Source organism: Indicator indicator, chromosome 31, assembly GCF_027791375.1.
Source record: "Indicator indicator isolate 239-I01 chromosome 31, UM_Iind_1.1, whole genome shotgun sequence".
Classification (NCBI taxonomy): Eukaryota; Metazoa; Chordata; class Aves; order Piciformes; family Indicatoridae; genus Indicator; species Indicator indicator.
This window is the reverse complement of record NC_072040.1, coordinates 7211267-7429084: the sequence shown is the minus strand read 5'-3', so window position 1 is coordinate 7429084 and position 217818 is coordinate 7211267. Positions and strand designations below refer to the sequence as shown.

The following is a 217818-nucleotide window of genomic DNA, read 5'->3' as shown; positions in this document are numbered from 1 at the left end:
CAGATGGAGCAGTGTAAAAGAAATCAATGCTAATCAGACATTTAGAAATGTAAACACTCCTTATTTGTGCCTCAAAAGTAATCCTGCTGCTGCTTAATACAAAATGTTATTAACGAGCACAGGGTTGATGCAGGTGGATTTTCTTCTACTGAAGATCAAGGGCAGAGAGAAGTAGGTTTATTATTGCTTAAATGATAGAGTTTTATTAATAAATTACTTGGGTTTACACAAGAACCTTTTCTTCTGTTTTGAAATGATTACTATTTAGTTCTTTCCCTGCTCACACCCTCAAAGTTGTTGGCATATTTAATGTTCACACCAAAAGCTGTATGGATTCATGGTGTCCACACTGCAGTAACTGGGAATGCAGCTGTGCTAAACTGCACAAGCACATAAAATGCTGAGGAGGGAGGGGGCTTCTCTTCCCTATCCTGAGGACTGCTTCCCTGCTTATTGTGACTGCCATGTGCTCACTGGGCTGACTACAACTTTATACTGACATTGATATTAATTTTGCTGTTTCATTAAATCCATTTTTAATTTCAACCCATGGGCATCCTCTCCTTTTCCTGATCCCTCTGGAGATGGAGTTGGTGGCTGGGAGAGCAACTGCTAGAGTTTAGCCACAGCCACTTCCCCAAGCTGTGCCAGGGGAAGTTTAGGCTTGAGGTGAGGAGAAAGTTCTTCACAGAAGGAGTAATTGGCCAGTGGAATGTGCTGCCCAGGGAGGTGGTGGGGTCACCATCCCGGGAGATGTTCAATAAAAGCTTGGATGTGGCACTTGGAGCCATGGTTTAGTTGTCAGGAGGTGTTAGAGATTAGGTACTAGGTTGGACTTGATGATCTCTGAGGTCTTTCCCAACCTGGTTGATTCTGTGATATGGGCTAGATGTGGACACTGCTGCAGAGTATTACCCTAGTAGACAAGAGGACTTTGCCCCAGGTTTGCTGTCCAGCAGGTCATACTGGCTCCAGCTGAGGTATCTGTGTCTGGGAATGCTTGTGAGCTCTGAGACCAACTGGCAGAGCCAGTCTCAGAACTTTCCTGGAATTGGTGCTTCTTGGTTCTTCTGGATACAGGCCAGAACCTCAGCAGAGGTTCTGTGTGTTAGTAGGCATGGTCATATCTGAGCACTGGCAAGGGTCCTGGATGCTTCTTAATTTACAACCATAGATGCAGCCAAGGGTTCTGCCAAGATCTGTAGGATTTATTTCCTGTCTGTGAGTTGTATCAGTGCTGTGTGAAGGCACAAGCATACAGGAGCCCTTCAAAGGGTGTGCCTTGGTCAGCAGTAATTTTGCTGGGTCCTGGGCATATCAGACTCACTCCATGTGCACTATGGACACACTTGGAGCTTAAAGACCTCAGGCAGCAATATGGTAACTCAAAGAGTGGGGCTGAGCCTGTGCAATAGTTTTTTTCATCCTTTCAATTCCTTCTAAGTGTAAGATTACTTAGTTACAGGTTTTATTCATGATCTCCTTACTGTTGTGTTTCTCAGCAGTTTTCCCTCATTCAGCAGCTTAGCAACATTTGTGTTCTCAGGAGGGAGATTCAGATGTGGCTTTGCTTATACTGTTGGCCTCAGCACCACACATCTATCACCTGAACTTGGTTCCAGTATAATTTGTTATTTTCTTCTCTTTAAACATGCAGAGTTAGTCAACTAATTCTGAAAGGTAGAATTTATAGAAGTTAGGAAGAGAACACTAACAGAGAATTCTTTCTCCAGTATATACAAAACATTTTGAACTTTTTGTTGTCTTCTGCAAGATCTTAATTTTTTTCCCCTGGGTAATGACATTTATAGTGAAAACTTTCAGTTTTTCAGTGTCTTTCCTCTGCCTCATGAATGTAACCTTTCTCCACTCCTTTTTCTAACCCCTTGATCATATCTCTTCCACATCTACTTCCCTTCTCCTCTCTGGCTTGTTCGGTGGTGCTGTGCCTCCTGCCTTTGCTCTAATTCTTTTGGTTCCTCAGTTAATTGCTCAGCACTTGTGGGCTGACAACTTTTTGAGGTAAACCAGGACGTGTTTGGTCTTTGAAACAAGTCCTCATTTCCCAATCATGTTCATCTCCAAAGGATAATGGAGACCCAGTTTGATGTATTTAAGATGAGCAAGTGATTCCGGGAAGAGAATGCTGATGCTTCACGTTTTGTTGGAAGTACTTGCCTGGCTCCATTTCCTCATTATTGAGCTTTAAATGCATATTGCACTTTGATATACAATTAACCCTATTTTTAATTTAGCCTTTCTGAGGCTTCACCACTGTTCATGCACCTGCACCACCTGTGAGTGAATAGCCATTGGTATTTCCTCCACGAAAGCTGAGTAACAGCACAGCAAATTAACACAGCAAATATTGGCCCAAGGTAAATTTTGCAAACACCAAGCCTGAGTTAAAAATGCATTACCCTTCCATGTGTAATCATCAGATTTAATAGACTTGAGTTTAACAAATTAGTGTATCTTTTGTTGGCAATAGACAATCCTGTTTAGGTCTAAATTGGATTGTAGAGATTGTGTTACCCATTTCTGTGTGCTAAGCCCCACCAAGTCAGGTGCCCATAACTAATGAACAACGTTGAGAACTTGGCCACAAATTGCCAAGTGATTGTAGAATGACTTGAAAACTGGAAAATCTGGAGACAAAACATTCTGAAGGTTCATAGTAACTAAATACCTGAGGTAGGTAGAGAAGTGCCTTGAACGTGGATTATTAATAGCTCACTCTGTTGAGGGTGTAACAATATTCATCAGAAGCTAAACTGAGCAATTTAAAATATATGTTTTTAACAATGTCAGGAAACTGATAAATGGTTAAGAGATGCTGAGTGTCAGGATTTATGGCAGATGCTTCATCATCCATTGTAAATTTATAAGTCAAGCTTGACAGGATGTTTCACTACATCTTTTCTTTTGGGGGAATTTTCACTTGATTTGTTTCACTGTCAGTCAACTCCATCTTCTGATTCAGATATTTGGGGGGGGAACATAAATGAGCAAACAAAAATGTAGATTGCCTACTTTCCTTCCTCTTTCCCAGGCTCATCTTAAGGCAAACATCTCCCTTCTCTTACTAGTGCCTTCTTGCCTTGTTTTAGCTGTGGATGCCACTCAGTCTCTCCTCGTTCATTCTATGAGCCCACAGGAAGGTGCTGTGCCTCATGGTTCCTTTCTGCTGCTCCTTGCTCGTTTTCCTTCTGCTCCAGTGAAGGCCACCCTGGGCTGCACTCCCTTGAGGTTGTTTCCACTCTGCAATGGGTGACTTCTATGCACTAAAATGCTTCCTTCCCTGTGGTTCCTCCACACATCTCCCCAAGAAGGAGGAGAGCCACAAAAAATGATCAAAGGGATTGAACACTCACTATGAATACAGGTTAAGAGAGTTGGGGTTCTTCAGGAAACATTCTAGGACTGGTTGCACAGGGATCTCATCCAGTTGAAGATGTTCTTGCTGACCACAGAGGGGATAGGACTAGATGCCCTATAAAGGTCCCTTCCCACCTAAACCTTTCTATGATTCTGTGTCCCCTGCCCTTTGTGGCTGCTGCTTTTGCTGAACTGCATTTGAGCAACCACAGGTTGCTTTGACAGGCAATCAGCTGCTCACTCTGCTTTCAGAGCTGGACATAGCTGTTACCTGCTCAGGGCAACTCATGACCTTCTCCCACGCAGCCCCCAGCTACACAAATGCTGCCAGTTATGGTCAGTCTGACAGGTATTAGATTAGCTTTTATTTTTCATATGTCAGTGTAGCTCAGGACCCCAGGCTTTGTAAGCCAACTGTTGTCCTACCTGTGCCTAAAGCAGAGCAGATGCTGTTTTCAGGGTTCCCAAACAGCCTGTGTTCTGTGACTTATTCTGCCAAATGCTTCCTGGTACCACAGAATAAAGTCCTGTTTGGGAGCACCATGTTCTGATCTTGGCAGAATTATTTTCAGCTACTTTGTCAGCTTGTTCTATAATAACAAGCAAGCACACCTCATTATGTTGGGGGGAAAAAAAAATGTAAAACTGTGTATTCTCTCTGAGACTAAAGGCAGCCTTTCCATTTGACTACAATCATTCCCTGTTTGGTCTGATCTCAGTAATTCAGAAACTCTTTGCTTGGTCTTTAAATCCTCACTGTTAAAGTCACCCATTTGGAAAGCTTCTATTTCAGCAAGGCAGTTATGCCAGGATAGAACTATAAACAGAGGTAATTAAGTCTGTTCTGTTTTATCAGAGAGGCCCATCTAAATGATGGAACACAAAGTAGAATTGCTGTTCTCTAAGTTTCTGAAATAAAGCTTGTTTGTTTTTTTTTTTCCCCCAAACTCCAATGTCTCTACCCTTTTGCAATTAACATGCTCGTTGAGTACCATCAGGTGTCAAGATTTGGCTTGGAATCATCATCTATTATCAGATGTTAACAAACAGAAGTGCTCTTCTATGAGAGCCTTCTGAGTGCAGGAGAATAAGACCCACCAGTAACATTTGTTACTGATGATGTGGGGGGACCTGATAGATGATTTAATTGGAGAGTGCAAACTCAATTCCTGACCCACATGTCACTACACAGAAGGTTTCTGTGATGATCATTAGTGTGCTGTTATTCATCCACATGTAGATCCTGCTGACTTTTTATTGCTCTCTGTAATAATGTTGTCATTAAAAATGTATGACAATTAACATCATTTGAAAAGGAAACCTGGGGGGAGGGGGGGAATAGCTGATTTCCCCCTTACATTTCAATTATTTCTTTCATTTATTTTTCTTTCTTTTCAGTGTTTTCAAAAATATCAGCCTGGGTGAAGGCTGGATAGGAGAACAGTAGCAAGTCCTCTGTATGGCAAGGTTGCAAGCTTCTGATTTTGTGCTAAGCAAATCATGAGCTGTCACCACTCTTGGGCCAGTCAGTCTTTTTTATTTTTGAAAACTCCAAACCCCTAGCACAGATGGCAGATCTTGTTGCAGCATTACAGTTTCAGCCCTTTCATGAATCATTTGAGTAGGTAAAACAGCATCTGTCAATTTTATTAGACTGGATTTATGGAAACCAAGAGCTCTGCAGCATGTAAGTGTGTAGTAGTCTTCTCTTTGGCACTTTATGGCAGTTCTCAGTTAGCCAACATGGCAAAGTCAGATGTGTTCAACTAAAACCTTGAATTTTTTTTTTCCCCTGCTTCACTTGCCTGAGAGGGCTTAACAATCACAATGGTGTAAGCCTCTGTTTCTTGTGGTGGTAAAAGCCTTGCATTTTCATTTTAGAGTCTTCTGCAGAGCACAGGTTTCATGTGAGCTTCAAGATGAAACCGGCGAGTGGGGAATGATCTTAGCAGGGAGCTGACTACCACCAATTTTAGCATTAGAAATTGCTCGTTTTGTCCAGGAAAAACACATTCCCTGGAACTGCTGCTGGCTCTCCTGTTCTGCCAGGAGGGCTCAGTTCCCAAGGGGGTCCCAGATGTCAGGGGGAGTTAAGGCCCAAATGTCAGAAATGCTCAAATGAACCCATGGCTGGTGATTGGGCTCCTCAGGCGAGACTGCAGGTCACACAAGTCTAAGCTTCTTGCTGAAGGATCATATCTGCACACAGCTCTTCCAGGAATAATAGTCACTTGCACTTAAAAATGTACAGCACCTTTTGTTGAAGCTGTCCTCTGTTTAATTTTTTTTTTCCCCCTTCATTTTTGAGCAGATGGGAAATCACACCAAGCAAGCTTGCTGGGTTTTCCCAAAGTGCACACTCTTGATTCATTACCAGTAATAGAAATCAAATTGAAAAGTGAACCTTTTGATGCTCTCTGCTTTAATTCCTTTGATTATTTGTACACCTACGAACAATCAGGTTGTGATAAGTTTGTGCTCATTGATTTGAATGGAGTAAACCAGTGAACTCCCCTAATGCTGAGACGTGCACCTTGTATTCTGCCAGATCCAGCAAACTGCACTCCACCCAAATCTGACTTTTCATCTGGCCAGTTAGATCTTGTACAGGCCATTTCTGGTATTGCCACCTGGTGAAATAAAAGTTGTGTTGCAGCTCTGACTGCTCTTCTGTTTCTCTGGCAGCCAAACCACAGTGTGCTGTAATGGAGAGAGGTTTGAAAATTGAAGCTTACATCATAAAATCGTCAGGTTTTGGACGTTTATTTCTTTAATGAGTCCATTCCAGCAGGCTCCTCTGAAGAACCTTCCATCACTTCCATTTTCTTTCCTGGTTTCAGTAGTGAAATTGTCCCAGAACTCAAGCCATAGCTGCCTCTGCACTGATGCAAGATCCTCAAACGTGACCTCAGCCATATGGAGCAGAAGTGAAACATGAGATTGGTGGAGGCCACTTGAGCAATGGAGGAAAGAAACTATAGTGAATATTTTCTGTTTGTTTGTGTTCGTGTTAAGCTCTTGAATGATTTGATAGGGAAGATTTGTCATTTCTTTCAGTGCAAAAAGACAGTGTTGGAAAGTGGCTTTTACAAATGTCACTGGAAAAGAAACATTCTGCTCATTGAGTGGATTCACAAATTTCTCCTTTAAATAGAAGCTCCTGTACTGTTCTTACTGCTTTCCTGGTTTCTCCCTTTCTCTCTCTCTCCTATTTTCTTTCTCTCTCTCTGTCTATTTATTTATTTAATATATATTCTGATGCCAGGACTTGGAAACAGATCAAGTGATGTTTACTAACACTAGACCTGTAATGTTTGCTGAAGCCCAGTGACATTAACAAGAGGTGTATGATACACCAGAGTACAGGGTCTGATACTAAAAGATTTAGCTCTTTTCATAGCAGAACACTTGGGGCTTTGAATTATTACTCTCAGCACAAGGGAAACTAAGATACAGATGATGATACTTAGCAGTAGTGGGATTGCAAGCTCTAGGTGAGCAGCTGGACTTGATGATCTCAAAGGTCTGTTCCAACCTCAACAACTTCTATGATTCCATGAGATGGGAACTGCTCCATTACTGCACCAAAAGATGGTGGTCTGTGACTGGCATGTTCAGGCTGAGGTGTTCAGGGGAGAAGGGATTCTGTCTGTCTGCCAGCCAGGAGTTAAGGGCAGGATGCTGAGAAGTTGAATCAGGAAGGAGAACTGAAATAAGGTAAGGACTAGCAAAGGTTCCATCATTCTTAACGTTATTCTTGTATTATTTCTAAGGATAGGAACAAAATTCTTCCAAAAAATCATTGCCCACCATTTAACTGAGCATCTTCATCTTGGAGTGCAAAGCAGTTATCAGAAGTGTGACAACAATACCTATAGATTGTGATCAGTCAAATTAACTGTGGGAGCTTCCTGTTTCAGAGGTCAAAGGCTAGAACAAACTCTGTAGGTTGTATGAAATACATTTGTGATAGAGAAATCTGGGAGTTTCAGTGGTCCTTTCTTGTGCTTTGTTTCAATTCCCTGCTTTAAATAAAGATTAGAAACAGCAGCTTCATGAGAGAGGTCTATGGGAGCAGGTTTATGTGTGAATTTACAAAATTACCCATGAATAATTTAGAACAAACATTAGACTCAGAGAAAGTGGAGCTTTATCTTCTAATAATAAAATTAAAGACAAATTAAGGAACAGGTAAGTTTATTTCTTGAACCAGCAAAGCAATTTCCATGTGATGGATTAGTCCTATTTAATCAGAACAGTGAGCAGCTGGATAAATCCCAGCTACAAGAATATTAGGTCATTTGTTAGCCCTTCAGCCAATTACAGCTGCAGCTGCTCTATGGTATCTTTTTCTTCTCATCATTGAGCTGCTTTTTTCTTTTTTTTTTTCTTTTTTTTTTTTTTTCCTTGAAAACATTAGATGCTGAGCCCTCAATAGATAAAAATGTAGGGCACAGAGATCTTACAGCATCAGGGTGCTGGTGGATCAAATATGGTGCCTCTCATCACCAGTGGAGGCTGTCAGTAAAACTTGTCTGTGGAACTGGAGAGCTGCAGGACAAGGGTCTGGTCCTGATTTGACAAGAAGAGAGCTGCAATGGTGTTTTCAAATTCTGCTGAAGGAACTCTTTCCTCTTCATTTATTTGTACTTATTTATTTATAAACCAAACCACTTATTTGATTGTCTTTTCAACTGGTCTTATTCCAGCTGCCATTATAATGGTCATGTTTGTGCTGGGCAGTTTGCTTTTGGGTTTTTGGTGTGGGGTTTTGTTTTTTTTATAGGCAAGCAAACCCATCTGAGAAAATCAGTGGAAAATCTTGATAGAGGTGTTGTGGTGGTACCAAAAGAGAGGCAGAAAAGTCTAGAGGAGCTTGTGAATGTTATCCTGTGACAGCTTTGACAAGGTCACCCATCTAGTTGAGTGAGGTGATGGGTTTGGATTTTAGAAAAGCTTTTGATACAGTCTCTCACAGTCTCCTCCTGGATAAACTCTTCAGCACACAGCCAGACAAGTCTCTATTATGTTGGCTGAGCAACTGGCTGATGGGTCAGGCTCAAAGTGTTATAGTAAAAGGGGTTACATCAGACTGGCAGTCAGTCACCAGTGGCATTCCCCAGGGCTCAGTTTTAGGGCCAGTGCTCTTTAATGTTTTTAGAAATGATCTGGACACAGGAATCCAATGCATATTAAGTCAGCTTGCTGACAATACTAAGCTAGGAGAAGCTGTGGACTCCCTCAGGGGTAGAGAGGACTTACAGAGAGATCTGAATAGACTGGAGAGCTGGGCAGTCACCAGCACTGTGAAATTTAACAAGAGCAAGTGCAGGAGTCTCCACCTGGGAGGAGGTAATGCTGGTTATAGCTACAAACTGGGGGATGAGAAGCTGGAAGGCAGCCTTGTGAAGAGATCTGGGGAGTTGGGTTGATGGCAAAGTTGAACATGAGTCAAGAGTGTGTCCTGGCAGCCAGAGAGGCCAACTGTATCCTGCAGTGCATAGCAGCTGGCTGAGGAAGGGGATTGTGCCACTCTGCACTGCACTGGGGCAGCCCCACCTTGAGCATGATGTGCAGTTTTAGGTACCTCCATATAAGAAGATCAAACTCTTAGAGTGTGTGCAGAGGGTGATCAGATGCTGGAACAGGCTCCTCAGGGAAGTGGTCACAGCACCAAGCCTGTTAGAGTTCAAGGAGCACCTGGATGATGATTTTAGTCATATGGGTTAATTTTAGGTAGTCCTGTGAGGAGCAGAGGTTTAGACACTATCATCCTTATGGGTCCACCTTGATCTGACTCTCTGAAATACTTCAGACCATGTCATGTAAGCTATTTCTTTCCCCTAATCACTCGTGCAAGTCAGAAGCCTGTTTCTTCTGTGTGCTGTAAGGGGAAAAGAGGTCTTTTGATAGCCAGGCCCTTTGTTCCAGGCACTGTCCTTTCTTGGACTTCTAGCTGTAGCTACACATCCTCCTGGGCAGCCCCAGCTTTTTGTACCCTCTCTCACTGCCCTTCCTTTGGCTTGCAGGGAGCTACTGATGGTAGCATAAGAATGGGCTCTACTTTGCAGCAGCCAGCAGCAGCTGAAGTCTGTGGGATATTTTGGTGGCAAATCATACCTTGCATTTTATTGACTACCTCTGTCTTGCAGAGCAGCTCTGTGTTCCAGTGCATCCCCTGGGTTACTCCACGTGGTAAGGACAGCCTGTGCTCTACCTTGTACACCTTGATTTTAAATTGTGTTTACACAGTGCGTGGACATGAATCAATTGGAGCCTGACATTCCTATTTCAGGGCAGAAATAGCTAGTCAATAGGAGCTGGTATTATTGACTGGGCTGTTTACATGCCTGTTATGCAAACCATACAGGTAATGAATATCAATACACCAGAGTGCTGAAATGTTTTATAGTCAAAAGCATGGAGAGCTTGCTGAACGTGGAAGGCAGTCTCCCATGTTGGAAGGCAGCTGTCAATATTTTGGTACAATAGATTCATCTGTAATCTAAAGTATATCTAGAGAATGAAATGTGAAACACGGTCTTAAAGGGAAAACATGAACATATGTTTCACAGTACACTTCTGACATGTGGTGTCTCACACTCCAGAGAGACTTTTTTTTTAACATCAAATGCAGAGCTGGTGTTGCAGCTATGGAGTTCCCAGGCAGAAGCAGAGGCATGGTGGAATCTCTTCTAGCTGTAGTCTGCTCTTCCACACTGCTACCTCCTCTGACTTCAGTGGGCCTTCTCCTGCCCTGTCCTCAGTGGTCTTAAGTCCCAATTGATTGCTCTGGCTCTTGTCTTCAAAATGTCTAATCAGGTACATGTCCCAAAGAGCCAATTAGCACTGAACAATTAGGAATGGGTAATATGTCATTCTTGTAAATCAGGATTACTGAACATCCACATCATCTTAATTACAATATTTGTTTAAAAAAAAAAAAGGAACCCAAATCTGTGGCTGATAAGGGAAAATTAAGATTAATCATAAGCCAATTGTTAGCTTTATAACGTGGCCCTGCAGCAGTCGTGGGGTACAGCTGGGCTGTCTCAGGAGCAGACCAGGGATGGAGCTGGGACTCTGTAAGCTGTCATATGGCTCCATGCTCCCTGAGACATGATGTAGAAGGATTAGTTGGTGCCTCCTTACTGACAGCAGATTGCCTGTGCTGCCTGCTGCTCTGGGGATGACTGCCACACAGGCACCAAGTCTGTTGTTTGTAGTGAATAAACCCTCTGGTTTGCTTCTCTGATTCCCCCATCTGTATGTCTGCTCGTGCCCCAAGCAGACATGAGCTTATTCACTGCTGCTGTAGCCTTATTGGAGCTACAAAGCCATGTTCAGAAAAAAAAAAAAAACACCAAAAAACAAAAAAAAAAAAAAACCAAAATTCTCAGGAGGGCTTATTAGCTTGGTCCCAGCTTTCTGCCAGCGTGGCTGTCCAGCCTTCATTCAGAGCTTACTTGCTTCTGGTGAGCAGAGTAAGATAAGGACAGTACAGAAAATGCCATGTAGACATAACTGAGTTCCTTGTGGTTTTAAAAATAGGTTCTTTTAACACTTCTGTTTGAGAGTGAGTGATTAAGTTACAAGGAAGCAAAGCCATGAATCAATTCTGTTCAGAATGGGACTCCTCCTAGAGCAGCTGTGTGATTTGTGGTTTATGGTTCCTCATATGAAATCAGTCATCAACACGCTGTCATTTTTTTCTGAATCTAAGATGTCATTTTATGATCTTGAGATGAACTTCCCATTGCTTGCAAACAGAGAGGCTAATATGTTTCCAGGCACAGGGTACCAGGAGACTGATTTTTTTTTTTTTTATTTTTTTTTTTTTTTTTTTTTTTTTTTGTCTTGATGGCAATATGGGAAGAATAATAATGAAGTGCTCCTTACACACTAAGGTCCGTAGTGGCTGTAGCTCAGTTTATGCTGAAAATAAGAACTACCTGGCTGGGAACAAAAAGCTTTTGCCTCCAGCCACAATGGATGGAACCTTGCCCCTGTGAAGCATAGCTGAGGATGCTGACATAAGGCCCACCAGCCTTTATTTTTGCCTGTCATTAAATAAATGATGTTAGAAATGCAAAATGGTGGTGTGAATGTCTGAATTCATAGACACAAATATTGTTCCACATTGCCTGCCTTGGTTATTAATCCTTTATGGAAGACTAAGGAACAGATATTTTGATTTTTATTTCATGTGCTATGATGAACCTGAAGACTATTGAAGAAACTTTGAATTATCCCTTGGCACTACTTTAATCTACTGAATCCCAAAGATTTTACATTTAAATCTGTTCTCCACTTTCTTTCCTACTTTCACTCCTGAATGCCATTCATTTGACTTCTATGCTACAACTTTCTGGAAATACCATACTGTAGATTTAATAACCATAAATACCTTTGCCTTATGAGGCTTATATTTGATAAAGGGAGAGGGTTTTGTCCTTCTGAAAAGAAAAAAGGAATTGCTGTGTTTAAAGCTGGATTGCTTTCTTAAGTTTAGGAATAAGTTTATAGTCCAGTTCAAGGAGGAGTTCCAGTTAGTAGCAGACTGTAACAGTGATTCCTTTGTTCACCACAGCCAAACAGGTTTTATCTGCCTGCAAAAACATTTTCACATGAAGTGGCTGCATTTGGAAGGTGCTAGCTGCTTCCACAAAATACTTCCTATGGGCTCGATGCTGGTGGTCCATATTACCTTCAGGATGATGTCATTAGACAGCCCACAATGATTACAGTGCTCCTGGGGCCTTTCCTCTTTCTGAGAGAGTCCTCTGAGTACCTTAGGTGACACTTCATTAGAAAATGGTGTTTAATTTTGAGCCACAACTTTCTCAAAACACCAAAATAAGGAGGTTGCTAGTAACAGCTAGTAACTAGTGTTCCTCTGCCCCCCTTCCCTCAGTTTGCAGGTGACAATTTGGAAGACTACTACAGACTCACAGTTGTGTGTTCCAAGTCATTTTGCATCTATGGAGCAGGGTGATGTCAGCCAAGAATATAGCAAGAGGGGAAAAAAAGATGGCTGATGGCTTTTGGTATAGGAATAAAAAAATGCAAAGCAATTAGGTTACATTCAATCTTGTATGTATCTGTCCTTTCCCCAGGCCAGCAGAAGAGAATATTCTACCAAGTGCATAACTTACTTGGCTGGCAGCATCTCTTGGAAAAGGATCACAGTAAGTCATGGGATCTCACTGTGTATAAATCCACAGTGACAAGGAGCCTCTTATTTTTGATTATTGGTCTTTTAAACAAGAGGTCTACCAATGGATACCAACTAATGCTCCTGTACTTTGCAGGAGGTTCAGAGCTGCAGGTCAATAGTGAAGAGGAAACCTGGATTCCCATCAATGCTGCTGCTTGGATGTTCAAGGAAGATGAACTATGTTCTTCAGACTGGCAGTTCCCCAAGAGTCAGCAGTCAGAGCTCTGACTAGAAGCAGCAGAGTGGGATTTTGCAGGGTCTGTTCCTGTGTTTAACTCCTCTCTGTCATGTTTCTCTCGTGCAGATCACACTGAAGGCAGTTGCTGCTCATGTGTGCATTGCTGCTTCCCCATTATGCATGCAATGTGTGCATGAGCAGAGTTTGGGAGAGCAGGTGGGGATGGCACAGCCATGTGTTGAAGTGGATTCATAGATTACAGAGCCAAGAGGCAGGACTGCAACAGTCTAACCTGACTTCATTTATAATGTGCTCTGTGCATGCATAAAACAGTTTGAGGGGAAACATCCCGTTTTGATTTAAACCTTTATCATCTTAGCTGTCTTAGTCAGTAACCCTCAATACCAAAGACCTTATTTCTCCTGAGATAATAAACTCTTTATTTGTTGAAGCAGGAGGGTGGTAGGATGCTGCATTTTAAAACACCTCTATGACTGGATTCCTCTCCAGACCAATGCATCTGCCCTTGACCCTTCACTTTCTGGAGTCTGTGCAACTGAAATGCTTTCCTTCACAATTTCTTGCCATTTTGGGTTTACTTTCTTCAGCTCTCTTTTAACAGGCCCCTTACATTTTCTTTCACCCTCTGAGCTGATGATTCAGTCTTCATCCCTCCCTTCTGCTTCTAATTTTCAGCTGCAAGTCTGTTCCTTCTCTCTTTTCTTTGTTTCCAACCTTTATTCTTCCCCTCCTTAGTTTTGTACATCAAAGGAAAAAACAATTGTGTTCCATATCTGTGTTTCTTTAACCAGTCCACAGCTTTAGCCATTTTCATGTGGCTCCCTCTTGCAGGGATGTAGCTTACTTTTCTTGCAGTCATTTCTAACTCCTCCTCTTGTAATGACTTTTCTTGCATTTGCAGATAAGCATTTTAAGATCCATCTCTGCAGATGATCCTGAAGATCACGTGAGCCACAAGCAATCAAGCCCACAGAAAGTTTTTTTTTTTTTTTTTAAGCAGGCAAGACTTTTCAGGTGCAGACACTTGAGATGAAATTGCTAATTGCCTTTACCTGCTTTGCTTAACTGCCTCACTGAACTCTTTGTAGCAAACCTGGTAGGGTGAACTGCCCTACCTGGCTTTGGCAGTTCTTTTCTCTCCTGCTTTCCCTATTCCTGAATCTACTCACTTAAATCCTTCCTCAACCTATTTCTACTTTTTGGCAGTACCTGTCTTTTCCCCACTTGCTAAAGCTGAGACCTTGATTCTCAGAGCCCAGCAAGTAAACCTACCTCATCCCAGAGCTCCCCTTCAGCTCCAGTTCTTGTGGGTGTTAGGTGATCAGTATTTTGAAATAAATTACTTCAGTTCTCTTGGTTTTTTTTTTTTTTTTTTTAAAGCTTTTCTTGCTTGTGCTCATGCAGGAGAGCCAGACCTAAACTTCCATTGCTTTGGCTTGCTACAGGTTGAGGAGAGCTTAAAACCTATTAGAAAAATTTCTCATAGAAGACACTCCAAAGAAACACTGAAGTGTGCCAAAAAAAGGGTTTTTCCTGGGACTGTTCTGCCTTGCCTCCTAAGCCATACAGAGCACGGATCTTGTTGGACTCATTTCTCCTCTAAATGGAATTAAGAAAGTATCCTGCACTCTGGATATGTTTGTGGAAGAGTCCTGAAACCTTTCTGGTAGGAGGAAGCTGGGGCCAGCCACTAGAAGGCAACGTGATCCCACAAACAGCCAAAGGTAATGCTCCTTTCAGAGCTGCTTGAGCTGAAACCTGCATTCCTGCTCAATAAAATCACTGTTGTCACTTGTTAGGTGTAATTAGTCAGGGCTCTATTAAAAATGCAGTGTTTCACTTGGGCAGTGGCTGCAGTGCCCTGGTGTTTGAACAGCAGACATGAGGGGGAATGGTTGGCATTTCAGTCTGGGGCTTTAACAGCATTTCCTGTATTGACAATCAGCTCTGTTTGCAAAGCAGGCTGATGGCAATGTATTGGAAAATAGTTAAATGCAAATAGTCTCTGGATGATCATCCCTGGTTTCTTAGACCTGAAGCTCTGTGTGACTGTGAAGGGGATTTGCTGTGCCAGCTTGCTTTTGTGAGCTTTTAGTAGTAAATAACTTGTCCCTGTCAGGAATTTAATGCTCCTAAAGCATAGTTAATATATCCCTATGTCTGGGTGGATAAATAACTACAAAATAGATGCAGTGCTGCTGCTTTTCCTTTTCCTTTCCATTTCTCCTGCAGCTGAGAGACACAACAGATGGTCCTTTCTGTGTCTGTGTTGTTAAAACTGAGTATTCCCTGCCTTTTAATTTTCAAGAAAATATGTAAATGGAGGCAATGTTGCTCTGTGGATCAAAATAAGAGCCCAGTCGATATGCTCTGAGTACTGCCCCAAACTAGGTCCCACACAGCTTTGTGTATTTTGTTTGCCTTTTTTCCTAGCACTCACCTGGAATTCCACTCTTCGCTGTAATGATTTTGTCTCTGTCAGTGGCTTTTCATTTTACACATTAGTAATAAGGATCTTAATTTCTTTTTACTCATTTGTGCTTCACAAGCAGCCTCTTCAGGGTGGAGCCTGGAAGAGATGCCACAGTGTCCCTCAAAACACATCTTGCTCAACAGCATGGAGGGGAGGAAGAAAACCCAAAACAGAGGGGGGAAGTATCTTGGCAGCAGGTGAGTAACTCCTCCTTCCTTCTATTTCTCCAGATTCAGTAAGTTTGTGGATCCAGGCAAGTGTATTTACTGTAGAATCTAGTAAGATGTTAAGATTTAATTAAACTTGATAGAAAGGGAATGGTAAAATAATCATTTATGGCTTTGAGAGTGCAATCTCAAGTGTTACAAGGCAGGACACATCACATCATTCTCTTGTCTTTGCTAATACAAATGGGGCTTTTTGCACAGCATTGCTGCTTGGAGAATAAAAAGCCCTGTCCTGTACCTTTGGATCCTCAGGAACAACTCAGAATTGTTCTGTGCTATATCAAAGCACTCTACTGCCACTTGGCTCTCAGGCCATAGTCATTTTTTCTCATTACCATCGTGCCTGTATGTCTGGGGGTCTGTGTGTGTGACAAGAGTCATCCAGAAACCAGAAATCTAATTAGGGAGATTTCCACATTTCCCAGCTCAGTGAGATGCTCCCAGGAGAGGGGCAGGGCAAACCTTGGCAGCCAAAGGACAAATCAGTGCTGAGAGACTGCTCCTAATCCTGTGGAGGCTGTGGTGCAGGGGGGTGGCAGGGTCAGCACTGTGCCTGCAGGCTGGCTGGGAGCTGGGGCAGGGGTTTGCTCAGGCAGGTGCAGAGCCTCTTGTTTATTTAACAAGGTTGGTGGCAGCTGCTGCTCCTGCTTCGGAGCAATTAAAGAATGTGTTGTTGGGTAGGAGGTTGCCAGGTGCTGGCTGTCCTAAATGCTATGAGGAGCAGGGCAAAATTTCATGTAAACACCTGCCAGCATCCCAGCAAAGCCATGGGCAGGGGCTATCACTTACCTGCCATTAAGCCATTTGTGGGGTTAGCTGACAGCAACATGTGTGCCCCAGCTATCTCAGCAAGGGCTGGAGGAGATAAGATATGCCAGGGTTTCCTTACCTCCAGCAGATGTGAGGCCAGGATGTTTGAGAAACACCAACAGCCACCTCAGACTTTACCCTCCCAAGCAGGCAGGGCCCAGCCCTTCAGTGGGGTGACCTGGTGCTGTCCTGCTGAGGGCAGGAGAAAAAGGTATCATGCATGTGTGGAGCTGTAATGGGGACCTAGGCCTGCCAGCCACAGCTGGATGTTCAACATGGGGTTGTTTTTTCCCTTGGGAACCTGGGGTTTGGGTGGCTTTTCTTGCCTCCATGTCCAGGACAGGCAGGCTTCCAGGTTAGCCTCTGAGTTGGTTTGCAAGTGCTGTCTTAGCTGGGATTGGTACCATCAGTGTCATAGGTCACAAACTTTGCCTTGAAAGGAACAGATGCTACTAGTGATGAAATCAGATCCTTGAAATATGAAAAAGCATGTCTTATAATTAATAAACACCTATCCCCTTCCTGCAACCCCACCCAACCACTGCTCTTTGCAGCCCTCTGTAGAGCTGGTGACTGCTTCTCAGGTTTAGGCAGATGGGCCATGTGCCTGTGAGCCCAGGTAACTGTGCATTTTGGACTGAAGGATGGAAATTCACAAACTCAACAGATAAAGTTAGAGATTCCTTTTGTTTTGCAACAAGACAATCCCGATACGAGTAGTAGATGAGTATCCCAGGAGTAGCTCAGCCCTGTTCCTGCTTGGGGAAGGGAAATATCCTGACTCTGTGCACTGTGTATGTTTGAAACAGCAATTATTCCATATGCATTTTTCTCCCTTACTGAAAGGAAAACCTGCAGTCTCTTGCCCCCTGCAGTTTTTAGTGAATACTGTACATAAATGATTTATTTCTTTCTTTAAAGAGGGCTTTGCTCTGCATGGCATCTGTCAGCTTGGGATTTCCCCCTTCCCCCCCCCCCTCCCTGTAGCTGGGAGCTGTTTAACTCAATCTGAGCACAACTCAAAGTCAGTTGTAGTAATTCCATCAAGCTCCATCTACTCTTTAACATGCTCTTTCATCTGGTGAAGACCTATGTTAATATGCACCATTTGTGATTAAGGTAGCACTTACAGGACTTGCAGGATTGTTACACCTCAATAATGCTGCCCTGCCATTCATCCATGAAATTCAGATTCCTAGAGTTTAACAAGAACAAACAAACAAAAAAAATCCCTTAAAATTGATTATTTTAAAGGCACTTTTAAATACTTTAAATTTTTTTTTAGTCAAGAAAAGTCGTGGTAATAATTACCACCTTAATACATCTCTACAGTTGCTGTGGTGAAGAAATAGGCAAAAAGAAAGACTTTGAACTGAAAGAATGGGCAAAGAGAAACAATTTCAACTGAAAGTAGTTTAAGATGGATTGAAAAAATCTAACCTGTAAGAAGTCAGTAACCCCAGTGGGATTCTAAGGTCCCTTGCTGGTAGCTCTTCTTGAGGGCTGCAACTGTGTTACCCCTAGGTACCACACAGTAGTAAGTGTCAGCAGAGGTTGTGATTTGTGACTTTTGTTCTTTATTTTTATGGCTTTTTAAGCAGTATTCTGAAACCGAGCCAGCAGCTGAACTTCTGTGTAAAGGCCAAGGAAATGCAGCTGCTGGCAGGGGATAAAAGACAAAACTAAAATGGGTAACAGGACAGAGAAACTTTGGAAGTAGATGTATCAAAGCAGAGAGTAACAGTGGTCAATGAGGAGGAAGATTAAAGTAGAATGGGAGAAGTAATTGGAGGAGGAGGAAATCTCAAGTGAAAGCTGTTGGAGAGTTAACTACATGTTGCCAAGAAGGAAATCTGTGAATCTTTAAGTACACCAGTGGAGTCATGCCTTCTGTAATGGCCAAAACTGCTCCCACTGAAGTGAGCACAAGGATTTTAGCAGATGCAAAAGCTGAGCCTACGAAGAACCTCAGCAGCATCACCACTGGAAATGGCACATGCCACCTGCTGGGGCTTTGCTGATCACAAAGAGGAGCTGGAAAACTTAGCAACACCAGACATGTGCAGCTCAGCTGTCATGGCTCATGGGAATGCCTTTTTCAGGTATGCCATTGCCAGAGGACCTGGAGCCTACCACAGGGTGCTGGGACTCCGTGGGGAAATGAGGTTTGCAGGGCAGGCTCATTGCAAGTATGCAGAATGCTTTGGTGTATAATTATGTCTTGCAGAGACATCAAAAAGGAGATGAGATGATGGGAGACTTAGCAGCACATCAAAGTTGAAGGTTCTAGTCATATGCCTGCACTGAGGCTGAGAGCATGACCTCATTCAGTGAGCAGAATACAGAGAACCTAACTTTATTTCAGCCTAAAGTAACAACATTTATTTCAGCTTTTAGCAATAGAGTTCTGTCTGGAGGTCAGAGCAAAGGATTGGGGCTGGGATGTGGGAACACATTTGTGAGAACAGAGCTTTTGTGAATGTGGTGGGATAAATTGCTCCTGAATCAAGAAACCAAGGAAGGAGGAGTTTCATGTGAGGGAGGGTGTCCTTGTAGGCAGGATATTGGCTTTCTGCCAGGTGTGGCTGAGGAGTTAGGAGAAAGGAGGCCAAGTGGAGCAGATGTGGCATGGGAAGTAGAAAAAGCAAGATGTTGGAAGTTAGGGAAGAACAAAAGGTGAGGTGAGAGCTATGGCTGCAGTCTCTCCTCTCAGGCCATATGGGGTACTTGGAACCACAAAATACTTTCCCTGCACTTAACCCCAAGCCTCTGTGTTTGTGCAAAGTATCATTTCTGGGGCGATTGCATCATTTTTATAGAGTAATTTGCATACCACATCTGCATTATATTACTTATTAGCATACCAATCCCACTGAGTTTCTCCTCCTGCATTTATAAATTTCAGATGTGTTAAGCAAATATTGAACACTTAGTAACTACCAGTTTCTCTAAGAACACCCTTTAATCACAGGGCCATGCACGACTTCTTCATAGCAGGAACATTAGCAAATGTTTGCAGGATATGCAGAAAGAGTAGGAGGCACCAGGAGAAGCTTTCAGAAGAAAACTAGGTCCTGGCTTTAGGGTTTTCATACAGAGCACGTTGGCAGTGGACAATGGTTGGTGTTGAGGAAGAGGAGAATTGCTGTGATGCCATCAGGTCCTCTGCTTCAGAAGCTCTGACTGGGGGCATTGAGGAGGCAGGGAAGGAAGCAGGTTGAAGGAATTGCTTTCTACAGGAAAAAGGAGCTTCAGTTGTGAAAAGGAGCCATGGAGTAGAGTAGGGTAATGAAGACCTATTTCTGCTTAGGAGGATGATCACCCAGCCCAAGGAGGGGAAATGATTACTGTCAGAGATGTGTATATAGGAAGAGAGTGCACTGCTGGCCTGAGGGCTGAAGGGGCCTCAAGCAGCTCTAGACAGTAGGTAGGACTTGATTGAGAAATGTGTGTTCTTGGTGGTAGCCTGAATTGATTCCAGTTGATTTCTGTTTGAATCTTGCAGTAATGCTGACAGCAGTATCCACTCTTGGGCTTCCTGTCTGCCTCACAAGAGTAACCTGGTTACTTCAGGTGGGATTGGGCAGCTCCTCCATGAATGGTGCCATTTCCCACTTGCAACAAGGGCACATGACAGCAAAGGATGCTCTGAGGAAAAAGGTAGAGTCATTGCTTCACTCTTGAGCTTCCTTCCCTCTCATTAATATCCCCTCCCCTGTTATCTTCTACCCTCTCTATTGTCCCTATCTCAGGTCTCACACTCAAAGCCTGAGCTGCTTCAGTTACAGTAAGAAGGGATTAGAGTAATAAGGGGCATGAAGTGAAATACAAGCCAGAGAAACAAATCTTCACTTGAAGGAAGAATGCCATGTTTGCTGCCTTGTATAGTACTCTTGTGCAATGAAAAGAACTGTGCAATCCCATAATTAATTCCTCTTTCTTGCAGTTATACCAATTAATGTGTAACACAGAGAAAGCAAAGAGGCAGTGGTTGGTATTTTGCCTTCAGCAGCCAGCAGTGCAATACGTTAAGCCCTCAAATTGTCTACATGCTGCAGATTATTTCTGCTTTTCACAAAACCATGCCCACCATTAAGGCACCAGCAAAGAGAAATGAGCCAGAAGTTTAAGGCAAAGGGGCAGTGCTTCAAATGTACATTTTATGCTGCTAAAGAGCTCCACAGCACTGTGACCAAAATCCCATTAAATGGAACACTTTCTATTTAAATCTTCCCATGTTTCTGCTATTACTGCACCAGGGAGGCACATAACTGTCAGGCTTAGGGGCTGCTCATCTTCACTTCTCTGAATGGCTCTGTGGACTCAGGCTGTCACTTCCAGTCCAGGATCTCAGGCTGAGCACTCACTTTCTGGGCTGAATGTCTCCCTACCCCTGACTGCTGCTGCTGAACCCCTCAATTTGTGTACCTTACCCAGCCAGACATCAACAACTTAATTCTCAGGTAAGAAAGCACAAGATGTCACAAGGGAAACTGTGATGCTGCTGCTTCCCTGAGCCTCCATGGGTCATCAGCTTTGTGTCCTTCCTGGGATGAACTCCAGTCTAGTGTTATTGGTGAACGTCTTGCTTGTCCTCTGCTGGCAGAAAGGCTTCTGGTGGTGTTTAACCTGGTCAGCATTTAGCAGTCAGGAATAACTCAGACGAGTTTTTTGGTTGCTGCTTTTGCAGGCACCCTTTGGATGTTTAAGATGTGCTGTGGCTTCTGACAAGTGTTTCACCATGCAGGGCAGCAAACTGGGGAGTTACAATTCAAGGCAGTGTTCACCCACTGCTAGCATCTGACCTAATCAGAAATACCACACTTAGCTCTCTTTCAAGGGCTGATCCCAGCACCGTGGATGCACTTAATGCTGCCTTACATCAAATGCTTCTTGTTTAAGGCTTTTAATAATCCCAAGTGCAATGTTCAGAGTGGAGCACAGGAGCTGTTTCAGAGGATCCTTAACTGAATCTTAATAGATTGTCATTCCAAGCTCCTCAAATAATGGTGGTTAGAAACAACAGTGTAAGAGAAAGAAGGAAGGTAAATGATAAACCTAAGTCTAGGAGTCTCTGTCCACTGACAGGCTGTCTCTCCTTTTTTCACATTCGGTATAGGAAGGGCAGACTTTTCTGCTCCCAAGTGCCTTGTTGCAATCAGTTTCTACAATGTGGACATCTCTAGCACTATTCTCATGTTTACTTAGTTTTTAAGCATCTAGAAAACTCATCAGATTTGAGCTTCTTCCTAGAAACAACTAGCAGTGGCCAGTAGATAACCAGAGCTGTTCACTTAGGAATCATTTTTATTTCTGCATGTTGGCTTTTTTTTTTGTCTTGTACTTGGGTATTGAACTTGTCTTTTTTTTTTTTTATGCCTTTTTCAGTTGTCTGCTTTGGTTTTCTTGCTTCATCCCAGCATAATAGCAATACTGAAATGGGGAATAACTTTCAATGTCTATCAATCTAAGATGATTTTTCTACCTTCTTGCAGTTCACAGTGGACATCACACTTCCTGGCAACACTGGCAAGCTCCCTTAAAGGTGTCAGAAAGAACAGAGAGATCTGACTCATCAGGTGAGTATGAGCTCCAAGGCATCTGATATCCCTTATCAGTCTTTAGTCACATTGGGCAAGATAGAGGTCTGGTTTCAAGTTCATCTCTTCTGTGGGTGAACAGGACTCTGGCATCCTTCTTGATGCTTGCTACATGAGAATCAAGCTCAGCTAAACACCTCCTAGCCCACATTCCCAAATAAGCTAAGAGAATATATTTAAAGGGAAAGCCATGTTAAAATAGGTGTTCTGTCAGGTAACTGAGCCCATACTTGTTGCAAATATATTAAAATCATTTTCCTGGTCAGTATTACTATTTATCTAAGCTCTCTTTTGTTTAAGCAAGGGCTTGCTGCCTCACAGCCTGTCTGCTTGGTCCTGCAGCGCAGCCATTGTGCTGAATTTATGACACAACAAGTAATTACTGTGCCAAACCCAACCAGCTGCTGTTTAAAAAAAGAAATCCCCCCCCTCCCCCCCCAAAATCCAAGAAACAAACCCACTGGCTTGTGCCTAACAGTGCAGAATGAGCTGTTAGAGGAGAGGGAAGCTTTATTCAAGCACTAATGTTCCCTGAGCTAGCAGGGCCCCTGGAAATGAGTGGCAGAGTAAGTAGCACGTTGTGTAAATGTCTGCTCCGAGTTCAGTCCATTGTAAGAGCCCTTCTCAGCGTACAGTGTTGCCACAGTACAAGGCACACAGAGAGCCAAATGCTCACTTAGAGGGAACAAAAGCCTCTCTCCTGCTGTTGCTTAATGCTGTAACTTTTATTAGCAGCAAGTGACAGCAGTTTAGCCTCCTTCCTTTTTCTAGATGATTACATTCTTAAGCCGATTGACTGTGTTGACTAAAGGCAGCTGTTGATCCACACTCTTCCCCTTGCACACAGAACAGCACACAAAGAAAAGAAATGCCAGGTTTTTGGGTGGTCAGGACAAGCTTAAGATTTTGATTGCCTGAACAGAGGTGAAAAATTGGTTGCTGTAGCAGGAGCCTGGGAGCCCTGAGGGCACAGTCTCCACATGCCTAGCAAAAACAGGTGGGGCTGCTCAGAGTTTGTTTGGGAGCCCATCTCCTAAAGTCCCTTTCCCTTCCCTCTTGCCCTCTTAGGGAGCACAATAATATTATCTATCAGGCTGGATTTGGGCCACTAAATTTAAAGGGAAAACTACCAGGAGAGGGAGAGTTCATGAATCAAACATAAACAGAGCCTGCAGTCTTTATACAGAGTTAAATGTGGATGTGTAAACAGAATTTGTTTCTTATTTTGGGGGGGTTGTGGGAGGGTGGGTTGGTTTGTTTGTTTCTTGTTTGTTTCTATAGTGGTTGCTAACATCTAGATCTGTTTCCACACTAAATCCCAGGCAGATGCTTTGCTCCATGCTCACAAGACCTTCAGGACACCCAAGGAGTCTTTTTTGCTGAGGCCTGGGGATGCAGTGCCAGTGCCTGGGGATGTGGATGATGCTGAACAGTCAATTCATCCTTTGAGCTTGAAAAGAGCAATGCTGTTGGATGGTGCTGGGAAAGGAATCCTCATCACTGCAAAACAGCTGAGAAGCAATTTCTTGGACATTTCTTGGTGCTCCCTTTTAAGTAAGTTGTCTGTGTGAATTGGCACAAAGTTTTACCCAGGAGGAAAGACAACAGTGGAAGTGGCATTGCAGCTGTAATTACCCAATTAAGCTTCTCAAGGCAAACCCATGTCTTAGACATCACTTTACCTGGTGTAAATTAATGGGGAAAAGGGGGGAAAGAAAGTGTCTAGCTGCAAAGATTTGGGAGATGAGTTTCCTAGCTCAGTCTCTGTTGGCTACAAGTCACAGTAAATATATTTAAGGTCTCAGGAGGGGTTCATCTAACAAAAAGGCTCCTGCCACTGTCTTATCTCAGGTGAGAGGCAAGTTGCTGTTGAAAGGAACATCCAAGACCAAATCCTCATTTCCAAAAAAGAGAATGCAAGTGAAGAAAGTGTGGTGCTGTTGAGGTTTTGGGTTGCTTGGTTTGGTTTTGTGCTTGTTTTCAGGGTTCTTGTTGGGTTGTTTTGGGGTTGGTCTGGGTTTTTTTCTGTTTGGGGTGGTTTTGGGTTGGTTTGTTTCTTTTTGTGTGTGGGGGGTGTGTTGTGTACAAATCAGTGAGGGAAAAGTGGCTACAGTAAAAGGATCTACCCCAAAACTCAGATCTGCACTTCTCTCCCTGACAGAAGTGTCTTCTCTGCTTAGGAGCCCTTCTAGCTACTACCAAAACACACACTGGAAAGTTGTTCCAGGTGAAATCCAGCTGAACAGAGCCCAAATACAATCACAGCTTGTAGAGCTTTTAGATCACAGGCTGGGGTGGGGAGGGGAGAAGAGGTTCTGACATTTCAAACTAGAGTTTTCCAAAATTGTTCAAGTAAAAGGTTGTACTGGGAAACTGTGCCATCTGTTTTACTGAAAGTTCCTTTTGTTTTCCTCCTTCTTCCTAGAAGGCAAGGCCAGACAACAAAGGAGAACTGCTGGCATCCCTGCTACCTTGTGCTCTTCCCTCTCTTGCTCTACCTAGGCTCCTGTCTGTATTTGTTAGATACAGGATGACAGATGCAGCTGGAGCATTGGCCAGACACACTGCTTGTAAACTGCTGGAAAAGCTGCTTGATTCTGCCTTGTGCAGTGTGAAAATGGATTTATGCACAGTGGAGGAACTTAACAGGGGTGACAATGTGATAACTGACATTGTTACAGAAATTTAGTAAGAGGAGAAAACCCGGACTAGATCTCCAAAACGTGAGTAGACATAGATAATAGCTGAGTGGTAAACCATATCCTGAGGAAGGAAAGTGCTGCCAGTGTGCTGTCAAATAGGGAAATTCTATTCAGTAATGAACCAAGACACATGAGGGAAGCAGGTGGCTTTCCATGTGGTAGCAGAAGGGTGAGTGTAGGTCTGAGTTGGAATAAAATGGTTGAAAGAGTCAAGGGAGTTAGCTCTGAGGAAGAGAAAAATGATTTAGTTTTATGAACATAAAAAAAAATTGCTTGGGGTTAGAAACTTTGGGGAAAACTCTGTACCCAGTGTTAGAGGGTGTGGTAAAGCACTATTTTAAATTCAGCCCCCCTGGTGCCTGGTTATAGCTCATACAAATCTGGATTTTGTCTGTGATGAGATGGGGACCTGGCAAAAGACAGAGGGAAGAAGGGGAGAGCTGCAAGTTAAGAGAGATGCCCACTAGTGACAACCTCACAAAAGGGTTTACAGCTCAGTTCACCATCAATTCATCCCCTGTGTCTTCAGAACAGTCTCCCAAGTGTTTTAAATTAAAAGAAATGGAAGCATACTTACAGAAGCTCCACACAGAACACATCTGTCAAAGCTGCCTTGTTTTCCAAACACCTAGGCAAAACCAGCAGCTCTCCTTTCCAGGAGGGGTGGCATCTTTCACATCATCACTTTGCTTCCTTGCCTAGGACAAACTGGGCATGAATTATAGCTTCAACTGAAGCTAAAAGCTGAAAGGAAGTGGCTTGTCTGACATTGGGGAGCCAGAGCCAGGTATGTAACACTTACCTGGGGTCCACTGTAGCACACCACCTTCCCTCTCCTCCTCACCCCTTTCCATGCTGCACTGCCCAGGGGAAGGTAGAAGCACCAGTAATCACATCAGTGTGAAACAAAAAATCCCAGTGTAGACAGAAACATCTCTCTCATCATTCAGAAAGAGCTGCATCTATTTATTTTGGTTATCTCTACCAGTAGGTGTCATGATACAGCAACCTGTGAAAAATCCTTGAGTGCAGCAGGAGATAAAGTGGTTAAATAAACACTAATAATTACAGAATTTTATTAAAATTAGTAGATGTCAGTGGTTGAAAGGGTGAATAATTTTGCTAGATGCTACCACTGGGACATTAATCTCCTTGTTTTGGCTGTGCTGCTAATGAAAATCTCTCACTGCCCCCAGATTTCCTTTTTGATGTCTGTGTAATACACCTGCTTGCCTTCTTCCAGGAATGGTACCTGCCCTACAGCAGGACACACTAGGAGTGAGGGGGGCAAGTGGCTGAAGAGTGACAGCCTCTGAAGACAGTCCTGCTAACCTCTCCTTTGAAGAAAGATTCAACATGAATGCCACACACATTCACTACATCTAAGAGCAGGCTGCTTAGATGTTTTTGTCACCCATCAAAGCATGCTCACAGCCATGCCCTTTTTTTTTTTTTCTTGTTTAATTTACCATCCTGGCTTCATTCCCCCACCCTGGGTGGGGGGAAAAGAAAAGGCAAGCAGCTGTCTTGTCTGAGATATTAATTAAAAGCAATGGTAATATGGCACATAAGCAATCGGATCATCCCTGGTCAGTAATGCTGCTGTGGCCCTCTGAAGATCCTTTATGAATGTAAAAATCATCACAGCAAAGTATAACTGCTTGTCACACTTGTTCCCTGCTCTTCCCACCTGCTAGGAGGGCAATGAAACATAAAAAAATACTTTAAATAAGCCTGAAAGAATGTCATCTTAATATCCACATTCCAGAGTGGGGTAAATGACAGAGCATGGGGGCAATGTTCTGGCACAGGCAAACCTGTATTCAGAGAGATGGGCTGCTGAAAGCTGCAGGCTGCCAGGGACTGCCACTGTTCAGTGAGGGAAGGAATATCTTATTAGAAGTCTATAAACCTTCCTTTGTCTACCCTTGCTGCTTGTTCTGAGCTCTTGCACTAAGTTCTTGTTCTAAGCTCCAGAGATCATGTAAATCCATTCTGGATGCTTTCAGAGTTTCAAAGCAGCTTCTGTGGTTTTAAAGAATTTCTAGGCTCTTATAGAGATGTTTTTTATTTTCCCCTATTAATCCTTTAACTGGATTCCTCAGGAAAGACAGAAGCAAAAAATATTTAGGGAAGACCCTACAAATCCAGTGAAAAGCCAAACAAGAGCATAAGAACAAATGCAGCATGAGGTGAAGAAGGCACCATGGAAGTGTACAGGGTTAACCCTAGGAGCTCAGATCTCCAACTGCCCACAGAGAAACCCTTCTGCACGTCTGTCTTGGAGGAGCTGTCCACCCAAGTCACTCGAGGGGTGGATGTAACACAACACTGCAATAAGCACTGCCATCTGCAGAACACAAGCAGCACTGCTGGTTCCTGAAACTTCCTTCCTTTGACAAGTGTGAGTTTTCCAGAGCATACCTCCATCATGTCACACTGTCACTCTTGAAGGAAATGAGACAAGATCACTACATTAGTTTGGTATCTCAAAATACTCTGGGGAGAAGTTCAGTCCTGTCAAATGCCTACCATAAATACACTTTGGGAAAAGAGAAGACAGTGACAGAGGAGCCAGTCTTGGTAGTACTAACCTTAAATGCTGTTCCTAATTGCCCAAGTGCTCCTCAAGCAGACAGCAGAGCAGCTTCTCTCTTCTGGGGACCTTCTACTTCTGCCTCAGTTTCAGATCAACCTTGTCACATTAAACAACAGTGAACTATTCACAAGGAGCAGGTACCACAATGTACCTTCTTGTCACACACACTCACCCCTCCAGAGAGGTTCATCATTTATGAAGGCTCACACTGAGTCTACAACACAGCAACTAAATTTTCCACATGAACACTGGCCAATTAGCTAGCAGGTTGCAGTGGATGAGCACAGAGTCTCTGCCACCCACAAAAGATGCCCACTCTGTTTTCACAGAATGACTTAGGTTGGAAGGGACCTTAGAGGTCATCTATTCCAACCTTCCAGCCATGGGCAGGGACACCTCTCAACTAGACTCAGCTGCTCAAGGCCTCATCTAATCTGGCATTGAACACCTCCAGGGAGGGAATATCCACAACCTCTCTGGGCAGCCTATTCTAGAGTCTCACCACCCTTGTACTGAAGAACTTCTTCCTAAGACCCAGTCTAACCCTGCTCCCCCTCAGCTTAAAACCATTCCCCCTTGTCCTATCTCTAGACACCCTTATGAGAAGTCCCTTTGCAGCCTTGCTGTAGATCCCTTCAGGTACTGCAAAGCTCTAAGGTTCCCCCTTGGAGTCTTCTCTAGGCTGAACAACCCCAGCTCCCTCAGCCTGTCGTCATAGCAGAGATGTTCCAGCCCTTGGGTCATCTTTGTGGCCATCCTCTTTTGAACTTGGGAAGAATCAGTCAGTAATGAAGGAGCTTTTTAACCTTCATCTGAGAGCTGACAGCTTTGTAGAGAGCAACATAGGGTCAGAATATTTGATGTAGGGCTCCCTGTTCAGCTGGCACCTCTGGAAGAACCATTATAATGAGAGATGTGCAATCAGCTCTGCACTTCAGCCAAGTAAACGATGTGATTCTGAATCACATCTGAATGTCTTTCTTGCTGGTTTAGTTGCAGTTACAATCAAACACCCTGTTCATGAGGTCTGCCACAGCCTGCAGGTAAAGCTACAGCTTAGGTGAATGCTTCTTACCTTTACACAGATTTCCTAAGCTCTTAGCCTGAGAGCAGCTCTCTGTAGAAGTGCCATCCTTTTTTTCCCATTCATGAGTGGCCTCAGCAGCTGTTCTTCAAGCCTCTGACAGGATCTGCAATGGCTGAACTGGAGGTGAGCCTTTCAAGCAGTTCACAAATTCAGAGAACAAAATGTTGATGAGTAAACTGTGCCCACCCAAAAGAGGTGGAGTTGAGTCTTGACTCAAGGAACTTAAGACAAACAGATCTGGATCTGCAGAGTCCCTGGTGCTCACCAGGGCACCTAATGAGGCTGATTTCTTTCATTCTGTTGTGTCACTGCTACTGTATTACCATAATAATGACATCCTCTTACTGGCAGGGAGCAATAGAAGGCTAATAAAAAAAAAAAATACAAACTCCTCTTCATATTGTCAGAGAAAAGAAGAAAGTGGCCTTTTATAGTGATTAGGATGGGCAGATGGCCCCTTTTAAGCAAATAAGATTAATTTTCATTTCTTTACATCATAAAAATGTACCATCTAGCACAATAACCACATTTCTCTCTCAATTTCTTGACAATGGAATTCTCTTTCAAGTTCTAAAATGTCAGTCTGGAGAGCCAGTGACACAAGAAACTGACACTGGAAAGCTTTTGGAACTACTACTGAAACATCCCCAAACTGCCCACAATATCTGAGCTCGAGCATTTGACAGAGATTGTCCACAAACTCTTCAGCCCAAAAATATTGGGGCTGCAAAGACCAGCCAGAAAGCCATCAGGAATGAGAGCTTTTCTATAGCATCACACAATAATCTTAACAGCCTGCTCCTATGCACACTGCACTGATGGGTCAAGACATACATGGGACCTGGACAGCCATGAACAGTGGACCTCATGAAGTTCAACAAGGCCAAAGGCAAGGTCCTGCACCTGGGTCAGGGCAATGCCCTGTATCAGTGCAGACTGGGGATGAATGGACTGAGAGTCAAGAAGGATGGTGGATGAAAAAATTGTGCCTGAACTGGCAATGTGCACTTGCAGCCCAGAAGGTCAACTATCCTAGGCTGCATCAGAAAAAGAGTGGCCAGCAGGTAGAGGGAGAGGATTCTGCTGCTCTACTCTGCTCTGGTGAGACCTCACCTGGAGCACTGTGTCCAGCTCTGGGGTCCTCAGCACAGGAAAGATGTAGGCATGTTGGAGCGGGTCCAGAGGAGGGCCACAAAAACGATCAGAGGTCTGGAACTGCTTCTCCTGCGAAGAAAGGCTGAGAGTTGGGGATGTTCAGCCTGCAGAAAAATAAGCTCTGAGAAGACTTTAATGCAGCCTTTCCGCATATAAGAAAGATAGAAAGTTACTTTTTACTAAGGACTGTAGCAAGAGAACAAGGAGCAACCCTTTTAAACTTACAGAGGGTGAATTCAGATAGGATAAGAGGAGTAAGCTTTTACAGTGCAGCTGGTGAGGCAGTTACCCAACAAGCAGTAGATGACCTCTCCCTAGAAGTATTTGAACACTTCTAGGTCAGGTTGGATGGAGTTTTGGGCAACCTGATCTACTGAAAGATGTCCCTTCCTATCAAAGAGGGGCTGGACCAGATGATCTTTAAAGATTCAAAATATCCTATGATTCTACCAAGAGCCACATGGATTTGTGTTTCACCCACCAAACTTTAATCAAGAACCATCTGGTAGCATTTCAATTGAGCATGATTTCAAGCCCTTCATCAGCAATATTTGTAAAGCAGCAATAACAAAGAACTTGGCAGGGAGGCTAGACAGGGTGTGCTGCCTTCTTTGACACCCTAGTTTCCAAACGTGGACCTCGACTGCCTGCTGGATATTAAAGCTGTAATTCTAAGTTTTGTTTTGTTTTTAATGTTCGCAATGAAAAAGGAAAAATTAAAAGAAGAAAAAAAAATGTTAGAAAAAATACATTAACAACATTAGCTTGTACCTTTAATTACTAGAGAGCAAGTGAGGCATGCTTCTGATTTTCATGTATCGAGGGCAGCAAATGAACACCGACAAGGCTGCCTGCTGGCTAGGGCAGCAAGAGCTGTGCTCAGCTAGAAGCTATTCCTCCACACAGCAAATCCTTCCCTCCCTGCCACAGAACATAAGAGGAAATAAATAGGTCAAGCTTGTGGTGCTAGAGCACTCTTGAGGTTGCAGCCACAAACAGAATTAATTTTAACTACTTAAAGAGAGACTTGCTTGAAACATTAGTACTATTCAAAATGTAGTAATGCTCATCCTTTCTGTTCTTCCAGTTTTTAACAAGGGCTTTTCCTGCTATGAGTGTTTCACTGTGTTGTGACTGGGTGAAAAAAAACACCCCAACCAGCACCAGGACCTGATTAGCAACCCAACAATAACAGAACAGCAGACTTGCAAGGGAAAAGGAAAAAAAATGATCTGGTTTAAGGGGAGCATTAGGGAAAACTTGCCATGATCTTCTAGAAAACCTTGAAAATTCAGCAACGCTGTTTTCTTTTAATTAGCTACTGTGATCTGCTCCACTGCTGAGTCAACCATTGCCTCCACTCTCAGGGAAAACAAGGACAATCCTATCTATGTGCAGTGTGGTGACTGCAGCCTTCTCTCAACTCTCCTTACACCATAATTGTATAGCTGGCTTACCAGAGAAAGGTCTACTTACAAAACATCTACTACACACAGAGTCACAACAATTAGAACTCATTCCCTTTGTGTTTCCACACATTATTGGAAAAGGGAACAAAAAACTTTGCACGCAATATCTTTCTTCACACTGGGAGAAATTAACTGAATTAGGTGGCAGAACAGAAAGTTTCTATTCATAAAGCAATTATTAATTTTACAGCCTTTCCAGCTCCTTTGTGCTCCTCTTTTCAGTGGTGAATAGGAGATTTAAGTAGGCTATTTGGGTTAGAGTGAAAAAAAAAAAACACAAAACATTTCTGTACCTTCCTCCCCAAAGTTTGATCCAGGCCTGAGGAAAACTCAGCAAAAGAAGAGAAACCAAGTTTTGGACTTCACCTACTGCACTCGGCACATCTGGAGTGTGCTTTGCTGGGGCAGGACATTGGGAAGGAGTCAGCAGACCTAGACTGCATGGCCTGAAGCATTTGCCTTTCATGCCTGGTATTTTTTTTTTTAATGATAAATCATACCACATGATGTTATTCTTGGCAATAAAATGGGGGAATTTGAGTGGGGTGAGTCAGAGTGGGGACTTACCTGCCAGCCAGGGACAACTCACCACAGCCTCAAACTGTTGTAGGGTAGGCCATGGACATGCATTTAGAGAGCACTGCTGTAAGCTTGCTCTGCTCCTCTGCTACATTTTTAGCTGCTTTATTTTCATCAGAACCAGAATCTACGACTGTATACAACTGGTCTTGTCCAGTACAGCCACTTTATATCCGGATACAGCTGTTTCAGTAACCACCTGTGTGGCATTGCTGCCATTATTTCACAGTTCTGTTTCATGTACTGCTAACAGCTTTTCAATAGTGGTTGGAGCCAGTGCTAGATCCTGACTCCACAATCTAGAGAGATCAGCTTTTCTTTACATAGAAAAACATATCCCTTCCTTATGAATGCCTCACAAGCCACTCAAAGCCAAATTCAGAGAAGTTTTTTGGAGAAAAAAAAAAAAAGACACTTTTTAAACACAATGCTAGGAACTTGAAATAAACGAAATGATTCCTTGTTTTGGTGGAGTTTGCCAACAAGACTTACCTCCATTTGAACTGCCTTGAGCTTGGACTCAGGTCATTACAGCAAGAATATCCAAACTCCTCAGTGTGTTTCCCAGTCAGTTTTATAGCTATGGTCAGGTACAGGTTCATCTGTTTTCCTTCATTCAGAAAATTCATTCTCCATAGAGGATGGGCAGCTTTTGAACTGTCAAATGCTCACTCACCTATGTGTTGTCTTGCTGTAGATTTTGATACTCATCATGGTCACTGTGGTGGTGTTCTTCAATGACTGGCAGCAAGGTGACAATCTGGATAAAGTCATCTGCCTCCAGATCTCTTTGCATGCAGTCTGAGTCCAGTTTCTCAGCTGACATCAAAAGCAGTAAACAAACTTGATTAGTTGCTAAGCTGGTTGGATATTTCACTCCCACAACCTAAGGTTGCCTCTAAAGTTGTAACCCATAGTTTCTTGCCCTAATTAATGAAAATCACCCTGCAAGTGAGGAAGAATGATTAAATGTCTTGTCTTCCCAGTGTGAATGCAAGCCTAGAGACTCAGCCCACTAACATCATGGCCAAGTTTGGTACTTAACTCTGGATGGGGACTTAAGGACATAATATGACATTCTCCAGCTATCCCTCCATTTACAGCAACCCTCTGAAGACCAAAAGTCTTACAGGACCATTCCCAAGGAAACTCCAGGATAGCTGGGAAGGCATAAGGCTTTCTCAAGGAAGACCAGCACCTACCAGTCTGTACTGATGAGGTACTGTAGTGAGACACCCATCAAATCAAAGTACAAGTTTAATAAAGATACTGGATATAAGGATAATGCTTTTCTGAAGGTAACCTTCAGCAGTCATACTCCGGGGACATTCCCATACTGGAAAAGAGCGGCCTTATTCTAACAGCAACGTCTGAGGTGATCAGGCATTGATTACAGAAGATGTGGATAAGAGAAAGAAACAGCTCTGAAGTTATTTCTGGATACATGACTCGGTTCACAGATGGAAGAAGATCTCTGCCTGCACTTTTACTTCCCTAGGAAGTCCAAAGCAGGCAGAGAGTAGGTGGCTCTGAGACCCACACTGGATGCAAGAGGGCAAGCGTAACTGGGATGCTTGGATGCAGATTTGCACATACAAGTGTGCAAAAGTGTCCATATTTTAGGAATCTCCTCCGCATGATGGGTTTGAATTTCAGTACCCTTTTAGAAGATGAGGAACTTAAAACTAGAGTTGAATCTAGGATTGTTCCACAGAAGAGATGAATAAACCCAGTACTTGAAGGTGGAAACAGCTATAGAGTAAAAATCCCATTGGTCTGCTGGAATTTGGCACAGATAAACCATCTGTATCTATATGAGCCTTCAGAGAACCACAACAATTGCTTTTGTGATTGCTATGGAAATATTTGGAGAACTAGCAAAGTAGGCTGAGGGAGGAGCAGGAAAAAGCAGAGACTAGGCACAGGCCTTAGAAGTCATATGGTGACCCCCAACCTTCCTACTTCTCCCTCAAGAGAAGGAGGGAGAGAGGAAGGCAGAGTCAGAGAGTAGAACACTCAAGTAGGTCTCTTACCTTCTCATCCTTTCACCTCTTGTCTTCACCTGGATTTAGCACAACAGCTTGAAAAGCAGTGAAGCTACCCAGCTGAGAAACCTTGCTGGCTTGCAAACAGGCTCCTAGACAAACTGCTGGTTGCTGCTTAGCTGGCAGTTTGGGGCAGAAAAAAAAAGATTAAGGAAACTTTGAAACCTAGACATTCCTCTAGGGAAGATGCATGCTAGAGCTTTTCCTTGGCTGAGGCCAAGATAGTGACGTGGCACAAGGTACCTGCTTCCTCCCCTCCTGGCACACAAGAGGCAGAAGCTGCTGTAGATATTAGAAAGGGTAAGAAAAGCAAAAGGCACTTGGTTCCCAACAGGCTTTTGAATGCCTGGTGAGACAAAAGCTGAGGCAACCATACATCTACAGCAGAGACAAGCTACAGGCTTTCACAAACATGGTGAGAAGATGTTAGAAACAAACGCATCTCTCAAATGATGGGTAGCAACAAGAATCTCCAACAATCCTCCCATATCCAGGAGTAAGTGCCTGCAAGAAGACATCCAATGGATTTTTAAGAATCAATGCAGAGTGGTAAAATGGTGTTGCCTCCAGCCAACTTAAAATTATAAAACGCTAGTGACTTGCAACTTGTGATTTATGGACCACTCACTTCTGTTCTTACTGAGAAAATTCTTCATGAACACCACAAAGCTCCAGCTGGATCAGCCTGCTGCATTTACTCAACAATACTAAGGAATGAGGTTTGAGTGTCTGCATGAATTGGACTGAAAAAAAAAAAAAAAAAGCCCTTTTTCCTCTTTAAAAGACAATATTTACAGCTTTAAATGCTCTGTCACTTTAAAGTTTATAATGTGTCACAATCATGTATTTAAACACAGAAATCTGTTTATTTACCCAAACAAAACAGAGGAAATTATTCCAGCCCTCAGGTTTTGAATTCTTGTTTAAATACGTGAACATCAGTCCACACCTCAGAGATGTTTGTGTATCTATGTACCTCCAAAATACTCATATTTCATAGGCTTTTTCACATTAATATTCACCAACAGTATCACAAAAGTTCTTTTTTTTTTTCTTTTTTTTTTTCTCTTTTACATAACTGTAAGCAACGGTAATTCTAGAAACACTAGAGAGGAAAAAAAAGCATAGCAATGTCCACAGTTACAAGAAAAAGTGCACATTACTTGGTCACAATCACAGTCATTACTTGGAAAACTATATGTAACAAGTAGATATAAAATATCACTGATGCCTTCAACTCATTGTCAAAAACGGAATTACATAAAATTTTGTACATGAAATAAGGCAAATTTAGGAATGCACAAGAACTTTGTTATTCAACAAAAGCTAAACAACAGAACAGAGAGTACAGGAAGCATGAACTAAAGTACTTCTTTCTAGATACTTAAAAATAAGCCTGCCGTAGTGCACAAAGAAAACACCATTAATGTGTAATCAATATATAAAATAAGAAATAGAGGGGTTGGGAAGAGTGGGGAAGGGGAGAGAAGAGTTATCTTATAGTTGCAGCTGCATCCATTTACAGTTTTGTACAGGTTTTATCTAGGCCTGGGAATTATACAAATCATACCAGAAGCGTCAATGACCTTCCTTGGTAAGAATTTTGTTTAATTTAAGGAAAAATAAAAAGAAAGAAAGAAAGAAAGAAACACACACAAGAGTGCAAATTTTCAGATTGTCACTTGCAACCTCTTAACATTCATCATCTACATCCAATCACAACTAAGGGGACTTGTACAGGACAGCAGCAGTGATCATGGAGTTAGATGAGCTCACTGTAAGAAATCAATTTAGCTTTTTTTTTTTTTGAGGTTTTTGTATTTTTTTTCCTCTCAATGATATGTCTTTTTTTTAAAAAAACCCTCAACTCTGTATTAATTGCTAATAAAGCTGCAATATATTACAGGATGGAGTTGAGAATGGTATGAATGCAGGAAATGCATGCTTCCTTTGGAAGGTATTCCATAGATGACAATTTACAGTACATGGGGGGGGAAGAATTATCCAGCATCAAGAGTTACTCGTAGAAAGAATATGAAGTCGGGGAGAAGGGCACAGTCAGGGGTTCAAGAGAGGAAGGGGGGGACTTAAAATAGCTCCTCAAAACATTTTCAAGACCAGTGAAAAAGTTTACGAAAGTAAAAATGAAAAAAATCTTGAATGAAAACAAAACAAATCTTTCATCTTGGATTTTTTTTCTTTTTTTTGTATAAAAATTACATTTTTTTAAAATACAAGATCCTTTGAATTGCAATCGTGCCCTGCAGCAACAGGACATTTGGCAACGTCTTGCCATATACTGCAGCTTTAAGTCCAATGAGTCAGTATCACATTCCACTAATATTGCACTTGGATCTTGAACCTTTTTGTTTGTTTGCTTTTTGTTTGTTTCTTTTTTTGTTTGTTTGGTTGTTTTCTTTGTTGGTTGTTTTTTGTTGTTGGTTTTTTTTTTTTTAAACCATCACAGCATCTTCTGTTCGCTCCACTTGTTAGGAGGAGTTAATTTCTAGCCACTGTTTTCGATATTTATGCTGACACACTAAAACAAAAGCAATAGGCTGGACACAGTAAAGTACCTTGGAAATACCAGAGGTCGAAGTTCACTTTGAAGCACCTTAACACATCACTTTATGGATCAAGAACAGTGTGGCATTATGGTAATTAACTCTCCTAAAAGACTGTGCAGTAACTGAAGTGTGTGCTCTGGGAAATCAAAATGTCATTAGTGGAAACTCTGAGATAAGAGCAGGCCGGTGTGAAGGTCAGGTGACTCAGTTCTGCTGCAGAATAAGGTTTTCCAGTTCATCTGCAGAACGCAACAAGAACGCAGCTGATTCTCGGTACCCTGCCACAAGCTGCCTCACCGCGTTTATTTCAGTGGGACTCAGCTGGGGTCTAGAGCTGGAACTACTGGAGGATCCAGAGCTGGTTGCTAACTGCCTCTTCATACTGAGATCTGTTGGACCTGCAGATGACAAAGGGAAAGAAAAGAAGCTTCAGATAACGCTGCCAGAGACTCTTCAGGGGTTTGTAGCTACTAATGCGGAGTAGCAAAGTCTGCTCACAGCTGAGTGCCACTGAGAAGCAGCAGAAACAAGCAAGAACTGTTCAGCTACCAGTTGCCCTGAGAGGAACCACAGCAACTTATATTTATATATGCCAGACACCCTTGAAGTTCTGCTTACATAACAGGAGAGGTAAGCCTGCTGCCAGCAGAAAATTACCCTCTGGGGGGTATCCCCACAGTGTAAGCCACCCCAAGTCTGCCCTGGGATCTGACACTGGTGAGAAGACAGAAGGTTCATCTCCTGTGCCTCCCCCAGCCCCAGCTGCCATCACAGCAATCTGCAGACTTGCAGTTTTCATCACAGAAGATCAAACTTATGTTCCCCAGATAGCTATTTCCATGAGGCGTGCTGCAGTCGGCATGTGCCCAGACTGTGAATCCCTCACAGACACAGAGAAATGCCTATGCACTTGACTGGCCCTCACACCACAGAAAGAGATGGTTGGGAATGCCATAGGCTGGTGACAAACAGGCTGCCACGGTGAGGAGCACACCATCATCTGAGAGAGCTGCAGGCAGCTGGCAATGTATTGCAAGGGTCCTGTAAAGCCTGAACAAGAGAACCTGCAGCAATCACCACGTTGCATTGGCAGCTTGCACTGACAGGCTTAGCGCTCCTCATCAAAGAATGTTTGTAATCCCATGGATGCTGTGTGCAGCAGACAGCACTCCTGAGGGTAGGCTGCAGGTCACCACCATCAGCACAGCCAGCAGGCCACCATGGCATTTGGCTTTGTATGGCATTTCCTTCATTATTTGACCATAATCAGCTCAGATGCATTGCACTTGGATGAGATGTTTGCCTTTTCCACTTCATAATTTTTTTTCTCCTTGGAGTGTAAAGTTGGACAGGTGGAGCTGGACTGACAAATATCCCTATCATGCAGTTTATTAAGTGAAAATCTGGAGAAACACTGCTCGTTCATTTTGACAGCATAGCAAATCCATACTCTGGCAGGCAGAAGATCAGACTAGCCTGATCTTAATCTTAACACTCTCCGGGAAATTGAGATCATGTTATCCAAAGCAATGTATCTTGCCTTCCTATGAGAAAAATGCCACTGTCCAATTTCATCTAGACAATATATGTCAATGCCAAGACTTTCTCAGCACTGGCTCACTTGAAGGGACTTGCTGCCTGAAAAGAATAATTTTAAAATTTAGCATACTTAGCTACAGGAGAGAGCACAGCAGTTCCTGCTCTAAGAGGTTCTCCTAAATAGTCCCAACCAGAACCACGAGATTCAAAACCAACCCAAAACCCTATGCACTACTTAAAAGAGAAGCACTAGAGCTGACATTCTGGTCCTAAACCATACTTATTTTTCTTTATGTTTATACAGAAACATGACAGAGACAACAAAAAAAAGTGGAGATTGCCATGTTCCCACACTGAATGAAATCAATGAAAATCTCCTCTTGAGTGAATGAAAGCAGAGCTGGGACTATGAAAGCAAACTACTCCTGTTAGATCTCATTTCCTACTACACAACTACTATACAAGCATTTAGAGCCTTGCAATTGTGTTATCCAATTTTATACCAGCATAAATGAACTCACTTTTGAAATGACTTCCAGCATACAAAGTATAAATAAAAGGACAATTAGCTCAGTGAATTTGTTTTCGTGTGACCACGTGCTGCAGGGAAATGATCACTATGTGAAGGAGCTCAAAGGATATTTCTAAGCAAAATCTTAACCCAGCACAGAGAAGAAGGGTACACAAATCATAAAGTCACTTGGATCGAATGGTTGCAAGAAGCCATTAAAACTTCTATATTTATTGAGGGGGTAAGGGAAAAGCTACCACTGACATATTGAGGGCATCATGCTCCATATGAACCTACTTTAACTTTTATGCTCTTTCCTTGACTCTCATTTGTGTCACAGCCAAAACACACACACACAATATATGGCAGAGCAGAGTTTCTGTGGCAGAGCATTTCTTTTTCTGAAACAACACTGAAGAGCCTTACTTTAAATAGAACTATTTCCTAGTGTACTTAATGTTACTTATTAAGTTGTCATTCTTCATAGAAACACAGAAGCATATCCTTATACAGAGGGACATTTGAACATTTTTACAATGAGTTTTACAGTGGTCAGCTTCCCCAAGGTGATACTGCACATTTTAGCATATTGCTTCCTACCCTGGAGTACTTCAGGACAACTAAAAATCCCAACTGCAAACATTATCAAGTTCTGCAATGTCTGTGTGTGCAAGCAAAGGTTAAGCACATATTGCAGAGATGAAGGCAGGATACTTATTTTCATTTACTTCTTTCTCTTAGTGCATACACTTATAAATCACAGTTGTCACTCTCCATGTTTTCATAACAGCACATCTTTCTCTTAAGCAGTGGGTTAACCAAAATGCTGAGACAGAGCCTTTCTTTCATACTCTTTCAGAAGACTGAAGTATTCTTCCTCTGCTCCTTGCCAAAACCACCTGATTAACACTTTAACACAGGAGTATTTTCAATTTACCACCTCAGTCCAGTTACACAGACCTAATTTCCCCTGTGAAGCGAAACTGTTCTTGTTGGAGCCACACCAAGCTGAATACGAGAATTCAGAAGCCCACTCCTCATGTGCTAGACAACCATTTATCAAATTAACTGCCAGGAATATCTGCCATGAAACACACTGCAGGACAAATGGCTTTCTATAAATTGCAAGGCTTAAGTGGAACCAGTTATTGCCTCCTGTACTACTCATTAGCAAGATGATTTATATATAATTCCAAAATATGGGTCAGATGTAGATGTGCTGTTACTGATTGCTTAGACACTACCAACTGTCTCAGCAAAAATCCCTTAAGGATAGTATGGTGTCACTGGGTAGCTACCAATCTCATAATTAACAACTACTGAAAGAATAATAAATGTGTCAATGACTCTCAAAACAGTTATCACTATTGCAGATAATAAGTCAGAATAACAAAGGTAAGTTTAAAAAGCTCTTTGTGCTTCTGCACTTAATTAACATCTCAGCAACATTTTTCACCAGCAAAGATATAAAAACCAGTGGCACTTTTTTATAGAAAACCACATTTGCCCATCCTTTAAAACCTCTCTTCTGATCTTTTCTGTTGCATCTATTCTCCTCTTCTCTTTTTTTCCCCAGGAGTGGCTTTAGATGTACTAGGTTCTCACATACTGCAGTGAAACTAACTAGAAACAACTATCAAAGTATGCTGCCTTTTTTTTTTTTTTTTCTCCAAACCAGATGTATTTGTTATTGCAAGAATGTTTCATTGTGATACTATGCATCTGTCAATGTTTCTTTTCCTCCCACCTTCAAACACAGAGCAGATGTGCCTAAAACTGTTGTTTAAGTGCCAGGAGATCTCAGATCAAGAAAACAGGGACTAATGAATTGGACTTTTAAGCTTCTTTTTCCATTCTACACCTTTTCCTCTAGAAAACAGATCTCCAGCTAGTTTAGATAGCAGGGGGGGAAAAAAAAATAAAAATCTGTGTTGCCTGAGGAAAGAGATGTGAAGACACAGAAATGCCTACAGCACTGAACATGCAACACACTGATTTGTAATGAAATGTCTACATGAGGTCTTCCAGTAATGTTTCCTATTTACCCCAGCAGATTAATTTTGTGTCATACACCTGTCTTGCCTTGCTGGCCCTCTCCTGAGCTTTGGACAAAGGTAGATAAGTAGGATCTTGCTCACTGATGTAATGGGCAGGATTCCACTATATCCACAGACATTCCACCTCCATTCTTATGGTGGCAGCAGACATACTTGAATATGCCAGGCATTTGAAGAGAAGCAGGAAAGGGGAAGAGCAATGTAAGGATGATCTTAGCACAGAATTCAGCCAGCATTGCCCAATGACAAAATCCCACCTTTCCCACAACATAGGTCTCTCAACCCCAGTTTTTGCCTTTTCCAAAAGGGACTAAACACACTCTCCCAGGTTCCTAACTCTGCCACTCTTGGGTCTCTCAGGCTCCTGCAGTGTTAGAGACAAGCTTGCTTCGTCTTTCCTCTCTGCTTTGGTGTCACCAGGGCAGCACTGAGGACACAGAAGACTGTGCAAGAGCAGAGGTATAAAGAAGAGCTGGAGAGGACAATCACAGCAAAAAGTTCCATTCATCCCCTGCACCACGGCCAGTCATGCTGTGGATAACCCAGTTTGCACTCTAAGAATTAGCTACATACTGAATATTCTCAACTGGACTATTTTTTTTTTCCTAGTTAATTGCCAAAAAGCCTCTACTGAGTATGCAGATTCCAAGTTCACCAAATTTGAGGGTATGGAAATGAGGCACATTTCATACTGTCACATGCAAAACCAGACAAGAGTGCTCAGCCCTCTCCTTTCCCTGCCCCAGAGCAGCAAGGCCATGCTGATCTCTCACAGGTGCCTCTCCAGAAGGATCAGGAAGGTTGATTTGTACACTGTAAGAGGCCTGGCTACATCAGGGAATATCTGGGAGAGAGCAGGGAGAAGTGATTGGTGTGGCAGGAGTCAAGCAGTTACTGGCCAGACCATGGGGCCATTAGTTGTGGTCTGCAGGCTTACCCATGGGTGAGGGGGCTGAAAGAGAAGCCTGCCAGGGTTGAGGGTTTGCTTGTGGTGTGATGTGAGAGGAGTCAGATTCAGCAGGAGGACTCACCTGAGCTGGAAGGGGACTGGACGTTTGTGGTGCCTGGGATGCAGTGCTGAGTTGAGGCTGTGGTGGAGGTAGGCTGCAGATCTGCAGAGAGAAATGGAGACACAACAACTGCTTCGTCTTACCACGACACAAGGGCATGTCCTGCATGGTCAGTCTGCCACTGAGTCTGAAACACTCTTTTTACACACACAAAGGGAAATGATTGACATTCCAGCCTAGAAAACCAGGCAATAATGCAGCAAAAATGGCAGCAGAAACATTCTCCACACCTCTTAGGGAAAATGGTCTCCAGGAAAGGAAGTGGCTGAGAACAAGGGTCCAAAGAGCCACCCTGGCTTCAGAGAGTGCTGAGAGCTATTGGGAAAGAGCCAACGGTGACCCACTGGGCAGAAACACATGGGGAGATGGGGTGATCCCACCCTGTCAGGAGAGGCTCAGGCAGCATGCAGGAACTTCAACAGCTTCTGGCAGCAGCAAGAGATTTTATTCTCAACAGAGCATCCCGTGTCCTGTCCTCACCCTCCTACCTCCAGGCTGGGCACCCCTCCAAGCTAGGTCCAGATATGATGGAGCAGAGCCAGCTGAGGCCTTTAGGGCTGGTGAAGAGCTGACAAGCACCCAGGGGGCAACCCCACCTTAAAGATTCTCTGTTCTGTAGCAGGAACTGCATTAGCCTTAAGAAACAACCACAAAAATCCACCCTTCTCAAAAGGCAGCTCTTCATAAACATCAAGGACAACATGCCCAAAGGCTTCTCTTCAGCTCATGTACAGGCTGACCAAGGCTCTGACAACCCACAGATGGCTGGTGATGGGGTGAAGCTTTCCAGCTGAACTGGGTCAGCCTAAAGATTCCAAGTTTAAAAGCAAGGGGAAAAAAAACCTTGGTGCTGTCAGCCCAAGCTTTTTCTCTGCCCACAACATAGGATGGGTCACTGTACAAGCTGTTGCATTCTGGTTGCTCATACCAAGCAGCTGTATGAAGACTCACCTTGCCCCATACAGTTGCATAAGGAGCTAATTATGGATCAGCAATTAGCCATAGGGAAGGACAGGTTGAGAAGGGAAGCACTGCAACAGCAGGCACAGAGAGGTCCCTGAGTCAGAGCCACCAAACAGTTGGGCAAGCAGATAGCTGAGTCTGTAAGATGGGATCACAGTAGGCATGAACTTCATAGGGGAGAACTAACAAAATGAAATGAGTCCCAGGGTAAAAATTCACATATCAGTTGGACTACCAGCCAGGAGAGCTAATTGGACATAGTCATTATATTATTATGGGGAGGGTCCATAAATAGGTATTCAAGAAGTGAGTTTTAGCTGGCTTTAAATGCAGCTTCTCCTTCCCTGTGTTTTAGCAGATACACAAAGTCAGACCATGTTTGTTTATACATACATCCTGACTCAGGTGTGTATTTATTTTCACACTAGGAGAACATTTGTAAATGTGACAAGAACATTTGGTGGGTTACTAAATTGAAAAGCAAATGCATTCTTAAATTACTTCTTAGGTCCTAAAAACAATTTGCAAGCCTGTTCTCCAGAGAGGGAATTCATTAACCATCACAATAGTCTTGTATGTTTGGAACAAGAGTCCTTAGAACAATTGCAAACAACTGTCCTGTGACATCCATCAGGAGGTCAATGGTTACCCCTCTCAACTGCAACATCCACTCCTATTAGTCTAAGAGTGAACAAGCAAATGGACATATCAGAGGGGACTGACAGATCCCAAAGAACTGGCTTCTGAGTCCTCCCATTTCTCCTTAAGAGAAACCAGCTAATGGAGCCAGAGAACTTTGCCCTTAATAGCTCAGAGATAATTAGGTTGGCTACTGACTGCTTCCCTGTCAGGGAAACTGAGAGATTGATGGAGTTGCCTTTCCACAACTTTCCTAATTATCTTGCTGAAATAGCAGGTGGATCACAAACCAGGAGCTGGATAGACTGTTAGCAACAGCAACTGTTTTCCAAGTGCTGACAAGCAGGTTTTCAGTTTGTGGAACTTACATACTTTGGATACTGTAGGATCCCTGAGGACAAGATGGACACCTCTGCACAACATTCCAACTATGCACAACCATCTGGGAGAGGTGCCATGGTTTACCAGTCTTCCAAAGTAATAGGACATGCAGACAATTTTTTTTCCAGTGCAAGTAGGGCAAGACAAGAAAGAAGCAATGCTTGAGCACATGTCAGTATGCAGACCTTAAGCATCCATTGGTCCCTTCACCCCAGCAATGCCCCACAAGGGAATGCACTGCACAGCTCCCTGGCTGTATCTGGCAGCTCCTGAATAACCACTGTCCTGCAAAACCCAGCTTCAGCTTTAGTTGGGAAAAAAATTGAGTCCTCTACATGAAAGGTACAAAAAAAAAAAAAGTTGCTTCTAATCAGGAAGGAACAGTAATTTATGATGGTGAATTTGTGCCTTGTTTTTAAAAATCGAAGTGACATAGAATATTCTGCCTAAATCCCATAAATCACTGCCAAAAAAAAAAAAAAAACGGGAATTATGGAAATGTATCCTATTACAAGAGGTTTCAAGAGAAGAACATGTACACAAAACAGTTGTGATTCCTCACAGTTTAAGATTATGTAAACCAGGAGAATTCTGATGGTTTCTGCTGACGAATAGCACATGGGGAGTTTAATCCTACTCTTAGTTGGGTGAAAGACCAAGTGGAGGAGTTTAATCCTGTTCTTAGTTGGGTGAAAGAGCAAATGCCAACTGTTTTCAGTGGGAACTGGCTCAGATCTTCTCTGGCCACATGTAAAACACAATTTTAAAGTTCTTGTACGCTTTCCCAAGAAACCAGATTTCCACAGGCTGTCTTATGAAAATATTGGATCAGAGATGATATTCACTACCTCAGATGTGTTTTTCATGCATATAGAAACAATTGTAATCATAATTCACTCTCGTAAGTCAAAGACCTTTGACAACTAAAACATTATCTTTTTTTAAGCCCTTTGAAAACTTGATAGAAATCATTCACAGATCTTTGAAGATTTGGGGAGAGAAGAAGCAGCCACGACTGAAGGTCACCAGGACAGCACATACCAGGCTGCAGCCCTGACAGCCTTTGGAAAACTGCTTAGCATGTTGAATATAGAAGCTGTAGCTCAACAATTGCCATCCCCTGTACCTGAAGCAGCACTCTCCTCAGCCAGAGAGGGATCAGCCAGGACAAAACCCCAGGGATTTCTCCATCACCAGAAATATCTTTTAAATACTGTTCTTGGAGGCAAGAGACCCTCAGACTTCCACAGTAATCACTTTTCTTTGACAGACAGACAATCCCCTTGTTATCAAAATGGGCAAACCTTTTCCCTTGCTATGAATGTCCATGAAATAAAATCAGGAGACTACTTCAGGCAAATACTACAATTCACTTACATTGGTTTGTGACAAACACTTGCTAATGTAAGAAGAAAAGAATGATGTCTAAATAAATAGCACCACTGTTTTTTTCAGAGGGGCATACAGCCTCCTGGTGACACATAATTACCTGCATCACTTTTAGTTTATAATGGATATCCTGATCTCTCATTTAACACCAAGTATGCCAGAGTCTTATCTGCAGTAAAGTAGCCAGAGAGACCATGTGAGAAATCTAGGTCAATTCATTTGTGTTACAAAATATGGAGGTCAGTGGTTTCAAACTCCAGCCACAGAGACATTAATGGCCCCATTTTGTGATCAGTGTAGGTGAGGACAATAATGACAGGGTAAGTCCTCAAAGTCATGCAAAGAGACTCAAGATCTAACTTGGCATGTTCTTACTCAGCTTTGTTAGAGACTTCTGATTCAGTCTTGCCATGTTGTGAATTAATCCCTTGAAACTGAAAGGAGACTAGCATGCAGTGAGCAAGTACTTTGCTCAGCAGTGGCTGTTTGTGAGATTGTGTTTCTGCTCATTATCTGATAATAGCCTATGGATATTGAACCCCTTGGACTAGCTTTCTGTACAGCAGGAGGAAATGTACACAGGAGCACATGCACATACAGGCAGGTTTTGTAAGGAAACTCACCACTGCTAGAACCATCATTGAGATTTAGCAGCCCACCTCCGAGCCCTCTGTAACTATGGTAACTGTAGGTCCCATTGCCATTGATGTACAACACCTCCTGCGTGCTGGAAACAGCTGATGTTGAGTAAGTGACCTGGGCTGGCTCTGGTTTGTACTGCTTGTCAGCTGGAGCAGCCTCATCCTGCAAAAACAAGGAAAGGCTTTGAATTATTGTTGCATTTTACCTTGCACAAGGGGTCTTTTCTATTGCTTTCAGGAAAGTACAATACATGGTAAACAAGCACTGATGTGTTCCTGGTTGACCAAATATCAGCTGAAAAGAAACAATGGAAATCAAACTACAGGTTTCCTACACACTGGAGAATATTCATGTATTTGTGCTTCACAAGCCAGCCACACTATTTCAAAGGAAAAGATGCATCCTCTCACCCTGAAGAGCTCACAGCCTCCTACAAAACCCAACTCTGTCCAGAAACAGCATGAAAAAGGATAAACAAAGGCCACTAGCCTCTGAGTACAGGAGTGACTCTTAAACCAGAGAATCAGATCTTACTCAGTAAGACAAACCAATACAGGATGCACCAACTACTTCTTTTGATGTAGCAGCCCCAGAAATGACAGAAGGAACAGAGGAATGGAATAAAACAGCATTTCCTCTGTTTTCAGAGTGTCCATCCACACAAGGGCCAAGGGGTAAGGATACCTCTACAAATGTGCCTCGAGAGCATTTGTTACCTGTGTATGAGCAGCGACTGTTTGTACACCATGAGTTCCCTTCAATGCTTCCTGCTTGCCTCTTGGATGGCTGCATAATAGTTAAGAGGATTTAGCACAAGAGCCCTCCAGTTTTTGCCTGAAGAATACCATGTTTCAGATGAAAGTGTACTTTTCCCCATCTGCACTTACCATAGCTTCTGCTTCGAGCACCTCACCTCCACTCATGATCACAGAATGCTCCTGTGGCACCTCTAGTAATGACACCCCAAAAGCAGTAAGGGAAGAGTTAATGTGGTTTAGTAGTTGGAAACAAGGAAAGCTATCAGTGTATGACTGCTAGCCCACCAATTTCTGATTTAGTCTGCAAAACTATCTGAACTTGTCCTTTGTTTCTTTTAACTTGCTGCCATTTATGTGGGCCTGGATCTTACACTCTTGTTTATTTGATGGAAATATATTTCAGTGATTTTAATTAAAATGGCTCTATGGAAAATCAATATTTTTAAAAAATAGAGGGGAGGATGTTTGCAGACCTTTTCAGCATAGTTCACTGGAAAATGATCCATCAGAATTATCTCCCTTGTGTGTAAGATTGTGTCCATTTTATGCCTCTCTCTTCTGCACAACCCTTTTTATGGTTGCTGAATATACTGAACTTATTAAAAATGCTATAAAATATCTCACATATTTTAGTGATTTGGTTTTTTTTTAGTGTTTACTTAAAAATAAGAACATATACACGAGCACAGAGAGTTCAAACAGGGTCCAGTCTCTGTGTTGAAGCAAAAAGGGTTCTGAAGCAGCTTTCCTGTTTGCATGAGGAACAGTCATCAGTTCCATCTCTCAGATAAGACACTGAGATGTAGTCTTGCAGATATTTATTGGTGACAGAGACTTGAGCACAACTGAGGTGGCTCAGGAGAAGGTGTATATATATATTATTAACAGAAATTTTAATATTTAATACAGAACACTGAACTGTGAGATAATTAATTCTATAAACAATCAGAATGGGGCCTCTGGGGCACTAATGTGAGCTGAGGCAAAGCTTTGTGTTTTTAAGAGAGTTGGCAAACATTTTCTCAAGTAATAATAGGCTTAAACAAAGGGCCAAAATTGCAATGTACTTTGGCCAGGAATTCAACTTTAATATCATTTACTTTTTATTTCCAAAGGTCATTGCTGTCTGTTTTAAGAGGAAATACTCACAAGCTATACAATAAATTTCTAGCTTGGCAACAAGGCTTAACTCATAGTCCAAATCTGTAACACTCTCAAGGCTGAGATATTCTGTATCCTCATGTCTAAACTAGATGACACTTCCTGCCATAGACTCACACAGGACCTTGTTTTATCCTCATGAAGATCCACCAGTAAGGGATGTCCTACACATTTTTTCAAGGACTGGACTGTGCTCCAGGGGTGCAGTGCAAAGGGAACTAATTTCTATAGCTGATTGGAGTATCTCAGGGCCTTTCTTGTCCTGACTGTCTGGAGTCTATAAATTTGCTGTCCCTAAACTTATGTGTCCTCCAGAGTCCCCCTAGTTTAGTGCACTGAAATCCCAACAGTGGGTTTCCTGCAGAGCTGATGCAATGAGCTCCTAGCTCAGAAAGCAGGGCACAGAAAGCAGAGCCTGGCTGAAAGGCACAGCATGAGCACTTGGTGCACCTTGGTGCATCCAACCCATACCTTAAAGCACGTGGCCAAGAAGTGGGAGACCCAAGCTCTGTCTCCTTGCTGCAATACATAGTGAAGAGGCAGAAAATTTGGGATGCAAGGTCTTTGCTAGCTGTGGTGAGCAGGGGACCTCAACTCGGAGCTGCCATCTCCTAGCAACCATGCTCAAAGCAAAACTGTGGTGGGAGTTGTAGCTGAAGCTGTGCCACTGGATAAAGAAATGCACAAGTCATAGGGCTACAGAGATAGCAAACAAAGAGCATGACTCAGCTCCCTTCCAGAGAAGGGCTGCTCTGGGAGGCTTCCAGCCCTGCTCCTTTCCAGTTACCCCCCAACACAAAACTCACAGGCTGCTCTGAAATTGGGAATCCAAGACGGGGGCTGCACTGCAAAAGGAGGATTTTTGTACCAAACTAATCACAGCTGTGTCCAACACCATGGTGTGCCATGGGCCTGGTTTGAGGTGGAGAGAAGGTATCCTGGTGGGGAAGGCTCTCCTTGGAGGGGTGGAAAGAGGCTGAGCCCAGGACTCCTGGTTCTGCATTTGAGCTCTCAGCTCTGACCACTATACAAAAGGTGGCTTCCTCTAAATATTACATGTTTTTAAAGAGCAGGCCAATCACCTGTACCTAAATGATGAAGCAGCTGCCATACATTTCAGATCTGAAATCTGAGCCTTATCTAATTGCTCAGTGCTTCAAGATGACTAAACACAGAAGCAGGGCAGGATTTTTGGTGAGCATTTTCTGAGCAGGCTGAGGAGTCAGCCCTTCTGGCAGGATTATAACCCATTAGGCAGGTCCCAGGGGTTAGGTGTTACCTCTTATCCATTCCCCTGGGATCGAAACATTTTTCAGAAATGTTTTGTATTTCAAAAGGCAAAACTCTGTCCTTTCTCCTTGCAACCACACCAAGGATAAGGAAGCCAGGCTCTTTTAGGGAGAGAGAACATCAATAACACATTCAATTCTATGTAGCAGAGATTTTTTCTGCACAGATTTGTTTTCTTCTTTCTCTTATTTAAATTGCCTTTGCTTTTCAACTAGTGCAGGAATTAAACAAGCAGAACGATTTTTTTTGTTAATAGATTGTGTTAGTCATTCAGCATGTGTTTCCCTCTACATTATGTTCACACTGGACAGGCTTAATAATTTACTTAAAATGTTACTTTTTTAAAAAAGTTTGAATTCAATAATAATCAGCAATAATTAGCTATTTATTAATATGTTTGACCTAACCACCTGGAACACACAATGTTATAATTCATAACAAATTTATAAAGCCCCTGAAATACTAACTAACCATTTTTTAACTATTTATAATTTACCTTTAATAAGAAGTATGAACAAGATGCAGATAAAACATTTGTCTAGCTAGAATATGTCTTACACCAGCTTCATTTTGTGTATGGCAATGGAAATAAGTCATCTTTCTAACAGCATTTGTCTTCTGAATTTATTTTGAGGGGGAAGTAATTTAAGTCTTGAGCGTATCATCTGGAAAATGATGGAAATCACAGAAATGCAAAAATACCTTTCAGGTACCAAAGCATGATAAAATCCAGAGTTATCTGTTCCCTTGCAAAAGTGGAAGCATGAAGTACCTACTGTGATCCTCAGCTTGGCATATACCAGATACCTATGTCTCAGTTGTATGTCCAGGTCTGTACCAGGAGAACAGTATTTTTCTTAAAAGAACAGATATGCAATTAATTTTATGTTTTATCACAGAAGCAATTAAGCAACCCTCTAAGAAAACAGAAAAGACATACTAAGAGAAGACTTCATAACTATTGCATCACCTGTATACTGAAGAAACCTTGCTCTGCTCTGACTGATGAGCAGCTAATGAATAGTTTAAGAGGAAACACCATCCACAGCCACACAGGTGCTAGAGCAGAATGTCATGCCTGTGGTACAAAGAGCGAGGCTCACCAGCAGGGTCCCAGCCTCCTGTTCCTCAGGCCAGCAGAGGCACAGCATGCACAGTTCTTTTCAGAAGTCTGTCCTTCCAGAAAGCACCTCTAACAATCCCAGTCCCTCCTTTCTGTTCCCTATCTCCTTCACCACCAAAAGAATACAACAGCAGCAATAAAAAAGTAATGGCTTATTAAATGAAAAAGCCCTCATCCACAATGAGTTTGGATCCCATATACCACACAAGTGTCAGGAATTCTGTGCATTCCCAGTCAGAGAGAGCAGGCTGCTGCCTTGGCTCTGTTGTTAGCAACAGGCATTGCTAACACAGAAATGGCAATCCCCAAAGGGAGCAGACCAACACCCAGACAATGCTATCTCAGTATAAAGCTAACAATGCTTCTGCAGCAAGAATACAAACAGTAACATTCCAAAATGGCAAAGATGCCAACCTGCAGCTAACTACTCCTTTCACAAAATGCAGCATCTTCCAGACTGACAAATTAACAGCTCTGACAACAACATCTTTTAACTGCCCCTGTATTAAAGTGGTTTTTATTTCCCTCTCGATTAGGAAAGAGGCAAAAAGGTAAACACATTTCCCCCTCATGTTTCTTGACATTTCCTTTTTTAAAAAAAAAAGTTAAACTGAAAAATGTGGATTGCTTGTTCTCATCAAAAAATACCTAGAACACCACTTTGAGATTAGCAAAACTCAAATGCAGATTAGTCTTCAAGAAAATAGGCAAGCCCCATGTTTGCAAACGGTCTGCTACTTTTTTCAGCGTAATAAAAGAAATATTCATTCACATGAAAAACAAAACATGCTTTCATGTGCTTTAATTCCTTTCTTTTAGCCTCAATAACTTGTGGTATGGCTTTAGAAGATGGTTATGCTTCATATATTCTTGCCATTTAGAACTCATCAGTTTCTTCCTACAATTTTTGCATCAAAAGTAAAATAAATAGAAACAGATGATAAAACCATGCAGCACTTTTCAAAGCATACCCAATTAATCCTCACAATACTCCTGTTTGATGGGACTTTTATCACTGCTTTTCAGATGGTGAGATTCTGGCAGCAAAGGCAACCTTAAGCCAACATGTAAAGTGTTTGAGATCTGCAACCATAACAACATAGCAGGCTTCTCTTTGTGTAACTTGAGTTTAAAATAATGGGAAGAAACTCAGAAGTTCCATCATGAGACACCCTGCTAAGTCCACAGCAGGCTGTGGCACTGGGAGCTCTCTGCTCATCTCAGCTCTTGCACAGAGAAGCAGCTGCCAGTGTAAGCAGACATCACCACCTGCATGGAGCAAGGTGTTTAAAAGAGGATGAGCCACAGGATTCCTGGCTCCCATTGCAGGGCCCAGAAGGTGGCCCCTTCTTAGACACCTGGAGATCATTGCTGCTTCCCTGCCCAGGACCTGATCACATGTACCTTGTGCTCTGTCTCTTCAAACTTATTTCACACTCTCCCTTCAAAATCCATGACTCCTCATCCCATCCTCTTTGCTTCTCCAGTTTCACATTCTGCTCTCCATCTCAGCTGGTCTCCTTGCCCAGGAAATCCCAATGTCTGCTTTCCAAACAAGTGTGCTGATGCCTGACACCTGAGCAGCTTCAGCAACACAAGCCCTTTTGTTTGCTAATTTGTATTTAACCAGCGTCACATCCATTGATAGTCCCATCTCAGATCTTCTCTCTCCCCTCAGATGTCTGTCAGTCTCCTAATCCTCAAAATCTTACCCCACAAGGAGCAAAGTCAGGATACACAATTGTCAGTGCAGCTCCTCTTTTTCAACCCACATTATTTTTCACTAGTAACATCTGATCTTCTTTCATTGACTTCTTCAATTTACCCGACCAGTTTCCTCCACGTTGCCAGCCTCAGCTACTCCTTGTTATCTCTGCTCCTGCCATGGTTCACACTCACAACACTCTCCCTCTCCTTTCCGCACTGACATCAGATTCCTAGTCACACCCATTGTAATTCAAATAAATTGGGTATTTAGCAAATACAATGTTCTGACTGTGTAAGCATGTGGATCCAGTGTCACACCCCTGACATAGGTGACACCTCCATATTGCCAAGACCAAGGAATTGTAAGGATCAAATTACAGGAGAAAATTTTCCTCATTCTTGAAAAGGGCTGAAGTTTTCTCTGAGAGAGTTCAACAGATAAAAGACATACAGGACAATAAATGTTAACCTTGGGGGTTGAAGTTCATAAAGTTATCACCAAACTGCATATCTAGTGTTCTAATGGGAAGTGTCAGGTAATCTTAAGTGATGATCCAGCTGCTTGGATGACACACATTGTTCTGACAGAACACTGGATCTATTAGCTTTAAACGTATTAAACTAATTACTTCATGCTTGACCCAGCTTTAGTTTTATGATCAATATCCTGGAAGCCTAGACAGGATATCACAAAATTCATGCCAGAGATTATTCAGATTGGGAATGGTTTTGATAATTCAGGGGTAGACACAGGAGTGAAAGCAAGAAATCCACAACTGCTGTCCTTGGGTGTGCACATACTATTTCTCCTCTTGTAAGGAACAACTAGGGACCAAACAGCTTTGTATTTCCCACCCTCTCCTATCAGATCCAGACCATATTTTCCTCTACCACTCTCTGCATTATTTTCTTCACTTTTCCTTACTTAAATCAAGTATGGAATAAAAATAAGAAAGCCTGCTCTTGTGTGACATACCACTCAATTTGTAGCTCAGTTGGAGCTGGGTATTCCAGCTAAGCTGAACATTCATGTTTTAGCTGTGAGTCTATCATCTCATCATTACATGGAGAGACATCAGTCTCAGCTCAGAGTTTTCTGGCTCCTGCATGGAGAAGCAGCTACCAGGGTAAGTGCTCATTTACTGTACAGAGCAGGGCATTTAGTGGAAGACAGCCACAGGATTCCTGAATCTCACTGCAGGGTCTGGAAGGTGTCCTCTTCAACACTCAGTGATCGCTGCCTTTCCCAGCAGTGCGTACCCTGTATCCCACTCCTTGCTTCTGTCTGACATCTCACTATTACATGGAGAGCACACCAGTCTCAGCCTAGAATTCTCCATTATGGACATAACATTACATGAAAAAGCACTCCTAGCATGCCAACATTTTCCTTCAAAGGAAATAATTTCTCTACGGAGACTGCATCACTGACTTCTTCAGTGTGCCACAGAAGACAGGGCCAGAGAGAAGAGAAAAGGATCCTTTCCTTCCCTGTGTCACCTCCATGTATCTCTCTAAGATAGCTCATGGCTCAGGACCACAGGACCTGACCTTGCTAAGCCTGCTCCTAAGACAGCTCATCTGGTACCTGCCTGATTCCAAAAGTGAAGCACTGCATAATGAACTCCAAGGCCAAAGATGCCCCTACTGATATTGGATTAACTGAAAGTCCAAAATAAATAAAGGCAAAACCTCAGTGGAAATGAAGTCCAGGTTATGGCATGTTTGTTCTTACGATACTGCACACTCACCCCCTCCAGCCCTTTCAAAGCCAATTCCTTTGCAGAGGCCATCACATTGCAGCAGAATATGGCTACTGATCGTTTCTGCTGCTTCCTCATTGCCAGGGAGTACAAATGGAGGAGTCTGAATGTCTGACCTTTCTTCCACACTGAAACAACATAAACTGCAAGGAAACAATATTGTCTTTTCCCATCCCAAGAGCAGTTTTGCCTGCAGGTAAGGGTGCTAAATGAATCAGTGTAGTCCTGGAACTGATGTGTGCTGACAAAGGCATTGCAGGACTCCCTGCTGCACCAGGAGAATGCAAAGAGAGAGAAATCCCTCCTTTGCCACGTGCTCCTCTCATTCAGAACACTTCTATGATCACAATCAAGCTCTTTTTCCTCTGCACTTTTCACACTTATCTGTACTGTCCTCAACAAATTATCTCAGCAAGGCATTCCAACAGGGAGGGACATTTTGATTCCCCTTGCCACCATGCCAGTTTTTAGTGACTACAATGGGCAGCACTTACAGCTGGGATGGATGAGCCTCAGTGCAGGACTGTGGCACCAGAGCACCAACAGAGAATTTTTAAACTCACAAATGTTTAGGGAGTGTGCTGGGGAAAGTGTGTGGGAGTAGCAGAGCAGTGCTTGTGCCAGCTTTGCAGATTTATTACTACAATATCATCACGGTCAACACAATTAAACCTCCCACTATATAGGTCTCTTCATCTACTGCATTACAACTGGTATTACTCCCACCACTGACAGCATCTTTTCTTGACACAAAACAGCTTTCCATACACCTGCTAGCTCTGCAGCAGCTACTGAAAAAGGTCTTACTGAAAAAATATGGGGTATGATTTGCACTTTTAAGTGCTTCTTCCCATTTCTCTTCTGCCCCTCACTTTTAAAATTATTACATCTATTGGAGGGGTGTGGCAGGGGCACTGCACAAACCCACTTCATATTAGAATCTACAGGAACTTCTTCATTTATAATCTTCATTCATGTAGATAGATATACTAAGATACAGAAGATGACAGTCTAGACATGAAGGATTTGTGGTCAATGCTGAATCAGCTTCCTAAGTTTCACCTATTTAATAAAGCCTGTGTGTTCTGCTTTGAAAAGGAAAAAAGCCCAAAAATCCACATGTGCTGGAGATTCTAGCCTACTGCTATATTTACAGTATGATGTCTCTTCCACAGGTAAATTCCAGTGGGAGTTACAAATAGCTGCCTTTTAAAAACCAGTTTTCTTATCTGTTAGAGAGTAAGCAGTTCAACTTGGTTTGCATGGACATATAACATGGTTCATGATTTCAGCAGCTGGCTCAGATATTAGTCTGTTTGATGCGTTTGATTGCTGATTACTTTATTTCAGATCTGTGTTAAATCTTGTGAAAAATCAAAATTCTTTCTATGAATTCAATGCAGGATGTCTGGTTTTGAACATTGCCTCAGGTACAACTTGACTTTTACAGTTGCGGGGGGCAGGGGGGGAAATCTTTTAAAAAGAAAAAGTATTTAAAAACACTCCTGACCTTCCCAACCTGTCTCACACTATTTAGTAGAAAGATAAATGTTTTGCTACTGAAGAAGACCTGCTCTAAATTTTTGACAGAACTCGGTGCACATCCTTTAACTTCAGTACTGTAAGTCGTGTATTTTAAAAGCTTCAGCAGGTAAGAAGTGATGCTTTGGGGTATGGCCTTTTGATTCCAGAGCCACCAAACCAGAGTAGTATAAGCCATTGGAAGAAACAAAGAAATGAACTTTAACTGGCCTTTGGAGGATGCACTTTCTGATTTGCTTCATTGATGGAGACAGTAAAACTGAAGCTTAACACAAAATACCATGAGTAATAAGCATGAAATTTGTGCACTGCAGTACAAATCTGTTCACCAAATATTCTCATTTCAGGGGAGGATTCTTCTGGCACAATGCCTGGGCTGCTGGCCACAGCCTGTTTGGCTGCCTTGCCCTGTGCCTAGCCTCTTTAGCAGCTGGTGCTGCTCCCAGGCAATGCTCTCAGCTCCTGCTCCCATGGCTTATTATATTTCAGAAATTTTTTCATGGAAAAATATGGTTTCTAAACTTAGTTTAGGGACATCAAGCCAGTTGTTGAATCACAAATATGTTCCTGCTACTAAACATAAGCAGTCTGTGTGTACATTTCTACATACATTTTCAGCACGGAGAACTGCACTGTTCCATAGCAATGAATACATCTGAATCCACTGTGCAACTGATACTTGGAATTTGGGAGTAATTTAGGATTTAAAAAGTCTTTGAAATTTGCTGATTCATCAGTCAAAACCAAAATACTCCACTCTTGCACATGCACATTGGGTGTTCACTGATTTCACTAAACCAGCCCAAGCTCTGCACAATAACAGGGATTTACCCAAAATTATTCCCTGCCTGTGCTGTAGCACCTGTTCAACTAGCAGCTCAACACTCCATTTCTGAGCCTCCAGCTTTATCAACCAACCTCCAGAACAGAAACCTTACATTGGCATCATTTTTACTTCACATTCAAGACCTTTTTGCAGGCCAGGGTGTTGAAAGTGTTCTCTGAAATAGCTGCTGAAATTCAACCATATATGCTCCGCATGAAGAGGCTGGAAAAAATAAAGCATTTTCTAATTTAATGATCTCTGTATTGAGGTGAAAAATTAGCTGCTCACCTTAGGGCCTCACTGTAAATCCCAGGCATGAAATTGTTTGCAACTGCATGCCTTGCACATTATGCCTTTCCAATACACATAGCAAATTTAATGTAGGTTGGGCTGGAGCACAGTGAGGGCCAGGGGGGAACACCCTATGCTACTCAGCAGTTCCTCCAGCTGCATCTGCTAATGACAGAACCCTACCCAGCACTGCTGAAATCAGGAATTTTGCCACTGCCTTGAAAGGCAGCAGGATTTAAAATTACAATACATACCACTTATTTTCTTCCCCCTGACAATATGAGCAGTGCATTCTGGACAGGAAGCTAAGTTTCCCAACACCAGGACATAATTTGATCTCTTGACAACAATCCACATGCAGCTAAATGGTGCCTGCATAACATTTTGTGCCTCAGTGGTTAAAGCTTATGATTTGGAACCACAAAAGCAAATCAAAGACAACCTCAGAAGTAAAATAATAAAAAATAAAATAGGTCCCTTTGCCCTTTTCTATTATCTAGGACTCTGCAAGCCTCTTCTTCTGAAGGGAAAAATCACTTTGACCTGGGCTTTTTCAGGTCTCATATACATATACAGCAGAGAGAGGACATGGCCCCATCCTGCTGCACTGCTGCCACTTGTCAGCATGGACCAAGTGCCTTTTCTTTCCCATCCTCTAGAGCAAATTAGGCTGTGAAACCCAACAGGAAGGCTGGCTCTCTCCTCCACCTCTAACAAGGTTGTATCATTGATGTGGTTTTCCTGTGTACTGAAGAGCTGTGGCAAAGACTCCCACCTTCCCAAAACAAAACTGCTTCTTCGTGCTCCCTCTGAATTTGTAGCTTTCTGCTACAGAAGCACAGCCTCAGCAGGGCATTCTCCAGTGCCCACTGGGAGATATTTTTGCATAACTCCTTTTCTGTAACCAGTATTGTCCAAATTTGCCCTTGATACAAGACCAGACTATAAACAACAGAACGAACAGAGCATTTGAGAACCCTACCATTTGTTTCTTCCTTCCTCCTGGAAGCTGCAGTACACATTGAACAAGAAAGAAAACATCAACAACAACATACATACAGAGACACAAATATATACCCTTCCTCCTTCTTTCCTGCTGTCTGAAGAGTACTATAGGAAATAATTGCTCACTGTCAAGATTTAGAAGCTGTGCATTAGTGGGACAACTGAAACACAAATTATCTGTCTTTGTAATATGAGGTTTTAAGGGTGTCTTCCCCATCACTGCTGAAAGCCAGGTACAGTGATCCTGCAATGGAGCTCCATGCCCTCAATGAAATTCATATTTGTAATTAATTTCTCCCCAAACAGTTTTACAATTATCTGTCATTTATCCACCAGTAATTTCCTTCTTTCTTAATCAAGACACAGACTACTCCTGGTCTACAACAGCCATACATTTTTTTTTTTTTTCCCCTAATAAAACTGTGCTTGAAGAGTCTTTCTTTAGGTCAACCCCTTTGCTACATGCAGAGCAAAGGCACCAAAAATTGTATGGAGGCAGATCATTACCAACTCCTCACCAACCTCAATTTCTTTAAAAATGAACATTCAGGAATTAGATATAAATGGAAAGAAACAGAGTATTGGTGATTTCCAAGTGACAGTACGTGTGCACATGTATCAACATTCAGATGTATTGTATTAGCACAGAACCTGTAGCCAGTTTGCAACCAGCATTCGTATCAAGCTGCTCTATTCAGGTTGCTGCTATGACAACTATCCAAAGGCAAATGTCAGGTCAGCTCCCAGCTCATGTCTCTAGGCCATAATTGCTTTGCAGAAACCTAATAGCCACCTACTCCTACTCCTCTAACAGCTAAAAGCAATATGGTTAAAATTACTAAATGTTAAGACATTCTTAACACCCCATTCATATGCTACTAAAGGACTGAAAACTTTAGATTTGCCTTCCTTTTAGCACCCAAACTAGAATGGGGGTGAAGAATGTGTTTAAAGTGCCTCTTTACAAATTTATGTCCATTTATGTTTCAGTGTAAACCTGGCATAATTAAATTTTCTTCCTTAGGGGTTAAATATTATCTTTCATTCCACCGTGGTGATTATTGATAGTTAATTTGCCTGGTTACAAATTACAGGGTTTCTTAAAAACGCATTGTGTCTCTCACAAAGAACTGCTTCATAGCATCACTGTGCATAGACTTGCTCATCTACTCAAAAACTCAAATAACCAAGGATTTTATTATTTTTGAGTTTAGCTTTTATAACTAAAGAAGCTGGTAGCTTCCACAAGACTCAGAAACACAACCTGCACATTCATCTGGTTGGAAGAGACCTCGACAATCATCCAGTCCAACCTCTAACTCAGAACTGAGGGGTCAACTCTAAACCATGTCCCTGAGCACAGGTCCACAGGAAACTTGAACACCTCCAGAGATGGTGGCTCCACCACTGCCCTGGACAGTCCATTCCAAAGTTTGATAACCCTTTCAGTGAAGAAATATTTCCTTACACCCAGCCTAAATGTCCCTGTTTACTATAGACCTGTCACTTGTCATAAGGTGGGGGCCAGCCTCTTCTCCTTGCTCCAACCACCCTTCATGTAGCAATGAGGTCTCTCCTCAGCCTCCTCTTCTCTAAGTTGAGCAACTCCAGCTCCCTCAGATGCTCCTCATAGGTCATATGCTCCAGACATCTTACATCACATCTGTAAATATCTTTTTAATCAGAAGCTTTACTATTTATATAGAGGAAACATTTGTTGAGATGCCTAAGCAGGGAATGAAAACAGTCAAAGCAGAGAAAGAGATGAAGTAACACTCTTGGCATTGCAAAGTAGTCTTGCAACCATCTCCAAATATTACCTCATATGAAGAATTAAAGTAATATAAACCAGCACATAGCTGGTTTGTTCAGTGGAAGGGAAATGGTCTCCCATGCACACGTGGAGATGTACACATATCCTAATAGATTCATTGTACTACCTCCCACTTGCCTTGTGGATAGTGATAACGAAGAGTAGAATTAAATCAAAGGAAAGAAATCATGAATTTTACAAGAAAATAATTATTCTGATGCCTGTGCAGTGAAGGTACAGGGACAACACCTTGTCTGGCTTGTTATTTTCAGTTAGTCTCTGGAGTAAAAAGAAACTGTACCCTTGACATTTACATTTACAACCCTACAAAATGCAGAAACCCTTTTCCTTAGCATGCACATTCCATAAAATACTGACTGACAAGCACTCTGTGAAGCTTCCACTGATTTAAAATGCACCAGCTCTGGCTGAGAAATGGCTCTGCTAAGCTGGAAGACATACAAGATAATTTTCATTTTCCTCTGAGCTTAAGCTCTCCTTGGGCTCAGCTTGTCATTTGCTGCGTAACTACAAAAGAATCACACACCGCATGTCTGATTACTCGGGGCATAAGGATGAAAGAAGTGTAAGTAGTTCACTCCTTTGACAGACCAAAAAAACTCTGCATGCTATGATAGCCCTTCCATGACATTACTCACTGAAATTGAGGTCAAATTGCTAAGAGAATATGGACTGAATCCAGGAGGACACCCAGTCCACTGCCTTGGCAGGCATATGTGACTACTATTCTCCTATCTACAAATATAAAACTGAATTCTCAAAGGTCCAGATTCCTAACTGGTACTAATCAACATGAAGTGAATGAAGCTGTATCAATTTTCTAAATGATCTGGCTAAGTATATGTGACAAGTCCACAAAAAGGTTCATACACTTCCACAGACACAGTACTCTGTGACTCAGTTCTTTTCCTGCTTTCCCACAGTCATCCTCCCTCCTTGCTCCCAGGAGCTCACATTTTGTCTTGATCCCCAGCAAATGTCTTCTTTCAATTAAAAGAATAATGCTCATTCATAAATTTTGCAACATGACAGCATGCAAAGAGAATCAATTCTAACCAACTAAACAACAAAATGAAAGTCAGCTGTGATAAAACTCACTTGTGTCCAAATATAAGTGAAGGCAGGTTTTTTTTTTCCTAGTATCAATTTTCCTTGCTTTTCCAAGGAAAGGTTTCACTCTCTTATCTTCCTTAGCAAAAATAAAGGGGCAGGTCCTCTCACAAACTGATGTACACAAACTGCTATTTGCTCCTGTCTCTTCCTTTGAAGAATTTTCACTGGTCTTCATTTCAAAGAGGACAATAACAAGACAAACCACCTCCACTTGTGGATTACATCCACAGTGCACCATAGCCCAACACTGCTCCAGGCTGTTTTAAGATGAGGTTTTATAAAGCCTACACCACAGATACACCTGTTCAGAAGAAGCACAGACTTATAGTGGCAAAGCTCTTAAAACAAGACTTCCATTTCTGTGATTGACAGCATGTAGAGCCATAGGACTGAAGACTCTGCAGCAGCAGCCCACACAACAGACATCCCAACCTCTGCTCACTGCCCAGGAGAGTAGCACCAGGATATTTCTGTTTGTAAAGTGAAGGACACAACAAAAGAAGTAATCCTGTTCACAATACATAATCGATACATGTAAAAGAGCTGTAATGTAGCTCTGCTTAGTGTCACAATTCCCTTGTTAATAGCAGTCCAGAACCTCCACATCAGTGCAACTGCTTCACACTGCACATTGCTATCCCACTCAGAAATATTGTGGCATGCTTTGCTCTCAGACTACTTTGTGAATGTCACATACTTGGAATAATTAAATTACAGCAGAGCTGGGGCTAGAACCATGGTTTCTAACTTCTCTAATGACTTCACTATTCCACTCTGCAGGGTAAATTTCTCACTGTAAGTTTTATGAAGCTACCTAACACATATTCCTTTTTTTTTTTTTTTCTCTCCAGCCAAAACTATTTAGCAAATCTATCCTGAATTCACAAATAGTTTTGCAGGAACCAAAGCTACTTCAATCCAAGTAATTTAATGCTTGCTGAGTCAAATGGCTGGTGCTGTTTGCAACTGTCTCCAGAGTGTTCCCAGAACTCACTGCCAGTAACAGGGCAGAGCTGAAGACAGCAGAACCCAACATCTGCTCTTCTTCGGCAGCTTTGCTACTTTCACATCACATTTGTAACTAAGATTGAGCAGTTTGGAACCATTCTGCCTACAGATTTTTAACTCTGCAATGAAAAATAGTGAAATGATCTGGTGGAGGGTGTCCCTGCCCATGGCAGCAGGGTTTAGAACTAGATGATCCTTGGGGTCCCTTCCAACTCTGATGATTCTGTGATTCTGTGAAGTACTTCTCCCCTCAACAGTAACTATATTGCTAGTGGTAACACAAACATTTATTATTTTAAATTACATCCTATTAATACGCCTTTGGAGTTCTGCCTGCAGTGTTAAAATTGTTTGTGTTTCAATATAATTTGGTTTTATCTCGATAGTTTTGTTTCTCTGGCTCCCTGAAAGCATTACTGCTTTCTCTCATTTAAATCCTCCAAAACTCTGCCTCCCCCTGGCAGGACCAAGAAATTGAGCCACTAGTTTTGTGCAGGACAGTAACTCATGTTTGCATAAATCTTCTGTAGTTCTTCTTGGGGTAAAGCACATCACCTTTATAGTCTTGGATGGTTTTTGCTTGGTTGGTTGGGGTTTTTTTTTGTTTGGTTTTTTTTTGCCACTGAAAGAATCAGAATAGAATATAAAACCTGCACAACCTGAATGAGCATAACTTCTAAACTAAGCCATACTTAACACTGCAGTGCTTTAATCATAGAATCACAGAATGGACCGGGTTGGAAAGAACCTCCAAAGGTCACCTAGTCCAACCCCCAACACATCCCATGTGATTTATAAATCTTAAGGCAAATGTACCTCAATAACGTAAATAACTAGCAAGAAAATGTAAGACAGAAATAGTTTAGGATCTGAGAGTGGCTATTGCTGTCAATGTTCTAGGGGTAATAGCAGGAAATACTTCTTCAGTTAGGAAATATTTATCTGCTAGGGCATGACCTGAAAGAACTCAATGGACTATTTATCAAACAAAAACGGTCTTTTAAAAATGTTCTTTACTACAAAAAAGTTCATCTGTCATGACAGAGACATTTAGGGACAGGTGAGATATTGCTCAGATTTGACTCTGTGAGAATTATGAGGTAAAGCATAATAATCTTTGCAGTAAGAATGTGAGACATTCTCTGTATCTGTGGAGCAAGTAAATAATCAAAGACTGCAATGAGCTACCAGTTTGATTTTTAAAAATTGAAAGCAAACACAATTCTCAGCAAATTAAAAAGAATTAAATCCTAACATGCGCTGTAACAGGGGAATAATCACAGAAAATAAACGTTGATATACGCTTTAAAGACTCACTAAAAATTGACAGCCTTTTGCTGGAGACCGCAATAATTTCTGTGTTTCAAGCAAATAGATATTTTCAGAAACTTACACTGCTTCACCTTGCATTCACAAATGCATGCACATTTTGAAAGAGAGGATGAGCGCAGATAAACACACTGACTCATGGATACATACACCATTCCTGTTATTTATGGAAATTACATACACAGGCTGCTCTGTTCCTTTTAATTCCAGTATGCAGATTACACACTATTGCCCTCAAAATCTACAACCCTTACAAAGCAAACATATAGCTTTATCCAGCTGGACTGGTAAATATACCAGACAACCTCATACAGCTTATGCAAATAGAGACAGACACGCTCCTGAACTCATTTAAAGAGCTACACCTTTTGTATTTTAATTGCTCTGGCCAGCAAGCAAGGTGCAAGGGATTGCACCCCACTTCTGCACAGCATCCTAGTGCGCTTGTAAACAGGGATGTGGCAGCCCCCCCTCCACACAGTACCTGCTGTCTATCCAGCCGCATCCTTTTGGCAGCATTTCTGCTTTCACTCTCACAGGCGGAAGCCAGGATACTCTCTGCAACTGCTGAAGTAAGGTGTGAGGGAATAGGTCGTGACTATGAGAGAAAAAAAAAAAAAAAGACAGACAGAGATTATTTCTCGCGTCACCCACGATCCCCTGTGTCAAAGCACACAATACCAGCAGCGAGGCAGGAAAGTCCGCTCATTGAGATGCAGTTTATACCAACAAAACAGGGAAATGGAACTTGTAAAGATGAAAAATGAAACTAGTTAGGTCTTAGAGCTGCAGCTGATCCATAGATCCACGAGAAGCCCTTTCCCCCCACAGCTCTATTGTCCAGTGTGTTTAGTCTGGCTCATTAAGCTGTACTTTGAACAGACAGTGGCATATTCTCTGCGTTCCAGCAGCACCCTGGCCGTCTGATTCTTGTTAAGAAAACTGAAAGGCTTTTTATCTTGTACAGCATGTGACAGAGATGAGTAGTGTTTTTTTATAGCCATTAAAAAAAAAAACAAACCCAAACCAAAACAAAAAACCCCAAGTGATAGGGCTGAAACATCACTCAAAACATAACAGATTGTCAGAACATTTCAGAGCAGTCTCGATTTGTAGTATATGAATATTTGCGTCCCCTGCTGCAACATGACTGATGTGATTAAAATGCCTATGCAAATAATCTGGTTCTCTTTTGATTACATCGTCGATATTTTGTGGTTCAGCTAGATAATGGTTCATTTTTCTGATTCAAAACCTCTCATTACTAACTTCATAGCATTTCCATGGTTTAGGTTAAAGGTTCAATGAATCCCCCCAAAACAAGAAAATGCTAAAACCCTTTTAGTTCTGTTGCTGGTTGTGAACTCCAGGATGATCTTCCCCAGCATTTCATTATGAGGAATATTTTACACATCTCTTTTTTCCTAATTACATGCAAAACAATCTTTCTGGAAGAGGAAGCTCACAATAAAACAAATCAATATTGCACAAAGATATATCTGGGCTACAAAGAAAATAAAGAAAATGGAGTAATAACACAGCTGCTGGTATACATATAAACTCATTCCACAGACTGAAATTTATTGAACAAAGTTCTGAACTTCCATAAATTTTCAAAGCTTCACTGAACTCAAAAGCTCTATGTAAATTTATATCTACTGAGAAACTGTCCATATGTTGGGGTGGTTTTGTTGTTTGCTTTTGGCTGGTTTTGGGGGTTTGGTTTTGCTTTATCTTTATTTAAGAGTCTTACCTTGCTCATAAAAGTACATATATGGGTCTGCTATGAAATGTCACCAAGCTTTGGAAGGAAGTTTTGAAGTATTTTCATTCAGTTCTTAGACAACCTCAGAACAGATTCATTATATTGGCTCAACTCTTTCACAGTATTAAAGAAAATGAGGAACCAATCCCTACTAATACTACATTTTTACTTTAAAAACATTAAAGTCCATTTAGAGACCTCAGATGTGCTCTGCAGAACACCACATCTTTAATCTGATACTGTACTTTCTCTAATGCATGGGACCACCAGAGGCCAAACTAGCTTTTAGAGACAGGCAGGGATTTATGGATCTCCCTCACTAGTACAACAGGTTTATTTCTCCCCTGTCAGACAAGCACAAGCTCCCTGGCATCATCATAACAATTGTGTGATACAGTCCATCAGAGCCTGCCACACCACAACAACACATACTTGGACTGATTTGATGGAACCAACTATTGAACTCTTTTCCAGTTCTGAGAATATTTCAGCCTAAGAGAGGAGGGCCCCCAATGTTAAACCCTGGTGTCATTACAGCATTACAGTACCAGCAGATACCTCCCTCAGAGCTCCAGAGGAGGGAGTCAGTCTTTGTGGAAAGGGTTCACTGACAAAGTGTTGTATTTATTATTCCGCCTCCCTCCATCTGTTAGGTGTCCAAGTATCAGTGAACATGCCACTGGTTTAGGTATGATGGAAGTCTCCAGTGTGATCCTTTAGCATTGGCTACAGAGTGACATTCTTGAAAAGATAGTGAGTAAACACCTGTTAAGTTCCTCTAGCTCAGGCTTTAATTAGAGCTATAACCATATCTGCACAGCAATGGCTTTTTAGAAGGTGACATATGAGCCCAAAAAAAATGATGTTCTCATCAAAAAGTGAAATGAACTCAAGTTCCCTCAGCTTATTTCTTTATGGGGGAGGTTTATTGAAGTGTTTTTAATAAAATATAAGATTAAAGAGTTGCCAAAAAAAAAACCCAAAAACAAACCAACTAGTCATGTACTTCTCTCTGAAAAGGAGTGCAGTGGTTATGTGTTCACTGTTGAAATATTGAACTCAGAGTTAATATCTGCAAAAATGAGGAAATCTCCAGGTAATTCCTCTTGAAATGTGTGTTAACCCATAATTTCCCTCACTTGTCACTGCAGCTGGCTGTTGATATGCTCATGTCAAGAACTATCTAGCATGGATCTTTGGGAGAATATAATGAATGCATGGCTGAGTCACCTGGGGAGTAAAATACTCCAAAGCAGCACAGGAGAAAAATAATTTGATTAAGGTTCAGGCTCTATCAACTCAGGCAGAGCACTAGTCTGGCATTGACTGAGAAGATGAATGCAGTCCTGTGTCACTAAAAGCAGAGCTGTTACAAAGAGGATTTTCTGTTCCATGAAATACCATATCTGTGAAATGCCAAAAAGACAAATTTTGAAAAGGCTTGCCTAAGAGCAAAATTTGCTTTGAAATAAGCACTGTTTAAAAAAATGTTTCTAAACAAACTGAATTAATAGTCCCATCTTCTAAGCTCAGAGGCCACTTCTGGCTTAGCTTAACCTCCTCATCTCCTATACTTCTGATTATTCATGATCTGGTTATTCATGATGTCATGACTACCAGCTATAAAACCACTTCTGCTAGAAGCTCAAGCATTCCAGTCCTTGTAGGGTTCTGACCATTTCTCAGCTCCCTGTCTGAAGCCTCGGAAAACACAGCAAAAGCAACGTCACTGAATTCTGCAGAAGGCAGCCTGAAGATCTCAGCCAAACCAGCATTTTATAGGTTCCCAGGCTCTCCTCTGCAGAGCTGAGAGCTGGTTCCTGTGTCTCTGGGACTACAGTAAGAGATGTGAGAGCTAAGGAGCCCTTATTTCCAAGGGCTCCCAGTTTGCCCTCAATCCCTGGATGCACAACTTGCCCACTGGACCAGCAGGAAATCAAGTTTCGTTCTACTGAAGTATGTCAACACAAAGAAAACCTTTGCCAAACTAACATTTCTTGAAGAAAAAGAAATCAACCAACCAACCTCCCCCAAATACAGCATTAGCAAACATTCCCAGCCAGCATTAGCTGCTCAGAACACACCTAGTGTTGTTTAACACATAGCACTCACAGCCTCAGTCCATTATTTCTTCCACTTCATGGTGATGTAAAGCAGGAAATAACTATACTGGAACTACCCAGGGGTGAAACAATGGAGAAGAAAGCCTCTAAGCTTCAGTCTACCCAGAGAGATGATTCACATGGCAGAATTAGAAGTTAACCTGGTAACCCAGGACATCAGGACATTTCTGTCATTTTGAACGGACAGACAGAAATAGAGGCACGTGAAAACCTTCCAGTAATTCCCAGGTGAAAAGATTAATAAAAATTAGAAGGAATCTAGTAAACAGCTTAATACAGACCTTCTTAGAAGACTACATGCCTCTGTCCATCACTCAGCTGCAGTACACAGAATTCCTTCACATTTACTTGGAAACACAACACTGCTTGTGGCTACACTACAACAGCAGCCACGGTGTGAAAGCTTCAGGGTTTGGTGTTGCATGTCTCTTCAGCTGACACACAAGTCATGTTCTGTCTCTAACACAACGTATGTGAAGAGCATTTTGACAGAAGATGTAAGGCAAACCTGCTAGATTTCAAGTGAATGCCTCTGCTTTTAACATCTTTTGAAGTGACTGACATTCAGGAAGTGGTTGAAATTCCCTCAGTAGCCCAACAGAGATGACCAACCTCCTTCAGTCCTCCCCTATTTGAAACTGTGTTTCAAGGTAACTTAAACCTGATTCTTGAGACCAGCACACAGCCTGCAGGTGACAACAATGACAAAGTGACAAGAACACTTAACCACCATATTGAACAGGCACTGCTGCATGGTTCTAAGATCGTTTCTGTGCAAAATGACAGGAAAACTTTATGCACCCAACTCCTTATCTCTTCCTGAAGATACACAAATTACTGACAGATACACTTCTGCAGATTAAAAATGAAGTTAGCTGACACTTTTTTGTGGTCAAATAACTGCTGTTCTGCTTTAAAGAACATTTAAGCTAAGGAAGATGCTTCCATGACTTCGATGGTTTTTCAATCTGGCCCTCAACAGCCTCTCCAAAGTTATGGAAGAGTCCTGCAAGGTTGCTGATATTTTATTGTTTGAAATGTGAAATCCTTGCCCTAGAGTCTCTAGAAATTAGCTCTATCAGTATAATCTCTTATTCTTTAATATAAAAGAAACTAACACTTCCAATATACTGAAAAAAACACCAACTGCACACCGGATCATCAGCCTTCTGTTTAAAGTGAGGTATCTCTGTAGTATCCTCACGGGAAACATAAAATACCCTTTTTGGCACAGTCACATAATTCCTGTATTACTGTACAGAATCTAAACAACTGCTGTGTTCTAATTTCGAATGTAATGCAGTGAAATGGATGACACAGAACTGTCCTACACTGCACAAAAGATTCAGAAATATTTCCACAGAGTGTTTTTAAATTTACAGACTGAAGTACAGCACTGCACTCTGTCGGATGTACTTTTATCACTGCGAGTTAGTAGAGAATAATGAAACATGAACAACTGGATTAGCATTTTAGTGCTTGCTGCACTGCATTACAGTCTGGGGTTTAATAGATTTTGCTCCACCTTGCAGCCCTGTGACTGCAAAGACTCCTACCAAAAAATTCAAAGAAATCACTAGAAATATTTTCTTAAGGGGCAGAAGACACTTCAAAAAAAAAAACATTCAGTAATGTTTAGCCACTTTCATTTTTTACTGTTCATCCTTCTCCTAACTATCACACCTTTTTCAAAGCTAACTTTTTCACATTTTCCAAGGTTACTGAAAAAAAGTGTAACTTCTACCAGTCACTTTTCCAAAATTGCCTATATTTGCAAACATTATTGAAAAGATAAAAAGGTATCGTGAGACAGATTTAAAAGGCAGCTCTTAAAAAAAAAAAAAAAATCACATGAGCATTCACTTAACTGCCCTGTGGGTGTAAGAAAGTATTTAAAAGCCTTAGGGTAACTGTGTCTAGATTATTTTAAGGATATGGCAAGACCTAATGGGGAAAAAAAAATAAAAATCAGTATTTGTCAGAAAGTATCTTTGCCTTTTTTCCCATCAGGCTGCCCATCAGACTTATGTAAGCTAACCACTGTTAAACAAGAGCAAGATGCTCAGAAAGTGACCAACTGACAGATCCTGGGGTACAGTACAAACATCACAACAGCTCTAGTATTTTGTGTAGATGTTCAGGTAACTGTTCTTGTGATAGTTTTCTTAATGCATCCCAGGTTAGGTATGCAGCCCTGCATGCACAGACCCTCATCTTCCTGAAAATGCTTATGACCTTTCCAGTCACAAGAGGCCTGGACTACTGAGCACTAAGTTCACTAAATAATCAAAGCTTTTCCTCTCTGAAGTTAAAACTTAAAAACCAGAGTGTAGACATCTATCCTGGGAAATCCTAACAAGGCAGATTTTAGAAGCACCCCCACACACACCTCTGGAAACAGTTGCTCAATCACAATCTAGAAGCACTCCAAGCCACTAGACACATTTAAAACACCTCAATCAGTGCACACAGTTGCATATTGCTAAGGCACCTCTAACAGCCAACTGGCACAACCAAGTGACAGCAGCAGTGAAACATACAGAGCTTAGTTATTTGTTACTGAAGTTGGTGGTAGAACAGCAGGAGCTGGGATGAACTCTGGGATGTAACTGAGGAACTATCTTCAGGCATACTGTGTCTCTTCCCTGACACATGCTAACTTGTCTTTGGACAGTGAAAACCATTTATGACTGACATTTATTCTCCAATGCATAATACTATTGCTTTATATTACAGCAGTGCAGGAAGAAGGGTTTCCTTTTGCTGTATAGCTCAGGTGGAAGCACAGCTTAGAGAGCCTATCCAAAAGCCAGTGACTTCATAGAATCAATCAGGCTGGAAGAGACCTCCAAGATCACCTAGTCCAACCTATCACCCAGCCCTAAGCAATCAACTAGACCATGGCACTAAGTGCCTCATCCAGTCTCCTCTTGAACGACTCAGGACTTGACAAACCTCCCTCCCAATGAAAGACTCTGAGCAAGACCATGGAATTTAGTAAGATAACATTGTCTATAGTCCATAAGCAAGAGACAACGAGAAGATCTTACAATTCAAGATAAAAACCTTGACAGTGCCTTATTGCAGGATATGGTTGTTCAGCACTACAAGCTAAACAGTCAAATGGGGAAAACATTTCCAAGGTAGAAAGATAACTCCTCAAAGGAATATTTATAACAAGAAGCTATGCAATCTGCCTTGGAGTCCATGGATAACTGTCATAAGCAGAAGCACAACATCTATATGCAATCTCTTAAAAATATTAATACTGAGAAACACATTAATTAACAATGTGAACACTCATGAGACTGAGCCTTTCCCACTGCCTCAGAGCTTGAGCTGGCCTGTTATGCAGCAAGAACTGTCATTTGGATTACAGATGGCAAATAACTGACAGAAGCAGGCTTCAGGCATGCTTTTTCATCTTTACCATGCAAGTCTTACACTAATTTAACTTAGTGTTTACATTTCCTTTTCACTTTACAATATGATGCTGTAGTAGCAGCACTGTTCCACACACAGTCTGAACTGTCACATGCCATACATGAGATTACTCTCTTTCTTGCAAGTAGATGCTCAAAATGTAGCATTCTGAGCCTGAACAAAATGAAAAACTTGTGTTTAATATGTCTATAGCAAAAGACATCTCCTGTGGAGATTATTATGTGACAGCCTATTTAATGTAATGACAGTATCACTGCTGCTCCCGAGGAGATCATTATCCTGTTTTGCTATATTTGAGGGTAGCACCTTATTCAAATTAGCACCAACATGTCCCTTTGTGATTGTTTTCAACAAACGTTATTATGCAAAGAGATTCTTTTCCACTGTCAAAATGCCAAGTACATTCAAAATAATCCCACAGCCAAGTGCCTCTGTCCATGGTAGCATTTAAAAAAAAAAAAATTAGGAGCTGCTGATACACTAATTTAGAAATCTGAAAATAATTAAAACCAGCACATGAATACATATTACATTTTAGAATTATTCAAGACATAAACATCAAACACCATTTATTCTCTTAGGAAGTTAATGGGAGCTCCTCCAAAGACTTTGGATATTCTTTGGCTCATTTTCCTACCTACAAACATGGATGCAGGGCAGATTTCTCTTTAGGCCCAGGAGGGCTGAAATCTTTGGCATGAGCTCCAGTGGCTTGTCACTTCCATTCATGGGCAGCAAAGTCAATATTTTAGAGGGCAATTTGGTTGTTTAAAGAGAAATAAAGGCCATCATAAACTGTAGCATTATAAAAAACAGGGAATATTCCTGAAACAGAAACATCACCTACTTGGATCATGTTCCTAGCTATTTCTGCTCTTTCTCCCCTCCCAGGAATAAATTTGATTCCACAACCTTCATCCATATAAAGTAACATTTGCAAATGTGCACTGAAGTCAAGCCAACCTAGCCCTTATGAGTCAGGCTGTAAGCCCCTTATTCATATTGCAGAACAGTTGCACAAGTCTTTCAGATGACAAAACCCAAGCCAGTTGACATAACTGCTCATCAGTGTGAATAATGACAGTCATGAGGCCAGAAATTTGAACAGTGAGGAGACTCGCTAGCATTAGCTAATTCTGTAAAGACCTTCAACTGAAAGTACAGCAAAATAAAAATGTTTGACATTGTGGAAGCTGAACTTGTTGAGTTAGTTTCAGCCAGAGGGAGTAGATGCAATTTAATGCTGCTTAGTGTATTGTAGACAGTGTTTACTTTCTGGTTTTCCTTCTTTTATTTTGGAAGGCATACAATCTGACATGCACATCACCAGTCAATCTTTGGCACGTCCACCTGTACAGATGTCCTTTATTCTACCTGTCTCTCTCCATCTCCATTGTTCAGAAACAGTGTTAACCCAGTGTCTCCATAAACCCATGCAGTCAATTAGAATCACAAACACATACAAAGGCTTGGTTTCTGTTTTTTCTGGGTTTTGCATTATCTAATAGTGGTGTTACCCTATAAATACACATCATATTTTGTTCTTAAAACTGTCAACTAACATCTTAAACAGCATATGGAAATCACAGGTTTTCTGCAAAGACTGCAGGAAAGAAAAAGACAGAAAGAGAGAAACAGTAAATTTCAACCATCTCCAGTAATTTTTTAACACAACAAATGGGTTTGCAGGTGATTAATTAAAAAAAATGATATGTTTAATCACTAAATGATATCTATTTGTAATGATGAGGTGATTTTATTGTGATCTAAAGGCCAGAGAGATAGATAAGACATCACACAAGGTGTGTAGCTGAATAATTTCTTCTGATTTTCCTGGGGCTTGGAAATACAAGTACTTTTAGAGATCATGAAGCTGCCAATCGGTGAGAAGACTCATAATTCACCCATTCTTGTGCTACTGCAAAATATTAAAACGTTAATGTCTGAAAACACTGACAGTTGCAGACTATCATAATTTTCACAGGTTTAGTTCCATTACAATTACTAAACCAGTAAGCTTGATGCCTGTGTTTTAAAACCATTTAATGTGCTCTGCACACCTATATATCAACTGAATGATTTCAGAGGAGTAACTTTTACTCCTAAGTTAATAGGCTAAAATGTACAAGAAAGTCTTGATTGTCAGTGTGATGTTACTACACTGGGCATTTTCTTGGGTATAGCATTTCTCTAGCTGGATCTACTGTTTACAGAGCTCAGAAATCTGGTTAGCAGAGGCATTTTAAAGGAAAAAAAGTGTCTTACTGCAAGATTTTTCCAGGCAAAAATCTCCAACTAAAATCTGCAATAGGAAATATGTCACTGTGTACATTATCATTTTGTTTCCCTCCTTACGCCTTGCTTTAATCTTCTTTTCCTATACATCCATACTAGTTCACCCAGTGAACTCTAGTGTCAGAAAGCATTTTCAAACCAGTGAACAAAGGGAATAAATTCAGGAAGAATGAAGGAGCGAAAAAGAAACCTCTGACCTGGTATAACCAAAAAAATAAATGAACAAAAAAAAAAAAAAAAAAAAGGAAAGACACTAAGATGAAAACAAAATAGTGCCATGGATTTACATATGGGGTTTTGATGGAAACTAGGGCTGGGTTTTAAATCAAAACTCACCATCTCAAAACCACTTCTTTTCATCCGCCTGCAGGACTTGAGGTAAGTACGTATGCGTTTTCTGGCACGCTCTTGATACTCAGGGAATTGTCGCCTGCATGAGTCAATGATAGCCTGGATCTTTTCTTTGGGCTGCTTAGAGATTGGGACCATTCGGTCCAAGTTTTCATCTACAAACAGCCTGACAAACATCTGTTGGCAAGAGGGAGACAGAGGAGATGGGTTTGGAGGGCGGCTCTCTTCTCTTCCTAGCTTCCTGTCTTGATTACTGATAGGAAGACATTTTTTCTATCCACTGAAGAGCTTTGTAATGGGAAGCCAGAAATATTAAGCAAACAGTTCTTTAAAGGGTTATTTTGGGGGGGGGGGGGGGGGGCTGATTAAAAAAAAAAAAAAAAAAGGAAGGAAAAAAAAAAAAGACAAGAAAAGAAGAATCTATAGGATACAGAACTTGTGAGATAAACCAGAACAGATTGTGGAAATAGGCACTACTTCAGTTTCATTATTAACAATACGCTGTGATTGCTAATCATTTTATTGAACTGACTCTCACTTTTTTGTCTTGGTTTGAACAATTGGTCGTGTTTTCATGCATAATTACAAACATTGAGAAAGCAAAAAGAGAACAGCTGACCACTGGAATGGTCTTCTGACAAACTAGCTACAGCCCCTTTCCATTCAATGGGTGAACATGCACAGACATCCACATCCACACACATGGGCACACGTGCACGCACAGAACAAAGCTTTGATGTCCTCACTGGTAAAGATGGCACTCTGCCTTAAAAATGCTAAATAAACCACAGTAAATCTGTTGGCTGTTGGCAAGACTTTAATGTGCATTAAAATAATAATCAAAATAAATTCTGCAAATTAAATTAACATGCCTTGAATATTGTCAAACTTACCCATAAATAAGAACATAAAAGGAAGAGTGGAAGAAAACAAGATGAGTGCAAGAGGACTTACATTAAAAGCTTTCAGTCGTTCAGCTTCTACCCCATCTGATTCATTAACCTTCTCAGGATCTTCCTGCTCATCATGGTCATCCTCATCCTCATCTCCTCGATTGAGAGACAGATCTTCAGCACCTCTGCCTACACTCTCATTCTTGCCAGAGTCATAGCTTGAATAGCTATGTGCAGGTGACTGAAAAGAGACAAAGAGAATATGTTTATGAAAATTTACCATGGAAATAAGGTTTATTCATCAAAAATGCTTTACAAATAAAGAACTCCACAATTTTTATTTTTTATTCAACAGAAAACGCTCATAATCCTAGCAAGAGTGAACAATTCACATTAATATTCATTTCAGTATTTAAAAAAAACACAAAAATGTTATCAGCTGCAAATTCAGGAAATCAATTAACAAATGAATTACCTACAATAATTACAGTCCACATGAGATTTTTGCCATACAGTCTTAAGTACTACATACTGAAGTTTCTTGCAATTACCAAATTCTTTGTATTAGCCAAGATGTAAATTAGGGGCAGTTGATTTGCACAAAACTCTAAAGGATTAAAAATTGCACATTTTAAGGCAAAGGGGATTTAAGTAGGAAACACTGGTATTCGTCCAATCAAAATGAAATAATATCAGAGGCTGCAATAACTTATTCAAGACATGGAGATGATTATGTTCTAGTTTCACTTGCTAAATCCCTGAATGAATTAGAGATGAGGAGGTTTGTTAATATTTCAAATGCTCTTCTGAGAACCATACAGTAAAACCGTTTTCTTTTTGAGTTTCAGCATTCAGAACCTTCCCCTCAGCAGGAATCCCACGTGCTGGTAAAAGAGATAACCATCTCATTAAAGTGTATCTGTTTGTGGGACCAAAAAGTTTTCAGTTATCTGAAGTCAGTACTGTGCATTTTTCCTTGCACAGTTTCCTTGCAACACCAAGACTTCTGCTACTTGCTTTCTCTGCATACACTTAAAACTGCAGAGCACAAAAAAAGACCTCAGTAATAAAAAACCTTCTACAGCTTAAACACTTTAAGGCCACAGCTTTCCTCCAGTCACTGTATTAGACAGTATCTTCAGCTGATGCAATAAGATTCATGTTTCGGTAGTTCAGAGCACAATTTTTCATCTACAGTATTTTCTTCTCTAGCCTCAAAGCATACTGTAGTCTTCAGTTTCAGAGAGACCTGAATCAGGTGCAATGAACTTCACAGACACGCTTTCTTTTCAGATGCCTCCTGCCTAAATGTCGGCAAAAGTCATGTGCATAATGTCTCAAACAAAAAAATACATTTCAAATACTTACAATCACATGCCTTGATCTACATTCTGAGCTCCTTAAAATTGTTTTTATTTTAGGATGTTTTCAGGGGCAGAAGGATAGGAGGGAAAGGCCAACAAAACCATTCATCTTTAAGGTATAGTTCTTCCTTTATATTCTCATTCTAACTTTGGGTTTAGTTGTGTTTTTTTTTTTTCTTTTCCCATTTTCACTTCCATTTTACTTTGGTCTTCTGTACACTGACATTTTTGGAGACACTCCCTTGCCTTAACAGCACTCATACTCCAAGCCTTCCTGTTTTATCTATCCTTCCCAGACTACATTCTCACAGTACAAATCCCCTGAAGTTCTACTTTTTAATGCCTAATGCTCCTATCATCAGATCTTGCAGCCTCTCTCATTCCCTTCCTTGAGTCTCTTCACTGTCTACCTCACTCTCTATTTCCTAAACTCTTATAGCAGATGTAGGGAGAATGAGAAGAGATCAAAATAACCCAGAAGAGTCAGCCACTGGATACAAACACCTTCAACAAATAGCAATCTCAGCACAACTGCTCAGCCTATGGCTGCAAAGTTACAAGACAAGAAATTAGCCAGAGTTCAGGATGACAGATGTGAGACAGTACAGGAAGATAAGACAGGAGAGCAGCAAAAAAAAAAAAAAAAAAAAAAAAATCAGTTCCTTTCCCTGACACACTGATACTTTGTCCTGGGAAGATGATCATTAGCTACATTGCTACCCAGATAACACTTCCTTAGAGGAAGTGTTGAATTTCACTGAACAATCAGGCTCCAGAAGAACATAGTTCTGTCCTGATAAGAGGCTAGAAATTCTCAAGAGTATCTAGCACATACAAGCAACAGTTTTAAACCTGGCCAATGGCTCCCGGATAGCCAAGAGCTGGTAGCCTCTAATGAAGGAGTAAGGAGGTTTTCCTTGAACCTGAAAAGATTCCCAGATTTTTTTTTTTTTTTAAATAAACTTACAATTAATGAATTGTTACATTTATTGCAATTGTGCCCAAGTATTATGCAATAGAAAATCTGACCTAGACTACAAGAAGTGTTATTTTGTACTTCATTTCACCCTGTACTAGAGCCATACAGCAGACAGTTCTTCCAGATAAACAAAAAAGCCATTTAATGTGCTAGGTGCCTTATAAAGCTACTTCCCTCCAGAACCCTACTGTCTGAGACCCTTGTTCTGCAAACACTTGATTTCGCATGAGTCGTTTCATCAGACCAAATCAAATTAGACCACTCATGTGCAAAAAGTTAAACAGATGCAAAACTGATTTCACCTTGTACATATGTTTGGGCTGGACGCCAAGATCATAAATTATGCACCAGGATTGAGATTTGCTTTCGTGAAGGAAAGAAATTCAGGCCAAAATGGATTAGCTGTGTCTCAGAAATGCAATAGCTTTGTACAATTTATTTTTAAAGAAAGTATTGCAGAGAAAGCCTTGTCCAATGTCTTCTCAAAGATATTTATTTCAACAACAACTTCAGCATTTTAACTGAACCGTGAAGCATAACCTGCTCTGAGAAAGCTGCATGGCAGGAATCTGTATTTATTCATCCTGAATTGAACAGGAAAATGGTAGGGGTTTTCCTACCACTTGGCAAACTGAGGGAAGAGGTTCCAAAAAGCTCAGTTAAGAATAAAAATTCTACCTTTTTTGATTTCTACACAGATAATACTTAGAGAAGGAACAGAATGTTTCTCTCAGTTGTGTTGACTCTGCAGTTGTGCCAAAGCTGGTAAGTATTTTCTTTTGGTACTCCAAAAGCAGTTGCAGTGCTAAACAAACATGGAGCAGGATAGCAGAGGAAAACTGTTCCTTAGCTCACATTCTCCAGTTCTAGGTCTTGTGCTGCCCTTTCAAAAGTCTGCTCCCACCTTTGCCTGAAAGAAACCTGCTCATTTAGACCCCTGTGCACCATCTGATATGCAATTTTGTTCCTGCAGTAAACTAGGCTGGAGAAGTGATCCTGGTTAAAAGATTTTGTGGTTGATTTGGGGCATTTTTTGTTTGTTTTCCTTTGCTAGTTTGTAGAAGACCAGGGTCAGGTTTTGGCTCCAGTCCACCATCTGAAAGCACAAACCTTTGTGCTAACAGGAGAACAGGAGCATGGAAGGAATAGAGAAAGCATACATGTCTCTGTTGACAATGATGCAAGATTAAAGCAATCAGGGAGTGCAAAAATTAGTAGACATTTCACAGGTGAAACCTTTGTGCTTAACAACTGTGGGTTGGAAAAGCAATGTGAAATGAGAAATTATTCAAGGAGAACAAATAAGGCCAAGACTAAGGCCAAGAGTACTGCCACCTCCAAATATTTATTGTTATATTGTTATAAAGTTGTCTTTAAAACATTGAGAAGTTGACAGATACAGTCTGGCCACTTTGTCCTCACCCTTTCACAAAGGTTCTGAGTTCATTGTTTTAATCTCTTCCTTGCAATGATAAGGACACTTCTGGTTTATAAAAATGGAAGTAAAAACGTCTTGTCTAACAACCTGCTTTCAGGAGATTGTGACGTGAAATACCAAACATCCTTCCAATACAGCAACAAAATTCACCAAAACATGCATTAAAAGACCTGGGAGGATGTCAGTGTCATCTAGTCCATCTTGCTGACACAGAATAAGGTCAGAAGGTCATTCCTGACCACTGTTTGCCTAGTTGTTATCTTAAGACTTCCCCTGACAGGTGCTATAATTCCCCCAGAAAATCTGCAACGGTGTTTCCTTATCTTCAGAATTATTAAAACATTCTTAACACTCACCTCTGACTTTCACAAACAGCACTAAGCCCAATTCTTTTCTGCCTATCTACCACACATTGCAATGGAGGACAGGTGTGCCTAGAGCCATTTTTTCCAGTTACTCTTAAATCTTTCATCTTTCTTGCTTCCAGACTTTACTGTTACTATCCTTTGTACATGGTCCCTTCAAACCTTGACATTGTCAAGTGTGTGGTACTTTACTACCAATCATTTTTTCTCATTACTGAACAGAGTGTGAAGTCTCCAATACAATCCAGCATCTCACCATCTATTTCAACATCAAATTAACCTCATTTTTATAATCTTGTCACACCTTTGTTCATCTTACTTGTATCTTTGCATCTGACTATGATCAGTTTGCTCCCCTTCTTACACCACAGTTGGCCTTTTCAGCTCCTTCACAAAATTTCACCCTTGATAATGGGAAGGTGTCGTTGTGTATAATTCTGCTATTTGGGGCATGAGGATAACATAATTTTTACTGGAAGATTGGAGAGCTGAAATCTAGGGTTCCATAGGTTTCACTCTACAAAAGAGTTATCTAACACAAAGTGCCATGGAGTAGATTGTAGAAGACATTTTTATACAAACCTTTTATTCCACTGAAATATTAAAAGATCTCTTCTGTTTGCTCTGTGTTAACAATGTGAGCTCTGGAAAGAACTTTTCAGTTGTCTACAACAGGAATTGTCTTTGACATGGTCTTTTGGGCAGAGTCATTGTTTTTCCAGTAGTCACTGAGAGAACAGATCCTAGGACTACCTGCTCACTCTCAGTAATTAGCCAGTCTGTATCATATTATCTGTTTGCTTATAAAATTAATTTCATTTATTAGCACTAAGTACAGCAAACTGTAAATTACCCAGACACTTTCATTCCAGCAGGACTTACCTGGATAGAAGTTTGGATAATTGAAAGAAAAGAAATAATTGAAAGACCGTCTGAAACACATATCTTCCTTTTAGCTAAATTATAATCTAACCTAGGTCTATCCTCACTGGTATTAAACAACATCATTGAAATACATCACTTTGTATGAATAGAAATGAGCTCAGAAATTAAGCAGAGAGTAAAAATGCAGAGGCAGATGAGACTTCTCAGTCAAGTAGAAGACAGAAGTGTATTCAGAGGCAATAGTTTAATGAGCTTCTTTCTAATTTGTCCACAACCAATCTCATATTACCTGATTTTCAGCAAGTTCAGGAAGGCTCCTGCTCCTTCCTCAGCTATTCTGGAGGGGGAGAATTCTTGGAGGATCAGAGTAAGTGTGTCCAAACCTCCCTAGTCCACTACTGTTGAGAGTACCAGAGCAGAGCTGATTTAACAGAGCAGGAGACTTGCCTACTTTGCACAGCTTTTATTTTACAAAGTGGTTTTATTAATGACTTCTAGAACTCCTGTCACTGATGTAGGAAGACAGAGATTTTCAACCAAACACTGAAAAGCCTCAGCTCTATAACCCCCAATAAGTAGCCATATTGCAAAATGTGGCTGCTGTGTTTTTGGCAAAAATACAACATCCTTTGTGGGAGCTGAAAAATCAAAGCTAAGTGGTGACAGACTCAAATAAAAGCCTAAATTACTTTTGGCAACATACACCATTATTTTGAAGCTTTAAAAGGATCTGACAGAGTTTCTGCGAATCTGACAAACAGAGGCTGCCACACAGGAAAACTCCATCACAAACGTCTGGATTTCCACAAACCATGAGCCAATAGAGGATTTTAAGATTTCCTACAGTAACCCCAAAACCAAACCAGAAGGTTCGAATGAAGATGTTACACTTTTGTAAGAGCCAGAAAAAGAAAACCTACCTTATCATCAAAGGCAAGGAAACTTCATGAGTGGTCTCCTGAGGGTATACTTTGCAGGCACTGCCATAGCTCTGTGAAGCCAAGAGCCTGCAAGTGTTAATACAACTAAAGAACAGACTACCTTCTTCTTGCTCTTCCTTTTGCCTTTATCTGCTTATAATAACAACTACTTTTTTTTTTTATTCCCCACTTTGCTAAATGTTATTTAAAAAAAAAAAAAAAAAATCTCTGGAGGTAAATCAGCTCACTTGTGTTAGCAACCAGCCCTGGGAGAGAGAGAGAGGCTAATTGCCTTAATTACTGTTCAAGGGCCAGGTGGGAGGTTTAAAACTTGAGATCAATCTAGAGGGAACCAATGAAGAGAGGGCTCCTGAATGGGGTGAGGTGGGGTCTAATTCTAGTTTGCAGTGCTCTGAGAGACAGGGTAGAAGCTATGATGTCCGGAGCTGATGGAATTCCACAAGGAATTACTTCCTCTACCACCACTTCCAAAACATTTTCTAGTATGTTCACACTAATATCTCAAATAAGCAAACAATCCTTACCTATAATCTTGCTAAAATTAGGAAGCAAACAGTATAATTGGACATACACCCCAAAAAGAAATGTTGAAGTGCTGGAAAACTCTCAAGAGGACGCTCTACATCACTTGATTTAACCTTGTGGACTACGTTTGCTATTTCCAAGGTCAGTATTTCATGAGCTGTTTATAAAAGGCCCTGAAATAATCCTGAAGCCTACTCTTATTCTCTTTTTTTTTTTCCTATTCTTTATGTGTACATAATCAGCCTCCAACCTGACACTTCTTAAGTAATGTTTCTGCAATGTGTTTTTGTATTTCTTCATGGGTTTTTTGATTTAAAACAATAAAATAAAACAGCAGCAGTGGTCAGTCATAATGACCACAAACAAATCCATAGTTTGGTACATATCTGAAGATCTGACAAGGGAACCACAAGACCAAAGCTTAAGATTTGCTGCTCTGTGTTTTGCAGAGTTCATGTTTCATAGGCTTTTAAATAACTGGTGCTATAGAACCATTCTTTATGTCCTAACTTTGCTCACCAGAAATGCTTTAGCCTGGTTAGTGCTCTGCTTGATCAGATCACTGAAAACTGTGCTGCCCTCAATTAGATAATTCAAGGTAAGAATCATCCTTTTTTCTGGAAGGATGAAAGGCTTTGGGGTAGGATTAGTGAGGTCCATTAGTTTTTGAAATTAAATGCTGTCCTTTTGCTGGCCCATATCTTGGATTCTGCACTTCTACCAACGACAGAAGTAAACATCTCTGTTGTGTAAGCTAGCCAGCTGTAGCCTGAGCACAGCCCATGGAAACCTGCCCTTGCAGAGCTCATACCAGTCCCCTCATGTGAAATAGGAATGGGCTCTGTAGTTGATGTTTACTTGTTCACCACTGCCACTTAAAACCTCTTGCATTTTTTGTTATTCATCCATACCCTCATCAGGGCCTGAGTGCATGATCAGGCCTTATTATTAAAACCCACCTCTTCTGGGACCTCCATCTCCGTGCCCCTTCCCAAAAGTCCCCCTGAGGCTGAGTGGACCAGTGGGGGCCAGTGCTGTCCCAGGTTGCTCCTAGCTTGCTGCCAGCCCTTTTTCTACTGAACTGGAATCTGCCCACCCTCTCCTGCTTGCCTGCTGGTCACTGGGCTGCCAGTATGACCTGCCTACTGCCAGCAGCCCTGCCCTGCAGGTTGTGGGGTTCTGTGGTGTTATGTCTGCATCAGAGAGGGCACTGCCCTTGAGTCATGGCTACCCTCAGCTCCCTGATTGCCTTCCTTGTGGAGGAGCCTTGCTCTTGCTGCTCTCCAACAATGCTGATGATCAAATCTTCTCTAAGTACTGACATGGTAGTTGCAGTAATATTTCCCTTGGGTGTTCTGCTGCCAGTCTTGCTTTTGAACTGCTATACACAGGAACATTTCCTTCATTGTTCTCTACTTTGAAAACCTTTTGGAATAGCCTCTTAAGTACTACATGAAAGTATTATTGCATCCAATCTAGTCCCATATTCAATGAAATCTACTTCAAATCTGTTCTGTGACAATTATATCAATTTCCTTTTGCATGCCATTTGTGAAATTAAAGTCTCCATAATACTGTATCATTCTCTCCAGTTTCAGAACTTTTCTCCCTTTTGATAATTTATCAAAGATAAAGCAATGACCTGAAACGCATGCTCCCAAGCTCAGATATGTCTTCTGTTCATGGCAATCTCACTACCTATTCTAGCCAATAAATTGTCTGAGCCTTTTTAGCTGAAATGAACAATGACAAGAAGAGGCCACTGAACTGAGGCAGTGGTAACATGAAACTCAGGTTGTGAATGGGCAGCTTTTCTGTGTTTCTAGTGGCTTTTGCTTTCATGCATTGCAGCAGAGACAACAAAACATCTGCTTTTGGCACAAGTGTTCAGAAGATATACTGAGATAATCCCCTATGAAGAGATCACCATGCAAAGTAGATCCACTTTTTTGAGCTGAATTCTTTCAGTAAGTAATTATGCAGCAGATCACAACACAGTTGATTTGGATTAACTTACAAGGATGACTGAGTTCCCAACAACACAGGAGAGTAGAGGTAGCAACGTAAAAAGTCATTTGTGACAATTAGGATGAACACATGGAGGAAGTGAGGGCCTAAAATGACTGCATGAGAGTGAAAATGTCACTTGGTGACAAAACCATTTCAAAGAAGGAAGAGGGAGGCTATTGCACACCCAGCCTCTGACCTGCAGCAGGGCTTTGCAGAGAGCTGCAGAAGATGAAACACTAACAGATGTTTATTTCTGCCCCTGCTTTTTAGAGTAAAAAGGCTCTTAATTTTTTAATCTTCTTTATGTTTTCTACATTACACATTTCAGCTGATGCTTGCCCAAACCCCAGTGGATTGTAAACCCACTGGCCAGCTGCTGTAACACCAGTAAATACTATGTGTAAGCCACTGTGGGATGTGTTGGTGCCAAGAGTAGTTACATGGCTCTGGTGACTGAAGCATGTAAGTTTCAGGAAATGGGCTGCTGCAGTAAGAATCTGCAATTTAAAGATGTGTGTAAAGGCACATTGTCAAAAGCACTTGCCAGAAACACATGGAAAGTACACAGGCCTGTTAAGCATGAGGTAAATTTAGCCATTGGGAGGGCACTCAGCCAAGCAAGCTATGGAGTACCAGCACTGTGAAACAGGGATTGTATGGTAAGAAGTGCTATTTAAGGAGGAAGTCAAACAACTTAGCTTGATACAGGTACACAAACTGCAAACTTAGGTTTAACATCCAGTGCAGCCTTAAGCAGAAGAAATCACACTGCTGTATAGCTTCAGACAATTATCCTGATGCCTCTACAGCCTCATCACCCTGTGGTTCACTCAGTTTGGGCTACAACCTCATTATTTAGTTCAATCAATGATCCAATCAGCAAATTAATGGCTGTACACAGTCCAACTCTACAAGACCAAGGCCACATTCTGAGACACATTTAAAGAAGTTCAGAGGCAAACATTGGTCTCCTATCCTCAGGAGCATAACAAAGACTACAGCATCAATGTAAGAATAACTAACTCCAGCTTGTACTAAAATACTCTGAACTTACCCAGCTGTCAAGACAGGAGCCTGTATGGATGTGAAAGGGAACCAGATGATTAGGTGAAAGGCAACTGAGCCCCATTGCTATTTTAGGGTGCAACAGGAGCATGGCACCGTGGTGGCAAATCCACCACAAGGCCAGTGTCAATGAATTATCTCATGCCTGCATCTGCCAATCAACAGACAGTGATGGAAAATGCTTGCCTCACAGACTGGTCCAAGGTGAAGCTGACTTATTCTTACTGATCTTTTCAGAATCTCAAACATACTATGTAAATCCAAATAATTAAGATATGGGAATCTCTAACAATTAGCATAGAAGCAATTTGTTCATGTTGTATGAAGTTATCATGCACAGAATTACCTTATTAATAACTGTGTATCCTAAACCTTGAGTTAACTCTATGAACTATACATGCTAAATGACAATCATCAAAAGCAACACTGCAGGATCATATACAATTAGAGGACATGACTCTCCACTAGGAAAAGATAGCAAAAGTGGAGGGAAAGTTTTGAAGATCCTGTCATTGGTGACACTGCCTGCCTCACCTGGGGAGAAGAGTTCAAAAGCATTTCACAGGTGAACAGCCTAAATTGTGTGGGGGTTTGCATATATAGACCTAGATGTAAGTTATTGGCACTGTAAACATCACTGTAAAATGAGAATTAAGTATGGGAAAAGCCCAAACAACTAAATCTAAAAGCAGAAAAATATACAAACAATAGAGTATAAAGCAAAGCAGCATACTCCCTGCCAATTTCCCATACCAAAAAAAAAAAAAAGAGAGAAAAAAGAATATAAAAAGTAAACACAGAGTTTAGAGAGAGTCTTTAAAACTACTTACCTCTTACACTACTAAGAATGACCTTGAATTGGCAGAATGAATACTGTAAAAATAAAAATCCTTTCCTGAGTTCTGTAACCTGAACCAGATATAAGCAGGGCTAAGTACTATAGACTATGAAACACAGACATCTAGGCCAGGTTTTTCAAAAGCTTGTACCAGTCCAAGAGGCTAAAAGCCTTTTTGGCTCTTTCAGCATTCCAGACACTTCTACCAATTCATAGACATTGAGCTCAGAAGGTAATACCTGCACTGTGGAACATCACCTGGTAACTCTCAAAAAGGAGTTGTCACTATTTTCCTAAATGATGCCAAAGAACTTGCAAATTAATTAGAACAAACACTTATAAAAGAATAGCTACCTAAGTGAAATTTCTTTTTTTGCACCATATTACCAACTTCCATAAAAATGGTTGTTTACAATCACGGCAAATAATATTTTATCTCGATTCCAACCCAACTTACAAAAAAGTATTTCATCAACTGAGTCTTTCAATAACTTTGTCTTCTAAAACAAAAGGCAGTCTATTCATTGGTTAAGTGAGATTTGTGATGAAGTCAGCATTGCTTTATCTCTAACAGTGTAATGAGTTTTTCAGCTCCTCAGTGTTTTGTCTTTCCTTCAAATTCACTATGGCTTCCTATATCTGTTTGCAGTATTACATAAAACTGTATATTGTGTGTTTCCTGAAGGCAAGATCACATTAAGGACACTCAGTTGGGTTATTATATATAGAGGTGGGTTTTAAAAATTTTTATTATATATAGAGGTGTTGAACCACATAGAAGCATCAACCTTGAGAGATTAATCTTTAAGGCATAACTGACACGCCAAGCATATTCCAAAAGATCCTTGTAGCTCATTCCTTCATCCCTCCATCTCCCAGCTGAGCCAAGGGGGTATGAGGTGGCACACATGCCCCATGCTGATCTGATTCCTTTTTCACTAAACACAGCTATTCCCTCTAAGCAACACACTGGGGGAAACAAGATTTTTTTAAAAAGCTTTATTTTAGTAATTTAATACAATTCTTGATACAGGTCCAGTCCCACGGGGTTCCACCTGCAAAAGATGTTTTAAGAGTATATGACTAAGTGTACAAAGTGAGCCAACAACACATGCATTCAGAGGGGTCCAAAAAAATCTTATATAGCACTGGTTCAGTACAAAAGGTCCAAAGACTATCCATGTGTGTTTTTGAGAGCTGGTGCAGTGCTCACAGTATAATATTGAGCTCTGAGGACAGGCCATACTGGGGCTATTCATGGTAACCCCTAAGGAAATCAACTCACCTTTCCCAGTTTTTCATGCAGATTCTTTAACCCATCCTGAGACTTCACAGTCCAGGGGATCCATAGCAGAAGGTACAAGACAGAAATTCCAAATAGTTCTGCAAGGATGCTTCCCAATGGAGTCAATTTCCAGGTTCCACAGAAACACAAGAGGAGGAAACACAATACTTCATGACCTCTACACAAATACAGAATAGAGTCAGAAGTAACACAAAAGATATCATCCCAATTTTAATTAAAAGGCACATGAAAGATAATCACATACTTGTCTACTGGAGCACCTGTACACAGAGGTTAGGGTGGGTCATTGCAGGTGCCTCAGTAATGAGAGAAATGAGCTTCACATGCTCCTGATTCACCTGTGTGATTCCATCCACTTTGTGTCGTGGCCACTGGATCTGACTGTTATCAGATGAGGTGAAATACATACGTGTGTGCTTGTGTCCATGTATGAATATGAAGGGAAAAATATGTATCATTGCCCTTAAGACCCAGGGAGTTGCTCGTGGCATATTCATCATGAAAAGGATGAAGAAAACTGAATAGGTGTAAAGGGACACTGAGAATGAGTCTGTAGCTAAAGCAGCTGATGAGAAGAAGAATCTATATGGGAAATATTCAGCTGTATCATGCCAAGACCCACGCAACAGCTGCAGCATCTCATAAAAACACTCTGAGCTCCAAGAAGCAGCAGTTTAGTAAAACTCTGCAGCTGCATATGGAATTCATTCACCACTAAAATGTTTCATGACGGGCCATACATACATGGGTGGAATTAAAGCTCACACCAGTCACACACCCCTACCTTTGGCTGCGTATTTTCTTAGTTTTCATGCTCTCATCAGTGCCCAGTGACAAGTACATGTTGACTGGTTACAGTTCTCAGATACCAGTGTCCAGGATCTTTTGTTGCCCATGCAAGAACGCTCTTTTGTAACATTTGTGACAGCCAGTGGCTTGTTAGCCCATGCTTTGCAAAACTGTTTGATTGCTATCTTTTGATGGTGTTTAATAAACAGAATATACATTCCACAGCTTTCAATGCTTACCTACACCAGCATCCCCTCCCTTCCTCAATAACTAATGTAGATGACACCAGTGTCCCCTCCCTTCCTAAATAACTAATGTAGATGCTGGTTTTTTAATTGTTTCTTTGAAGCATTCAAAATCAGTCACTATTAGAGGCAAAATACAAGGCAGGACATTTTGATGAAACATATGGCATACAAAAACCTCAAGCAGACTGACAGAGATTATTGGAGGTTGTTCTTTTTCACTCCCTATTCGACAGGGAATAAGATACTGCTAGAGACCATCTGGGAAATCCACCTAGCAAATCCCTTGTTGTTGCAGGGATCTAGGACATCCCTGATAATTCCAGTACCTCACTTTTCTCCTCTGGCACATTCCAGCTGCACCATTGTTGTTTCCTATAGGCTGAAGGTTATTAATCAGAACTTCACGGAGGCTGTGATGGTTGGTGGGCTGAACTGTTGCAGATCCTCTTAAGAGAGTAAATGTCTATTACCCAGATTGCCACTCCCAGAGCACTGCACTCAGTAATTCAGATGATTCCTCTTTTCTGGTAATTGTTATTATTATCTACATCTACTATTTTATTCCTAAACCCAAAATTTCAGGTAAGTTTTTCTAGGCAGTCTTTGGAAACAAACGGAGGAGAAATAAAAGAGGAGAATTAACAGAAAAAGCTGGAGCAGCAAAAAAAGGATGAAAAGACTGGCAACAAAAGGAAAGATGAAAGTGGACAAAATAGTTTTAAAGTTGAATTCTACTTTGCCTTCCTTTGTCTATTAAAAAAATGAAGTATTCACTTCTCCTACATCACCTTGCAAAGCCAGTTATGTGAATAAGTAAAGAACTAGAAAAAAAAAATTCAGTGTCCTAGTGTATCTCGTTATTCCTAGAAATTGCAACAGAAGGAAAATGGAAAGGACACAAAAGAACTTTGCAGGCATTCAGCAGGATATTCAGCAGACTACTGACATTCATTCAACACCACCCCTCACCCCCCCAAAAAAAACCCAACCCAAGATTAGAAAGTGAGATGTCTGTAAGACAACTAAGAAAAGTTGTATTTATTTTTAAACCTTAATAATATGTTGCTACAAAAATCATTAAAAAATATCCTTTATTTCTTTTCTCCCTTTCTTCAGCAGCTGACTTGTCAAACAGAAAAGAATCCAATACCAGAAGAGAAAATTAGGGGTAACATTTCAGGATTATCCACTCCTTAAATAACAATATCATTTTGGAGAAGTGTAACGGGTGTAGAAAGTGGTCAATTATCAAGGCATTCATCACAGATTAGTTTTGAGGATCAGCTCTTCAACCTCTACATCTGAAAAAGAAAAAAATGACAGTTGATTAGCTGTAAATAATATTAAGACCAAACAAAATTGCAGTAGGTAGCAATTATTGCTGCCCCATTATATCTTGCTCAATTTACCATCAAATAGTGTCTAATCCTCCAAGAGCAAGATTGGCTCTCAGTCTTTTTCTACTTGGTAGAGGAGCTGCATATGTGATAACAGAAGAAGAAAAAGCTGCAGTGAACCATTTGACCTGGTAGGACTTCAACACAATTTCTTTCCTAAGAAAAAAAAAAAGCACAAAAGCAAGAGTTAAGGATTGAAGACATTCACTGTAACAATGCCCAGCCTTGGAGGTACCTGTCAGGTACAAACCCTGGGTGAATTCAACAGGATTTTGACTGTCAGGTACAAACCCTGGTTGAATTCAACAGGATTTTGACTGTCAGGTACAAACCCAATTGAAGTCAACAGGATTTTGACTGTCAGGTACAAACCATGGTTGAATTCAACAGGATTTTGACTGTCAGGTACAAACCCAATTGAAGTCAACAGGAATTTGACTGTCAGGTACAAACCCAATTGAAGTCAACAGGATTTTGACTGTCAGGTACAAACCCAATTGAAGTCAACAGGATTTTGACTGTCAGGTACAAACCCAATTGAAGTCAACAGGAATTTGACTGTCAGGTACAAACCCAATTGAAGTCAACAGGATTTTGACTGTCAGGTACAAACCCAATTGAAGTCAACAGGATTTTGACTGTCAGGTACAAACCATGGTTGAAGTCAACAGAAATTTGCTGAAAGGTACAGATTTGGGTTCCCAGGATGTTGCATTATACAAAGCTCTTGGCTATAAAAAGGGAGGGAAAAGGTAATTTCGTACACCTTACCTCACTGATTGCAGGCACACTTGGTAGCTTTCTCTCTTGTCTGAACAGATGTCCAGCCACTAAAACAAAGTTGGACAAAATCCTGCATCCCCTCCAGGTACAGCTGCTTCTGTTTCAATATGAAGGACCAATGACTCCAAAGGTGAGTGTGACTGAGGCCAGACAGCTGGATCTGAGAGTCATACACATGTAATCTGGAATCAACAGCACCACTGTCTGATACTTGACCAATGTGCAGAGGAAATTTATAAAAGGTCATAGTAGAAGTATCCTCTTCCATGGCAGTTTTACATTAGCTGGGCTTTCACATGCATACTGAGCCAGACTGCCTTCCCCATTATGGATATGTAAATCTGGACTAGCATCATCAACTTCAGTTTAATTGATCTGGATTTACATCATTGTAATGAATACCCTGCAGGAAACCAATTTCATCTTCAAGAGCTTTCACTGAACATGAAAACCTGCTACTAAATGCACTTCCAAAGGGAGGAATTAGACATAGAACTGATGTTCTTGTAGACAAAGGACTTTGATGAATGTGACCATTCCAGAATGCTAGGTAATTCATATTTTCTGACAAGCACTGCACTGATTTTTTCATGCACCTGTAGTCGTCTCTTTGTGCCAATGTCCTATTTAGTATGGGTAACCCCTAAACTCAGAAGATTCCAGTCTGGAACAGAGAGTACTTTATAAATTCAACTTCCTTTTCAAGGAACAGGCTTATTAAACCATTAAGCTAGCATCAATTTTTTGGTACCAAATACTTCTCAGTAGCCTATAATAACTCCTCTAGCAAAGAGCAGTAAATAAAGATGAAAGACATTTATTTTATTCCTAAAACTATACTGTTTTCTTCAAACTGACTTTTGGACCCAGAAAATTCCGATTTTTCTCAGCTTTCTCATTTTCTAAAATTAGGAAAAAGTAAAGCTGAGGTGTTTGATAAATTGGTAAAGCAAAATAAAAAGCACTGTCTAGAATGAAATGAACCTACAAACCCTCTGTGTATGAAGCAGGCCTTAATAGAGAAAGAGAAAACAGGCTAGTTTGTCTCACTCTTGTGTGGGTGAGTGGGTAGGAAAAAGAGGAAATCACAACATTCCTTGCACAGACTTTTTGTTCTCCTTTCATTAATGTTCTCTATGCAGAGAAGGGGCCTATCTCCTTCAGTTACAGTGTCTCTGTGTCCCAAGGAGCTGTGAGAAACATTGGCATGCCTGCTACCTTTGCACAGAGAAAGAAAAAGATGCATACTTCAACACATCTTTTGAGCCTGCCTTCACACACCAAAGATGTGAAATGCAAGCCAAAAGATGTTGCAGCCTTGTATCACCTAACACATAATGGCAGCAGGGATGGATTTCACCTTCAGTTCACTTATTCTATCATTTTTGCTTTTGAATCTCAGTACAAACTATTTCCAAGGATTTACTGAAAAGCAGCAACAATGGAGCCCATCAGACAATAATTAAGGCAAAGCTGGAAGAAGTCACTGTCCTCTTCTTGGTGCTGTGGTTAGAACAGTGGAAGTAGGCTGGACCTGGATATTAGGAATGACCTTTCACATTTTACTAAGATACAATCACACCTTTAAAAGGAAGTGAGTGAAAAAGAAAGACATCGAACTGCCTTAGTCCTCAGAGATGGTGTCATCTGTGGCTAAAGTTATGTGGGTTCCTGTTGCACCAGCAGGTGACAACAGGCTTATCAAATAGAATAGTCAGGTTAGGATGCTAGGACAGTGGTAGCTGGTTTCCTTCAGTAATCATGAGCTCCAGCAAAATAGATAATGAAAGATTCTACAGCTAATCTAACCATCAAAGATGACCAAAGTTTTAACTAGAACAGTGTGCAGGAATTTCAAATGACTCTTCACCCAGGTTGTCACCATGCGCTCTGGCGCTCACTCAATGTTACAATCTTTAAATACCTCTCTTAAAAGTGGACACTCCACCAGGCTAACCTGCCATAGCACAAATGCATCCATTACAACACCAGTTTGAACTTTCAATGGTTGGGAGCAAACAGCTCCTTGCAGTGGTCCATAACAATAACACTGTTCTTTATATCAGGCTGAAGAAAAAAGCTTGAGAAAGAATCCAAAAGCCCAGCATTAAAGGAGTGACAGAAAGATCTTCCTTTTACAAACTACATGAAAGCTCTGCCTTGTTGTGAGCCACTGTGACTATAATGACATACACTTTAGAATGCAGGATTCTAATTAAAGGTCACTGTATGCAGCAATCATTAGTTACTGTGCTCTTGTTTGAAACTGCTTTTCAGACTAAGAGAAAAATTACTTATCTTGTGCACTTCTCCATGCAGCCAATTACACACTTGAGCTAAACATAATGCATATTAACATTAAGCCTACCATACATCCAGAGGGCCAGGAGGTGTCCAGTTTTTTCTATCAGATATTTTCTCTGGTACAAAGTAAACATTGACCAACTGTCCACAATTATCTGGACAACATGGACAAATGGTGTGTGTCTTCCTTGTTACTTCACATTAATGCATCTCCTAGGCATTCATGGTCAGTATGTTTGTATCCAGGAAATCCCAAAGAGATTTTCTGCATATTAGGAACATCCTTTGCAATACAGACACAATGAACTATTTATTGATGCAGGTAAAACAGATAGCACAACATAAGTATAGCCAGTTAGCTTAAAAACCTGTTGTCCCATAATTGTTATCCAAATGCAGAAGAAACAAAATCAAAAGGAGTGGGCTTGCTGCACTTCATGAAACGAATGCTGTGGAAGAGATAAAGCTATATAATGAGTTTTCCAAATAAAATATATGGTCTAAAACAAAGCAGTAACACAAGAATTAGAAATCAAAATTCCCAGTGCTACAGAGACTTCACCATGGTCACACAGAAGCCCAGCAGTCCCACGCCTAAGTATAGAGTGACGTAAAATAATTATGTGCACTGAACTATTTGAATTCATAGAGCTGCATCTGCAGAGCATTTACAGATGAGTACTTTGTAAGTTTTTTGTAGTACAGAGACCCAGCCATGTTCAGGTAAATTTATGTAAATATATTTGCAGCTCTACAAAATGTCACTGGCTTCAGTTGAGCCTTAAATGGTTGTAGAAAGTTGTGCTGCTCTGATCACCTGAGTCTTACTGGAGGACCAGTTCCCCAGTATCAACTTAATAAAAACATTACACATACAGCACATTTATACACATATACATACACACACTTACACATATGTATTTAAGATTATAAACCCCCATTTTTTCCTTACATAACACTTTTTCAGTGAATGGTAAAACACTTTGGACCAGAAGTTAAGGTTATGCTACAATTTGGCAACTCCCTCCACTGCACTCAGCATGTGGCCTTTTTACACAAAGAGGTTACCACACATAGTCGTTGCCTGAAACTGAGGATTCAAAAAGGAAAGTTACACTGTCCACTGAAACATCATTCTTGCTCCAAGACTGTTATCAACATCAATTGTAAAAGTTGTATTCTAAAGTAACTGAAAAGAGAAATCCTCAAATAATATATCCCGGCAGTTGGAAAAGTTAAATTCAAATTTGTTCACAGGGTTATCTAATCTCCAATTATTCAGACAAGGAAAAAAAGATTATTCCCAAAAAACTACACCTCTTACAAATCACCAGTGACTTTCTCTGTATATATCAGAAAGGCCTGATTTCAGGAGAATGTTAAATATCCCTGTTTTGCCACCCAACACTCTTTCATAGAATGACACCACCATCTAGCAAACATTTCATACAGCACAAGCACATAATTGCTTCAAGCAAGCATTGTCAAGATGAACATTCTAAAAATTGCACTTCCACAAAGAAGTAACCAATTTTATATATAAAAAACCCCACCAAAACAACAACAACAACAAATTTACCTATTAGCTGTCAGATTTACAAAGAAAACTACCATTTTTATCTTGACTGCTTCTTCTGACCACTTTTCTGCAGCAGGTACAAAATTACCAAACAGAACTGTTTGTCAAATGGTGGAGCTCATCATTTCAGATGTGAAGGAAGCATCATTCTTGTAAACAGTGTTGTTCAGGCAAATACCTATAATACAGTTTAACAAAACTGCTTGTTTCCAGAAAAGATAAACTCCCTTAAAAATCAGTGCTTTAGTGAAGAAAATAATACGTTGAGAGTTTTCAATTTCAATTTTTGTGGCTATATTCAGTTTAGATATGTTATTTTTAAAGCTAGTGACAGGGTGGAATTGATACAGGATGACCAGAGAAACTGTGGCTCCAGATTTAATAGAACACGTATGATGCAGCATCCAAAAAAGAGTCTCAGAGCAGGCAGGGAACCTGTCTGCCAAGAGATATGCCCAGTTCCAGCTCTTTGCCTCTGGGTTTCAGAGAGATCTGGCCAGCTCAAGCAACTAACATCTTGTGCAGATTGAATAGAGGCCACTGCAGAAGCTGGAGGAAGCATCATGTAGTACTTCTGCGATGCCAGCCCAGTAACTAAAATGTATTTCTCTTCATTTAGAAACCAGCTACTTACTTCACTAACTTCTCACATAGCTTCTCTCAGTTCCTTGCCACAAAGACACAGCAAGACTACTACAAGAAGTGACATACCAATCTGATAGTTGGTGAACACTGCAGATCATTTTTCTTAAGAAAACATGATCAGAGGTTACACTAAACACATTTGCTTACCCATCACTACCAATGATGCCATTGCCCAGGTCTAATAATGTCTGGTAACTGTATAAATGAATGGCTTGGAGGTTAGATGCTGCAAGAGCACAGGACAATGCCTAGATGACTAAAAAACCCCCAAACTTGGTATATTCTGGGTAAGAAGCACAGGTGAAATGTGGGTCCTAGTAAACTACAGTACTCTGCTAGCCTTACTTGTCCTTTATTTTATTTCCTTTTCAGCAGAGAATGAGAGTTCTGCCCAGTTCCTTGGGATAGCTTTGCCCAAGCACACACAGTAAGTACTGCACACAATAGGACTTTGATCTGCGTTGTTCAAAACTAATCAGCTCAGTAATGGCCAGAACACTCTTCTGGAATGGCTCAGTAACCTGAATCACCAGGGGAAGGCAAGAGGATCTCCTTGATCAGATTTAAGGCTAGTAAAACATCTTCTCCATAGCAAATAAGATATCATTTAAGGTAAAATAGTAGTAAATGAATGTATATGTATGCATATGAAACACTGAGACACAGTACAGTCCCATTCTAGCCTAAGACATTGATGGGCTTTGTTCCTTCTAAAAACAGTGTGTAACTTTCTTTTTTTTTTTTAATTTAACAAGAGTAGAATTCATCTCTAGAATATTAAATTAGCCACAAAACCATTCTTTTACTCTACACCCAGCTTAACAAATCTGACAAATTTTTGTTTATCCCAGGGGTGTGTTCTTCCTGAAGTCTCCACTCAATATTTAATAATCCTTACTGTGCACCTAATAAATCATAAGCTTAAATGAACTGTAAACATCAACATGAGTTTCCTTAGGACAAAAAGGGGAGACAAACCTGTATACTGTTGGCAGTATAAAGTGGGTAGGATGACAGTGATGAAAGAATATCTCGATGCAGGGAATGATTCAGGCCTCTTAAATTTTGTAGAATAACAAAGAAGGAGATTGTAGTGAATTGACATGACAATCAAACCAACAGATTGTTAACACTGTTGGATACATTAATTTTTTTGTTGTTGTTCATATGAGTTGGAATTGATTAAATTTGGAACTGTAACATGAGGCTACATTCTTGCCTTTCCTGTAAGTGAGCTCCACATTAAGACTCCTCCCTTTCCTCATCAAGTTTATTTGTGTATTTGCAAGATTAATGGCAGAGGCAGCAATATATCTCGGGCAAAAGAGCCTGTGTGTCTGTCAATATTTGGGTGACTGGCTTATAAAAGGTTCACTGGAACAATGTGCCCTGCAGCAAATGAGGACACCGTTCGTATTAGCCGGTTTGGGACTCAGCGAGCAACACTCAAAGCACCAAGAAAATGCAGGGCTGGAGTGAATGCACACATGAGACCAGAGCTATTCAGAGCATTTTCAGTAAAAGGAACATTTGTGGAAGCAAAAATATTCCATGCAAATACAAAGGTTTTAATGAAGATATTATGGAGAAGGTCTTGGAATACATGATTTGCTAAAGTGGAATGGCCAAGACTAACAATCTCCCAATTGGACTCCCTTTCTTCTACCCACCAAAAACCAGGCACTTGAGTTGAAAAGTGGGGTGGTTGTTTGTTTTGCTTTTTTCAAGTTTTAATTTTTACTCCACAGTCAATGAAGATAGAAGTTAAAATCTGAGCATAAAAAACAAATGTTGTTCTCCAGCCATAAGTCTTGTACAATCCATCCCTTTCTGGATATATCCAGAAGTAATCTTCCATATCACACCTGCCTGAAATTCCTGCAAAAAAAAATGTGGCCATCCAAAGTGTGTGTTGTCAGGTTATTCTGCAGTGGGCTACTGAAAGTTGGTGACTAGCATTAATGGTATTTGGATCCAGTACTAACATCCTATTACTGCTGCTGTAAAAGTGTAATCCAGATGGGAGATATCAGCCAAAGCCCAGGAACTTGTCACCAATGATATCGATGGATCAGTTATGATACAGGCAATTTCTTCACCCTCCCTACAGTACATCCTCATGTCAAACACCTTCCTAGAGAACTCCCTACCTACTCTATAGGACCTGTCTTTGCAACATAACCACCTTTGCTTCTCCTTACCTGCATAACGGAAACTACAGAGCAAAGCCCTCAGGGGATTACAGCTTCTTAAAGCAAACTTGTCAGGTTTAATTCAGGTTAGGCGCCTGCATAACACAAACACTCAGGAAGGAACCAAATCAGTTCCTTTCAAAGATTGATAATTCACATGTAGTAATTTGCTTGGGCATACACACTTGGCATTCATATGAACTCATTCTACAGATATGTAATGAGATGGTCATCTATAAATATACATAGATATACGTATCTCAGTAAATATATATAGCATCACATTATGTACATATTTATATACATATTTTAAATGCTTAACATAGGCAACTCTCAATAAATGGACTGATAAAATTCATGCCTGATGGAGAACTGCACTGGTTGTGGTCAGTGTGTCAGCCCAATATATATGCCTGTATGTATTCACCTATGCACATCCACAAGCACTTCATGTAGGTATGCATCATATATGTGTAACAGAGCACACAAATCTATGCACAGCATTCGAGTAACGACATGACAAACATTACACACATTGCATTAAGTGCTTAGCTGGGAATAACTTTTGGTTTGGCCTCATAAATCTTTTCCTTTTCTAAACTATACACTTCATATCTGGAGCATGTGGAAGCATCTTACCTTGCTTCCATTTTCTCTTGCCTCCCGTTCCATCTTGAGATCAGAAATTAGAAGAGTCTTGTATTTGTTCTTTCCATTACTGCTGTGATCATCTAGTCTGTATTCTGAAGTCAGCTGAGCAGAGAGGGGACTGTCACTCAGGTTCAGAGGCTGCTCATCCTGCTCCAGATTTGTTTTGCCATTACTGTTGGTTTCTGCCATCTCCCTGCAGTGTGTTCCCCCTGAAGCATTGGAACTGTGTCCCACGGTTTCATTGCCATTAAAACTCTCTGCGGCTGAATCATCTATCAAAAAATATACATTTTCAGTCACATGCCACATCATCATCTCTGTCCAGTTCAAACACAATTCATACCTGCACGGTGTTTTTCAAAATAGAAGGAAAATGGTTTGGATTACCTGCACTAGTACATTTCTCCAAAACGTGCACACACACTCCTCCATTAGTTCACACTTATTAATGTAAACAGATAAACTATTACTAAGTTAAGGGAAATACTCTGGGCTGACACCTTAGTGTCAATGCGTACACAAAAGGTTAAGTACCATGAAGGACTTTTAGGGACAAAGTCTGCTTTTTTCATGTCTGTCATATGTCTGTGGAGCTATTTAGATTATGACACCACGCTCATAGATGCAGTATTGTCTACTGCTGAAATCAACAGAGATGCACATTGCACTGAGAGAGAATTTAGTCCTCAGGTTTCAAGGATGCAGAGCAGCTTATGTCACATCCATAAACATCCTCTTGCACAAATACTTCTGATGTATTCACTGTTGGCAGCAGAGATTATACTGGAAATGCTGACTCTGGAAACAAAGATCCTCTCTTCATTTTGCTCAAGTGCTCACTCACTTTGCCCATTCATTGCGTGTCAATATATTTAAAAATGCTGCTCAATAAAGGATTAAATTACCCACCTGAAAGTTACATCTGAAAACTCTAGATGTGTTGCTGTTACCTCTAATATTTTTACAGCTTATACGTTTGTGTATCGTTTCTTTGTCAGTGCTGGAATTTGCCACCTACGCTACTACTCAGCCCTTCTTCTAAACAATCTTTTAGCCAGCAGCCTATCTAGTAAAATATTTCACCCTTCAGTGGATTAAATGGGAGCAGAATTTGGCCCTCAATTTGCTTCTTGTTTTCTAAACCAACTCCTTTTTGGTAATTTACATGGTCCTGCTAATGGCACAAAAACCTGCTCAGGGCTTTGCAAACATATATACTGCAGGCTGAAGCTGGAAACAAAACTGGGCAGTTAGCAGTCATGAATGTGTACAGATTGAAACAGGAGATACAGGGTGAGATGGACTTTAACATATTAGTATCTTAATATAGCATCTGCTTCCAGGCCACTCTAAACAACTTCCATAGAAAAGAAACACGTGGAATTTAAAAATCATCATGTGCTCCAAATGACTCACGCTTGAAACGACATGATTAATCAAAAGGTTGACTCTCCACCATTAATACAATTAAAAAAACAACTATTCCCAGTCCTCAGATCAGAGTTTAAAATGTTAAGAAAAGATTGCATAAATGGGTAATGATCTAATTGAATTAAGTACTTAGAGAGCCATAGACAAGGCATCATAGATCAGTGGTTTGCTTGCTCGCTGTACTCATCCAACACTTTTATGTTATAAAGTATACAGCAATGGGAACACATTTTGAACATTTTTAATTGCTTTGTTTTGTAAACCTGTAAAAAAACCCTAGTTCCATGAAAAAAAAACCATAAAAATCATAATGTAAATGTGGGAGTTTTGTTTTACAAAATGCTTTGGAATTACTGACTGCAACAACAAATAAAGCACATACCACTTTCACATTCTCTCTTACAAACACAAATGCATATACAATTAAAGAAAAAACATTCCTACAACACGACTTTCAAATGTGTACACCAAGCCAACTTGCAACAAAGTAAATATTCTGATATAAAAACCTGGAGGTGTGTGAAGATTTCAGCTACATAAATGAATAAGATGAGTAGGATTTATCCTTCATAAACCTTCTATCATGCCCTGAGACTTAAGTTTTACAGGGCATACATAACACAGTAAAAAGGTTAACATTCTAAACACAGCTTCATATTGACATTTTAGTAATCTGAATGAAAATAGAGAATTCTAATATTGGGTCTTTATTTTTTAAAAGAAAAAAAAGCCTTATTCACAACTGATTTTAGAAGCTCTGAGATATTAGAATGAAATTCAGATTTAAGAGAGAAACACTTTGGTCACCACTGATTCATGCTTACAACCATTAACAGATGATTGGTTAATTGATTATCAGTTTAACAAGTGGCAGTCAGGTTCAAATTAATTAAATCAATTACTGAATTTGTCACCAAATGAAAGATACTCCTCCATTTGAAGGGCCCAGAAAATTCCCTGCTGTTGGGAGCAAAGGGGAAAACAATTGAGGAACCAGAGGATGCCAACTGAAAGCTGGGAGCACTGCCTTCTCTGGGGCACACAAGTCTGATCCCTAGGGAACTTCTGTGTGCCAGCACCTGAGTGTCCCAAATCACAGTGCAGAGGAGCCACCAACAGGACATTGACAGATAAATGGGAATGGTGGAGTAGGAAGAGAACTATGCCTAAAGCTACATTCAAGAAGAACCAAACCCAAAGCAAGGCTGTTAGTTTTGCCTTGTAACAAGCAATAATGCTTTGCTTTGCTTTTATTCCACATCCCCCTATAATAAATGGTTGACAACTGAAACTTACATTGTCAATGTCAAAGGAAAATAGAAACACGGTTTGTGTTTTGTTTTTTTTCATTTGTTCTAAAACACAACTATTGGAAAAAACCCCAAGAACCCTGTACTGCACAAATGTCATGAAGCATTGTAATACTTCAAAACAATAATACCATATTGACACAATTTTGGCTTCACCTAGCAAAAGCTTAGTTACTCAATGGTAAACCTCAGTTTCTACTATGAAGTCAAACGCCTGATTTTACAGTCATTTCAGCTTGCTTGTTAGAAACAGGAAGTACTGTCACCAGAATGCCTACAAATCACACTTTTTTCCAAGTAAATATAAATATGTATTGCCATAAAAGAGACCAGGAGAAAAACCAGTGGTTTAGTGCTAGTAGTTCCTTACAGATGCTACCAAGGTTCAGCACATTTCTCATCCCTGGGCAGCTGGTCTATTTTTGCCAAGAATGAGACTGCTCCAAAGCAAGAGTTTGAGGTATTAAAACACAGACCACAACAGGGTTTGGGGAAAAAGGCAGGAGGATCTGGGCCAGGGGCAGAGGCTCTGCCCGCTGTGGCCGCCATGCCAGGTTCTCCAGGCAGCCTGCTAACAGCTGCTGCCTCAGGACAGGGACACTGCTTAAGGGCAGGCAGCAGCAGGCAGAGACCAGGGGCAGTGGAGAGGCCCTGGTAGTGCAGCCGGGGAACACAGTGGCAACCCTGGAACTCACTGACACTATGGTGGCAGTCAGGGTGGCCTGGGAGCATCCTGGCCCCTGTCCCTTGGCAGGGACCCCGTGGGAGCCTAGTGCTCGTGGGGCAGCAGCCATTAACCTCCTCATAGGAAGCTGAGCAAACCATGGCAGCCCTCCCTAGGCTCTCTTCAGCATCATGCCTGGTCAGCAGATACTCCACACTCTCTTACCACAGCTGGCTCAGGAGAAGGAAAAGAAAACTCCCTCGTGATCAGCCTATTTTGGGCAGTTGGTACTGATCTCACCATGGACAGCATGCTTTCTAACCATGCCCTGCCTGACCCACCACTGCTGGGCAGGTCTCATAGGAAGACCTCCAGGATGCACACCATAGCCATCGGGAGCTGAGAAGGGAGGGAGCAGAGAGCTTCCCTGTCCTGGGTGTCAGGACAGTCATGAAAGAGGCTGTGGGATGAGTTCATGTCTTCAGCACCTCACAGGGCCACTGCCATCAACGGGCATCAGCTGTGACAGTGAATGATGGCCTCATCAAATGCTGCTACTTGCTCAAGGCAGGATGTCTTTAGGAACTGTGCAGTTTTCAAATCCTTACCCCAGCACACTCAAACTCTGGAAGAACATCTACAACTGGTTTTGTAACTTAAGCCTGAAAAGGGAGAGTCTGACTGCAAGCATGCATGTGTTTTCACCTCTCAAAACAGCTAGATAGTGCCTCACCTACACAGAGATCCCTCCTCCAGTGATTGAAGAGCTTCAACCCTCAGAAAAAGAGTCCAAGAGTCTCTTGCCTAAGAACTTTTTCAGGCTCAGCGCAGTCACTACTGTGTTAGCTTCTCCCCAGCTTTTGAAGGAAACTTGGAAATGGTGGGAGGAAAGACAACTCCAAAGAAAGCCCAAGCAAACAGATGCTATGAACATGAGTTTTGATTCTCAGAACCGTTGCATCCTTCACTTCAATTATCTGCCACAGAAATTTGAATTATCATGGCAGATTAAACTTCTGCCAATACCCAGTTTCTCTGTATTTAACACGTTAATTTAACACTCTGTATTTGGATTCTGCAAGGTGATTTCTGTGACAGTTGACACTTTAAGGGTACTCTGACTTAGAGCAGGAAACCAGGTCTTCACTTACAGGATTATGTTCTCCTACCAAACTATGTCTAGATTTATGAGTGGGCAAACAACATGTACTGCTATGATTAGAGATTCTTCTGCTACAGGTTAAAATACAGTACTTCTACCTAGAAAGAACAGTCTTCAGACTAGATATGCCACATGCTCAAGACCATTCTCAGCAAGAGTGTGTTCTTAAAAGGATATTGAAGTGTGCACCAAGTCCCTGAAACAAACTGAGTCTCTCTCAGTTTTCCAAGAGCACGAATTTAAGATCTGAACTCTGAATAAGTATCGTTGAAGTACTTTGAATCTCAAACCAAGGTATGTGTGTATATATATATATTTATATATAGATAAAACCAGTCTCAGGAGAAAAATCTCCAGATGTTTTAAAGGATCTCTTAGCAATCAGTTTCATACTATAAATCACTCAGAATTTTCATATTCCTTGTAGATAAGTTGGGAAGGAGTCACAAGCTATTCTACATAAAGACAGACCTCTGAATAAACCCTCTCCCTCTCTCAAATTAATTCTTAGGCTAGAATTCAATTAATATACAGATTATGCTTAAATAGTTTATACAGCTATTTGAAACTTCCTGCATATTTTACCAGTCAATAACCCTTAGTGTTGGCTTTCAGCTCTAACAGCAGTGGTGTGGCACAGTCCTACAGTCATTCAGCCATGTGGAAGCTCAGATCTGCTGAAAGGACAGCTGTGGTGATGGGTCAGGGAGCTAAGGAACCCTCTCATTAACAGTCTGAATAAACCCCACAATGCCCAAGCAGCTCTTGCACAGCTCCCTTTTTTTGTCATGAAGCAAGGCATATAGCCTATTTATGAAGCAGACAAAAAACAAGGGAAAGGCAATTAACCTTGCAGCACCTTTGGCTTTTTTGAGACAGTCTGACTACATCAGAGTGTCCCACAAACCAAAACCACTCCTGGTGATAACGAGTTCAATTAATCACACTACGAGGCAATTGTTCAGGCCAGTTCGTTCATTCTGCTCTAAAAAGTGGAGATAGAGGAGAGCCACATATGCAGCCCAAACAGACCGCCTGCAGACTCCAAGGCAGCATGCACACAGGTTAAATGAACACTTTGAGTGGGCTTTGAGTGGGCTTCCTGTCAACAGAGCATCCTCTGAGAGCAGCAATTACTGTAAGGTGGGTAACTGTTCTTTCCAAAAGGAGACTGGATGTGAATGAGCTGAGTGGGATGAGTGAGACTGAAGCTGCTGGCTGTGCAAGTGCAGGCTGTCATAAAACCCACTCTTAAAAGGCTGCCTACCAAAGTTCTGTATGATGACAGTTGCTTTAATCTCTGTGGGTTGGATACCACCAGCCCAGGTCTTGCTGAACACCACCTTACACCCTTAGCAGTCTAATTCATTTGAACAGGATCACTTGCAAGTGAGTAATACAGACCAAAGAGTGACAGAAAGCAGACCACTTTGAGTTACTTTGCTGTTCTTTAACCTTTGGCTTCAATACTCCACTTGTTTTATTCTTCCTATGTTAAAAAACAACTTGAATGAAAAGAATGTGCTATATAAGCAAACAGTTAAGACTAAGTTAGTTCCAATCCTTCATAACTCCACAAACTCAAGGCCTGCTAGCAAACCTTCCTAACAGGAGCTTTACTGGCTGCAAGTCACAGCAGGCAATTTTGTGAGAGGAACACCATGAATCAGACAAAAGATGGTGTAGTGCTGACTCACAGAAACTTTTGTAGTATGAAATAATTAGACACTTTTCTAGATGAACTGATAAAAAGGAGAGGTCACATTTCACTCCCATCACTTTTCACAAGGACCATTTGATACCAATTTGTCACAGTTATGTATTTGGTTATGCTTCATTTACATCACAAATCATGTCTCAAGCACAAGTTCAATACATAACTTAAAAGCCAGTCAAACCCAGCTATACCTATTCATCTTCTCAACTCCCTTTCATATTATGATAAAGAACAGAGGTTGAATTAATTGAGGTACAGAGGTGATTTCAAGACCCTCTATTATTTTCCTTTTCATAAAGCATAAGAAAAGCCATAGCAGGTCAGATCAAGCATCCATTTAGTCCAACATCCTGTCACCAGCAGTGGCTATTAGGAGATGTTTAGGGAACAGAGTGAGGCAAGCATACAGAATTCTTCCTCCTGTGGCTTGCTGAGCTCTTAATTTTCTGTTCAAGGTCTTCCTGAGCTGGATGTGGTTTCTAGTAGTTTAATTTCCCATGCAAATATCCACTTTCTTTGAAGGTCTGTAAACCTTAAGTACCGTTCTCTGCTCCAAAAATTGCTGCCACTATTTCTATTTCCACTAAAATGTCTGTACTGTGTCAAAGAAACAAGGTACAGGAATTAAAAGAGGTGCAAGAGCCTTTCCAGAGGACAAAGCAGGGCCAGTGTGCTCAGAGTTCTGTCCCTTTACTCACAGTGAGACTGCATTTACTCCATTACAAGGATATGTATTAATTGTCCCCTTCAGCTAACCTCACTAATGTTAACAATTGTTTTTATTTTTGTTTGTTTCTGTTGGGTTTTTTTCCCTTTTGATACACACAGTTTCCTGATATGGCTGGCTTCAGTGAATTCATCCACAGAACTCACTGCATTGAAATTTGAACCTGGAATGTCCATCAATTTCAGTGCAATGCCAATACATTAGTCCCTCACTGCTCTTTTCAGTGGTGGAGGAGCTACTTCATTTGACCACTCACTGCATGTGTTTATGAAAAGAGAAAGGAAGAAAGCAAACTACAAAGCTAATCCTTAGCATTGTCAACAAGAGTACAGTAGCTGTGATATACACATGAACATACACAGTGGACTTAACATCAGCCAGGATGTAAATTTTATTTCATTATTACACAATACCCTCCAGTAATGATTTGTCCATGAATAAATCTCTCCTCGTTGAAGGCACAAAACAGGCAGATATTTTGTTCAATTATAACCTTAAATAACAGGACAATGAACAACTGCAACATCAGCTGACATTAGCAACCATCAGAAAAATTATACTGCCCTGTCAGTCACAGTGTTATAGAAGGGATGATTTATACAGCTTTATGAGCAACTGCACGCTTGCTTCGCCTGCAGAGCTACTGTTCTGCACATGCACAGGAAGAAGATGAAGCAGAATGGCTATTAGGAGGCTACTACACATTTAAATAACCAATTGAATGGTTATTACTGGGTGCAGAGTAGTCTTATTATCACTGTGTATCAAGTTTGTCTTTGTGCTTTGGCATTTCCACCTCAGAAGGCACAGCCTTCGGTGCCTCTGTCTTTCCTTTTACACTGGAGAAACCTCCAGGGCGCTTTTTGTGGCAAAGGCTCCATCAAGCCGTTCTTAAGACAGGAAACCTGCTATTATTTTTGACATTTTTATGCTGCATATAGGATCATATTAGACAGACAAAACATCATCTGCAACATGTTAAGAAAAGAGAAATAAATATGAAGTCATTTCCTTAAAGTAAAAAGAGGTAACATAGGAGATCTTACCCTCCCCTCTTTTCTTGCCCAGGACAGAAGCTCATGCTGCTCTAGCTAAGGGTTGCTGTGGGCAGCAGCAACTTTTGCCTTTCCTGGCAGCAAGGAGAACCTGGTGCTGTGCCAGCTATATTCAAAGGAGTAACATGTAGGTGCATGTTTGGTGCCTAAACATCAACCTGAACAAGGCTGAAAGCAACTATGTTAAACTTAATCTGCACTTGGACCTACTGCATGCATGCGATCTCATTTTGTCTTCTGACAGATCCTGATGAAGTCAAAGCAGAGGAAAGATCATGTTGGAGTCAGCAGAAGAAATTCTCTGCAGACTGGATGCCCCCAATACTGGCATTTTTAACAAAGCCCTTTAAAGTCTAAAATTTATCCTACCAGCTTTCATGTGCAGAGTGAGTTCACACAGTGCTATCAGTTTGTACTTCATTCTGGAGGAGCTAAGCCCTGAGCACAAGCAAGATAAATGATTGCTTGATAGCTCTGCACTCCCTCAGCAAACTGCTACCTGCTGTTCCACAAGGCAGCAAGGCAACAGAAAGGCTCATTATACCCCCTCTCCATCAGTAAAACTAGAAGAGGAAGTGGGGAGTGCCTTAAGAGCAAACAGAAAAGGCTGCTTGGAGCTTCACACATCCTTAGCAGTCACATCCCTTCCACTCAGTTCTCTTCTCTCGTATTAACATGTTAGCTTTTAGGAAAATCTCCTAATTCAGTAGAGAGTAAAATAAGTGCCTCCAATGTTCACATACTGAAATTCAGTGTAAAAATAGATAATACACATGTAATTGGGAAGAACTAAAAGAAAAGTATGTGGAATATGAAGCAGGAACATAACAGCCTTTGTACTTGATCTCAGTTCTAGCATTAGCCAACAGCAAACAAAAACTTCCTTGCTACATTAGGAAAGCAGATGTTAGTGAATGTGAGAAGTCAGAACACTATCTCCAAGTTTAGGACTCCCTTAGGGTTGCTCTTTCTTTATTTAATGACTGTGTTGTAATTAATGCTTTTGCAGAGACAGTCTCAGTGAGTCAAGTGTAGGATTCTGTTACAGAGAAACTCTAAGTTTGGAAATTGGACAAAGAATTCCAGAGCTTGGAAAGCTGCTATTATGGATTTGAACAAATAAGCACGTTCAAGGGGTATAAATTACAGGTTCCTTCCCCATTGTTTGGGGTTTATTCTGTCACTTTAAAAACCTCATGGATGTCCATAGGAGCAGATATATTACTGTTTTCTGCTCTGAGTATGCCTTGGTTAACTACAGCAAGTGGCTTCCTCAATGTCTGAGTGAAAACAACATTCTGGTCACACAGGGCAACACCTGATAACAAACTTCATGGCCTTTCTTCATCTGGCAAACGATTTTTGAATGTTACATCTATTATGCTTTCCTAATTTGATTTTTTCACTGTATCAGGTGAAAGCTAAAAATATTCATCATCTACACAAGCTAAGCACCAGCTCAAACATCACCGATAGAATGCAAAAGGTGACGGCGTTCATCGACACTAAGGAAGCTTTACCTGAACACAGAAACCCTGACCCTGAGGTAAAGTACATAAGCATTTTGGGAGTCTCTCTAGCAGTTGATGACAATCATAAGTATCAGACAAAAGAGAGAAAAATAAACTGTGGTGCTGATGGGCCTCCTTTGATCAGTCTGAAAAATCCCTCTACTGTGGTGAATGCCAAGAGTGTCATGAGAGATGTAGAGGCATTACCGCATGCAAGGCTCTAGAATCAGCTTGGAGGTTTGCAACAGTTAATACTTCTTCCTTATTAAAAAAAATAAATCTGCTGTCTTGGACCATGTGAATCCCAAACCATTAACACAACATCCATTGAAAAATGGCAGATTTATAAAGTCTGCTCACAAACATCCATGATTTGAGGTCTTTGCCACCAACTGGGTGATATAATCAGGCAGAAGACAGCAGACTTCATACGAGGTATCAATACCACAGTAAGGTCTACTCTGCCTTCATTAATGTCACCACTTTTAAATCCATACTACCTCATAACACCACAGATAGACATCTTGATTTACAATCTGACTGGCAAAATTAAAACACACACTTTCCTTTCTGAAATTATTTTTGGCACAGACATCAAAGTCAATAATTTTTTTTTTATCATTCTCAAAATGTAGCTGAGCATTTGGTCACACATCATCTGATAAACAGACCAGAGTAAGATCTATCAAAAGACCAAAAAAAAAAAAGGAATGATTTTGCTCGATGGTCTGTCAGCACAGCATCTCTGGCAAACGAAGTAACTATGATTCAGTGCCCAGAAACTTCATAAAGCTCAATGGGTCTGATAAATAGTTCTGGCATATCCACTGTCACTCCTCACCAGAGCTGTGGCCTTCAAATTTGCACTGCCAAGCCACCTAACTGAGCTATGAATGGCTTGTTCTGAACCTTCACTCCCACTGCAATGCAGCAGGCTGCACTAGGCTGGGGAACAGAGCAAGTACAAGAGGGTGCCCTGTCAAAAGTGTAAATGAAAGATGGGGAAACTCAAAAATTTTTGCATGAAGACTATCATTTTACAGCTCCTCTCTGAGAAGTTAATGCCAACAGGAACACTAGAGGTTCTTGGACATAATACTATTTTAGTAGCTGTCAGAAATGTTCTTCTCATTAAAGGCAGGCAACTTGCCCTTGCTGAAACATCACTGAGAGCTAGTCTCAAAACCAGAGTACTCAGTAGGAGGGCAAACAGAACACCACCCTTCAGAGAGAATCCATGAACCCAATTCTCAAGCAGTATGTTTTCCCAAAATGCACTTCTTTTTCACTTCAGCACCGAAATCTGCAGTTTCTGGAGTTCCCTACACTGCACTTTCCTGCCAAACTCAACATCACAGCTGCAGCTGCAGGAAATTAAGGTAAAATAACAGGGAGTAAAGGCTGAATTTTGTGTAGGAAGTGGACTTATTCTGACAGCACATTTGCAGACAGTAAAAGGCCTGGAAATATTAATGCAATTCCTACATGATGTGGTAACCACAATATGAGCCATTAAAACAATCTTCAGTAGTTTGTGTAGCAGCAAAGAGCAGAATGAAACAACATGAATAAATATCACAGCATCCTTGTCCTTGGACTTGACTAGCCAAAACAGAGTTTTGATCAGATCCCATTTGGTGTGCTGCTGCCTGAAAGCATCCACAAATCACACACACAATCAGGATCACTGCTGTTGTTTCCATCAACCCACACATACTGTAGTCCTCTCAGCATGTTTCAGAAACTAATTCCTACCATAATGATTAGAGAAATTACAAACTCAGAATTATTAATTATCTGTCTGAAGACAAACCATTAAGGGGGACCACACCAGAATATAATAACTAATCTATTGTCAAAAATAAATTTGCAACGAGAAATTAACTTGGACCTCATGTGAAAGGCTGAGAGAGCTGAGTCTGTTTAGCTTGGAGAAGAGAGTGAGGAGGGATCTCATCAATGCTGATCAGTAGCTAAAGGGCAAGTGTCAGGGGGATGGAGCCAGACTCTTCCCAGTGGTCTCCAGTGACAGGACAAGGGAGGGGCAATGGACACAAATGTCAACACAGGTGGTTCCAAGTAAACAGAAGGAAAAATTATTGCTGTGAGGGTGGCAGAACACTGGAACAGGCTGCTCGGAGAAGTTGTGGAGTCTCCATCCCTGGAGGCATTCAAAACCTGTCTGGCCATGCTCCTGAGTGATTTACTCTAGGTGATCTTGCTCTAGCCAGCTGCTGGAACTGGGTGATCCTCAGAGGTCCCTTGCAACCCCCACCACCCTGTGAGACAAGACCAATCACTCAAATCTTGAGCTCACATTCATTCTCCTATCCCCCTGTAAAACTCCAGGTGTGCTCTTCTGGCAACAGAACAACAGAAACCTTGGATTCCCATTGTATTACTTTCTACTACAACTGCAATTTTTATATTATTGATATTATTAAATTTGGTATTTTGGTATTTAGAACCTAAACCCTCAGCACTACCCTAGAGGATGCACATTAGGCTCTCATGCTCCTTGTAGCCACCTGCTGTCACAAGTGACCTCTGTAGAAGACTAACAAAATTTCAGTTTGCTGTGGCTAGCAGCATACACAACTACAATAATGGAGCTGCAAGAAGGACAGTTCCACTCCTTTTAGTGTTAGGGCTGCCAGCTAGACAGCATGCAGTATCTCAGCTACCACTAGAAACAGAGAACTTGCCTAGGACATCTTGGTTTCTCTCCCTTTGTATTTGGCCCTGCTAAAAATTAACATTATTGGTTTGCTCAGCATTTCAGCTAATATAAAGAACTTATTATGCAGAAAGTCACAAAGCCAGCAGCACAGCACTGAGAAAGCACTTTTTAATTAACTACAGCTACAAAGCTGGCCAGAAGAACATCATACGCAGGGCTGAAAGCTACCTCTGGATGCATACGATCTTAATCTCACTGAAGTCAACAGGAGCCAGCATGTGCAGCCTGGGAAATAATTTAGTCCATTAAATTCATGCAATTTACATACAATTAGCAGCTTCAGAGTTTTGCTTTTAAGGAGGAAAAGAAGATAAAGTAGGTTTAAAATAACCAGTATATTCCCATGTGGCTGCTTCAAATTAGGGCAAACTGTCAACTCAAGAAGACGTTTTTTTAAACCCCTGCAGAGCTGTTTAAACAAAAGAAAAATACCAGTATCAATCAAAATATTTGGGCTTATGCTAAAAGACAATAAAAATCTCCATAGATTTCATCTTTTGGTTTCAACTGAAGATACAGTTCATGCATTGAGTGCTGCTTCTGCTCCCTTCAAACTGCCCATTTGTAACTTCGTTGGAAACATGACACATGTATGGACATTTTAAAGGAATTAAAGAGGCGGGGAAGCCTCAGAAAACAAAATGCCTTGCAACCAAGAAAAAACACCACCACTACTAGTTTTTTTTCTTACTAAAATATGAAGGATATATCTTTGGTATGGAGTGACACACACTGTGTTTGTATATAGTACAAATTTGTGATCTCTGTTACTGATTTAATGAGAACACCACCAGCAAGATTCCTGCCGGGACAGAACAGAGTTTGTGATTTTTATCATATTTGTGGATGCTAAAAGACAGCCAGGCTCTGTGAGGTGCAGTGAACCACCTGGGAAGTGCTGAACACCTCACCTCTTCTTCCCTGAATGAGCATCTCAGTGAAAGAGGCATGAATTGTTAAGCTATGACTTCCAAAAGGAGGCAGAAGCTGTGCTGTACAAGTTTCGAGGGTTATTTTTGCAAAAGTGAGAAGTATTTCAAGGAGAGAGAGCAACACACTATCGACTATAATTGTAGCAGTAGTGTTCTCATAGGGTGTGTGTTGTGGTGTTTGCAGGTGAAGACAAGATGAGAAGACTCTTATTGTGAAAGGCAAAAGCATTTATCGCCTAAGCAGCTAAGCAAAGTACTAAGCACAAGCAAAAGCAAAGCAAGAGCTAAAGCATAAGCCTAAGGCTACTACTCTGTTACATAGTCAACTTACATACTTTTTTAATACAGAGCTGCCACATCCCAACTGGCTATCCTTTCACTGCCATGGGTCCAAGCAAAGCATACAACAGGTTAATATTGACAAACAAGCTTCTCAACATAGCCACTCAACTTCTGCCTAGTCTTTCTCTTCAGTTACAAGGTGTTTACACTCTTTCCAACTCCAAGACAAAACCTAGCCTTCTCAAAAGTTGTTCAAAGGTTTGCTATCTTCCTGCAATCAACAATATTTTTCTGATGGGTGTCATAATTCAGAACCCTGATCTAGTGAATCAAGCACATACATTAAATCATCCCAACCCACTTTGACACATGGAAAAGACACAGAGAGCACTATGTTAGCCAGGTCAACATCTAGCCAGCACACAGCCTGAACACTAGTACATAGTGGCAAAGGGAGAGGGCAGTTCAGGAAGAAGGAAATACCTGCAGAAAGCAGGAATGCTGGGCAGAAGCATAACAAAGAGGAAAGCCTGCATAGTATGACCCACTGCTGTGGGAAAGACAGTTCTCACACCAGGAAAGTGCTGCAGGGGAGCCTTGGCAGAATACACTACAGTTATTATTTTATGAGTTTAGGAACCCTGATTTTTTTTTTTTTTAATGCAGCTGGCAGAGTCACCTATTTCTGGTAACTCAAATTTATTTTATTGAATCAAAACAGAGTTTATAGAGGAAGTCATTCAAGTGTGGAGGTCTGGACTCCTAAGCATGAGCAGTCTCTATCAATTGTAATTGTTCAATACAGTCCCACTGCTACACGGAGTATTCACATCCTGCTCTCAGAATGCAACACTGAGTCTGGGTGCCTGCTTTGAACCACACTGCACTTCCTCACATGCAATTACTTCTGTTTACAACTGGTGCTTCAAGTTATCTAGAAATGCAGATAAGGCATTCAAGTCCCTTTGTGAAAATTCTGTCCTGACAAAAGCTGGACTAATCTCCTAAAATGACATTATTTTGCATAAGACAACAAAAACCAGAGACCATATTTGATCAGCCAATATTATTCCATACGCAGGTTAAATGCTGGATTGAAAAAAAGAAGGGAAAAAATCATGACTTGGGGATTAAAAAAAAAAAATCCAGTTTCTTTGTTAATTCGTTTAACAAAAGGACACACAAGTCAGAGAATTTGAGTAGGTAACCTTCACAATAATTGCTAAAAGACTGTGGTAAAAAGGTGTCACTTTAAAACAGACTGCACACAGTTAGTGCAAATACACAACAGATTAGCCACACAAGTGCTTCCTTGTGTTATTTTATCATACAAGGAACTTTTTAAATCAGTAATTTAATTGGACAGATAACAAACAACAATTTCTTAGTGCTCTTTCTAATTAAATACATTTTTTGGATGAATTTTCTCTTACTCCAATCCCTTCTTTGCTTGGCAATTGTGAGGATTCCCTGTCACCCATACGCCTACCACAGACTCAGTAATGGCTTAAAGCTCCCAAATCTTTTGTGCTTATTTCTATAGTCCTCCATATAATAAATGTACAGTGGCTACTGAGATTTTTAACTCCAAAGAAGACAGACATTCTTTTTGATTATTCACGCTTTTACTATTTAGTAAACAAGCCCCCAAAGAGGGAAGTTTTCAGGGAAGGCTGCTCTTACACTAACCAATCTGGAGCTTACATGTGGCTCTGAGCTGCCCTAGGAGGGAGGAGAAAAAAAAAGCTAACTGTCCCTTCACTACCTAATCCATGTGGAAAGGCAGCACAATCCTATCAGTCAAGATGCCTTCCCTTTTTACTCTACACAAACACAGAGAAATGCAACATATGCTGTTTCTTTAAGCAGACTGAGTGTGTTTATTAGGTTTCTGCAATAGTAAACATTATAGATAGCAGAAAAACGCCTGGCCTTCAAGGTGAAAAAAAGGTCTTTTTTCTTCCTCAGTGGCCCATTATCATGAATCACTAATGGGCCTCATTAAAACAAAGACCTCACTCCTCTGCATATGTATATGCAGGTATGTATTACAGAAGCATACAAGCATGGACACGTTTGACACATACATAACACATATGCATAATAGATCTAAGTTAGACAACATTCCTGTATATTAAATAACCATTAAATAATGCTAATTTTTTTTAAATTAAAAACTGAGCAGAAAAAGCATGCATATTAAAAATATAAAAATACACAGGCTGAACATACAAACTCTGCTGAAAAAAAATAAGTTTAGGAAAAGCTGACAGTAACAAAAAAAAAAAAAGCAGACAGTTAAAAATCTTACTGCAAACAGCCTAGTTTAAAGCTGGGAGTCTTGAGCATCTATTAAAGTGAAATACAGGACCCTATCAAAGAAAGCCAGAGCATTAAAATAACCAGAAATGGAATCCCCTCTGTTTGAAACTAGCAGCAAGAAGGCAAACACACATTTCACACTCTGCATCATGTCACACACCACCTTAATTCAGCTACATTAAAATGAGTTCTCCTCAAAGAAAAGCCTGTATTATGACTATACCTTTAAACAGATCATGTTTTCTCTGTTTGGGTTTTAACATGAGGAAAAAAAGAAGAAAAAAAAAAAACCACAACCAAAACCACAAGGTTAAACCAAGAGTTGTAAATTTTTATGCTTAATTTGATAGTTCAGCACTTTTGCAGTGGAGTTTGCAGCACCCACAGCTGAGTCTCCTCAGGCTTTCCCGCTTATTTTTCAGCACACAGGCATTCTTCAGCATGCCACACAGTGCACACACCATTTGCAAAGCATGCTCATCCTCACTTGTTCAGCTTTATGCACCGACTGAGACATGCTTCAGGTTTCTAGGTGCAGGTCTCACAACGATGTTTTAAAATTTTATCACCTAGTTTCCAGGGAACTGAGGCTTTGAAACTATATTTGAAATACCACCTGAATGGGTGAAACCTATTGGTATTCCACGCACAGCCTCCTGCTGTCATTCCACTGTTGGCATGGGACAGTCTTCACCAAGACTTAGAAAACCTCATTCAATATTCCTCTCTGGAGGAGCTGACACTTACTGTGAATTCTGCTCTTCAACTTAAATACCAGTGTCTGTGGCAGGCCAATTCTATCATTGCAGATACAGCATCCCTCAGGCGAGGTCCAACCTTTCTCTTGCAGTGCACCCAGGGATTAGCTTGACTTCCCCTAAATTCTCTCCAGTGCACAGTACGAGCTAATCTTTCCTGTAGGAAGCAGGAGATGGGGTTGCCATGACAACAGAGCACATTCTAGCAGTGGGACCACTGAGATGAGCTGCAAAGACGACAGTGAAACATGCACTCAGCCTTCCTCCGGGGCTACGGGCTTCTTCTTCCAGGATTTAATTCCCCTGCAAGTTTACTGACAGGCTAGGAGGTTGATTAGCTATGTATTTTGCTATGGGGAGATTACTAGTTAAGAATATGGTTGAGAGATCATAGCATTATTTAATGAAACTGCCATTCCTGCTTACATTCAGTTGCTGATTTTAAAAAGCAGCGTGACTGCTTTTAAACCACTACTTGTTCACACACATTAGTCCTGCACTTGTCCACGCTAACATCTCACTGCAACAAAGGAAAAGAAATCGAGTCACAAGCTGAGTCCTGCACCTCAGCTCTGTTTTTCCAGCGTATTAACCACACAGCCTGTCTTTAATGGTTTTACACTCGCTCACACACATACGTGCACACAAAGAGCACAGCATAACATCTGTGTTTGAAGCTCAAAGGTTTCTGCTGGTGGGGGAGGGGATACAGAGAAAAGCAAATCACAGCAGCCACGTGGCTTATACAAATGACAAAACAGCCACAATAAGCTTTGGGAGCCCTGTTCATCAGGCAAAAGAAAATTGAGTAATCCATATTGCAAATATCAGCTATTTACTGCCCCGCAATAATGTCAGATCCTATGCTTTAAACATCTTTTTCTCAATGAAAACAATAGAAAGCTTTTATAGTCCCTGCATTTCAATTATTTGCACATTTGAAATTGTTCAATCAAATCTTCATGCAAAGGGTTTTTCTTTGGGTTTTAATTTCTCTTACAAAAAAACCCCACACAACATATTATTGTGGTAAACTCCTGGAGACTGGAGCATGACTATGTCTTCTCCTCTTATTTCAGACATAAGCATGTCTAAGTGAGCTGTCACATTAAAGACACAGTAACTGAGAATGTAAGGCCAGTCTGTAATCGTGGTTTTAATCATCCTTGCACAGAACAGATTCCTTCCTCCTCTGTGTCTTTGCTCTCAAGCATGTAACATGTCTGGCTACACACAGGACACCCCACCAGCAGGTAAGACACACCAGCCCCCTCACTACCTGTAAAGGCTTGACCTATCTGAGTACTAAAAGAGCTGCAGACGAGTCAAATCTACACCACCTGAATCCATATCTCTCTCTGGAAATTTTAAAAGAACCTCCATGAGAATCTCTGACACATGAAAGAGAGCCCAGGCGTTGCATTTAGCCAGAACTCCTCTGGGTAGGGAAAGTGAGGATGGGTGGATGTGTAACAGCTCTCTCTGTACAGCTAGTCATACAGGATAGTTGACAGGTTAGTCCCAACTAACTAAGTTCCAGTAAACCACATAAAGCTGGGAATAAGGCTTTGGTGGGGAAGGGAAGCTGCCTTTTCATGGAGGCATCTTGCTGCCTGGAATGAGTAAGGAAATTGTTGGGAAGTCAGGGGGGATGAGGGCATGGGGAAGCCCTGGTTGACATCTCCAAATTATTATCAAATCACTGTTTTTTACCTGGAGGTACATCAATTGCATTTGCAGCAAGAAGCTCTCCTGCCCCCCCCCAACCCCCAGATAAACCCCAACCAAACCAAAAGCAAACAATTTATTTCCCACCCAGTTCTGTAACCTTGAAAAGTATCTCAGTGTTACACAACCCTTCCAGTTTCACCTTAATTTGGATCTTAGCCTGTATCAGAAATATACACACCCAAAACAGTATCCCTCTCAATCTGCTGGCTCTGACTCATCCCACAGCTTGCTGAGAAGATGAATTACACTACACAGTACAGCACCTGTATTTATTATCATCTAATTAGTGTTTTTCTCCCCCCCCCAACTTTTCCACTCATGTTCTATGCAACTGGAGAAATGCCAAAGCATGTAAGTGACATATGGTTCTGCTTTTGAAATCAGCCAGCCAGAATTCCCAAATACTGAAAAATCCTTGGCTAAGTAATTTTCAGCTCCAGAGACAATATTTTACACCTTCAATTCCACTGGGAAACACTGATATTTGTAGGCATGCAAATTGGTTTTGTAGAAAAAGGGCATATAATCAGATGTTGAATGATGTTACAGATTTTCCCTGTCATATGCTGTCTCCTCACAATGTGAAAAGAACAGTTAACAGCAAGATTAATGCTGTGAAAATAGCTACATTACTATTATGGTTAATGTAAGTTCTGTTTCTTTTTTGTTTCCCAAACTATGACTGTGGAAATCAGTAAACATTGCCCTTAGCATGCAAACATTAATTTCTCACTGGAAGTGTGGAACTTGCATTTAATAATGCTGCATCTTTTGTTTCTAGAAATTCAATCTTTGCACCAAATACAGAATGCAAGTATTATATTCCTTTAGTTGTTGGATGGGGAATGGATTCCCCTACCAGCAGCCTAAACAAGTAGCACCCTGTTACTAAAATGGTCCAAATTAATCCTGAGCATCTTCTTCTGAAACTTCTTGGGGTTTATTTCAGATGAACACCCAAACCTCAGCAGGAACACCTCCTCACACACACATGGAGAAATGGAAGCACTTAACATGTTCAAAGTTCAGAAATATCCTGGAAATCCAAGAGCTCCCAGACACCCTATTGCATACATACATACCTAGGTATAGCCAGGGAAAGGCAACTCTTGTAGTGAACACAGGTAAGTGGAGCTTGCCAGAAGGGAGTCATAGAATTGTTTTGGCTGGAAAAGACCTCTAAGATCATTGAGTCCAACCATCAACCTAACACCACCACTAAACCATGTCCCAAAGTGCCATGTCTAAATGTTTTTTAAGATAAAATGAAAGGTTATGACATATTTAAGCAATCCACTCAAATTAAGGAACAACACTTACATGTCACAATCTAGGAGCATAGCAGCACTCTTCTAAGGCTCGAGTAACCACCTCTGGGTGTTTAGCAGAAACAAGCTGCTCCCACAGCTAAAAGGTAGAGTCTACCTTTATCAAGGTTGGAATCTGATTTTTGCCCTTTGTCTACCCTCTTACTTGGGAAGGGGATGAGAGATGAATACACAACAGCCACTCTTCCTCTCAATAGGACACCTACAGTTTATAGACAAGATGTGGGAGCTCAGAAGACAGATCCTGTCCTATGTTTCTGCATGAATTCACAGCTTTGGACACAAATGAGGAGTCTGAGGATTTCATGTTGAAAACAAACAGGAAAAGAGACAGGAAAATAAAACTATATATATATAGTGCAACATGAAAAGCTGACATGAGAAAGCGAGGTTTCTGCTTTGATTTCTTGTCTTTTTCTTTTCTATGCCTAACTGTGAAATCACCATTGAATCCTCATTGCTATTATATAGTTTCTGTACATAGCCATTCACAGAGCCCTTTGAAATCTGTGGATGAAAGGAAATACCAGCCTTCTTTTTAAGAACTATTCATTTGAGATTAAACAGTGTTAAATGCTGGGCACTGAACAAAAGGTTTAAGCATACGTAAGTCTTGCTGAAATAAGAGCAACTGTGCCCAGTACTTTACAGTATCAAACCTGTGATTTGGGGGTTTAAAATCCCTAATTCCCTATCCTTTCCCTTCTATATTTAAACATACCTTGGTACCTCAGATCCTGCTTTTGTCAATGAATTCCTTATATGAGACACTGAGTGACCTTCAGTCCTAGTGCAGTGATAAATCAAGAAGCAGCCTACACCAGTGCAAGCTGTATCAGCACCTTCTGACAGCAAAGAGAACCAGAATACACATAAATATGTAAATGAAAAGGAAAACTTTCGCTTTTGCATTTCAAGAGTGTAACAAAACTGTTCTTAAATGCAATCTTATTTTATTTCTGGCAACATGTCTTATAATTAAGCATTTTCCTTCTGTAATTTTATCCACTGGATCATATAGGCAATCAGCACCTATTTCTGGAACCTCTCACACTGTGTTTCTCTACCTGTGGTTCCTCTCAATTCACTGGCTTTGCTCCAGGTTTACAGACAGGAGTAGCTATTAGCAGAATCAGTGTTCAGGGATTTTGAATCAAATAATTTTGTTAGTAATGACACATTTCAGGAGATATTATTTACAGAGCCAACAATAAACAACATTAAACTAAATTATTGCTACACTGAAATCAGAAAGGCAAGATGAAGCCATGTTCTCAGTAAAATGTTCTGTTTTTTTTCTCTGAGTTTGTCAGATTAGGAGTGGTGGAGAGGCAGAGCAAATTAAAACGCTCTTTCAAATGTCTGTTGCTTATACATGTCCTAAAAACTGAATTTCATAAGTTTCTTAAAGAGGCAACAGGGTTGGGGACTGAGCAATCTCCACAGGTGCCCTCCAAATTCAACTCTTCTGCAGTTTTCTGAGTCCCATGGGCTAATCTGTGGCAGTACAGTTCCTGTGAGTGAGACCAAGAGTAAAAGATTACCCCACAGCGATGTCTGATTCTTATTCAAAAAGTGGATATATAGCAAACAAGACTCTAAAGCACACATTAATGCTGGCAATAAGCCCTTCTGCAAGAGGATAAGAACAGAGAGTCTCTCCTGACCCTGACACCAGGCAACAGCTAGAGGTGTCACTTAAGAAGAGTGATCATGTTTCCCTGGCTGACCCTCCCACCACCCAGACACCTTTTAGGTCTTCATAAACCAAATCTTGTACAGCCTGGCTACATTGTCAGCTTTGGGGACCACACTAGGAAGTAGGTTCTGGTCTTTGGACCAACGAGAGCAGACTGATCTGTACCCACGCTGCCTAACACTTAACCTGTCACATTTGCATGGCAACCCCAGATTAACCACTGGAGACACATAGCACAGCCCTCCACAGCAGTGGTTGTAAGAGCACAGCAATGGCATTGCACCGCGATGGCCGAGTCCTTGGAGGGATGTGGTTGTCTTGTTCCCAGCTTAGCTAAATGTGAACTGCATGGATATGGTGTGTAGGATATGGAGATCAGGCAATGAATAGCCTACAGACTTATCCTTGCCTTTGAAAGATCTTCAGGCTGGTGAGGGACTTTTTAGGGTGCCAGGTAGTGATAGGACTAGGGGGAATGGAACAAAACTAGAAATGGGTAGATTCAGATTGGATGTTAGGAAGAAATTCTTCCCCTTGAGGGTGGTGAGACACTGGCACAGGTTGCCCAGGGAGGTGGTGGAAGCCTCATCCCTGGAGGTTTTTGCAGCCAGGCTGGATGTGGGTGTGAGCAACCTGCTGTAGTGGGAGGTGTCCCTGCCCATGGCAGGGGGGTTGGAACTGGCTGATCCTTGAGGTCCCTTCCAACCCTAACGATTCTATGATTTTCACTCCATTTTTTCCTCCTTTTTTTTTTAACTTAAAATAAGCATTTGACATCTATAAAACCATTTTGTGATGCACAAAAAGTATCTTCTTTTATTCTTTTACTTATTCTGGTCATGACCTCTGTTAATTCCATGAGATGGCCAATACATTTTGTATTATGAGAGAAAACAAATAATTTGCCCTTCTTAAAACTTCTCCATACCACTTATGACTTGGCAAATGTCAAACCCATCCTTTTTTCAGGGTAGAGTCAGTCGATGTAGTTGCTTCTCTCGTGGAGACAATTTCATGTTTGATCTTATCACCTTTCTCCACACCTTTCCCTCTTTTTGAAAACAGGAGGGCAGAATGGCACTGTATGTACATAAATTTACACAGGATGTGACAGGAATTTAAGAATTGCTGTGCTGGGTCAGATAGAGTGCATTTAGCCTAATGTCCTGTCTTCAGTGGTGGTGAAAAAGGGGATGCTGCTGGTCACTGTTTCACTGGCTACCTCTTTCCTGATGGATCTAGTATTAAGCCCTACATTAAGCTCTGAAGTGCCCTCCTTCAAGCTGCAATGTCATCAGGTTTGTCTACTTTTCCCAACTGCACTAGCTGATTTAACATCTACCTACAAATAACCTGTATTTTTGGTACTACTTCTACCAATCCATACCACTGCCTTTTCCCAGCCACATCAGCTGGTCTAACATCTATCCACAAAGCCTGTTTAACCCATACCTTCAGTGCTACTTAAAAAGAGTTCTTAAACAATCCATTTGTAAGCTCATGTTCTCATGGATCTATTTACTATCCCCCTAATATTTTATTCCAAAGGGGGCAAGAGGCATTCACAGCCCTTGTAGACTGCATACAATCTGAGGATTGTAGTTCTGCATTTTTTACACTTTACATTCACCACAGCTGAGTTTCTCATTTTATCACCCAGTACCATGAGATTCTTCTGTAACTCTTTGCAATCAGGATTTGTTCTGTGATCCTAAGTAACTTGTCTTGTGAACATGTGTCACCTTGCTCTCCAAGCTTTTTCCTTTTCAACAGTAAGAGCCCTACTGCAAATCCATTTAGACGCCACTGGTGACCTTTATCCACTTAGAGAATGGAGTATTTATTCATATTCTGATTTTCTGATATTTCAACCACTTACATACTACAGAGCCTTTAGGAGAGGCCTTGTTCAAAGCTCTAAGAAACCCAGATGGATTATTCTGAGGGATGCTTTCCTTTACAACAGATTTACAGTGGAGCAAGCAAGCTGAAATAGCCCAGCAGAGACCTGGGAGAGAGCTAACAATTAAACTGAGTGAATGTGTGGGTGTTCAGTGCTCCAGCTTTCAGACCCTGACCCTTTTCTGAACAGCACACAGAATTACCCTACACCAGCCACAAGCTCAGGGACTCTTTCACTAATAGTGTTGACTCTTAACAGGTCTAAGCTGCAGACTTTTCCTCAGTGCATTGTATTTCTACATTGTGGTGTTATGCTTTCTACCAATGTGAACAGTGAACACCTCTGATTTCTTTATTTGCAGCTCCCTGGATACCAAGATTCACATTTGCTACCTTCAATTTTAATGCAAGGTGCTTTGAAGGTCAGGTCGTTTTCATCTACTTAAATGCAAGTGTGAGCATTAAACTATACGTTTGCAAACAGGAAATTCCAGGCAAAAGCACTTAAAATATTTAAATTAAATATGACCTGAGCACTACCACAGAAAGGTTGCTTTTAGCACCATGTAAATTTGAACAAACTAAAATGTTCAGTACTCTGAAACCTATTCATGTAGAGATAAGAGCTCATTTCCAGATCTCTTTTCCAAGCTCACTGCTATTCCTGATACATAACTCCAAATTAATTTCCTTTCTGTATGTTGCTTCTAATATTTACATTTAACACTTTTATAAGAAGCCAAATGATTTTTATTGATCCATGTGAATTTTCCTCTAAAACTCTGTGTCTTTGTCTATAATCCATCCAAATGGGGCAAGCTAGCATCAGGTTGGGCTTGCCAGAATAAATAAATAAATAAATAAATTTAAAAAAAATATGACTACTGTACTTATTGCTTTGTTCTATCAGTGTTCATAGTTTCAGTCAGAAAGCAGCATCTCTGTGCCACACCATTTGCCCTGCCTTTCCCAGCTGATTTTAAAAAGCTAGGATATCCAACCGAGTGGTTATTGCTCAAGCACTGAAGAAATTCAAATCCTACCTTTAGTTAAGAAAGGAAAACCTGATCTAAATTAGTTTCATGGAAGTAGCTTTTGCTTCCTTGCTGGCATTTATGATATTATGGGATATGAATTAATTTTAAAGATAACCAGTGAATACAGTAGGGCTTACTTCTGTTCCACTCTTCTTTGCATATTTTCCACCAGTTTATTTCCTATCCAGGAGGAGAGCGAGCTCTGGAAGACCACAGAATCACAGAACATCAGAGATTGGAAGGGACCTCCAGAGATCATAGAGTCCAACCCTAAGATGTCTTCTGTATGCACAGATTATTTTCCATTATCTAAAAAAACAACCAAACAACAAACCAAACCCACAGCATAATGCAATTGCCATAGACATTATCAGTATGAGAAATGTTTTTTATACTGCTCATAGTTTCAAATGAAATTAGTTTTAGAAGCTGCATCAAATTTCCTTCCTACTATTCCATGTCACTAGAGCACTCCAGATGACCTACTGTGCACTGCTGTGTTTGAATGTGTTAGCTCTGTTTTCAGTGTAACAGAAAAGTCTAATTTTCCCCAAGATGATATTTGGTCATGTTAGAATTTTACAACTTTTGTCCCCATATATATCAATTCAAGTCACAGAATCATAGAACAGTTTGGGTTGGAAGGGTCCCTAAAGATCATCTAGTCCCCTACCATGGACAGGGTCACCTTCCACTAGACTAGACTGCTCAAGGCCTCATCCAACCTGGCTTTGAACACCCCCAGGGAGGAGGCATCCACAACCTGGGCAACCTGTTCCAGCATCTCACCACCCTCACTGTAAAGAATTTGGTGCCAAGAACTTGAGGTCCAGCAGGATGCAATAATGAGAAGACATCACTGGACAAAGAGATGTACTTTGATGCTGAGGGGTGGAGCAGCAATAACAGAAAGTCACTGTTGAGGAGAAGGATACCAATGCCTAACAAAAAAGCTGGGAATAGGATGCAACAACAGAGAGAAAGATGACTGAATGCTCTGTAAACAAACAGACCAAAAGTGCCTGTTTCCCAAACATGCCAGACAGGAAGTTCTAGTTAATTTTCATTGAATAGTGTTATGAATTTAGAGCAAGAGAACATATTTTAAGTAATTTCTATCTTAAAGATCACAGCAAATAGCAATGCTTACATAAAACACATTGATGTGTCTCCGGGAACTGCCGTTTATGACAGACATACAGAGAAATCAAGGTGAGGGAATAAGAAAAGTTGTTCCCACGTTAATAGTCCAGCAGAGTGACTAAAAAACACCCTACCTCTTTATTTTTTTAAAATCTAAGGATGAAGAGTTGATAAAAACCCAAAAGTACTAACAGCAAAAATGAAGTAGTTTAAGTTCTTTGTGTAACTACCAAAAGAGGCCAGAAAGATCTGCTAGCCAGCTCTAGCTTGACAAAACATCCTATTCAAGGAACAGGCAACATGGGAAAAGAGTTGAACACTCAAATTTTCATTCTGACTCAGTATGGGTCCATATATTTTTAAGAAATTTACTTCTATTACCCCATACCTGCTAGAACAAAAACTGGAGAACAAAGTGGAGCTAATGTGCAAGCTGTACAATGATGCTTTTCAAACAGCCAGTTAGACAGGTGGATCCAAGACCTTCTTTAAAGCATAGCTGATCTGTACCCAAATACCTGCAGTAGCTCTTTGCTATGAGGTGCATCTCAGGAAGACTTGTATGAGATGCTGAGGCAATAGCGTGCCAAGAGGACATGAGGACGGATAGGAAGAAGACTTACATCCTCTCAGTGTTTCCAGCTAGTTCCAAAGCTCTGTTAACTTTCATCAGCAGATACATAAATAATCATTCTTTGGTCCTGGTAGGAGCAACAGCTAAACTCAGTTTCCAGAGGGGAATTATCAAACTGTCATTTAAATTGTCACTTTACATTCTCACCAGAAGGGATGGCAGTTGACTGATTCAATTTCTCAGCTGGCAATAAATTCAAAGAATTATATGAAGAAAATATTCCAAGGACACCTACCCTGCAGTAAATCAATTTATGCATTGCAGATAAGGAAAACAAACAAACAAAAGCTGAAACACAAAAGCATTACCTGAGTCATTACCTTGGCTCCTGACTCCATCAGCTAGCTAATTCTCACAGATAGACATTACAGTTGAGGAACATCTAATATGGACAGAACAGAGATTGCACTGTAAAAATGATCTAAGAGTATTCACTGTAGAGGAGGAAAGTGGGGGGGAAAGGGATGTCACATCCACAGAGTATTCTAATGCTCAAAGCAAAGTGTTCTCCATGAGTATGGCAAGGCAGAAGAAAAAACTATCGTGATAATTTCTTTCCCCCTCTGCTTTGAGAAATGCAAACATTTAATCAGTGCATTTGTGAAAACCAAACTCAAATACGTTGCACAAAAGGGAGGAACAGCACTACCTGAATGAAATTCGGTGGATTGTCTACCCTAAGGCATCATCATTTGGACAAACCACAAAAAAAAAAAGGATTGCTCAAAGGCTAACCAAGCAGTGCAAAACCATTTGGGGATCCCATGGTGCACAGCTGATTGCAGTGAGAAGTGCATGGCCAGGACTAGGGGCTGGAATTTACAGGATCAACCAGGTTGGAAAAGACCTAGAGATCATCAAGTCCAACCTATTACCTAACACCTAACACCTCCTGACAACTAAACCATGGCTCCATGTGCCACATCTAATCTTTTGTTGAACATCTCCAGGGACAGTGACTCCACCACCACCATTCATAGCAGCCCACATGGGTCCTGCATAATTAATCTGTCCCCACTGCTTCTGTGACCTTCCAATTAAAGCAATTAAAAATATGTAAAGTTACAGTAAACGCATGAGGGGGTGGGGTAGCCCAATCTTGAGGAATTCAAGGGCCACTTCATTCCCAATCACACGGCTGGTGTCTCTAGAACAGAAACGTTAGCAAGTGGTGTCCCCTTGCAAGTCAAACCTGGTGTGGCTAACACTGATGGCCAGCCTGGCTTCCAGCCTAGCCCCATCCATGCAGTGAGATGTGTGGGGCATTATTGTTAGCTCCCACCTACACATCAGCTCTGAAACTCCCACTAGTAAACACGATTCAGGAAGACTGCTCCCCACCAACGCTCAGATTACATAACAGCTTTGATGAACTCAAGATGAGAATGGCAACATTTCCCCCTACATTTCAGGCTTAAAGCTTTTCACTGAAAGCATAACAGCCCTCTTAGTTTATTGTTTAATTTCTGTTCACATTTCCTGACACCAAATGACTAAAGGGTCATGGATGCAAAGAGAATCACTCTCTAGAGCCAGAGTCCTGGGGTACTGGTGCCCCAGTGAGATGTGTGCCTCTGGTTGGTTGTTGCAAGGTTGGTGCACTGGCTTGACGTTGCCAGCAGCCATGGCTTGCAGGGCTGCCTCTAACACCTGCATCTCCACTGAGCTTTGCCTCCAAGGCATGTACAAGGATGTCACCCTGCACAGGAGAGAGAGATGAGGGTGGCACAAGCAGCCAAGCTGGTGTGTCCAGCTGCAGCACAAAGGGGCACACCTAAGCATCCAAGTGTGTTTGGAGGAGGCAGGCACATGCAGTTCAGGCAGTGATTCCCGCACAATTTACTTTTCCTTGAAAAGAACCCCATCCAACACAGTCAGGTTTTGTTTCAGAGAGATTCTTCTCACTATCTGAGAAACATTAAAGAAAAGACAGTGAGAAAGTGTCAGCAGAGTACAAGAAGTAAAGAGAAAAAAGGGCAGAAGTGCAGAGCTAAGGACTTACCCGTTTTGTCCTCAAGTTGTGTCTCATTTGGTTTTCCAAGTATTTCTGCTTATGTACATAGATGTGCAAGTGCAGCAGCACTTACATGCCCTGGCTTGTATCTGGTCACCACTACGCCAGGCACTGTGCCCATACAGAGAAATAAACTCCCTGGCCTCTTACTGCTCAGTCAAGAGAAAACAGAAAATGGATGGATTTGAAGCAGTATTATCACCTCCACTCTCTAGACAGGAAGCAAGACTAAGGGAACTCAAGAGATTTCACTGGGACAAAGATAACTAGGAAAAAAAAAAAAAAAACAAAAAAAACCCCAACATAATCACAAACCCACTGACTCCCAGTTCTGCATCCCCACCTTTCATGCCAGGGCTTGCACACTGGTCCCTTTCACAGTGCCATTTTTACTGCCTAGCCATTGTTTTCTACCAGTCAAAAGAAGTTACTTTTTTCAGAGGTACTTCATTTTTGTCTGACCTGGTTTGTTTCTTTGTGTCACCACTGGTTCACCCAACAACATATTCTACTTTGGGAATTAAAAAAAAATGGCAAATTGCCAGGATGGTTGAACTGAGCATGGTTCTACAAAATTATGAGACACTTTGCAGTGAGAATTCTGCTTCACCTCAGGGCAAAAAGTTTATTAGTCAATTGGAGGAGGTAAAACAGAGATTCGGGTTACAGTCAGCCTTTAAGTTGGTTCATTATAGTAATTAGCACAAAGCAGACTGAAATTCAAACAGCAGGCTCACAATACAGCATGCAACTGAACACTGCCTTTTCTTCTTGTTCTGCTACAGATTCTCTCTCTGATGTTGTTAGGTGAAAGGAATCCCTTCTCTGCCTTTATCTGCAGGACTTTCCTTGCTCAATACTATGAAGTGTATAACATCAAGTATTTGACACATAGGTGTGATGCCTGGACAGCTAAAAACAAGCACAAATAATCACATTGGGTCAAACAGATTCATCTTGCCAAATAACACAATTCTAAGCAGATGTTGAGCAAAAGGCCATAGGAAAAGTAAAATATGATGATCCCTCTCCTAGTACCTCCTTGCAGCTTCCGGAAAATGAATACTTTGTGATCTCCTCTGAGTAAAAATTCTTTTAAACTTGTATTGAATTGCCAGCAGTTGATCTTCACTCCACTTCTGAACCACTCATTTTCTCAGCTTCTGCAACATTCTATGACAATAATACCACAACTTAATGATGTCCTGTGTGCAAAAATGTCTTTTGATTCATGTGATCTCACTTCCTGATCCTTTAAGGGTCTTGATTTTCTACAGTCCTTCAGATATTGAAATGTAGTTATAAAGTCTCCTCTGAGCCTTCTCCTCTCCAGGCTGAACAGTCCCAATTCTTTCAGCCTGTCTTCATAGCAGAGGTGCTCCAGCCCTTTGATTATCTTTCTGGCTCTCTTCTGGACCTGCTCCAGCAGGTTCCTGTCTCTTGTGATGGGGGCCCCAGAACCCTGGACACAGTACTCCAGGTGAGGTCTCACCAGAGCAGAGTGCCAGAATCACTTCTCTCAATCTGCTGGCCACACTGCTTTTGATGCAGCCCAGGATGCAACTGGCCTGGGCTGCAAGTGCACACTCTTGGGTCATGCATTCCATATGTAATTCTGTAGTGTTTAAACAGAGTTTGAAGAAGTAGCAAAGATTTTTAGCTAACACTTCTCCATAAGTGTACAAATAAGAAATCAGTTTACGTATAAAAGATCTAGGAGCTGTAGAATGGGAAGTTCAGATCTGCTACTCTTCCACATAAAGCTACTAAGCACAAGGGGTTCCTATGAAGAGCATGAGCCATTTGTAAAGCTCACATCAGTGGGTCTGAGAAACTGGACACACACCACAGGCTTTTAGGATACACATATTTCCACCTAAGAAATCCCACAGAGGACTACGGCAGTATGCCTTAAACTCTCCCCTCCCCTGTTTAGTAGACACCTTAAGGAACATGAGAACACACAACAGATCTCAGCTTTTGTACTGTAAATAAGGAAAACAAAAGTCCCTAAGAAAGCTTAGTCTCAAACACTACTGTTATGAATATTGTTATGAATATGTGATTTGTGTCAAGGGGTGAGTTGGGAGTGAAGTGAAATTACACATAGAAATAGATAGGAAGCCAATGCTGTTCAGTCAGTAAACAATAAACCATCAAAACCAAGATGCATTTTAACTGTGCCTCCATATTACAGATGCTTTAGATTTTCACAGTATGAAAGGATACTGGCAGTCATACAGTGGTTACTATTTTAGAAGATCCCCAGGAGATGGCATTTATTTAGGTAGAAAACTGTTTCCAAGGATAGCCTCATGGGAGATTCAGTACATCTTTTCCTAAGCTTCCCAAGGGGACAGCAGTCAGACAATCTCACTTCAGCATCCTTCAGTGTAACACAAATAACATAATGCAGGACATTCACTCAGGACACGCAGACAGCCACTGTCAGCATCTCATTAGGCTGTCATGGGAAGTAAAGGTTTCAGATATAGGGATATTAACATTCCAGCCACTGAATCTGTGGTACATAGAAAAGCCATCTTTTCCCTCCACATATTTATGTGTGTGTTACTCAATACCAGAGGGAAACCCTTTCTAAGGCTGTCTTTCACTCAACTTGCAGCACACAAACCCAGGTCCTATCTCTAAGCCACAGGCCGGAGGCCAATCTACTTATAGACAGCCTAACCTAAAGTAAAATACACAGTGTATGGACTCAGCTAATAAAACCAGCACCATAGATGGCTTTCTTCAGCATATTATCCATATCCAGTTCACTGAATATCTGGCATTTAATTAATGCATTTAATATGAAGACAGCATCTAAGTTGCCAAGGCTTCTGATCTCACACAAAGTGAGAATAAGTCCAGAAATTCTAGTAATTTATCCAGAAATTTTACTTTCACGATTCCAAGTGCGCCAAATTAAAGCCTCAAATTCTCCAAATGATTAGAGAAATCATACATATATACATAGGTATAGACACATCCATAAATCTGCATTTTGTTTAGCAAAATGGATTTTTGCATTTCATTTAGGTGTTTCTTTGGGTCTTGCTTGAATAAGCATTTCTGCTTCCAGCTCTCCTAAAAAATCAACCACATTTTCTGGAGGACTGAAACAAAAAAATGAAACAACAACCAAAAAAAAAAAAAAAGCTTTTATGGTCCTAAGTATGCTTTAATTGTGAATTCAGTCAAATCTGTTGGCTATATCTGCAAGCTTGAGAAAGGGCTGGGAATCTTGCAGTGAACAATGTTCCTCTCATTTACTCCTAATGCCTGAATCATGTTTCTGGCTGAGGTCCCAGCCAGAGACAGTGGTGAGCATAGCGAGTGCTAATAAACTGTCATTTGACTTCTCATCCTCCCCTTTCAGGGAAGGAAGGCAGAGGATGGAAACTTGCCACACTCTCTACCCAAAGGAAAAAAGGAAATGAAGTGCCTTTTCCTAGTCCAGATATTCCTTTTCCCCCTCAAATCTACTGCTTGCAGAAATAAAACCAAACAATCAAACAAACAAAAAAAGCTGTGGAGGGTTTCACCTACTGCTGACAAATACAGGGAGTAAAGCTTTGGAGAGGTGATCACCAGTTCTGGGGCAAGGATAACAAGGAATTCAAACATCTGGAAAAAATGCCATGCTGGCTCCACCCCTTCTGCCATATAATTCCATTTAAACACTGTTTTTTAGAGCTAAAGAGAAAAATGCTTCCATTAGTTTTGCTACATTGAGAGTCTGTAAGTGATGCCCCATTAGCCTCACATAGCTTACATCTGCTTTTACTTACGTACGAAAGCCACAACAGCTCATGATCATGACATATCTTGTATCTTTTCTCTCCCTCATGCTAATCATTCCCAGCATTCACCCTTCTCAAGGATGGGATGTTCAGGAGGAAAGCCAGACAGTTCCACTACTTTGCCTCTGGCCCAGCACTTTAAGAACAAGTCAGGGCTGTAGAGATGCCTCAGTCACCACAAAGTCTGTGTGGGGACCTAGCACCAGCATCACTTCTGGAGGCTATAGAGGGAGACTGATGTTGATGATGGTAGCAATAATAACATTATTCTTGTTATTGCTATTAATCTATAGGGTTTTTTTCAACCAAGTCTCTCAACACTGGATGAAAAGAGACAAAATAGTTCTTCATTCAGAAGCTGAGATACGAGATGGTGAATGGTTGCTAATGAATAGGATAGACACATGGCTGGAGAACATACCCTTTGTCCTCACTACTTGCTGGCTACAAGTGTTTTGTTCTATCCAGCTTCACTAGGAAAACTTCTCTGGAGCTCCTACAGCAACTTGAGATTTCTCTTCCCCTGACACCCAGAGAGCATCTCCCTGGAGAGCATCCCAACAGGAGGAGAGTTCCTGTTAGGATGCTGAATCTGGACTGGCACAGGGAGACATGATTAACACCTCCCAGCATCACCTAGACTCAATCTGCTCTTTTGCCTTTTGCACGTTCTCTGACTGTCCAATGAAAAAAGCAAGGACATTCTTAGAAGAACTGGTTTCACAGGTCTTTCTTAGGGAAAGCATTGCCCTCTTCATGTGGCATTACCCCTTTAAAGTGAAGGAGAAAAACCATTTCCATAAAGGGCACTAAGTGAGAACTACCTTGGGCATGACTTATGTACACAGTGGTCATTTACAGATGGCTTTACCAAAGCCTTTAATATAGTAATTTACCCTGAGTTGTCCTGCTATCACACTAACAATTTCCCCTCTTATTAAAGAGAGACACTCACACCAAGCATTCTGGTCAGTCAGAGGCATGTCTGGATAGCTTCATGAATATTAAGCTTGTCAGATGTGGCCATCAGATTTTTTTCCATTATAATATATATTCTGAAAAAAAAAAAAAACACCCAAACAAGACTTCATAGATTTTCTTCAGCTACCAGCCATCAGCTACTGACTTCACACACAGGACTAATTGAAATCACCACACCATCACAGCCTTCATCCTTCAGTGAGTGAAGATATCTACACACAAGGTCATAGCTAGCGCTAGGTAAGAGGGGGAGCACAGCAGTCATGGCCAGTACACAGACAATATTGCATTACAGACAATATTGCATTACAAGTCTCCATACAGTACACAATACCCAATTATTTCCACTGAGATTGATCCCAGTTCAGCAAGGCACCCACCTCAGCTAAGTATGCATCAGCAAAGTTTTACAAGCGTGCTGACCCTGTTTGTACCCTTAGCACAGCAGCTGATTTCAGTGACACTACCTGTGACAACCTCTGCTTTCAAATAAAGCAAAACACAAGCATCCCCACTTGTCAGACACCAAATAGGAAGCACCATCAGATGAAATCTGAGGAGTCTGGACACTTATGAGACTCACAAGCTACTGTTTCATGACTTGTCAAGCCATGACACAGAGGATGTAAGAACATTTTTCTAGGCAGAAGCAGATGAAAAAACAAACAAACAAACAAACAAAAAAAAAATCTGTGTTTAACCATCAGCCAGTTCTCAAATGGATTTTATCACATCCCATCCTGATTCCCTACAAACTCAGGGCAACTGTGACTTACACATTTTGTGTGGCTGGTTTGGTTTGTTTGTTTTGACCAAGAAGCAGTATTTGTCACCTGACTGCAGAGAAGTCTCTGGAAAAAGATTCATTAATGTAACATGTCCCTCCTTTTGTCCCAACAAACACATTCCTGTTCTTGTGCTGAATAACTAGGCCTACAGGAAATACAGTAATTTAATTCCCACTTGTTGGAAATTTAAAAAGCATCATACTAAGGTCATTTAAAAGAGGGCTTGAAGATGGCTTTGTTTTTTTGAGGAATAAAAACAACCCTCAAAGGCAGATGGAACTCAATAATGCCATAAGAAGCCATTAATTGCAGAGCAATTTCATTAAAACATTGTTTGCTGCAAGGTTAATCACCAAGAAATATATTCTCTCCAGTGAATTACATTATAATATACTTACTTGGTGAAGACAGTTGGCCACCTTTTAAGTCACTTTTGAATTGTTTCACATTGCAACTCTTCCCTACTTCAGTTAAAGACTATTTAATTAAAATCAACTCTAAGATGTTAAAAGTTTCAGAGCATTAAAATGATACACCTCACAAAGCAAACAATTAATGTTTCATAAGAAGCACTTTCTTTTGGATGGAACATTTTTAATACTTGCAGAAATAATTGATGTTGGCAGAATTTTGATATCAGTAGACCTCTAGTGGCTATTACAGTAATTGATGATTGCATTACTTTCTTTTTTTTAAATACTCTCTTTGGAAATCAAACCAGGAAAAAAAACACAGGAGCAAAACCTGCAGCAAAATGTTATTAGAGTTAAAAAAAAGAAAGAAAGAAAAAGAAGAAAGAACCCAAAGCATCAAACCATAATAAATGATAGAATGCTTTAGGTTGGAAGGGACCTCCAAATGTCATCTAGTACAACCCCACTGCAGCCAGCAGGGACATGCTCCACTAGATCAGGTTGCTCTGAGCCTTGTTGAGCCTGACCTTGAATATCTCCAGGGATGGGGCCTCAACTGCCACCCTGGGCAACCTGTTCCAGTATTCCACCACCCTCATGGTAAAGAACTTCTTCCTGATATCCAATCTAAATCTCCTCTTCTCTAATTTCAAACCATTGCCCCTCATCCTATCACCGCAGGCCTTTGTGAACAGTCCTTCTGAAGCCTTTTTGTAGCCCCCTTCAGGTACTGGAAACCTGCTCTAAGGTCTCCCCAGAGCCTTCTCTTCTCCAGGCTGAGATGTCTTATTTCACACCTGCTATCCAGAAAGCATTTAGACTGGTGTTAAGAGAATACCTTTACAAATGCAGTCATCAAAATCCACATCCAAGTCAGCAGTGGCTGTTTTAAAATTGCCTGAGATTAACTTAAAAATATTTGCCAAACAGTCTGAGGGAGCTAATTACAGGCTGAGTTTTAAATGGTTAGGCAAGCATCACCTCACTCCCTCACCCTGCCCAACCACTGTCCTTCCACACTCTGCTCACCCCAGGAAGCACCTCAGACCTGCAAGTTGAAAGCAGCCAGCAGAGGATTCAGGAGGTCCCCAGTCTGGACTGGGAGCTGTGGGACAGGAGAACATTGCCACGTGGTGTAGCCAGCCATGACTCTAAACTAACCATAACTGGAGTCAGCCACTCTTGGTGTTTGGTAAAACATCCATTCTAATGATTCTCCATTCATTTGGGCTACACTTCACATTTCAGTGCCTACCAGCAGGTGTGGAACAGATAGGATCCTCTGCAAAGATTTGGAAAATGAACCAGGAAAGGGCAGGTCTTCATGACCTTTGAAAAATTAGGCTACATGAACTCAACGTAATATCAAAGACCAAATATGGGACACTCAACCCTAAACAGTTAAGCCTTTTCTCATTTAGAGGTTTTTGCCATGCCATGACATCTCTCTAGGTTATCTGAAATGCAGTTCAGGGGCCTGGGTACACATTTGAAATTATCTTTCCCACATTTCTCAAAAGGAAAGGGTTGTACTTTCAAGAAAATGCAAAAAGGCAAAGGGAATAAGAGGACAAAGTTCTCTGACCACATCTGAATATTGGCCATCTTTCTCTTGCCATGTGACTACTTAAAAGATAGGTCTAACAAACACTTAATGGCTTTTTCTTTCAGGGAATCCAAGGGGGATTGAGGGGTTTTATCTCCCAAGGAGACAGACTTGGAATCCTAACAGTATTAGTAAGAAAGCAGCAAGAAAATTAAATTCTCATTGCTCAAGGGCCTCCTTTTCACCCATTTAAGAGGCTCCATTTTAGTTGATTTGCACACGCACATATTATTTCATTCAGATGTATTTAAGACTCGGAGTAGCTATCACTCTGCCTTCCTCACATAGGACTGCATTTCCATGAAGCTCCTAAATCAAAAGAACTCTGCTTAGGCAAAATTGTTCAACAGATTTTTGGTGTGACCGCCTTCACATGCTGGTGAAAAAAAATAATCAGTTGTATGTAAAATGAGAAAAGTTGATTCTTATTTCAAAAACAATCGTGTGCACCTGTGCAGGAAATCTACTGCCTTCTGATGGACCTTTGGGCCAAGGTGACTTTCAGAACATAAAACAGTCACCAAAAAAGGAATTCCAGACCATCTGTGTTGATTTAGAACCTAGAGGGTACCCAGAAAATATCCTCTATACATAACCTTGCACATATTTCTTTGCATGAAGACAGGACACACAATACTCTCAAAAAGCTGAACCCTTACCATGCCACAGGCCTACAGAATCAAAGACAAATCATTTGAATGGAAGAGTCCAAAGAGCTCTGAGGACACATAGGGAAGCACAGTGATGTAAAGTGTGACAAAGGAAAACTCCCTTGAGGAAGGGCTTCCTGCACACACTTACTGAAGTTATTCTTGACTGATTATCATAGGCTGAGCAGCTCAAAAAGCAGAGTTTAAAACACCTGCAGCCAGGCATTCAAACTTGCAAAAAAAGTTCAGCAGATGATCTCTTGGCAGTCCATGTCCAATAGCTGTCTGTTCAGCTAAGATGATGGCTGTTCATTATCAAATCACCTCTTTGCCTATGGGTGCTGCCAAACTTAGCATTAAGTTTGGCTGAGTAGCCTGGAAGATACTGGAAGTAACTTTACCCTGCAGAAACTTTCTGCTGTGTGCCAGCAGAGATAACCTGCCACTGCAAGGCTGGCTGAGCTCTAGGTGTTTGGGTTAAGTTACAAGGATTCCTTGTGCTACAAATTGGAAACTGAAAAATATCTGGTTCCCAGTATTTAACATTTCTCAGGACCTGAGCATACCATGGAAGCACACTGTTTATTATTCTTTAACCTCTATTAAAACAGTCTTTTCCTTTCTCCTCCAAACCCTGAAGCTATACTGCGCAAATATGAAATGAGCTTACAGCTCAGATGATTCTTGACACATCCTGCCAAGCCAAACATTCATCCAAACAGCTAAAATTCCTGTCCTGCTCCTCCAAAGCTTTCTGCAAGCCAGAAGCTGGGGAGAGCCAGCCCTTCTGGACAACCTTCATCTCTTACAGTACATTCCTGGTTACAATCTCTCTGGAAACACAGCAGTGGGAAGCAGCACAGAGGAGAACAACTTCATTTAACTGAGCTCTCTGCAGCTAAGCACATAAGTGCCTCTACCTTAGGGTAAAGTAGCAAACTCAGTGGAAATGGAGTAGGTTTGATCCCCCTTCCCTATGTGTTTGAATTTGTTCTGAAATGGAACAAGAAGTGTCAGCCACTGCCATTTGAGAGCTAATAAGAAAAATCTCTGCGTTCGAGGCACCTTCTGAGCTCAGCTGATGCTGAGGAGACTCCAGCTCAAGGTAGACCCTGCAGCAGACTGAAGATCTGGAATCAGAGTAACTGATGAAACTATCCACTGCTGATTCTCCTGCCAATATCCCCCATGTGTTGCAGAGTTCATTGGTCCTTTTCAACCATAGAAAACTTGTTTGGGCTAAAGACACACACGTGCAGTACCTGAGACTCCAACACCAGCTTGAACTTGGAACCTGGGTTCAAACTTAAACATCACAGACATTAAACAAGGACTTTAAAGGGTTCACTGATGGCCATGTTCAAAGCAATGAAAGGAGCTCTCCGGTGTTTTGTGGTTTTGCCAAAGCTTGCCTGCACAGGATCTATATAGATAAGAACCAGGTCATGATCCCAAATCTTAAAGCAAGGTCTCTCCACTCTACTGTGAAAACATTAGCATCTCATAGCTTCCCTATGGCTTCTTAGGTAACCACCGACAGCAGAGACCTTACCAGAGAGAAAGCTTCTGGGCTACCCTCACAGCTATCCTCTCTTTTCCTGCACCAATGTGTCACTAAAAGCACTCATCACATTTCAGGACAAGCTGAGCTGCAGCACATAAAGAAAAGGCTCCTACTTCAAGTACCTTTGGCCAATCCATATGTTCTATTCATTCTCATAATCTGGTATGTTTAGGGAATCTAATTGAAAGTAGTAAAGACTACTTCACAAGATGTAGGTGGACCTTAAAATACCCTCCAGATTTCTGGCTTAGTGTAAAAGCTGCTCCTCCTCAATGGCAAAGGACTGGATTTGTTGAAAGAACGAAAAAACAAACCAGCTTCTATATATAGTCAGTGCTGAATCAGTATCAACATCCAGGAAAACAACAAATACAAATCATTTTTAGGGTTCAGGGCCAAGCCCCATCCTTCCATGCCAAAAGCTGGTCACATTTTATTAAAGAATAGTGCAGATTTAACTTAAAGTGGATTTTGTTCCACTAACTCTACAGCTCCTTCCCACTAGAGCCTGTAGTTGCCCAAAAGCCTCCGTCACCTCTGTTCACTTTCATGGGAGGAGTATGAAAGTAATGTCCTCCCTCTTCTTTACCCAGTCACCAGAGTTACTGGACACGTTACTTACAGCCATCAATAAATTCCAGCATCACTAAATTGGAAACTCAATTTATGAAACCACATCTTCTGGACTATTTTGTTTTCTTTATTTCACAGCCTGCAAGTTATGTTCTGGCCTTCAGTCATATTGCTGCCAATTTCTGATACCTCCAGCCTCTAAATAATATATATTGCTGTGACTCAAGGCAACAGACATTCTTCTGCTGTCAAAGACCCATCCTTGCTTCATTTCCTTAGCTCCAGTGGCCTTCTGATTTAGCTAGGAAGACGGGAGAGTAACCTTTCTGAGCTCTGCTATTCCTGCTACTAGCTCTAACCATTCTGGATTAATGATGCTGGGAGGCACTGGAAAAGGCTGGCACTTTTACAGATGGGTACGTTCAGCAGAGATGGCAATATTCCCCCCAGTGCTCCCAACTGAAAGTGCTCCCTTTAGTGTTACTACTCAGAACAACAAAGCTACAGAATCAGACCTTCAACTTAATGCACAGGCAAACACCCTCAGACTGCTTTGCAAAAGTTACTCCACATGCAGAGGGTGGGTGGGAGAGGTGACAGCGTCTCTTCTGGAACACAGACAACATAATATGGCATGTCACTTATGCCACCTTTCTGACTCACTGGTGCTCCAAAACAGATTTTGTAGCACCGAAATCAGGCAGGAGTTTACCTGAAGAAGAGAATGTATAGTAGGGGGACATCAGCATGTGTTCTTCATTACCACTGCCTAATAAAGTTAAGATTATATTCTTTATACTTACAGTGATGAACTGACACCTATCATCCAGCACAGAAATCAATAGTGCAGACAGAAAATAATAGCTCTTCTTAAACAAGGTCAGAACCTCATTTGCTATGAACCAGTGCAGACTCAACAAGAATATGATGCAAGTCATCTAAATTTGCCTGCTCTGACATTTTCCTTTCACGCAGTGGCAAGTAACACTCTTTTAAACAGCTGTTTGTGGAGTAGATGAGAACTTGCAAACCTTCACCAAGAGCAGCACCTTCAAAGGCACAAATAGCAGAAGAGTGCTCTCTCTCTCTCCTGTTAACTCTGCAGGAGTTAGAGGTCTAACTACAATTTATGCCTCTGCCAAACCCCTCAATACTGTGTCCCTTCCTGTCTGACAGACAACGCTTTGCAACACTGGTTTTTTCCTGTTAAAACTTTCTCTTCTCATACTGAGAATTCAAGCCAGGAATGAGCATGAAGATAGTTTACCTTTTTATTTGCTCTACTCCAGGTCATTCTCATGGGAGTACGTTCCCATCAGCCACCAACACCTCTTCCTTTGCTACCATTCTCCTCTGATACGACATAGCTTCAGCTGGCAAATCACTGAATATGGAGGTTTGAGACTTCAGTATTTCAGACCTCCTCAGACTGAGAACTAAGGATTATTAAGACAACTGTTTTTCTCTTGCCAAACTCCCCACACACACACAAAAAGTCTGAGTGTTCTTCCCCAATAACTACATGTACCTGTGGGGAAAAAAAATTTCTTACCCCAATGCAAAAGCGGTTCACTCCACAATCCATGTTTTTCATGTTTTTCTCTCAGTATCTTGATGCTTAAATGATATCAGGGGGGAAAAAAGCCCTTTAACAATACAGGCAGATAAAAGAAAGGTGGCAGAAGCTATGCTAGGGAACATGGAGGACAAGGAGGTGATTTGAGACAGTCAGCATGGCTTCACCAGGGAAGTTCTGCTGACCAATCTCGTAGCTTTCTATGATTGAGTGACAACATGAATGAAAAAGGAAGGAGATGTCATCTATCTGGACTTCTGCAAGGCAGAAGCAGGCCCAGAGGAGGTCCAGGAAAATTATCAGAGTGATGGAACACTTCTCCTATGGAGAATGGTTGAGAGTTGGCCTCGTTCAGGCTGGAGAAGAGAAGGCTTCAGGGAGAGCTTATCGTGGCCTCTCAGTACTTAAAGGAGGCTTCTAAGAAGTGGGCACAGACTTTTTAAACACAGCCTGTAGCAACAGGACCACAGGTAATGGTTTCAAACAGAAAAGAGTTAATTCAGAACCAGGTATAAGGGAGACACTTTTTTACAGCAAGGACAGTGAAACTCTGGGACAGTGGCCCAGAGAGGTGATAGATGTCACATCCCTGGAAACATTCCAGGTCAGGTGGACGAGGCTTTGAGCAACCTAATCTAGTTGAATATGTCCCTGCTCATTGCAGGTGGGTTGGATGAGATGACATTTAGAGGTTCCTTCCAACACAAACCAATCCTGCTCTGCCTGGATTTAGCCTTCAGAAAGAATAACCTCTTCTAAAAATTCAGGCCCATGGTATTTCTGTACTCAGAGATGATCTCTAATTAGAGCACAAGAAAATATATCATCTGCTTAATAACAGAGTCCATTGCCACAAAGCTCTGCCTCTCTTTAGTGATTACTTCAGCTAACTTAGATAACTATAGAAGGAGATATATATACATAAGAGAAATAGAGATTCATAAATATGGTTATGAAACATACAAACAGAAAATCTATTCTTAGCAATACATACTTCTGTGTACACTTGAATTAGCTTTGTACTTTGTACTGCTCCATATTGTGGAATGAACTATACAACCAGGCCAACACACAACTCAGTGCTAACTTTATTTTTAATCAATGCTGCTGGAAAAATAACTTTGGCAAGCTGGCAAGCTCAATTTCTGCTACTCTCTCAGCAGCCTTCCTAACCCTCTACTCTCTGGATTTCTGTTCCCATTTGTGTGTACAGCCAGATACAAATGGCAAGGCATCCCACCACTGACTCATGTAGGAAAGCAGAGCAAGTAAAATCTTCCTGCCTTAAAGGGTGCTGAAGGGGAATGAGTTTCACTTCCAGCAGAAATAATGGAGGAGTCAGGAGAGTGGTTTTCTCCTCATTTTTTTGATTCAGGTTGGAAGTGTAGCTAATTGCAGTACTCCCAAGAGGCACTCAGACAGCATGGGAGACTAGATTGCTTCCTGACCCACAAGACAGGAATTTCTTTAAAGAAACTCATTATTATTCAGAGAAGTTTACTCTTCAGGGCAGGAACAGTTTAAAAAACAAATAGTTATTTCCCTTCTATCTGTATACAAAGAAAAACACCCAGCTATTGGTACAGCTAACATCTGCTCTCTCTATCATACATGAGTACTTGATGGTTGGTTAGGTTTGGGGTCTTCCTAGCCAGGCTGTTCACACCCAGGTGTTAGCCAGCTCACCTGTCACACATGGGCCTTGTGTAACTTCAGCTAAGCAGCACTGGGCTTCTGGTTTATTACAGTGTGCTAGTTTGGAGGGCTACATGCCTGATTTGGGACATTCCAGTTGTAGTCCTCCATAAAGCCACATCACAGCATCCTCTTCTACTGACACAGGCTCATACTAAGCATCTGCAAATGCTGCTTAAAAAACCTTAAAAAAAGGTTAAAAAAAAAAAAACTTAAAAAAATTAAAAAAGGTTAAAAAAAAAAAAAGGTTTAAAAAAAAAAGGTTAAAAAAAAACTTAAAAAAGGCCTCCTTAAAAAACAAAAAAGCCATAGATAGAACAGAACTGCCCCACAGACTACCAACTGCTCCTTCACAGCTTTTTTCAGAGTGGGTGTAAGTAGCTACTAAAGGCTGTCTCTCTGGCTTCAGCAACCAGCACTGGTCAGTAGAGAAACTGCTTGAGCCTCCCACATTTCCCAGCAAGCTGTTAACCAGCCACCAAGTGCTAAATAAACTTGTAAGAGTGCTGGGCTGTATTTTAATGTGTTGATGTTAAATGTGATCATTCTTGTAGCTGGCTCCAGTCAACCTGCAAACCATCACTTTTATTCTGTCTCACAACAACCAGGCTATCAGCATTCATGAATACTTGGAGGACACCACTGGAGCTCAGCCTATCCTTAAACTTTCAGAATTATTATATCACCTCTTCCACACTGTGGCAGAGAGAGCACATCCCTCTGCCTTAAAATTACAAATATGGTTACCATTTGACAACACAAAATCAGTTACTTCAAAACATCATAGATCTCAAGGAAATATCTATCACCACTTCCTATATGTTAAATATTACAAAAGTCTAGAACGCTGAAAAAGCAGCACTCTCTTTTTGTAATCAAAGCATTTGCATTGGATTAAAAAAAAATACTCCTAATTTTAAACACTCAGTATTACAAATATTTTATCAAAGAAGCACTTTAAAGAAAATTCCATTAAAAAAAAAAAAGTCTGTCACAAGACAGCCCAATGTCTCCAGGGAATTTTCTGTTCAGAAAAAAAAAAAATAAAAACTGATAGCTTTCTTAATTAATAGGTAAGACAGGGGAGAATTAATTTTCTTTAATTTAATTTTCTTTAAATCACATTGTTCTACGTTCCTTTTACTGAAATAAAAATGCTCTATTCTATTATTCTATGTTAAATGTAACAGGGGGAAAAAGTGGAGTCCATGTCTATCATCCATTTTAACAGTACTGGTGAAAAAACTCTACCTGTAGTGTAAAGAAGGGGATCAAATTAAACCAAGCAACCTGTGCACATAGTCCCTGCTAAAGGCAATGGGTACATACAAAAAGAGAAACTGGGTGAAGTGTCTGTACTGGAGAGCAAAACTAAACACCAGAACAGACCTCCTTAATTTTGATGTTACAGAGAAATGGGAGAAGAAAGCCTGAGAGATGCTAAGAGAAGGGAAAGTACAAAGAAAATCAATCGGAACCAAACCGGTGCTTTCATAAATCCCACTAAGCTTTGTTACAAAGGTTTGCATACTGAATTAAAAAGCAAATTGACTCCCTTCAGTCCCTGTGTGAGGAAGGGATAGCTTGGTTGCTCCGTATTACTGGCAAAGTGCTATATCCTTTGAGAAAAGACCTGTACAAATCTCAGACCTGTTTGGAAGGTGCAAAAGGATAGAGGTCTGAGGCCAGCCTTCTACACAGGGGTAGGCTTCACTTACCACTAGACTGCTGATGTGAAAAAGAATGGCTGTGAGTAGAGTGAATGGTCTGCAAGCTTTTCAGCATTACTTGTGAATAGATAATTCTAATTTCTCAGCTATTATTGGCTGCAAGTATTCCCTGATGTAATTATGGAGTAATAGCTGAGAACTTGATTGCAACCAACAGTTAGTAGTTTGTTGCTAACAAGGCAAACATGACAAACAATTTGGAGGCAATTATTGTCATTACAAGCCACACTCAATTGTTCAAGGCAAGCATAATGGAAAGTGACAGTTGTGCAGCTGGGAGGGTGGTGGGGAGCAGGATTGTTCTCTGGTTGCAACAGACCAGTCAGACTGTAGCAGAGTCTGCTCAATGCATAATTCATGTTTAATAATATTTTAGTCTCTAAAGCAAATTACAGTATAAGATAAAAAACAAACAAAGACATGTGGAAGAAAAGAACACAAGGAGAGAAGAGACAGAAGAAAAATGGAGCAGGGGGAAGACATTCAGCACAGCCAACTCACAAGATGCTTGCAACTCTCAAATGAAAACACAGTAACTCCACATATTAAAAGAGTCAGTTATAGAAGTAATCCCCTTGCTACACTTCAGTGAGAGGGGTGCTGGTGTCCAAATCCTGGTTTGAGACCCTTATCTAATTAGGCAAGTCCACTGAGTTAGTGAAGTTCTGATAGCTCCTTCCATTAATCAGGAGGGAGGAGAGAGTGCTCTCCAAGGAGAGACACTGATGCTCTATTCTTGCCAAATTTGAGCTGTACAGAGAGTCAAAGGAAGATTTTCAACCCACAATAGAAGTGCCTCATGTATTAGCTCAGTATTCATGACAATCACATACCAGCTGCCTTGTCAGCAGCCCAGTACATTAAAATACTTGATTTGCTGAAAATTCAACCCAGCTTTCCTTAATGATGTTAAGGATTGGAAGTTTCTAATGCAGCTGCACAAACACTGCAAGCTTTTGCCCAGACTCAGTACAATACAATATCACTGACATCATAACACTGCTCAAGTGTCATTACAGTGCCACTCATACTGCCTTTTGCACTAATAGGGGATCATCTCTAAAGAAGTCATTAAAACACCAATGAAATTAGATTTCCACAAATCTCTGGCCTTCTGCTCTTGTTTTCACCATTTTCTTCCTCTTTCTTTAATGTCTTGGTATATTAGACCAAAGCAAACGTGGTAGGCCAAATCACCCCAGGTGTAGCTCCACTCAAGCAAAATAATGCTAGTAACTATATGCCAGGCTCTCAGGTCCACTTTAGCTCTGCTTAGGTGAGGATGACATTAATTTTCTCTGACAGAGCATCATAACTAACTCCCTATCTGAAGAAACCTCTGTGCTTTTGACATTCAAGTTAACACTTCAGTGCAGCCCATGGACTTACTGAGAAAGGTGCATATGTAGTCTGCTGTCTTTTGCTTTATTCAGTAATGAATTTGGTGCTTGCAAAAGGTGGCAGATGGACAGCTGCAGACACAGAAGACCTTTGCTTACCCTGAGAATAGATTGCTGTGCAGCCAGAGCAGAAGCCTTCCTCATTCTCTCTTGCTAGTTTGTCTCAGTCCTTGTTATCAGGACAGGATTGTTGTCTTCATTCAGTCTCTGCTGTAATTTCCAGAACAGGGCAAAGGTAAAAACTGTTCACAGAGGTGGGCTTTCCCCTTCAGGGAAATTACAGCAAGATCACAAAGGACAATGCACAAAGTGCTATATTGCTAGCATGGCCTGGATGTTACTGTGATCCTCTCTTCTTTTCCACTGCCAAAAGACAGGCAGGTATCTCAGAGCTCTGTCAGAAGACTAGCATTTATTGTTTCATCCTTAGTCATAAGAAATGAGATTGTTGCCCAAAACGTTGCAAGTTTCACTGGCTTAAGCAAGACTGGAAGGTCTGAATATTCCACAAAATGCAGTCAGCTTTCCTGGCCCCAGTTCAAATGTAAGTTTAAATGGTCTGCAAACCTTGTCTGCTGTGGTCTGAAACAAGGGCAAAAAGGTTTGATCCAGCAGTACCAGAATCCCTAAAGCATTATGAGGAGGAAAAGGAATTAGAGAGAGCAGCTCTCAAGTGGGAACTTTGCCTGCAGATGAGTGGCACACAGGGCTGGCTCCAAAGAACCAGCTCAGGGCAAGGGAGCTGCAGCATGTATAGGGAAGCAAGAAAAGAGGGTCAAGCAAGGGGAGCGAGTGCAAAACAGAAAGGAACACACCACCAATTTAAAGCCCTGTTATCCAGCTGGCTGCTAGAGAAAGCAGCTCTGAGACACTGGCAACCAGATAGCCCTACCCCATTCCCAGCTGGGGAATGAACCAATTGCAAATTAAAGCTGCTTTCCTTTTCTAGCTCTGCAGGGAAGAGCAGCAGCTCTTTCCCAACTCCTCCCCCATCGTTGCAACAGCCCTGCAGGTGCTCAGGATGCTATTTTCAGCCATTCAGCAGCAGGTGGGACTCAAGGCCTGGTTATTTAGAAGGGTACAAAGGCTAACTTAAAGTGGGAACTGTCCTTCCTGGTACTGTGGCAACTTCAGTGCTATGGGTACAATTCACCAACTTTCACCAGTTTTCATTTCTTCCTGAAGTCCTTGTTGCTTTTCAACTTACTATGCTTTACAGAAGGAATCTCATGAAGACTGAGTATGTTTGTGGAGCCCAGGACTTTGCTTGCAGTAGATGGGTGCTGGTACTGCACAAAACACATAACTTTCATACCTTCTAGGTCCCCTACTTCTCAGCATTTTTCCTACCTACCATGACATTTCTGTGTGGAGAAATCTATTGCTTTCAGATGATGCTCTCTCAGATTTGCCTTTATTCTATGCAGATTCAAACAACCTAAGCATGAGAAACAGAACACAGAGTACTGGACTGGATGACACTGAGAAAGTTCAGATCAATTTTTCTAGTATGAGCTCTGCAATGGAGTCCCAAATCCAAATACCCATCTAAATACAACACAGATAAAGGGAAGAGAGTGTGAAAGTATCTTGTTCCTTTTATGTAGAGCATCCTACTATGATGAACTGAAATGGAAGAGAAGTCTCTATCTCTACCTGAGTGGTGTGGCCCAACTCACTATTGCATTCCTCTAGGACACATGGACTCTGTTGAGTCTAAATCAGTTGAAATCCATAGCATAAAACCATTAGATGTCCCAAAACATTCTCATGCCACCTCACATGGAAAGCCAGGTAAGGAAAGTGACAGAACACATCATCTTCAGCTACATTGGAGCTGTCACTAACCCACCCCAGGCAGCACTTTTCCTAATGATTGCCATTACCAAATCGCTCTCCCAGTGAGGGCATGCTTGGAGCAGCAGAAGACCTGTGCTGTTCTCTTCCACCACTGACACCATTCCCAACCACGTGTGCATAGGTAACCTTGCACAGCAGCAAGCCTTCACCTGCCAGAACGCAGCAAAGACGTTTCAGATATGCCAAATGTCTTCATCTTTAGAGTCATTGTGGTGGCTGACATAAACTCCCATGGACATACAGAAATGTTTGAGGGAAGGGGGCAGGAATCAATTTAGACACACACAAATTTATGCTTTGGTAATGATTTTGGAGGTGGGGGACTATAATTGACTATTATATTTGTAACTATTATATTTGTAACATGTGAAGCATGTGATGGCAAAACAGATTGTACTGCTGAGTTTATTTAATTTCCCTTTTGTCTTTCCTCCTTCCTGTTCTCACTTCCATCCCTCTATCCCTGTGTTCATTATTTTCTTCCAATCTTTTTCCTGCCCTCTTCTATCATTTTTCTTACTATCCCTCCCCCCCACACACACCCTCCTTCCCATTTCTAATGTTTTACAGTTCATCCTTCAGCCTCTTCTCCCATATCTGAAAAAGCAGTGTTGCTATAACTAGCCACACTCAAGTTTGCTACCTGACAACAGATAGCACAGGAAAGCCATGAAGCAGGAAAAGCTGCTATTTCAAATCTCTCTATCAGTAGATACTTCAGTCAGAAGATGCAGCAAAAAATAGGATTGCCTTAGGAAGGTGAGCAAATACCATCTGGAAAGAAGGGAAGGGAAGCCGAGAGATTTAAAGAAATTCTTTACAGTCACACTACCTGCAGTTCAAAGACCACACTGCATTTATTTCCCATACATTTTAAACAGCAAGTGACAGATCTGCAGCATTTTATCATTCATACTTATGTTCTAATATGATTAGATGTGGCACATGAATCTGGTTGAGGCAGGGATTAAGACATGTATGACAGGCATTTCTTCATGGGTTAATGTATTGAGCTGTAATTTTTATTTCATATACATGCACACAATTACTGTTAAGAAATACTCTCTATATGACAGACAAACTGAGTATAAAGGTAAGCAAAACCCCCTCTCTAAACCACAGGTTTTGCACTGAAAGCCAGATACCTAAAAATGACACCTTCCAAAGTATCCCTGAAAACTGTATTAGCCCTGAGAAGTCAGCCTTCAGCAGGAAAGTGAACTGGCTTTCCTTACATCCTGTGCATCAGAACTGCTCCTTTAGTGACCATACACAGACAGAAATTAAGCCAAAAGCTGCACAAGTTTTGTGATAGCTTCAGCAACTGCCACCGTCTGTAGTGGACAGGTTCTTTGTGAGCTCCCTAAGGAGTAAGTTCATTCCAAATCAGGTTCATCTAACTTCTGTCACAAGGTCTGAAATCAAAGAGTACACATCTATGCATCTTCTATGCCAAGTAAAACTTCCATTCCTTTCACCAACAAATTAGCTTTGTGTTACAACTAACTTAGAAATAATTAACACTAAAATCTACAATGCCACTCATTCTATTTGCTCTTCTTCTTCTTCTTTGTTTCCATGTCAGAGTCTGTCTTTCTCATCCTTCTTTTGAGCACAACATCCCACTTCCTAGCTTTCAAATAACCATACATCTGTCACACTCCTCTCTCTCATTTCAACTAGAAACACAACTTTGTCAGCCTTCCAGGTTGATTCAGAAAGGGTTGAATTTCATTTCCTTTCATGCCTGTGTATGGTCACACTATCATACATACAGTAAAATAATACTTAATATATAGTGGTCTAAGCACTCACCTGTTGCCTAAGCAACAAATAAATTAACCTGCAACTTCATCCTCTTCATGCTGAGACATAGGGAACATATTTCAAATTACCCAATGAAACACACTATGAAGAAAAGGACACAGCAGGTACTAAATGAAGGCACAGAAAGTGAAAGAGACAAGGCACTACCACATGGTCTGTATGAAATGAGAGCCTTACCATCCTGCTGGCCTTGGAGGTTCTGGGGACTTTGCATTCTCTCCTCCAGATTGGAGCTGAGGTCAGAGTTTACAGCTGACATCCTAGTGGAGTCACTCATATCAAACTCATCACTTTCTATAGAGCTTTCATCCTGCAAACAGAAAATTCCAGGGATGTGTCAGAAAACATCACACACTGTTCACATTGTATGTGCACTTCACTCATACCTGTTTGTTTCATTCACACCTGGTGTGGAGTGCAATCATGCTAAATCTTTGTTTAAGCAAACAAGCAAACAAGCAGAGCACATAAAGAAGAGCAAGGGAAACAGTGTTTATGTGCTATGACAATCTGACAGATGCAATTTGTTCAACTGAGGATACTCCATTACTGCACTCTCCTGTTTCCATAGTATCTGGCTGAAGAGGGCTAGTAACCAGAGACCCCATAACAAGTCCTTGCTATTCAAATTGGGTTGAGGAGAGCTCTCTACCTTCCCTGCCTGCATTCTCTACCTTTCCCAAACAAGGTCAGTAACTCTGTCATGACCACTCACAGTAAGATATTTCCAAATGGCAACTTGACCTAATACGAATCCACAACCAAATTCCCTTGGCATGATGTCACCCTTCCACTGCCACTGTGTTTAAAGAAGCATCAATGAAAATTTTGAAGCTTGTAGAAGTTCTGAACGTGTTCAAATGACAGTCAGTGGTAAACCAAAGCAATATAATCACATGAAAAATCACATTTATTCTACCTTCCACATCTTGAATGTGATTTATCCATCAAGTCTAATCACAGAGCATCTACTAGGGATGATAGCAGAAGGCAAAAAGTGAATGTCCCACTCAAATATTTTGTCTCCATTTATAAAAGGAAAGAACTTCTAGACCTAGTCCAGCAAATGTTCCAATATATGTTTACTCCACTCGTTTCAGTCCCACTGAAGTTCTTGTGCCCACTCAGAAATCAACAACTAAGCATCCTCAAGTCTTGCTCTGTGAGCTGCTGAGGCAACAAATAAACCTAAGGTGATATATTCTCAGTAACAACTTTACTGAGATTAATTACTCCTGTTATGAAGAAAAGCATTGTAAAGAAAACAGAGGAAAAGAGGGCAAACAATTTTGTATCACGTGAATATCAGTTTGAAATACTTTTCAAATTAATATAATAATTGTTTTATATTTTATCAAAACCAGAACTGACAGGATTCTGACTTGGGCTTGGGTTGCTCACCAGAATTGACCTAGAAAAAGAGCAAGCTTTACCGTATGACTTGCTCTGTACTTGTGAACTGGTTTCTACAGATACTAATACAGAATCACAGAATCACAGAATCAATAAGGTTGGAAAAGACCTCAAGGATCATCAAAGTCCAACCTGTCACCCAAGACCTCAGGACCACTAAACCATGGCACCAAGTGCCACGTCCAATCCCCTCTTGAACACCTCCAGGGATGGAGACTCCACCACCTCCCTGGGCAGCACATTCCAATGGCCAACCACTCTCTCTGTGAAGAACTTTCTCCTCACCTCCAGCCTAAACCTCCCCTGGCACAGCTTGAGACTGTGTCCTCTTGTTCTGCTGCTGGTTGCCTGGGAGAAGAGACCAACCCCCTCCTGGCTACAACCTCCCTTCAGGTAGTTGTAGACAGCAATGAGGTCACCCCTGAGCCTCCTCTTCTCCGGGCTAAACAGTCCCAGCTCCCTCAGCCTCTCCTCATTGGGCTTGTGTTCGAGGCCTCTCCCCTGCCTCCTTGCCCTTCTCTGGACACATTCAAGTCTCTCAATGTCCTTCTTAAATTGGGGGGCCCAGAACTGGACACAGGACTGGAGGTGCAGCCTAACCAGTGCTGAGTGCAGGGGCACAATGACTTCCCTGCTCCTGCTGGCCACACTATCCACACACAGCTACTTTCTTTCTGAATGCTTGGCCCTTAAATCAGTTCCGCTCTTTGGTCTCAGTGATGTCTCCAGGTTGTGTGGGAGTGCTTCTCTTTTTTCAGAAGACCAGCTCCCTGCAGCCATGACTCTTGTTCAGCTGGGCTGAAGTACTGCTAGATGTCATGCAAAGTGAGAGTGGGCCAAAACACAGGACGGTGCTGGTCTGCACTGTTACACCAGGACAATGACAAATGAACACACCCTGTTCTCAGAGTTTTGTATAAAACTGAATGGAAGAGTGAGGGCTTCTCTAGCAGGCACCTGTCTGACTTGCCCAGATAAGGTGGAAGCATCCCAGCTGCAGCAGAACTGCCCACACACCAGAACTGTGGTCCCCTTCTGCCAAGCTGGCTCTGAGATTTAGGGAAAAAGCACACTCCTTGTTCAAAGATCATAACACAAACTCTTCAGACCTTCTGGAAAGCTGTGCCTCTGTTAAGACACAGTGATACTCCTCAGTGAATCCTGCAGGAACCAGCAAGAAGCAGCTTACATTTACCAGTTCTGGGGGCTGGGCTACCAGAAAGGGATATCTGGCTGCCCAACACTTGCACAGGTATAAGCCAACACACATGGGCAGCCTGTGTTTCCCTACAGCACTCTGGAGGATAATTTCACCTCACCCCCTCAAACTGTGTAAACGTTTATCTGAATCTTTGCTCACACAGGCATGGGGAGAGGAGCTGGGAGCCACTGGAATCTTGGTACCAGTTGCAGCACAGCTGTAAAGGTGCACACAGTGATGAGTTCTCCTTTAGGATGAAGCCTGTTTTCCCTTCATCAGTGGCCTCAGCATAAAAAGAATGAACCAAGAATGAATTGGGAGGCTTTCAGTCACTGTGCTAGCTAGTTGTGGGATCCAAGTTTACTCCTGTCTCAATCCACCCCCTCCACAAGAACACAGAAATGATTGATGAAACCTTGGAAACAGTCTTCCTACAAACCCAAGCAGGTTTTTAAAGTGCATGAAACAGTTTGAATGTATGCACCAAAAAGCTTGCTGCTTTGTACTACAACATTTTCACTCTCATTTAGTTCTCAGTGCAGCAAATGTACAGCCTGGAGTGAAAAAGAAATTCTTAGCAAAATCCTGCTTTGAGAAAAGACATGAAGGTTTTCTTGAGAACCTTTCTTCTGCCCAGTCTACCCTGGTGAAGAAATTATTACTAAAACATATAAAAATAGCTTTTCATAAATCCAGTGATGCAAACATTTCATACACAGTAGTAACACCAGAGGTGCAAAACCCAGCTGGGCAGGGAGATACCAAGCTGTATCATTGTCACTGGCTCATCTAGGTTCACTGGTTCACCAAACACTGGTTCAACAAAAAATTCAGTCATCAGACCAGCAAGACTACACCAAAACACTCAGGCTATAGAAGCACTGTGGCAAGTGTCCCTGATCCCGTGTGTGTGCTTGGCTGTGTTGCAGTAGGAGTAATTCTTAAGGGGAAGAAGTGGAAAAAACAAGAAGTTCTTTAACTCCTAAGGCCACTGCAAGGATAAAGCCTCTTCTCTCCTGCTGCTTGCAGCCCTGCTTGCCAGATCACTGAAAAAGGGCAGCATGTAAAGGGGAGACTAAATAGGAGGGAAAGATGATCAGACTGTATTTCTGCATGAAGAACTCTGAATCAGGAATCTCTCCATGCACCCTCCACAATTAAAAAAAAAAAAAAAAGGGCAAAGCAGAACAAGAATTGTGGTATTTCTAGAAGAGTGAGGAAATTCCCACTCCATGGGGAGTTAAATAATTCATAGATCTCCACCAATAGCCCCTATCTACTCATTATGAAACCAAATCTTGCTGACCCTACAGAAGTAAGGAGCCACTCAGGACCTTTGACATAATGCAGCTGCTAAGGTTGTTCTTGAAGGTTTTCTTTATTAAAAAAACCCTTGTATTCAGGCAAAAGGACACAGCATGCAACACTGCCTTTTGGCTGGCACATAGCTGGGCTTCTAAATATTTGGCAGCTCAAATGGTAAATGAACACATTTCTAGCAAAATGAGCTTATTACAAATAATTTGGTAGGTAAGATCTGGAAACATTCTGAATAAATAACAGAAGGAAAATAATTTTCAAGAAGAAATAAATATAACTCAGCGCCAGTTCTCCCTGAAGAAGCTTGATTCTCAGCCTACTTCTCTTCCCCTTTCCCCCCCCTTTTTATTCAAAGTCTCAAAAGCAACCCCTACTCCTATTTACCAAGCTTTACACCTTAAATATTTCAGCTGATGTTCCCACAGATTCCACCTATTTCACTATAATATGTTTCATCCTGGCTGCCAGCCTTGAGGAACACCATGGCATTCACTTCAGCTGTTGATGGTATTGCTTTCTAGAAGTAGACAAGGAAAAGTCACTACTGAGCACAGTACCATCTTGAGTGAAGTCTCTGCCCTCATTACCCTTCGGGCTGGTGCAGATGGTAAAAGGGCACTGTCAGGTCATTTGAAGCAGTACCACACATTACCCCAGCCACAGAAGGGTGGTAGGTCATGACATTTTACCTCAACTTGGTTACTTGCAAACAGCCTTGGTTTGGTTTCAGACTCATGTAAAGATGAGATCAACAATCTCCAGTTCAGTTTCCTGGCTACCACAACGACAAGTACCAAAGAACATAGGAGAACAGAAAAGCAAACTTGAAAGATTGCAGGGTTTACCTCATCTTGCTGTGAATTTAGCAGCTGCAGCTTCATGTGTTTCATATAAGCCATAGTAATTGGCATGTTGTAATCAATCATACTGGTCACTAAAGTTGGAGGTTTTCCATTATCTGCAATAAAAATATTTATTATACATTTTATGTAAATTGTGGAGGCTACTTTAGACTGCTCTGCAGTCAGCCAGCCACGTCAGTTGTTCTAACTTTGGCATTCTGAATCACCTGTAGGCTGTTCAGATGGAGTCTACTACAGAAAAAGGAAACTCGAGTTCAAGCCCTAAAAAATGATGAGTTCATGCACCTTAAATGACTACAGCACATGCACCCTATCTATTCCTTATGCTCCCATACAAACATAGTTATAGCAAAATAAATCATTTCCTCCAGATAAAATCATCTTTCTCTTGAGGGTGCATAAGGTATTACACTCCATCCTCAAGTGAAAGCAGAAGCTTCACTACCTTCCAGCTGCAGTACATGAGATGATCTGACTTACTGAACCGTTCCAGCCTACCCAATTTTTATGAACCCTCACTTAAGCTAGGAAAATACAAATGGGTATTAGGAACCAAATGACTTTACATCCCACTATTTGACACTAAAACTACCTTTATGATCCGCTCCATCTGGGTTCAAATGCATTCTTTTCTGGCACTCTGAGCAGCTCATTAGAAACCGTGTCACCGCTTCTCTCGGTAGGAAGGCATAGGTCTCTGAAATCTGGAAGGAAGAACAAAACAGAGGTGTTGTTACATAAGCTGATTGAACATGATTTACCAAAACTGCACATTCTATTTCCAAACAAGGCATATTATCTTATAATGCCAGGAAGCACAATGAAAGCATGTTCTCCATTCGATGCAGGATTGCAAGAAACTGTCCGAGCTGCCTGGCTAATAACAGTCAACTCTGAAGAAAATTTCACCTCTATCAAAAGGAGTTTTGCTTTCTCTTTACATTTTTTTTCCCAGAAGAGTCATCCATAAAAGGCATCCCACTGAGGGATGTTTGAAAAGAAAAAAAAATTGAAAAGTGACTTTCTTCTTATAACCAACCCTCTTATGTGCTCTCTTTATTTTATTGTAAGGACAGGTAGACAGACACAGGACTCTGTGTAGTAGCAGCAGTGAGAGTCTCCTTAATATTTTAACTGTGCATTTGAATATTCTTGTGATGTAATACTAGGGCTTAAGCATATTCTTTTCAACAACAGTTAGAGAATTTGTGAATCTCTTGGTTTTGAAGACTCCACTGTACCTGGAGATAACCTGTAACAACAGCTTTGGGTTGTTTCCTCACTTCAACATTAACATTCTTTCCCACCACAAACTCACCAGCAGGCATTAGAGGGACTTCTTCCCTTTCTTGAAAGGGGAGGGGAGGAAGCAGTTATTGCTCTTTTCAAAGACTGTATCCCCCCCACCTCAAGGACACATATATCTTTACAGACATTTTGCCTTGCTGAAAAGGACCTGAAGGTTGATGCCAAGCTGAAAATGAGCCAACAGCATACTCTGATCACAGATAAAGCACATCTCATACTAGCTACATTCAGACAGCAGATCAAGAAAAGTTATTATCTTCCTCTACTCAATGCTGGTAAGACAGTAGATGCAATAATGTGTCTGGGTTGCCCCACACCAGTTCAAGAAGCCTTGGAGAAGCAGGAGAGGGCTCTGCAGCAGGCCACCATAGCACCTGGAACCTAAAGGAAAATTTGAATGAGGCAGAGATCTAGTTGCAGCCCATCACTGCCTGAAGTTAAAATACTGTGGAGAGAGAAACTCTTCAGAGGCTATAACCAGGGAAAAGAGTCTCCAGCTGTGGCTTGGGATACTCAAACTGGACATGAGCAGAAACAACTTCATCAAGAGCCAGTGCACTGGAGCAGCTGTACCAGATGGGTGTATGGTGGATGTTTTCAAGACACTGCAAGGCAAAGCCATGGCTTTTCTGTGATTCATTATATATGTTGATGTACATACACTGAACAGCACAAGTGGGGCAAGAAATCTCTGCCCTTTTTTTTTTTTTGCTAACCCAAGTCTTGCAATAGAGATAACCCTGAAAGAAGGACAAAGTCCCAGCAAGAGAGATTAAAAGAGTCAACTGATACCTGACTGTAAAACCAGAACAGGATTTGATTTCCTGTTGAGCACTACACTGATGGAAGCACAGAAGGATGGAAGTGGGGTATATGGGAGTGTGGATGCAGAAAGGACAAGGTAACTTTCTTTATCTGGATGCAAATGGAATTATATACTCTGCAACCACTCATGCTCCTCACAAGGGTGCTACAAGGAGGATGAATGGCCAGTTTTAACTCTTACACTCTTCTCCTTGGCTTGTCACCTACTTAACCTGTGTTGAAACATGATTCCTAAAGCTCCGTGGACCAAATCTATCAGTGACAATATTCTGGAAAACAGGTGCAGTTTAAACTAAGGTTTGTTGATGAGGCATAAGTCATGAAAATGATGCATTGTAAAATAAGAATGCAAATGAGACCATCCTGTTTATGGTATTGCTTTTTAGCCTTTTTATTGTTGTTGTTTTCTTATACAACAGAAGCCCTATTTTAGGGGCCCTGTTGTAGAGGATAGAAGGGGATAAGTATAAAAGCAACATTTATTATGTGATGAAAATTGGCAAAGATTGTCTCTGGGGCTGAAACAATTTACCTGAAAATGAAGGCACTAAATGAAGCCACTTTGGAATGGAAGATCCTACCAAAGATATTTTCAGATTATTTTTCTTGTTTTTTTATACCACGGAACAGATGCTTATTTACCTTTCTAAATATGAATACATTGGTTATACTCATGCTTTATGGAATATGAAAAAAAAAATAACTTAAACACAGTTAGAATAAGAAAACCAGCAAGTGCACATATGCAAGCAACCTCTTTCTGATAACATTTAACACATTTACTACTGTATTGAAATTAATGGAGCTTACCCACGGATTCATTAGTTGCCTGCATTTGAAAGGAATGCTCCATTTATTCTAATCAAACACCTCTGTCAAAACTCCAGTTCTGCTCAAACAAGATGAAACCTCTCCATGGAAGGCAAGTGAGCTAAGGCCCAGATTTGATAGGTATGCTCCACTGACTAGAAGGGAACCGGGTTTTGTATCTAAATTTGTCCACATAGCAGATGCTTGTGTCTCCAGCCTCCCACTGCAACATGGTTTTAAGGATGCCCTTCCCTAAATAACATCAGTTTTCACCAACTTCCTCCCCTGTTTTGCTTTGCAGTTTGAATCAGTCACATCCTAAGATTTCAGCCTGCATAAATTGGCCTAACACAATAGATGTGACATTAAAAGAGACATGGAGAGGACATAACCCCACAGCTTTCCTTATTCTTGCTGCCTGAATATACATAAGGAGCTCTTTCCAATTTTCAGTGCCAGAAAGCTTACAAACCCCACCCTGAACCTCACGTCCCAGCAGTGCAGACTCCTCTTTGTCTCTCTCATTAGAGAAGGGCAAATGTACTTTGTGAGATGCAGATAGCTGCTTGCTGGCCCTGGCCACGCTCCGAACCAGCTGGCTGAGCACCAGCTGTAGCTGGGAAGCTCTCTAACTAAATTAGCACAAGGCCAAACACAAAATCTTGTATTTCACCCTTTAGTTGAGTTTACCAGCTTGTGCACAAGGTTGGGCTGATGTAGCCTATGGAGCTGGCTTGCACATGAGTATTTGAGAGCACGACCTGGAGGCCTATGACACTTTCAAAGTAGCTATACAGAAACACCTTAGTCAGGGGTCTGACTTCAGCACAAAACATTGTTTCTGTCCTGTGTTCTATCTGAAAGAAAGCAACAATGACTCAGTCCTCCCTGATGCTGTATGTTCTCCCTGCCTTCAGCAGCCCAGCCCCTGCTCCCACCTCTCTTCTCAAGGCTGTTTGCTAACAAAAAAATACAGCCAGACCATCTCATTCAGTGGTGTGCTGCAATAAAGCTGTATTTTTTGAACTGCAGTTTCACACACACAAAAAAACCCCCACAAGTGCACACACTTCTAATGTTCAGAAAAAATAAAGCCAGAGAAGTGAACTGAAGTGGGGGATACTGCATTATTTACATCCACACACTGGCAATGCAGATCAGCATATTTTTGGCATGATCTACAAAAAAACTGCTCATGCACATGCCTGTACCAATCAAAGAACAATCAGTGCTGATTTACCATATTGATAAAATTACTTGGATTGCTTTAAGAAAAAAAAGAACAAAACCCAACTGTAAGTATACTTTTTTTCTTTTTTCCCCCCAAATATGAAGCTTTAGAAGTATCTTTGGGGATTCCTTATTCTTAGCAGTGGTTTGATTGCACATTAGCACATCTTCTGTTGCTTGTAGAAATATGTTATCTTGTATCTGGATGTGTTCTGTACCACAAGCAAATCAGAAAATAAGAAGATTCTAGGAGGTTGGTGTTTTGGTGTTGTGTACTGGATGTAGCTCTTGCAGATGGATGCATTTTAGATTGTAAAAGAAAAAAAAAATGAATAAACAAACAAAACCCCAAAACAACATCAACAACAAAATAGAATCTGGAGCATTAAGCAAAAGTGCAAAAATCATTCAGTGTTTGCTTTACCCTCAGAAGTTACATGGTAAGAAGCAAACATTTCCTAACAGGACAGTCCATGCACACCTTCACATATTTGGTTTTAACTCTGAACTCAGAGGAAAAGTAAGAGTTGACTTCAGCAGGTTCAGAGTCAAAACTTTTATGATCTCATTTCACCATTCATAGATTTTGCCATATCTCAACCCATCCAAAACACTGCCCAACAATGAAGGCCTTCTAGACTCCAAATTGACCTGCATGCTGTCTACAGAATCCCATGAAGAGCACAACTACCACAAGGCAAATAGCCCAGCACCTGAGCATGTAATCTGATTTAGACTGGAGCTAAGTGATGCCTGCCCTCACTATGTATTGCATTCCTACTGCAGCACTCCAGGCAGAGAAAACAGGCAAAGTCTCCTTTATGTTCTCCAACAGTTGATATAAGTGCAGGATGTGATGATACAGCTTTCAGAGCCACATTTTTTTTTTAATTTGGAAAATTAACAAGCTCTAAACTGAAAAGCAGATTTTAGGACACATATGGCAGAGAAGGAAAGACAAGTGTGAGGAGAGGGAGTGAAATTTTGCAAGTGAACCCATTAACCCCTAAAGAATTAACACGGAGGATGTATGTGTAGTCTGGAAGATACAACATGTCAGAAGAGAGATTGTCTTCTTCTTGTGTGTGTATCGTTTTTTAATTAAGGAGAGTAAGGTGGGGGTGGGAGAGATGATCCAAAGAAGACTTCCAAGAGGAGAAAGCGAGAGAGACAAGGAGGGAGTGAAGATGGTAATCTGTCCTGGGCCCACAGCCATCAAACCAGGTGGCAGAAATTGGTTTCTTGATGACAGGAGGGCAAGCCTGCCAAGGAAAGTCCTCTCCTTTCCTCAGCAAGAGGTCAGAAGAGAAGGCTGACATAGGAAAGCAGACCTATTACTGAAGGGAGTTTTATCAAGAGCTCACTATCATGCTGTACTTGGAAAATGCTGTTCCTTCTCATGCTAAACTTGTGCTTCACAGCTCCCTTCCCTTCCCTCTCCACGTAGCAGAAGCTGCTTTCTGCGAGGGAAGCAATGGGGAACACCTGCTAGAGGGACTGCTGCCAGGACACTCAGCACTTGCCCTTTGCAAAGAACCAAGAACAAGTCCATTGAAGAAAAGTGCACTTGGCTTGGCTGTTTGGATGTGCACACAGGAATGCTGTGGATGCAAGGATTTAAACATGCTAAGGCCCTGCACAAGCCTCACATTCTTCTGCTTCCCTGAGGACAAGGTCTGCCCTGGATGGAAAACAGCCAGACCCAAACCTGATTTAACCTTCCTCTATCAAAGAACTTGTACTGGAAGGAGCCAATCTTATTTCATAGTGCAACCTGTCAAAAAAAACCCTCTTCCCTGAGGAAAACACATTCACTGGGATCTTCAGAAGGGACACACAGGCACATTCCTGGTTCGGGAAAGGAAAAGAGTCACACCATGTTTCACAATCTGAGGAAGGTTTTTTTTTTTAGGGTAACAGGAAAGAGGGAGGCTACAGCCTGATCCCAAACCAAGAAAAGTTTATTACTGCCATTGGCATTACTGAAATGTGGTGGGATAGCTCCCATGACTGGGGCATGGGATTAGATGGGTACAAGCTCTTTAAGAAAGATAGGCAGGGGAGGAGGGGAGTGTACCCCTCTACATCAAAGACCTGGCATAGAAGCAGAAGTGACAGCCCACAGCTGGGCCTGAGAGGAGGCAGAGATGTTTTCCATCTTCCATGACAGACCATTTGAGTCTCTTGAAAAGTGTAACAAGGCTGCATTTTTCTCCTGGTTTGCACTGAATCACAAGAGTTGTCCTAACAGCTTGAGCCTGTTGCATTATGCTGCCACAACTTTTCCCAGTCACTCCCACCTCTGATATACCCCTCAGCACCAGAATTTAAATTTTAGAAAGCCTGAATAGTTCATCCTGAGACATGCAGCTCTACAGAGGCACAGAAAGCCTGCCATGAACTTGCTGCACACCTTTCCCAATGCACCAGACAGATTCTTTTCCTGAATGCTTCTCTCTACTGCATCCCTGTCTCCACTTTGACACCACAGCTCTCCTTTCAGTGAGGGATGCCTGTACAAACAAAAGTCCTGTGGGACAGAGTGTGAAAAGTACTACCCCAAAGCAAGGTAGTTCTTCTTAGGACACTGACCTGCAGCAGTGAGTGCCAGCACAGCCACCTCTACAAGGTTACTCAATAGTTTCTCCTGACCTCCTAACCTAACCTTCCCTGCATCAGCACATTTCACCCCATCCCTTATGGAGCCTGGCAGAGGACCTGAGGGGAATGCAGGACAAGCAGGGATCTGTTGGGCACTGCTGCTTTCCTTGGCACCAAGGAACATGCTCTTTTCACCTTCTGCACCTTCTTAGTCACCTGTGCCCCTCCTGAGCAACTAACTCAGCCAGGCCTTGTGAGGGAATTATCTCCCAGATCAAGGCCCTAGACTTCTTCCTTCTTTGTAAACTTCCTTGGGAATCAGAAAACTACCTGAGATTATAAACAGCATATGAAGTATTCCTTCTGTCTGGCATACTCCAGATGTGATTTAAAGTTCTTGGTGTCATTTCATATATATAAGCCAGGTCTGGTTTTTGCTGGTGTAGAGCTACCTACAGTTATGCTGGCAAGGAACACAGCCCATCAATCTTACATTGCATGCAAGATGGACACCTGAAATGAGCACAAAACCTGACAGTTAGATGGGAAGCTCACTCTTTTTTTTGCATGTTTTCAAGGTTACTCTCCCACATCATCTACATAGACTTTGTACAATTCCCTTCTCATCCATTAGTGTGCAGAGAAGAAAACAGAGCCTTATTCTGAACTTAAACATTGAAGCAGAGGAGCTTTCACAATTATCTACAGGGCTTGTGGCAAGAAATGATAATGTTTGAGTCTGGTACATTGCTGCCCCAACTGAAATAGAAAGGCTCCCTCCCAATACACTGCTCTTTCAGAGGTACTACCACCACATCCTATTTATCTTCCTGAGCAGCACTGCTGTAAGAAATCCCACAGAAAGAAATCAGTTGTAAAAATGCCATTTGCTTCCACACAGTTAAATAAATCAGTGCAGACTACAGATTCACTGAGTCTGTAAGCTGTTCTGAACATGCTTCTTGGAGACCCGTGCTGATGTATGTTGTGACTCTATCAACAGTTCTAACACTCTACCTATTCCAAATTGTTACTCTATACAAATGCCAGCAGTAGCCAGTTAAGTCACTTTTGACAATTTCTAATCATGCTTGAGTGCTACCCAAATTTTAAGTGGATCAGGTTCACTATTGAAACTAGAGACTCACAGATATATAAGCAAATTAAGTCACTTTTGACAATTTCATTTCTAATCATGCTTGAGTGTTACCCAAATTTTAAGTGGATCAGGTTCACTATTGAAACTAGACACTCACAGATATATAAGCAAATTTATTACTTGAAATCAGTATGTTGCAGTTCTTAGAACTGTGCTATTAATTTTTTTTTTAGAAGTTCAGGTACTGAAAATCCATGAAAATGTTTATGAACTTCAGAAGTTTAGCAATTTTATACCAAAACTGTGGTGGTTTTCTCCCCATCATTTCTCTGTTAAAATGTTTCATTTATCCAGTCAGAGAGCAGAAGCAATGTGATCATCACATGCCAGGAATCATGAATAACAAGTAGCAGTTGCAGCACACAGGTTGTGAACCATCCTTCCTATAAAAACTCTTCACTCAAACTATTTGCTGAGTACTTATGCATGATAACTACATTCACAGATCTCAAGGATGATTCACTTTTGACATGTGAATAAAGAAACAAGACTAAATTAATCTTGTTCCCAACCCAATTAATAAAATTAAACCTTGCCAAAGTATTTCAGTTTGATTTATAAAGCTTTTAGTGTGTAATGTTTTGTGGCACAGCTACCCAAGGTACTACCTCTTTCCCCCTGCAATGCCACAGAGATAGCTACTGAGTGGCTTGCTGGAACAGCCTGATGCTGCAGCTCATCATTTTCAGTAAGACATTCTTTGGGACAGATCCAGCAAAGGAGCATATATTTCCCCAGTTAGTTTGGCAGAGTTTGAGATCTGTTTGCCTAACCTAATTCTCATGTTAAGATATAGATAGAGTTGATATTAGTTTCTTCCAGAGTCTTTTTTTACCTTTTTTTAATCTATGGAAATCTAAAAATTATATATGTGAGTCCTGTCCTTGGGAAACAGGACTCAATGCTCTTAATAAAATAATACACCATGAAATGAATATAGAAATAAATATTGCAGACTCTGGTAAGGACACAAACTTACATCTGAGCATGCTTATCCTCTGCCCATAACAATGTAATAAGCTCAGGTCTCAATTGCAATATAAGCTGATATCAAATGACACTACTGCAAGCCTACTGTGTGGGCTGTTGAATCTGCACAAATGCTTCTCCTCACAGAAGACACACTAGTTGTCTTTCATGCTGTTCACAACAAGTAAATCTCTTATCTGGCCTGGAATCATGGGCTTCTTCTTGGTAGTAAATATTATGCTTGGCATCTATTTGTAAGATGATGACTTGAAGTCTTGTATTTATAGCTAGCAGCATTCCTGATACTCGGATATTATTCTACAAAGTTTGTGACCTATACCTTTAAACAGCTTACTGAAGTAAAACAAAGTAGAAAGAGAAAGGTCAATAAAAGCATTATTTTTCTAATGCTTTCTAAAAGAGAAAGCATTAAAATATCTTTGTGGCCAAATATTAAAGTGGCCAAGGAGACAGATGAAAATTAATTTAGACAGTTTGTGTTTGTTCACCTTTAAATAACACTCCAAGCCTTACAAAAGCACACCCAGTGACTGATGACTTACTTCATATATCTATCTTAAGGTCAATACCACCAGGAACAAATTATAAGAAATTTTGCCAGGGGCTTTTCCCACAACAAACTGTCTGAAATAGCCTATAAATAAAATATCTGTGAAGGGATTCTTAGATACATAGTAAAGATTGGTTATGTACCTGGAGAAAACAGTAATGGATTTTTTTTTTCTTACAGCTAAAATTGAAGATGTGGTGATCAGAAACTTGGAGTTGCCCCACATTTTGGTGACCTCTTCTGAATAACGTTTGACATGACTGCAGGTTGTGCAAAGAACACTGTGTTCAGGGCACCTCAGGGCCCTCTGCACAGCCCTCTACCAGCTTCATCCCGCTGGGGCTATGGGGAGAGATAGCACAGCTGCTCTGCACCCCAGCCAGGGCTGTGGGATGGGCTCTGGCTGGGAGCCCCTGCCCTGCTACCCTGGAGAAGCCTCCAGTGCTTCAGCAGCTGGAAACATCTGGACAGGTGGATCAAGAGCTACCACAGCTCTGCACATGGAGGTTTGGCTATCCAAATCTGGGCAAGCAGATACATTGGAAGCACCTTGGGAAAGTGCAGTAAACGTTTCATTAGTTCTCTGTAAGAAAAGGAAGTGGTGTAATTGTGCTACTAACCACAAAAGCTATTTAGAGCTATTTGAAGGCAGTGGCTGGTTAGGTCAAGCAGTCACAGGCAATTAAAAATCTTACAAATCATTTCTTTCTACTCAGACAGTTTCTGCAGGTGTGAGAGTTGCCCTCTTGACATCTCTCGTACCTAGTAGCTTTCTGACCTCTGGAATTTAGGATATTTACAAGTTTTTCATACCAATAAAACACTAAGTGTACTTAGACTGCAGCAATAAACTCTAAGGCAATGTCATTTATATGCTGAAGTACAGTGCCTCATTTAGCAAATTCATGGCAATACCTTCTAAGTCTTCTTTAAGACTTTATCTACTTAATAGTGATTAATGAATACAAAGTTAATAGAGAAATTGTCAAACCTCTATAGAAAGAATGAATTCTCTGCTTGTACCAATGAGAAAATCTCTGTCGAAGTCAATGGATCTGTCCATGTCCTTATGACACTGAAAATGTGATTTCTAAACTGTATGTTTTCATGCACTACTGAAAGATCTTCAAAACAAATTTGAGGGTGAAGGTTGCAGCCCTAATCCAGCTGGAAGAAACACAAATTGCATACCACGTGACTAAGCCCAAATAATTCATGCTTTTAGAGGCTGAGGCTCACTTTTGGTTGGTGTTTTTACTTACAGCTTTATATGTTCTCTTTTGTCCAGCATGTTTTCTGATTTGTTCTCCATTAGGCCCAGTTTCAACATGCATGGAATAGATAATGTCAAAGAAATCTTCTACGACGGCTACCCGCCGTAAAGACAGCTTCTCATCTACACCTACTCCATCCTGAAAGGGAAAAAAAAAAGAGAGAGAAAAGAAACAGTAAGGAGGATGGGACAAATAGATGAATTATTATAATCCTGGGACACATACTCCTTAGAGCAAAGAATTTAAGACACTCTCACTGAGATCTGAAGATCACCCACCCTGTGAATGAGAGAAACAACGTTACGGGAAAGCTGTACGGTCCAAAGGATCACACAGAGCCTTGCAAGCAGTCCATTTTGCCAAGCCAGGGCATTTGGTCTCTTGGTAAAAAGTGACCTTTCACTCTAGTATGTAAAGAACAAAACAAAAAGTATCTGTGCTGCTTTCTCCAGATGCACAAACAAGATTCAAAGGCAGAAGCAGACCCAGACACGTGGCACAGCAATGCATTATGAGGCTGTTTAATAAGAAGGCAATAGCTCTTTCATCCCCTCATCCCCCTCCCAGTAAATCTGCACCTAGTATTTCATAAAGGTATCTAATAAAAGGGTTTAATTCACAGGTGCCAGAGCTGATTGTAGTTATGAACACAAAGGAAGTTGTTACAAACAATTTACCCCTGAGAAACCTGCTTGAAAATACACCACATGAACATGCAGTGCAACGTGAGGGGGGAAAAAGGGATGGTATTTAAAATTTGTGATCACACAGATGTCTGCTTGGAACAAGTGACAGGAAAGTGAGGACACCTACCATATGATTTTCAAAAGTGACAGTGCCATGGTAGCTAAAGACTTCTAAACAGAAAAAGTCCCCAGTGCCTCTGAAGTTAATCAGCGCAGTTCAGTCCTGTCTTTAAATCCAACCACCCACATGAGGGTTTTTTGTTCTACAGCTGTCTGTGGGTTCAGTTCGAATGAAGGGACAGGAAGTGGGACTCCTGTTTCTCCAGAGCAGGCATCTATCCAGCAGGCTAAGTTCTAAAACAACTTAAGTGAATGAAGAATAAAATACAAATGGCCAATTCACTTGTAGTGCAACACAGTGTTTGAATTTAGAGCTCTGGAGGCAGCAGTGTCACCTACCCTTCAATGTGTATTTTAAGCAATAAGAGCACTCCAAAACAACCATCTTTGATAATACCATTACTGCTGCTGCAATTCATGCCACAACAAAACCTGTTTACACTGACCCTCCTGTGACAAAAAAAGTGCAATTTTTGCTGTGCTGACCAAATAAAGCCAAAAGATGAAAACCAAAAGGTAATCATTATTTATGACTCCCAGTTGCTGTCCCCTTGCTCCTAAGTTCTTGCTAACCCCTTCAAGGGAGTTTACTGGATGTGGGAAAAAATGATTTATTTTTCTCACTGCCCCTATTTTCACTCCAGCCCACTTTTATTTTTCATAGAGTTCACTGAAAGAATCCAAATAATCCCAATGGCTCTAAAGAACCCCCCAGGGTGACACAGAGGAGCTCTGACACATTCCCAGTAGTAATGGAGAAAATGTCAGTGTCTTTACACTGTAACTTTCTAAATCTGCATGTCTCCAAATTATGCTGGGTCAGGAGGTGTAGACAGCTACCACCCAGATAAGTTTTGTCCTTCCTGCTCCAGTACACCCAAGCTTCTTCAAAGAGGTCCCTGCCCAAAGCTGGTCCCTTCCATCTGCACAGCAGAGTGTGCTCTTCATCGCCAGGAGACGGATGGACCAGAGCAGAACTCCTGCACATGTGTGACAAGAAGACTGTCATGGTCCTGACAGAAGTGATGATGATGTGGATTCAGGATGGAGGAAGATGAGGAATTTGCAGTGCAGTCTTTAACACAAGTTAAAGCCTCAGATAGATCAGCTGGGAACAGTTGCTCTGGTAGCATGGCTCCCATGCCATCCAAAGTTCCTAACTCAAAAGTTTTGTGGCATCATGACAGGTTCTGCTACCAGCATCATTAAGGATTAGCTTGGTACTGCCTGTCACTACTGCCCACTATTCAAACAAACAAAAAAATGCTTTCAAGACGGGGCCAACAAAAAAATCCAGATCTTTGCAGCTTTAATCTTCAGGGGAATTCACACATGAGCTCTGTAGGGGGGGCCCATCTTCAATCATTATTTTCTCACCACCCCAAGGGCATGGTGGGATCCCTAACGATTTCAAACGCTCCTGTTACGACGGCAGTGTTATCTCATGCTGCTCTCCAAACACTCAGAAGTTTTATAGTGTTGATTAACTGATAAGGATTTAATCTGTTTATTACTAATGAGTTTTGGTTTAGGAAATTTCCTGTGGGGGAGCTCTCCTTTTTTAATTAAAGAGAAATGCATCCCAAAATATTAATTTACAATCGGAGCTGTCACCTCAGTAGAGCTGACACATGCAAGCATTAGGAATACATTCAAAGAAACTCAAACAGGAAACTCATTTTGCTGCTTTTGCTGGCCATAGTGTGAAGTACTCTTTCATGATGGTTCTCCTACCCCCTCCCAGGACACCAATACCCAAAGGTATGTAGCCATGATGTAGATGCTCTCTTGAAGCTGGATTTCTCCATCCAGCTGAGTAAAACAGCAAGCATTGCCTACTACTAAAAATACAAAGAAGCAAAATCTGCACAAACTCTCTGTCATGCTTCCAGAAAATGAATACAAACTCTCCAAATCCTGTCAAAAAAGGAAAAAATGGGGCAAAAATGGTTTAAATGGAGTGGAAACTTCTCCAGGGGAAGACAGTACTGCTCTTTAACATCTATACTTGCAACTCCATCATAACTTTATCTGGTGGGGAATGGATATGATTTAGGTCAGGCTTCATTCTGCTTGGTGCTGTACCAGGCAATAAGGAAGCCCTTGTTTCAGACAACCTGCAGTGCTGCAGCTGCTGCTGCATGGCTGTAAGCTGTTGAGTCCACCTGGCAACATGCAGTGCTGTGCAGAGGTGAGCCTTAGCTGCACAAGCAATAAACCAGATGAGTAAATTGAATAAGGTAGCTACTTACTGAGATTTTTGATGCCCCAATACTGACATCCCAATAAGTAAAAAGCTGAGCAAATGATACAGCCCCAAATCTCCATTTAAACCGTGAAGTCTCTGAAGTGGACACAGTTGTATCAGGCTTTCCTGCCATATGCCATTACACTACACTTTTATCCTGAAATTGCTGTCTGACAGAGGCATTAACAAAGCTGCTCTACTTTATAAGCTGGCTCTGGGTAAAAATCTTCACAGTGCCTAAGGGGACATTTTTTTTTTTAGCTTCAACTAAGGCTAAAAAGAGGCAAATGAGGGAATACATGATAATGCTATTCAGATGTCTGAAAGGCTATGAAACATCCACAAGGGACAGGACTAGTAATAGGTTTAAACTACAGCATGGGAGATTTACATTAGACATTAGGAAAAACTCACTATTGATGTGGATGGTCACATACAGTAACAGTTTGCCTGGGGAGGCTGTGTCACAGGAGGATTTTGAGACTAGTTAGACAAATATGTCAGGGATAGTTTAAGTAAATCCTGACTTGGATAGACTAGATATAAATTGAGTTCCTTTTTGATAACTCTATAACTGAGAAGCTTAAATGCCACTTTGAAAGTGACTTGGGTACTAACAACTCTGAAATAGCAAGGAGGATATTTATAAATCACTGAGGTATTTTTAGAACTTTCACTCATTATGGCAAGAGTCCAAGCCCTACTTTCAAAAATCACTTTGGAACAGAAGCCTCACTGAATGTTTCACTTCAAAAATTGGACTTAGACTCTTAAATCTTTTAGGTCAAACTCCATCCAACTTGTTCCAGCCAGCACAGAGGTATGCCCCTATCCTAAACCAGTTGGCTCAGATTCCTCTCTGGCCACCAGCATGACAGGCACTGCCTAGACACAATTCATCTTCACAGCTGCTGGAATGGTTTCGATCTCTACCAGTGAGAAATTACTTAATTTTCCCCTCTGTACTACAGGGTTTCCTGTTTACTCTTGTTTTTATTTTTTATTCAGTGCTCTTCCTATGTTTTACAGATACAAATAAATAGATGTTTCTTTTCATTTTCAGCCCTACAAATTCTATTTACATTCTGAGATTGAAGTTGTTTCTTTGTTTGTTTTTCGACATCTACACAAAGAATAAATTTTGGGACAGAAGTGACTTTTACAGAGACTTGTGCTAAGGATCCCTTTGAACAAGGATGCTTGAGGAGAGAGTCAGTCTCTTTCCTTGAGGTGGAACCTACAGGGTTAGTGGGAGTAAAGAAGGAAAAAAAAGTTTGCCAGTGAATTGAACAGATAAAAATCTTTTTCAAGACAGCAAAGAGATCTGTAAAATGAAAGGCTGTCATTTTTACAGTTACTTTGAAGAGGAGAAAACAAAATTTAATACAAGCTTTTAAAAGTAAAGCCATTAAAACAAAAGTGCTTGCAATTCCTTGCTTGAGAAGAGCTGGACCCTCTCATGTGCAATTTCTTGGGAGAAACAGGTCTCATAAAAAACCCTCCTGATTCATGAATGAATAAAAAACCTATAAGCATCTTTACAATGTTTGAAAAGAATTCCTATAAACACAGAACAGACTGAAATAGAAAATAAAAGTAAAGGCTTGGTTGGTGGTTTTATAGAAAATGTTCAGGTCTATAAAAACCTCTTGTAAAAGCATCAAAGCCAAAAGCATCTACAAAACATTAGGAGTAGATGGAAATAACTGTCAACTGAAATATTTCATAAAATACCATAAATCACATAAAACTGTAAGACTGCTTTAAATGCAGGATATGACCTGTAACATTTTCCTCAGATAGCCAGCAGAGTTGAAGCACATTTTGGTCACCACATCACTGCCGACTGGTGTGGCCTTTTGCAGCCTTGAAGATGAATTTCCTCTGCACAGGAAGCAAAGTCTTTTGTTGATTAATACACTGCTCTGAAGGAACTACATCCTCACCAAAGGTTTTGCACATAACCCCCACCTTGCTAGCTTGTACACAATGAGCTCCTGATGCGATTGTCTGTAGGTATTTTACTCCTTTTGGATTCAACCCTGGAAACTTTTATATAGGAACTGTTAGGAGGAACCAGGGGTAGTTATGTAGAATCATAGAAAGGCATAGGCTGGAAGGGACCTTAGAGGTCATCTGCTCCAACCTCCCTCCCACGGGCAGGGACTCCTCTCAACTAGACTTGGCTGCACAAAGCCTCATCTGACCTGGCCTTGAACACCCCCAGGGAAGAGGCAGCCACAACCACTCTGGGCAGCCTGCTCCATAGTCTCACCACCCTCATACTGAAGAACTTCCTAAGATCCAGTCTTCAACCATTCCCCCCTTGTCCTGTTTCTGGACACCCTTATAAAAAGTCCCTCTGCAGCCTTCCTGGAGGATCCATTCAGGTATTGGAAGGCAGCTCTCAGACCTCCTGGAGTCTTCTCTTCTCTAGGCTGAACACCCCCAGCTCCCTCAGCCTGTCCTCATAGCAGAGGTGTCCCAGCCCTTGGATATCTTCTTGGCCTCCTCTGGACTAACTCCAACAGCTCTGTGTCCCTCTTATACATTTGTCTGCAGAAATAAGTTAAACTAAATGATCAGTTCTATGAAAATCCTAATTATACATTACTTCCCTTAGCTGCTTGCTCAGTAACTGTAAAAAGATTAATATTTTAAAAGAGTGATGACCATTTAAGAATGTCTCATTCCCCTCTAGAAATGAACAAATCTAGTTCCATCAGCACATTGATTTGAATTCCCAGGTTATTAGTACATCCATTTGATTATCTAAATATTTCCTGTCAGCACAGTATAAAATCTACAACAGATCAAAAGTTGTAAGTATTTGATAGCTATTATTAAGCAGCCTAAAAATAAATAAATTGATCACTTCTATCCAGTTCCTAATGGAAAGTGTCTATAATAGCAGAAGTAGTATTTATTATTTGAAATGTATCATTTCTGTTCCTCATTATATGATCTGTTTGAACAGCAAATCTCACATTTTACCAGCAGATGGAGACAGGAAAAATCAGAGTTACATTAAGTCAGAACCATTTCTAGCTGACAAAGTCATCTCTCTGGAACCTTTAGAGCAGCAAACCCTAGAAAGACTAAAGCAATAATCTAGGATGTGGCAGCAATGAGTCAAACTGACCTAGATCTTGAAAAATAAAGATAATAAAGTGAAATAAAGTGCTAAATTAATATGCCATTCGAGATGAGAGACTAAATCTGAACAACAGACAGAAAGTTTGGGGTTGTTATGAAAGCTGTAGGTGAGAAAAGGTCCTCTAACTGCCTTGATAGGGGAGCTGAAGAGACTAAATAAACAGCAACAGAGACCAAATCAATATTGAGAAAGGCCTTTTCTCCTCTATCTCTTGAACCAGTCTGGATGTTGGAAAAACAGCAAAGCCAAATCTCTGTTCATAAACAGTAAGAGGTGAGTTCTGAGTGCCATGTACTTCTAAAAGATCCTACCCAAAAGTATTATCCTACTGAGACCTTCCAGGTGAGGCCATCGTCTGCTATTAAATTAAGCTCTAGCAATTAGAGATAATGGATTGGGAAATCCAACACATCAAACTGCAAAATAAGGTCTGTCACTTTCCTTTCCTTTCCTTTCATCTTCCTTCAGAAGTATGGATGGATAGGCAGATCTATCATCAGAGTTAGTGCAGGACAAGACCTCTGAAATGAAACACAGAACATGTCTACTGACTCTGGTTATCTCCCACAGAAAATAAACATGGACATGGGAAGCAAGAGGCAATTTCCAGAAGCTGTCTCAAGATCAGCTGCACTCAGAACCCCAAAGGAATGGCAAAGACCCCTGTGGGTCAGGCATAGCCTTGATTGAATTTCAGTCTTCACAGTTAAGAGCTACTTCTAAACTGAGTACTCTTTTTCCCTCAGTGTACTAACACCTGATTATTTTTTTTCTTTAGGTGTTCAAACATTTACACAACCATTATGAACAAAAACAGGGCAGAAGGCAGGCCACACTCTGCTCTTTGTGAAATCTGTTGCTGCAGGCTAACCAAACACCGTGAGCTGTATCTCCGTGACCGAGCTGGTACCACAGGAGCAGCAGATCCGTAGAGCAAAGCAGCTGATACCAAGGAGCTGATTACACACTGCATGTGTTTCGGGCCAGTTCTACCCTGTTCCTCTGCACTGGCCAGCTGTTTCTGGTTGCAAGCCAGCAGGTGCACACCTGGAACAAATGCCACTTTTCTTTCACTGACAGGAATCAGGTTCTTGCACTGTAAAACCACTGCACTGTGAAATGACAGACAGCAAGCTCGGTCAGGAGCTTTGTTTCAAGGGCAGGTTCCTTCTCCAAACTAAAATGCCAGTGCAGAAGCAGCCACAGCTTCCTTAGAAAGACAGTGAGATAGGATTTTTCACACAACCACACTGTGGTAAACATTACCCAAACCAAGGAGGAAGATAAGTATCTAGCTCAGGGACACACATGGGGAATAGTAAAAAGAAGCTGAGCAAACCTCCTGTTCTGACCTGGAGACCACAAAACAAGACAGTTCTTTGCATCTACGTGGTAATTTGGTAAGCATGAAAAGATTTGCTTTTCCCAAATAAGGTTACCAGGCTAAAACAACCAATGCTCTTCAAATATTTTTGAGTGTAGGGGACTTCAAAATGAATGGGTGTGCATCCTAGAGTGGACAAGTTTAGTGTATTTTGTGGGTTTCCCTAAACTGTAATATCTGGTATTGTCTTCAGTTCAACAGAAAGAAATTGGCAAGCTGCTAACTAACTGTTAATTCTGAACAGTCCTGCCTGCCATATTCCAAAAGTGAGCAATTACCCAATTCTGTTTCTAAGAGTGTTGTACTCTACAGGTATTGAAGCACTAGGGGAATGCAACGTAGATCTATAATGCCACCTTTTTTCAGACTGATGAAATGCAACTACTGCACACCAGAAGTAACCTAACACTCAAGTGAAACTTAAATAACGAGAACTCATTGTCCCAAAGTGCTACCTGTGAAATTAAATGTATATTTTTAAATCATATTCCAAATAGTAAGGAGCCTCTGATGGAAGGATGCTCACAGAGGCAGCTTTATTAATAAATAGCATGATACATAAGTGCCAAGAGTTACAGACTGCACTCAGGTGCCAAGAGGATATCACACCACGGATCAACACAGCTCAGTGACAATACTTCTAAAAAGAAATAATAAATGGCTTCAAAATTCTAATTAATTACTCACAAAAGTCAGGGGAACAGGATGGATTTGAAGACTGCTAGTGGGCCATAGTGGGTTTGCGTCTAGATCTCCAGTTCCAACTCCAGCAAGGGAGTTCCCTGAAGTTACTTCCACCTTCCATATGCAAGGAACAGCCCTGGGGTGGCAGGGAGATGGAGTGAGTGACCTAATCTCTCCTATCCATGTTCCTGCAGCAGCTGCTCACTTGCTTATACAAAATGAGTTCATGGTCTCATCACAGTTCCCAAAGGACAGCTGTCTCCATCACCAAAACCATTGCTACAATAGACCATTAGATGCCATTAATTGGTAACCTCATTAGCAACATCAGTAAAGACACTGGGGATCAGATTTTAAGCTGCACTGGTGCTATACAGGCCTTTGCATCACTCATACAAAACCCTGGTGCAAAGCAGAGAGTAACAACAACTGTCCCCAGCTCCAGTGCCAACGGGGAAAGGAGTCTCCAAGACACCCTGTGGCACCTGGCTCTCTGACCACATTACCAATACACTTCCCACGCTGGAAGCAAGCTGTTTGTTGCAAGGAGCAAAGAGGTATTTTCAAGACTAAGTATTCCTGGAGTATAAACTAACAGCCTCAATGGAAGTTCCTCTGGATTTCTGCAAGGACAAATGGACAGGGAATGCAAAGGGGCTTGCTGTAATTGCACAGGTAATGTTACCTGACTAGAGGAAAAGGCCACTGGGTTCTCAGCACTCAGACCAGTACAAAACTGAATACCTGGGTCTGTGCTTAGCACATTGGCTTCTGCCTGTTGGTGGTTTTGGCAGTGGTGTTACAGCCCTGATGACCAAAATGAAGCAGAAACTGTGGTGAGAATCAGGGTCTGTTCTCAGATGAAGCCACACAGTACCTAGAAGAATCAGGCAAAACACAATCTCTCCACCAGGTCTGAAACAGAAGCAGCAAACGTCATGTCAGATATTGGCAATAACTTTTCAGTGAGGCCAGCAAATGCCATGAACAAAATCTCTAATGAAGTTCTTCAGGAAAATTCATTATGCAAACGTTATCCTTCCAATAATACATTTTAAAAAGCCAAGATTTTTGATCCTATCTCAGACCCCAGGGGGAACTTGGGCATTCGAAAGTAGCATCAAACTAAATTAGCTGCTACACAAAGAATATTGTGCTAATATTTGTGTGTCTATGTGTGTGTACAGATCAGGTTTTACCAAATGAAATTATCTCAGCATGCGTATGGGGGGCTCTTTAACAACTTCTTAATTACATTACATTTCCCTAATTCTAATTGTGGTCGTTTGGTGTTTTTTTTCCACTCCTACAACAGCACTTTCGTGGGTAACCCAGGCAAGAACAAGTGCCAGATGCAAAAACCTGTGTGTCTGTGAAGAAGTGCTGCTGCAGATAGTCAAATTATTTACACCCTTTTTTTTCTCTTTTTCTTCTTCCTTCCTTCCTTAGCCATAACCAGAGTGCACAGCATGAAGAGGCCAATCTTTGCCAGCACAACCAAGTTTGAAAAACACTGCTCAACCATATGTTCAGCCCTGACCAGCGTGATAGTTAGGAGGCTGACATCTGCAGACGGAGAGTTCATATCACCACTCAGCACAAACATGCTGCTACTGTACACTGAAGTCAATATTAGCCTGACTTTGCTTAGGAGAAATTTTCAACACTGATCTACAGTTTCATCTTGCCAATTAATTTTTGCCACAGTAATGTAAACTAAATATAGCTCTGAAAAGAATCTAGGAGAAAAACAGTGGTGCTGACTGAAAAAGGGAGCCTTTACAAACCCTTTTGGTGGTCTCCTTCAGAAGGAAAACTCTTCTGGACCAAGTATTTCCTTGAAGCTGTTTGTGTGACAGAAAACACTGGCTAATGCTACACATGATGAACCTCCGTGAAAGCCCCACCAAACTCTATTTGGCCCACAGGGTTATACCCTTAGAGAATACAACCATCTGAAAGAGCCTCGTCAATCTCTCTGAAGACTCAGCAGTTTTTCTCTAAACAAACTGGATCAACCTTTCTTTCAGTAAGCACTCTAAGAACATGAGTCTTTCCTGCCTTATTTAATGCTCTTCTGAAAGAACTCAAATGTTTGTGGGAGTGTTATTGGTTCTTCTTACAAGGGCAGTAAGATAAAATGCATTTTCCCTACCACCTTTTACTTTTTCTCCCCTTTTCTCCACTCTCAATCTGCAACTCCTCAGGCAGTCCAAACACTTTTTTTCAGGGTTTAAACAGATTTATGGTTAGCAATTTCCACAGGGATTGTGTGCATGTTCTCTCAGGCATGCTCAAGCCACCACCACTCATCTGAGGGCTGAGAGTGAAAATCTGTGTCTGTTCTGCCACTGGCAATGAAATTCAGTGGGTTCATGCTTGTGTCCTTCATTCAGACCTTTACTGCACAGCAGCCCCTTCCCCAAAAGCCAGCATTTAAAGATATTCCTCTATGAATTCTAAATGTTTTGCAATCTTAGCTAACATGCACATACATCATTGATCATAAAACAGGAGAGTGAATGGACTATTTTCCTTTATTATGTTGCTTTGAAACTGAAACTGACATAAATGTGTGGACTGTAAGTCCCTAGTAAAAAGAGGTTAGGGTCAGTTACATGACTTTTACTCAGAACATTTCCAGCATCAAATCTGAAGCATGACCTGAACAGCAAGCCATTCAAAACAACACCAATTACAAATTACAGCAAATGCTGGTTTATTGGGTGAAAGCTGGCCTCTTAATTTTTTATAAATACCAGCTTCTTCATTTGTTTAGGGAAGATAAGAGGTACAGTTTTGATCATTAATGAAGCTGTCCACTATCCTTTTTCTTCTTTCCCTTTTTTTTTTTTCTAACACAATTGAACAAACAGTTAAATGGTAGAATCATAGAACTGTTTTGGTTGGAAAAGTCCTCTAAGATCACCAAGTCCAACCATCAACCAACACTACCATGCCCACTAAACCATGTCCCAAAATGCCACATCTACAGATTTTTTTTAATACCTCCAAGGATGGTCTGAGAAGCCTGTTCCAGTGTCTGACCACCCCTTCAGTAAAGAATAGTGGTTTGAACAGGTAGGTAACCAAATTTACCCAACATCTGATGCATGACAGAAGACATAAAATCAGAGAGCTTGCAAGCTGAAGACTCCCAATTAATCATATGTCTGCAAATCTGCTTTAATCTGTGCATGCCCATGAATTTACTACCACACAGTATTGCTTTGCATCCTAATATTAGTACACATAAAGCACACTTGATGAACAAAAAAGGGAAGATGAAAATGAAAGTCTGCTCTGTATCATTAAAGTTCATGATTATTCTTTCATATCTACAACAGTTAATACACAAACTACACAAATCTTTGTAATTATTAGTATGATTCTGTGCTTAAAACACAAACCAAGCACATTAACTTTTTTTTCCTTTGTACTTTCACTCTTTATATAAAAAAAAAAAAAGTTTTACATTATTCAGCTGTTTACTAGAATAGGAATAAAAACTAAACCAATTCCAAATGCACCAGAATTTGGGGTTCTCTCTCCCAGTATCATAAACAAATGTGTTCAAACTGTAGCAAAACCATAAGAAAGTGACCTGCCCATTTTCTCACTCCTCTGTGCACACTGCCTGTATTAAATAATGGGACACAGCACTTGGATGTCTTCAGTAATAATGACAATAATGCTTCTCTTCCCCTCACTACCTGCACATGCCATGTACAGTTTGAGTCTCTCCCATCCAGCCTGCTTTAGCCTGCACTGTGCTATGGGATCTCATGAGATGAACAGTACTATACAAAACCAGGGACATCACAGAGGAAAGAACAATCAAATGATCACTTAGCCCACCATCCTGACAGAAAAGGGACTGCCCTCTGTTGCTCATGCTGTACTTTCTTCTGTCTTGTCTTCAATGACTCTTCTGAGGTAGCTCTCATCACTGCTTCTCAGTGACTATTTTACAGACTCCTAGAGATAAATGCAGAATCTTTGGCTAAGCCCCTGCCAACTACTTGCTACAAAAGGTTTGCAGACAGCTGTGAGCTGTTTCTTAGTTATGCTCACTTGGAAGACAGGCATGGTATTAACACACATTAGGATTCACTTGGGGAATAGTTTCTCTGCCATACTAGATCATATCTGCTGAGAAAGAGTTAGCAAGGGCCTCTCAGTGGCAGTGAGAAACAGGGAATACCCTCCTTAAGGCTTTGCCATATCTCTGCCTTGTTTCCAGTGTAGCTGTCAATTCCTCCTCTGCTCCTGCCAAAATTAGCTTCCCTTGCAAGAAGTCCAGCACATTCTTTCTTCAAGAATAATAAAATAATTAAAATTCCCATTTTAATTCCCATAAAATCACTCACAGTGATTTTAATAAATTGTGGCTCAGCCTCCCAAATTGTCCTATTCTTTCACAAATGATGCTCTGTTTGCACAGGACCAGGGAGACACAGCATTATCATTTCAGTTCCCTCAGCAAGGCTGATGCAGAGATCAGTTTCATGTTCAGGTTGCAGGTGGCTGTGGGTATAAAGCTTCCAATCTATGTTACAAGGAAAGCTAACATCTGTATTCACCTTGCTGACAACATGAATGACAACATTTTTATTTGGTTGAACAAAACATTACCAAGGACTGAAACTGCAGCTGCAGCATTTTGTTTCTTTCTGCATCAGTTCAACATTAAACTGCTCCTTCTGAAATGCTGCTGTGCCTACAGGAAGCTGCAACTTGCTCTTCTCAAACCTTCACCTTTTCTTCAAATCAGGCTTGATTCTTCCTGGACTACATTTCCCAAGACACACTGCAAAGGAGAGCAGGAGAGCATGCCCAGTATGAAACATTCAGTAACATCAAGGATGCCAGCGTAGTAGGAATTCCTGTGTCACATCTCTCTCTGTAAATACACTGCACCCACTCACTGACTTGCACTTTATAGCAACCACTATCTCCAAATAACCTCAAAGGCTTCACAGCACTTGCACCAACAGATGGAGTCAGCTATGTGGACTATGTACTTTATCTACATCATTCAATCCTTGTCTGTTCTAAGAGAAATATGCTATTAATTCATTGATGAATCACACCTGCTACCCAAACCACATTATCAGGCCAGTCCTCCCACACTAGGAAAACTCTGCATTGAAAACCCTGTGTCTACAACTGCCAAATCAGCACAGATCACCAAGAAGATATTTAAAAAGACCACGCCACCAAACCCTGTTCTGTTCTGTGCAAATAGCCTAATTACTGTCCTGTTGTTTTGAGTGCTCCAGTCTTTAAAAGGAAATGACACAGTAATTTCCCATCAAATCAAATCATTTCTAGCATAACTTTTTATTTGGGGTACTCTGCATGTATCCTGGAATTTGTTTTCTGGGGAGACATCAGGCACAGCTGCATGTCTGGTAAATATGTGTGTTTGGGTTTTTTGCAAATGGGTGTGCAGGAAACTTAATTCAATTTGGTTCAGTAATACTTCACCAGCATGGCAAGCTGGCTGAATGCTGCCTAGCAAAAATGAACAGACCCCTGAGATAGCTGTCACCAGCTGGTACAACTGCATTTAGGACAGGATTTAACTCTGTATCTGGGGTTTTATCACATCTGTCTATTCACCACTACAGCCCATTTCCCATCTTGATCAGTCATTTTTAACAGCAACCTCCCATCTGAAGGGACTTCACAATACAATGCCATCACTGCACTCTCCTCCAGGGGTCAGGAATAGTTTCTTCAGGCTTTTTGACAAACACATTTTATGATTTCAGATGATACTCAAAAAAATCTGCCTGTAACTCCATCAGATTTTGGATACTGAAGCAAAAAAATAATAAGGTTGCTGCACTTTGTTGTTTTTCCTACTGGATTTTCTGCTGAGATGCTCCTGGGGGGTTTTGCACACCCACCCTCCCACCCTTTTTTTAAAACTATTATTATTATCACCTTGTTTCTGCTTGTAGCTTATAGACATTCCTTCTCCATTCAGTCTGTTTCAGCTCTGCAAATTTTACTGAAACAGATGACAGCATCCAGTCCAGCACCCTGTTCCTTGTGTTCCTCCTTCCCAGACCTCAGTCACACTGGGCATGATGAGTTACAGAGACAGACTCATCAAATCACAGAACCCCAGAATAGTTTGGTCTGGAAGGGACCTTAAATATCATCTATTTCCAACTCCCCTGCAATAGGTAGGGATGACATTCAACAAGATTAGGTTGCTCAAAGCCCCATCCAGCCTGGCCTTGAATGATTCTAAGGATGGGATATCCACAATCTCTCTGGGCAACCTGTTACACTGTCTCAGCACTCTCATAGGAAAAATATGTCTTACTTATTTCCAACCTAAATCTCACCCCTTTTAGTTTAAAACCATCACCCCTTGTGCTGTTGCAACAGGCTCTGCTAAACAAATCATCCTCACCTTTCTCCTAAGTCCCCCTCAAGTACTGAAAAGCTACATAAGGTCTCTCTGGAGCCTTCTCCAGGCTGAAAAACCACAACTCTCTCAGCCTGGCCTTATAGGAAGGATGCTCCAACCTTCTGACCATCTTTGTCTGGCTCTCCTCTGGACTCACTCCAACAGTTCCATGTCCTTTCTACATTGCAGGTCCCTGAGCTTGACAACCAGCACTCCAGATGGGGTCTCACCAGTGCAGAGGAGAGGGGAAGAATCACCTCTCTCATCCTGCTAGCTACACTGGTTTTCATGGTGGTGGCAGTCATAATGCTTTAGAAGGAACCATTACTGTGGACTCAACTCAAGCTAAATAAATTCTCTGAATTAATTCTTCCAAATTATTAATGTTGTAGATATTGTAGCAATTTATTTGGCTTTTTTGGTCCCAAAGTTAACTGGGGGGGGGGGGGGGAGGGGGAGGGGGAGGGGGAGCAAAGAAATAATGGCACTGGTGTTGTTTTCATATTTGATCCTCCTGTGCTCCTGTGTTACAGCAGAAGGAATGCCTCCTGGCTGTGGTGAGATGGCACCTGGGATATAGGGTCTTCAGTGAGCCATTTACTAGAACCCTCTCCTTCTTCAGAGCTTGCTTGATCGTGCAACATTTTCATGCAATCTTTTTCATATTAGGCTTTTACAATCTGATTTGCAAACTTCAGAAACTGAAGCTTCTAGACTCATGAAGTTGAGTTTTATACAAATTTATGATGTATTCAGTGTTCCTATCTCTGTAATTAAATTTTAGTCTGATTTTGTTACTTTTAGCTCCTTCTGAAATGCTTCAAAGAGCTTACTAGGCATTATATTTAAAGGATTCTGCTTATATCTTGTATCATTTTTCTCTACTTTCATATTTCTGGCCTTTGTTTTAAGAATAATTATTTAACTGATATTTCAATTAATGAAATAGGGTAGAGAAAATCATTAAATTGCTTTGAAAAAAATCTAATGGTACAAGCAAAAACACACTTGGTTTGTTTCTTGGTTTCTAAGTCTACAGGGCCCACGTGGGACATTTGCAGAGTTTAAAGTTCTCAAATACGTGCCTGCAAGACCATTTGTGGTTTATAACCCAATGGTATCAATCTCTACAATCACACTAACCAGCAGCATTTCATACACTCACAAGTCAAAGGGCTGATAATGAAATACCCATGGTCCTTGAGAGATCCTGAGAACTGACAGGGAGTTGTTGCTGACAATCTCTTCTCTACAGAGGTGGAGACTCCTATATGATTTTTGTCTGATTTCTTTTGCTTTAACACAAAAGAAGAGTTTTCAAGAGCATGTGACTGGAGATGGGATTTTTAAAGAAAAAAATGACAAACACCATGGGACTCACAATGAAATTGTAACAGTTGATAACATTCCGTCTTTAAGCCATTTTAACATCTATAAAGAAAAAGCTTCCTGATTTTTTTTTTTATTATTATTACTGTCTTCAGGGTACAGATGCTCTTTTATGGTTAGCTTTTCACAAAGGAATTCTTATTTTCATGGGTGATGTTATTATTGGTCAGGTATTTTACCACCTATGTACATCTCAAGTGTGTTCTATTAAAGACAGTGGTGCTTCATGACATGTAATCCAGCATTTAGTGAAGCTGCTAAAAAAAGTATTTTTTTTTTCTAAAAGACAAACTTCTTCTAATACCTGGGGCTAAACACATTCCTCCTATCCACCCCCTCTTCCATTTCCTGGGCTGCCCTGATCAGTTACATGGAGGAAAGGATGCACAAGTCTTCTTCAGTGGGACAGACTTGGCTTCAAAATGTATCAGATTAACATTTTCACATCAGGGACCCAAGAACACATTTTCACAAACGCATGTAAACGTTTTTATTGCCTGTAATAGCCAGCGGAATGCTGCTTTCCAGCAATAGCTACAACTACACACTATGCTGCAGACCGTGGAGCTACATACACACGGTAAGAGAGTGCCAGGGCTGGTAAAACAGAGTTGTTGAGTGCTGGGTCCTGGCAAAAGCAGAAAGCAAAGGTAAACACCAGCAGTGACTGTGGCACAGGGTTTTATTTCCATTCCCTGCACCTCAAGACATGCCAACCACGACATGTCACTATTTACAGCAAGTATTTGTAGCTGCAGTGCTTCTGAGCAGCCCTACATCTGCCAGCAGGGCCTCATGTGGCATCACGTCATGGTACAGTGAACTTACTTAAGAGACCTGGGGCTTGTCTCTAAAGACAAGGGCTTCCCTGAGTCAAACCGCTGCTTCCCGGCGGCCCCTGATGTCCGCAGGCCCTATGGCCACAGCACTGGCCCGCTGCGGCTGTCTGGCGCTGCCCCGATGGAGCCAGTACCAGCCGTACGGCCTCACACACGTACACCCCAGCACCCGTCCTCTGCGGGGATCAGGGCAGGCTAGCGTGGAAATCCACCCACACGACTGCTCCGGATACAGCAGGGTTCCACCCACCCATCTCCAGCGCTAGCACTGTTCTGTCCGCTACCAGTGCCAGCAGGAACCTCCGCGCCGGGCAGGCACAGGGTGTTTGCTTCACGGAAAATACACGGGAGGTACTAATTTGACCTCACGTTATTATCTAACTCCGCGGGGTTAATGGCTGCACGGGGTCGGAGGTGCCCGCTGCGGGGCCACAGGCCGAGCCCCGGCGGCCCGCGGGATGGCGGCTGCGAGATGGGTCAGCTCCCTTCCGCCCCTGCCGACCGCAGCCCGGCCTCCGCAAGGCCAGTACCGACTCGCAGCCTTCCCCGCGGCAGCCACGCCGGGCTGCGGCGGGGAGCGAGGCGGGGGGTAGGCGGCTGGCGAGGGGCGCCGGCCGGGCGTGAGCCCCTCGGCACCGTCTCGACGGTGGCTGCACAGGTACTGCCGCAGCCCGTCGCCATGGGAACGGCGCGGTGCGGCGCGGGGAGCCTGGCCGGGCACGGCCATCGCGGCCTCGCCGTCGGCCCCCCCCTCCGCGAGTGGGAGTGAGGAGCGGGTGTGCGTGTGTGTGTCCCGGAGGTATTTCACTGTTACCATAGGAACGAGCGGGGGGAGGCGATGGCGGCACAGCCGCACCCTCTCCCCCCCTCCCCCGTGCCCTCAATGCCAGCCCAGGCTCTCAATCAATTAATGGAGCCGCAGCGGAGCCGGCACAGAGCAGAAGGAGGGAAGGGGGGGTGGAGCGGCAGCACTGCCCTCGCCCCGGCCCACTCCTCGCCCCGCAGGGCAGCCCCCGCACCCAGCTGGCGCCGCGGCCCGGGATGCCTCTCGCGAGGCGGCCCCGGACCCTGGAAGCGGCCCCCCGAGAGGCGGCCCCGGGCAGATGGCCCCTCCGCAGCCACTGCCGCTCCGTGCCCATCGCTTTTCCCCCATCGCCGGCAAGGTGTGCCCGGGGAGAGCCAGGGGCCGGCACCCCTGGGGGACACCCGCGGCCTGCGAGGAGGGGGACACACAACAACACCCCCACCCCGAGCCCGCCCGGCGCGGCGGTTGTTTACGGCACCATATGGCTGCAGGGGGAGGGGTGAGGGAAATGTCTGCCGGCTGCCGAACCGTCGCGCTCATTATGTCCGATGGAGTCACGGTCACCGCGCCGCCCGCCAGCACCCGCCCCGATGACTGCCCGCACCGCAGCCCCGGCGGCGGCGGTTGCGGCCCGGGACACGCACACACAGCCTGTCACCGCCTCAAGCCCCATCACGCTCAATTTCTGGGGGTAGCCCGTGTCCCGCAGGGGAGGGACGCAGAAAACCCTCTATTGCACGAGATGGTTTGAGCTCCAGGGAATAAAATCACGGTGGCCGGAGAGGAAATCTTCAGCCCCTTCCCCAAAGTCTGTCTGTTTCTGTTAGAATCCATGTATACCTTTTCTGTAAAGATGGACGTATGAGATATAGCTCTAGTTTGAATCACAACGCCGCAATGCTCGAAGCATAAGAGACAGAATAAAAACATCACCAGTATTTTTTTGTGGTATGGTCTGAGATGAAAACCTGACCCATCCCAGGCCATTTCTGTTTATGTCTGACACTTGATATCAAGAGTTGGAATTGAAGTTCTGGGCATCAAATGCTAGAAGGAGATCCACAGCGATTAAAGCTGTTTTGTTTTGTTTTTTTTTTTCTCAGGCAGTCATTCCTTCTCTTGTAATCCTCCTGCGCGGTGCTGATGGAGGCATGCTCGCTGCACCCTGCCTCCGGAGAGCTTGCTCGACTAGGGGCAGGGGAAATGCTTTGAAATGGCTCATGGCTTTCCTCTCAATGATTCATAAGATAGGTGCTGAACCTCGGTATTATTAGAGAGATAAAATCCACAGACTATGGGCTCTGATAATAGGCAACTATACTGCTATCCATATTACCTTGTAAAATTGAAGTATTGATTTTTTTAAAGCATGGTTTGCTACTTAGCAGACCAATCCCACTCCCATTATAGTCAGTGGGATTTTGCTATTGACTTTAGTGGGAACAGGTTTTTGCCTTTAAAATGGTCTATTTCACATTATTATGGTAATGTCTTTCAGCAGTTCTTAAATTTGGTCATCTTGGCCTTGGACATTTAAAAAGATCATGTACAAATTATTTCAGCTCAACTTACACACCTAATTTCTGATTGTGTCATGTCCAAAGTTTTGTTTAGATAGATAACATAGATAGCATTGCTCCAGATGGTTGTGGGTGGATTGGGCCTAATAGATTCTCCAATTACATGTTTTTAAGGGGTTTTGTTGTTGTTGCTTGGTTTTTAATGTTACAGAATCCTAGATTTAGAACCCTGTTTGTAGTTCTCTTCTTGTGTGCAGCTTAGGCTGTGTTTGGTTGCTCACCAAAATAGCATGCCTTGCAAAGAATGATTAAAAATACTAAAATGCAGCCAGGACAGTGAGTGGTTCAGTTCAACTGATGTTACCCAAACAAGATGATCTTCCTGCCCACAGACAACATACATTTGAATTCTGCCACCTGCCCTTGGATTGGAATTCATAATGAGAAACAGCAGGCCACCAGGTCTGGAAATAAAGGCCACAGAAGGAAAAAAAAAATCACCTCTGCCTATTAGTAAATATCAATCTGGAGCAGCAAATACAAATGACAAGGATAGAGGAAAAAGTGTAGCACTATGGACAGCAAACAGATATGGGGCTATGACACAATGGCTAACACCTTCCAGTTGCACCTGCATTAAATATTTGTGTATTTTCACAACCACGAGCTTTGTAGTGTCTAGCAACATTCTCCTTAGCTACTTTCTGCTGTATCATGGTGTGATACTTATTGAATTAAATATTGACTAACAAAGTACAATTTGAAATAAATGCTGAGGAACAGACATAAAATTTAGTCCAAAATTTGCTGAAATCAAATTTCCATGAAAACATGCCCCTTTCAAAATCCTGCTTCATCTTCCTCACATTTTCCAGGCAGTTTTGTTAGATAGTTAATACCTTAAGGTTGTGCTGGGCTTATAGGTGGGCCAGCAGGTATGCTTAGCTGCTTAAATAGTGGTTTTGAAGATCAACAGTAGTTTTATTTCCAAATTAACAGGAAACATCACCCTTCTTTTGCTTCATTTACTTCATTAGCTTTATTATTATCATTATTATCATTATCATTATTATTGTGAAATGTGTGTAATATGTGTTTTCTGGGCTTATTTCCCTTTCCCCAGCCTCCACCTCTCCCAAAGCTGACTTTCTTGCTTTAGAATGAGCTCACAGGGAGCTATTAAGCCAAAGTTTGTTTATACTTGATTGGCTTTAACACTTTACTCCATTTGTTCTCTCATCTCATTTTTCTTCCACTCTCATTAGAAGCAGGATGGCTCTAATGCAAATATAGTTCAAAGAGCCAGGGAAAAAGGAAAGAGATCTGAATTCTTCCCATAGCAAATGTCCTAATGCGATACCCACAGAAAAGGGAGAACACTCAAAAACAGCCAACTAACCTCAGCAGGGTAATTGAGGCTGAGTGCCTGTATTGTGTATGTTTAGTTTGAGGGGGGGGGACGACACACACGACAGGATGATGAATCTAAACATAAACACATGTAGAGTTTAGAGGCTCAAGATCAAGCTTGTTCTCCACTTTGGTTTCTTCTTCCCCAAACAATCAGAATATGTGGATTTCTGCAATGGAGAGCTGTCCACACAGAGCACTGCAATGAGTGCATTGCAGAAGATTATAACCAAGGAGATGAGAGCAGGGTGCTACTTGTATTATTTCACAGCTGAATTTGGCCTTGCTGTAATTAAACTTTTCTAAGTATTTTTATACGTTTTAGAAACACGTCTATACACCTGTTAAGCACTGGGGTATACTGTGGCAAAACTGGATAGCTGTTACAGGTAAATTGTTCTTTATAAATAGAAAAACTTCATCTGAACATATCCTACTGAGAATTTAGTCATTGCCTTCCAGTCAACCAACACCAACTGATCATCTGCACATGGTGGATGCTTTGTGGCTGGACTCCTCCCTCGGGCACTGGCTATTACAAAGCCAAAGCATCACCCAAGGACTGCATTCTGTCTTCAAAAGAGGGACACAGTCTTTGTGCCAAAAAAATGAATCACAGACCTTCTGCTGGTCCTATCCCAGGAGGAGACTTCAGCCAGTGCAATTTATGATGACTGGTCCTTCAAAGCCTCACCAGCTTGACTCCTTCCAAGTTCCTACAGCTACAGTTTTTCAGCTCTTTTGTAGGTCTGTTTGTTCCCTCTTTGGATCTGTTAGGCAAATGAGTAATTCAAAGCATTTTCACATAGCCAACTATATTGTAATTTATTTATTTTGCCTGCTTTCAAATTACAGCAACCATAATGTAGATTTGATATGTTTTTGAAGGCTGTATATGTGAAAACTTTTGTGACTTTATTGAGAATTTTTTTTAATAATGGTAATTACCTATAAATTCATCAAAGTTCATCAATAAGTAACAGAAAACACATAGTTCATTAGAATTCTATTAAAGAAAATGCTCTATGATTATTAATAAAATTTGACCTGATTTCTTCTATTTATGAATGCTTTTTTCTACTCAGTTTTGAAACCATTCTTTTTGGTTCAAGTTGAAAATGTAAGGTTCGATTAGGAAAACAGGTAAAACAATCTTTTCAGTTGCACAGTTGCCTCAAAGTCTGACGTAGCTTGCCAAAATTGGGCTGATCTGAAGAGTAATACAAGAATTTGCTCTACAGATTGGCGATTAAAAAGGAATAAAATAGTCTTGCTTTAACCAGCCTTATTTACCCCTAGACCTAGCTTTATTTTACATTGCTTTATTTTTGCTTCAGTGCACATTTAACTCCCTGAAAGCTCACCTCATGCCCAGCTCAACTCTCAGTTACACCAAAACAGTGATAAACCAGGCTTTATGCACTGGTAAAACACAGCAGAGGATGCATAGGTTTCCTGCAAAATGTAGGGTCAAAATGCAGTGACTTTACAATATACACCTTTTTGAGAAGTTGAGAGGGTTTTTTTCTGGATCCATACAGAACTCACTATCCCATCTCCTTGTTGGACAAGCCCAAATTGAGACAAGAAGGGGTAAATAGATGCTGTCTGCCTGAACTACAGGGTTTAGACAGATGCCTGGAACTGGAATATAGCACTCATTAAAAGAAGGCTGAGCTGTTTGCTTGCTACAAATGAAATACTGTAGTATTATGGCAGCCATGGCCGTGGGGCTTTGCTGAACTCTCAGAATATAAAAAAGATAAAGGTTATCAAAAGATGTCATAAAAAGAAAATATGACTAGGTCTAGATTAAAGGAGAAAAGAATGAGCTACATTCGTTTTTCTTTTCCAGTGCAGTTTGAGAAATGCAATGGGACAAGTCATCTAATTATATACATGCCACACTTGCTGGTCAGACTGCTCAAAAGCAAAGTCTTCCAGAAATTGTCATCATTTGAAGGAGCTGATTTCCTCTCACATTTGCAACTAATTCTCTAATAATTCTGCTCCTTTTTTCTTTCTTTCCCACCACAGTGAGAGTTTGGTGATACTTCCAACAAATACATACACACACACAAAATCTAGCACAAGCAGACAAGAAATACAGAGGTGAAAACAGCACAATACTTGTCATCACAAGTGGAATAAATTGGAGCATGGAGGTGCTTCATCACATTCTGTCTCAATCACAGTGATCTCATGCACTGCTCCACACAGGATAGTGCTGGAGCTAAGAAATGTGATGATCTCCCTTCCTTCCTCCAGACTAGTAATATCACTACAGCAACCAGACAGAGAACCTGCTACAGTCAAACTGAGTCCCAGTCTCCAAGGGAGTCTGCAGAAGATGTCTCAGAGCTCAATCATCAGTAAATAAATAAATCCCCAAACAAAACACGGTGCATAGAGGTGCATTGTGCAATACATGACCAAATTCTTTTCCTCTGCTAGCTTTAGCCACCTGCAGAACACCTAAAACATAATAATCTGCTCATGAAACAAAAGCATGAATGCTGAGACCACCAGCAATACTGATGTGCAGTACAAAGGGGAAGGGATGGGAAAATGCTGGGATGTCACCATGTTCTACAAGTCTTTCCTTGTGTTGACTGCATGGGAGAGACCTGGGGAGATGCTGCCAGACACCAGCTAACAGCGAGGCAGCAAGTAAGTGCCATCACCAACTCCTGTGGCTCCCAGGGGAAGAGAGAAGTGCAGCAGTATGACCTTGTCCTCACTTCTGCTCCAGCCAGCAAAGCTGAACTGATGTAAAGAGCATGCTACATCCTTAGGAGAGCCACAGAGCTATCACTCTCTTGTAAAATCCTGAGGAGAAATTTTGGCTGAATCAATCAGAGTTTCTCCAGGGGCTGTGATGCAGACTTTCCATTCCAAAGACTATGGGTTATAAAACAAGGGCCTACCTTTGAATCACCTTTTGAGGTGGTGGTCAAAGGAGTCTTTAGAAGATGGAACAGGATGTAAAAGGGTAGCTGCTGAATTTTCTTTCTCTGCTGTTCATCAGTATTTACACCACACCATTTCTCTCAGCTTCTTTCTACATCTCTACCTGTCTGTTTTCTGCTGTGCATGTGCTCTGAACATTCATCTTGCTGGGTGACATAACCATTACAATCTATTTCTCTTATAAGTACCTCTTTTCTTTAATTAGCTTAGTTACCTTTCCTGGACCTTTCATCTGTCATGACCTTTCACAGATGAGGTAAATACACTAAGCATGTTATTAAAAGGCAAGGGCATAGCATTTAATTAACAAGAAGAATAAGTTTTCAATATTACTCTCTGTACTTTTCCTAATGCCTATTTTTGCTACCCTCGCTATGCTTATTGAAGATATGCTTATTGATTTGTTTGAAATTATTCCTAAATATCTCCCTTGAGAGGTTATACTAATTCTATACATTTTAATTGTGATCCTAAATGTGATTGAAAAGCTTCAATTCTTCCTTTCCCTTCAAAAAGCTAATGTCACAACGGCATAAAATGTAAATTATCTGGCAGTGGTCTGTAGGGAATTATGCCTGCCATGATTTCTCCCTTTTTATGATATTTCTATTTTCCCTCCCGATTCTTCCTTGACTTGCTTAACCTAATTAATTTGCATTTCCACCTATTCCTGAAACTCTCTCATTTGTCTGGGCTTTATGTGTGTCTGTGTATCCATACATACTTGTGTGTGTGTGTGTACACACACTGAACTGTGTTTTTATCACTCTAGAGGGCTTCCTATGGCTTCCCAACTCCATACCAGCTTTAATTTGTCAACACAGCCAGTTCAACCCTGCTCAGTATCAGACTGGTTTCATTTCTGAAGGAAGCCAGAACCAAGTTTTCACCTGAAAATTATCTCCAAGACTTCTGAGCACAACAGGTTAGAGAAACATAATTAACCCTTATAAACTCCAAACTAGTTACACCAGCCAGGTGTGGTTCACATTGACACTTAATAACTCTATTTTTAATTATTTGCTTATTGATTTTTTTTCTTCCTGGTGTTGAAATATTGTTCACTGGTCTGTCATTTCTATGTACTATCTCTACCACCTTTTTATTCCTCTTCCTAGTACATTTTTGCCCATCCTCCAGTATCATTGCCATAGACAGTGGCAAGTGATGTATTTTAATAATATTTTAGTTCTTCCATTCTGAAGTTCTTTAGTGTTCTTAGATTTATATTAGTTCTGGTGATGCACTAGAATTTAATATCTTGATTTGCCATCACTTCTTTCTTTTTATTCCTCTTATTTCTAACCATTCTTCAGTTTTATCACCTGAAAAAATGTAAACTCAAGTCAAGCACTTCCTCATCACCCACAACAGAGAAGACAGACACTGAGAAATGAAGTTCTGTCCTCCTTATCTTTCTTGTCTGCTGAAACCTCTGGCCATACCATATCTGTTCTTCTCCTACTGTATCTAAATACTTGAATAATTACTTGCTTGTTACTCATCTTCTATCAGCTCAGGAAGTGAGCATTATTGCATTCACAGGTTTGATTTCCTATATACCACCACAATGATGCTTTACCCTACAGATAGGTCATGATTTAGTGGCAGCTACTTCAGCTCTGGATCTTCCTTGGAAAAAAACTTTCTACAGAATCCTTCTGGCAGTATTGGTAGTGGCATGTGTAAGTCCAGAGGCAACAGAGAACAGGTACAAGACATACTCATTTTAAAATGACTACAGTGAGTAAGACTTATAAGTCATTTAATTGCAAGCGATCTCACTTCATAAATCTTCTTAAGAACAGTAAAAACGTGTTAGCATCCATCTCTTGTTGCATTAGAAACTTTGGGGGAGCAACATTTACAAAACTTTCAGACCCACTGATCTTATTGGCAATATGCTACATAAAACCTCTCATTTCCCAGAGGAGCTTAATTACAGGCTCTCAAGTGAAAAAGGTTGAATGAGTTTTTCATCCTAGGTTCTAGAAGGTCATTTAATAAAAATTGTCCTTAGTCTATACAGAATGTTTATTTCTGAAAAAAACAAAACAAAAACCCCAAAACAACAACAATAACAAAATCCCCCCCAAAAAACCCAACCCCACATGTCTTCACTTGAGGTTAGCTCTAACACAGATCAGATTTATTAAGTAAAATAGCCCTTAAATAGCCCAGTCTTAGTTGAAGACTAACAGATACAACTAAATGGTTCAAACCCCACAATTCAATTTCAACAACCAGCTGTAATCCCTGCAGATGCACATAGTAACTGTCAGGCTTTGCAGCTTGCAGAGTTATTGAATAAGCAGTTAGAAGCCTGTACAACTGTCTGTGATGAAGTTGATCATCACTAAGAAAAGCCATTTGCATCCAGAAGAATACTCAATGCCATAACTCGTAGCAAGGCTTTCCTGGATATTGGCAGTGCCTGCCTGGATATTTTTTGTTTATGAACCATTAAAAAAATACCTTTCTAGTGGAAACATAAGGTTTTGAGGCTCATCTATTTAAAAAGAAAAAAAGATAATCTCAGAATTACTCAGAAGGATCACTTTCAGTGCTGCTGCAGGACAATGCAAACAACTCTCATCCACCAGCTAATATCTCCTGAGTTTTCTAAACTCAAAGAGGCTTCTGGAATGTCTAAAATTACATATACAAGATAAAAACATCTTTTACATCCTGGAAATCTCCACTTACTTGGGGGGCTGTGTTGACTAGAGTCGATCTACTCAACAAGCGAAAAAAGATTCCTGTGATGCTCTGTGGTGCATAGGAAGGTGCAAAATCTGGTATCATCCTCCTGGAAAGTGTTTCCTGCCACTTTGTCTCATGCTTTTTCTCTGCATCTACTTTATTGAGATGTCTCTTCAATATCTGCCCTGCTTGTTTTGTTCCTCTTTTACCAGCAAACTCTCAACAGGTGTATCCTGCATACGTACAGGGAAAGATCAGGACGCAGATAGCTTCTTTCAGACAAAATCCCAACAGCTACTAGTTGCCTCCTTTCAAAACAGCAGCTCAAAACTCATGGTTCAGTATCAGCCAATTTTAATTTATTTCTGTAGTGTAAAATGAAATTTGAATCACTAACTCCCACATTCATCCAGCAGTAGCAGTAACCCCCTTCCCCCAGAGGCTTGTGTTCATGGTAAGCTCTCTCTACAGAAGTCTGTCTGTGTTTCCTTTTCTTCTAGAGCAAGAGCAATGGTGATCACCCGACAAGTTAGAGAACAAAACTTTCTCCATTAGAAGATCAGAAAAGGTCCTGTCATGCTGTACTGATATCCATCAGCCCATTTTAGCACTAATCTGCTAGCAAATGCCAGCTCCATTTCCCACTGATCACACAGCTGGGTAGCCACAGAAGTAACACTCAGTACATCTTAAGAAAAATCAGGAGTGAAAGTGCCTGAGATGGAGTCCCCACCATGCTGCACCCTGACTGAATCCAGTGCAGCTTCTCTGGTGAGAGGCTGAGGGTAAGGCGATGAAGAACCAAGTTCATTCTCATCACCTCAGCCTTCTCAGCAAAGGTTCACTGCAGCATGAAAATCAAACTGGGAGGTTTTACTTTGGATCACTGGAAAGAACTGGGCTTCTGAGCTACAAGCTTCTGAACTACAAGCCTGGCCTTTACCAGAGGACAGCACTGCATCTGTCATCCTCACTGCGCGCATGGGATGGATACATCACTAGTAGGTTTTGTTATGGTAGTGCTACACTCTATGTCATGTTTCTAAAGTAACGTTAACAGTTTCTAGTTTTACAGAAGTAGACGTTTAAAATGGTCCCTTTTTCAAAAATGTGCTGTCTTTGGCTCATGTGCCTTGGGAAAATTGTAGCTCAACACTGTTACCAAGAGATCTCCGCTCCTCTCCCTTTCCCTCTCTCTCACACACACGTGGAGATGGTGTCTTGCATATGCCCACTTTAACATTTCTACATTTCAGGACAGAGATATTCTCTTTTTTTCATGAACACTTCACTGAATGCTTGCACTAAGAATTGCCAACTAAACCGGTTTTGTTCCATCTGCTGTGACCATTTTCCAGCACTGTCTGATTCACCAGCATCCCTCCTCGGATCTGCAATCCACCACATCCATCGGATCTGCAAATGGCAGGGCAGAGGCTGTGGGTAAGAAGAGGAAAGGAAGCTCTGCAGACCTGAGAGGGCTAGAGGAAAATGCAGTGGGCAGTTAAAATGAGATGGACATGGCAGGGCTTGGAATAATGCTGCTGAGCCTGGAAGGTACATTTAACAGGACCGTAAACTACTGCAGAATTGTACCTTCGGATAAATTATAGCTCACCCTCAGCATCACCTTTCCATGGTACTTAATGCCATTATGTGCTGGCAGTTCAATAGGCTGCAGAGCTACCAAGATGTATTTGACAAGCATTTTTATATTTGACAAACACTTTTATATTGATAGTTACAAAAAAAAAAATGGAGAGAAATGCACTGCATATTTTCAGATTGCTAGAAAACATCCTAAAACAATGACCAATTTAAAATATCATTTAAAGCACCCCAGTTTGACATAGAAGCAATTTGTATTGTGACCTGTTTCTTTCCTTCATAAACAAAGTCCTGTATATAAAATCAAGCAAACCATAAACTCCTATGTCCATCTACTATTCTACATCACTAACCAACACTAACAAGAGGTGGGCTGGGATACAGCCTGTTCCACAGAGCTGACTGGCCTGTAATTTTAAGCACTAAATCCTGTAATTAGGTTCAGTAGTGCAGCCCTGCACCTGCAGAGAGCTGCACTGGTCTGCTAGAGGCAATCCAGAGCATACCAGATTCTCCTGAAGTATCCGGAGATTTAACTGGACAGCATTTGGGCTTGGAAGTTCATCCTATGCTTGTAGGTGAAAAATACACAAGAAGACACAGGAAAATTCACACATTAGGCTTGTGATTTCATTAAAGTAAGTGGAGTCATTCCAAACTGATAATGACATAAAAGCAATCTGAACTTGGCCTTTGAGGTTATCTTCTATTAGTTTGTTAATACTGCGTAATATCTGTATTTGAGAGGCATCCTGCAGTCACCTTAGCCCTTCTTTTTTAAAGGAAAGTTCTGCTTAGAATCCACTGGTACAGCTTGGGCCATTATTTTATAAAACTTGTTTTTAACATCATCACTAATTTTAGGAGCCATATTTGTGTCTATGGACAACCTCAAGCAAGAGATGGTGAACAGAATTTTGTTTTCAAGTTGCCAATCCATAAGCAGTTCCAGTTAAAGAACTATGCAGAAATACACACAAACAAACCCAAAAAAACCCAACCAAACAAAAAAAAATCCACCATAAAATTCATGTACATGGTTAGGGAAGATATTATACTAGAAATATTAGTTCCATGACTCCTTATGGATCATGAGTACCAACCATTAAAAGTTAATACTGTCAGCCATTTGGCATATTGCTGGCCTCAGAAATGAGATCCTCACTAGGATGCATATAGGAATACCTTACTGTGTGTTGTCCCACTCTGGACTTAAAATGGCTGTTTCACAGGGGATGTTGTTGCCTGGTGACCAAAAGTGCATCTCCTAGGCCACAGAGGGATGTGACCATTCAGAAATTGATTTGTTCCTGTTGCTCTTGAGGAGACCATACCCGTAAAACAGATTAAGCCAGCACATAATCATCTATGCATTCTCCTTGCTGTCATGCTTAAACTTGATATTGAAGACAGGCCTGTGATTTTGAGCTACTTACCAACCAGGCAAGGCAGAAACAGTATAATACCTCTTGTGCTACTGCCCACAGAATATGAAAGTAGACCAAGCCTCAGCTACCGTGAGACTGCAAGACACCCCTGCTTCAATTAAGTCTGTGTTGTACATCTAGCCTGTTCCAGTGCAACCTCCCAGTTGCTATCAGGCTCTCTTTCTTTCATTAGAATCAAGTAGTTAATTAGCCCCAGCCTGTCCTCTCTCCTTCTCTCTTTCCCTTTAACGCAGCAGTAATGATGTCTAATTACCAGCAGCAGTGGATTACAGCACCATCAGGAGCAAATCTCTCTGGCTGACAGCAAAGCTGAGCAGCAAATCTTAAAGCTTCAATGAGAGAATAATTCCTAATGAAGTATTTGAATATTTGCCTATTTTTGACCAGCTTGTGACTGTGGAGTCCAACTTGTAATTTCATCCATCCTGTTACTGCAAAGGGAGTGCTCATGCTGCCAGCAGTGATTAATTTTAAATTGAAATTACTTTTACCTATGGTGAGATCAAGTGATGGACAAGAAGAGGGAGAAGAGGAGGGAGAGACTCACAGTTCAGGGATCTATTACTGTTTGTGACTCTGTGAACAGGACAAACTCAAATGTATGGGATATCAGGGAGGGAGGAAAAAAAACCAACAAACCCAAACAATAAACCAGTGGGGATGTTTCTTAATGGTCATAAATTAATAAACTCGTAAATAATTACTAAGAGTTAAAGAAATGAGTATAGGCTTTTAAAGCTTATCAACAATTACTACCTGATGAAAATCCCCCTGTAACTTAACCATTCCTGGCTGAATGAAATCCTAGGCCACTGGAAGTAAATAGAAGCTTTGTCATTGGGGTTTTTTCTGGGCCAGGGGCTTCGTCCCTACTCTGTCAGAATGCTTCTGAGCCTCTGGCAATGTGGCAGGCACTGCCCCTGCCCTGGCAACAGATCGTACAAACCATTGCCACCCTCCTTTGCCTTTTGTCAAGGGATAGTGACACCACACTCATGGCTTTAGGAAGAGGGAAGTATTTGATTCTCAAAGCTGAATGTTGTATGAGAATGCTATCACCTTTACTCATTTATCTTGGACAACAGATTTATGTTGGCCAACAGGAGGAAATTTTGCCTACATGCAAGACCTTTTCTCTAAGGGTTTATGTGTCATTGTTCATGTACAGATATTCAGGAACTGATCACAGATAGGTCATGCTGACTTTCCTTTCTTGATTTTATTAGCAGGCATCCTTATTTTATTAGTGTGCCTGCTTGGCTGCTTAAGCTATCTAAAGACAGCTACTTCTATATGAATATAAATACTTATATAGGGATATAGAGACACAATTGAAAGCATGATTCCCCCAAAGGAACAAACATAAGACCAACAAGGCTCTCAATCTATGACTGAAATTGCTGTAGGAAAAAAAAATGAGAAAAAAGGAAAAAAGTTGATTATTTGATCTGAAAATAAAACAGAAGAGGGGGTGTGAGGTGGGACTGCAGGCACAGGTAAGAGAGAATAGACAAGCTGAGTCTTGTGTTTCAGAGGCCCAGAGCAGTACTTAATTCTTAAATTCTGTCGTGTAAAATTAAGGTTAGCCTTCTTATTTAGTAGTGTGGTCAGTGTCATTTTTAAAAATAATGGATTTGCTTACAGTTTTGAACTGGCAGTGGAAAGGCAGTCTTAGGAATAACCAACTGATCTTGCCTATTGGCTCTCCAAAATTATTTCAATAAGCAGAAAAGATACTAAAAATACTGACCTAATGGGAGAACTCTGCTTCAAACAACATTTTCGTTATAAATTGTATCTACAGGACCCTCTGGGTCAGCAATGAGCAGTCAGTCATCTAATGGCAGAACAGAAATTTGCCAAATAACCTGAACCTGTAGGCAGACCTAGAACACTTTGGTAAATAAAAACCATCAAGAGGAAACAAACTCCATCCAGAGCTTCTCTTTTACTTTCAATCTTCATATTTGTCAACTCCTTACAATTATTTTTCCACCTCTACCTCTTCAAATCCATGACAGCACTGATGACAAGGGGGCAAAATAGGAGCCAGCACCTGGGAATGCCCAGGTTTGTGACTTCAGCGAGGCAGAGCAGCAGATTTCCCCAGCATCCTACGTCACAACCCAACCCAGAATACTTTCCAAGAAGCCCCCTTTGCTGCGCCACCCAGCAACCTTCCTGTTAGGACAGAATAAGCTGCCAGTCCTAGGGGGGGGGGGGGGGGGGGGGGGAAAGGCGAGAATATTGCTCATCCAAGCCAAATGCCCAGGCAGGAATATTTTTAATTGCCGGGTTTCCTTTCTCAGCTTTCCCTCCCCACCCGCCCCACGCACACAGACAAAAGAAGCTTAGCTTTCGTGACCCGGAGCATAAGTAAGAATAATGATACATTAAGAGAGTTCAATAGGCAAAACCTACTTGCAGCCAACAGTCCCCATCTTCTCAAATAGGGAAATGTGTCGCTTCTCCCACCAACGAGCAGAGCAGCTCCCCCGCTGCCCGCCCTGCGCCGGGCTCGGCGGCTGCTGCTGCCGGGGGATGCTGGTGCCGAGGGATGCTCCCCTGGCAGCGCATCACGCCGAGCTTTAAGTCTTATGGCTGCGACCCCAGCAAGAGCAATAGAAATGCAGCCCTCCTCCGGGCATGCGGAACCCCCTCTCCCTTTGTTGAGCATCCTCCTCTCCCCGCCACCGCTACAACCGCAGCTGCCGCTTCCCTTCGCCAGCCCGGGCACGTTCATGCCTCCCAGTGGCTCCGGGGCTAACAATAAAATAATAAAAATAATGGGGGGGAGGGGGGGGGGGATGTGAAAGAAAGAAAAAAAACCCCGACCGATATCCCGGGGAAACACCCGCCCCCCCACCCCCCCAAATCACCGGCGGGCGCCTCGCCTGGCTTTGTGCCAGGCAGGCTCTACTCCGCCGTGCGCTACCGATCGGCCCCGGCGGCGGCGGGGGGCCGCTGCCCTGGGCGGCGGGGCCCGGCACAATGGCCGGAGCGGCAGCGGGACAATAGCCCACCCCGCACACCCGCCGCGGTGGCCCGGGCTGGGGGGAAAACACACGGGGAGGAGAACGACACCGACCCGGCTGGGTGCGTTGTGCGCACGATCGCTTTAAATAAAGGGAGCCACAAAGACCTAGGCGGTGTATAATGTGACAGGCAAACGCAACATGGTGATGATGACTTGGGAGAAGAGGGAGGAAGGAGCCAACTGTGGCTGCGGCTCCCCCTGTGCCTCTCGCTCCCGGAGCGGGCTGCAGCGGCCGACATAGAACAAGGAAGACAATTCTCTACTAACCGTGGTTTTGACTGGCACGTACAGCACTTGCTTCCCTCCTCCAGCACCACCACTGACCTCGTCCGAGTTGCCGAGCTGGAAGCCTTTAGATTTGACCCAGAATTTGAATTTGGCATTATCCGTGGAGCTCGACTCGGAGCCGTTCAGGAGCTGGACGATCCGGTCGTATTTTTTACGGGTCACCGTCTTGGTTTTTCCTGAGTCCCCGTAAGTCCTGAGGCACCAGTCTTGAAACTGGCGGTACATGTCCCGGTCGCTGCTCTCCATAATCTCCTAGTACACACTCGCACACATGCACACGCCGGGGCGCACACACACACACACACGGCCGGACGGCCGGACAGACAGGCACACACCGACACACCGACACACGCACACGCCGCCCCGAAGCGGGCCGGGGTGCGGGGCTGGACCGCCCCGCCGCACTTTGCACCTGTTCACCCAGCGCTCATGAAAAATGCATCCAGCTCCGAGCGGAGCGAAGGAGGTCCCGGAGCAGGCAGATCCCAGCGGGTTGGTGTGTTTTTTTTTTTTTTTTTCTGTTGTGGTGCTGGGAAGGGGGGGGGGCTGTAGGGGAGGCCGGGAGGGGGATGGGTGAAGGGGGGGCAGCGATCAATTCAATAGTGTGGCAATGTTCTCCTTCATTATTTTTTTTTCCACAGAAGGCAAAACGGGTCTGGTGAAGGCTCCTCTTATCCTTCCACTGTACGTGATCAGTCTCTTTAATAATTGTGCGAGGCAGGACTATCCCACTGGCTCCAGCAGCGTCTTACCCGGAGAGGGTTCGGGCAGATAAATAATTAAAATCCTATCCCTCGGCTTAGCGAAGAGAAAAGAAAATATTGACTCGGATCCTTCTTCTTTTCCATACATCAGCTGCACCCGGATTCACTCTGGATAGTGCAGGTGTAGGGGAAAAAAAAAAAAAAAAAGAGAGAATGAAGGGATAAAAAGCGCCCCCTCCTCCGCCCCAGCAGCCCTGGGCTGCCTTTCTGGAAGAGCTCTGGCTCTGTCCTGGAGGGCTGTGCCTCTCCTGAAGCCGCCTCGCCGAGCAGGATGGAGGAAACACTGAAGGGCAAACTGGTCTCTTTGCTCCCCTTTTATTCCACGGCTGGGCAGCTTTGCTTTAGATATCCCCGCTCCGGGCATGAAGGTACTGGAAAGAAAGAAAGTTCTTACCTGATATTTTCTAAGCCTAATATATCCGATCCGCATATAAGTATCTATTTTTTAATTTAAAAAAAAATAATAGTAAATGAACAGTCTGAGCATTTCACTTCCTCATATTCAGTCCCACTGAATTTTCAGATACCCTTTGAGGAATTTTCCTCTATTTACTGAGCAATCCCAGCAGATGATGGAGAAAAAAAAATAAAACCAAAATCGAACCACTAAAGCAGCTCTATAGGAGCCAGGCTCGGATACTGGACGAGAGGAGAGCGAGCTCAGTCCCAGGAGGATGTTGGTGGAGGAGAGGAGGCGGCTCTCGATTGCTCTGCCAGTGTAATGATGGTGCTCACACATGTAGGACTCCTCGGGTACGGGGTATCCTTTGGTCTCTGGGCTAAACTGGCTACAAGGCATTCAAGTAAGTTTGCGTGTGGATGCTGAGCAAAACCCCCTTTTTTTTAGAGGGTGGAGAAGAAGAAGAAAAAAGCGATCTTGATTTTCCCCCACACACACTCTGCCAGTTTCAGCTCACGCCGGAGATTTCCGCGCTCCCCCCGGCCGCACCAAGCAGGACACTCCTTCCACGGGGGGAAGCTGCCGCAGCTCCGCTTCCTCTCGTCTCCTCTTCGCGGCCGCGCCCGCCCGCGCCTCCTCCGCCATCCAGTGCCCGGCTCCGCGCCCCTGTCCACAGCCGGCACCTCCGCGGCTGGGGCACGAGTCCCACCCGGGCCCGGCCAACGGCTGCGCCGCTTCGGGAGCCCGCGCCCTGCCCTGCTCTGCAGCTCCGCTCCCCGCGCTGTGCTCCACGGCGGGCTGGCGGTGGCGGCGGCGGTGGCGGCGGTGGCGCACCGGGCCGGGCCCAGCGCCGCTCCGCGCCCCCCCCCCGCGCCCTGATTGGCCGCCGGGACAAAAGTTTCTGTGGCGACGGCGGCGCGGCGCGGTGACGGGCAGCGCTGTCCCATGTCGGGATGGCGCGGCGGGGCGCGGGGGCCGACGCGGTGATGGGCAGCTCTGTCCCATGTCGGGATGGGGCGGACCCGGGCGCGGGCCGCCGGGGAGGGAGACACCGGGGGTGGGGGGGAAGCGACGAGGGCAGCGTTTCCATGGCGATGTCTCCGGGCGCAGCACACACACCCCCCTCCTCCCGCTCGCAGACGGAGCGAACGGATCAGCTGACACATCATTAGCTTAGGACCTAATTATTGCTTATTGGAGCAAGAAAGGCGCGCAGGGCCGCGGCAGGGGCTAGCGGCCTCCGCGCCCCCGGTGAGCGTCCGTCCTTTCGCCCCGGGCCCCGCTCTGTTTCCTCCGCCCGCGCATGCCGACGGAGCGGGGGAGGAGCACCGCGCACTTTGCGCCGCACCGGTCGGCGGGGCTGCGGCGGGCCCGGGGTGGGGGACACGTGGTCGCCGCCGGCTGGGCTGCACCTTGGAAACGGAGAGAGCCAAGCCTCTTCTCAGCGGCCGCCTCCTCCCCGTCCCCGCTCCCGCCAGGCGGAGCGGAGGGCCGCACTCCCCCAGGGCACCCCCCACCTGCGCTCCCCGCATCTCCTGGCGCCTCCGGGACCCTCCACGCAACCCGGCACCGGTGGGCGTAGCGGGCGGGGGCCGGTGCCGGGGCCGGCCAGAGAGGCAGCATCGCACCCCGGGCTGCGCCGGGGCTCCGCGCTCCGCGTCCCCGCAGCCAGAGGTCGCTTCCCTGTGCCGCGTTGGGCGCGCGGCCGTGGGTTGGGAGGGGAGACCGAAATGAACGGAACCCAGCAGCGTGCCCTCTTCACTGCCGCTGAGCTGAAATGAAGCGGGAGTGGGGTGCCCGATCTCTGTCTCGGTGTCCTCGGCAGAAATCTTGCTTGTGCCGGGCTCTCCAGCCGCTCGGGGCCTGGAAGGAGCCGGTGCAAAGGCAGATGCGAATCTTCCCTGCCCAGGCTTGGCCAGTGATGAGCACCCTCCACTTTCACCACCTTGCACCCCGCAGGAAAAGGCTGACATGGGCTGTGGGGCTTGCAAAACTGTCCATGCCAAACCTGGACTTCCTGCAAAAAGAGAAGTGAGCCAGGATAAGTTCTTCCTCATGACCCAGGCAGACCACACTGGTCCATTGGGCTGGCCTCATGTTTGGGCACCTCAGCCTGGCTTCCATCTCTCTCACCTGACCTCAATCACACTGCCAAACCCTCACCTCTCTTCCCCTCTCCCTTTCCTCTCTCCTTCTCTCCCCAGTCTCACTCTGCTTTTCTGCTCTCTAGACACACCACCACTGCAGACACAGGTGAAGCCAGGAGAAGACTTGTTTAAGAGCAGTATGCTGGCATCTGTAACATCTGAGAAGACAAGCTGGCACAATGGGTGGAGGCAAACAGGACCTAGAGATAACCCAAGGAAGTCTGGGAGTCTGTTGGCCACAGAGGCTGTAAATTCTCTTGGCAACCCTGTTTTGGTGTTTAAGGAGCACAGGATCTGGAGAAGAGGCAGTAACAAAGGAACTGCTGCACAGAAGGGAAACCAGGGGAACCTTGCTGAACCCTCACCCAGCAGGCTTCATGAGATGTAACATTAATGTGTCATTATATCCACATTTAGAAAGAGGGTCGGAGCAAGGATTGGGCTGCACTGCCAGACAGTTCTGTCAGATAATTGTTCTCAAACCAGCCTCCCGATGAGGGTCTCAGTAAATTCCCTATCACACTGATACTGTCCTGTGCCTGAATCCAGCTACCTCACAAAGCAGGGAGGGGAAGGAAAATGAGCATAGCCAGGAGAGGTGATCCAGACAGTTACAGCATGGATGAGTGAAATAAGCAGGAGTGCTTCTGTCTATCAGAAAAGAATTCCTTACCCAGGAGTATCTCTTTGGTATTTAGCAGAGACAAATTCCTAAATTCTGTCAAATTGGACCATGCCTTAAAAAGCCCAGAAATATTTTTTTTTCCAAACTACTTAATGCCAGGAGAGAGAACAAACAAAAAGCGGATGAAAACCAACTGTGATGTAGAGTGGGGACAGGCAAGTAGAAACTGGGATAATATTTAACTCAGATGGGTTTGTTTCTTTGTTTTACAGTTTGGATTTTGATTGGCGTTGGTGAAAGGTATGGATGTTTAAATTCCATTCAATTCCTTGGGCAGAAGTCCTAGGAGCATCCTGGAACCCCACCATGCCAGGCAGTGGACCAGCAGAGGACACAAAAATGGTGCTTTCCATGAAGGATTTATGATCTAAATATGGCAAATAGAATAGTACAGGACTGCACTTTATATAAATATATAGTGGAGAATGTATTTACATAACCTACACTCATTACATAGGTCCATATATATATGTCTATAGTAATCTCAGCAGATTGAATTTAGAAGGCAGATTGTTAATCTTCAATTTTTAAGTCATCTGGGACTCTGAAATTAGGACTATAAAATCATATTTAAATGAGGAGAATTGCATGAGGTTAGGTTCACTGCTCTGGTTTTTGGGTACCACAATGAACAGAGTAACAGTCAGGAATCTCCTTGCAATAGAAAGGGCTTGCACAGACCCTTCTTCTGTCAGAACTTCTTGTGACAGCTCCTTAATGCAGCTGAATTTAAGAACTGCTTTAGCATTCTTGGGGAGAGGGCTGTGTCAGTCCTTCGATGCCATGGACTGAGGCTCTTCTCTGTGCTGCAGAAGTTGCTTGCCTTTGCCAGAAAGCAAAAGTTTCTGGTTTGGAGACAGCCTTCCTACAGCAAATCAGTGTCTTGCTGGGTTGTTTGCTCTGCAGCCAGCCCCAAACAATACACCACCAACAGATGTGTGAACTTTTCCATTCAGTGTACTGAGGTGTTAGTTGCAAATGGGAGTTTGGGTGAATTAGATTGCCTCATGTGCATCAGGCTGTGAAAGAGGTTTAAAATACATCGTGAAGAAGTCGTAAATACTGGATTGTTGGGTTTATCAGCTCTATTGCTCTGGCAATAGGAACTGAAGCCTTGGGCAGAATGGGGCCTGATGTCTCTCATTACATTTATCAGTGTTTCAAGATGAAATTACACTGTAGTGATGACGTAGCACTGAGTCCACAGAAAAAGCTGAGGAGACACTTTCATGGCTTTAAAACTTGATTTTTTTTTCAGCAGGCTTTTGGCTGAAATCTGTTATCTGATTTCTGCCAAAGAGGAGTGTTAGAAAACATGCACCATGGTATTTCTACACGGTGCTTGTTATGGAGTTTTTGGATGGTTAAGGGTAGCCTTTAAGAGCAAGAATTTCCTGTCTCTTCAGTTTTCTGCTCACCAGCATAGTCAGAAAAAAGGATTTTGACACTTCTAACTTGCCATGTCCTTGAGTTTGGATGGAGAGTCCACTTTCTGTGCAGACTGAAAATCTACCATTCTGAACTGAGAGAAGATGTGCTGAGAAACCACAGCTCCAAATGCTGTACCTTCAACTGCACACCTGCTAGCACTTTTCCTCTCTCCTGGAGAGAATTTCCGTGGGAGTCTTTTGTCATGTCCTTCATAGCCCAGTGATGGTTGTACTGATGAGCACTGCTGGCCCTAACGCTGTCTGTGGAGGCAGAAGTCAGTGTTCATGCACTGCATGGGCTTGTCTGGGTTATCTTCCTGTGGTCTCAGGTACCTGAGGAGTTGGATGATCAGTGACCTCATTACATTTAGGAAGGTAGGACTCTGCTGTGACATGGCTTCCATGAGGAGATAATAGTCACTGTTCAAACTACTGATATTACTGGCACTAGAGAGTTGTTCTTAGTGATCACTCCAAGGCGTTTGCTGCTTAGAGGATCAGAAAGTAGAAAGGTGGATACTTGGTGGGATTAATGTGTGAAATCTGCAAGCAAATCAATGCCTCCTGGGTTATCTATCTACTGAGTGAGCTAGCACAGATCAAAGCCTAAATTGTTCATTGTTGTTGGGTATAAAGCAATTTTCTGTTGTTTCCAATTGCAATATTCTCTTTTTTTCTTTTTCTCTCCTTTTTTTTTTTTTCAGTAGATTTGGTCAGTTACTGCTGAGTTTGGAAAATGAAGAAGGGGCAGACCAAGGCAATGACTTGGAGATGGATTGTAAGAACATACTAGGTTGCTTTGGAGGGGAAAGGGTCCTGGGCTTATAAAGAAACAGGAGAGTGGTGCCATAACTCTGGTTAGGAATTTTTCACATGGAGTGACCTTGATGACTCTGATGAGAATACTATTGAGAAATATTCCATCTTTGCCTTTTAACAATCTTGTTTGGAGACATTTGGAATCTTTTATGGAAAATACTCGAACTCACTTGCCCTTTACTGCAGTTAGAAAAATTCAGGCTCGGCTTCGTCCTACAAAGCTGCTTTGCTTTAAGTAGCAGGTCTGCAAAGCATAACTTCACATATTTCTTTTACTCTGTGCTTTATTACTGAGAATATTTGTATGAAAACAGAGTCTTTGTTTAAAAGTTCCTGCTTCTTATTCATCACAGCTCGTTGGGTTGGAAGCAATTACAATACCCTCTACAGAAGGCTCCGATCCCTCAGAACAGGGAAATATAAGCAAGGAATAGACATAATTTTAAGAATGTAAGCTCTTGGTTTCATGCAAGTGTCCTCTTTCACTTGATAATAAAGAAGGGAAAAGGGGATAGAGATGTAACATACAGTGGGGAGAAAAAAGAAAAGACTGTTTCAAATGTGTTAAGGTTTGTATATGGGCATAGAATATTTTTTAATGTTATAATGAGACCTTACATTCAACTTGGCTTGCTTTTATCCTAACAGAGAAGGTGTGGGAAAAAAAGGATTTTTTTTAACATTTTGTGTGTGTCTGTCTATGATTTTTTATTCTTTTTACAGGTAATTTATCTTGCTCAGCTACAGCAACACTAATATAAGCCAGCTACGGGAATATCACCTGTTGTGTTGTCTAAACCAAGCCAGGACAAATAAGGCAGTGCTGAAAATGCTAGCAACCTATGTCTGTTAGTGTTCTCAACTTCATTGTGAAGGAAGGTGTGATAACTGGAAATTTTTCCAGAAGGTTCCAGGTACAACTCTTTAGCATCATGTCAGGCACCATTAGACTGAGCCAACAGTGGAGCAGAGTGTGGTTAACCAGCTGGCACTATCCTTACAACAGCAGGAAACTGTGGAGGAAGAAAAAAGAATTACTCAATCTGAAATATTTGGCAGAATACAACATTAATCCCCCTCGAGTATGAAATACCATCCAAATTTTCTTTTGCATCAGCAGCAAAGGGTCCTCCCACCACTTCACAACATTGAAGACATTGCTAGCAAAAGACCAAGAGAGAAGAAACAAGTTATAACCTGGTAGAATCATATCATCTTGGTTGGAAAAGACCTTTAAGATCATCGAGTCCAACTACTATCTAAGTACCAAGTCTGGTGCTAAACCATGTCCCTCAGCACCACATCTATGCTTCTCCTCATGTTGCAGATATGTCTTCCTTCTCTCTTAGAGTTTTCAGCTCCTTGACCTAACTGATCTTACTTCACAGGTGCAATTTGTTCAAAGTGCTTCCCAAATTTGTGCCACTGTAGTTTGAATATTAGCAAGACACGCTCTTTAAATGAAAACACTGTGTACTTTTTGCAGTTACATGTGTGAGGTCATAAAATGGATGTTAAAATGTGCCCTTTCAGAAGCTGTCATTACTGGTGGAAGCCTTTGGCTTGGTAACATTCAATGTCCTGATCAAAGTTCTCAAGCACTAAGTCAGTGCCATTAACATCAACCTTAAGCAGCAGAACAGTATAAATAGTGTCTGCCTTCATGTGACTCTTCCCCACTCACCAAGTAAAGCTTTGCTCTTGCACACTTGTTAGGTTGGGCTCTCTGCTCCTGTTCAAATACTGAATAAATTTTACTCAGCATAACCCCATTCCAAACAATAACAACAGAAGAAAGATCATCAATTTTTAAAAGTGAACACAAACAGCTGAGTTCATTAAATCAAAAGAATTGTCAGAACAACTGGGGATTTAGAAGTGGGGTACTGTGTCGGTGTGAGCTGAAATTCCCCCCCCACCGACAATAACCAGGCTAGCTCAGTCTGGAAGCAAATGAAAAGCTGTATTTACAAGCAGAGTCTAAAATCTACAATGAAATGCAATGAATATGTACAAATATACAAAAATTCACAACATTCATAAATATATACAATCAACAGAAAAAGCACAATCGATCTCCCTTTGCTTCCCCCCAAGGGGATCCTCCCCAAGGGGCCTCCCTCTCCCAGGAGCTTCCCCCCCAGACCCCCCTGGACAGAGAAGCACAGTTAGTTAAGCAGAAAGTTGTTAACTTAGCTGCCAAGGTCAGTGTGTTATCTTCAGCCAGAAGAGAAGAAGAAACAGCAGCCAGACAGCCCAGCAACTGCCCCCACTGCCGAACGCAGAATGTGCAGAATGCCTACTTTGTTTTGGGTAATAGTTCTTAAACATTTCTATCTATCCAATGGAAGTGTTTAGAACAATCGTTATTTTGCTTTCTTACACCCAATAGTGACTTATTTACATTCTTTCACTTTCTCTGTTCTGAACTTTGCAAGGAAAAATTAAAAAGACAGTTTCAAACCATCACAGGTACAACTCTCTATTAGTCAAGTAGAATTGGTTCAGACTCAAGAAGCAGTTTTGGTTTGGAGAGTTCTCCTGGTTGGTTTTGTTTGTTGCTCTGCTGCTTCCTCTGGGATCTGCAAGGCTGGGTAATTCCTAACCTTTCAGGAATGAGGTGAGGACCCTTGACCAGGAAAGCTCCCTGCCTGTAGGGCAGCTGGACGCTGCCACAAATCAAATTAAGTAGACATTTTCAAGGCATTTTATGTAGAAAATGCTCAGGATAGAGAGTTGTTGTTGTGTCCTGCAGGCCTCCCAGCTTAGGAATATGGGGGTGGAAAGGACCTCCTCACAGGTCCTGTCTAGTCTAAGTACCTCGTTACATTTAGTCAGGGACAAAACAGCTGTTCCATATTCTCCTATCCTCCCAACCCTTTATTGCCAACCTGGAAACCTGCAGAAAAGAAGCAAAAATCCCCTGTAGTTTGCAACAGCAGGGCCATACTTGTGGGGCTCTGATTTCCAACCAGCCATGCCCAACCACAAGCCATACAGCACAGAGGCACTAAGTGTGAAAGATGACAGCACTCAGGAATTAAATGAGGTTTGAGCCCAGGGCTGCCCCTCTGAGCTGTCTGTGGAGATCTGCCAGAAGCACAACATTTATCTATGCCAGGAACTTATGGGTTATTTGCTGTTAGAAGCAGGTTTATTGAGACCTCAGTGTGCCTGTTTCCTTATTCCCATATTGGTGTTACTCAGAAGAAAAGCCACAGAGCCTTACAACAGTGAAGTTTTAGATGAAGCTAGATATCACCAAGCCCACTCTGTCCTGGCACCTCTTTGATACAGTCCCTCACTCTGATCAGGGATGTGGAAAGAAAGGTACGGATGGAGCACAAGAGAGCAAAAAAGCCTTTTTTGTTTCAGGAAGGACTGCTTTTAATCAGGGGCATTTCTCCACCTGCTGTACCCAGCCATTTCATGACCACTCTCACTTTCACAATGCCAGAGTGGCTTTAACAAAAATGGTCGTGGCACTTTATCTTTTGGATGCTTTCAAGTCTCCAAGGTACCTCTGAGACTTGTCCACTGCTGCTAAAGCCTGAGCCATTCACCTGAATCAGCAAGTTCTCTTCTATAATTTCACTTTCTCTCTTCCCAAAAGGAAAAGACCATCTGAAAAGTCCTGCCCATTGGATAATGCTTCAAGGCTCTGATACAGGAAAACATGTTTAGTGAAGAACCTTGCCAGTGACAGCAGCATGCCTGAAATGTGAAGGATTGCAAGGATATTTGTATTTATGACCACTAGCCTGTCGAGAACAATGCTGCTTAGCAAAGTCCTCACTCTCTTTAACACATCCTGAACTTATTAGTGTAAAGCTCTGCATTTCCCATTGGCCTTTTCATAATGGTTCTTATGAAAGAAAGTAAAACTGGAGCTTCTCCTGCATCCCACAGTCATTTTTTTGAACGAGAGGTGTACTTTGTTTTCTGAAGCTGATATCCCCATTCAAACAAATATGCAATAAAAAATGTGTTCATGTGTGAAAAAGCCATATGCAGTGTGGAAATTCTGGCCAACTTGTTATACAGATACTACATGCTAGAGAAATGATGACTCAGTTGGGGAATTTTACTCACTGAGTAATGCATTCAAGTCCAGAAGCAACATCTTGCCTGCACTACTCTTCTCTTAGTCCTGCCAGAGACTGGGGAGGCAGGGATGTGCATGGCCATAGGCAGGGGAGCTTGGGGAGCTATTCTGCTGTTTCTCCTGTTTAGTTTGAGGGTTGTTTATTTTAAAAAGGGTATTTACTTTCTCTGTAAGATCAAGTACGGTCATGGTGCTTCCATTTTGGCATTGGCCTCCAGACTTGCAAGACTCTCTGCTCTGTAACCACCCACTCTTTGGTGCTTAGCATGGGCAAAAAGTTACCTGCTGGCATATTAGTGACTTTCATGCATCCATTTTGCTCATGGATTAGAAGAAACAGAAAAAGAACACAACCTAGACCAATGTTTGTCCATCATACATTACCTCATGCTGGCTGGCCCAGTAATCACTTTGCTTTTTTATGTCATTTTAATTTACACATCTGGATGATGTGGGAGGTGATCACTTTGCCCATCAGTTGCTACAGACCTCTGAGAATGAATTAAAGTGCAATAAATCTTTCTGTAGATGCTGTACATTAGAAAACAAACAGCAGTTTTGCAAACACGTTGCAGGGAAGAATCATGGTGTGTTGAAGGCAAGCTGTGGCACTTTACTGTTCTCAGAACCACCCCAAAGCACAGATAAAGTTCCCTTGTTGGCTAGTTTTAAAAACTGAGCATAAAATGCATCCTAAAGGATGATTAAAAGAAAAACATCTTTCCAGAGAGCACTCTGTATCTCTCTCTGGTGCTGCTGGGTGTCCTGGTGATGGTGAGTACCATTCTCAAACAGGAAAAGAGACACAAGTAAAAAGTCTACCTGGGGTGTTGTAGGAAACTCCCAGTATCTTAAATTCTGTCTGGGAAACCAAGCAATAATCACAGATCTTGGAGCAAACAAGAGAAATAGACTGTTAAGGGAGCTGCAGCATTTTGTTCTCTGTGTCTGAGGCACAGTTTAGTGCATCTGGAGGAGCAGCTGAAGTGCCTCCCTTCCACAGAGAAATTAATTTCTCTGTTGCACACAACTCCTGCCAGATCAGCCCTACTTTAGACTGAGCATAACTGTGCTTAGGATCTCCAGCCTCACTTCAGGGCTTGTTACTTACATTTATAATATTGGGGTCTTGTCTGTATCTCTAAAGGCTCTCTAGCTAAGCAAGCAAGTAAACAAACAAACAAAGAAATCAAGAGTAATAGTGAATAATCTGCTAAATGTAAATCTTCAGCCCAAGGAAGAGGTCAGTGTCTTGTTTTTGCTGCAGGATTTATCAGAGTAAAGCTGTGTTGCCTCTGTCAGGGGTGCAGGGGTGAGTAAAGTACTGTTCACTTCTGGGGTCCACCATCAGGAACTGATGGCCAACAGAGAGGGCTTCAGAGGAGGATGACAAGATGGGGAGGGATGTCTTTCAGTGAGAGGCTTAAGTAGATCAATCTGTTTAGCTTAACAAAGACAAGAATTGGTTGTAATTTAAAAATGTCCCTTCCATAGAGATAGAAGAGAAGAAATTTGATAATAGATGGCATTTCAGTCAAGTGGAAAAAAGTCTGACAAGAACCAGTGAAATTTGAAACTAGACACATGGAAGGTAATTAATTATTAGAAGAATTTACCAGGGACTGTAATGGATTCTCCATCACTAGGCATTTTGAAGTTGAAAATGATTGATTTTCTCAGAGAAATGCTGTAGTTCCTACAGGAGTTAATTCAAGAAAGTCCTGTGTAATATGGGACAAAAACAATCTTTCTAGCTTCATGATCTATAAACTTGCACCAAATATCTAATGCATACCTGCCTATGTCTTAGATTCTCATTCAAACATTTGTCTCTTCATTTATATTCCCTTGGGAAAAGTACAGTGAAGGTCTTATAGGCTGCATGCTTGCTGTTCACATGGGACTTTGTCTGGCACATGGATTCAAAGAATTTAAGGCTGGGGAACCCCTAATCATTATCTAGCCTGAGTATCTCCTCTAGAGAGCACCACCACACTGTTCCTCCCCTGCTTGAGGAGGTGACCTCTAATGGACTGCAGTCATTTCCAGGAGATGCAGAGGTTGTATTTTGCCAAGGAGGTGCAGGGGAGGCTGGATGCTCCACTCCTTGTCCATTTAATGGAATGTGATCACAGAATCACAGAATTAGAGAGGTGGGGAAAGACCTCTGAGATCATCAGCTCCAGCCTATGACAAATCTCCTGATTTTCCCAGGCTCTTGCACAAATTACACCCCAGACCCAGTTTAAAGAACGAGGATCTGCTACTGCTGAAGCCACTGGACACCTTGATGTGAATTTCAGTGCATTCCACTGGATAAGCCAGAATGATGCTGCATTTGCCAAAATATCAATTAATAGTCCTCCATGGCTTTTTTTATGCAGAAATGAATGTAAAATAAGACTTCATTGGACCTCTATGACTAGCCCCCTCCTGCCCCCATTCACCTTTTACTGAGGTGTATGAAGTAAGAAGGAAAAACCTACTTCAAATAGGCAGAGAATTTTCTGTTTCAATACTTGTCCAAGGTCTTCCCAGCTACTGCATCAAACCATTCTGCCTAAATCCAGCAGAGTGCCTGTCTCCGAGCAGTGCTCAATGCAAATGTTACTTGACCTAGAAAATTACTGCTCACAAGGAAAGAGGAGAACCCTTTTGATATTTTGATGGTAAGTCATGGAGACCAACTGTACAGAGAACTGTAAATAAACATTACTTCAAAGCATAGCTCTGGGCAGTTCAGTGTAGTTCATCTGAAGCCATTACAACATACATAGCTATATGAAAAAAGCCAGGATAGGGGAGGGAGTGGCTTTTATTACAGCTGGGGGAAAAATAATGAATATAAGTTGTAATCAAAGAGGTTAGTTACTTCTTTCCTGCAAACTTTGTGTCTGTGAACAGCCATGGCTGCAGCACTACTGCTCTGTCTGCGTGGAGAGTATTGCAAATAGCCCTGGTTTTACATACTGCACAGAGAAATAAAACAAAAGCAATGATCATACACATTGAAACATGCTCTTTAAAGCCAAGAGGAGAAAACCAATTGTTAGATTTTTCTGTTTTGTCTTTTCTCTCTCTCCTTTTTTTTTTTTTTAATGAGATGACAAAATTTCCTTATGAAAAATGATGCTGTTTCCCTCCATATTAGGTCTTGGTAGAAACAGCAGTAAAAGAAATATTTCATAGAATCAGCAGGTTGAAGTATTGATGTCAGTTATTTATTTCACACAGTATAGATTTAGACTAAATATTAGAAAGAAATTCTTTACAGTGAGGGTGGTGAGACACTGGAACAGGTTGCCCCGGGAGGTTGTGGATGCCCCTTCCCTGGAGGTGTTCAAGGCCAGGTTGGATGAGGTCTTGAGCAACCTGGCCTAATGGAAGTTGTCCCTGCCCATGGCAGGAGGGCTGGAACTAGACAATCTTAAAGGTCCCTTCCAACCCAAACCATTCTATGAATCTATGAATCCTGTGAATCCTATGAATTTTATCCATGACCAAGTTAAAACTCTTTGTTGTAATCATGCACTATCTCTTTCTGAATAAAGAACAACTCTTAATAAATATTCTTAACTGTATATTAAGATATGATGAAGATAATCTAAAAAAAAAAAAATCTTGAATTTTAACCAAAAAAAAGCAAGACAAGGAAAGAGTTAAGACACTGGGTATCACTTTTGTGGGTTTATTTTTGTTGAAGTTAGGTGGCAGCAACACTGTAACAGAAAACAAAAATACTCCCTTCTCCTACCTTTCTTCCTGAAGACCAAAACTATCCCTCATTTATTGAATTACTGCAGTGTAGAGCTGCACTTGGACTGGCATGGTAAACACCTGAATGAGGCTCAGCCTGCGCAGGGTATGCATGATTCAGACCCAAGTGATCTGAGTACCCCTGGTGTGCATTAACAGCAGAGATTAGTCAGTCAGCTCGATGTGACTGTTCGGATGGCAAAATGAGCAGTAAGTGGCAATGTGTTGTAAAGCTTTAGAGATTTTTAGAGGATGAGGGAGAAGGAGGGAAAATTGCTGCTATCTGCAGTGCAATTTAACAGGTAACAGCAACTTTGGAAGAATATAAAAGCACTCAGAACCTCACCTATTTGCAATATTGGGTCAATGGGGTGATTAGAGAGTGAGCACAGAGCAGGGTGCTATGGGAGCAGTTCCTGCCTGTGACATGGCATCCTGTCTAGTTTTACTTGGTGCATCCACAATGACCTGATTTTTTTTTTTCCAGCTGGATTCTTTTGATAGCAATTGCTAAATATTTAGCCAGAAATCTTGCTAACAGCAAGAAGCAACATTCCCTTGGAGAAGGGTGCTCAGTGCTGTGAATGCAGCCTGGACATTCAAGATAAACTCACTCAGAACCCTTCAGTTAGTGGGAAAATCCCATCGAGGCAGGCAGATCCATGCTAGGCTGGACTGTGGCACTGCTGGCACTTAACTACTTCACATTTAACTTTGAAAGCCTGCTTTTTATATGGGAATTTTGCAGTCACCTCCACCCCCCTGAAGCTTGCTCCAGTTTCTAATGTGAATCCCTGTTGCTAAACAAACTGACACTAGGTTTCTTGACACCACCTGAGAGGTGCACTGGGTATAAGGTATTTGCCTATTCTGGGACCTCCACCCCCACTACCATACCTGCTTTGGGAACGGGATTGCTGCTAGCAAATGCAGATAAAAACCAAGTGGAATTTCTCAGGGGGATGCTGTGCCTGGCTGCTTTGCACAGGCTCTGAGAAAGCCTTTTGGAATTACACAGTGATAAAATGTTAAAAATCCCCACCACGTTCAGCTTGCACCTCGAGTTTAAGGGTCTGGCTACCAGGCAGACCCTGGGGCATCAGGCTGGCTGGAGCTGCCTGCTCTTAACAGCACCTTCTGAGAGCCCACAGCGGGATAATTGACCCTGTTTCCTCGTCGTGAGCTATAACTGCTGCCAGCCTCAGCCAGGGACGGGTGTAATGAGCCTGGCGCTGGAGAGCTGCATGGCTCTCCCCTGCAGCTTCCCAGCTGAAGGAGGCAGAGAAGCACTGATGTGCCTTCTCCGGGGGAAGAGGGAGGCAGGTCGCACAGCACCGCCCGGGACCTGCTGGAAAACCCACTGCAGAGCATGCAGGTGCCAGCTGCTCCCCGTCCCAAAGCCGATGGCGCTGTCGTTTCCTGTCCCAAGGCCAGGGAAGTGTTAACGCAGCGTTTTCCAACCCGCAGATCAGTCCCTCTGGAGACCAGGCAAACCTGCAAAGACAGAGGATAGTGGAGCAGTGGGGCAAGGAGAGATCCCTGCTGTAATTCCCTGTTTTGCAGGGGCAGAAGTGCGCTGGGGGCCAAGCAGCAGGTGGGAGCTCCTGGCTGTTGCATCCTTCACTTTTCCTTGCCCCATACTCCTGCTTTTTTTCTGCTTTTCAGTACACTTCCAAACATTTGTGTGAACAACAACAGGCACACAGTCATATTTGCATAGGTGATTACTTCTGCAGAAGTGATTACTTTGGACACCCAAACTGAGAACTGAAAACATCAAAAGCTTTAATTTGCTCATTTCTACAGATAACCATTTTCAAAGAAATTACTTCCTCTAAAGAGACAGTTTCTGTGTAACAATAATGTTCTCATGTAGGAGGGCACCTAGTTTTACAGCTCAGGCACAAATTGAAGCATTTCCTGTACTGCTCAAACCGAACTATTTGCAGTTTTTAAGAAGGGGGAAGCCACCCTCCCTCCCAACCCATTGCTCTGTATAACACAGGTCACACCTCTAGTCTTTCATAACCTGGAACCTTCAGAGTATGTGTGCAGGAAGATAGGCATTTCCCACACATTTATAAAATATGTCTGTATTTATTAGGTCACATGTGAGGTGGGGATTTCGGATGGTGGGTTTAGCCTCTACCTGTACCTAATCAGCTGTCTCCCAGCTGATGAGATAAGGCTAACAAGAAGCTTACTTAAGGGAGGGAGCCTGCAAGAAGCTAAGGAGCCTGGGTCATGTTAAGGATAAGGCTCTGTTATGCAAAACTGGGCCCTGTGCCTGCTGTCTAGGTGATGGGAGAGAGCTGGAAGCAGTCAGGTGGTAAGATTTGACTTGCCTGTTTTACCTGGCTTTGAGTCATGCTCGTGATGGATTTAGTCCCTTTAGTCTCAGAAAGCGTTCCCTGTATTCAGGTCTGCCAGCCTGCTCGAGGGAAACAGGACCAAGGAGACCCTGGCTGAGTGGAAAACTTCAGCTCATGCACTGGTTATTTTGTTACAGCAGTCGTTGCTGACCTGTGTGAGAAATTTGATTATGGGATGCGTCTGTTGTCTTTAACAGCAACTGATGTGATTTTTGTAGAATATTTTAGCTATGTTTTTGTCCTTGAACTGTGTTGCAGCTGTCAGCTCTAGCAAGGACCATGCCATGCAGGGATCTGTATGAGGCGGGCAATGCCTTAAACTAGGGAGTGTGTTAACTTCTTCTGTAGGAGTTCTAATTCACTGGTGCAAGTGTCTGTACCATCAGAGGCTTCAAAGCTTGCTAGAGCTTCCCTTAAAGCCTTGCAGTACCAGGTGCTGTACACAAATTGGTTCGGTAGCTCCCTCAACCAAGTTCTTGCCATCTGTCATTGCAGTGCTCAAATGGGTGTTTAATCCAGCAGTATGGATGCTCAGATCTACAGAGAGGCTCATGCAGGCTCAGACTAGGCAAAGATCCAAACCCAAATAAAATAAAAGATGTGAGTATCCAAAGTACGAATCAGGCAACACTTAAAAGGCACAGAACCACTCTGGCATTTTTACTTGTATTTGCCATCAAAACCTTCTGTGGTGCAGTTTAATCTTGTGATGATCTTATAGGTAAAGGCTAAACAAGGTCCAGGGACTGGCTTCATCCCTCTGAGTAGTGCCCACGCTACACTAGATGGCACTGCTTAATACTCTCATTTTCCTCTTGTCTCCACGATGTTAGTTCCCTGGATTTGGAGCATCCTGTAGCTGCATCTTCATCAGACTTTAGCCTGTGGTTGCTGGGGATGGGATGCAGAGAGGTATTTGGAGCAGCCGTGTCACAAGGCAGCAGTGATGATCATCAGAAATGTGTCCTAAGGTGCTCTCTTTACTGTAGTAAATAGGTAAAGTAGAGGATTTTAGAGATTGCACACTTGTGTGAAGACTGAGTTCTGATGTTATCTTTGCCTCTTGCTAGCATCTTCTCTCTCTTCTGGCTGCAATAAAAGGCATTGATAGAACTGCAGACATCAGTCATTTTACAAAGCAAGAACTATGTGTGATAATACAGCTGTTAGATACTGATCAATAAACACAGGGGGAGGACAAGCTATGGAGCAGAGCAACAAATCTCTGCTCTCATCAATAGCCTATAGATTTGGCAGTAAACAATTGGCTTTCTGCTTTCAGAAGAGTGTTCAGCTAACTCAGAACTCCAGCTCTTGCAAGGAGGGGCTGGTCAAAATTTAGGAATGCTGATGAACAATCCTGTGTTGTGCCCTTCCCTTGCTAACAAATTGTTGAATGCATCTCAAACATGAAAGCACAGAGTCCCACCAACATTTTATGTACTTTTGGAGATATGATGTTTGCATAACTTCAGAATGTTTTGTAAACATCATATGCTTGCAATATGTTGTAAATGCAGTTATTAGTTGAAGTGCTGATGTCCTCCAAGAGTAAGAGCTAAGTGCTCTTAGCCTAAGTTAGATGTTTTGAAATCAGATGGGTCTGAAATACTTTAAAACTTACTGAAGATGAGTTAGAAAATGATGGCTATTTCTGAAGGTGGATAAGTTCTGGGAAAGGACAAGGGGGAAGTCTCTCAGGGGGAAAAAAAGTGAGAAAAGCAGAGGATTGTAGTAGTTCTAGACTGGCCAGCCTGGTGCCACTTCCAAAGAGAATACACACAAACTGTTGGACTCAATGATCTTAGTGGTCCTTTCCAACTGAGATCTATGATTCTATAAAAAAACCAGATGAGTAATGAGGGGAAATGCAAATAAATAAGGAACAGCCTATGCTGGTTCCTCAGGGAGGTGTCAGGCCCCCTTACATCCTCTGATACTGAGACAGGCCTTGTAGCTGAGCTGAAGTGCCAGAGACATCTTGGCTATTTTAATGCTGATCTGTTTGCTCTCTGGCTTAGGCAGTGGAAGTGGGAATTAAACTCAAAGATGACTCAAGATGGGAAGGACTGCAAGTGCAATCAAGGGTTATTTAGAATGTAAAAAGTCTGGAAAAATCGTTTAAAAATACTGGGTGAGATTCAATAAAGATAAATAAGATGTGATAGATTTGTTAGTTGATTATTCCTCCCCAACAGAGAATGAAAAATAAATGATTGGGTAACATTTTTTTTTTCAGGAAAGGGTCTTGGGAGTATGCTAAGCATAAATCATAACTGTGCTGTTGCCAACACTCCCCCTAAATCTCATAAGAGTGGGAGATACAGGCAGAAATATAGCCTGCAAGACACATGGAAAGATCCTTTTTCCACCCATCATTGATCAAGCCTCAGCTGGAGCACTGTGGCTGGTTTTGGATATTATACTTTAAGAGCAATGTGGCACACTTGGAGAGCATCCAGAGGAGAATAACATATTCTCCTCACCAAAGAACATAACTCGGGGTGGGGGAGTGGAAATCTTTTATTTGTAGGTTATCTAGATTAAGAAAGAAAAACCTGGCAGTGGAAGAAAATTAATAATCACAATTTATTATTTTTTTTTCCTTCTATAAATGTTGTTGGATATGTGACAGAAGCCTGCCAAACTTGAATTTAATGCCCAGGTACAAATAAATTTTAACTCCATGTACAATAGTTTCTATGGGTGGGTTTAATACATGTTACACCTGACACTGAGTACCATTTTACACAATAAACTGAGACTGAGGTGTACTTGAAGATAGTAGGAATGCACACTTGGAAGGAAAACATTCTAAGGAAATCATGTTTCCTTAAAAAAGTCATTTTCAAGTGAAAGTATTTTGCCTTTCTTGCCATTGTCCTTGATTTCTATATAAGAAAGTGATTGCAGAAAGGAGGATGGAGTGGGCACCTCATGGGTGTTTTGGATGGGTGCTTCCTTTCCTCTGCTTGTGCAGCCCTTTGCTCTTCAGCCTCTTGGGCTCCCTTACAGGAGTGCCCTGCCTCTGTGTCAGTCATGTCAGGGCAGCCCTGAACCTGGGCAGGGGCTGGACTGGATGATGGGGCACTTAGATGCTGTCCACAGCCACTGCTGAAGAGCCCTTGTACATAATCTTGTTTCTGTCAGTCCTACCTAAATAGAATCATAGAATCAGTCAGGGTTGGAAGGGACTTCAAGGATCATTGAGTTCCAACCCCCCTGCCATGGGCAGGGACACCTCACACTACATCAGGCTGGCCAGAGCCTCATCCAGCCTGGCCTTAAACACCTCCAGGGATGGAGCCTCAACCACCTCCCTGGACAACCCATTCCAGGCTCTCACCACTCTCATGGGGAAGAACTTCTTCCTCACCTCCAGCCTGAATCTCCCCACTTCCAGCTTTATTCCATTCCCCCTTGTCCTATCACTACCTGACAGCCTGCATCCTGAAAATGTCTCCCTAAATGCCCTCCAGGTGTAAATCCCATTGGAAATCCATAGCAATCCTTTCTTTCTTTTTCTTTCTTTCTTTCTTTCCTTTCTTTCTTTCTTTCTTTCTTTCTTTCTTTCTTTCTTTCTTTCTTTCTTTCTTTCTTTCTTTCTTTCTTTCTTTCTTTCTTTCTTTCTTTCTTTCTTTCTTTCTTTCTTTCTTTCTTTCTTTCTTTCTTTCTTTCTTTCCTTTCTTCCTTTCTTCCTTCTCTTCCTTTCTTCCTTTCTTCCTTCCTTCCTTCCTTTCCTTCCTTCCTTCCTTCCTTCCTTCCTTCCTTCCTTCCTTCCTTCCTTCCTTCCTTCCTTCCTTCCTTCCTTCCTTCCTTCCTTCCTTCCTTCCTTCCTTCCTTCCTTCCTTCCTTCCTTCCTTCCTTCCTTCCTTCCTTCCTTCCTTCCTTCCTTCCTTCCTTCCTTCCTTCCTTCCTTCCTTCCTTCCTTCCTTCCTTCCTTCCTTCCTTCCTTCCTTCCTGTCTTTCTTTCTTTTTTTCCTTTCTTTCTTTCTGTCTGTCTTTCTTTTTTTCCTTTCTTTCTTTCTGTCTTTCTTTCTTCCTGTCTTTCTTTCTTTCTGTCTTTCTTCTCAACGTACTTTTTAAAATCCTACCCATAGTTTTAGCACACATACAGAAAGATAACACTTGCTGGCCTGACGGCCTATATTTGGTGATATCAAACCTGTTTTTGCAGAGTTACTGCCATCCAAACTCACCAAGCCAACTGTACTGGAGAAAGAAAGCTGGTTTGATTGAAACTCGGTGGAAACAAGCTGAGAGAGTTTGCATCATTTTTTTTTTCCTTGTTGTTATTGTGCTTCTCAAAAAGTGCCTAGTTAGAGGACCTCCTGCTTACCCAGCTAAACTCTCATTCCTGGGTGCAAGGAATCTGGTATGGAGTAATGAAGCACAATCAGGGGGAAAGCACTAAAAGCTGAGGTGCTGCAGAGAGGCAATGCTTATTCTTCCCAGCACCTCAGACTGGTTTAATCATACACAATCATAACACAAGCTGGTTAGTGAAGGTTTGTGATTCAGTAATATGACCTCTCTTCTGAATTGGCACAAATAATTAAAAACACTTTTCCTGCAATGTACTTTAATGATGAAAACATTGCCAATTTTTAGTGCAAAGGTACATCTTTTTTATTTGCAACGATGTCCAAAGTTAACTTTAATTATTTCACTTTGCAGCTAATAAATGACCCTAGCTCAGTAATGAGGTCGTCTTACTCCTGTGTGTTTCACATGAGATCACATGTTCCTATAGAAAAATAACTTTTAAAGGTCTTCTTGCTAATTAAAAGAAAAAATTTGGCTGCTCAGAACAGAAAAAACTGTTTGTTACATGAAACTCTTCATGCTTTTAGTTTTCTGGGAGTTCTATGATTTACTTGGGATATATTTCATACTGAAAAATGCAGCTTTCTGCCTTTGTTTTTTTGGGCATGGGACTGTCAATGAATACCTATGTGAAATCAGCATGGCTTGATTCCTGTCTTCCCTCTCCCCTCCTTATTCTCTTTCCTAATTAATTTTTGAAATGATTTTTGAGAAAGTGTAAACCCAAAATTCAAAGGTCAGTTAACAAAAGGAGTTGTTTTAAATGACAAAGCCATAAAGTGCAAAGCTACCTACCTTTATAGATGAGGATGCTGCACAGTGTGGAGACACCACTAGCCTCTTCCTACAGACCTTCCTTTCGTGTTTCCTGAAAATTAGAAAGGAGAGAAGAGTTAAAGCAGGATTTTGTAACCCTCTCCTAAAGGAGAACAACTGAAAAGGTACAGACTTAGTCATGATCTGTGTCTTGTTTTGGTGCTGGCTGTTAAGAGAGCATGGCAGGAGGGTAGTGGTCTTGGCTAGATACCTTCACAACCCCCCAGACATGCACTAAATGAAAAGTAGGCATAACAAATGCTTTTCAGGCACTCACTGCCAGGAGGTGCATGTTTGCTAAATCCTTTCTCTAAATCCATTGTTGGTATGCACATGTGTGACAAGTCTGAATGCAGATGGGTCTGGTGGTCTTAGTGGTGGGGTTGGTTGGTTGGTTTGTTTTCAGTTTTCTCCCTTTCTGTGTATGGATATGGATGTTGAGGACACAGGGAGGCAGAACACGTAATGAGAGTCTCACGTTTGTTAACTGTGGCAAAAGCTTTCTCCTTAATGTTTTCTTCCTTTCAGAAGCTCACATTTGCTATTTTAAGCATCCCAGTGTCTTGCACAAGATAGAAAAACACCATATAGAAAAAAACCCCGCCAGCTTGAGAAGCAGACACTGCCAGGTGGAAGCCACCATTAAGGCCAGCAGTGAAGTGGCCTGGAGGACCACTCATCCCCAAACCTTCTTTGCACAGTGGGCAATGCACTCTGGGCTGGCTCCTGTGCTAGGAATTTTCTTCCTAAAGGAAGAACAGCCTCTGTGCAAAAGAAAAAGCTTCAAACCTCAGTGACATCTCTGTCAGTCCTGATTGTGCAACAAACCCTACACAATTCCAGTGAATAGCGAGAAATAAAGTCACTGTGTCCTGGCATGTCTGTCATTGCTCTGGGGTGGGTGGTGGCTTGGGTTTTGCACCAGCAGCAGGGTGGCCTGTACTATTTCAGTGATGGTGAGCCATTCAGTAATAAAATCCTTTCTCCTCACAAGTTGGCAGTTCATACCCAGTGCCCGTCACCAAGGCAAGGCACTGAGAGCTCCTGCTGCATTTCCTGTCCCTGGGGACCCCTGTATCTTCTTGGAGGCTGCTGTTTCCTAAGACAGGACCATCTGTTCTGGTAGGTATGACCCCTATTCCTTTACCCTGGGTTTGTAAATCAAGGAAATCTCTGTAATACTTCCTCTAACTCAATGAACAAATTTTAAAGCCTAATTTTCAGAGATTGTGAGCGTTTTCCAGTCTCTTGAGTTTATTACCTTTAAATATCAAATAAAGTATAAAATCCCTCTTTTTTTTTTTTTTTTTTTTTACTTTAAGGAAGTTGGATTTATATTCTTAGACTGAGATTAAAATTCTAGTTTGCAATAAGGCTGGAAAAACAAATTACAGAATGAAGTGTTAAGGCACCAAACAAAAAGAAGAAAAATATGCCTGAAGGAATTAACAACATTAACAAGTGAACAGCAGACAACAGAAAATTTGCTGTTTCAGTACAAAAGGGTCTCTATTAGAGCTAAATCCCTTTGAGGAGGGAAAAGAAAAAAAAGGCTACATGCTGTAAGCAAGAAAGTAACCAGCAGCATAATCATTGCTAGAATCTGATCTTGATAATTTAGAAATCTTGTTCACATATGGAAAAGACATGACTGCAAATTAGCAAAAGAATTAGAGTCAAAGGCTATTTGTACTGCAAGGTAAAACTCAATGGCAAGCTTTGCTTTCAGAGATCACATGTGTATTGGATTCCAGCTAAAATTCCCGATGCAGTTGATCAAAAAGACCTTTGTCTTCAGCAGATGTGTGTCTGATCAGTATCTGATAAATTTGAGCTGCTAGTAAGATCAATGGCTTCCCTGGTAAAGACCTGAAGTTAAAGGAGAGCATTGCTTCCTAAGAAAGTGATGATTGCCAGTGCCTGGGCAAAACACAGAGATCCCATAGAGTGGACTGTGAATAGAAATGTTGTGGACTGGGGCTCTGTGTATATATGGAACAGATTCTCCAGTCTGGTTGTGGTACTTTGTGCTATAATCATAGAATTACCTGGTTGGAAAAGACCTTAAGATCATCAAGTCCAACCATAACCTAACACCTCCCTGTACACAACTGTCAGACCATGCAATAGTGCAAAGCAACTGTGAAGTGTGCTTAACTAATCATGTGAAGAGTCTCCAGCCCTGCAGAACCTCCAGCAGATGTGAGGCCACTGTAAACCCCATGTTAATCTATACCCACTGCCTGAGGTGAGGCACTGCTGTGGAAATAAAGGTATTCTGAGTCTGAACCATGGCTGGTGTAACTGCAGCCTTTTTAGGGCCATGGGCAGGTGGCATCAGCTGGACATGGGTTTACTGAAGGGGAGAAGGTGAAGGATTGAAGTGGGTTCTGAGGTACAAAAAGCTCTGGCTAGTGTTTCCTGCACTGATTTTTCTTGACCATCACAAAGACAAAGTCTCTGTCCAGGAGGTTAAATCATTTCAGTTAATTCTGGTATTTGAAGCTATAATCTATTTTCAAGTCAAGTTCACCTCTGACAGATCACATTCTGCTGGAACCCCCCTGGGGTTTCCCCTAGTGAACCACATCCTCAGGGATCAGCTACATGCCCAGCAAATCAGTTGCCCAGCAAATCAGTTGCCCAAAGGCTCTGCTCTAAAGCCTATTTTTGAGGTGGAACCATGAGAAAGCAGTGGAAACATTTCAGCTGGAACAGAAATCAGAAGTCTCCTTTGCTAGAAGATGTTCAGAAGGAGCAGGATTGTTGGCACGCTGACAATTCCCACATCACACAGACAGGAAAAGTGCTATCAATGCAGGCCGCCTTCTGGATCAGCTTCAGGCTCTTTCCCACCCTTCCACCTGCACTGCCAACAGCAACAGCGCCTGAGAGAGCCGAGCCACGGCAGAGCTTCAGGTTTAGAGCAGCACAGAGCAGGGGAAGCACGTCAGCAGCACCTTTAATAAAGGCATCCCAGCAGCCTGCCTGCTGGATGTGCTGGGATCACAACAGGGCAGGGAGCAGGGCAGCTCCGGCTGCCACCCACAGCTTAACTCCCCTGGAAGCACAGGGCTGACAGCTCAGGAATGGAGCAGCAGGGCTGGAGGCAGCTTTGCTGGCAGCTGGCCGCCGTTTGCAGAGCTCTCACCCAGACCGTGCTGGTGCATGGGAGCTTTCTGAACAACATCTGAAAGCCCAGGGCAAGAGGCAAACAAATTTCTCTTTGGGAGAAAACTGAACACTGCGTGGTAATTAAATTTGCCAGGCTCTGCTGTAGTGTGATGGTGCAGATGAGAGGATGCAGATATATATTCCAGGGCAGCCTACTTTCATGTTGAAGCACTGGAAAGGTTCTTTCACAAACAATGGCATTAATAAGACTGTGTTAGCCTTGCCTAGTACAGAGAGCAGTTATTTTGAAACACAGCTTCCCAGGGTTGATTTTTTTCACACTAAAAGAAGGATGCCATCTTTAACACTAATAGAAATACAAACATCACTTCTCTCCAGACCTGAAGTACCAGAGATCTTGTTTTCTTAAATCAGAACAAATACAGAACAAAGCACAGCTGAATCAAACAGAAGGACTATGGACAGACACTTATTTTAGAGGATTTCCATCCAGACCCCTTATAACTAGGTCCTACTGCTCTTGATAGACATTATCTGTTCCTGAGAAGGAGAGCTGTACAGATCCTGATTTTCACATAATTACCCTCTTCAAATACATTCCCTCAGGTTCCCAGGGAATGGAGATGGACAGCGTCCAGAGTATTGCCTTTGAACTCCTGGGTATTTTATTTGGTATACTGCAGTGTTGCATTACCACATGGCCACAGAGCTGCAGGTAGTTCATTTTGGATCATGCCTATCATCACCTGGGAAATCTCCTTTTGTTGTGGTATGTTCAGATACCAACATGACCCAAGCTCCTGGGCAGATCAGTGCAAACAGCTGGTGAATACACGTACAACCTCTGCTGTTTATCATGCAGCTGTACCACAGGACAGCTTTCCTCCATTTATTTTGTCATTACCTGTTTAATGTTCCTCTGTCTCTCCCCTTTTAAAAGGGAAGTCTTCTTGACCTCAATCACTGTTTCTTCAAACTCCTTCCTCCCCTGTCCCTATCAATTTA

The 217818-nt window shown here is 41.9% G+C and overlaps 1 protein-coding gene across 7 annotated transcripts; it reads right to left on the bottom strand.

Annotated features, from left to right (window-relative positions):
• Positions 1-36311: 36311 nt before the first annotated feature.
• NOL4 (nucleolar protein 4) lies at positions 36312-192304 on the bottom strand. Of its 7 annotated transcripts, XM_054394682.1 has the most exons (13): positions 192038-192304; positions 159320-159473; positions 158562-158573; positions 155301-155315; positions 149181-149330; positions 148571-148683; positions 143969-144101; positions 95212-95495; positions 72981-73160; positions 72012-72203; positions 62533-62646; positions 45280-45460; positions 36312-36505 (listed from the first exon to the last, which is right to left on the bottom strand). In XM_054394682.1, the coding sequence occupies exons 1-13, from the start codon at positions 192302-192304 to the stop codon at positions 36312-36314; spliced, it is 1989 nt and encodes a 662-aa protein (XP_054250657.1). The 7 variants fall into 7 exon arrangements, with proteins under 7 accessions (XP_054250657.1, XP_054250659.1, XP_054250660.1 ...); XM_054394684.1 differs by lacking the exon at positions 72012-72203; XM_054394685.1 differs by lacking the exons at positions 72012-72203; positions 155301-155315; positions 158562-158573 and adding exons at positions 151476-151510; positions 156001-156018 and having other exon boundaries at positions 149181-149292.
• Between the last annotated feature and the right edge of the window lie 25514 nt (positions 192305-217818).

Bases quoted from the DNA above. Each gene is read 5' to 3' on its own strand.
- NOL4 (XM_054394681.1), bottom strand. From the start codon at position 192,304: ATGGAGAGCAGCGACCGGGACATGTACCGCCAGTTTCAAGACTGGTGC. The intron at 95,496-143,968 runs GTAAGGCTCTCA...ATTTTTTGATAG, and splicing joins CCTCCAAGGCCAGCAGGATG to ATGATTCAGCCGCAGAGAGT. The intron at 41,327-45,279 runs GTGAGTTTCCTT...TTCTCTCTGCAG, and splicing joins CAATGATGGTTCTAGCAGTG to ATCTGCAGCCTACCTCCACC.